Source organism: Bufo bufo, chromosome 2, assembly GCF_905171765.1.
Source record: "Bufo bufo chromosome 2, aBufBuf1.1, whole genome shotgun sequence".
Taxonomy (NCBI): domain Eukaryota; kingdom Metazoa; phylum Chordata; class Amphibia; order Anura; family Bufonidae; genus Bufo; species Bufo bufo.
This window is the reverse complement of record NC_053390.1, coordinates 253,309,237-253,597,594: the sequence shown is the minus strand read 5'-3', so window position 1 is coordinate 253,597,594 and position 288,358 is coordinate 253,309,237. Positions and strand designations below refer to the sequence as shown.

Genomic DNA, 288,358 nt, shown 5'->3' with positions numbered 1-288,358 from the left:
TATCAGCCACCACAGGAGAAGCCACCATTGAGTTACTTTGACCCCCGCACCCAGGAAGAGGAGAGAGGCACCACAGCACATATTCTGGCATCATATCAGCCACCACAGGAGAAGCCACCATTGAGTTACTTTGACCCCTGCACCCAGGAAGAGGAGAGAGGCCCCACAGCACATATTCTGGCATCATACTAACCACCACAGGAGAAGCCACCATTGAGTTACTTTGACCCCCGCACCCAGGAAGAGGAGAGAGGCACCACAGCACATATTCTGGCATCATATCAGCCACCACAGGAGAAGCCACCATTGAGTTACTTTGACCCCCGCACCCAGGAAGAGGAGAGAGGCACCACAGCACATATTCAGGCATCATATCACACACCACAGGAGAAGGCCTCTTTCAGTGATTTAGGCCTTTGGACCCAGACAGAGGAGAGAGGCACCACAGCACATATTCTGGCATCATATCAGCCACCACAGGAGAAGCCACCATTGAGTTACTTTGACCCCTGCACCCAGGAAGAGGAGAGAGGCCCCACAGCACATATTCTGGCATCATATCAGCCACCACAGGAGAAGCCACCATTGAGTTACTTTGACCCCCGCACCCAGGAAGAGGAGAGAGGCACCACAGCACATATTCTGGCATCATATCAGCCACCACAGGAGAAGCCACCATTGAGTTACTTTGACCCCTGCACCCAGGAAGAGGAGAGAGGCCCCACAGCACATATTCTGGCATCATACTAACCACCACAGGAGAAGCCACCATTGAGTTACTTTGACCCCTGCACCCAGGAAGAGGAGAGAGGCCCCACAGCACATATTCTGGCATCATATCAGCCACCACAGGAGAAGCCACCATTGAGTTACTTTGACCCCCGCACCCAGGAAGAGGAGAGAGGCACCACAGCACATATTCTGGCATCATATCAGCCACCACAGGAGAAGCCACCATTGAGTTACTTTGACCCCCGCACCCAGGAAGAGGAGAGAGGCACCACAGCACATATTCAGGCATCATATCACACACCACAGGAGAAGGCCTCTTTCAGTGATTTAGGCCTTTGGACCCAGACAGAGGTGAGAGGCACCACAGCACATATTCTGGCATCATATCAGCCACCACAGGAGAAGCCACCATTGAGTTACTTTGACCCCCTGCACCCAGGAAGAGGAGAGAGGCCCCACAGCACATATTCTGGCATCATATCAGCCACCACAGGAGAAGCCACCATTTAGTTACTTTGACCCCTGCACCCAGGAAGAGGAGAGAGGCACCACAGCACATATTCTGGCATCATATCAGCCACCACAGGAGAAGCCACCATTTAGTTACTTTGACCCCTTCACCCAAACAGAGGAGAGAGGTTCCACATCAGAGAATCAGGCATCATATCAACCACCACAGGAGTAGGCCACAATTTAGTTTATTTGACCCCTGCACCCAGGAAGAGGAGAGAGGCCCCACAGCACATATTCTGGCATCATATCACACACCACAGGAGAAGGCCTCTTTCAGTGATTTAGGCCTTTGGACCCAGACAGAGGAGAGAGGTCAGAGATTAGCTTCATATCCCCCAGCACAGCAGAAGACCGCTTTATTTGACTTAGGCCTCAGCACCCAGACAGAAGACAGAGGTAGCATGGCAGAGGTTATGGCTTCATGTCACCCGTTAGTTTAACCGGCCACTTTCATCTGGTTAGGCCCCGGCGCCCAGACAGAGAAGAGTTTCATTCAACTGTGGGTTTCATAAAATTTGTATCAAATAAAGAAGTGGCCCGTAGCACAACAAGACATGTTTTAGGCAGTTAATAAGGACTACTCTGCACAAGGGAGGGACAGGTCCTGTGGGATCCATGCCTGGTTCATCTTTATGAAGGTCAGCTTGTCCACGTTGGCTTTGGACAGGCGGCTGCGCTTGTCAGTAATGACGCCCCCTGCCGTGCTGAATACGCGTTCAGATAAAACGCTGGCCGCCGGGCAGGAAAGCACCTCCAAGGCATAACATGCTAACTCTGGCCACGTGGACAATTTCGAAACCCAGTAGTTGAATGGGGCCGAACCATCCGTCAGGATGTGGAGGGGTGTGCAGACATACTGTTCAACCATGTTAGTGAAATGCTGCCTCCTGCTAACACGTTCCGTATCAGGTGTCGGTGCAGATAGCTGTGGCGTGGAGACAAAACTTTTCCACATTTCTGCCATGCTAACCCTGCCCTCAGATGAGCTGGCCGTGACACAGCTGAGTTGGCGACCTCTTGCCACTCCTCTGCCTTCACCTTCCACCTGTTCCCCTGTGACATGTGGGAATGCTCTCAAGAGCGCCTCTATCAGCGTGCGCTTGTACTCGCGCATCTTACGGTCGCGCTCCAGTTCAGGAATTAAAGTGGGCACATTGTCTTTATACCGGGGATCCAGCAGGGTGGCCACCCAGTAGTCTGCACACGTTAAAACGTGGGCAACTCTGCTGTCGTTGCGCAGGCATTGGAGCATATATTCGCTCATGTGGGCCAGGCTACCCATGGGTAAGGACAAGCTGTCCTCTGTGGGAGGCGTATCGTCATCGTCCACCGTATCCCCCCAGCCACGCACCAGTGATGGGCCTGGGCTGCCACCCCGCTGTGAACTTGCGTCATCCTCGTCCCCCTCCACCTCCTCCTCCTCATCCTCCTCGTCCTCCAGTACAGTGCCTTGGCTGGCGACTTGTGAACCTGTCCTCTGCTGCTTAAACAAACCTCCCTCTGAGCCACTTCGAACAGACTGGCCCGAAAGTGTTAGAAACGAGCCCTCATCCTCCTCCTCCTCCTCCACCTGGGCCACCTCCTCTAACATCATTGCCCTAAGTGTTTTCTCAAGGAGACATAGAAGTGGTATTGTAACGCTGATAACAGTGTCATCGCCACTGGCCATGTTGGTGGAGTACTCGAAACAGCGCAGCAGGGCACACAGGTCTCGCATGGAGGCCCAATCATTGGTGGTGAAGTGGTGCTGTTCGGCAGTACGACTGACGCGAGCGTGCTGCAGCTGAAACTCCACTATGGCCTGCTGCTTCTCGCACAGTCTCTCCAGCATGTGCAAGGTGGAGTTCCACCGGGTGGGCACGTCGCATATGAGGCGGTGAGCGGGAAGGCCGAAGTTCCGCTGTAGCGCAGACAGGCGAGCAGCGGCAGGATGTGAACGGCGGAAGCGCGCACAGACGGCCCGCACTTTATGCAGCAGCTCTGACATGTTGGGGTAGTGGTGAATGAACCTCTGCACCACCAAGTTCAGCACATGCACCAGGCAAGGGATGTGCGTCAAACCGGCTAGTCCCAGAGCTGCCACGAGATTTCGCCCATTATCGCATACCACCAGGCCTGGCTTGAGGCCCACCGGCAGAAACCACTCGTCGGTCTGTTGTTCAATACCCCGCCACAACTCCTTTGCGCTGTGGGGCCTGTCCCCCAAACATATGAGTTTCAGAATGGCCTGCTGACGTTTACCCCGGGCTGTGCTGAAGTTGGTGGTGAAGGTGTGTGGCTGACCGGATGAGCTGGTGGAAGCAGTGGAGGAGGAAGCCGAGTAGGAGGAGGAGGCTACAGGAGGCAGAGAATGATGCCCTGCGATCCTAGGGGGCGGAAGGACGTGCGCCAAGGAACTGTCAGCCGGGGGCCCAGCCGCCACTACATTCATCCAGTGTGCAGTTAGTGAGATATAGCGTCCCTGGCCGTGCTTACTGGTCCACGTATCTGTGGTTAGGTGGACCTTGCCACAAATGGCGTTGCGCAGTGCACACTTGATTTTATCGGACACTTGCATGTGCAGGGAAGGCACGGCTGTCTTGGAGAAGTAGTGGCGGCTGGGAACCACATACTGCGGGACAGCCATGGCCATCAGCTGTTTGAAGCTGTCTGTGTCCACCAGCCGGAATGACAGCATTTCAAAGGCCAGCAGTTTAGAAATGCTGGCGTTCAGGCCAAGGGCTCGAGGGTGACTCGGGGGGAATTTGCGCTTCCTCTCTAAGGTTTGAGATATTGAGAGCTGAACGCTGCTGTGTGATATAGTGGAGACGCTAGTTGACGGTGGCGGTGGTGGTGGTGTCGGTGGCACATCCTCTGTTTGCTGCTCGGCAGGTGGCAACATTCCTCTCGAGGCGGAAGCCGAGGCAGCAGCGGTAGAGGGAGCAGGGGGAGCCTCAGCGAGTGCCTGGTTTTTAAGGTGTGTACCCCACTGCAGTTCATGCTTTGCATGTAGATGCCTGGTCATGCAGGTTGTGCTGAGGTTCAGAACGTTAATGCCTCGCCTCAGGCTCTGATGGCAGAGCGTGCAAGTCACTCGGGTCTTGTCGGTAGGACATTGTTTAAAGAAGTGCCATGCCAGGGAACTCTTTGAAGCTGCCTTTGTGGGGCTGGGTCCCTGTTGGCGATGTCCAGTAGCAGGCGAACTCTGGGGGCGGCGGCTCGTCTGCTTTGGCCCCCTGCTCCCTCTTTGGCTTCGCTGTTGTCTCGGTCTCACCACTACCTCTTCCTCTGAACTGTGAAAGTCATCGCCACGACCTTCAGTCCATGTGGGGTCTAAGACCTCATCGTCCTCTGCATCGTCTTCCACCCAGTCTCCCTCCCTGACCTCCTCCTGTTCAGTCTGCACACTGCAAAAAGACGCGGCAGTGGGCACCTGTGTTTCGTCATCATCAGAGAGTCGGTGACTCTGCTGTGGTGGTATTCCCATGTCCTCTTCATCTGGAGACATAAGTGGTTGTGCGTCAGTGCATGGTATGTCTTCCTCCACTGGGGAAGGGCTAGGTGGACGCCCCTGGGAAACCCTGGAAGCAGAGTCTTCAAACAGAAGAAGAGACTGCTGCATAACTTGTGGCTCAGACCGTTTCCCTGATATGCTTGGGGGTGATGTGACAGACTGATGGGCTTGGTTTTCAGGTGCCACCTGTGCGCTTTCCGCAGAAGACTGGGTGGAAGACCATGTGGTGAACGTGCTGGAAGCACTGTCGGCCACCCAATCGATTAATGCCTGTACCTGCTCAGGCCTTACCATCCTAAGAGCGGCATTGGGCCCCACGAGATATTGCGGTACATTCTGCCGGCTAGTTGAGGGAGTTCGTTCCCTACTGTGTGCGCCTGGGGCCGAACGGCCACGTCCTCTACCAGCAACAGAGGCTCCACGGACACCACCACGACCGCGTCCTCGTCCCTTAATAGTATTTTTCTTCATTGTTGCGATTCAACTCGCACCACAATGAAATATATTATTTTTTATAAGCAAAATCCCCTCACTGGAATACTTTCAGTCTTTTGACTGTATGGATTACAGATGGAATGACTGTTATATGTGAGTACCGCTTTCTTTGACAGATTCTAGTATGGGTACATATATGTTTTCCCAACCCCAGCACATTAGTTTGCTAATTCCAGATGTATGAAACGCAGGCCTAACTGTATCTAGTATATTGAACGCCAGATAAACTAACTTGGCCTTTTTTAAATAAAAAAAAAATTCCCTCACTGGAATACTTTCAGTCTTTTGACTGTATGGATTACAGATGGAATGACTGTTATATGTGAGTACCGCTTTCTTTGACAGATTCTAGTATGGGTACATATATGTTTTCCCAACCCCAGCACATTAGTTTGCTAATTCCAGATGTATGAAACGCAGGCCTAACTGTATCTAGTATATTGAACGCCAGATAAACTAACTTGGCCTTTTTTAAATAAAAAAAAAATTCCCTCACTGGAATACTTTCAGTCTTTTGACTGTATGGATTACAGATGGAATGACTGTTATATGTGAGTACCGCTTTCTTTGACAGATTCTAGTATGGGTACATATATGTTTTCCCAACCCCAGCACATTAGTTTGCTAATTCCAGATGTATGAAACGCAGGCCTAACTGTATCTAGTATATTGAACGCCAGATAAACTAACTTGGCCTTTTTTAAATAAAAAAAATTCCCTCACTGGAATACTTTCAGTCTTTTGACTGTATGGATTACAGATGGAATGACTGTTATATGTGAGTACCGCTTTCTTTGACAGATTCTAGTATGGGTACATATATGTTTTCCCAACCCCAGCACATTAGTTTGCTAATTCCAGATGTATGAAACGCAGGCCTAACTGTATCTAGTATATTGAACGCCAGATAAACTAACTTGGCCTTTTTTAAATAAAAAAAATTCCCTCACTGGAATACTTTCAGTCTTTTGACTGTATGGATTACAGATGGAATGACTGTTATATGTGGGTACCGCTTTCTTTGACAGATTCTAGTATGGGTACATATATGTTTTCCCAACCCCAGCACATTAGTTTGCTAATTCCAGATGTATGAAACGCAGGCCTAACTGTATCTAGTATATTGAACGCCAGATAAACTAACTTGGCCTTTTTTAAATAAAAAAAATTCCCTCACTGGAATACTTTCAGTCTTTTGACTGTATGGATTACAGATGGAATGACTGTTATATGTGAGTACCGCTTTCTTTGACAGATTCTAGTATGGGTACATATATGTTTTCCCAACCCCAGCACATTAGTTTGCTAATTCCAGATGTATGAAACGCAGGCCTAACTGTATCTAGTATATTGAACGCCAGATAAACTAACTTGGCCTTTTTTAAATAAAAAAAATTCCCTCACTGGAATACTTTCAGTCTTTTGACTGTATGGATTACAGATGGAATGACTGTTATATGTGAGTACCGCTTTCTTTGACAGATTCTAGTATGGGTACATATATGTTTTCCCAACCCCAGCACATTAGTTTGCTAATTCCAGATGTATGAAACGCAGGCCTAACTGTATCTAGTATATTGAACGCCAGATAAACTAACTTGGCCTTTTTTAAATAAATAAAAAATTCCCTCACTGGAATACTTTCAGTCTTTTGACTGTATGGATTACAGATGGAATGACTGTTATATGTGAGTACCGCTTTCTTTGACAGATTCTAGTATGGGTACATATATGCTTTCCCAACCCCAGCACATTAGTTTGCTAATTCCAGATGTATGAAACGCAGGCCTAACTGTATCTAGTATATTGAACGCCAGATAAACTAACTTGGCCTTTTTTAAATAAAAAAAATTCCCTCACTGGAATACTTTCAGTCTTTTGACTGTATGGATTACAGATGGAATGACTGTTATATGTGAGTACCGCTTTCTTTGACAGATTCTAGTATGGGTACATATATGTTTTCCCAACCCCAGCACATTAGTTTGCTAATTCCAGATGTATGAAACGCAGGCCTAACTGTATCTAGTATATTGAACGCCAGATAAACTAACTTGGCCTTTTTTAAATAAAAAAAAAATTCCCTCACTGGAATACTTTCAGTCTTTTGACTGTATGGATTACAGATGGAATGACTGTTATATGTGAGTACCGCTTTCTTTGACAGATTCTAGTATGGGTACATATATGTTTTCCCAACCCCAGCACATTAGTTTGCTAATTCCAGATGTATGAAACGCAGGCCTAACTGTATCTAGTATATTGAACGCCAGATAAACTAACTTGGCCTTTTTTAAATAAATAAAAAATTCCCTCACTGGAATACTTTCAGTCTTTTGACTGTATGGATTACAGATGGAATGACTGTTATATGTGAGTACCGCTTTCTTTGACAGATTCTAGTATGGGTACATATATGTTTTCCCAACCCCAGCACATTAGTTTGCTAATTCCAGATGTATGAAACGCAGGCCTAACTGTATCTAGTATATTGAACGCCAGATAAACTAACTTGGCCTTTTTTAAATAAAAAAAATTCCCTCACTGGAATACTTTCAGTCTTTTGACTGTATGGATTACAGATGGAATGACTGTTATATGTGAGTACCGCTTTCTTTGACAGATTCTAGTATGGGTACATATATGTTTTCCCAACCCCAGCACATTAGTTTGCTAATTCCAGATGTATGAAACGCAGGCCTAACTGTATCTAGTATATTGAACGCCAGGTAAACTAACTTGGCCTTTTTTAAATAAAAAAAAAATTCCCTCACTGGAATACTTTCAGTCTTTTGACTGTATGGATTACAGATGGAATGACTGTTATATGTGAGTACCGCTTTCTTTGACAGATTCTAGTATGGGTACATATATGTTTTCCCAACCCCAGCACATTAGTTTGCTAATTCCAGATGTATGAAACGCAGGCCTAACTGTATCTAGTATATTGAACGCCAGATAAACTAACTTGGCCTTTTTTAAATAAAAAAAATTCCCTCACTGGAATACTTTCAGTCTTTTGACTGTATGGATTACAGATGGAATGACTGTTATATGTGAGTACCGCTTTCTTTGACAGATTCTAGTATGGGTACATATATGTTTTCCCAACCCCAGCACATTAGTTTGCTAATTCCAGATGTATGAAACGCAGGCCTAACTGTATCTAGTATATTGAACGCCAGATAAACTAACTTGGCCTTTTTTAAATAAAAAAAATTCCCTCACTGGAATACTTTCAGTCTTTTGACTGTATGGATTACAGATGGAATGACTGTTATATGTGAGTACCGCTTTCTTTGACAGATTCTAGTATGGGTACATATATGTTTTCCCAACCCCAGCACATTAGTTTGCTAATTCCAGATGTATGAAACGCAGGCCTAACTGTATCTAGTATATTGAACGCCAGATAAACTAACTTGGCCTTTTTTAAATAAAAAAAAAATTCCCTCACTGGAATACTTTATGGCTTTTCACTGTATGGATTACAGGTGGACTGGTATTAGTAGGGGTGACACAAGCACACCCAAGTCCCTGATGTAGGATTTCTATGGCACAGACCACTATTACAAGTGATTAATGGACGTTGGGAGAGATTGTGCTGCAGCACTAGTCCCAAGATGGCCGCCGCCTATCAGCCCAGTAACATGTGCCACAAAATGGTCTGCACAACCTTTAAAAAAAATAGCCTTGGACTGTACTGCTAAATCGCTGTTGGTCTGAATCCCAGGTGTAGATGTCTGACTTGTTTGGAGCTTTGGAATGCACACTGTGGCAGCTTCTGCTGCAGCACTACAAGTCGCAAAATGGCGGCCGGCGGTCAGCCCAGGTACATGTGGATGGAAAAATCACTCTGGCCACTCTAAAAATAGCCAATCCCTATCAAAAAAGCAGCTCAGCTGCAGTTGTTCAGATGAATCACAGGTGGAGGAGAGAAATTTGCTTCCAGTTATTCAATTATCCCTGCCTATTCTCGCCCTAGCATCAGCTGCGTCTATCCCTGTTCTATTCACATCGGGAGTGAGCACGTCCCGACGTGCGCACAAGCTTATAAAGAGGCTGAGTCACATGCTGCACTTGGCCAATCACAGCCTTGCCAATAGTAGGCATGGCTGCGATGGCATCTTAGGGCAAGTAGTATGATGCATGTTGATTGGCTGCTTTGCAGCCTTTCAAAATGCGCCAAAATACATGCCGAACGACGAACCCGAACCCGAACTTTTACGAAAAAGTTCGGGTTCGGGTCCGTGTCACGAACACCCCAAAATTCGGTACGGACCCGAACTATGCTCGAACTGTTCGCTCAACACTAATCTTAATACAAGCTGCAACATTCCAGCAGAATTCAATAAATGTCAGTTGTCTTTTCTATATCGCAAAAGCTGCTGAGCTGCTGACCTCTACCACATGGTGCAGCCCCAGTCCTTCTTCCTGTTGTCCATGTGTCTAGACTTAATTCATTGAAATCGTCAGGTGAGATAATGCAATATGATATAGGTCAATATGCCAAGCAGAAAAACATTCCATATGCATTTCTAGGCACAGATGCAGAAAAGGCATTTTTATAGGGTAGATTAGATGTATATATGCTATAATGAAAATGTATTTGTAGCCCATGGTTAGGATACAGATAAATGGCACACACTCTCCAAATTTTCTAACCACGCAAGATGTCCTCTATCCCTATAACTCTTTGTCCTAGTAATAGAGAAATTAATACAACCGTCAGACAACACCCATGGAAAAACAAAATACACATAACTAATAATAATAGTGTCTGACCCAGCAGTGGAAATATCAGCGATCGTCAATACTTTTGAACAATTTGGCAAACTGTTTAATTTCAAGATTAACCTAGGGTTCCAGACTAATCTAGGTATTAACACAAACCAGCAAATAGTTGAGCACTTACAGCAGAGATTTCCATTTAAATGTCCACCAAAGTACGGTACTTCACATATTTAATCATAAAATGATGCTGTTATTGGACTGAATTGTTCATACTGAATGACTTACTACTAGAGTTGAGCGAACACCTGGATGTTCGGGTTCGGCAGGTTTTAATCACCCCTATTAAAACTGTGCTTACCGTTAGTTCCTTGCTAGCATGGTTGTGCAGAAAAACACTTTTAATCCGTATGCAAATGAGGCTGTGAAGGTGCCCAGGGGCAGAGTTACAACGGCCGGTGCCCAGGCCCCTGGGTCATTTTCATACAAAGAAACTCCGCCGCGTCTGCCCGCCCTTAGTCTCTGCTCTAACCTCCCTCCAACCGTCCGTAATCACGCGCATGCGCCGATGAACGAGCACTGTCGGGCCGGGGCATCGCAGTTTACCGTGCGTTATCGCGTTCATCGGCGCATGCGCAGGATTACACAACGATGCTAGCAAGGAACTAACGGTAAGCACAGTTTTAATAGGGGGGATGCCGTGGACATAACACTGTTATTAGGTTAATAGGGTGAATCTGCGTGAAAGACTCCCTTTAAAATAACATAAAATACTGAAAAATTAAAAATAACAATCTGGATCTAGGAGCAGGAGGTTGAGGAGTCGGTGGATGTGGCGGTGTAGGTTGACGTGGCGGTGTATGTGGTAGCGGCGGTGAAGGAGGAATAGGTAGCCAACACTGATTTGTGTTATTTTTTATATTTTAATTGGGGTATCCCCCAAAATATTGGGACATGTAACAAAATAAAACTAAGAATAAGTGCACTTGAGTACAATAATGGATGGTTGAGGCTGGTATAAATGTCTATTCTGCACAAGGTACGGACAAGTCCTGTGGGATCCATGCCTGGTTCATTTTAATAAACGTAAGCTTGTCCACATTGGCTGCGGCCTGTGATAATGCTCTCTGCCGTGCTAAACACACGTTCACACTATACAATGGCTGCAGGTCAGGTCAGCACCTCCAACGCTGACAAAGCTTTTCCACATTTTGGCCATGCTAACCCTGCCTTCTCAGGTGCTGGTGGTGCCCAGCTGCGTTGGCGACCTCTTCCTCCTCTTCCTTGTAGTCGCGCATCTTCCGATCAGTAACAGATGTTTTCACTAAATTTAGTTCCCTGTCAGCAATGCAGAGCAGGGGTTCATTCACGGCAAAAGGGGGTTCATGTCACCCAGCAATAGAACAGAGGATTTTGAGAGATTTAGGCCCCTGTCAGCAATGCAAAGCAGGGGTTCATTCACGGCAAATGGGGGATCATGTCACCCATCAATACAACAGAGGATTTTGAGAGATTTAGGCCCTTGTCAGCAATGCAGAGCAGGGGTTCATTCACGGCAAAAGGGGGATCATGTCACCCAGCAATACAACAGAGGATTTTGAGAGATTTAGGCCCCAGTCAGCAATGCAGAGCAGGGGTTCATTCACGGCAAAAGGGGGTTCATGTCACCCAGCAATACAACAGAGGATTTTGAGAGATTTAGGCCCCAGTCACCCAGGCACAGCAGAGGTTCATTCACGGCAAAAGGGGGTTCATGTCACCCAGCAAAAGAACAAAGGATTTTGAGAGATTTAGGCCCCTGTCAGCAATGCACAGCAGGGGTTCATTCACGGCAAAAGGGGGTTCATGTCACCCAGCAATATAACTGAGGATTTTGAGAGATTTAGGCCCCTGTCAGCAATGCAGAGCAGGGGTTCATTCGCGGCAAAAGGGGGTTCATGTCACCCAGCAATACAACAGAGGATTTTGAGAGATTTAGGCCCCTGTCAGCAATGCAGAGCAGGGGTTCATTCACGGCAAAAGGGGGTTCATGTCACCCAGCAATACAACAGAGGATTTTGAGAGATTTAGGCCCCAGTCACCCAGGCACAGATGGGGTTCATTTGCGGCAAAAGGGGGTTCTTGTCACCCAGTAATACAACAGAGGATTTTGAGAGATTTAGGCCCCAGTCAACCAGGCACAGCAGGGGTTCATTCACGACAAAAGGGGGTTCATGTCACCCAGCAATAGAACAGAGGATTTTGAGAGATTTAGGCCCCTGTCAGCAATGCAGAGCATGGGTTCATTCACGGCAAAAGGGGGTTCATGTCACCCAGCAATAGACCAGGGGGTTTTGAGAGATTTAGGCCCCTGTCAGCAATGCAGAGCAGGGGTTCATTCACGGCAAAAGGGGGTTCATGTCACCCAGCAATAGAACAGAGGATTTTGAGAGATTTAGGCCTCTGTCAGCAATGCAGAGCAGGGGTTCATTCGCGGCAAAAGGGGAATCATGTCACCCAGCAATACAACAGAGGATTTTGAGAGATTTAGGCCCCTGTCAGCAATGCAGAGCAGGGGTTTATATACGCCAAAAATGGTAAAATGTCACCCGAAAATTGAAAATAAGAATTTTTTCAGTTTAGGGCACTGAAATTGGCTTTTTTTTTTTACAATAAAATGGCTCTAAAATAGTCCTTGAAAAGGCTAGAGGGAGGTAAAAGGCAGTAAAATGTGCTTAAGAGCATGGCAACTGCTCTGCAAACAAATGTGGATAGGGAAATACTGCTTTTGGTGTGTTCGATCCCTGTTGACGGTGGCCAGTAGCAGGCGAACTGTTTTAGCGACAGCTGCTCTGCTTTTGCACCCTGCTTCCGCTTTTGCTACGCTGTTGGCTCAGTCTCACCACTGCCTCTTCCTCCGAACTCTGAAAGTCAGTGGCACGACCTTCATTTCATGTGGGGTCTAGGACCTCATCGTCCCCTGCATCGTCTTCCACCCAGTCTTCCTCCCAGACCTCCTTTCCGGTCTGCACACTGCAGAAAGACGCAGCAGTTGGCACCTGTGTTTCGTCATCATCAGAGACGTGCTGAGGTGGTATTCCCATGTCCTCATCAGGAAACATAAGTGGTTGTGCATCAGTGCATTCTATATCTTCCTCCCTTGGGGAAGGGCTAGGTGGATGCCCTTTAGAAACCCTGCCAGCAGAGTCTTCAAACAGCATAAGAGACTGCTGCATGACTTGAGGCTCAGACAGGTTCCCCGATATGCACGAGGGTGATGTGACAGACTGATGGGCATGGGTTTCAGGCGCTACCTGTCAAGACCCTTGGTCATGGTCGTGACTCCTTGGGAGCCGCATGCAGTTACCCGCGGTTTTGGTGTTGTGTCAACCGCAGCTGGGGGCACTTGGTGGTTTGCCTCAGGTGCGGTTGCCGCGGATAACAAGCATGCGTGTGGTTGCCCTTGGCAACGTGTTTTATGTGCACTCCCTTTGTCTGTTTGTGGTGCACTAGGTCATGTGTTGTATGCACGGAGACACCTTCCTTTACCTGCGGTTGTCCGCGGCAACGTTGTTGTTGTGTGCATGTCGTGGCAGGGTCTCGGCCTGCTGGCTGTTCCCCAGAACATTTTTGCCACGCATGCCGTTGCTGGCGGTAACAGGTGAGTGTGTTTGTGTGTTTCTTAGTTTGTGTGCACTTCCCCTTATATGTGAGTTTTCCCTTCTGTGTGCTGGAAGGGTTAACTTCCTTCCCAGTGTGTGTGATGTCACTGGGTGTGGTTGACCGGTGGGTGTGGCCTTTTGGCCTATATAGCCTGAGTCTCTTGCAGGCTTCAGTAGGTTGCTTCAGCCCTGCTAGCTGGAGCAGCCTCCTGTGTATTTTACCATCTACCAGTGGGAGCCTCCCTTCTGGTCATAAAACCTTTGTTACACGGTGTTATCTAGGTGTGTGTGGGGTTTCTGTATCATTGCAGCTTATGGTCCGGGTCCCTGTGTGATGTCTGTGTGTGCTGTCATTGTTGGTGTCCTGAACTAACAGCACCTGCACATGGGTTCCTGGTTGTGTTGCTCTGTGACAGGTGAGTGTTGTGTTGATTGCGTTTGCCTGTCACTGCCATAAGGTGTTTACTGTTTCCCCTTGTTGCTTGGCCATTGAGACTCCTGCTCCTCCGTGCCAAGGAGGAGTAGGTCGTCTCACCCAGCTCCTAGGTCAGGGATCTGCGGAGGGTCAGCAGGGATCTGAGGTTCCTGAGTATGGGCCCTCCTACCATCAAGGTCGGCCCATGCAGGTAGGAGACAGGGTCAGAGTTAGGGACGTAACAGGAGGTGACCTGCTCCCTAATTCTGTGTTGTTTGGCCAAGTGGTAACCCTACCATCTCCTGGCACCGCACGGCTGGGGGTTTCCCCCACCACCAGCCGTGACACTACCTGTGCGCTTTCTGCAGAAGACTGGGTGGGAGATAATGTGAACGCGCTGGATCCACTGTCGGCCACCCAATTGACTAGCGCCTGTACTTGCTCAGGCCTTACCATCCTTAGAACGGCATTAGGCCTGACAAAATATCGATTTAGATTCTGGCGGCTACTGGGACCTGAGGTAGTAGGTTCAGTAGGACGTGTAGCTGTGGCAGAACGGCCACGTCCTCTCCCTGCACCAGAGACTTCACCAACACCACCACCACGACCATGACCTCGTCCCTTATTAGATGTTTGTCTGTAGTTAGCGTTCACAAAGCAAAGTAAAATGTGGTTAAGTATGTTAAAAATAATTAACCGCCAATATAAACCCTGATGTAGGGAATTACACTCAATTTTTTTTTTAACTCTATATGACAGCGGTATTTGTGGCCTAAATGTGACAGTGACTTATGCACGTCTTATCCCAGATGTGCAGTATATTAGAGGATTTTTTCACCCTAACCAAAAAGCTGTATTTCCGTCCTAAATGTGACAGTGACTTATGCACGTGTAATCCCAGATGTGCAGTATATTAGAGGGTTTTTTCACCCCAGTAACCAAAAAGCTGTATTTCTGTCCTAAATGTGACAGTGACTTATGCACATGTAATCACAGATGTGCAGTATATTAGAGGGTTTTTTCACCCCAGTAACCAAAAAGCTGTATTTCTGTCCTGAATGTGACAGTGATTTATGCATGTGTAATCCCAGATGTGCAGTATATTAGAGGGTTTTTTCACCCCAGTAACCAAAAAACTGTATTTCTGTCCTAAATGTGACAGTGACTTATGCACGTGTAATCACAGATGTGCAGTATATTAGAGGCTTTTTTCACCCCAGTATGCTAAAGCCGTATTTATGGCCTAAATGTGACAGTGACTTATGCACGTGTAATCACAGAAGTGCAGTATATTAGAGGGTTTTTTCACCCCATTATGCCAAAGCCATATTTATGGCCTAAATGTGACAGTGACTTATGCACATGTAATCCCAGATTTGCAGTATATTAGAGGGTTTTTTCACCCCAGTATCCAAAAATCTGTATTTCTGTCCTAAATGTGACAGTGACTTATGCATGTGTAATCACAGATGTGCAGTATATTAGAGGGTTTTATCACCCCAGTAACCAAAAAGCTGTATTTCTGTCCTAAATGTGACAGTGACTTATGCACGTGTAATCACAGATGTGCAGTATATTAGAGGGTTTTTTCACCCCAGTAACCAAAAAGCTGTATTTCTGTCCAAAATGTGACAGTGACTTATGCACGTGTAATCACAGATGTGCAGTATATTAGAGGCTTATTTCACCCCAGTAACCAAAAAGCTGTATTTCTGTCCTAAATGTGACAGTGAATTATGCACGTGTAATCCCAGATTTGCAGTATATTAGAGGCTTATTTCACCCCAGTAACCAAAAAGCTGTATTTCTGTCCTAAATGTGACAGTGACTTATGCACGTGTAATCACAGATGTGCAGTATATTAGAGGGTTTTTTCACCCTAACCAAAAAGCTGTATTTCTGTCCTAAATGTGACAGTGATTTATGCACGTGTAATCCCAGATGTGCAGTATATTAGAAGTATTTTTCACCCCAGTAACCAAAAAACTGTATTTCTGTCCTAAATGTGACAGTGACTTATGCACGTGTTATCACAGATGTGCAGTATATTAGAGGCTTTTTCACCCAGTATGTCAAAGCCGTATTTATGGCCTAAATGTGACAGTGACTTATGCACATGTAATCACAGATGTGCAGTATATTAGAGGCTTTTTTCCCCCTAGTAACCAAAAAGCTGTATTTCTGTCCGAAATGTGACAGTGACTTATGCATGTGTAATCACAGATGTGCAGTATATTAGAGGGTTTTTTCACCCCAGTAACCAAAAAGCTATATTTCTGTCCTAAATGTGACAGTGACTTATGCACGTGTAATCACAGATGTGCAGTATATTAGAGGCTTTTTTCACCCTAACCAAAAAGCTGTATTTCTGTCCTAAATGTGACAGTGACTTATGCACGTGTAATCACAGATATGCAGTATATTAGAGGGTTTTTACACCCCAGTAACCAAAAAACTGTATTTCTGTCCTAAATGTGACAGTGACTTATGCACATGTAATCACAGATGTGCAGTATATTAGAGGCTTTTTTCACCCCATTATGCCAAAGCCGTATTTCTGTCCTAAATGTGACAGTGACTTATGCATGTGTAATCACAGATGTGCAGTATATTAGAGGCTTTTTTCACCCCCGTATGCCAAAGCCGTATTTATGGCCTAAATGTTACAGTGACTTATGCACGTGTAATCACAGATGTGCAGTATATTAGAGGCTTTTTTCACCCTAACCAAAAAGCTGTATTTCTGCCCTAAATGTGACAGTGACTTATGCACGTGTAATCAGAAATGTGCAGTATATTAGAGTGTTTTTTACCCCAGTAACCAAAAAGCTGTATTTCTGTACTAAATGTGACAGTGACTTATGCACGTGTAATCCCAAATGTGCAGTATATTAGAGGTTTTTTTTCACCCCAGTAACCAAAAAGCTGTATTTCTGTCCTAAATGTGACAGTGACTTATGCACGTGTAATCCCAGATGTCCAGTATATTAGAGGGTTTTTTCACCCCAGTAACCAAAAAACTATATTTCTGTCCTAAATGTGACAGTGACTTATGCACGTGTAATCACAGATGTGCAGTATATCAGAGGCTTTTTTCACCCCAGTATGCCAAAGCCGTATTTATGGCCTAAATGTGACAGTGACTTATGCATGTGTAATCACAGATGTGCATTATATTAAAGGGTTTTTTCACCCCGGTAAAAAAATGCTGTATTTCGGTCCTAAATGTGACAGTGACTTATGCACGTGTAATCACAGATGAGCAGTATATTAGAGGCTTTTTTCACCCCAGTAACCAAAAAGCTGTATTTCTGTCCTAAATGTGACAGTGACCTATGCATGTGTAATACCAGATGTGCAGTATATTAGAGTTTTTTTTTACCCTAACCAAAAAGCTGTATTTCTGTCCTAAATGTGACAGTGACTTATGCACGTGTAATCCCAGATGTGCAGTATATTTGAGGGTTTTTTCACCCCAGTAACAAAAAAACTGTATTTCTGTCCTAAATGTGACAGTGACTTATGCACGTGTAATTACAGATGTGCAGTATATTAGAGGCTTTTTTCACCCCAGTATGCTAAAGCCGTATTTATGGCCTAAATGTGACAGTGACTTATGCACGTGTAATCACAGATGTGCAGTATATTAGAGGGGTTTTTCACCCCAGTAACCAAAAAGCTGTATTTCTGTCCTAAATGTGACAGTGACTTATGCACGTGTAATCACAGATGTGCATTATATTAGAGGGTTTTTTCACCCCAGTAACCAAAAAACTATATTTCTGTCCTAAATGTGACAGTGACTTATGCTGACAGTGACTTATGCACGTGTAATCACAGATTTGCAGTATATTAGAGGCTTTTTCACCCCAGTATGCCAAAGCTGTATTTATGGCCTAAATGTGACAGTGACTTATGCACGTGTAATCCCAGATGTCCAGTATATTAGAGGGTTTTTTCACCCCAGTAACAAAAAAGCTGTATTTCTGTCCTAAATGTGACAGTGACTTATGCACGTGTAATCACAGATGTGCAGTATATTAGATGGTTTTTTCACCCTAACCAAAAAGCTATATTTCTGTCCTAAATGTGACAGTCACTTATGCAAGTGTAATCCCAGATGTGCAGTATATTAGAGGGTTTTTTCACCCTAACTAAAAAGCTGTATTTCTGTCCTAAATGTGACAGTCACTTATGCTTGTCTAATCCCAGATGTGCAGTATATTAGAGGGTTTTTTCACCCCAGTATGCCAAAGTTGTTTTTCTGGACTTGCAGATAGCCTATGCTGGTGCACTATCGTTGCATAAAATGGCTGCCGATCATGTATTGATATTGACTAACTGAAGAAAAAAAAGTTTGTTTTCAGCAGTAGTTGGCTCACGGCAGGCTTAAAAAAATTGTGCACTGCACCCACAAAACACTTTTTCTGTAGATCTCTGAGTACATAAACCAGTTCTAGATGAGATTTCTCCCTGATCTCTCCCTCACAGCAGCTGCAGCCTCTCCCTACACTAATCTGAGCAGAGTGACGGGCGCCGCTACGTGACTCGAGCTTAAATAGAGGCTGGGTCACATGCTGCAGTTGGCCAATCACCTCCATGCCAATAGTAGGCATGACTGTGATGGCCTTTTGGGGCAAGTAGTATGACACTTGACGATTGCCTGCTTTGCAGCCTTTCAAAAAGTGCCATAAATATATCGCCGAACACCGAACCCGAACTTTTACGTAAATGTTCGGGTTCGGGTCCGGGTGCCGAAAACCCTAAAGTTCGGTACGAACCCGAACTTTACAGTTTGGGTTCGTTCAACTCTACTTACCATTAATGGAGGAACAATTTGCTCCTCAAAATACATTTATTTCAATAGTCACTACTAGTGTTGAGCGAATCGAAGCATCTAAAGTGGAATTTGATCCGAAGTTTAGGAAAAAATTGTTTTGCAACAAATCTGAATTTGCTCGTGCTTGTGGTAACGAATCATTTTTCCCCAAAATTGCCTGTGATGTCAAAGCCCTTTAAAAACCTCATCTCACACATTCTTCACCATTTTACTGTGAGCTGAGCATAGGAAGAGAGTGATAAGCGCTAGGGACAGTGTTGCTAAAAGCTTTTAATTGTGGAATATTGGATAGGGAGGGACAGTATAGGGAGACTGTAGAGATAGTGTAGGGACTATAATCTTAGCTGGAGGGATCCATAGGAGACAGGGCAGTTTGCATCAATCCTTGTGTAGGGCACAGAGCTATCTAACTGAAGTGTCCTCCCTGTTTAATAGATAAGCAATTCTATTAGGCCTTGATTCCCAAATTGAGGTGAATAAGCTGTCTAATTTTACTGTTATTGGGGTGCCCACCTTGTTTATTACATAAGCAATTCTATTAGGCCTTGATTCTCAAATTGGAATGACAAATCTGTCTACTTCTACTCTTATTGGGGTGTCCACCTTGTTTAATAAATAAACAATGCTATGACGCCTTGATTCTCAAATTGGGGTGAATAACCTGTCTTGTTCTACTGGTAGTGGGATGTCCACATTGACATTGAATAACTTATTTTACATATAGAGTTACTGTTACAGTACAGTATGTCCAACAGACAGTTGCCAGGGCCCTCCAAAGGAACAGGCAGTGGCAAAAATATTGATGGAGCCGGCAGAAGTAGAAGAAGCAGAAGAAGAAGGGGCGATAGCAGAAGCCTCAACAACAGGCAACAGCTGCCACCGTCATCCAGCAGTCGTGTTTTGATGACCAATCCCCTGGAATGGTTGACTTCAACATCATCTGAACTGACATCAGAAACTTACAGCCAGGAGTCGGTGGTTTCCTCTGACACCACACTTAGTTAGCATGGCCCAGGAACAAGCTCTGTGCCCTCACCTTTTCTGAACCTGCCTCTTTCCTTTGCTGCTCCTTTTGCCAGGCAAATAATGTATGCCGCCTGGTCTGCTCCGCTTTTCAGAGAGTAAGATATTTTTGAGGACAGTTAGTAGCTTCTGGCCAGCTCAGATTTGAAGGAGAGGTCTGCTGATTCCTCCTGTAGGTGTGCAAGTAGAGACAATGACATTCGGTGGGAGCATGTGTCGCAGCCATGAGACTGGTGAGCAGACAGTAGTGGATGATGATGTAGCCGATCTCACGTGGAAGCCAGGTGAAAAGGGGGCTTCATCATCATCATCAGGAGGTGAGGGTGGCAGCTTGCCCGTGAGCCAGGGGCAGGGAGGCAGTGTGTGCCTGAGCCAGCAGTGTGCAAGCATGGCCATGAGACAGCAGAGTGGCAGCAGTGCGAGATCTAGAGCCATACATGCCTGGGATAGACCGTCTGCTAATCAGGCGCCTTAGTGTACCAACAACTAGTGAAACAACTAGAGGTGCAGGGCTCCATGGAGGCACCAGCAGGCAGTCAGCAAGGAGTGGTGGCCATAATCACATGTGTGTGAATTTATCATCTAGTTACTTGAGGAAGTCGGCATGGCTGTATGTAGGATCTGTGGGCAGTAGGTGAAGTGCGGTCAGGGTGCCAATGTTGGCACCACCACCCTGCATTAACATATGGAATGTCTTACTCCTCATCATGCATTTTGCCAGCAATCGATCACTGAGGAGATTGCAAAGAAATAGTATCTTTCCAAGTCATGCACCAGCGCAGAAGCTGAATGTGCTCCTGGAAAAGTTTCTGGTACTACAGGCCTTCACATTCCATGTGGTTGACTCTGCACATTTCAGAGAACTGAAGGCTTATGACTAACCAGCCCTGCATACGTACCTACAGCAGAAGCAGGGCCAGTCCTTGAGCCTGTTGGTGTCTGGTACAGTTCATGGCAGTTCAGACTTGTGGAGCTGTAACTATGGTCAAGAATAATACATGTCCTTCACGGCCCACTGGGTAAATGTGGTTCCTGCCCAGGCATACCTTCCACCTTCTGAGAGGGATGATAAAATCAACTACTATTGAGACATCCTATGTAGTTGGTTGGTCGCTGCCTAGGTGCACCATCGCGAATCCCCATAAAGGTCTGACCAGGGGGACCCTCTGCACTCACGCTCCACTGCCATGACTGCTGGAGGAGGGGAGGGGGTGGCTTAAAAGAATCTTTTCTTCTTCTCCACTACTTTATTGGCACTGAATCCATGTCCTTCTTTTGTTCCATTAAAGAGTTATTGGGACACAGGTCTTGCAGGAGCACATCAGCAACTTGGCCAGGTGATGGCAATGCTGCCTCCGTGTTCTCATGCTATGATTCTGGTGCCAATGTCCTCCTCTGTCTCCTCATCCTCCAGCCTCCACTGTAGGCACAGTTATGAATGGTCCTCCAGCATACCAGCTACGCAGTGCACAGCAGTGTCACGCTGTTCTGCAACCGGCCAGGAAAATGGAATCACACTGGGAAGGAACTGCTCCGCGTCCTTCATCAAGAAATCGAATCCTGGCTGTCTCCTCACCAACTCAAGATCGGAACCATGGTCAACAATAACAGGAAGAATAATATGTAGGCGCTGCGTCAAGGAGGACTGACCCATGATCCTTCCATGGAGCACATCTTTAATCTGGTTGTAAACCAGTTCCTGATGTCTTCTTCCCAACTGCAAGATGTCTTGAAAATGGCCAGGAAACTGTGCATGCACTTCAGCCTCTCTTACCATGCAAAACACACCCTCCATGAGCTGCAAAGGCAGAATGGTGTTTCCCAACATTGCCTCATACAGTTGTGTTCAAAATTATTCAACCCCCACTGAAATTGAGTGTTTTGGCCAGTTTGACATTGATTTTGATCATTTCAGTCATCTTGTTTACAATTAAATCAAAGAGGCACTTGTAAATAAGTCAGACAAATATAACATAACATTTATAATGAAATAACCACAAATGTCTTTTCTGTGCTCACATCATTATCAGTTTTATTCAACCCCCAAGTGACATTTAATCTTAGTACTTAGTACAACATCCTTTTCCAGTTATAACAGCTTTTAAACGTGAAGCATAGCTTGACACAAGTGTCTTGCAGCGATCTATGGGTATCTTCGCCCATTCTTCATGGGCAAAAGCCTCCAGTTCAGTCACATTCTTAGGCTTGCGCGCTGCAACTGCTTTCTTTAAGTCCCACCAGAGGTTCTCAATCGGATTTAAGTCTGGTGTCTGGCGATGGCCACTTCAAAATGTTCCAGCCTTTAATCTGCAACCATGCTCTAGTGGACTTGGAGGTATGCTTGGGATCATTGTCCTGTTAAAAGGTCCAACGTCTCCCAAGCCTCAGGTTTGTGACGGACTGCATCACATTTTCATCCAATATCTCCTGGTACTGAAGAGAATTCATGGTACCTTGCACACGCTGAAGCTTCCCTGTACCTGTAGAAGCAAAACAGCCCCAAAGCATGATTGACCCCCCGCCATGCTTCACAGTAGGCAAGGTGTTCTTTTCTTCATAGGCCTTGTTCTTCCTCCTCCATACATAGCGTTGATCCATGGGCCCAAACAGTTCTAATTTTGTTTCATCAGTCCACAGAACACTATCCCAAAACTTTTGTGGTTTGTCCACATGACTTTTGGCATACTGCAGTCAACTCTTCTTATTCTTTGGAGACAGCAAGGGGGTGCGCCTGGGAGTTCTGGCATGGAGGCCTTCATTACGCATTGTGCGCCTTATTGTCTGAGGTGAAACTTCAGTACCCACATCTGACAAATCTTTTTTCAGTTCCTCAGCAGTCACACGGGGACTTTTCTCCACTTTGCGCTTCAGGTAGCGCACAGCAGTCGAAGTCAGCATCTTCTTTCTGCCACGACCAGGTAGCATTTCAACAGTGCCCTTTGCCTTGAATTTGCGAATGATGCTTCCTATGGTGTCTCTTGGTATGTTTAACATCTTTGCAATCTTCTTATAGCCATTGCCCTTCCTGTGAAGAGAAATCACCTCTTCTCTTGTCTTCCTGGGCCATTCTCTTGATTTCACCATGTTTGTAAACACACCAGTAAATGTCTAGAAGGAGCTAAGTATCACAGTACTTTTAAATCTGCCTAATTGGTGCTTATTATGCTTGATTGCTGCTCCTTGACATCCACAGGTGTTTTCAATACCTGATCGAAAACACTTGAATAAACCTCTGTTCTTAAGAGTGGTAGTATTTAAGGGGTTGAATAATTGTGTCAATGAAGAAATCACAAAAAAAAACATTTAATACTGTATTACAAAAACAATTGATGTCATTTTAGTTGCATTTGGTTCTTTAAAAAGTCCTTGTAAGATTTCATTCTGAACACAATTACAAATGTACACTAAATTCCCAAAAACCCTTTACAGCATTGGGGGTTGAATAATTTTGAACACAACTGTATGTGACATTTACACACGTTGGAACTCCACCCTCTACATGTTGGACCCACTATATGAGCACGGAAAGGCAGTGAATGATTTCTTGATGATGCAGGTGGACAGGAGTACTCCCCTGTGTAACTTAAACATTTGCCAGTGGTAGCTCATGCATGACACTTTCATGTTTGCTCAGGCCACTTTATTTGTCAGTCGCCAGGGCTACAAGATGAATGATGTTATTCCACTCCTTCATGTCCTGGAGGAGATGCTGATAGATCTGGCTGGACAAGGGACGTGGCACCTACATATCACGGCCACCTGAGCCCTGTGGGGGCTGAACTGGCAGAGGAGGAGGATGAGGGTGAGGATATTAACGCAGAGGAGTTCTATACAAAAATAAGTGGTTTATCTGCCCAAGCAACAGGAGAGGATTAGATGGAGCATGAGGAGCTGTATGCAGTGGAGATGGAGGCAGGGAGTCCCTTGTGCAAACGGCCAGAAGCATGCTGAGTTGCTTGTGTAGTGACAGACACATTATCACCATTTTGCAGAGGGATGACGACTGGCTTTCCAAGAAGTTAGACCCTCGCTACCAGACCAAAATGGGGGCCTTTTTTCCACCTTCTGAGAGGGATGATAAACTCAACTACTATTGAGACATCCTATGTAGTTGGTTAGTCCCTGCCTAGGTGCACCATCGCCCATCCTCACAAAGGTCTGACCAGGGGGACCCTCTGCGCTCACGCTCCAATGCCATGACTGCTGGAGGAGGGGCGGGGTGGCTTAAAAGATCCTTCACCCATAAGGTTGTGGTAAACTTGTGCACTCAGTCATCCTCTATGGAATTTCAGAATAAATCAATAGATATCCAATTATTTCAGTAAGTCATTGAATAGATGAAGAGTACCATCTGGGGCATCTGTGGTATAATAAATTACACACATAGATATGTATATATATATATATATTTATTTATTTTTACTTTTACTTTTCTTAATACATTTACAGTAAACATTATATCTCCAATTACCTGGTACATTTTTCTGCAGTCTTATAAGTACAGGAAACATTGTTCTGGAATCCAGTCCAGCACTTTGAGTAGTCCATCATTTGCTAAAAGTGCTAGCGTTTTTAAACATACTAACCCTTGTAGTAAATGATGTGTACCCCAAGATTAGAGTACAATCACTTATACTGTACCTGTAGTAGAACATAAAAAAGCTACACTATGACTACAGTGAAAAAAACTACTGCAGGATTACAAAAAAAACTTGGCTACTAACAGTTCCACACCAGGCCACTGGTTGTGGAATTGGATAAAAACTTGTTCCTGATAATCTGACAAGGTAAAAAAAGGTTTGGAAATTTTGTGCCTCTTCATAAATTTGGTACGTCATATGGTAGCACAGAGGATATACAAACATAGAACACTGGCCTATGATAAATTCCCCCTTATATTTCTGTGTGATTCTTCAACTGCCAAATTTAGGCTTATAGCAACTAAATGTATTGATGAGGAGAGTTAAAATCTTTGCACATACCCAATTTGTAACAGGGTTTATCACTAACCATGGGCCATTTGTAATACAAATTTTCTTACATGTAGAGGGACCTTTCTCCCCGTCAAGCATTAGGACCTGAGTGCAACTGCTACATCTGCATTCCCTATATCTATGCTCCTGCTGAGAAGTAGCGTTCTACTACATGCTACTTTGAATTATTACATTCAGTAATAAATGATATATACTTTACCACATAATACTGTACATTAATTATCTGCTTGAAAATTATGACGTGGTGTAGTTCATTTACTGTAGCCTTCATCTGACAACAACAACAACGTATATAGTGCTATTAGATATGTTGCTGTACAATATAGTATGTAGATATATTACCACCTTATAAATCTTTCTAAACTTGAACTTACAAGATGAATTGGATCACCATCGATGCTGTTCACCTGAGGTCATCCCTTACTCTCTAAAGTCTGTCCTCAGTTTTCACCTTCCTTCACTTGTATCCTCGATCCCTGCTTCATATTCTATCTAGTCACTCTCGTATCCCTGTATTGGCATTTTGTATGATACCTAGGACATGTTTTTCCTAGTGTCTCGGTGCCTATAGTCTGCTGCACAGTACACCATCAGAGGCTGAAGTTTTTGCTTCCATGTGTTTCTTCCGAAAGTTCAGCTTATTGAATTCCTGAGAGATTTCTGCTATGCTTTTCCCCTTAGTCTCAGGGACAAAAAAGTATATAACGGTTCCGGAGACAATGATAACTAGTAGGAAGAGAAGGAAGCAGAAATGTTGTAATGTCTCCTGGAAGATATCAATAAAAAATAATAATATGGAGAACGTTAGATAAATGTTTAATAATCAGTAGAAGACAATGATCAGAGAGATGAGTTGTCCGTTAAAGGATTTGTGGCACTAATAACACTTATTCCCTATTCTACTGAGAGTCAGAAAGCTGGACCCCCAGCAGTCACAAGAACAAGGATCCACAAGTGTCGCCAAAATGCCCCATGAGAATGGATCGGTGGTGCTCATTCATGTACGCCACTCCATTCACTTATGTCAGACTGTCGAGTACAGTGCTCACAGCTGTCCCATAGAAGTTAACAGAGTGGTGGACACGTATGTGCACCACCGCTCCATTATCATGGGGAAGTTCACCAGCACTTGCAGACCACTGATCTTGTGATTGCTGGGGGTCTCACATACACTTATCCCCTATCCTGTGGGTAAGGGATAAGCATTAGTAGAACCCCTTTAAGGCCCATTTACACAAACAGATAATGTTTATAGTGATTGCCAATACGATAATTTCAAATGACTGAACGACTGATGCCTGACATTCATTCATACATAACGTTATCTTCTAGAAATAATTGTAAAAATTCATTGTTAGGTCTAAAGACCATTTACACAGACAGATAATTGCACAGATTTGAACACAAATAACACACATGCCACACAATTATCCTCCCCAAGTATATGCTGTGAGTGATTGACCAGCCAAGAAAATATTCAAAAACGCTTGTCGGTCGTGTAGGAAATCATTGATGTGAGTGCTTGACTGGGAGTTCCATAGAATGCAGTGCTCTCATTGTATTCTATGAACTGTTTAATCTGTAAGTAGGCATATCTGTAATAATAATAATAACTGTGAAATCTGAAGAATCCCACTTTTAGGAATATGTACAGATTTAGTAGAGTTACCACACGTGTTTTATGAGATGTGTTATCTAAATTAAATGCATTAAGCAAACACCTTCAATTGCTTTTCAATGGCTTTTGTTTCAAGGCGATGAGTTAAGAAATTTGAGTTAAGAGTTTGTGTGTTAACCCTGCTACATCTGTAGTTACTGTACAAGCACGTTTACTTTCTACATCAGGGGTTCGCAAACTTTTTTGCACGGTGTGCCGTGGCATACAAAGTCATATAATACAAACATGTGACTTAAAGAGGACCTGTCACCAAAAAATGCAAGGCAATTTGAAATAACTATGTTATACCTGTAGAGCAAGAGAAGCTGAGAGGATTGATATATATTTTTGTGGGAAAAGATTCAGTAAAACTTATAAATTTTACATTTATATCTGCAGCCCTGTGAACAGCCCCACTGCGATAACTGGTCATCATGGCCAGTGTCATCCTCATTATCTTATTTATTTTACTCATTTATACAGCGCTAACATATTCTACAACGTTTTATAGATATTAAGATTGCTTGCTGTCTCCAATGGAGCTCAAAATCTAAATTCCCTATCAGTATGTCTTTAGAGTGTGACAGGAAACCAGAGTACCAGAGGAAAACAAGCAAACTCAGCGAGAACACACAAACTCCATGCAGATGTTATCCTTGTTCAGATTTGACCCTAGCATTAGGAAGGCACACACGCTAACCACTGAGGTACGGTGATGCCCATCTTCAGCAGCCTCGTCCTCCTGCACAACTGCACTCCTCCTTCTGCTCTTCCTCCAGTAGTAGCTCCTCATTCTCATCCTCCTCCACTTCCTCCTCTATGGCACTTTGTCTGGACAGCAAAATCTGTTAACTGTTCTTCTTTCTACATACCTTGTTTCATTAACATGAACGTTTGCTCTGACATAATTAATGCTGTAGTTGTCCCTACTGACAAATCCGGTGGACTCTTCAAGGCGCTGTAAGGGATCGCTCTCTCACAGGGAAGTCGGTAATGACAAACTTCTCAACAAACAGGGGGTTCCAAAGTCCAAATGGTGCTTTATTGTGTCACTTCAGCAGTAGAGATGATCTTTCCAGTTATACAGTCATGGCCGTAAATGTTGGTACCCCTGAAGAAAATGAAGTATTTCTCACAGAAAAGTATTGCAGTAACACATGTTTTGCTATACACATGTTTATTCCCTTTGTGTGCATTGAAACAAAACCAAAAAAGGGAGGAAAAAAAGCAAATTGATGTTTCAAGCATGTGATGCTCCTTTAAACTCACCTGGGGCAAGTAACAGGTGTGGGCAATATAAAAATCACACATGAAAGCAGATAAAAAGGAGAGAAGTTCACTTAGTTTTTGCATTGTGTGTCTGTGTGCGACACACTAATCATGGACAACAGAAAGAGGAGAAGAGAATTGTCTGAGGACTCGAGAACCAAAATTGTGGAAAAATATCAGCAATCTCAAGGTTACAAGTCCATCTCCAGAGATCTAGATTTGCCTTTGTCCACAGTGCGCAACATTATCAAGAAGTTTGCAACCCATGGCACTGTAGCTAATCTCCCTGGGCGTGGACGGAAGAGAAAAATTGATGAAAGGTGTCAACGCAGGATAGTCCGGATGGTGGATAAGCAGCCCCAAACAAGTTCCAAAGATATTCAAGTTGCCCTGCAGGCTCAGGGAGCATCAGTGTCAGCGCGAACTATCCGTCGACATTTAAATTAAATGAAACTCTATGGCAGGAGACCCAGGAGGACCCCACTGCTGACACAGAGACATAAAAAAGCAAGACTACATTGTGCAAAAATGAACTTGAGTAAGCCAATATCCTTCTGGGAAAACGTCTTGTGGACAGATGAGACCAAGATAGAGTTTTTTGATAAAGCACATCATTCTACTGTTTACCGAAAACAGAATGAGGCCTACAAAGAAAAGAACACAGTACCTACAGTGAAATATGCTGCAGGTTCATTGATGTTTAGGGGTTGTTTTGCTGCCTCTGGCATCATGAAATCTGAGGATTATGAATGGATTTTGGGTCGCACTGTAGAGCCCAGTGTCAGAAAGCTTGGTTTGCATCTGAGATCTTGGGTCTTCCAGCAGGACAATGACCCCAAACATATGTCAAAAAGCACCCAGAAATGGATGTCAACAAAGCGCAGGAGAATTCTGAAGTGGCCAGATCTAAATCCAATTGAACACCTGTGGAGAGATCTTAAAATTGCTGTTTGAAAATAAGAGAGACCTGGAGCAGTTTGCTAAGGAAGAGTGGTCCAAAATCCTGGTTGAGAGGTGTCAGAAGCTTATTGATGGTTATAGGAAGCGACTGATTTCAGTTATTTTTTACAAAGGGTGTGCAACCAAATATTAAGTTAAGGGTGCCAATAATTTTGTCCAGTCCATTTTTGGAGTTTGGTGTGACATTATGTCCAATTTGCTTTTTTTCCTCCCTTTTTTGATTTTGTTTTAATACACACAAAGGGAATAAACATGTGTATAGCAAAACATGTGTTACTGCAATACTTTTCTGTGACAAATACTTCATTTTCTTGAAAAATTTCAGGGGTGCCAACATTTACGGCCATGACTGTAACATCACTGGGTGAGGTTTCAACACCAGAACCACAAAGCATAATTACAAAATAAACACCTGCCCGTCTGGGCTCTAACTAACACATAGGTCGCTATCTCACCTCTAAGTCACTGTTCACACCAAAGGATAGATCCGGCTTCACTCAGCTTCAAGCTTTTAATCACACAGGTCTGCTCTCTAGGCATATCTGCTTTATCCCTCAGTGATTAACCACAGCTGGCCTCACCTGGGGCCACGGAACCTGTAGTGGACGAGGGGTCTGGACTGAGAGACTCCCACTACACACCTGTCTCTCAGTCCAAAGAAATCCTGCCCACATAACTTAAACAATCCACCTCCAGCAAGCTATGCCTTATACTGAAGTAAAACATTGTTTTCTCACCCAACTGGAAAACTGGGTGAGATACACACCCCCTCCACACCTCTACCATGCACTTCGCCACAGGGCCTAAGTAGGCGATATGTGCCTCTGATGAGCTGTCACTGCCTGTCCTCAAAAAAACACATGCTCATTTCTGTAGCTGTCTGGTGCATAAAGAAATCATTCACCACTTTACACTGCTCATACAGATGCTCCAGCATAGGAAATATGGAATTCCAGTGAGTTGGAATGTTGTGGATCAGTTGGTTCAGAGGAAGATTGTTCTGTTGCTGCAAGTCCAGGAGGGAGTTCCTAGCCACATAAGTTGCTGAAATCTGAGGCTAGTCTCTTGGACATGGGCAGGACCTTCTGCAAGTCACGTGACAGTACATGGCAGGGATGGCTTTTTTTGAGAAATAATGGCTGCTAGGTATTTTCGAGAGAGAGGCTGCATGCATACCATCAGATCTTTAAAGGCAGTGGAATCCACCAAGTGATATGGCAGCGAACAGAGTTAAGCTTGCACACAACCTAACTGCTGGTCGCGAATAGTTTTCTCAGGGTCACACATTCCATTATGGATGCCTCACTATGGAGCAGAGGACAAGGAGGAGGAGGAGTCTAAGCAGGAGAAGAAACAGCTGATGATGATGACACGGACACTGTACTGCTTGGGGATGCGACCTGGCTGCCACAAAGAAGACTGGTGAAAGAGAACCGACTTGTTCTGATTCTGATTGCTGGTCAGTTCCATTTTTCAAGACTACCGATAATACCTCAAAATATTATTATATACACTGAACAAAAATATAAACGCAACACTTTCGGTTTTGCTCCCATTTTGCATGAGCCTAACTCAAAGATCTGAAACATTTTCTACATACACAAAAGACCCATTACTCTCAAATATTGTTCACAAATTTGTCTAAACCTGTGTTAGTGAGCACTTCTCCTTTGCTGGGATAATCCATCCCACCTCACAGGTGTAGCATATCAAGGTGCTGATTCTACAGTATGAATATTTCACAGGTGTGCCTTAGACTGCCCACAATAAAAGACCACTCTGAAATGTGCAGTTTGATTACACAGCACAATGCCAAGGATGTCGCAACGTTTGAGGGAGCATGCAATTGACATGCTGACTGCAGAAATGTCTATCAGAGCTGTTGCCCATGCAATGAATGTTTATTTCTCTACCATAAGCCGTCTCCAAAGGCGTTTCAGAGAATTTAGAAATGTATCAAGTGGTAGGGGGCACTCAACTACCTGGTACCAGATGGACAAGAGTCGTATGAACAGTGTTATATCAGATATTTATTGAGGATATGTCACGAGGGTATCAAGAGCCACGTCTGACTCCGTTATACCCGGGGTCAGGAAGTCGCAGCGGGTGGCTGCGCGCTCTATATCTAAAGATCACGTTGTTTCTTAGTGATTGTTTTCTGTGTTTGCCTTTCTATCCTTTTTGTCTCTCTCAGGGATCCGTAGCTTCTCCTCCTCAGCTGTTTCTTGTCTGCCACTCCCTACCTCCTTATATTCTCCCCTCACACTTCTCTAGTTGCCAGTTATAGAGCTTCCTGCCTGGACATCTATACTGACCCACTGGAGTGGTTAATCCTGGTTGTCGTTCCTGAGTGCTACCCTCCGGATCCCTGTTGGGCTTATTGTTGTCTCCTGTTGTCGCCCACCTGGGAATATATGTTGAGTCTGTGTTGTCTGTCCTCCCCTTGGTGTTTTCCCTTAGAGTTAGTGGTGCGGACTAGTGTTCCCATCGCCCTGTTCACTACCTAGGGCTCAGCTCAGGGAAAGCCAGGGCTTTAGGCACGTGATCGGCGTACGGGTGAGGAACCCGTCTAGGGATGTCAGGGCAGCCAGGTGCCAGCCGCCAGGTGAGTCAGGGGTCACCATCTTCCCTCTCACTTGGGCAGGGCCTTCCTTGTTCCCTCCCTCTGTGTCACGTATGTGATAGCCACGCCGACCATGATATAATAACTGGCCCTTACTTTTTGAGAAAAAAAAAAAAAAAAAAAAAAAAAAATTTTATATAATTTTTTGTTTGTTGTTTTTTTTTTTCTCTCTCTACTTAGAATCCAATATGGATCCTATTGATGCCTTGGCAGAACAGCTTCAAAGCCTGTCTTTGGAGGTGGCAGGATTGAAGGCGTCTGTTCTCCAACAACAGCAGCAAATGCAGCAGACCGCACCCCCAGCGGTTGCTATGGGTAACCAGGTTGTCACTGAACCCAAGGTTGCTCTTCCCGACAGATTTTCTGGGGGAAGGGACAAATTTGCGACGTTCCGTGAGGCCTGCAAATTATATTTTAAGTTGCGCCCTTACTCCTCAGGTCATGAAGAACAGCGGGTAGGGATTGTCATTTCCCTGCTTCAGGGGGATCCGCAATCCTGGGCGTTCTCGTTACCCCCTGGTTCTCAGGCTCTTCGGTCAGTGGAGGGATTTTTTGGGGCTTTGGGTCTCATATATGATGACCCTGACCGAGTCGCCCTGGCTGAGTCGAAGTTACGGAGACTCCTACAGGGAGATCGGTCAGCAGAGGAATATTGCTCAGAGTTCCGTAGGTGGGCTACGGATACTCAGTGGAACGACCCGGCTCTCAGGAGTCAGTTCTGCTCTGGGTTATCTGAAAGGGTTAAGGATGCACTGGCGCTGTATGAGACCCGCCTTTCCCTTGATGCTGTTATGTCCCTCTCTATCTGAATAGATAGACGTCTTAGGGAGAGATCGAAAATTCCGGAGCAATTGGTTACCTCTCCCAAGCAACAGTCAGCCTGTACTGACTTAGATGAGCCTATGCAGCTAGGCGGAACTTCTCGTCAGGTCCGTCCTCCCGAGGTTCGCCGTAGGGGAAGGGCTTGTTTTTTCTGTGGGGGGAGGGGTCATTTCATTAATGTCTGTCCCTCCTTTCTCAAAAACAAAAGACCGTCGGAAAACTACTAACCCCGGGCTGTGCGGAGGATGTCAGCCGGGGGGTATACGTTTCCTCCATACGAACATCTCAATTTGTGTTACCAGCGGTCATTGTTTTTGGTGTTAAGACGGAGTCTATTTCTGTTTTTCTAGACAGTGGAGCAGGGGTAAACTTGATTGATGCCCATTTTGCCCGCACTATGGGTTTGTCTCTCTGTACGCTGCAGAGACCTATTCCCGTATTCGCTATAGATTCCGCTCCTCTGTCTCAGAGAAACCTCACCCACATTGTTCGTAATTTACACCTTCGGGTAGGGGACCACCATAATGAGTGTCTTTCATGTTACGTTCTGGAGGGCCTTCCCTCTCCGGTGGTATTGGGTCTTCCCTGGTTGGTAGCGCACAATCCAGTGGTGGATTGGCAGGCCAGGGAGATATTGGAGTGGAGTGAGCATTGCAGAGAGAATTGCTTAAATAACAATTGCTTAATCGCCTCCATAGCTTCCCTACCTACATTTATTTCGGACTTTGAGGACGTTTTTTCTGAAAAGGGTTGTCAGAAACTACCACCTCATCGTCCTTATGATTGCCCGGTTAACCTTATTCCCGGGGCAAAATTACCCAAGTCCAGGTTGTATAATCTTTCGGGTCCCGAGAGACAAGCCATGAAAGATTATATCTCCGAGAGTCTGGCTAAGGGACACATCAGACCCTCTTCTTCACCCGTGGCTGCAGGGTTTTTCTTTGTTAAAAAGAAAGATGGGGGCCTGCGTCCGTGCTTAGATTTCTGTGAGTTAAACCAGATAACCATCCGTGACCCATACCCTCTTCCTCTCATTCCTGACCTTTTTAATCAGATCGCGGGTGCTAAGTGGTTCTCCAAACTTGATCTTAGGGGGGCCTACAATCTGATTCGTATCAGGGATGGGGATGAGTGGAAGACAGCTTTTAACACCCCTGAGGGGCATTATGAAAATCTAGTTATGCCTTTCGGTCTGACCAATGCCCCTGCTGTCTTCCAACATTTCGTTAATGATATTTTTAGTCATCTCATCGGCAGGTTTGTAGTCATATACCTAGATGATATCTTAATTTATTCGGCTGATCTGAAAACACATGAGGTGCATGTCAGGCAAGTACTGCAGGTCCTACGGACGAATAAATTATATGCGAAAATTGAAAAATGTGTCTTCGCTGTTCAGGAATTACAGTTCCTGGGATATCTATTATCTGCTTCAGGTTTCCGCATGGATCCTGGGAAAGTCCAGGCAATTTTAGATTGGGATCTTCCTGAGAACCTTAAAGCCCTACAACGGTTTTTGGGTTTCGCTAATTTCTATAGAAAGTTCATTAAAAATTATTTAGTGATCGTTAAACCCCTTACCGACATGACTAGGAAGGGGACGGATTTTTCCAAATGGTCTGACGCCGCTAAAGATGCATTTTCCTCTCTAAAGGAGAGGTTTACCTCGGCACCTGTTCTAATTCAACCTGATGTCTCCCAGCCTTTTATTGTCGAGGTAGATGCGTCAGAGGTGGGAGTGGGAGCTGTATTGTCTCAGGGTCCGTCTCCTGGCAAATGGCGTCCTTGCGCTTTCTTTTCCAAAAAATTATCTTCTGCGGAGAAGAATTATGATATTGGAAATAGGGAACTGTTGGCGATTAAACTGGCGCTTGAAGAGTGGCGTCACTTCTTAGAGGGAGCAATCCACCCCGTCACGGTGATTACGGATCACAAGAACCTTCTGTACCTAGAATCGGCTAAGCGTCTCACCCCTAGACAAGCTAGGTGGTCGCTATTCTTTACCAGATTTAACTTTGTAATCACCTATCGTCCTGGGGAAAAAAATACCAAGGCAGACGCATTATCTCGTAGTTTCCCTGGAGGGGGTAATGTTTGTGATCCGGTACCTATTTTACAAAGAGGAGTGGTTGTCTCTGCTGTACACTCTGTTCTAGAGGGAAAGGTGTTAGAGGCTCAGGGGGACGCCCCGGCCTCTTGCCCCTCAGAGAAATTGTTTGTACCGTTAAACCTGCGTCTTGAATTATTAAAAGAACATCATAATTCGGCACTTGCTGGACACCCGGGTAGTAAAGCAACCTTGGAGCTTTTATCTCGTCGTTTTTGGTGGCCAAGGTTGCGTCAGGATGTAAGGGATTTCGTGTCTACTTGTTCTACTTGTGCACGCGCGAAAGTCTCTCATACACGTCCAGCAGGGTCTTTATTGCCACTTTTCATCCCCAATAGGCCATGGACACATCTGTCAATGGATTTCATCACTGACTTACCGTTGTCGGCGGGTAAAACAGTTATCTTGGTAGTAGTAGACAGGTTTAGCAAAATGGTACACTTTATTGCGCTACCCGCACTTCCTAATGCTAAAACTCTCGCTCAGGTGTTTATCAGTGAAATCGTGAAGCTTCACGGGGTCCCTTCCGATGTGGTTTCGGATCGGGGAACCCAGTTTATTTCTAAGTTTTGGAAAGCTTTTTGTTCCCGTTTGGGGGTTCACTTGTCCTTTTCCTCAGCTTTCCATCCTCAGTCGAATGGACAGACTGAGCGTACCAACCAAAACCTAGAAACATATTTAAGGTGTTTTGTGTCTGAAAACCAAGAGTTGTGGTCATCATATTTACCGTTAGCTGAGTTTGCCATAAATAATCATTATCAGGAGTCCACTGGCAAGTCACCATTCCTTGGTGCATACGGTTTTCATCCCCAATTTTGTACTTTCAAAGAGGGGGGGTCTTCTGGGGTTCCCGAAGAGGAAAGGTTTTCCTTCATCTCTTTCATCGGTATGGCAGAATGTGCAAGTTAACTTGAAAAAGATGAGTGGTAAATATAAATGCATGGCCGATAAGAAACGGTCGCCAGGTCCGGACCTAGGAGTGAATGACTATGTGTGGTTGTCTACTAGGAATATTAAGTTGAAGGTTCCTTCTTGGAAACTGGGTCCTAGGTTCATTGGTCCCTATAAAATAGTAGCCGTCATTAACCCTGTGGCTTTTCGCCTGGAGCTACCTCAGACTTTTAAGATCCATAACGTCTTCCATAAATCGTTACTCAAGAAGTATGTTCCACCTCTAGAACCATCGCCGCTGCCACCTCCTCCTGTCATTGTGGCTGGTAATCTGGAGTTTCAAATTGCCAGAATTGTTGATTCTCGTCGGGTCCGCCGCTCTCTTCAGTATCTGGTGCATTGGAGGGGTTACGGTCCCGAGTAAAGAATGTGGGTTCCAGCGTCAGAGGTAAACGCCAACAGGTTAATTCAGACTTTCCATGCCTCTCATCCGGAGAGACCTGGTCCTGAGTGTCCGGAGGCCCCTCGTGAAAGGGGGGGTACTGTCACGAGGGTATCAAGAGCCACGTCTGACTCCGTTATACCCGGGGTCAGGAAGTCGCAGCGGGTGGCTGCGCGCTCTATATCTAAAGATCACGTTGTTTCTTAGTGATTGTTTTCTGTGTTTGCCTTTCTATCCTTTTTGTCTCTCTCAGGGATCCGTAGCTTCTCCTCCTCAGCTGTTTCTTGTCTGCCCCTCCCTACCTCCTTATATTCTCCCCTCACACTTCTCTAGTTGCCAGTTATAGAGCTTCCTGCCTGGACATCTATACTGACCCACTGGAGTGGTTAATCCTGGTTGTCGTTCCTGAGTGCTACCCTCCGGATCCCTGTTGGGCTTATTGTTGTCTCCTGTTGTCGCCCACCTGGGAATATATGTTGAGTCTGTGTTGTCTGTCCTCCCCTTGGTGTTTTCCCTTAGAGTTAGTGGTGCGGACTAGTGTTCCCATCGCCCTGTTCACTACCTAGGGCTCAGCTCAGGGAAAGCCAGGGCTTTAGGCACGTGATCGGCGTACGGGTGAGGAACCCGTCTAGGGACGTCAGGGCAGCCAGGTGCCAGCCGCCAGGTGAGTCAGGGGTCACCATCTTCCCTCTCACTTGGGCAGGGCCTTCCTCGTTCCCTCCCTCTGTGTCACGTATGTGATAGCCACGCCGACCATGATAGGATAATAGTGGAGGGATCCACTTCAATGGATGGCTAAAAACAACATATATACACTGCTCAAAAAAATAAAGGGAACACTTAAACAACACAATGTAACTCCAAGTCAATCACACTTCTGTGAAATCAAACTGTCCACTTAGGAAGCAACACTGAGTGACAATCAATTTCACATGCTGTTGTGCAAATGGGATAGACAACAGGGGGAAATTGTAGGCAATTAGCAAGACACCCCCAATTAAGGAGTGGTTCTACAGGAGGTGACCACAGATCACTTCTCAGTTCCTATGCTTCCTGGCTGATGTTTTGGTCACTTTTGAATGCTGGCGGTGCTTTCACTCTAGTGGTAGCATGAGACGGAGTCTACAACCCACACAAGTGGCTCAGGTAGTGCAGCTTATCCAGGATGGCACATCAATGCGAGCTGTGGCAAGAAGGTTTGCTGTGTCTGTCAGCGTAGTGTCCAGAGCATGGAGACGCTACCAGGAGACAGGCCAGTACATCAGGAGACGTGGAGGAGGCCGTAGGAGGGCAACAACCCAGCAGCAGGACCGCTACCTCCACCTTTGTGCAAGGAGGAACAGGAGGAGCACTGCCAGAGCCCTGCAAAATGACCTCCAGCAGGCCACAAATGTTCATGTGTCTGCTCAAACGGTCAGAAACAGACTCCATGAGGGTGATATGAGGGCCCAACGTCCACAGGTGGGGGTTGTGCTTACAGCCCAACACCGTGCAGGACGTTTGGCATTTGCCAGAGAACACCAAGATTGGCAAATTCGCCACTGGCGCCCTGTGCTCTTCACAGATGAAAGCAGGTTCACACTGAGCACATGTGACAGACGTGACAGAGTCTGGAGACGCTGCGGAGAACGTTCTGCTGCCTGCAACATCCGCCAGCATGACCGGTTTGGCATTGGGTCAGTAATGGTGTGGGGTGGCATTTCTTTGGAGGGCCGCACAGCCCTCCATGTGCTCGCCAGAGGTAGCCTGACTGCCATTAGGTACTGAGATGAGATCCTCAGACCCCTTGTGAGACCATATGCTGGTGCGGTTGGCCCTGGGTTCCTCCTAATGCAAGACAATGCTAGACCTCATGTGGCTGGAGTGTGTCAGCAGTTCCTGCAAGACGAAGGCATTGATGCTATGGACTGGCCCGCCCGTTCCCCAGACCTGAATCCAATTGAGCACATCTGGGACATCATGTCTCGCTCTATCCACCAACGTCACGTTGCACCACAGACTGTCCAGGAGTTGGCAGATGCTTTAGTCCAGGTCTGGGAGGACATCCCTCAGGAGACCTTCCGCCACCTCATCAGGAGCATTCACAGGCATTGTAGGGAGGTCATACAGGCACGTGGAGGCCACACACACTACTGAGCCTCATTTTGACTTGTTTTAAGGACATTACATCAAAGTTGGATCAGCTTGTAGTGTGTTTTTCCACTTTCATTTTGAGTGTGACTCCAAATCCAGACCTCCATGGGTTGAAAAATTTGATTTCCATTTTTAATTTTTGTGTGATTTTGTTGTCAGCACATTCAACTATGTAAAGAACTAAGTATTTCAGAAGAATATTTAATTAATTCAGATCTAGGATGTGTTATTTTTGTGTTCCCTTTATTTTTTTGAGCAGTGTACAATGTAGTATTGAAAAACATTAAAGGGGCAAGTTCAGACAGCGAAACGCGATTGGTTTTAAGCAGCATCCAAAGGATCCCACATGATACATTTGTGGCTACAAGTACTATAATTACCAGCTCTACTTTAGGTCTAGTTCAACGTGCGCGCGCCCAACTAGCGAAACCATCTCAGCTAATCCAGCCTCCTAAACTCTCCCCTCCGATCACATGGACATCCTCCGATCACATGACCAGGGATCACGTGGAACAAAACAGAAGGTCCTTGATACACTTGGCATCCGACCGCATGCAGAACGGATCATCCAAGTTAACTACAATTGGATTAAACGCCTTCTGGAGGGGTAAAGTACTCATGGCACAAAGCATCTAATATGTATGTACTTATGCTCATGTCCTCTTTCAGTACTGTATACCTACCATAGCATATGCCCCTCAAGCGGAGCAACGGTAGTTAGGAAGCAGGCTGCATAAACCCTTTCCGCCATCAGTATCTCACACAAGAGATTGTTTTACTTGGACACCCAAACCATCTGGAGTTCTTATTGTTCACAGCATTGTGGACCCATATGGACTTATCTGTTCCATACAAGAGCCCTTGAGCTCCAACGATTGGGCTCCTATACACACATCTCAATATCAGGAGCATCCAATGATATTTTTATGCTTTTATTTTTGTTTTTTTGGCGCCATTCAGTGTGATGTAATGTTTTAATGTTTTTCAATACTACATTGTCTATATGTTGTTTTTAGCCATCCATTGAAGTGGATCCCTCCACTATTATCCTCAATAAATACCTGATATAACACTGTTCATACAACTCTTGTCCATCTGGTACCAGGTAGTTGAGTGCCCCCTACCACTTGATACATTTCCATTTTGTTCTTTCTGTGACCAGGGGTAGGTCGCAAGGGTTGTGCACCAAATCCAGCTGGTATGAGAGGTGGAGCCACTGCACCCTATTTTTCAGTTTCAGAGAATTTGGCAGTACATCCAACCGGCCTCACAACCGCAGACCATGTGTAACCACACCAGCCCAAGACCTCCACATCCAGCATGTTCACCTCCATGATCGTCTGAGACCAGCCACCCGGACAGCTGCAGCAACAATCGGTTTACATAACTAAAGAATTTCTGCACAAACTGTCAGAAACCGTCCCAGGGAAGCTCATCTGCATGCTCGTCGTCCTCATCGGATCTGGACCTGACTGCAGTTCGGCGTCGTAACCAACTTGAGTGGGCAAATGCTCACATTCAATGGCGTCTGGCACGTTGGAGAGGCGTTCTGTTCACGGATGAGTCCCGGTTTTCACTGTTCAGGGCAGATGGCAGACAGCGTGTGTGGCGTTGTGTGTGTGAGCGGTTTGCTGACATCAACGTTGTGGATCGAGTAGCCCATGGTGGCGGTGGGGTTATGGTATGGGCAGGCGTATGTTATGGACAACGAACACAGGTGCATTTTATTGATGGCATGTTGAATGCACAGAGATACCGTAACGAGATCCTGAGGCCCATTGTTGTGCCATTCATCCACGACCATCACCTCATGTTGCAGCATGATAATGCACAGCCCCATATTGCAAGGATCTGTACACAATTCCTGGAAGCTGAAAATATCCCAGTTCACACCTGTGAAATATTCATGCTGTCTAATCAGCACCTTGATATGCCACACCTGTGAGGTGGGATGGATTATCTCGGCAAAGGAGAAGTGCTCACTAAAACTGATTTAGACAAATTTGTGAGCAATATTTGAGATAATGGGTCTTGTTTCAGATCTTTGAGTTCAGCTCATCGTCACCGCCAGTTCTGTGAGAAGGTCTGACAGACGTTCTTCTCTACCTCTTATTTGACGTTCTTTGTTTTGGTTTCACTTTGCCATCTCCTTTCCTTCTGCCAGGTGTCACTTATTTAGACTAATTGTCTTCCTTTATATTCCCTCCCATACTGCCTCACTTTGCGGTTTATACTACTTCCTGGATGAAGTATTCACTGCTGGAGGCTGCTGCTGCTGTTTGCTCAGATAAGTCTTTTCATGTATTGTGTTTGCTTGCTGGCTTGATTCTAGGTGACCCTGACTCCGTCCGTATTAAGTGCAGGGAGCCGGTGGTCGTGTCCCCTCACTATTATAGGGTTTTCAGGTGTCACACAGTCTTAGGTACGTGGGCATGCAATCGTCTACCACTGAGACCCTTACTTGTGCTTAGTAGTCAGGGAGAGCTCTTAGTGTTTTAAATGGCTCACCTATATGCTCCTTAGTTTGGGATAAAGCCAGTCGTTTATTTATAAGTTCCAGCTATCTGCAACTTCACCCGTGACATTATAAACCGTCAAAACCGTCTTAAGCATGGATCCGGTTTCAGCCTTGATTGACCGCATGCAAGGTCTTTCGCTGGAGGTAGCAGATCTCCGTAAAACTGTGTCTCAGTTTCAGGTGACCAGTTCTGCTGGCGTTCATGGAGTTTGTTCCGAGCCTAAGATCTTGCTTCCGAATATGTTCTCCGGGGGTAGTGAGAATTTTGTTCGCTTTAGAGAGGCTTGCAAACTCCATTTTCGCCTACTTCCCCATTCCTCTGGTGATGAGGAGCAGAGGGTGGGGATCATCATCTCGCTGCTCAGGGATAACGCTCAGTTTTGGGCCTTTTCGCTGCCGGTGGGGGCACGGCCCCTCCGATTGGTGGATTAATTTTTTGTAGCCCTGGGGCAGATATATGATGACCCAGTATTGCTCTGGCTGAATCTAAACTGCATCTTTTATGCCAGGGTAAACAGTCCGCAGAGATATATTGTTCTGAATTTCGGAGATGGGCAGCTGATACTGGTTGGAATGATGCTGCACTCCGAAGTCAATTTTGCCATGGTCTTTTGGAAAGATTGAAAGATGCATTCTCTTTTCATGAGAGACCAGCGTCGTTAGAGTCTGCCATGTCTCTAGCTGTTCGTATTGACAGGCATCTTAGAGAGAGAGAGAGGAGACTACTCTTTCCTGTCATATTCAGCCCAAGGACAGTGGGGCTGTCTCATTCAGTGCACAGGGGTCTCAGTCTGTCTCAATCCCTTTTGAGGAGGAGGTCATGCAGCTGGGTTTGCTTGCCTCTGATAGTAGAGGATTCAGCTCTCAGAGGAGGGTTTGTTTCTGTTGTGGGGGTATAAATCATTTGGCTAATGTTTGCCCCTCTAGGAGATTCATGGAGTTTTCTGAGGGTAATAAAAAAAATGAAAATAAACCCTCTAAAAACTTTACAGTTGCTACTATTTGCTAGGTTGATGCGGAAATTGAAGGTTTGCCGTTTGCTTGTAGTTCCCGTTTTCTGCTACCTGCCAGGGTGGCGCTAGACAGCAAGAACATTGTTTGTGAGATTTTTGTAGATAGTGGAGCAGCTGTCAATCTCATTGATAATCAATTTGCAACAACGCATGGTTTCCAGGTGTGCACTTTGGAAAAGGATATACCTGTTTTTGCTATCGATTCCGCTCCACTTTCTCAAAGATCGTTAAAGGGCATAGTTCACAATATCCGTTTGACTGTGGGTGACGCTCATGTTGAGGATATGTCATGTTTCGTCTTTAGCAGAATACCTACTCCTCTAGTGTTGGGGCTACCCTGGCTCACTAAACATAACCCCACCATTGATTGGCAAGCAAGGCAAATAAATAGTTGGAGTGAGTTTTGCAGAGAGAATTGCCTCACGGCGTCTCTTTCAGAGGTTTCTACCAAGACTGTGCCATCTTTTCTCTCTGAATTTTCTGATGTGTTTTCCGAGAGTGGTGTCCAGGAGTTGCCCCCTCACCGGGAGTACGACTGCCCTATTAATCTCATCCCAGGCGCCAAGCTGCCAAAATCACGATTATACAATCTCTCCCAACCTGAAAGAGTCGATATGCGTACTTATATCTCTGAGAGCCTGAGAAAGGGACACATCCAACCCTCAAAGTCACCTGTTGCCACTGGGTTTTTTTTTGTTAAGAAAAAAGATGCTTCTTTAAGACCTTGTCTGGATTTCAGGGAGCTTAACCGTATCACGATTCGTGACCCATATCCGCTTCCTCTGATCCCGGACCTGTTTAACCAGATTGTTGGGGCTAAAGTTAAAGTTGGATTTAAGAGGGGCATACAACCTAGTCAGGGTCAGGTGAGGGGACGAATGGAAGATGGCCTTCAATACCCCTGAGGGTCATTTCGAGAATTTAGTTATGCCCTTTGGTTTGATGAATGCTCCGGCCGTCTTCCAACATTTTGTGAACAGCATTTTTTATCATTTAATGGGGAAATTTGTACTGGTGTATCTAGATGACATTTTGATTTTTTTCTCCTGATTTCAAGACTCATCGGGACCACCCATGTCAGGTCTTGCTGATTCTGCGGGAGAATAAATTGTACGCTAAACTGGAAAAATGTGTGTTTGCGGTTCCGGATATTCAATTTCTTGGTTTTCTTTTCTCCGCTTCTGGTTTTCAGATGGACCCTGAGAAGGTCCGCGCTGTGCTTGATTGGGAGCTTCCTGAGAATCAGAAGGTGCTGATGCGGTTTTTGGGTTTTGCCAATTATTACAGAAAGTTCATTTTGAATTATTCCTTTGTTGTTAAGCCACTCACTGATATGACTAAAAAGGGGGTGGATTTTTCCTCGTGGTCGGTAGATGCGCTTAAAGCCTTTTCTAGTATTAAAGAGTGTTTTGCTTCCGCTCCCATTTTGGTACAACCTGATGTCTCTCTACCTTTTATTGTTGAGGTGGATGCTTCTGAGGTGGTTGTGGGTGCGATCTTATCTCAGGGTCCCTCTCCTGCCAAATGGCGACCGTGTGCCTTTTTCTCAAGGAAACTCTCCTCTGCAGAGAGAAATTACGATGTGGGAGATAGGGAGTTGTTGGCCATCAAATTAGCTTTTGAGGAATGGCGTCATTGGTTAGAGGGAGCCAGACACCCTATTACCGTGTTTACCGACCATAAGAATCTGGCCTACTTGGAATCGGCCAAGCGTCTGAACCTGAGACAGGCCAGATAGTCTTTGTTTTTTTCTAGGTTTAATTTTGTTGTCACTGTTCCGCCCTGGGGTTAAAAATGTGAAGGCGGATGCCCTGTCACGTTGTTTTCCGGGAGGGGGGAACTTAGAAGACCCGGGTCCCATTTTGGCTGATGGGGTGGTCGTCTCTGCTCTTTATCCTGATTTGGAGGCAGAGGTTCAGGCAGCCCAGGCAGAGGCTCCTGATCTTTGTCCTCCTGGGAGGTTGTTTGTGCCGCTCGCTTTACGACACAAGGTTTTTAAGGAGCACCACGATACTGTCCTTGCTGGGCACCCGGGGAGTAGAGCCACAGTGGATCTCATTGCTCGGAGATTGAGGTTGAGGGTTGAGGGTTTTGTGGCAGCCTGCGAGACCTGCGCTCGTGCCAAGGTCCCTCATTCACGGCCATCGGGTTCTCTCCTCCCGTTACCCATTCCTTCCTGTCCTTGGACGCATCTGTCCATGGACTTCATTACGGACCTGCCTCGTTCCTCGGGGAAGACTGTGATTCTGGTGGTAGTGGACGGTTTTAGCAAAATGATGCATTTCATTCCCTTTCCTGGGTTACCCAATGCTAAGACGCTGGCGCAAGCCTTTGTTTATCACATTGTTAAATTGCATGGCATTCCTTCAGACATCGTTTCTGATAGGGGCACGCAATTTGTTTCCAGATTCTGGATGGCCTTCTGTTCTCGCTTTGGGGTTCGGTTGTCGTTCTCTTCTGCTTTTCACCCGCAGTCGAATGGTCAGACAGAACGCGTCAATCAGAATCTGGAGACATATCTGCGCTGTTTTGTGGCGGAGAATCAGGAGGATTGGTATTCTTTTTTGTCCCTTGCTGAGTTTGCTTTAAATAACTGTCGCCAGGAGTCCTCTGATAAGTCACCATTTTTTGGTGCATATGGGTTTCATCTGCAGTTTGGCACATTCTCTGGAGAGGGGTCTTCTGGTTTACCTAATGAGGAGAGATTTTCCTCGTCTTTGTCATTTTTTTGGTAAAAGATTCAGGGTAATCTGAAGAGGATGAGTGAGAGATATAAGCGTGTGGCGGATAAGAGACGTGTGCCTGGTCCGGACCTGAATGTGGGTGATCTGGTGTGCTTGTCTACAAAGAATATCAAACTGAAGGTTCCCTCCTGGAAGTTGGGTCCTAAGCTTATTGGGCCTTACAAGATCTTGTCCGTCATCAATTCCGTTGCCTTCCGTCTTGATCTTCCTCAGACTTGGAAGATCCATAATGTTTATCACAGGTCCCTATTAAAACCTTATGTCCAACCCACTGTACCCTCTTCTTTGCCTCCTCCTCCGATTTTTGTTGATGGTAATCTTGAATTTCAGGTTTCTTGGATTGTGGATTCTCGCATTATCCGTGGTTCTCTTCAGTACCTCGTTCATTGGGAGGGTTATGGTCCTGAGGAGAGGATGTGGGTCCCAGTGGCGGACATTAAGGCCACTCGTCTCATCAGGGCTTTCCATAGGTCTCATCCTGAGAAGGTGGGCTCTGAGTGTCCGGAGTCCACCCGTAGAGCGAGGGGTACTGTCACCGCCAGTTCTGTGAGAAGGTCTGACAGACGTTCTTCTCTACCTCTTGTATGACGTTCTTTGTTTTGGTTTCACTTTGCCATCTCCTTTCCTTCTGCCAGGTGTCACTTATTTAGACTAATTGTCTTCCTTTATATTCCCTCCCACACTGCCTCACTTTGCGGTTTATACTACTTCCTGGATGAAGTATTCACTGCTGGAGGCTGCTGCTACTGTTTGCTCAGATAAGTCTTTTCCTTTATTGTGTTTCCTTGCTGGCTTGATTCTAGGCGACCCTGACTCCGTCCGTATTAAGTGCAGGGAGCCGGTGGTCGTGTCCCCTCACTATTATAGGGTTTTCAGGTGTCACACAGTCTTAGGTACGTGGGCATGCAATCGTCTACCATTGAGACCCTTGCATGTGATTAGCAGTCAGGGAGAGCTCTTAGGGTTTTAAAGGGCTCACCTATATGCTCCTTAGTTTGGGATCAAGCCAGTCGTCGTTTATTTATAAGTTCCAGCTATCTGCAACTTCACCCGTGACACTCATGCAAAATGGGAGCAAAAGCGAAAGTGTTGCGTTTATATTTTTGTTTATTGTATATAAAGGGTCTAGCGTTAAAGGGATTTTACCACTTCAGCAAAAAGCATTTATTATGCAGAGAAAGTTTCCATGGTTACAGCCACCCTGCAGTCCAGCAGCATGGCGGTGCTTGTACACTATAAAGTACCAGCTTACGTGAGCTCCCATGGTCCTGGCCACCAAACAGGTTCGCATAACCACCACTGATGGATTGCAGGGAAAACGAGCAGTGATGTTTAAAATGAACCAAGCCAGCAAAGGAGGCAATATGGACAAGCACAATACATTAGTAAGTGCCTTGTAGTAACTTTCTCTACATGATAAATGTATGCTATCCACATTTTTTGGCGGCCCCATAGAAATGAATCGGTCCGCATTTGATCCGTAAAAAATGCAAACTGAAAAATACATTAGTGTGCATGACGCCTAAGTGTGTACAAAGCTCTCAGTCACTGAGAGTTGACCGGGGGTGGTCTTAAAGGGCTGTCTCACTTCAGCAAATGGCATTTATCATGTAGAGAAAGTTAATACAAGCCACTTATAATGTATTGTTATTATCCATATTGCTTCCATTGCTGGCTGGATTCATTTTTCTATCACATTATACACGGCTCGTTTCCATGGTTACAGACCAGCCTGCAATCCAGCAGTGGTGCTCGTGCTTGCACACTATAAGAAAAAAATGCCAGCCTGTTTGGTGGCAGGGACCGTGGTAGCTCATGTAGGCTGGTACTATTTTCTATAGTGTACAAGCGCAGCCATGCTGCTGGACTGCAGGGTGGTCGTAACCATGGAAACTTTCTCAGCACAGTAAATGCTATTTGCTGAAGTGGCAAAACCCCTTTAACTAGACTTCAACTTATAACAGAATGCCGATAACTCCATAAAGTAGGAAATACTCAATAATTAAAAAATATATCATTTATTGAATAATATGTACAGGGTAAATGAACTAGGCCAGTATATTTGTACAAGCATATCTTATCAAATATGTCAATGAATATCCCAACTAATAAAAGTTGATTGTTACTCAAGCAGTTACCAATTATGTATAATAGACAAATAACTCCAAGAAATCCATCTGTATAAGTGTAATAAATATGGAGCAAAGTGTCATTGATAAAAGACAATAGTCTATTCTGTTATATAACCATATATATACACAGTCCGGATAGGTTGGGAGTCAATAGCCAACATACATATAATAATGCAATATAAAACTACTATTACTAGAACATAAAGTAAACAACTAGGCCAAAAAACACATAAAGAATCATAAATATGTTTGTATACCCATAATGGCGATGGTCCAATCTACCCTGTATAGCAAAACCCTCAACATAAAAAGGGCATCGCACAGAAAAAGGGGCCATGGCTTAAAATGCACCAAATTCTGTTAAAATATTGGTCTAATGTAAGCCAACCAAGAGGCGATGGTGGTGTGAGAAAAAAATTTATGAATCAAAAAATAACTCATTAGTACAACTTACTATAGTTTTTACTTACCACAATATATGGGAAAATCATACCCAGGATGTAGAGTCCTACCCAGCTGAAAACTCCTGAGATGACAAAGGCAGGAACACGAGGGGCCTGTGCAAAGATTTCAACACACGTAGATATAGCAGCACCAGCTGTAGGTGATAGGAGTTATTGTTACAAACCATAACAGAGCTCAAAGGAAATGTAAAAATGAAATCAAGTAGGCTAAATTAGAAACAAAATATATTGCAAATTACATTTAAATAAAACCCAAACATTATTATAAATATATAAATAGCAAACAGAAAATAAATGTAATAATACTGGCTGATCACAGGAATATAACTGTAGAGGACAAAGGAAAGTCTAAGATGTTCTGGAACATCTATTCTTATAGCTCTATGTTGTGCCGTTACTTTATTGTTTCAACTAGAAGTTATGAATTAATTACTAGCAGTCTGCAGTAAGGGTACAGAGGGGTGGTAACCAATTGGGGGGGGGGTGTAACTGCACAATCTGATAATAGCAGCACTGACTAAATAGAGTGAGACTGTGCAGAGACACAACCCCAACTGGTTAACGCCCCTCTGTACCCTTACTGCAGACTGCTAGAAATTAATTCATAACTTCTAGAAGAAATAATAAAGAAATGGCACAATATAGAGCCATAAGAATAGATGTTCCAGAATTGTTATTACATGGGGAATGCGTGTGTTACACCCCAGAGTGGTGTTACCACTAGTGCACCCTGCTACTATCTCTAATGGGCTAATATAATGTCATCTTATGTATGTCTTTCCAGGTCCTACACAATGTGCATTCCTAATAATGTTGTGTAACTGTTCATGTAATTTGCCTGGCTCACCAGCAGGTGTCAGAAAACACGGCAGAGCTATAGTTAGATAGAATGGAACTTACCATTCCATTCTCCGCCCCTTTGGGCAGAAGTGGGCCAGTCCTGCTTGCTAGCAGAAGGAGGTGGGGCAGTTCTGGTTTGTGTTGGTTGAGACTCCATGTTGGAGCTGCTAGGATTCTAACCTACTTTTTGGCTGAACATAAGTCTGACTACAAGAGTGAAGTGCAGCATAAAGAAGAAACAAAGACACTAAGTTAGCTTGTCAGTACAGCAGAGTGAGAGAAAGATATAGCAGAGTTGAGTTTACCTGGCAATTTAATGCTAAAGCCTGATGGAACCAAGACAAAGCCTGAAACTGTTTGGAGAAACGTTTATTCAAGTAATGCCGCTATTAACCACCTCCGGACCGCCTAACGCAGGATCGCGTTCCGGAGGTGGCAGCCCTGCGCAGAGTCACGCATATATGCGTCATCTCGCGATGGCCGAGATTTCCTGTGAACGCGCGCACACAGGGGCGCGCGCTCACAGGAACGGAAGGTAAGAGAGTTGATCTCCAGCCTGCCAGCGGCGATCGTTCGCTGGCAGGCTGGAGATGTGTTTTTTTTAACCCCTAACAGGTATATTAGACGCTGTTTTGATAACAGCGTCTAATATACCTGCTACCTGGTCCTCTGGTGGTCCCCTTTGTTTGGATCGACCACCAGAGGACACAGGTAGCTCAGTAAAGTAGCACCAAGCACCACTACACTACACTACACCCCCCCTGTCACTTATTAACCCCTTATTAGCCCCTGATCACCCCTGATCACCCCATATAGACTCCCTGATCACCCCCTGTCACTGATTACCCCCCTGTCATTGATTACCCCCCTGTCATTGATCAACCCCCTGTAAAGCTCCATTCAGACGTCCGCATGATTTTTACGGATCCACTGATAGATGGATCGGATCCGCAAAACGCATCCGGACGTCTGAATGAAGCCTTACACGGGCGTGATCAATGACTGTGGTGATCACCCCATATAGACTCCCTGATCACCCCCCTGTCATTGATTACCCCCCTGTAAAGCTCCATTCAGATGTCCGCATGATTTTTACGGATGCACTGATAGATGGATCGGATCCGCAAAACGCATCCGGACGTCTGAATGAAGCCTTACAGGGGCGTGATCAATGACTGTGGTTATCACCCCATATAGACTCCCTGATCACCCCCCTGTCATTGATTACCCCCCTGTCATTGATTACCCCCCTGTAAAGCTCCATTCAGACGTCCGCATGATTTTTACGGATCCACTGATAGATGGATCGGATCCGCAAAACGCATCCGGACGTCTGAATGAAGCCTTACAGGGGCATGATCAATGACTGTGGTGATCACCCCATATAGACTCCCTGATCACCCCCCTGTCATTGATTACCCCCCTGTAAAGCTCCATTCAGATGTCCGCATGATTTTTACGGATGCACTGATAGATGGATCGGATCCGCAAAACGCATCCGGACGTCAGAATGAAGCCTTACAGGGGCATGATCAATGACTGTGGTGATCACCCCATATAGACTCCCTGATCACCCCCCTGTCATTGATTACCCCCCTGTAAAGCTCCATTCAGATGTCCGCATGATTTTTACGGATGCACTGATAGATGGATCGGATCCGCAAAACACATCCGGACGTCTGAATGAAGCCTTACAGGGGCATGATCAATGACTGTGGTTATCACCCCATATAGACTCCCTGATCACCCCCCTGTCATTGATCACCCCCCCTGTCATTGATTACCCCCCTGTAAAGCTCCATTCAGATGTCCGCATGATTTTTACGGATGCACTGATAGATGGATCGGATCCGCAAAACGCATCCGGACGTCTGAATGAAGCCTTACAGGGGCATGATCAATGACTGTGGTTATCACTCCATATAGACTCCCTGATCACCCCCCTGTCATTGATTACCCCCCTGTAAAGCTCCATTCAGATGTCCGCATGATTTTTACGGATGCACTGATAGATGGATCAGATCCGCAAAACGCATCCGGACGTCTGAATGAAGCCTTACAGGGGCATGATCAATGACTGTGGTTATCACCCCATATAGACTCCCTGATCACCCCCCTGTCATTGATCACCCCCCCTGTCATTGATTACCCCCCTGTAAAGCTCCATTCAGATGTCCGCATGATTTTTACGGATGCACTGATAGATGGATCGGATCCGCAAAACGCATACGGACGTCTGAATGAAGCCTTACACGGGCGTGATCAATGACTGTGGTTATCACCCCATATAGACTCCCTGATCACCCCCCTGTCATTGATCACCCCCCTGTCATTGATCACCCCCCTGTCATTGATCACCCCCCCTGTCATTGATCACCCTCTGTAAGGCTCCATTCAGACATTTTTTTGGCCCAAGTTAGCGGAATTATTTTATTTTTTTCTTACAAAGTCTCATATTCCACTAACTTGTGTCAAAAAATAAAATCTCACATGAACTCACCATACCCCTCACGGAATCCAAATGCGTAAAATTTTTTAGACATTTATATTCCAGACTTCTTCTCACGCTTTAGGGCCCCTAGAATGCCAGGGCAGTATAAATACCCCACATGTGACCCCATTTCGGAAAGAAGACACCCCCAGGTATTCCGTGAGGGGCATATTGAGTCCATGAAAGATTGAAATTTTTGTCCCAAGTTAGCGGAACGGGAGACTTTGTGAGAAAAAAATCAAAAATATCAATTTCCGCTAACATAAAATTTCTATGAACTCGCCATGCCCCTCATTGAATACCTTGGGGTGTCTTCTTTCCAAAATGGGGTCACATGTGGGGTATTTATACTGCCCTGGCATTCTAGGGGCCCCAAAGCGTGAGAAGAAGTCTGGTATCCAAATGTCTAAAAATGCCCTCCTAAAAGGAATTTGGGCACCTTTGCGCATCTAGGCTGCAAAAAAGTGTCACACATCTGGTATCGCCGTACTCAGGAGAAGTTGGGGAATGTGTTTTGGGGTGTCATTTTACATATACCCATGCTGGGTGAGAGAAATATCTTGGCAAAAGACAACTTTTCCCATTTTTTTATACAAAGTTGGCATTTGACCAAGATATTTATCTCACCCAGCATGGGTATATGTAAAAAGACACCCCAAAACACATTCCTCAACTTCTCCTGAATACAGAGATACCAGATGTGTGACACTTTTTTGCAGCCTAGGTGGGCAAAGGGGCCCATATTCCAAAGAGCACCTTTCGGATTTCACAGGTCATTTTTTACAGAATTTGATTTCAAACTCCTTACCACACATTTGGGCCCCTAGAATGCCAGGGCAGTATAACTACCCCACAAGTGACCCCATTTTGGAAAGAAGAGACCCCAAGGTATTCGCTGATGGGCATAGTGAGTTCATGGAAGCTTTTATTTTTTGTCACAAGTTAGTGGAATATGAGACTTTGTATGAAAAAAAAAAATAATCATCATTTTCCACTAACTTGTGACAAAAAATAAAAAATTCTAGGAACTTGCCATGCCCCTCACGGAATACCTTGGGGTCTCTTCTTTCCAAAATGGGGTCACTTGTGGGGTAGTTATACTGCCCTGGCATTCTAGGGGCCCAAATGTGTGGTAAGGAGTTTGAAATCAAATTCTGTAAAAAATGACCTGTGAAATCCGAAAGGTGCTCTTTGGAATATGGGCCCCTTTGCCCACCTAGGCTGCAAAAAAGTGTCACACATCTGGTATCTCCGTACTCAGGAGAAGTTGGGGAATGTGTTTTGGGGTGTCATTTTACATATACCCATGCTGGGTGAGAGAAATATCTTGGCAAAAGACAACTTTTCCCATTTTTTTATACAAAGTTGGCATTTGACCAAGATATTTATCTCACCCAACATCAGCGAATACCTTAGGGTGTGTACTTTCCTAAATGGGGTCATTTGTGGGGTGTTTTTTTTGCAGCCTAGGTGGGCAAAGGGGCCCATATTCCAAAGAGCACCTTTCGGATTTCACTCGTCATTTTTTACAGAATTTGATTTCAAACTCCTTACCACACATTTGGGCCCCTAGAATGCCAGGGCAGTATAACTACCCCACAAGTGACCCCATTTTGGAAAGAAGAGACCCCAAGGTTTTCGCTGATGGGCATAGTGAGTTCATAGAACTTTTTATTTTTTGTCACAAGTTAGTGGAATATGAGACTTTGTAAGAAAAAATAAAAAAATAAAAAATCATCATTTTCCGCTAACTTGTGACAAAAAATAAAAAGTTCTATGAACTCACTATGCCCATCAGCGAATACCTTAGGGTGTGTACTTTCCTAAATGGGGTCATTTGTGGGGTGTTTTTTTTGCAGCCTAGGTGGGCAAAGGGGCCCATATTCCAAAGAGCACCTTTCGGATTTCACTCGTCATTTTTTACAGAATTTGATTTCAAACTCCTTACCACACATTTGGGCCCCTAGAATGCCAGGGCAGTATAACTACCCCACAAGTGACCCCATTTTGGAAAGAAGAGACCCCAAGGTTTTCGCTGATGGGCATAGTGAGTTCATAGAACTTTTTATTTTTTGTCACAAGTTAGTGGAATATGAGACTTTGTAATAAAAAATAAAAAATAAAAAAATCATCATTTTCCGCTAACTTGTGACAAAAAATAAAAAGTTCTATGAACTCACTATGCCCATCAGCGAATACCTTAGGGTGTGTACTTTCCTAAATGGGGTCATTTGTGGGGTGTTTTTTTTGCAGCCTAGGTGGGCAAAGGGGCCCATATTCCAAAGAGCACCTTTCGGATTTCACTCGTCATTTTTTACAGAATTTGATTTCAAACTCCTTACCACACATTTGGGCCCCTAGAATGCCAGGGCAGTATAACTACGCCATAAGTGACCCCATTTTGGAAAGAAGAGACCCCAAGGTTTTCGCTGATGGGCATAGTGAGTTCATAGAACTTTTTATTTTTTGTCCCAAGTTAGTGGAATATGAGACTTTGTAAGAAAAAAAAAAAAAAATCATCATTTTCCGCTAACTTGTGACAAAAAATAAAAAGTTCTATGAACTCACTATGCCCATCAGCGAATACCTTAGGGTGTGTACTTTCCTAAATGGGGTCATTTGTGGGGTGTTTGTACTGTCTGGCCATTGTAGAACCTCAGGAAACATGACAGGTGCTCAGAAAGTCAGAGCTGCTTCAAAAAGCAGAAATTCACATTTTTGTACCATAGTTTGTAAACGCTATAACTTTTACCCAAACCATTTTTTTTTTACCCAAACATTTTTTTTTTATCAAAGACATGTAGAACAGTAAATTTAGAGCAAAATTTATATATGGATGTAGTTTTTTTTGCAAAATTTTACAACTGAAAGTGAAAAATGTCATTTTTTTGCAAAAAAATCGTTAAATTTCGATTAATAACAAAAAAAGTAAAAATGTCAGCAGCAATGAAATACCACCAAATGAAAGCTCTATTAGTGAGAAGAAAAGGAGGTAAAATTCATTTGGGTGGTAAGTTGCATGACCGAGCAATAAACGGTGAAAGTAGTGTAGGTCAGAAGTGTAAAAAGTGGCTTGGTCTTTCAGGGTGTTTAAGCACTGGGGGCTGAAGTGGTTAAACTTCATATCAAGGTCTGGACTCAAGTTGTTTCTTCAAATCCCTAAATTATTCCCCCTATTTATTGCTTCGTAGCCAAAGCCTGGGGTCCAACCGTATCCAGGTAGGAGCACCGTAACACATAGAGAGACATTTTAGGCCGCACTATACCACTCAGCATTCCCACACCTGGGCCCATGAAGCTATTAAATCAGGCAAGTCAGGAGTGGTGAGAGGTCTTCTTAAAATAAATTCTTTTTCTCTGTGTTCACCAGTAAGCAGTCACTGCCAAATATCATTAGGGGGAACGTAATCAAGATTCTCCAGAACAGTCTCCACCAAATATCACTATCTTTACACAAGAAGTATAGCACATTAAATACTGATATAGTCCCCAGTAGTGGCATTCATCCATGGGTATTCAGGGAATTAAGGTCAGTAATTGATAGATCACTGTATCTCATATTCTTAAAAGGCCTCTGTTAGCAGAACTGTAGCTATGAAACTGGCTGACCTGTTGCATGTCTGCATGGCAGCTAAAGGCATCTATGTTGGTCCCATGTTCATACTGTATGTCTCTGCATTGCTAAGAAAAATTATGTTTTAACATATGCAAATGAGCCTCTAGGAGCAACGGGGGCGTTCTCATTACATATAGAGACCATGCTCTCTCTGCAACTGTTGCACCTTCTGTACTTGTAAGGGGAACACCCCTGTTGCTCCTAGAGGTTCGTTTGCATTTATAAAAAAAAAAAATCTGCAAAGTACAAGTGTGCTAGTTATGTGGCTGATGTAATATGTCTTGATTTTTGCAAATGCATTGTCAAATTTCATTAATTGGTTGAGGAACGTTGAACTTGATGGACCTGTGTCATTTTCAATCTACATAACTATAGGTATTTAAATTAGTCCAATATATAATGTACAGGTAAACCACTCACCTGGCCCTGCTCCATACAGAAAAACAAAGGTAAATGTGAGGCCAACACTGCAATATGGCATCCAGTAGTATGAATTCTATGAGATACAAGAATAAAGAGAAGTCTACTCCAACACTACTGTATTCTGTATGTTTAAAGGGCTTCTGTCAGCCCACTAAACCGTTTTTTTTTTGTTTACTAATAATCCCTACACTGCGATTTATGCATACATAAGTTAAATAATCATTTCTGTTCAGTAGAATTTGCTAAAAAGCGATTTTTAAAATATGCAAATTACCTTGCTACCAGCAAGTAGGGCGGCTACTTGCTGGTAGCAGCCGCATCCTCCGACCCTAATGACGCCCCCTCCGCATTGTGATTGACAGGGCCAGGGAACGGAATCGTTCTCTGTTGGCCCTGCCTGTTAGCATTCAAAATCTGGCGCCTGCGCCGCGGCCGTACCTATCTTCAATCTGCGCAGGCGCACTGAGAGACGGCCACTCGCTCGGCCGCTCCATCCTCAATGCGCCTGCGCCGATGATGTCACATCTACACCCGGCGCAGGCGCATTGAGGAGAGAGCGGCCGTCTCTCAGTGCGCCTGCGCAGATTGAAGATACGTACGGCCGCAGCGCAGGAGCCAGATTTTGAATGCTAACAGGCAGGGCCAGCAGAGAACGATTCCGTTCCCTGGCCCTGTCAATCACAATGCGGAGGGGGCGTCATTAGGGTCGGAGGATGCAGCTTCTACCAGCAAGTAGCCGCCCTACTTGCTGGTAGCAAGGTAATTTGCATATTTGAAAAATCGCTTTTTAGCAAATTCTACTGAACAGAAATGATTATTTAACTTATGTATGCAGAGCTCGCAGTGTAGGGATTATTAGTAACCAAAAATAAAAACGGTTTAGTGGGCTGACAGAAGACCTTTAAACTTGGAAAGGTTCAATTATACGGAAAGTGAAAAACATTTTTAAGAGATGAATTTCCCAGGGAAAGGTGGGAATGTAGCATTTCTGTATACCAGTTTTCTTACATAGAAAAGCTGCAAATTTTTTACATAAATGTACTTTTTTACCATAAAATGTGGCTTTTTACCCTTTTACACCACCCTCACCCCAAAAGTAGATGGTTGTGGGTGGGATCCCCACAGCCCAACTCATTTAACAACACATGCACTCGAAAACCAGTGCACATTACACCATACATATGTCTATGCCCTTGGTGTAGATTTATTTTTCTAGAGCATGGAACTCCTGTTGATGTGTCACATTTATTACCTCTTAATAATTTTGGAGCATTGTTACACCAGCAGGGTTTGCTACTAAAGGGGTTTTCCCATCTAAGACAATGGGGACATATCACTAGGATAGGCCCTGAGTGATATGCCCCCATTGTCTGAGATGGGAAAACCCCTTTAAGATTGGTGTAAGTAACTCCAGTCTTAATATATTCTCCCCATAGTATCGATATTACAGCTGAAACTCCGACCTCAACAAACTATATATCAACATATATAGATCAACATAAACCCCCAACATATACCCAATATGTAAGTAACATTGCAACTTCTGCACACAGCAGAGCCTTGTACAGCAGTCCTTACTTTGCAGCAGCCTCCAAATGCTGCTGTACAGGATTTGTTGGGTGCTTTTGTCCAGTTAGCTCAAAATCTAACAGACAAATCTAATAGAAAAAAACTCTGTATGCATCTATATAAAATCAGAGGTATAGGGATGTACATATGAGGTACCCTATGTACCCTTGTCCCTATTGTGACTGTACAAAACAGAGCCATACTATGACCATGTACAAAAGCGCTAATATCCTTAATATTTGCAAACTGCACTTAAAGAGCATCTGTCAGGATGATCAATCCTATTAAACCAGGCATATTAAAACAATACCTTTGTTAAGTCTGTAGGTAGAACTGTTGCTGAGATATCTGTCTTTTTAGTAATATGCAACTGAGCTGGTTCGAGCACTAGGGAGCTGGCTAAAGGCCCTTGGAGCACTGCTTTTGTGACACCCCTCTGATCTGGGGAAATCAAGCAAGGGGAGGAGCAATGCCCATATCAGATGGATGTTATAAAAGCAGTGCTCCAAGTCCTCCAACCAGCCCCTTGGTGTTTGAACCAGCTCATTTGCATATTACTAAAACAGCAGCTTTCTCAGCAACAGTTCTACCCACAGATATAACAAAGGTATAATTTCAATCAGCATGAACATCTCTACCAGGCAGTGGTAGCTGCCTGATTAACCCTACCAGGCATGCATGGTTTAATAGGGTTGACCATGCTGACAGATGCTTTTTACATAACTCAATGTAAGCAGATCCCGATAGACAACTTATCAGTGTTCCGTTTAGTAGTGGTTACTAGTGATGAGTGGCATAGGCAATATTCTAATTCGCGATATTTTGCGAATTTTTGGCAGAATATTCACCATAAATTCGCAAATTCGAGAATTCGTGATCCCCAGTCAGGATTTATTTGATTGCGAAAATCGGCAATGTAATATATTCACGATAAAATTTTGCGATTAGAATATTCGCCATCAACACTAAGGGGTAGGCAACTTTCCTATTGGTTGCTACGGATGTTGCTTAGTGCCGATATTCACGATAAATTTGCGATAAATTCACGATTATAATGTTCGCAATCAAAGCTTTTCGCGAATACGAATATATAGCACTATATTCTAAATATTTGCGAATTCTCAGAGTGGGGATATTCGCGATTCGAATATTCGCGCTCAACACTAGTGGTTACCTGCATTGCCAGTGTCACAGTTAGAAGTCCTAGGGTCAAAGCCATAAGGCTGTAGCCTCCTAACAGTAGAATTCTTCTTCCAAAGCGGTCAATCAGGAGACTCTAATAGAAAAACATAAAATCAGGATGAAAAAAAGGAGTATTGTTCAGTTTTAACTATTAGTTCTATACCAGCATGCATCCACTTTTTATTTACTTGTAAGCATGATTAAAATTCCTGGCCATGGCTATTATTAAGTATTCTCTGAATTGTAAATTTGTATTCATTGTTACAGTATGGTTTCTATATTGTAGCAATTTTTGTATATTAAATGCGCTTAATTACTGATACAGGTGTCAGTTGTCAGATGCAAATAGTCATGTAACAGCTTAGGGTGGGTTCACATCACCGTTATCAATTATATTATTGCTTTCCTTTATAACATGGTTATAACGGAAAACAAAGGTATTCGTAAGACTGAATTCAAAACGGAAACCTTTAGACTCTAAAGGTTTCCGTTTAGAGGCATTCCGTCTTGATCCGTCATAATAGATGTCTATGGGCAAGCATAAAGGATCCGTCTGGTTTCCGTTATGCAGGACAGAATGGCTGTCAGAATGGCTGGCAGAATCACTGGTACTCAGCTACCATCACTGGAGGACATCTTCACTGCTCGCTGCAGCAACAGGGCAAAAATTATCTGCGGGGATCCAACTCACCCCGCCACAGCCTTTTCATTCCCCTACCCTCTGGTAGGCGTCTTAGAGCCCTACACGCCCGCACCACTAGGCTGAAGAACACCTTTACCCCAAAGCAATCAGTCTCTTAAATGCTCAGAGACTATTGCCCCTTCCAAGGATATAAACTACCACAGACTGAAAGTGACTGTGCATTCATGATGATCTCTTGTCTGCAGTGGTGTCTGATCAGTGTGTATATATACTCATAAGCACTTACTACTTTGCTCTTGCTATATATATGCTGTGAACTGTGAATAGTAATGCTTTCTAGTGCAATGTTTAGTTTTTTTTCTAGTGTAATGCTTTAGTTTAAATGTCAGTTCTTGTTCCTCTGTCCATGGCATCTAGGATTGCTCCAAACAACATTTCATTGTATTGTACATTGTATTACATTGTATTGTACAGTGACAATAAAGGCATCTTATCTTATCTTATCTGAAAAGAAAGTCCTGTCGACAGGGCCACATTTCAAAACAGTTTCTAAAAATATGAGCTAGTTGTGGAATATGCTACTAAACCAGCATGTATAAATTAACTTTTTTCATTAAATAATATAAAACCAAGGAGGTTATAACTTTCGGCAGGAATAAAACTTACACAGATCATAGCAGAAACAAATTCAAAAGTCCCAACTCCCAGTGAAACATAGGCTATCTGATCTTCAGGGAAACCAGCCTCATGAAACACATCATATGCGTAGAAGTAAATCTGTTGAGTCATGGAAAGAAATATAATAATGTTTGCGGAGGAAAACACAATTCAGTCCTATGTAGAAATGAATATGACAGAAAATTATCTGAGCTGCTTATTTTTTTAGAATACAATCAAAATGTTAATTTATTTTAATAATTCAATTTATAAAGTGAAGCTCATATATTCTATAGATTCATTACACACAGGGTTTGATCTATTTCAAGCATTGATTTCTTTTAATGTTGATGATTATGGCTGACAGCTAATGAAACCCCAAAAGTCAGTGTGACGAGACCAATCTCGCCACATTGCATTGGAGAAGCCTGGTTGCCCGCCTGCTTCCTTTAGACTATGGCCCCATGTTGAAACGCTTGATTTTCCCGTGCAAAGACTATGTGAAAGAATTTGGCTCCATGGCAATTGAACTGTATTCGTGTAGTCTAAGTGCCATTCCCCTAATAATTGAATGCACTCAGACCGGAGCTATCTGGGGATATGTTAAATGTCTATGTTTTATGCAATAGCTGCACAGTTAAATATTCTTATGTCTTTTATTGTCTTTTGCTACCATGTGGCTAATGAAGTTTTGCCTCTGCCCTTGGAGATAAATTGGATTACTTCCCAATTGTCTCCAGGACAGAAGACATTGTGTAAAACGGTGTATTCTCCTGCCTGTGATAATTACATTAACCCATTGTGTAAGGTAATTGTATCACAGGCAGAGGGAAGGATTTTGTGTGGGAGTGTCTGATTGATCTCGTTCTTGGGGGGGATTTATTGTATGCTGCCAGTTCGACTGCTAAGAGTGTAAACCTTTCATATGGTTTATCCTATTTGGCTGTATGCAGCATTCATATGGTTTCCAGTTGGGGAGATTGGTGTCTTGAGTAGCTGCCTTTGCATCTGGAAAGGGAATATATCATAAACGGCATTTTCACCCCCTTTTATGTCCGGGGTGCCGTTACAATTGGTGGCAGCAGTGAGAAGGACAGCTACAAAGTAACATCATTCCCTGGAATTACAATTTGAGGGCAACGCATGTCCCAGTACAGCGACCCTGACAGCAGCAGGATGGAACCAGCAGTGGCATACGATGAGGAAGACCTGGATGGCCGGGATGCATTAAGGAAAGGCATCTGGTACCAGGCCCTGGATAATGTACAATACCAGCGAGGCGAGAGTCTCCCCAGTAAAGAGCAGCGATTGCAGAAGCAAGTGGCCCTGCGGATGCCCTTCCTGGGAGAGCAGCCCCTGGAGGAATGGGTGAAGGAACTAGAGCACTGGGTATGGCAGGAGCTATGGCTGGAGGATGCCTACCAGGCGCTCTGGTGGTATATGGCACAGTATATACCCTGGACAGCTGAGCATGACAAGCCAGAGGGAGAGGAGTTTGATGGTCCTGGCTTGTTATAGGAGTCCTTTGCAGAGCCTGACTTCGGGAGCCCTGCACAGAACAGACTTCAGGACATTTTCTATGAGAGGGAGGCTAGGCAGGATTGGGATGACCCCCATGAGGTAGAGAAAGACCTGGCTCACCTAGCAACCCTGGAGTGGGAACTGGAGCAGGACTACCGAGATCTCTTCCACTCCATTGGGAAGGCTCAGCAGGACAGAAAGATGACAGACCCGGATCCAGACCCATTCAGCTGGGCAGATATTGTGGAGTGTTACTGGGAAGAACCCCAGGTGGCCGGTGGAGATGGGACCGAGGTCTCTCCACCAGTCCTGCAGGGAATTGGGAGCCCAGTCTCCATTCCCCAGCGACCGTGTGATTTACAGGGAATAGAGAGCCCAGTCTCCTTTTTCCAGCAACAGGACACTGTATTGGGAGCGGACAGTTGGTCTCCCTCCCCAGAGGCTGGGAGTATGTATGGGAGAGGAGCTTGTTACCCCCTCTCCCTATTGGCAGTGTGAATTGCAGGGAATTGGGAGCCCAGTCTCCATTCCCCAGCGGCCGTGTGATTTACAGGAAATTGGGAGCCCAGTCTCCATCCCCCAGCGGCAGTTTAACACACAAGGGGGAGACAGTAAGCCCAATAACAGTGCAGATGGGACCGTGGTCTCTGCACTCACAGCACAGGGGGTAGGGACAGTTGGTCCTGTCCCCCAGCAACAGGGCTGTTTAGCCAAAGGGGAGACAGTCGGTCTCCCCCCACAGCAGCATGGTGGTTTATCTAAAGGGGAGACAGTCGGCCTCTCCCTACAACAGCAGAGCTGTGTATCTAAAGGGGAGACAGTCGGTCTCCCCCTCCAACAACCAGGCTCCAACCAGGCTACTTCCGTGGTAGCGCTGGCACCAGGGCAGAGTACAGCTGGTCTCTGCCCACTCAGCAACCCACCAAGGCAGTCTACCATTCCCCCACACAGCCGTGGTGAGGCACCTGGACATGGACAAGTTTATCCCTCGCTCAGGTGTAGTAACCATTTATTATGGGTGGGCTGTACTGCTGTTTCTATTTTGTGGGTGGGCTGCTGGACTAACAAGGGCACTGACTGGCAGGAAGTCCGATACACTGTTAGTCTGTTTGGAAAAGGGGAGAGATGAGACGAGACCAATTTCGCCACATTGCATTGGAGAAGCCTGGTTGCCCGCCTGCTTCCTTTATACTATGGCCCCATGTTGAAACGCTTGATTTTACCCTGCAAAGACTATGTGAAAGAATTTGGCTCCATGGCAATTGAACTGTATTCGTGTAGTCTGAGTGCCATTCACCTAATAATTGAATGCACTCAGACCGGAGCTATCTGGGGATATGTTAAATGTCAATGTTTTATGCAATAGCTGCACAGTTAAATATTCTTATGTCTTTTATTGTCTTTTGCTACCATGTGGCTAATGAAGTTTTGCCTCTGCCCTTGGAGATAAATTGGATTACTTCCCAATTGTCTCCAGGACAGAAGACATTGTGTAAAACTGTGTATTCTCCTGCCTGTGATAATTACATTAACCCATTGTGTAAGGTAATTGTATCACAGGCAGAGGGGAGGATTTTGTGTGGGAGTGTCTGAGTGTATTGTACGTGGTTATTGGTTGTTTTACAAAACCCTGTGGGTGGTACTAATGTGTAAGAATGTGTATATAAGAACAATAAACACACAGCTCTGGCTGTCCACTGCTTTACCCTCAACACAGAGCCTGGTCTCGTTCTTGGGGGGGATTTATTGTATGCTGCCAGTTCGACTGCTAGGAGTGTAAACCTTTCATATGGTTTTTCCTATTCGGCTGTATGCAGCATTCATATGGTTTCCAGTTCGGGAGATTGGTGTCTTGAGTAGCTGCCTTTGCATCTGGAAAGGGAATATCTCATAAACTGCATTTTCACCCCCTTTTATGTCCGGGGTGCCGTTACAGTCAGTATGTCAGAAAATTAGACTATTATATAAGACAAATTAAAAACATCTTTTACTGAAAAGTATGTACATTATATGACTCAATACTTGGTCAGGGCTCCTATTATATGAATTACTGTATCAATGCGTCGTGGCATGGTGGCAGCCTGTGGCAATGCTGAGGTGTTATAGAAGCCAAGGTTGCTTTGATAGCAGCCTTCAGCTCATCTGCATTGTTGGGCCTGGTGTCTCTTATCTTCCACTTGACAATACCCCATAGATTCCGTATAGGGTTTAGTTTAGGCAAAAAATGCACAGTGATACTGTGGTTATTAAACCAGGTATTGGTACTTTCGGTAGTGTGGGCATGTGCCAAGTCCTGCTATAAAGCTTGTCAGCAGAAGGTAGTATAAAGTTCTCTAAAATATCCTGGTTAGACGGCTGTGCTGACTGCACTGCCTACTTGACTTGATATAACACAGTGGACTAACATCAGCATATGGACATGGCTCCCCAAACCACACTGACTGTAGATGCTTCTGTATATTAATATTAATGAAAAGTGTAGTGGAAAAAAAAGTGTAGTAGAAAAACGTGCAGAAGTATAACAGGGATAATTGCAGCCTTGAAAGGATCATGAAGAAAATGTCATTCAGGAATTTGGGGGAGATTCACAAGGAGTGGACAGCAGCTGGAGTCAGTGCTTCAAGAGCCACCACACACAGACGTATCCAGGACATGGGCTACAACTGTTGCATTCCTTGTGTCAAGCCACTCATGACCCAGAAGACAGACTACACAGTGCAGTCTTCATTAATTAAATGAAATGAAGCTGCAGGCTAATTGGCTGTGCGGTTCTTATCAGTGGCATGGCCGCAACCCGACCAGATCATGGACGATCATTGTGGCTGTACCATTATAGTCCATTTACTTCAGTGGGGAATGCAGTTAACCTCTACTTTAAATAAGTCATATGCAACTTCTCACATCTATTTAAAAACAGCTGTGTAAAAAAAAGCTTCACCATGTGCACATTGATGCTTTGTTCCCATTAAAGCCGTTAGGAAGCTGTTCAGGCGATGAACTCCATTGCGGATGTAATCCATGTGAACATAGTCTAAAACTGTGCTAGATGGATTACAGTGGAGGATGCTGGAAATTTTGTCCATCTTTAGACGGTCTAGTCTAACATCACCTATACAGATGTAGCAGGGTTAGCACTCAAGCTCTAAACTCAAATTTCTTAACTCGTGTTATCTTGAGACAAAAGCCATTGAAAAGTAATTGAAAGTGTTTGCTTAACGCATTTAGTTTAGATAACACGTCTCATAAAGCATGAATGTTAACTCTACTACATCCGTATGTTGGCTTAGTTTACGCTAAGCCATGCCCTGTTCCACTAAGTCACATCTCCATGTCGGGATGAGACATAGAAAGTGTCTAAAATGATCATTGTGGTACAAGGCATGCATGGCAGTTTTTGAAGGGGCAAATTGCACCAAAATTTAGTATTTTCAATAGTAAATCTGCCCCGAATGTTATGCCTGATAGGTCAGTGCATGAAGCAGGGGCTCTCTCTTTGCTGTTCTTGGAATCACTGTGTCATACACCACCCCCTCAGGTCCTGTACAAGGCATAAAACAGTGTCTACCAAAATATATTTTGTTGAAGATTCAATATAATACTCAACTGCATTAGCACCACTAAGTTGAAGGCTGAAGATCAATCCAATCATAGTAAGAAGCTGATAGCGATGAGAGTGATCCCTTAATAGTTCCAAGACACCCATGCGTTTTCCTTTGCTTTGGCTATTTTGCTCTTTCAACATTTCATCGATAACTTGCTGGTGATCTCTATCTCCCCACAACTGTTTCAGTGCTTGAGAAAAAAAAAAAGGGTTGAATAGGAATTTTTTATATAAGTGCTTTTACCACCTACAGGTACCTTGCATGGTTTTTACCCAGGATTTATCAACACTAAAGTAATTGTTCTTGTTCAGTTGCCTAGTAAATAACTAAATGACTCTTCACCTCAATTATATAGTCAGTAAATGTAAAAATGTATGCAGGGGCATTAAGGTGTAAGACTACACCAAACTCCAGCACTCCAGCTGTTGTGCTACTGCAATAACATTAACTTCTATGGGAATTCCAAAAACAGCAGAGCAAGTGTACATTTGGAAGTGGGGGGTCTAATGTTTTCACAATAGCTGGAATGCCAGAATTGCTTATCCTTGGACTAGACGGTCTACAAGTACACCAAATTTATCACAGTGGATGCTAACTTTAGTGTAACCTAACTGGTTCTCCTATATTGCCCCACTATTTTGTGGCAAACTTTTGATGCACATGTTGCCCCAGAGGTGACATCCCTTCCCACTACGTCATGGCCTCTTGTTGTGAAAAATTTCTAAAACAATTAGTAAATGTTGGACACATGATGTGTGCCAGAATTCTGTCCTAATTTGATTAGTAAATCTGTCCCGGTGTCTTTACCCTATTTCTGCAATATTTAGACCACAATATTACAGGAGTTGTAATCTAACTGCTGGAAATGTTCTTGAAAGCCACAACAGATGATCATCATCAGTATAATTATGTTGCCAACATCTAAGGGCTCCTTGACACAAACGTGTTACTTGTGGGAATCACGCTACGTGTGAGAGAGGGATCCTGCGTTCCGGACTTATAGAAGCACAGAGCATTATCGTATTTAGGATTGAGTGGATACAGCAATCCAAACCCGATTGATTCTTTTAAAAACTATGTGAAGAATATCAGCTCCATCTTACTGTAAAATGTATTTCCTCCGCGGAGGTGTTTCTGCAGTTTTGGCAAATATTGAAAAACTTACTTCATCTCACCTCTATCATGTGTCACTTTGTTTATTCGCATTACTTTGATACATTACTGTATCAAAATACAAAGCTGAACTCAGCTTTGTTAATGAGGCACAAAGCCGGGTTCGGCTTCGTATTTTCATACAATAATTTATGCGAAATAAAGTGACACGTGATAGAGGCGAGACAAAGTAAGTCTTGCAATATTTGCTGAAACTATGGAAAGACCTCTGCGGAGGCAATACATTTTAAAGCAGGATGGAGATGATATTCTTAATTACGTTTTTAAAAGAATCGGGTTCAAATACAGCAATCCGAACCCGATTCGCTCAAACCTAATCATGATTGATAATGCTATGTGCCTCTGCGTGACCTTTCTGCTACAGAATCATACTGACAGCTTTATGTCAGCATGATTCCATTACAGAAAGGAAGCTTTTGGAGTGCCGTGACCATCTTCATTTCTACTGGTAACTTTGGGGGTCTCTGAGGCCGAGACCTGACGCCACGAGCACCGCCGCTAAGTATTTTTGAGCTTATTCAAGTTAGTGGTGCTGTCCTACCACCTATTTTTTCTGTTCCATTACAGAAAGGTCACGCAGATGCACACAACATTACGAATCATGATAATGCCCTGCGCTTCTGTAAGTCCTCTCTAACACGGAGCGTGATTCCCACAAGGAATATGCTTGTGTGAAAGACCCCTAACAATAACCTTCCCCTTCTGCTTGCCAAAGCTTAGTTCTAATTTTTCATTTCAAGTCTTCTGTGATTAAAGGCTATCTTTGAATACCCTTGAACTGTTTTTTTTATTGTTCAGTGGGTCCCTAAATGCATAATTAACTTCCTAATTAGGCTACATTAAATATTCCCTATCACTTTGCTGTTGTAGAATCTGGGCAACTCCTTCACACAAATGGTTATCCTAGATAGGGAAGCACTGCTTCTCCTGGTTGTGTCAACTGTCTCAGCTTTCTTCCTTCGTTCTCTCAGAGAAGAGGAAGAGGTTGTATACAGCAGATTAGAGTGTAAAGAAAAAGGAAAGCAACCAAGCTTTTAGGAAGGGTAGATCCATCACACTACAGTGTGCAAGAAGAAAGAAGGAGGAATCTTACAGGCTATGTATATAGTAAGTGCACAGAGAGAGCACTAAGGAAGGAGGCCATCACATACTTATCACCATCAATGGCTGACAGCACAGGGTAAACAAAATGCCTCATGAGGTATAGAAGGGGAAATCAGTCCATGAATTAAGCTGTACTCATACAGGAGAGCTAATGAATGCAGCAGCATCCTGGATACACAGATCTTACAACGAGAATCTATTATTGGAAAGGACATCAGAAAAGTCTGGAACTAAGAACTGGTTGAAAACTACATATCAGAGGGTCTGAAAATAAATTTAGGAATGCAGACTATAGCAACGATTTTAGCATGTGAAAAAGATTTTTTTTTTCGATGTCAAAGGTCTTCATATCCTTTAACTTACCTTGCTTGCAACCTTCCCTGTCACCTTTTACTAATAGTAAATAAGTTGGGGATTCTGGAAAGAAGGGCAGAGTAACCAGCTGAACAAGGGATATAATGCCACTGCAGAGCAGAACATAAGACCACAAGACTTCTGTCCCAAATAACTCTCTGTGTAAAGATCAAAACACAATAGATGAAGCTCAGACCACAAGCCGTTCACACCTAGATATTGGTTGTAATAATGTGTATATATTCTATCCAGTTACAATCATCATCATATAGTTAACACAGGATAATATTATTTATATATACAGTACAGACCAAAAGTTTGAACACACCTTCTCATTCAAAGAGTTTTCTTTATTTTCATGACTATGAAAATTGTAGATTCACACTGAAGGCATCAAAACTATGAATTAACACATGTGGAATTATATACATAACAAACAAGTGTGAAACAACTGAAAATATGTCATATTCTAGGTTCTTCAAAGTAGCCACCTTTTGTTTTGATTACTGCTTTGCACACTCTTGGCATTCTCTTGATGAGCTTCAAGAGGTAGTCCCCTGAAATGGTTTTCACTTCACAGGTGTGCCCTGTCAGGTTTAATAAGTGGGATTTCTTGCCTTATAAATGGGGTTGGGACCATCAGTTGCGTTGAGGAGAAGTCAGATGGATACACAGCTGATAGTCCTACTGAATAGACTGTTAGAATTGGTATTATGGCAAGAAAAAAGCAGCTAAGTAAAGCAAAACGAGTGGCCATCATTACTTTAAGAAATGAAGGTCAGTGAGTCAGCCGAAAAATTGGGAAAACTTTGAAAGTAAGGGCTATTTGACCATGAAGGAGAGTGATGGGGTGCTGCGCCAGATGACCTGGCCTCCACAGTCACCGGACCTGAACCCAATCGAGATGTTTTGGGGTGAGCTTGATCGCAGAGTGAAGGCAAAAGGGCCAACAAGTGCTAAGCATCTCTGGGAACTCCTTCAAGACTGTTGGAAGACCATTTCAGGGGACGACCTCTTGAAGCTCATCAAGAGAATGCCAAGAGTGTGCAAAGCAGTAATCAAAGCAAAAGGTGGCTACTTTGAAGAACCTAGAATATGACATATTTTCAGTTGTTTCATACTTGTTTGTTATATATATAATTCCAAAACATGTGTTAATTCATAGTTTTGATGCCTTCATAGTCATGAAAATAAAGAAAACTCTTTGAATAAGAAGGTGTGTCCAAACTTTTGGTCTGTACTATATATATATATATATATATATATATACAGTGAGGAACAGAAGTATTTGAACACCCTGCAATTTTGCAAGTTCTCCCACTTAGAAATCATAGAGGGGTCTGAAATTCACATTGTAGGTGCATTCCCACTCTGAGAGACAGAATAAAAATATAAAAAAAAACAGGAAATCACATTGTATGATTTTTAAAGAATTTATTTGTCTTGCACTGCTGAACATAAGTATTTGAACACTTGAGAAAATCAGTGTTAATATTTGGTACAGAAGCCTTTGTTTGCTATTACAGAGGTCAAATGTTTCCTGTAGTTCTTGACCAGGTTTGCACACACTGCAACAGGGATTTTGGCCCACTCCTCCACAAAGATCTGCTCTAGATCTGTCAGGTTTCAGGGCTGTCGCTGAGCAACACAGAGTTTCAGCTCCCTCCAAAGATGTTCTATTGGATTTAGGTCTGGAGACTGGCTAGACGACTGCAGAACCTTGATATGCTTCTTACGGAGCCACTCCTTGGTTATCCTGGCTGTGTGCTTCGGGTCGTTGTCATGTTGGAAGACCTAGCCACAACCCATCTTCAATGCTCTGACTGAGGGAAGTAGATTGTTGCTCAAAATCTCACAATAAATGGCCCCATTCATCCTCTCCTTAATACAGTGCACTTGTCCTGTCCCCTTCGCAGAAAAGCACCCCCAAAGCATGATGTTACTACCCCCATGCTTCACAGTAGGGATGGTGTTCTTGGGATGCAACTAATCCTTCTTTTTCCAAACACGACGAGTGAAGTTTAGACCAAAAAGTTCTACTTTGGTCTCATCTGACCACATGACTTTCTCCCATGCCTCCTCTGGATCATCCACGTGGTCTATCATGTTACACATGCATGGATTGCCTTTTCATTATGTGTGTCCCTTCTCTCTTCCCCTAGCTTCTGCTCTCTCTCTTGTCTCCTCCCCTCTTTTTCATTCTGGCTTCACCCCTCATCTCAGCTACTTACTCCTGTTAGCTGCTCACAGCATGATCTTTTGACCTATCCATTTGTTCATCTGTGTATGATCTGCACAGTTTGGAATAAACTTCTTCACGATCTACAAGGTGTCGTTTGGATCGAGTCACTGTCAGCCAATTCACCTAAGATTATGGTTATCGCCATCTCAGTAGAACTGTAAGTTCAGAGATCACATTGTAATGCTTAGACTGGCGAGGCAGAACAGTCAAAAAAATCAGTGAAGGGATCTTACAAGATCTTTAAAATATCTTTCAAAGGATCCTTGCTTGCTATGCATGTATAGTGAGATGTATATGGACACTGGAATATAGCAGAATATATGAACAAGCCTGTATACTCCAGCCAGCAAGTAAATCTCAGCATAAGATTCATCAGTTTTCTGCACAGATTATTGAAGAAACTGTTCATGCAACTGTTATTTAATCAGCTCCTAGACTGTCTGTATTGTCACATGCATTCTGCCTGCAAGTCAATCTAAGCTCTGTATGCAATCAAAACTAAATTTGCAGCAGCCATTGCTAAACTTCTCTCTGACTCCCCCTCCCACTGGTTGCCTAGGAAACCCTCTCCCAGAGCCAGAAGATTGATACATTTCTATGCAAACATATACCTTGTGATTTAACCCTCTGCTTGTTATCACAATGCACCAGCAAGGCAATGTACAATCTGAGGAACCTAATACACAGAAAGAACCTGAACTTCCAACAGATCAGGAGTCAGATCCTCAAGGCCACATAAAACAAAAACAAAACGTTTAGTGAAGCCGACCTGGAAAGTCCAAGAGAACTATGAGGCTGACAAAGAAGAACTGCTGCAGAACATCAGCCACTCATGGTCTAAAACTATTGAATGCATGTCAGCTCTGTCTCAACCAACTCATAAGGTATTGCACCTAGAGGGCGCTGTTAAGCAGTTGAATGCTACCTATGAGAACTACTAAATATGCCGATCTCTTAAAGTGGTACAACACAGAAAATTCCTTAAAAGAATTACAGGAATTGAATGAGCTCAATCTTGAAAGAGACGATCTAGTAATACAAACAAGGACAAAAACAGATGTAAAAATCGCACATCTCCATGAATCTAGATCCCATCTCTCCACAACTTCTAAGCACTCCAAACGATCTTCCAAATCCTTAAGATCAACATCTTCTACTCTCAGCCAACGACTCATCAAAGCCCGCGCTGATGCAGAAGCTTCTAAAATCCAGGCAGTTTTCGCCCAGAAGAAAGCGGAAATGGAAGCTGAGGCTGCACAGAAGAAAGTGGAAATGGAAGCTGAGGCTGCACAGAAGAAAGCAGAAATGGAAGCTGAGGCTGCACAGAAGAAAACGGAAATGGAAGCTGAGGCTGCACAGAAGAAAGCGGAAATGGAAGCTGAGGCTGCACAGAAGGAAGCTGAGGCTGCAAAGAAGAGAGCAGAAAGAGAAGTCTTAGAAAAACAATGTGAGCACGCCAAAGACATGGCAAGACTAAGAGTCTTAGAGCAGGCTGTAAGTGACAATGAAAGAAGTGTCAGTAGTCATCACTCTGTTATATCTTATGCATCAGTGGTGTTGTCACAGACCTCATCAAAACTCCATCACTCTGTCATAGCAGCCAAAGAACTCAACCAAGGTGTTGTCTCTACATCTATTACACCTTCTCAAGTGGCAGAAACGGGTACAAATAGAAATGACCTACCACACTATCGCACTAACCTGCCACCCTCTAACTAATCCACTATTATGTGGCTACAAACCAACACACCTTTGGACCGTACACCAGCTCCAGTGTTAAACGCCTCAGCACCATCTTATGTTCCCAAGTCACTTAACGTTGTGTATCAGCTACTGCAACTAACGTTGTTCCGCCTGCAATTGTATACCCAAAGTCTGACAACATAGACATGTCGCAGTTTGCCAAGTACATCCTTCTCAGAGAACTCACTAGGACGGGCCTCACCATGTTTGATGACAAACCTGAAAATTACAGAGGCTGGAAAATCACCTTTAAAGCAACAATCAGCGAATTAGATATCACTGTTGCAGAAGAATTGGATCTACTCATCAGGTGGCTAGGTCCTCAGTCAGCTGAACGTATCAAGAGACTTAAATCCGTTTACATTTCCAATCCTGCTGCAGGTCTCGACGCAGCTTGGGACAGCCTTGAACGTAGCTTTGGCAGCTCTGAGGCCATCGAAGATGCCTTACTCAAAAGGTTGCAAGGCTTCCCAAGGATTACAGCTAAAGACAATCTAAAGCTTCAAGAACTTTAGTGATCTTCTACTAGAGCTTCAACTAGCTAAGGCTGACACCCACCTACCCGGTCTTAGTTACCTTGACACCCCTCGTGGCATCAACCCTATTGTCCTTAAGCTACCATATGGCACCCAAGAAAAATGGGTTAGTCAAGGATCTACTTACAAGAAAAGGTATGGAGTAGCCTTTCCTCCCTTTTCCTACTTCTGTACCTTCATAAAAGAAATTGCCGACTCTAAGAATGATCCAAGTTTCTTCTACGGTGACTGTAACCCTCTTAGTCCACCTTCTCCAGGACTTGCAAACACACGCATAACGCACAGAGACCGCAGGGGTCCAGTGTCAGTGAAAAGGACTGATGTTCAACCTGCACCTGCTATGGTTCTTCCGAAGACTGGACAAAACAAGAAACTTGAGGATCCGAATAGACAATGTCCCATACATAACAAGCCACACCCACTTAAGAAGTCCATCGGTTTCAGGAAGAAACCTCTACAGGAACGCAAGGAACTTTTAAAGGAATTTGGAGTTTTTTTCAGATGCTGTGCTTCCACAGAACACCTGGCAAAAGACTGTAAGGCCATCATTAAGTGCATAGAATGCAGTAGTGACAACTACGTTCAAGCCCTTCATCTGTACCAACACAGCTCTACTCCATCCACAGACATCCCCCCCAGGGCAAAGCTTGGCGGGGAGCACGCTGAACAAACAGCAACCTCCACCCCAGTGTTGTCAACATGCACTGAAGTCTGTGGGGAAGGACTTTGTGGGAAATCCTGCGCTAAGATATGCTTGGTTCGCGTATACGCAAAGGGCAAACCTGAACGGGCCGTAAGACTGTATACCATTCTCGACGACCAGAGTAACCGATCTCTCGCAAGTACAAGGTTCTTTGATCTCTTAGGCATAGCAGGGAGTGCTCTACCTTATACCCTAGGTACTTGTGCAGGGATTACAGAAGTCTGGGGTAGAAGAGCCAGTGACCTTGTAGTTACTCCTCTCAACGGTAAATTGGAAATACCCTTGCCTACTATCATTGAGTGTGATCAGATCCCAACTAACAAGGATGAGATCCCCACTCCTGAAGCTGCCAAGCACCATACTCACTTAAAAGACATAGCTGATCAAATACCAGCCTTTGATGAGAATGCTGATATCCTGTTGCTACTCGGGAGAGACATCCTAAGGGTGCACAAGGTGCGCCATCAAATCAATAGCCCACATGATGCACCTTACGCCCAGGATCTGGATCTAGGCAAGGTTATTATTGGCAACGTCTGTCGTAGCAACGCCAGGAAACCACTCTCGGTTTCTTCCTTTAAAACTCATGTCCTGCCCAATGGACGCACTACTTGCTTTCCAAGACAACAACATCACTATAGTGTGAAAGAAAGATTGTGTGTCAAAGGTACGCCAAAGCGCATCATACTCGATGATAGGAAAGCATTTATCTTTCGGGATGACAACATTGGTAACACAGTGTTTGAAGTAACCACAAAAGACAATGAGTTAGCAGCCACAATGGAAGACAAGGAATTCTTGAGAACCATGAGTAAAGAGTTCTATCAAGATGATTCTAACAGCTGGGTGGCGCCGCTACCATTTCGCACTCCAAGGAAGAGAATTCCAAATAATAGACAACACGCAGAGTCACGGTTCATCTCTTTAGAGAGCAACCTGAATCGGAAACCGGAGATGAAGAAACATTTTGTTGACTTTATGCAGAAGGTGTTTGAGAGAGATCATGCTGAACCTGCACCCCCTCTTATACAAGGAGAAGAATGCTGGTACCTACCGTGTTTTGGTGTCTATCATCCTCGTAAGCCTGACCAGATTAGAGTGGTCTTTGACTCAAGCGCTCGCCATGAAGGCGTTTCTCTCAATGACAATCTTCTCTCTGGACCCAATCTGAACAACAACCTCTTGGGAGTCCTACTCCGCTTTAGACAAGAGCCAATTGCCATTATGGCCGACATTCAGCAAATGGTTCATTGTTTCATCGTCCATGAAGATAACTGAAACTTCCTCAGGTTCCGATGGTATCGCAATAATGATGTCAACAACGAGGTCATAGACTATCAGATGAAAGTTCACGTGTTCGGCAATAGCCCTTCCCCAGCAGTTGCCATTTATGAACTGAGAAAAACTGCCCAAGAAGGCGAACAGGAGTTTGGGACGGATGCACGTCAGTTTGTGGAAAAGAACTTCTATGTGGATGGCGCTCTTAAGTCCCTACCTACGGAAGAAGAGGCCATTAACCTTCTCACCAGAACATGCTCGCCACTGCCAACCTCAGACTACACAAAATCATCTCCAACAGCAATAAGGTAATGGGAGCATTTCCTTCCGATGATCATGCAGTCAGTGCCAAGGAATTCCAACCAGAGTCTAACCTTTCCCTCACACAACGCAACCTTGGATTGCTGTGGGATGTTAAGCAAGACACGTTCACATTTCAAACATCAACTTGTGACAAGCCCTTCACAAAAAGAGGAGTACTGTCTGTAGTGAGCAGTATCTACGACCCTTTGGGATTCATAGCACCCTTTACTATTCAGGGTAAGATATTACTCAGACAACTCACTACAGAGAACACTGACTGGGATACCCCTTTAACCAAGGAGAAACAACAATGGTGGGAATCCTGGAAGCAGTCCCTCCAGGCATTGGAACAGTTCAAGATACCACGCTCTTACACTCCTGCGTCCTTGAAGAATGCCACCAGACTAGAGATGGGTAAAAAATCCTGCTTTAGATATTAGCTAAAGGTCAATAAGGAAATATGAAAAGTAAGACACAAAAGTGTTTTATTCCACTGGCATTTTTGTTAAAGTGGTGTTTTTGCGTCCCTGACATTTTCTTTTTTAATAAAATGCATCTTAAAGATGCATGTTGAAGTTTTTGCAATTTTATCTGTCATTTGACATATCTTTCTCTATTAAGGAAAATAGCACTAGAAAAAAAATTATGGTTTAAATTATTATAAAGAACACTTCTAAAAAAGGTACCTTACATCTGCATGTGAGCATGAGCAATTTCTAAGCCTTTTTTAGTGATGTAAATATGCCAGACAAAATCGATGTATGTAGGGACCCCGGTACTTACCTGAGTCCTACAATTTGTCCACAAAGTTTGCCCAGAGTTACAAACAAGGGTCCAGTTGCATTGATGAAACCACGAAATTTTCGAGGCGCAGTTTCTCCAGCATATTGTGCATGAATATTAATCCCCAAACCTGAAAGGAAAAAAGACAATAGATTGTACATGATACTACAGGCAATGTAGACTTTTTAATATGCATGATTACCAAAAATATTGTAATGTTTACTCCAGAGATCCCTGACCAGAACCACAGCCAACAAACACATCATACACTGCTCCGGGTACCAGACCACAGCTACCCCTAGATATTTACCAGAGCCCACTGCAAGAATAGACTTGGGTGCTAGGGACCCAGGTAGTGTCTGTGGATTAAAGTGAAAGAAAACAGGTGCAAGTTTGTACGTCACAGACCTAACCAGATAATCAATGGAAATCAGAAAAGAAAAGAAAACAAGCTAGAGCCAGTTGACAGATATAGCTATATCAGTAGACAAGAGGTTAATTAGTAGAATAAGCCAAAGCCAAAGCCAAAGCTGTAGAGTACAGATTTAGCCACAACAGTAGAAAGTAGCCCTCAGTATCTAATCTGGGGGTGGGGGGGTATAACAACTGGACCCCTACCAATCAGCTTTTCGAAAAGGCACCAGCACTACAGTAGCACCATGGCCTTCTCGCAGTTTACCAAGCACAGTGGCCCTTTCACTTCAATGGGGATGAGCTGCGCCTAGGCCATGTGACCGATAAACGTGACATCACATGGCCTAGGAAAACTGGAGAAGGCCACAGCACTACTGTCAACGCTGTTGCCTTTTCAAACAGCTGATCGTCAGAGAGCCCTGGTGTCGGACCCCCACCAATCAGATACGGATGACCTATCCAGAGGATAGAAACTCCCGGAAAACATCTTTAATCGGTGGAAGTAGCCAAAGTCAGCACAGAGGGTATACGAGCAGGTATAGCATACAGAAACAAAGCACAGAAACACAACCTAAGGCCAGGACATGATACACAATTATGGGCATTGACCTAGTGTCAGTGACTGGTTTATATCCCCTCCCTACACCTCTGATAGGACACCAAGCCAGAGCCCTGAATGGCTCGATGTCCCAAGTCTCTCACTGGCCAACCAGCTAGAGTTGGACTGGTCAGCAGAGCAACCTTAAAGGAACAGCCATGCAACATGGGCCATCCCTGTCTCTCCCTGAACAGCGGGGAGAACTGTAGCATGGACCAGAGCAGCAGCTGTTGAGCGGATAGAAATACCCCAATGGATTGTATATAATAAATATGCCCAATATGCCACAAATACAAAATTACAGATTTGTAATGAGAACAGGGAAATAATGGTACAGCACATGGATGCCACTATTGTGAAAATAATAGTTATGGCAGCATGGGGACAACCATTATGATTATGAATGCTTAAAATACTTGTGCCTATGATCTGTGCATTGCAGATTTCTTATATTCTCATTGTTGCTTTTTCATACTTTTTACAGAAATCATGAAATAGCTTGATTTAGCACAAACCTGCGTAAAATCCAGCAAGGAAACGCGCAGCGACAACCATTTCAAAATAACCAGCAGTGTGGCTGAGAGCCATGATCACAGTACTGATCACAGGTAGCACCGCGTTGCATAGCTGGCACTTCTTCCTGTAATGGAAACATGGACATTACTATGCGGTCACTCCACCCTTCAGATTAGGGTACTTTCACACTAGCGTTTTTCTTTTCAGGCGCTGAGTTCAGTCCTAGGGGCTCAAATCCGGAAAAGAACTGATCAGTTTTATCCCCATGCATTCTGAATGGAGAGCAATCCGTTCAGGAGGCATCAGGATGCATCCAGTTCAGTCTTTTTTACTAATCAGGCTTTTCAGAAAACCGTAGCATGTTGTATTTTTACCTCCGGCCAAAAATCCGGAACACTTTGACTAAACGCTGTTTTTCCCATTGACTTGAAATAATGCCGGATCCGGCGCCGTGTGTTCCGTCAAACCGGATCCGGCTTTTGCATGTTAAACCCAAAAAATTTTCAAAAAAGGTTAAAGTCCATAAATGGCGGATCCGTTTTTTCCATTGCATTTTTTCATTGTGATCAGAATCTAATCCGTTTTCACAAGTTTTTCCGGATCCGGTGGGCGATTCAAACAACGCTAGTGTGAAAGTACCCTTAGTCATATGTCACTATTAGGTAAGGATCAGCAAATGATTGTACAGCAGAGAGATAGAATTTCTATAAACAGAATATAGTATTTACTGGGTATAGACGCTTACTAATTATATAATTTATTTTGTGTTTGAATTGCTTTGCTTGCTGCCAGTAATTGATACATTTATTACTGACTTCCAGTTATCCGCATAAAGCATTGGTCCAAGCTGAGAAACATGCATCTTCGAGATCCAATTATCCTACAAGACTCACAGGAATGGGTCTGTGAGAAAAACAGATAGCAAACGTTCACCATCAGTGAGTGATCTGTTTAAATACCCGTCCGTGTTTACCGTCTGAAACATGGATGAGTTTCCTGATGTTCATCTGAATAAGCCCTAACCCTAACTGAATATATTAGATTCACCGAATTTTCCTTCTTTTTACAATCTGTCCTCCCAAGTTTGAAATCCCCAGCATCTACAGCCTACTGTAGGTAGGCTATCTACACCTCCAATAAGACTTCTTTCCTCCCTATATGAACATCCCCTGGGCAGACTCCAAGCTTCCATATGTACAGAAGTGAGAAGAGGAGATGGATTGCCATACTGGAAAATGACAAGATTGGAGCAAAATTGTTAGTTGGGGAGGGGGCAAGTAATATAACAGTATAGTTCTCAGCATCCGGATATAAAAAAAATGTGGTGACAGCAAGTGTAGTGTCCCACTAGGTAGGGGTGGGCACTACACAAGGGTCAATTGGGTCACGTGTTACTCTTACTCCTAAGGGACAGTGATATTATATTTAACCATGTACTTTAATGTATTTTCTATGTGCTTTTGTGTAAATTGTTCCCCTGTGACATGCATAGCAGGCCTATGAGGGTGTAGTGTAGCATCCTAGACACTAGAGGGAGATAGGGAGCCCCTAGTATAAATGTTCAGGCCCAGACAGGGAGGAGTCATCTTTACCATCCTTCCATCCATTCTGCCCGAAACATTTTAGGGGATGAGCCCCACTGGCTTCAGAATGCCGCCTATTAAGTGAATCAGGTCAGCTGGTCTCCTGATTAGAACTATCTCTGTGCCACTCTCAAACTATAATATGTATATTTATATATGGGTATATACCCAACAGTTGATATAATACCTCAAAATATTTTATATTTTATTCTACATATTTTATGAATTTTTAAACCTAATACAGATGTCCCCTACTATTTAATATATTTATAATATATTTTTAATCTATCATTAAATAAAGGAAGCCTAAAGTTAATATAATATCACCATATATACTAGTTAATATAAAAAACAAACAAGGAATAATATGTCTAGGGACCCTATAATATGATACAACATTTTTATAGATTGTGGTAGATTTTATATTATATGCAGAAATGTGCTCTTGAGAATGTGTAATATTAAGTAAGTGATTATGATATCTGATCTAATTATTTATATAAGATCAAAATGCAACCAGCTACAACAAAAACTAGATATGAGTAATGTTTCCGGTGGACCCAAGATCACATTACACAAAAAAACGCATGAATGTTTTTAAAAAACCCGCAGATGTATCGCAGGGATACCGCAATATATGAAAGCTGTATCTGTGAAATCCAGATCTTTCACATCCATCTCGGGTTTAACATAGAGCCTCCTGGATGTAAAAATGAATAAATAGCCGGCAAGTTAGTCAGATCCAACAGAGCCACTGAGGAAGAAGGAGGATAACCTTCGAAACGCGTCTGGCGTGGAGGAATTGGACCTAACAAAATACCGGCTAACTTTCAACTATAATAACTTGTTTTTATCTGCTGGACTGAGAAAGCGCTTTCCAAGGACACAGTGCAGCAATTGACGGGTGAGATCCAACCACCTGTGCTGATCCAGACAGGTGGAACACCTACTCTAATCAAGGAAACCTAATGTGGATTTGCAGCGTGACACAGCAAGCGCTCCCATTTACAGCCGGACTTACTAAATTATAATACTAGTCTGCATAACACGTTTATTCAGCAGTAAGGCAGCTTTTGATTGCGCTGCCCAAAGACAAGTCCATCCTGAATCTACACCACGTGGGACGCCACGGTGGTAATAGCAGGACTGTACGCGAGTAACAAATTTAACACTGCTGCATCTATATGTACCGCTGCATAATTACCTTACCGTATCTACTGCACTGGTGCTGTTGAATCCAAAGCTTGCTTAAGTAGATATCTGCAGGACTGCAACTGTGTGAAACTTAGTGTAGGAACTGTGAAGATTTACCACTGAAATATAAAGTCGGTTCCCAGGAGACCTGCTTTAACACCACAGAAAGACTGAGCTTTAGGAATAGAACTACTAGTCGGACGAAGTGTCCATCAAATATTGTCGACTCTCCAGAGACACTTTATATTTAATTCTACTTTATTTCATTCAACACTTTATCACCAAATGATTTGAGCACTGTTATATATATTATATATATATCTCGTTATATTTATTTCACATATTATCACTCATTGCACCTCCATGTTATTGGTTATATCATATTACCACTTTTTAATTTAATGTTTTGCTATCACTTGATATCTATATTCACTTGCTGGTTTAATATCACTTTGAATTGCATTTTATTTGTGGAGATCTATTCGGTATTAGCCACTGTCTTAACTAACAGAGGACAACTAGCCCGCTAGTTCATACACTGTCTGGACAGACCCTGTTCCATTCAAGTTTGCTGGACCGTATTCCCGGTTTTCCACTCACTAGTTATATCAGTGAACTGATATTTGACATTTTATTTTATATTTATATTTTAATACCTATTTTGGGGTTACAGCTCTGTTTGGGTTATATATCATTATTTGTGCATGGTGACAATTGTATATATCTGTATACTGTCATCTTTTATACATATATATATATATATATATATATATACTGTTATCAATAAATTCCTGTCGCTTTGCTAACTCTGTGGATCAGGTATATGAGTGCCCATCCGTTCTATTTTACAATTGTTCTTTGGTGATCAGGGTACGACATCTGGTTGGTGCACCTTGCCATCTAGAGCCAGAGGTGAGCCGTCCTTTACCTTTTTTCTACTTATCAAATAACGTACCTATTTAGGACAGAGCTCCCTCTGATTCAATGATCGATATCTGGAACCACATAGAAAGCAAGCGACTTAAAGTTGAAACCTATAGGTTTGATGATCTAACTACATACGATCTAAATGCTACTGGAGGTGAGAAATCGATAGAAGAGATTTTCAGGGAACTTGAACCACTGCTGCTAAAACAACTTAGACAGCAGTGGGAAATCAAGTCGCTGAAATTATGCATTGAAGATAAGAAAATCCCTAAGGGACTAATGATATCTAAGATACCTGCACAGGACCTTTGCAATGAAGAATTTAATAAGGAGTGGGAAGCATTGCTTTTCTCCCAATCAATAATGTTGACACAACTTATTATAAAAAGGAGATGTAAAATATTGGAAGAGTTAACTGAGAGAATAAACCAAATCAAAACTATGGTTGAAAAATTACCAGCCAATGAGGAATTGGCTATGTGGCAGACACGTCTATGTAGGAGTTTGGATAAAATGGAGTCAGAAATAATATATAAAAAAACAAAAAAACATAGATTTAATGCCAAACCAATGGAGGTACATAAATATAGAAATAACTCGCAAGAGGGAGATCTAAATATTAGACCTTTGGGCCATTTAAATAGTGATACCCATCCCCCCAGATACAATATACCAGTGAACAATAGATTTGAGGCATTAAATGATAACCATTTTTTAGACAGAACTCCACCCCACCACAAGACAAGGAACAGACAGAGATCACAGACACCAATCGACACATATGTCCAACATCAACAGACAGTAGCATGTCACAATACGAGAATCAGACACAGATCACGATCACCAATAAGAGACCAACCACACACGTACAATCTGAGGAACAGGCCCAATCATTAATTAGACGATTACGAGCCACAACAGAGGACCCGCCCTCCACAGAATCACAGGCAGCAATATACACCCAGACATCTGAGAGACGGAACCCACAGACATCAACACAATTCAGACCCAAAAGAAAGATACGAAGATCCCAAAGAAAAAAGAGGGACTTACAACAGACACAGACAATAAATTCAGAAGCTATAGTGAACCTCAGTTCGGTCGTCTTGACCGATTCTCAGACAAGACTACTGAACAGGGGTCTTAAATTTGCACCTACAGCGAAACTGAATAAATTTGATACGTATGTGGGTATAGAAAAATTTGTGAGGAAACTCTCTTTGAAAAAATATTTTTTGAAAAATCCGATACTAACAAATACAGATGAGTATGTGGATGGAGAGGTCCAACATACTGTCTTGAAACCAAAATCAAAAAAATTTCCAAGACAGGAGATTGGCGCAGAGATAGCCACTTTTAGAAGAAATATAGAGACAGATCTGAGGAAGGTATCTGACAAACAGTTGAGGAGAAACAATTTGACCATACAGGAGATTAAAGCAATTAAGGAACTACAAAAATTAAATAATCTTACTATTTGCCCCGCCGACAAAGGCGGAGCTATTGTTCTCCTAGAAACCACTAAATATAATGCAGAGTGTCTGAGACAACTTGCAGATATAACAACATATAGGAGACTGAGGAAGGATCCAACAGAGGAATTCTCAGAAATACTGAATCAATACTGTAATAAAGGACTGGAGGAAGGACTACTTTCTAAACAGGAATCTGATTTTATCTTAGGGACACAGCAAAAGCTACCCGTGTTCTACTGCCTGCCTAAGATACATAAAAGTATGCTAGATCCACCAGGTCGCCCTATAATCTCGGGTATAGAGTCTTTGTCATCCAATTTGTCCCAATACATAGACCAACTAATTCAGCCAACGGTGAAGAATACTCCATCTTATCTTAAAGACACTACACAGATTGTCCAGATTTTGGAAAATCTGAGGGTGGAGCCACATTGGCTTATAGGGACTTTGGATGTTCAATCCCTCTATACCGTGATTGACCACGAACAGGGCACAAACAGTATCAAACTACAGTTGAGGAACTATGGAAACCTTAAAGAGAGACAAATTGATTTCTTGGCAGAGGGTGTGAAATATATATTAACGCATAATTATTTCTTTTTTGAGGGGGCTTATTACCTCCAGACTAAGGGTACTGCCATGGGCACCAGATTCGCCCCCAGCTATGCCAATTTATTCATGGCACAATGGGAACAGGAGACCATCTTACCCTGGCTGGGGTCGGATCTGGTGCTCTGGCAGCGCTATATTGATGATATTATTTTTGTCTGGCAGGGGGATATATTTAGCCTCCACACCTTCTTAGAAGAAATCAATAAGAATAAATACAATGTCAATTTTTCCTCTAACATAAATCAGGAATATACAGAATTTCTCGATATACGGATCACTACCCAGATGGACCACTATATATGTACCACTTTCCAGAAAAAGGTAGCGAAGAACAGCTTCATCCTCTTTTCTAGTTGCCATTTGCCTTCCTGGCTATTGAATATACCCACTGGTCAGTTCCGTAGAATAAAAAGGAACTGTACAAGCCAGGCAGAATTTGAGGAGGAAGCTGTTACTATGAAAGAAAAATTTCTGGCAAAGGACTATCCAGAGACAGTTGTCGAAAATGCCCTGTGTAAGGTTAGGAAAATGGATAGAAAAATGTTTTTTGAAGCCAACCAAAAGAAGGTTGACAAACCCATTGACGATAATAAATTCCGCATAATACTGCCCTATAATGCACAACACAAGAAAATTGAGCAAAGTATTAAAAACAATTGGCACCTTATCCAGAAGGATAAAATCATAGGTCCTTTGATCCCACCAATACCGGAGATAGTGTATACAAAGGCCCCCAATTTGGGTCTGAAGATAGCACCATCTATTAAAAGTCAGATAAGAGAAACCGGATCCATAAATAAATGGTTAAAAAGGAGTGGGTTCCACAGATGTGGATGCTGCATTAATTGTAGAAATACGTCTTTTGCAAAAAAGACTTTACGAGTGATCTCAACACAAAATAATTTTTCAATTGAGATAAAGAATCTTCTCACATGTAACAGCTCAAACGTAATTTATGTTATTGAATGCCCATGTGCTAAACAATATATTGGCAGGACCAAAAGACCTTTAAAAATTAGGATAGCGGAACATATAAATAATATTAAGAAGGGATATGAAAAACATGTGCTATCCAAACATTTTAAATTGATACACAACCAAGATCCTAAAACTCTAACATTTGCGGCATTCGAACAGATAGAGCGCCATTGGAGGGGAGGCAACCACATTGCCCGAATGTCTAGGGCCGAATCTAGGAGGATTTTCGAATTCGGCAGTTTGGCTCCAGCAAGGCTAAATGCCGAGTTGGAAATTTTTGGGTTTTTGTGATGGGTTGGATGCCTTTGGCCCATGGGGGGTACTAGTCGGGCTGTTTAGCAGCACTATGACCCCCCCTGGACTGGAGGTCTCCACCCCTAATTCATCTTTACCATCCTTCCATCCATTCTGCCCGAAACATTTTAGGGGATGAGCCCCACTGGCTTCAGAATGTCGCCTATTAAGTGAATCAGGTCAGCTGGTCTCCTGATTAGAACTATCTCTGTGCCACTCTCAAACTATAATATGTATATTTATATATGGGTATATACCCAACAGTTGATATAATACCTCAAAATATTTTATATTTTATTCTACATATTTTATGGATTTTTAAACCTAATACAGATGTCCCCTACTATTTAATATATTTATAATATATTTTTAATCTATCATTAAATAAAGGAAGCCTAAAGTTAATATAATATCACCATATATACTAGTTAATATAAAAAACAAACAAGGAATAATATGTCTAGGGACCCTATAATATGATACAACATTTTTATAGATTGTGGTAGATTTTATATTATATGCAGAAATGTGCTCTTGAGAATGTGTAATATTAAGTAAGTGATTATGATATCTGATCTAATTATTTATATAAGATCAAAATGCAACCAGCTACAACAAAAACTAGATATGAGTAATGTTTCCGGTGGACCCAAGATCACATTACACAAAAAAACGCATGAATGTTTTTAAAAAACCCGCAGATGTATCGCAGGGATACCGCAATATATGAAAGCTGTATCTGTGAAATCCAGATCTTTCACATCCATCTCGGGTTTAACATAGAGCCTCCTGGATGTAAAAATGAATAAATAGCCGGCAAGTTAGTCAGATCCAACAGAGCCACTGAGGAAGAAGGAGGATAACCTTCGAAACGCGTCTGGCGTGGAGGAATTGGACCTAACAAAATACCGGCTAACTTTCAACTATAATAACTTGTTTTTATCTGCTGGACTGAGAAAGCGCTTTCCAAGGACACAGTGCAGCAATTGACGGGTGAGATCCAACCACCTGTGCTGATCCAGACAGGTGGAACACCTACTCTAATCAAGGAAACCTAATGTGGATTTGCAGCGTGACACAGCAAGCGCTCCCATTTACAGCCGGACTTACTAAATTATAATACTAGTCTGCATAACACGTTTATTCAGCAGTAAGGCAGCTTTTGATTGCGCTGCCCAAAGACAAGTCCATCCTGAATCTACACCACGTGGGACGCCACGGTGGTAATAGCAGGACTGTACGTGAGTAACAAATTTAACACTGCTGCATCTATATGTACCGCTGCATAATTACCTTACCGTATCTACTGCACTGGTGCTGTTGAATCCAAAGCTCGCTTAAGTAGATATCTGCAGGACTGCAACTGTGTGAAACTTAGTGTATCCCTAGGAACTGTGAAGATTTACCACTGAAATATAAAGTCGGTTCCCAGGAGCTTTAGGAATAGAACTACTAGTGGGACGAAGTGTCCATCAAATATTGCTGACTCTCCAGAGACACTTTATATTTAATTCTACTTTATTTCATTCAACACTTTATCACCAAATGATTTGAGCACTGTTATATATATTATATACAGTACAGACCAAAAGTTTGGACACACCTTCTCATTCAAAGAGTTTTCTTTATTTTCATGACTATGAAAATTGTAGATTCACACTGAAGGCATCAAAACTATGAATTAACACATGTGGAATTATAGACATAACAAACAAGTGTGAAACAACTGAAAATATGTCATATTCTAGGTTCTTCAAAGTAGCCACCTTTTGCTTTGATTACTGCTTTGCACACTCTTGGCATTCTCTTGATGAGCTTCAAGAGGTAGTCCCCTGAAATGGTTTTCACTTCACAGGTGTGCCCTGTCAGGTTTAATAGGTGGGATTTCTTGCCTTATAAATGGGGTTGGGACCATCAGTTGCATTGAGGAGAAGTCAGGTAGATACACAGCTGATAGTCCTACTGAATAGACTGTTAGAATTTGTATTATGGCAAGAAAAAAGCAGCTAAGTAAAGAAAAACGAGTGGCCATCATTACTTTAAGAAATGAAGGTCAGTCAGTCAGCCAAAAAATTTGGAAAACTTTGAAAGTAAGGGCTATTTGACCATGAAGGAGAGTGGTGGGGTTCTGCGCCAGATGACCTGGCCTCCACAGTCACCGGACCTGAACCCAATCGAGATGTTTTGGGGTGAGCTGGACCGCAGAGTGAAGGCAAAAGGGCCAACAAGTGCTAAGCATCTCTGGGAACTCCTTCAAGACTGTTGGAAGACCATTTCAGGGGACTACCTCTTGAAGCTCATCAAGAGAATGCCAAGAGTGTGCAAAGCAGTAATCAAAGCAAAAGGTGGCTACTTTGAAGAACCTAGAATATGACATATTTTCAGTTGTTTCACACTAGTTTGTTATGTATATAATTCCACATGTGTTAATTCATAGTTTTGATGCCTTCATAGTCATGAAAATAAAGAAAACTCTTTGAATGAGAAGGTGTGTCCAAACTTTTGGTCTGTACTGTATATATATCGTTATATTTATTTCACATATTATCACTCATTGCACCTCCATGTTATTGGTTATATCATATTACCACTTTTTGATTTAATGTTTTGCTATCACTTGATATCTATATTCACTTGCTGGTTTAATACCACTTTGAATTGCATTTTATTTGTGGAGATCTATTCGGTATTAGCCACTGTCTTAACTAACAGAGAACAACTAGCCCGCTAGTTCATAAACTGTCTGGACAGACCCTGTTCCATTCAAGTTTGCTGGACCGTATTCCCGGTTTTCCACTTACTAGTTATATCAGTGGACTGATATTTGACATTTTATTTCATATTTATATTTTAATACCTATTTTGGGGTTACAGCTCTGTTTGGGTTATATATCATTATTTGTGCATGGTGACAATTGTATATATCTGTATACTGTCATCTTTTATATATATATATATATATATACTGTTATCAATAAATTACTGCCGCTTTGCTAACTCTGTGGATCAGGTATATGAGTGCCCATCCTTTCTATTTTACAATTTTAAGAATGATAGCCTGCCTGTTGATAAAGTGAGCCTTAGTTAGCTCAGAAGATTACCCCAAGAGAAGAGATGTGCCTCCTGGGAGAAACCTGCAGACACCCTCAAGCCAAGCATTGCCAGTACAACCAGCTCAGATAAGTAAGCTGAGAGGCAGAGGTACTATAAAGTGAGAGCAAGGGTCAATACGGAAGGAAGATTAACTACCAAGGATTAAAGCCAGCATTTAGGCATCCGGGCCTTGGGATACAGCCAGCCAGAATATCTGTGGAGATAGTGCAGCCTGGTCTGTGAAGCATTAATTGTTTACCCTCCAAGTATCTTGCAAGATTATTACCTGCCATTATTGAATGTAAGCCTGCTTGTGGAACATATGCTAAAAGGGACTGCATCATTATCAACTGTATGTACAAAGTTGGACTGTTTAAAGTAAAGCAATGTTTGGTTCACTATACCACCTGTGTACCTCACTTATTGCTACTGGAAACCGGTGTGCCACCGTTACAGGCACTGGCATCACGATCCTTAAAGGGGCCTTGCCCCAGGCACTCAAAACACCTGCAACATCCAGGGCACCTCATCCACCATCAGGCCTGGTCCCTACATACAGAGTGTGCCCCAGAGGACTCCTGTGCCAGCCTCTCCTTCACTGCCGCATGCCTGCCCAGGGTTCTCCTCCAAACAGTGAGTAACCCTCGATTGCCCATAACCGCGACCTCACTTCGCAATACCCTGCAGGTCTGGCGTGCTGCACAAGCAGAGAAGTTGAAGACGAGAATAATTGAGACACAATGCATATTAGAACGTTGCATAAAAGATTACAATGGGAAAGCAAGAGACCCACTTAATATGCATTTTTGCTCCAGGTTCCAATGGGTAGCATTGCTAGGTAATAGCAATATTCCTGCATGTACTGGCCCTTAAGGCTCCGAGGTCCTGGGCCCTAAGGCAAAATCTGAACTGGGTTCTTCCAACTATCACAGGTAAGTACTACTTCCTTTTTAGATACTCTCTGTTTCCTCATCAGCCTGGGTGCAGCTCCAGACTGTATAAGCATAGCTGTGTTAGTAGAGTAGCCTTAGGCCACTTTCACATGGTAAAGCTCGTTTACATTTCCGTATTTCACAGACGTGTCCTATCCGCATGCGGAGAGAACACGTACCTATTGATTTCATATTTGTTCACACATCAGCAGTAGCATGATGATGTCACTGACCATGGGTCAGTGGGTCAGTGGTGGTCGTGCTTGCACAATATAGGAATATATGTGCGCTCCCATGGTCCCTGCTTTTGGCTATCGTGTGTAAGCACCACCACCAATGATGGATTCCAGGGTGGTCTGTAACCATGGAAATGATCAGTGTATAATGTGATGAAAAATGAATCCAGCCGGCAAAGGAAGGAATATGGATAATAACAGTACATTAGTAAATACCTTATATTAACTTCTCTACATGAAAAATCCCATTTACTGAAGTGAGACAACCCCTTTAAGTTTTTTTTTTTTTAGGTTAACAAATTACTCCTATTTAGTTCAAGAGCAGGTAATTGTGAAATCAGGCCATTTCGTTGAAATCAAAAATTAATTTTGGGTCTAGAATTATAGTATGCTTCATGAAAGAAAAGTTGCTGCCATTTCTACAATTCAACAGAGCAATCAGGGTAGCAAAAAAATTATTTTCTAAACTCAATAAAAACAATACATAAATGCTTTCAAACCTCTATTATTGAAAACTGATAGGTGCCAAGTTACACATTTTAGATTATTGGATGGTCATAAAACAATATATAAAATACACTTGTAAACTGAGAGAATCCCAAGGAAGACAGCTCAAAATAAAATACATTATACACATCCACTTACTTCCCAAACCTTCCAGTGAGGTAGCCGGATGCAGTGGATCCTATTAGCCCTCCGATGCTGAAGGAAGAAATCACCAAAGACCAGATCAGAGTAAGCGATCCATCACTGATGCTGGTCCCGTGTCTTCTTATCCATGTGTCATTGATGAACTGTTTGATAAACTAACATAAAAGTAACAATATATGAGGTCCATATAGACTGAAGTAGAAGGCTGAATCAATAGAAATTTGTAGTTGGCTGGTAAAGTAGGGGCTTCAAACCTCAAGATGATACATATAGACTTTAAAAACAAGTTTTCACCATATAAAATCCTTTTTTTATATTTAACATACAGTACATAAAAGGTTAAAGCGAACCTTTCACCTCATTTTCACTTTATAAACTAGCAACAGTACCTTATAGATTATCTTGAGTGTGTTGTTATCCATGTTAGTGCCGCTTTCCTGGGCTCTTTATACTTCAAAAAATCATCTTATAAACTTTACATTCGGTGCTCCAACAGTCATGCAACCAGTCAAGGGGGTAGCCCTTCAATCTCCTCTGGCCGTACCGCCCCTGCCCTAACCTCCTCTATGCTCCTTAACTGACAGCCGGCTCAGTCGCCGGGACGGCGCTTCTGAAACCTGCGCATGCGCCGTCCTCCTGATTTGCCGCGCGATCCCGTCTTTCTTGCTGACAAAAGCGCGATCATGTAAGAGAATCGCGCATGCGCCTTACGCGATGCCGGCCTGTCTGCTCTCCTGTCTGCTCTCCCTCCCGTGCGCGCGCTCCACTATTGTCAGCAAGAAAGACGGGATCGCGCGGCGAATCAGGAGGACGGCGCATGCGCAGGTTTCAGAAGCGCCGTCCCGGCGACTGAGCCGGCTGTCAGTTAAGGAGCATAGAGGAGGGGTTAGGGCAGGGGCGGTACGGCCAGAGGAGATGGAAGGGCTACCCCCTTGACTGGTTGCATGACTGTTGGAGCACCGAATGTGAAGTTTATAAGACGATTTTTTGAAGTATAAAGAGCCCAGGAAAGCGGCACTAACATGAATAACAACACACTCAAGATAATCTATAAGGTACTGTTGCTAGTTTATAAAGTGAAAATGAGGTGAAAGGTTCGCTTTAAAGGAGGTTACTCCAGACTGTAATATTGATGACTTGTCCTTAGGATAAGTCACTAATATTAAATCAGTGGGGGTCCTTGGGGAACAAGCTCTGTAACAGCACAGCTCTGTACACTGGGCAGTGGCCATGAATGGTGCTGTAGCACTGCTCCTGTTCACTTAAATGGTTGGTGGTGGTTCCAGGAGTCAGACCTGTTAGCTGTAGCATTTCCCAGCAGCAGTATTAAGCCACAGTTAAATATTTCACTCTGTTCAACTGTGCAGTGGAGCAAAATTTATCATAGCAAATGCATTCTGTTAGCTGTTGCATTACATAGCGGCAGTATTAGACAACGGTTAAATATTTTGACCTGTTCAACTGTGGAGTGGAGTGAAATTTATCATAGCGAATGGCTTCTGTTAGCTGTTGCATTACATAGCGTCAGTATTAGGCCACGGTTGAAGATTCAGCTATGAGCTTCTTAAAGTGTTTCTACCACCAGAAATACTGTTATGTAGCTGACTGATATAGCGATGCGCTAATGTCAGCACTACATAACAGTATGTTTCTAACGTTAGTCCCTGCAGCCGTTTTTTTTGTTAAAAAAGCACTTTTATTATATGCTAATCAGCCTCTAGGTGCTATGTGGGCATAAAATCAGCACCTAGAGGCTCCGTGGACTCACCCATTATGCCGCCCAGGTCCAGTGTTGTGCCCGCCCAGCTCCTCTTAATTGATGGCACGGTCCGCCGCATCGCTGCCGAAATCCCGCGCCTGCGCCGTTCATTTCTGTCTTCGGCGCAGGCACAGTGAGTGAATGCAGTGAGTGCGCCGACTACGTCACAGTGAGAAAGCCGGCATCAGGAGAGCGGCCTTCATTCACTGCGCCTGCGCCAAAGACAGAAGTGAACGGCGCAGGCGCGGGATTTCGGCAGCGATGTGGCGGACCGTGACATCAATCAAAAGGAGCTGGGCGGGCACAACACTGGACCTGGGCGGGATAATGGGTGAGTGGACGGAGCCTCTAGGTGCTGATTTTACACCCACATAGCACCTAGAGGCTCATTAGCATATAATAAAAGTGCTTTTTTAACAAAAACGGCTGCAGGGACTAACGTTAGAAACATACTGTTATGTAGTGCTGACATTAGCGCATCGCTATATCAGTCAGCTACATAACAGTATTTCTGGTGGTAGAAACCCTTTCATTTCATGAATCTTTAATTCAAGCTGGATCTTTAATAATTGCAGGCTGCAGGTGTAATATATTGAGGTGTGCATCACATTCTACTGCACCAATATTCCGAATTAGTTCATTATTTTAATTCGACAGTTAGTTAGTGTGCAGTGGACCCAAATTCATCTTCGCTAATATGTTCTGTTAGTGAAAAATTATTCTGCGTCCGTATTGCAATACCTGATCCCTTTGACGAACAGCTTTGATGTGGGTTACCCGCATCTGTAGGTGAAGGGTATACACATGGTGATCCCTTCAGTGTAGAACCCGTGCAGCCCTGGACATCTAACGTCACTTGTCCTTCAAAGATGTTGAATCCGGATTGCCTGGGGTCTAATAACTACTTAGCACAGAGGAGTCTCGTTGGTTATCATAACAAACCAAAAAATCGCTCTACCATTTCGACCCAAATTCATCGTACCTAATACGTTCTTTTAGCAAAAAAAATTGTATGCCTTGTTATTGCAATCGTTTATGGTAATAACTACGACAGTATTACCAGACAAATTGCTCCACCATATGGATCAAAATTCATCATTCCTAGATATCACGTTCTGTTAACGAAAATATTATTCTGCGAACTTCTGACTTTGCTTCTTGATTAATGAAAACATTTTTGGCAAATGCTTTCACTTTGGTTTGTCTTGGGCCGGTCCAAGAATTTCACCTCTGGCGGCGCAATACGGATGCCCCCGGCCATCCCTCTTAATCATGGCTCCAGTTCCGAAAACCAACAAAATAGAACCAGAGTACTATTCCATTATTCCTAGCTGAAGTATTCAGGCGACCCGGCCTGTGTTGAACACTCTAATTTTTCATAGTAAAAGCTTTTGGCCCCTGGGACACTCAGTCAAGAGCATCAGAGGTACCGAGAGGCAGGAGCTGTGAATCTATAGCTAACAGAAGGTATTAGCTACGAATCTTGGTGCACTGCAGTTATGTACACGGCAGGGTTGCCAACTGTCCAGAAATTTCTGGACAGTTCATAAAAATAAATTACTTTTTACCTGTGTTCGTGAAAACAAAATAGATGTGTCCGTTCTTTTGTTTTAGAGGATTGGGGTACCTGACTAGATTATTTTGGAGGTAATTATCATTTTATAGCTCACAGTAAATGAGGATAATGAGGTTTTATCAGTATATTGAGCTATAGACATGTTTTACGTATAAATAATCTTTATAACTCATTATGGTTTTCAAATTTGTCCGTAAAAAAATTTGTCTGTCCATGATTTTGCGATAAATTGTCCAGAAAAAAATAAATATTTTGGTTGACAACCCTTGTACACGGTGATAAACTAGACCTGCCCGGTTCACACCAACCCTTCAGTTTCCGTTCTCTTCTTCTAGAAGCAGAAGAAAGAAAATAACGGAACCGCTGGAGCCGTCAAATTGTGGTAAAAGACGGCGACTGATGGATCCCATTCATTAATATTATTACTGGACAGAAGAATGTCACTATGACAGCCACGACTAATTTTATCAAATTCTACATCACTTTACAGTACTGCATCATTCATAGCTTATACATTCTGTTAACGAAAATTTTATTCTGCGTCACTATGACATCCCCAACAAATTTTATCAAATTCTACGTCACTTTGCAGTGCAACAAAATTTTAACCCATGTGGATCTCTCCATAATGTCCTGGATCCCTCCATACAATGAACCAACTAGTATTTTGCTAAAGAAATGTATTATGCCTCATGCACATGTCCGTAAAACACGGACCGTGTGATACCGGCCTGGATTTCTTCTATGATCTATGCCAGTGTATTAATCTACTGCGGCGGCAGCAGGAAGCGCACGGTGTCATAGCAACCAATGACGCAGTGCGTTCCTGCACTCAGAAGAAATCCAGCCCGGTATCACACGGTCCGTGTTTCACGGACATGTGCATGAGGCTTTAGAGTGAAAACCAGATGACTGAGCATAGTGGATAGATCAAACATGGCCATTGGATTGTTGCCATAAGGGACAGGAGCCTGAAAACTAGCTGCCATATAATATGGTGACCAAACAGGGGCTGTTGCTGGTATGGGGTAACGGCATCTGAAGGGTTAAAAGTCAGCGGCCGTCATTACCGCTGGTCGCATACATTAGTGGCTGCTCTTCGCTGAATCGGCCAAATCAAATTTTTCAAAACTTTGCTAGAATTGCAGCCCAAATCTTCTAAGATTCCTTGCTAGCTTGCTGCTGCTTTGCATTCTGCATTTTTATGCTTTAACATGTTGTTTTTGTGTCTACAGGTCCAAGGCAGATATGTGCATCTAACAGGCTACAAACAAGACTTATCCTACAGCCACACTTCCTTCTATCTGTCCTCTAGCTTGGCAATATGTAGGATAGAAATACAAGGGAGCATGACTGCAGGATCAGACTGCACAGGGTTTGTTTGTCGTCTGTTACCATAGAAACAAATAAGTCTCCATTGGTACTGCAGAAACAAAAAAATAAAAACAGAAAAAAAGTTAAAACTATTTACAATAATAACAGATGGTTGGAAACGTGTAACTACTGTAGGCTATAAAGGACATCAAATAAGCTAACAAACAGCAAACTTGATGACTGTTTCCAGTAGCAACTAGCAGAATTGTAAATGAAATTCTTGGCTATGAGAGGCTGTGACTCGGTTCAGTATAAAAAAGGTAATGTAACATATAAATTTTACTTCACAACATTTTATAAGGATTATATTACAATATAAAAAGGCTTTGGCGTCACACCCACCGGAGAAGGAGAATTCATCACTGACATGTGGTAGCCGTACTGAAATGTACCTCCAATGCCCAACACAAAGATCATCAGGAATAGGTTCCGGTAGTGCACCTAAAACAATTGTATAGAAGAGAAGGATTGTATGTAATAATACATGTGTGATACTCTGCCAATACAGTCATAGGCTACTTTTACATGGTCACATACTGGCCAGCATTTTGCATTTATATTTGTAAGCCAAAACCAAGAGTGGAACCTACAGAGAGAAGATACGGTGGAAATCATTGCACCTCTTCCAGGTTTTGGACCCTGATTTTGGATCATAAATACTGAAGCAAAATACTGCTGGGTGAAAGTGTTCATAAGCTGCTTTCACATAAGCGTATTTTCATCAGTATGCCATTCATTACTGCACGGAGCTTATAAATAAAGGGTGTATTTTTGGAGTGCACTAGTTATATCTGTTTTGCAGATGGAAAAATGCCCAATGAAGTTTGTGGAGAAAATTAAAAATGCAGACGCATCAGTGTTTCATCTGTATTCAGACCTCATTCACATTTGGCTAGTATTTGGCACTCAATCAGGAGTGAGATGGGGCCGTGGTCAGCAGCCGGCATGTAAGCACGCTTTTGTGAGTAGCTCCGCTTACCCTCGTTAATCCTTCGCCATCCTGACAAACTGCCGACTCCTGGCACAGAGTGGACGGTGTGTAGGAGACAGAGGAGACCCCGCACACCGACTATGGGGCCCAGCAAAGCGCAAACGGCTGCGGAAAAGCTCAAAGAGTTCGCCAGGTCAGAGGCCCAAAGTGAGCCCGCGACCGCAACTCCTACACGTGCGGCTGTCACCCGTGGGCAGGCTGCCCAGCAGGCGGATGCAGAGGAAGGCGCTGAGCAGGAGTTTACCCTCAAGGCAGCGTATGAGCAGCTACTAGTGGCAATATCATCATGCCAAACCTCACTCACCGGGAAGCTGGAGGAGGTGAGAGTGGATGTGGGCCTGCTCCGTCATGACATGCAGCAACTCAGAGACCGGGTCAAAAACACAGAAGACCGCGTGTCTGCGATGGAGGATCTGACCAGACCCATGGCAGGGAAGATGCAAGACCTGGAGCGATCCGTAGGTCAGTGGCAGCAGAAATGCGACGATCTGGAAAATAGATCGCGTCGCAAGAACGTGAGGATCTTGGGCCTACCAGAGAAAGCTGAAGGCAGAGATCCTGCGGCCTTCCTAGAGGCCTGGTTTAAAGAGCAGTTCTCTGAGGCACCCTTCTCTCCTGCATATACCGTAGAGAGGGCACATCGCGTCCCAGCCAGTTACCCTCCACCAGGGGCTCCTCCTAGACCCCTTTTGACGCGTCTGCTGAACTGGAGAGACCGGGATCTTATCCTCAGCCAGGCCAGAAGCAAGCAAGACATCAGGCATGAAAATGCAAAGATCTCCCTTTTTCCGGATTTCTCTGCAGATCTCCAGAAGAGGAGAGCCACATTTGTTGCAGTTAAACGTCGCCTTCGGGGTCTAAATCTTCAATACTTGATGGCTTATCCGGCCCGCCTTAGAGTCATAGACGGCGATAAAACCGTGTTTTTCAGTGATCCTCGTGAAGCTGAGGACTGGGCCTCAAGAAAATCTGCGCGTCCCGGACCACGCTGAACTTTTCGCTGTCTGTTCACAGCAAGTATTAAAACATCCCCATATGTCTGGTTCTAAGGAGACTTGATCTTGTTTCCCCTGAGCATGATATTATTTAATGCGCAACACAGCTGCTTTTGGTCACGTTTTCATGTTCTGGACTGCATTTGATAGTCTTATGTGAGATCTCACTTAAGTATAGGGCGTCTCCCTGTACACAGCACCGGACACTTTGTCAACATGTCCCATTGTCATGTATTAATGCTAGCAGTTTTGCATATATTTGCTGAATGGGGGGTAGGAGCAATACCTGTATGGTTATAACACCTATTTGCACTATACAGGTCCCCGAGTTAAGGGCCACCAAGTTAGTCGGATCGGGATCCGACACCTTCATGTTTATAATGTTATTGTTCTGTATTACGTTTTTGTATGCTCAAGCTTATATGTCTCAAGTATGGCCATCCCTTTTCATGATAGCAACAGGGGAGCTTATGCTTCACATTGACCAAGTGCCTGAACTGTCAGTGTATACAATATGGATGTGGGTATTTGTCCTTGATTTAAATCTAGTGATGCCATGGCCTCCATAAGAGTAATGTCCTGGAATGTGAGGGGACTGGGAGACCCTAATAAGAGGATTGCGTTTTTTTTATCAAATACGCTCCTTCAATCCACATATTCTGGGCCTTCAAGAAACCCATCTCACACCGGAAACAGGGAATAGGTTGAAAAAGCCCTGGGCGCAACACTTATTCAATTCATATGGGAGCTCTCACTCCAGAGGGGTGGCTCTACTGTTCCATAGAAATCTCAGGTGCGAGATTCACTACTCAGCTGTGGATCAGGGAGGGCAGTACATTTTCATACATGCTCACATTAACTGTGTCCCCTATGTGATTGTTAATTTGTATAACTCCCCTCCTGCATCTCTATCCCTACTACAAGCAGTCACGGGTTTTGTGGCTAATTACCCTAATGCCCGTTTCCTTTGCATGGGAGACTTCAATCAAGTTGTTAGTGAGGATTTAGACAGATTTAGCTGTAGAGCAGATAGAGCAGGGACGGGAGGGAACAGCACGGTTCTGGCCAGAATATCGCAGGAAATGGGATGGGTAGACATGTGGAGAGCCAAGAATCCACTAACAAGGGAATACTCTTGCTTTACCCCTGCCAGGGGAGCCCTGTCCAGAATTGACTACTTGTTCGGTAATGCCATGGTATATACTGATCTGGTGAATATCAGACACGGACCACAGGGTCCTTCCGATCATGCCCCATTGCTTGCGGAGTTGGCCCTGACTGACCATGCCGACGTCGGCAGTAAGATGCGTATATACCCTTTCTGGCTGTCCTTGTTTGGTTTAAATGACAGAATCCCTGATCAATTGAGGATGTTTTTTGAGGTGCAGGGCGAGTCCACAGACGCTCTGTTGCTTTGGGAAACAATGAAAGCTTCCCCTAAAGGATGCATCAAATCCTCCATTTCATACATTAAGAGAGATTCGCAACGTAAGGAAAATTATTTACATGCCAGCTGTAAGGAGGCCGAGAGGGCGTTCACTGAGTCCCCCTCTGAAGAGCGCAGAGTAGAGTGGTTATTTAGAGTGAGAATGTATATGCTGCATCTGGAGGAAAAGAACAAAAGGAAGCTCTTCTTCCTTAAGCAACAGGCGTTTGAAACAGGCAATCAGACAGGGAAGTTACTTGCACATATAGCACGCACTAATAATATGTCTCTCCGGTACTCAGGATACAGGAGGCTGATGGTCGCATAATGGAATCGGTGCAAGACATATTGAAATGCTTTCATAATTTTTACAGAGACCTATACAAATCAGCAGCTACCTATCCAGGGCAAGATTTAGAGTCCTACCTCACTGAAGTGTCTCATCCTCGGCTAGCGGACCTAGATAAGGGTCTTATGGAGGAGGATATTACATTAGAGGAAGTGGAGAGAGCCATTAAGGATCTACCGACAGGGAAAGCCCCAGGCCCAGATGGCATCCCGGTAGAGGTATATTCTAGGTATGGAGAAAATCTAAACCCTCAGTTGTTGAACCTGTATAGAGAGGCGCACTCCCATGGCTCCTTGTCAGATTCCATGTTTGATGCCTCCATTGTTGTGATCTTGAAGCCTGGCAAAAACCCATTGGAATGTGGATCTTATCGTCCAATTTCACTCTTAAACTTGGATTATAAAATCCTGACCAGAATTATAGCCAACAGATTGCCCTTACTCAGAGGCACGAGGCAGGGATGCCCGCTCTCGCCTTTGCTGTTTGCAATAGCTATAGAGCATCTGGCCATTAGGTTCAGACAAGATCAGGTTTATGCAGGTGTTTGTGAGGGAGACAGGGAAGGCAGGATTGGACTGTATGCAGACGACTTGATCCTCTTTATGTCGGACCTGGAAGTGTCTCTACTAAGAGCTATTGAAATCATTGAGCGCTTTGGGCAATACTCCGGGCTGCACATAAACTGGGGCAAGTCTGCCATCATGCCACTCTGGATGCACAACTGGCCTAGTTATCGAAACAACCTGCCTGTAGTTGATAGGTTTAAATACTTAGTGGTGATAATCACTAAAGAGCCTCAACTCTCCTATGTCTTGAATATTGAACCCTTAGAGACCATATTCCAAGATAAGGTCAAAACTTGGGAGACCCTCCCATTGTCAGTTATGGGTAGATTGAATCTGGTAAAGATGGAACTATTGCCCAAAGGTCTATACACTCCTGTACGCCAGTTCCCAGGGGATTTTTTAAACGTATCCATGCCATAATAGCCTCCTTTGCATGGGGTAAATCTAGGAGGAAACTCTCACTATCAGTTTTACAGAGACCGAGGCTACAGGGAGGAGCTTCTCTTCCAGATTTCTTTCTATATTATATAGCAAGCCAATTTAGATTTCTGAGATATTGGGTCACTGATGCCTCAAAGCCAAACGCAGAATACTACCTGCAGGCCCAATTCAGGGATGATAACAGGAGTATTTCTAAATATCCTATTATAGGGGTTTTGAAATCGCAAGGCCCGAGAGGCATAGTCTCAGCGCTATATACACATTTGTTGGACTGCCGCCTGCTGGTGACCCCATTGGCTGTTGAGGACAGATGGAAGTTGCTAATACCTTCTTTGACTTCTGAGGATTGGGAGGAGGCATTGATGGCATAGCGGTATCACCCTCTATAAATAATAGGATGATCCAGCTTTTTATCCTTCATTGCAGCTACCTCACACCCACCAGACTTCAAAAGATGGGTAGGATTAGTCACTCCGGGTGCCATAGATGCGATGCCGAGGGAGCCAATTTTTGGCATATGATGGGGGATTGTGAGTTCATACGTCAGTTCTGGAATTCAGTTCTGGAGGTCCTCGCAACTATGGTTCCTGTGGCACTGCCGTTGTGTCCCAAGATATGCATTCTGGGAGTCATTGATGAAGAATCGTGGTCACACTACCACAGAATCTTCTTAGCGGAAACACTATTTCTAGCTAGAAAGGCAATTGCCATAAGATGGATGGGAGATTCCCCCCCCTCGAAGGGACAATGGCTCACTCTTGTGAATCACGCAGTCTCCATGGAGAATATTGTGTATAAGCATAGGGGGTGTCCACAAAAATTTGAAAAGGTCTGGGGTGACTGGTGTGCCTCTCCTCTCACCTTACATACATCGCGTCTGCACTCGACAGCTGACGGGCCTCATTGATCTTCGTGCCAATATGTGGGTATCTTGCAGTGCTGTTGTCACTGATGTTAATGTTGGAGCATTTATGTGTGCGATATGCCTGTCCTGTGAATAATATATGCTATCAGAGTAAGAATCATGTCTTCTTACATGCAAGAATCCTGATAAATACCAATGTCCTTATGTATCACTGTTTTCTTGGTATTTCTGAAGTGCCTCTGCGTGGGCCATCACATTGCTACATGTATGCCATACTTGTGTCATTCTCTTTTAATAAAACGAGTTAAAAAAAATAATCAGGAGTGGGATAAAAAAAAAAAAAAAAAAAAAGTGAAAATGACTATTCATGTTTCTGTGTACCACTCTTGGCTTTGGCTTTAAAACATGGAATGCATGGTGTTAACTGGTAACAGTGGAAAAGAAAAAGACCTCTCCAAAAGGCATTGTACTATTGGTGTAATTCTTCTTTCATGAAATGCGGCTTCAGACCTGCTAACAGTGCAAGAACCCATACACAAGGCTTCACGGAAGACTTGAGAAGGGAAGGTCATGCATCATTCCAGATAAAACTATATGACGTGTAAGGATGCACAAGGAACCAATGTGAATGGGATGTCAGATTTTACCTAAGAAAATCTTTGTCAGTATTATACTGTGTACTCACCAGTTCTGAAGAACCATTCATAGTCATTGCTGCTGCTGAAACTCTTCTCTCCCCTGGTGGTCAGCTGCTTGTCCTTAAAATGGTAACTAATTTTTTGCTCTTTTAAATCCGTGATACAAGGTCTAGGTGACAGGTGGAAGAAGCGCACACTATCACAATGACAGGAAGTACAGTAGGTTTTAAGCCGGCAACTGAGCACATGTCAAGGAGAGAGAGAGAGGTTTAGAGTATGACAAAACATTAACGGCTATTACACAGAAAACGTCAGGTGGTCAGTGAACCCAAAACTCTGCTAAGCAAGTATAGTGATGAGGCCAAGATTAAACAGAGGATGACAGCGATTACTGTGCAGATTTCTATACCCCATACTCACTACGGCCATTCCTGCTTCATGTTTCTTATAATAATGATGATGATAATATCTATATAATGGCAAATATACTAGTTAACTAGTTAATAGTGAAAGGTTCATTCTTACTGAGGATCACCCATGATATTTAAATCTTCCAGTTGCTCCTTAGTTCCTCCTTAGCAGCACACTACAGACTGCCCCTTTTTTTTAAGCGCATCTTTCCTGTCTCCATTGCTCAGACACAAGCTGAAGCAAGGAATGCTAGCATACAGGCAGTTGTGGAAGCTAGAACCAGATGTGAATTAAACCCTTCAGAACTGCGCTATTTTTCACCTTCGTGACCGAGCCTAATTTTACAAATCTGATATGTCTCATTTTATGTGTTTATAATTTTGGAATGCTTTAATTTACCCATGCCATTCTGAGACTGCTTTTTTAGGACACATTGTATGTTAAAGGTCAATTTGAGTTGATATGTTTTAACTTTATATATACAGTACAGACCAAAAGTTTGGACACACCTTCAAATTCAAAGAGTTTTCTTTATTTTCATGACTATGCAGGCATCAAAATTATGAATTAACACATGTGGAATTATATACATAACAAACAAGTGTGAAACAACTGAAAATATGTCATATTCTAGGTTCTTCAAAGTAGCCACCTTTTGCTTTGATTACTGCTTTGCACGCTCTTGGCATTCTCTTGATGAGTTTCAAGAGGTAGTCCCCTGAAATGGTCTTCCAACAGTCTTGAAGGAGTTCCCAGAGATGCTTAGCACTTGTTGGCCCTTTTGCCTTCACTCTGCGGTCCAGCTCACCCCAAACCATCTCGATTGGGTTCAGGTCCGGTGACTGTGGAGGCCAGGTCATCTGGCGCAGCACCCCATCACTCTCCTTCATGGTCAAATAGCCCTTACTTTCAAAGTTTTCCCAATTTTTCGGCTGACTGACTGACCTTCATTTCTTAAAGTAATGATGGCCACTCGTTTTTCTTTACTTAGCTGCTTTTTTCTTGCCATAATACAAATTCTAACAGTCTATTCAGTAGGACTATCAGCTGTGTATCCACCTGACTTTTCCTCAACGCAACTGATGGTCCCAACCCCATTTATAAGGCAAGAAATCCCACTTATTAAACCTGACAGGGCACACCTGTGAAGTGAAAACCATTTCAGGGGACTACCTCTTGAAGCTCATCAAGAGAATGCCAATAGTGTGCAAAGCAGTAATCAAAGCAAAAGGTGGCTACTTTGAAGAACCTAGAATATGACATATTTTCAGTTGTTTCACACTTGTTTGTTATGTATATAATTCCACATGTGTTAATTCATAGTTTTGATGCCTTCAGTGTGAATCTACAATTTTCATAGTCATGAAAATAAAGAAAACTCTTTGAATAAGAAGGTGTGTCCAAACTTTTGGTCTGTACTGTATACACTGCTCAAAAAAATAAAGGGAACACAAAAATAACACATCCTAGATCTGAGTTAATTAAATATTCTTCTGAAATACTTTGTTCTTTACATAGTTGAATGTGCTGACAACAAAATCACACAAAAATAAAAAATGGAAATCAAAATTTTCAACCCATGGAGGTCTGGATTTGGAGTCACACTCAAAATTAAAGTGGAAAAACACACTTCAGGCTGTTCCAACTTTGATGTAATGTCCTTAAAGGGCTTCTGTCAGCCCACTAAACCTTTTTTTTTGTTTGTTTAATAATAATCCCTACACTGCGATCTCTGCATACATAAGTCAAATAATAATTTTCGTTCAGTAGAATTTGATAAAACGCTATTTTTATAATATGTAAATTACCTTGCTACCAGCAAGTAGGGCGGCTACTTGCTGGTAGCAGCCGCATCCTCCGATCCTAATGACGCCCCCTCCGCATTGTGATTGACAGGGCCAGGGAACGGAATCGTTCTTGCTGGCCCTGCCTGTTTTCATTCAATATCTGGCGCCTGCGCCGCAGCCGTACCTATCTTCAATCTGCGCAGGCGCACTGAGAGGCGGCCACTCACTCGGCCTCTCCATCCTCAATGCGCCTGCGCCGATGACGTCACATCTACACTCGGCGCAGGCTCATTGAGGAGCGAGCGGCCGAGTGAGTGGACGCCTCTCAGTGCGCCTGCGCAGATTCCGTTCCCTGGCCCTGTCAATCACAATGCGGAGGGGGCGTCATTAGGATCGGAGGATGCGGCTGCTACCAGCAAGTAGCCGCCCTACTTGCTGGTAGCAAGGTAATTTACATATTATAAAAATAGCGTTTTATCAAATTCTACTGAACGAAAATTATTATTTTACTTATGTATGCAGAGATCGCAGTGTAGGGATTATTATTAAACAAAAAAACAAAAAAACGGTTTAGTGGGCTGACAGAAGCCCTTTAAAACAAGTCAAAATGAGGCTCAGTAGTGTGTGTGGCCTCCACGTGCCTGTATGACCTCCCTACAACTCCTGTGCATGCTCCTGATGAGGTGGCGGACAGTCTCCTGAGGGATCTCCTCCGAGACCAGGACTAAAGCATCTGCCAACTCCTGGACAGTCTGTGGTGCAACGTGACGTTGGTGGATAGAGCGAGACATGATGTCCCAGATGTGCTCAATTGGATTCCGTCTGGGGAACGGGCGGGCCAATCCATAGCATCAATGCCTTCGTCTTGCAGGAACTGCTGACACACTCCAGCCACATGAGGTCTAGCATTGTCTTGCATTAGGAGAAACCCAGGGCTAACCGCACCAGCATATGGTCTCACAATGGGTCTGAGGATCTCATCTCGGTACCTAATGGCAGTCAGGCTACCTCTGGCGAGCACATGGAGGGCTGTGCGGCCCTCCAAAGAAATGCCACCCCACACCATTACTGACCCAATGCCAAATCGGTCATGCTGGAGGATGTTGCAGGCAGCAGAACGTTCTCCATGGCGTCTCCAGACTCTGTCACGTCTGCTCAGTGTGGACCTGCTTTCATCTGTGAAGAGCACAGGGTGCCAGTGGCAAATTTGCGAATCTTGGTGTTCTCTGGCAAATGCCAAACGTCCTGCACGGTTTTGGGCTATAAGCACAACCCCCACCTGTGGACGTCGGGCCCTCATATCACCCTCATGGAGTCTGTTTCTGACCGTTTGAGCAGCCACATGCACATTTGTGGCCTGCTGGAGGTCATTTTGCAGGGCTCTGGCAGTGCTCCTCCTGTTCCTCCTTGCACAAAGGCGGAGGTAACGGTCCTGCTGCTGGGTTGTTGCCCTCCTACGGCCTCCTCCACGTCTCCTGATGTACTGGCCTGTCTCCTGGTAGCGCCTCCATGCTCTGGACACTACGCTGACAGACACAGCAAACCTTCTTGCCACAGCTCGCATTGATGTGCCATCCTGGATAAGCTGCACTACCTGAGCCACTTGTGTGGGTTGTAGACTCCGTCTCATGCTACCACTAGAGTGAAAGCACTGCCAGCATTCAAAAGTGACCAAAACATCAGCCAGGAAGCATAAGAACTGAGAAGTGGTCTGTGGTCATCACCTGTAGAACCACTCCTTTATTGGGGGTGTCTTGCTAATTGCCTATAATTTCCACCTGTTGTCTATCCCATTTGCACAACAGCATGTGAAATTGATTGTCACTCAGTGTTGCTTCCTAAGTGGACAGTTTGATTTCACAGAAGTGTGATTGACTTGGAGTTACATTGTGTTGTTTAAGTGTTCCCTTTATTTTTTTGAGCAGTGTATATATATGAAATACTACATTTACCAAAAATTTTGTAAAAATTGCAATTTTCTAAATTTTAATTTCTATGCAATAGTGATAACTCATAAAATAGTTATTGTTTAACTTTGCCCATATGTTTACTTTATGTTGGCATCATTTTATGTATTTAGCCTTTACAAAGCTTAGAATTTTAGAAGCAATTTTTCACATTTTCAAGAAAATTTGTAGATTGTAGATTTTCAATTTTATCCATTTATTTCTGTAAAATAGGAAGAGTTAACAGCAAAACAAACCTAAATATTGATTACCATAATTCTGTAGTTTACAGAAACACCCCATTTGATGTTATAAACTTCTGTATGATCACACCACATGGCTTAGAAAGGCAGGAGTACCATATCGATATGTCAAATTTAAAGAGATGTACCCCTACAATGAAAATCCCCAAATGTGACACCATTTTGGAAACTACACTCCCCAAGGAATTTTTCAAGGTGTGTAGTGAGCACTTTAGCCCAACAGGCGTTTCATGTAATTTAAAAATACTTAGCCGTGAAAATAAAATATTACAAAAAAACTTTAGATCCACTTTAATAGGAGAAAAGACACCCCACAATGTTTTAACCATGTCCTCAATACAGAAAGACCCCATATGTGGTTGTAAACTACTGTATGAGAACACAGCAAAGCTCCAAAGCGAAGGCACCATGTCACATTACACAAGAATAATTTTCAGACGCCATGTCACATTTGAAGAGACCCTGAGGCACCCCTTTAGTGGAATGCCCCCCCACCCCCACCCCTTCAAGTGTCCCCAAAGAAATTTTTCAAGGAGTGTAGTGAGCACTTTGGCCCAACAGGTGTTTGATAAAATTTAAAAACAGCTGTGAAAATGAAAAATGTTGTCCTAAATACAGCAACACCCCATGTGTCAGTGATGGCCAACCTGCGGCTCTCCAGCTGTTGTAAAACTACAACTCCCACCATGCCCTGCTGTAGGCTGATAGCTGTAGGCAGACTGGGCATACTGGGAGTTGTAATTTTTCAACAGCTGGAGAGCTGCAGGTTGGCCATCCCTGCCATATGTGGTTGTAAACTACTGTATGAGAACACAGCAAAGCTCCAAAGCGAAGGTGCGCCATATGGCTTTTGTAGGACAGATTTCACAAGAATAATTTTCAGGCACCATGTCGCATTTGATTTTGTTATTTTCTCCAGGTATTCCAAGTATGTCCCCTCATGACCAGTGGTCCTGTAGATGACAAAGGAGTTCTACAATGCCATTTGGATGAAGTACACAGCCAGTGTTTTGTATCAGATTTTAGACTTTCGCATGGCATTGAGAAAAGTGATCCTCCTACCAAGGTACTGGCGCATGGACTGATGTAGCCTACATCAGTCCATGCGCCAGTACTTTGGTAGGAGGAGAGGGGTCCAATATCAGGGGTCCTCTTCCTTTTCTACTACTAGTCTGTCCACTTGAATCCATATCAGGATCGTGGACATACTACTTTGCTGTTTAGGGGACACGGCTGATACCGTTGCCAGTGTACCCGGCTCAGCTAAATAGCCCAGGCTCCCTTGTTTCCCCTGGTGAGCTTTACACTCATCTTTGTAGCGAAACATCCGTGTAGGGACTAGGCAGGAGAGGGCTTTATAGGGCGTAATAATTCCAGGGTTAGGTTCCTGATTGTGCCTGGTCACGGGGATTCGTGATCAGGACACCTAGGCCAGTGTAGGTCCCCTAGGGCATCACTAGGGCTAGTTAGATGATGAACATACACCGTTGCTAGAGGCAGTTGCCAAAATGCAGGGTTAGGGATGCCTAACCCTGCGTTTTGGCAACTGCCTCTAGCAACAGTGTATGTTCATCATCTAACACCGGTGAGGCATTCGCTGTACCAAGGAGCATCTCATCAGAGCAGTAGGACCACCTGGTTACCTTTTTTGGTGCCTCCGAGCACCTCTTGTTATCTAAGTGTGTTCTGGTCACCGAGTGCCACAACTATTTGTGGAGTGACCTTCCGTATTGCTTCTCTCTTTTTTTTTTTGTATCTTCTATGTTGTTATCTAATTATCTTGGGGCCAATTTTCTATGAATAGAATATTAAAAGTTAAGTTTTAAATTGATAACTTATCTTAATTTTCTGTATGACTCAGGTGGTCTAGATTTGTCATCTATATTGTTATATACATTTCGCATGGCATTGTACGGCTTAAGCATCTGGTCCGATAGGTCTATTCCCCTCATGAACTTATATACCTGGATGCATTTTGGCTTTTGCACAGTGGATGTTGAGCCACGCATTGAAACAGGGGAGCAGCTGGCCATCATGCATTGATTTCAGCATTAGGACTTTCTTTTTGTCCCTGAATTTTAAAAAGGACCCCTTCACTAGGTAGTGCCCTGCTCTCACCAATCTGCAGGGTTTGGCTCACAAGGGACTTTGGGAGGTGTTTTGGTGTTTTCAAACTATTCCGCATCCCAATGTTTTTCTCTGTGCCAGGCATTTGAACAGGGGTACACTAGTGTACCAATTATCAAGGTACACTTGGTACCCCTGAGCAAACAATGGGTGCAGGAGGTCCTACACAATCTTCTCACTTTTGGTTAGGAAGGGTAGACAGTCTGGGGGTTCAATGTGACTGTCTCTCTCCTCATAAATCCGAAATGTGTGTAGCCTGATTGCGGCTTTTGCTCAGCAAATACTGTCTAAATTTCGCCCTCCCCTTGAAATGCACCAGGGACTCATTAATTGAAATGTGTTGGCGAGGAATATACATTTCCAAAAAAATAAAAAATTATGAGTCTGATTTTTAAAAAGTGGTCAAAATTGGGGTCATTCTGGAGAGGGGGCATAGGGAATTATCATTGCAATGAATACATTTTTGGATGGCCTCAAGGAGAGCCCTGGGCATTGTTCTGCAGTACAAGAGCCAGTGGTGCAGGACGTCAGTGGACCAATAGGCGCTTACTGAAGTTTTTTTTGTAAGTGCCATATTTAGAACCAGTCCCCAACACTGCAGGATTTCGCCACTATTTGTAGGATGCCACCTGTATGGCCTGGCAAAATACAAATTTGGAGCAGATCATCAGAAAAAAATTATTATAAAAATTATATTTCTGAGAACTCTGCCATCTCTATGCGGACCCCTGCAGCAGCAGTAAAATCAGGTACAGGCACCACCAGAGCACTAAGCCTCCTGCGACTGCAAGGAGGTTCCTCAATACCACTTGAGAAGGAGGATGACAAATTCTGATCCTCCCTCACTCGTAGTATCAGTATCTGATCATCGCATATGCCTCTTCGGCAGTGTATATTCTGCATGCCATCTTAAGTTTATAATATAGAACTTTTTATTATTTTTTACATAAAACACTAAAGCCTACTAACACCACTAAATAACTCTAACGTGCAAGAAATGTTATATTTTTTTTTACAAAGGGGTTATCCAATAGTACAAATATCCCCCACAATGTCCGGGCCCCTCCTAAAGACTATACTTACCCAGTCCCCAACGCCCTCGTCCCTCCGGGTCCCTGCATGACCACCACTGCATCTTCCGTTCACATGGATCAAAACATCCAGAAATGGAGGGAACAGCAGATAGCAGGCCGCAGCAGTGGCCAGCCTTCGAAGCATCGCGGGTGATGCTAGGGAGACTGGTCACCATTGTGGCCTACTATTGGCTGCTCCCCCTGTTGCTGGATGGTACAGGGATCTGGAGGAACGGGGTTGTCTGGGACCGGGTAAGTATAGTCTATAGAAGGGGCCCTAGCATTGTGGGGGGTATTTGTACTATTGGATAACCCCTTTAACACTTACTAACTAACTGACTAGCTTACTAACTAGTACACTGACAATCAGACACTAACAATGTAATGGACCAATGCTGACTTTCACTGACGCTGGACAGATTAAGCTGACTGGCAATGATGGACTCACTCGACTGACAATGATGCCCTGACGGAATAACTCTGACGGACAATGACACTGACAGTTTAACGCTTACTGATAATGATGTTCTGATGCTAACAGATTAATGCTGATTGACATTAACGCTCTGATGCTGACCGATTTGCGTTGGCTGACAATGATGCTCCGACGCTGATGGATTAATGCTGACAGACAATGACGCTCTGACGCTGACAATTTAACGCTTACTGACAATGACACTCTGACACTGACAATTTAACGCTTACTGACAATGACACTCTGACGCTGATGGATTAACTCTGACTGACAATGATGATCTGACAATGACAAATTAACTCTTACTGACAATGGCGCTTATACAGTGGGAGTGATGGGGGATATCACAGGAAGATCAAGGGGTTAATAAGGGGTTAATTTATTTATTTATTTTTTTAATTGAGGAGCAGCACTGCTATATAGGCTATAACCTGTGAGGAGATCTTTTCTTTTATGATCCACTCTTGATTTTGGCTTCCAAAACTGCATCAGGAAACCTGCCCGTGTGGCTGTACATCACATAGAGACATATCTTACTGTTCTCTTCAGTCTGTAGGTTGAAGGGGTGCAGGTCTGGCTGTTGTACTGTGCTTCTTAATCTTCTTGTTCAAAGCCTTATGAACACAAACGTATTTTCGGTCTGCATAAATAAATGCAGATCAGATGCGGACCCATGCGCTTCATGATGTTCCAGAGTTCTTGTTTTATGATTTTTATTTTTTTTTCACGCCACTGTGTGCCTTAAAAAAAGATCTAATCCTTTCAATGTACATCAAAAGGCTCCATCAGATGCTGGCATGTGGGAGGACTAGTGCAGCATGTGTCAAAATGATGGTCACCTGGCAGGCCCATATTGGTGTCGGCCATGAGATGGACTCAGCACTGGGTCACTGCGGTTTTTTTTTAAACAAAAACCACGATCCAGAAGTAAACATGGAGCCTAAACCAGACATGTCAGGAGAGCTGGCAGTTTCACTTTAGAGGGGTTGTCCAACCTTTACTAAATGATGGATAGTTAATTACTAGCTGATCGGTAGGGGTCCTCCGATCAGCTATTCTGGTGTAGCTCCATCACTGGAAGTCAGTCCTAGAATTACACAGCATCCTCAACCTTACAGTGGTGTAAGCGCATTACTACATTGCTGCTGCCATTGGCTTGTTCCCTACAAGGTTGACTGAGTTGTTTAGTATAAGTGCTGTAGTAACTAAGTTCCTCCACAACAAGGTTGACAATGATGTGTAGTTCTGGCACTGACGTCCAGTGATGGAGTTACGCTCAACAGCTGATCGGCAGGGGTACTTGGTGTAGCACCACTGGTAATCAGCTAGTGATGGCCTATGTCTATGCCACTTAATAAAGGCTGTACAACCCCTTTAAGGATGTGTCTGATGGTAAGAAAACAGCAGAAGTGTGAGTAATAGCAGAACACAGGCTGTTTGTTACTCCATTTATATACAGTCAGGTCCATAAATATTGGGACATCGACACAATTCTAACATTTTTGGCTCTATACACCACCACAATGGATTTGAAATGAAACAAACAAGATGTGCTTTAACTGCAGACTGTCAGCTTTAATTTGAGGGTATTTACATCCAAATCAGGTGAACCGTGTAGGAATTACAACAGTTTGCATATGTGCCTCCCACTTGTTAAGGGACCAGAAGTAATGGGACAATTGGCTTCTCAGCTGTTCCATGGCCAGGTGTGCGTTATTCCCTCATTATCCCAATAACAATGAGCAGATAAAAGGTCCAGAGTTCATTTCAAGTGTGCTATTTGCATTTGGAATATGTTGCTGTCAACTCTCAAGATGAGATCCAAAGAGCTGTCACTATCAGTGAAGCAAGCCATCATTGGGCTGAAAAAAAACAAAACAAACCTATCAGAGAGATAGCAAAAACATTAGGCGTGGCCAAAACAACTGTTTGGAACATTCTTAAAAAGAAGGAACGCACCGGTGAGCTCATCAACACCAAAAGACCCGGAAGACCACAGAAAACAGCTGTGGTGGATGACCGAAGAATTCTTTCCTTGGTGAAAAAAACACCCTTCACAACAGTTGGCCAGATCAAGAACACTCTCCAGGAGGTAGGTATAACATAGTAACATAGTAGTAACATAGTACATAAGTCAAATATGTGTGTGTCAAAGTAAAAGTCAAAGTCAACAATCAAGAGAAGACTTCACCAGAGTGAATACAGAGGGTTCACCACAAGCTGTAAACCATTGGTGAGCCTCAAAAACAGGAAGGCCAGATTAGAGTTTGCCAAACGACATCTAAAAAAGCCTTCACAGTTCTGGAACAACATCCTATGGACAGATGAGACCAATATCAACTTGTACAAGAGTGATGGGAAGAGAAGAGTATGGAGAAGGAAAGGAACTGCTCATGATCCTAAGAATACCAGCATCAGTGAAGCATGGTAGTGGTAGTGTTATGGCGTGGGCATGTATGGCTGCCAATGGAACTGGTTCTCTTGTATTTATTGATGATGTGACTGCTGACAAAATCAGCAGAATGAATTCTGAAGTGTTTCGGGCAATATTATCTGCTCATATTCAGCCAAATGCTTCAGAACCCATTGGACGGCACTTCACAGTGCAGATGGACAATGACCCAAAGCATACTGCAAAAACAACCAAAGAGTTTTTTAAGGGAAAGAAGTGGAATGTTATGCAATGGCCAAGTCAATCATCTGACCTGAATCCGATTGAGCATGCATTTCACTTGCTGAAGACAAAACTGAAGGGAAAATGCCCCAAGAACAAGCAGGAACTGAAGACAGTTGCAGTAGAGGCCTGGCAGAGCATCACCAGGGATGAAAACCAGCATCTGGTGATGTCTATGTATTCCAGACTTCAGGCTGTAATTGACTGCAAAGAATTTGCAACCAAGTATTAAAAAGTGAAAGTTTGATTTATGGTTATTATTCTGTCCCATTACTTTTGGTCCCTTAGCAAGTGGGTGGCACATATGCAAATTGTTGTAATTCCTACACCGCTCACCTGATTTGGATGTAAATACCCTCAAATTAAAGATGACAGTCTGCAGTTAAAGCACATCTTGTTCATTTCATTTCAAATCCATTGTGGTGGTGTATAGAATGTGTATATCGATGTCCCAATATTTATGGATCTGACTGTATGTATCCAGAAATATATATATATATATATATATATATATATATACCTACTATGTATGGTAACAGTATGACATGAATGTGCAGTTTTTTGATGACAGAATTATTTCATTTTTTACATCATGTAGGCATGTTTCTCTTGTTAATATTTTGACAGATCACTCATTACATGTGTAGTAACTGGAGGAAAGGTGTGAGAAGTGACCTTAAAGTCTAATCAGTAACTTGTCCAAATCTACCAAATCAACGTGACTCAGCAAGCCTCAAATTACTAGAATAACTGAAAAATATGCCCGTGTGTGTGTGTGGGGGGGGGGGGGGGGGGGGGGGGGGGGGGGGGGGGGGGGGGGGGGGGGGTTAAGGCACCTCCCACACTCTACCGCAGTAGTCAAGACTAATATATTAAAGGGAGCAGTAGCAAAATATAAAACCTAACTTTTAATATTATTCTAGGTAAAACTTGGATAATACAGAAATAGATCCCCTAGAGCAGTGATGCCCAACCTACGGCCCGCGGGCCAAATGCGGCCCGCGAAGCCGTTTCATGCGGCCCGCGCAGTTACCGGACTTTATCAGCGCAGGGCGCGCTGCGAACGGCACAGGCAGCAAAGCGATGCTGCCTGTGCCTGCAATCTCCCCGCCCAGCCCCGTTTCCTAGCTAATTTATTCACTGCACTTGCCTCTGTGAAATTGAAGAGAAGCGCCGTAATCTCGCACAGGTGCACTGGCAGAGGCATCGAAGTGCGCATGCACCGTCTTCCTGGCCTCTGCCAGTGCGCCTGTGCGAGATTACGGCTTGTCTCTTCAATTTCACAGAGGCAAGTGCAGTGAATAAATTATCTAGGAAGTGGCTCTGGGTGGGGGGTATATCTGTGGAGGACACTGAAGGGGGGGATCTGTGGAGGACACTGAAGGGGGGATCTGTGGAGGACACTGAAGGGGGGATCTGTGGAGGACACTGAAGGGGGGATCTGTGGAGGACACTGAAGGGGGGGATCTGCGGAGGACACTGAAGGGGGGGTCTGTGGAGGACGCTGAAGGGGGGGATCTGTGGAGGACACTGACGGGGGGATCTGTGGAGGACACTGAAGGGGGGATCTGTGGAGGACCCTGAAGGGGGAGATCTGTGGAGGACACTGAAGGGGGGGGGATCTGTGGAGGATACTGAAGGGGGGATCTGTGGAGGACACTGAAGGGGGGATCTGTGGAGGACACTGAAGGGGGGATCTGTGGAGGACACTGAAGGGGGGATCTGTGGAGGACACTAAAGGGGGGGATCTGTGGAGGACACTAAAGGGGGGGATCTGTGGAGGACACTGAAGCGGGGCATCTGTGGAGGACACTGAAAGGGGGATCTGTGGAGGACACTGAAAGGGGGGATTTGTGGAGGACACTGAAAGGGGGGATCTGTGGAGGACACTGAAGGGGGGATCTGTGGACGACACTTAGGGGGATGTTGGGGTGGTAGGTCCTGGAGGGGTGTTTGGGTGAAAGCTCTGTAAGGGGTGGGAGGTCCGATAGGTATGTGGGGGTGGGAGATCCGGGAGGGGGGGCCCATAATTTTTTTTGCTATGGGGCCCAGTCATTTCTAGCTACGCCCCTGATTGTTAAGATTGGGCGGGCACTGGAGCGATAGAGCGCCCTGCTGTAGGAGAAGCCGGCGGGAGATGAAAGGAGGAGGGGCCAGCTCCTGGTGGTGTCGCGCACACGGCGCAAGCATGGCGGTGGAGGATCTGACTGAAGCCTAAAGACCAGACATCAAGGTAGACCTGCAGAAGAAGGTGACAGCGCAGTATGTAATGTATACATGTGTGTAATGTATGTAGTGCAGTGTGTGATCATCACATACTGCACTACATACATTACACACATGTATACATCACATGCCCCCTCACAGTAATAATGCCAAGATATGTGCCCTCTTCACAGACTTAATGCTCACACATGCCCCCTCACAGTAGTTATGCCCAGATATGTGCCCCCTCACAGTAATAATGCCAAGATATGTGCCCTCTTCACAGATGTAATGCTCACACATGACCCCTCACAGTAGTTATGCCCAGATATGTGCCCCCTCACAGTAGTTATGCCCAGATATGTGCCCTCTTCACAGTAGTTATGCCCTGATATGTGCCCTCCTCACAGTAGTTATGCCCTGATATGTGCCTTCCTCACAGTAGTTATGCCCAGATATGTGCCCCCTCACAGTAGTTATGCCAGATATGTGCCCTCTTCACAGTAGTAATGCTCACTCGTGCCCCCTCACAGTAGTTATGTCCTCATATGTACCTTCCTCACAGCTCATAGTAGTTATACCCTGATATGTGCCCTCCTCACAGTAGATATACCCAGATATGTGCCCCTTCACATTAGGTATGCCAGATATGTGCCCTCTTCACAGTAGTAATGCTCACACGTGCCCCCTCACAGCGTTTGCATTTCTTTCTGGCAAAGCTACCTGGTTCCGGCCCGCAAAATCTATACCAAGTCTAGTGCGGCCCTCAGATGAAAAATGGTTGGGCACCACTGCCCTAGAGGACGACCCCCAATTCCAAGCAAGTCGAGCCATGTGCATGGCTTCTCAGGTGGAGTGGAGTGACTATGTATGAGGGGTGTGGCAGGCGCAGCACTATGAAGTGCCTTTTGCGCTGTGGCATTAGAAGAATTTTGATATCTCTGTAATTCCTCTAGCGCCGTTCTATGGAAACAGGAGGTTTAAAGAGCACACCAAATGCTTAAAATAACTTCTTTATTAACTTCAACTTTTCTTTATATAACACTGCCGCCTCCGCAGCAGATAGTCCATGTACAAACACATGTTGAAAGGATATCACAAAATGGCGGTATGCATAAGATGGTGGTTCAACTGTTCAATCTTGTCATTCAACATAAAATGGTGGATATATTTCTCTCTTGAGTATCTTTGCTCTCACTTTAAGTTATTTAACCACTTCACATCCGGGCCATTTGCCCCCTTCCTGACCAGGCCTAATTTTGCAAATCTGACATATGTCACTTTATCAAACACCACAAAAAATAGAGTGTGAAAACACCTTGACGATTAAAAATGTATTTTATTAAATCCAACATTAAAAAGTAATAATCATGACATTACATACCGTAATATAATATACTAGTAGAGAACAACAGCCGCACACCACCACTATGACTCCCTCAAACTATCAATAAAAGAAGGAGAAATGAATAGGCAGTGCCGAATACTATTCATAGAAAGAGCATGTCAAAGCATGTCCGCAGCTACAAAAATAGGGTAAAACCAGCACTCACTAATGAGCTCTACGCTCACCTAGTATCGCTCTGATGGGTGACAAGACACATGCCTCATTTCATATACGAATGAACAAACTCTGATGTATGATAAACAATTGCTCAATCTTAAATAAAGTGCAAGGTGCTATTCCTAATCTACAATACTGACAAGTGATTAAAGGGCTTCTGTCACCCCAAAACACATTTTTCATTTTTGGGCTTGTTAACCCCTTAAGGACACAGCCCTATTTCACCTTAAGGACCAGGCAATGTTTTGCAAATCTGACCAGTGTCACTTTAAGTGCTGATAACTTTAAAACGCTTTGACTTAGCCAGGCCGTTCTGAGATTGTTTTTTCGTCACATACTTCATGACACTGCTAAAATTGGGTCCAAAAAGTTAATTTTTTTGCATAAAAAATTCCATATTTACCAAAAATTTTGAAAAATTTGCAAATTTCAAAGTTTCAGTTTCTCTTATTCTGTAATACATAGTAATACCCCCAAAAATTGTGATGACTTTACATTCCCCATATGTCTACTTTATGTTTGTAGCATTTTGGGAATGATATTTTATTTTTTGGGGATGTTACATAGCTTAGAAGTTTAGAAGCAAATTTAGAAATTTTTCAGAACTCTTCAAAATCCCACTTTTTATGGACCAGTTCAGGTTTGAAGTCACTTTGTGAGGCTTACATAATAGAAACCACCCAAAAAGACCCCATTCTAGAAACTACACCCCTCAAGGTATTCAAAACTGTTTTTACAAACGTTGTTAACCCTTTAGGTCTTCCACAAGACTTCATAGCAAATGGACATAAAATTTAAGAATTTTGATTTTTTTGAAAATTTTCCAATATAATAGATTTTTTCCAGGAAAAAAACAAGGGTTAACTGCCAAACAAAACTCAAAATGGGTTGCCCTGATTCTGTAGTTTGCAGAAACACCCCATATGTGGTTGTAAACTACTATTTGGCCAAACGGGAGGAGATAGAAGGAGGGGAACACCATATGGTGCAAGGCAGATTTTGCAGGACTGGTTTTGTTTATACCATGTCCCATTTTCAAGCCCCCCCCCTTGCACCCCTAGAATAGAAATTTCAAAAAAGTGACTCCATCTAAGAAAGTACACCCCTCAAGGTATTCAAAACTGGGTTTACAAACTTTGTTAACCCTTTAGGTGTTCCACAAGAGTTAATGGCAGATGGAGAACCAATTTAGAAATTTCAATTTTTAATTTTTTTTCCATTTTAACCCATTTTTTACAACAATAAAGTAAGGGTTAACAGCCAAACAAAACTCAATATGGGTTGCCCTGATTCTGTAGTTTGCAAAAACACCCCATATGTAGTCGTAAACTACAGTTTGGCCAAACGGGAGGACATAGAAAGAGGCGAACGCCATATGAGTTTTGGAAGGCAGATTTTGCAGGACTGGTTTTGTTTATACCATGTCCCATTTCAAGCCCCCCCCCCCTTGCACCCCTAGAATAGAAATTCCAAAAAAGTGACTCCATCTAAGAAAGTATACCCCTCAAAGTATTCAAAACTGGGTTTACAAACTTTGTTAACCCTTTAGCTGTTCCACAAGAGTTAATGGCAGATGGAGAACCAATTTCGAAATTTCTATTTTTTGGAAAATTTTCCATTTTAACCCATTTTTTCCAGCAATAAAGTAAGGGTTAACAGCCAAACAAAACTCAATATGGTTTGCCCTGATTCTGTAGTTTGCAGAAACACCCCATATGTGGTCGTAAGCTACTGTTCGGCCAAACGGGAGGACATAGAAGGAGGGGAACACCATATGGGTTTTGCAAGGCAGATTTTGCAGGACTGGTTTTGTTTATACCATGTCCCATTTCAAGACCCCCCTTGCACCCTTAGAATAGAAATTCCAAAAAAGTGACTCCATCTAAGAAAGTACACCCCTCAAGGTATTCAAAACTGGGTTTACAAACTTTGTTAACCCTTTAGGTGTTCCACAAGAGTTAATGGCAGATGGAGAAACAATTTTGGAATTTCTATTTTTGGGAAAATTTTCCATTTTAACCCTTACTTTATTACTGTAAAAAATGGGTTAACAGCCAAACAAAACTCAATATGGGTTGCCCTGATTCTGTAGTTTGCTGAAACACCCCATGTGGTTGTAAACTACTATTTGGCTAAACGGCAGGACATAGAAGAAGGGGAACGCCATATGGTTTTTGGAAGGCAGATTTTGCTAGACTGGTTTATTTACACCATGTACCCTTTCAAGCCCCCTGATGCACCCCTAGAGTAGAAACTCCATAAAAGTGACCCCATCTAGGAAACTACGGGATAAGGTGGTTGTTGTTTTGGGACTATTTTAGGGGTAAATATGATTTTTGGTTGCTCTATATTACACTTTTTTGAGGCAAGGTAACAAAAAATTTAAATTCTAAAATTGTTTCTACATTCGCTATTTAGTTTTGTGGAACACCTAAAGGGTTAACAAAGTTTGTAAATTAACTTTTGAATACCTTGAGGGGTGTAGTTTCTTAGATGGGGTCACATTTTTGGAGTTTCTAGTTTAGGCTACATCAGGGGGGCTTCTAATGGGACATGGTGTAAAAAAAACAGTCCATGAAAATCTGCCTTCCAGAAACCATATGGAGTTCCCTTCGTTCTATGCCCTGCCGTGTGGCTATATAGCCATTTACGACCACATATGGGGTGTTTCTGCAAACTACAGAATCAGGGCCATAAATATTGAGTTTTGTTTGGCTGTTAACCCTTACTTTATTACCGGAAAAAAAGGATTCAAATGGAAATTTTGCCCAAAAATGGGTGTTTTGGCACAGTTTTTTTTTTTTTACTTAACGCTGTTCATCCGAGGGGTTTGGTCAAATGTTAATTTATAGGGCAGATTCTTACGAATGCGGCGATACCTAATATGTCTAAATTTTAGAATTTATTTAGATTTTACACTATATTATCATTTTAGGAACCAAAAAAAATTATTTTAGTATCTCCATAGCCTGGGAGCTAAATTTTTTATTTTTTTTGTTGGGCGACTATCTAATGTAGGGGCTAATTTTTTGTGGGATCAGATGGCGGTTTTATTGGCACTAATTGGGGGTGCATATGACATTTTGATCGCTCGCTATTGCACTTTTTGTGATGTTAGGTGTCCAAAAATGGCATTTTTTACACTTTTTTTTTTTTAACGCTGTTCATCCGGGGGGATTGGGTTACATGTTACTTTTATAGAGAAGATTTTTACGGATGCGGCGATGCTCAATATGTATGGCTCTCAGACTTTGGAAACAATAAGCAGGCATCCTAAAACTGCGGCCCTCCAGATGTTGTAAAAATACAATTCCCACCATGCCCTGCTGATGGCTGTAGGTTGTCTGGGCAAGCTGGGAGTTATAGTTTTACAACATCTGGAGGGCTGCAGTTTGAGGATGCCTGCACTAAAACTAATATTTTTTGAAAAAAAAAAATTGTTTCCGTGTCTCCAAAGTCTGAGAGCCATAGTTTTTTATGTTCTCTAGGGGACTGTTGGGGATTATAAAAATTTTGTACTCCATGGAAGTGTGATACTTCCTGAAGCAATTGATAACGCAGAGGCCCGGATGATCGGGGCAAGTGTCACATTGAGTGGTGGTGTCCTTCCGTATCTCCCTCTTGTGACACACTCTGCATCTTTTTTGGGTTTGTCCCTTCTTTCCAGTATGGGGGTCTAGGGGGGTCTAGGGTCTGAAAGCTGAAACAAAAAAGTTTAAAATAAAAGTGCTTTTTTTTCCCCCTAACTATCTTTTCCCTTCTATCTCTGCCTAACGGTGCCTCTCCCTCACTGACCCTAACCTACCTGGAGGGCGATGGGTGCAGGAGAGTGATGGATTACGATTAGGGGGGACTCAGGAGCTGGTGCTGGACAGTGCTGCAGGGTGCTCGTGCAGAACAGGAAGAGGAGGGGAGAGAGGAGCGCAGGAAGTTTGAATCTCGCGCCTCTCTCCCCTGCACCAATCAGCACCCTGGACAGCAGCATTCAGCACCAGGGCCAGCACCGCCTCTTCAAATCTTCGGACTGTGATTGGTGGTGTATAATCACGCCACCGATCGCAGTCTTTTTCCGGTTCATCGGGTCACCGGGGACCCGAATGGACCGGAAACGCAGCAAACCGCAGGTCTGAATTGACCTGCGGTTTTCTGCAATCGCCGATACGGGGGGTAGCCGCCGCATCCTCCTGTTGATTGACAGGGCCAGCGAGCGCTCTCCTCCTCCGGCTGGCCCTGTCAGCATTTCAAATCCCGTGCCTGTCTTCATTCGGCACAGGCGCTCTGAGAGAAGGACGCTCGCCTCCTCAGCACTCCCTCAGTGCGCCTGCGCCGATGACATCACCGAAAGAGAAGACGTCATCGGTGCAGGCGCACTGAGCGAGTGCTGAGTGCTAATGCTTCCCAAACTAGCGGTGAAACCAACATATGATGATATACATTACATAATTAAGATGCAGAAGCACTTCACAAATACACTGCGTGCAGAATTATTAGGCAAATGAGTATTTTGACCACATCATCCTCTTTATGCATGTTGTCTTAATCCAAGCTGTATGGGCTCGAAAGCCTACTACCAATTAAGCATATTAGGTGATGTGCATCTCTGTAATGAGAAGGGGTGTGGTCTAATGACATCAACACCCTATATCAGGTGTGCATAATTATTAGGCAACTTCCTTTCCTTTGGCAAAATGGGTCAAAAGAAGGACTTGACAGGCTCAGAAAAGTCAAAAATAGTGAGATATCTTGCAGAGGGATGCAGCACTCTTAAAATTGCAAAGCTTCTGAAGCGTGATCATCGAACAATCAAGCGTTTCATTCATAATAGTCAACAGGGTCGCAAGAAGCGTGTGGAAAAACCAAGGCGCAAAATAACTGCCCATGAACTGAGAAAAGTCAAGCGTGCAGCTGCCAAGATGCCACTTGCCACCAGTTTGGCCATATTTCAGAGCTGCAACATCACTGGAGTGCCCAAAAGCACAAGGTGTGCAATACTCAGAGACATGGCCAAGGTAAGAAAGGCTGAAAGACGACCACCACTGAACAAGACACACAAGACTGGGCCAAGAAATATCTCAAGACTGATTTTTCTAAGGTTTTATGGACTGATGAAATGAGAGTGAGTCTTGATGGGCCAGATGGATGGGCCCGTGGCTGGATTGGTAAAGGGCAGAGAGCTCCAGTCCGACTCAGACGCCAGCAAGGTGGAGGTGGAGTACTGGTTTGGGCTGGTATTATCAAAGATGAGCTTGTGGGGCCTTTTCGGGTTGAGGATGGAGTCAAGCTCAACTCCCAGTCCTACTGCCAGTTTCTGGAAGACACCTTCTTCAAGCAGTGGTACAGGAAGAAGTCTGCATCCTTCAAGAAAAACATGATTTTCATGCAGGACAATGCTCCATCACACGCGTCCAAGTACTCCACAGCGTGGCTGGCAAGAAAGGGTATAAAAGAAGAAAATCTAATGACATGGCCTCCTTGTTCACCTGATCTGAACCCCATTGAGAACCTGTGGTCCATCATCAAATGTGAGATTTACAAGGAGGGAAAACAGTACACCTCTCTGAACAGTGTCTGGGAGGCTGTGGTTGCTGCTGCACGCAATGTTGATGGTGAACAGATCAAAACACTGACAGAATCCATGGATGGCAGGCTTTTGAGTGTCCTTGCAAAGAAAGGTGGCTATATTGGTCACTGATTTGTTTTTGTTTTGTTTTTGAATGTCAGAAATGTATATTTGTGAATGTTGAGATGTTATATTGGTTTCACTGGTAAAAATAAATAATTGAAATGGGTATATATTTGTTTTTTGTTAAGTTGCCTAATAATTATGCACAGTCATAGTCACCTGCACACACAGATATTCCCCTAAAATAGCTAAAACTAAAAACAAACTAAAAACTACTTCCAAAAATATTCAGCTTTGATATTAATGAGTTTTTTGGGTTCATTGAGAACATGGTTGTTGTTCAATAATAAAATTAATCCTCAAAAATACAACTTGCCTAATAATTCTGCACTCCCTGTAAAGTGCACTCTGCAGCAGCAATACTCAATAAAGTGCATATGTGAAAAAAAAGTGTATATGTGCGAAAATTCATGAAAATAATAAAGTGCAAAGAAAACAGAAAATGTGCACAGATACATGACCAATGTAGAGGATAAGTCCCCTTATTTTGCTTCCTTGAATGTACAATTTGTCCATTCGTGAGTACTCTGGATGAAAATGAATTCTTGACATCACATGCTTCTACTGGTGGCATATTACAAACTCTACAGGGAAAGAAAAGAAGAATTAAAAAATGACCATGATAATTACACCTCGAAGGCCCTAAGGCTCAATTCACACCTGAGCGTTCTGAAAGGAGCGCTCTGTATGCGCGATTGTACGGACGTTTACAAGCGCGCATACAGAGACAAGTGTGCACACAGTGTCGCTAAGGCTGGGTTCACACTTGAGCGTTTTACAGCGCGTTCAAACGCGCTGTAAAACGCTCAACACATGAAAACCAATGCTTCCCTATGGCCCTGGTTCTCACTTGAGCGTTTTACAGCGCGTTTGAACGCGCTGAAAAACGCCCTACGCTCAAACAAGTTCTTGAGCTTCTTTGGGGCGTTTTGACGCGCGTTTGAGGCCATAGGACACTGCAGTCAATCACACAAACGCGCGTCAAACGCGCGTTTACTATTGCAAAAAACACGCATAAAAACGCACGACAAAAACGCGCGTTAAACGCGCATATCAAGTACGCTCAGGTCTGAACCCAGCCTAAGGCCCCTTTCACACGGGCGAGTATTCCGCGCGAATGCGATGCGAGAGTTGAACGCATTGCACCCGTACGGAATACCGACCCATTCATTTCTATGGGGCTGTTCACATGAGCGGTGTTTTTCACGCAACGCAGGCCCCATAGAAGTGAATGGGGTTACGTGAAAATCGCAAGCATCCGCAAGCAAGTGCGGATGCGGTGCGATTTTCACGCACGGTTGCTAGGAGACCATCGGGATGGAGACCCGATCATTATTATTTTCCCTTATAACATGGTTATAAGGGAAAATAATAGCATTCTGAATACAGAATGCATAGTAAAATAGCGCTGGAGGGGTTAAAAAAAATAAATAACAATTTATCTCACCTTAGTCCACTTGATCGCGCAGCCCGGCATCTCCTTCTGTCTCCTTTGCTGAACAGGACCTGTGGTGACGTCACTCCTGTCATCACATGATCCATCACATGATCTTTTACCATGGTGATGGATCATGTGATGACCGGAGTGACGTCACCACAGGTCCTGTTCCTGTAATGAATGCTCACCACAGGTCCTGTTCAGCAAAGGAGACAGAAGGAGATGCCGGGCTGCACGAACAAGTGGACTAAGATGAGTTAAATTATTTATTTATTTATTTTAACCCCTCCAGCGCTGTTTTACTATGCATTCTGTATTCAGAATGCTATTATTGTCCCTTATAACCATGTTATAAAAGAGGCCTAAGTGTACAAGTTAAAATAGAACCTATCCCATTCCCCTAAAAAGATACTACTATTCAAAGAAAGGGAGCAAAACTCAGATTTTCATTAAGCACCTTTGGCATCAAAGTCTTCAGCCTAAAGATCCACTTGCTCTCTATTTGAGGTAGTTTTTTTCCAAATTACCTCCTCTTATTCCCAGATGAACACAATCAATACCCCTAAATCTCAACAGATTGGGGTTGCTCTAATGGTAGAGTTTAAAATGTTTAGGGATAGTTTTCAGGTGAATCAACTCTTCTTCATCTTTTGCCTTCTCAATGTCCCTGACATGCTCACAAATTCTTTTCCGAAATTCTCTTGTGGTGAGACCTATATAGATTTTATCACAGGGACAGAGCGCATAATAAATAATTCCCGTCGATGTACATGAAATGTAATCCCTTATTTCAAAGGTCCGTATTTTGTCAGAATCTGTAAAATTTATGGATTTATCCATATTTGAACATGCTTTGATAGATTAAAGGACTGTATCCCGAAGAGACCATTAATGACTGCAAGACGGTCAAAAATCTTAAAGATCTGTTGGTTCATAGCCATTATACGCCTATAGTAGAGACTGAACGTAAGAGGTCCATCAAAGGGTCTTTTCCATGCGGATCCTGCAAAGCATGTTCAAATATGGATAAATCCATAAATTTTACAGATTTTGACAAAATAAGGACCTTTGAAATAAGGGATTACATTTCATGTACATCGACGGGAATTATTTATTAGTATTGTAGATTAGGAATAGCACCTTGCACTTTATTTAAGATTGAGCAATTGTTTATGATGTATTCTGTAATAAAATCTATATATTTTTATATTATCACCATTTTTAGCTGTAGGTTAATATCTATTCTTTCATGTATTGCTGGTATTATGCGAGTTTAACAGCGATAATGTGGCCTTTGTATAGATATGAAATTGATCTGGATGGTTTTTTTGCCCTTGCTGCACAGTCGTCTGTGTGCATGACAGCTCTGCCCGCCCGCTTGATTCTGCCTTCTCCTATTTGGTTTGGATGTGAGCGACGGCAATCTGCGTTACCACGCATTGATTGCCCTCTCTTGCGTCTGCCTCAGGGTGAGGGCGGAAGACATGTGACGTGGCGGTCCAGGATTGGTCATGCGCCGCTTGCTTGATGACTCAGTGTAATGAATATCACATGATTTCAGCTTGCACTAGCTATTGGTATGGCTGTAGTTTTTAAGTGATTATGTTCCCGCTGTTAGGGTCCATTCACACGTCCGTGTGTGTTTTGCGGATCCGCGGATCCGCAAAATTCGGACATCGGCGATGTGCGTTCCGCATTTTGCAGACCGCACAACGCCGGCACTTAATAGAAAATGCCTAATCTTGTCCGCAATTGCGGACAAGAATAGGACATGTTCTATTTTTTTCGGGAACGGAAGTGTCCGCACTTCCGGATCCGGGCAGCAGCCCCATAGAAATGAATGGGTCCATAATTCCTTTCCGAAAATGCGGAACGAAATTGCGGACGTGTGAATGGACCCTTAACCACTCCTCCTGAGTCAGCAAGGAGCGTCACTACCTTCGTACCCTACATCCTGTATTAGGTATGTTTATCATACATCAGAGTTTGTTCATTGGTATATGAAATGAGGCATGTGTCTTGTCACCCATCAGAGCGATACTAGGTGAGTGTAGAGCTTTTTAGTAAGTGCTGGTTGTACCCTATTTTTGTAGCTGCGGACATTCTTTGACATGCTCTGTCTATGATTAGTATTCGGCACTGCCTATTCATTTCTCCTTCTTTTATTGATAGTTTGAGGGAGTTATAGTGGTGGTGTGCGGCTGTTGTTCCCTACTAGTATATTATATTATGTAATGTCATGATTATTACTTTTTAATATTGGATTTAATTAAATAAATTTTTAATCGTCAAGGTGTTTTCGCATTTTTTGTGGTGTTTGGTAGTATGCTGAGGAGTGTACCACTATACTTCTTATGGTGAAGTGTTTTGGACCATTTAGTGATTAATATGTAACTTTATGTGGTAATAGCTTTGGAACGCCTTTACTTATCCAAAGCATTCAGAGATTGTTTTCTTGTGACACATTGTACTTCATGATAGTCATAAATTTGAGTCAATATATTTCATCTTTATTCGTGAAAAAATCCAAAATTTACACCAAAGTTTCAATTTCTCTGCTTTTAAAACAGAAAGTGATACCTCATAAAATATTTATTACTTAACATTCCCCAAATGTCTACTTTATTTTGGCATCATTTTGTAAATGTTATTTTACTTTTTTAGGACGTTAGAATTTTAGAAGCAATTCTTAAATTTTTAAAGAAAATTCCCAAAACCAACTTTTTAAGGACCAGTTCAGGTCGGAAGTCACTTTGTGTGGCTTACATAGTGGATACCGCCATAGATGACCCCATTGTAGAAACTACACCCCTCAAGTTACTTAAAACAGATTTTACAAACTTTGTTAACCCTTTAGGTGTTTTTAAATTTCACTTTTTTGGCAGATTTTCTATTTTAATCCATTTTCTTTCTTTAACACATAGAGGGTTAACAGCCAAACAAAACTCAATATTTATTATCCTGATTCTGCAGTTTACAGAAACACACCACATGTGGTCGTAAACTGATGTAAGGGCACATGGCAGGGCGCAGAAGAAAAGGAGCGCCATATGGTTTTTGGAAGGCAGATTTTGCAGAACTGGTTTTTAGATGCCATGACCCATTTGAAGCCCCCCTGATGCACCCTTACAGTAGAAACTCCCAAAAGTGACCCCATTTTGGAAACTAGGGAATAAGCTGCCAGTTTTATTGGTACTATTTTGGGGTACATATGATTTTTAATTGTTTGAAATCTCTTTTTATTAGACAAACAAAGATCATCGATTAGCATATAATACAATATAGTGTGTGTCACATCACAATCATATCCAGGTATAAATCATCGAAGGCATTGCCTAACAATACAGGCTAGGATGGGACAACCACTCCTCTAGGGCTAAGCGGCCCTTCAGGTGAATGATCTTACAACACAAATGCAAATAACATTAGTTACATACCAATAAGTGGGTAACAGCCCCAACAGTGTGTCAACCCAGGGTACTATCTGCATTCCGCTCAGGAACAGCAATGAAGTTAAGACTGTTCATATTATCTAAGACATGGTACGAGCAGACTTTGAGGAGGCTTGCTCTATAATTTTGCCAGGGTTGCCAGAGCTGCAAAAATCTGTCTCTGCTGTGATACGTCCACCCTATCAATTCCTCCATTTGGCACATCTGGTGGACCCTGTCCCGCCACATATCTAATGTTGGTGGATCAACTGATCTCCATTTTACTGGGATCAAGAGTTTTGCGGCCATATGCAGGTGCGTGGCCAGATTATTTTTCCCTGGGCAAAAATCTGGGGTGGGCAACCAGAGTAGTACCAGCTGAGCTGACAGCCTCAGGTTCATTGCGCAAATCTTATTCATAGCGCATTCAACATCTGCGCAGAAAGATCGGATGGCCGGACAGAACCACCAGATGTGAGACAGGGAACCAGTGGCGGCAGTACACCTCCAGCAAAGATCAGTGGGGAGCAACTTGATTTTAAAAAGGTACTCAGGGGTTCTGTACCATCGTAATGCTATTTTAACAGAGTTTTCTTGAATTTTTATGCATTTAGAAAAACCGTGCGAAGATTTTTGGATCAACTTTCTGTCATTGTCATTAAACTTAAGGTGGAGTTTTCTTTCCCACTCAGCAACCCATCGCGGCAAGTTAGAGTCTCTCGCACTGAGGATCTGTCTATATATGAGGGTGGTGCACTTATGGGGTAGGCTTGGCAATAAAACGTAATTCTCTAACCACGTCGGGTCAGGTAGTGGGATGTACTTAGAGGTCATAAACTGTCTACAGATATTTTCAAAGTCATTCCTTTGGATGAAGTCCTTCCCAGGAGCTGGATCACCTGAGAGGGCAGTATAAAAGCCGGTAGAGGCCTGGATCCCTTTCATATCTACTAATTTGTGGCGTGACAATGAGAGCCAAATGCCCGATGGAGATTTAATTTGTGGGAACATTAGTGTGGGGATAACTGAAATAGGAGCCAAGGGAGAAATCTTGGCCTGAGTAGAGGTTAATACCATTGACTTGTGGCAGACATGGAGCATCCCTCTGGTAAGTTCGCTTTCTATTTTAGTCCCTTCTCCTGCCCTCTCAGGTGCCCAAAGCCTGTGAAACGATTCCCTGCCTAACAGGGCCAATTCTAAGTCTACATGCATACAGTGAGTTTCTTGTCTGGTGAGTCTAAGCCACCTTTCTAAACTAATGGCCTGTATGTAGGTCGATAAATCCGGGAGGGAAATACCCCCATGTTTCTTCCTTCGGGAAAGAAGACGAAAGGACATTCTAGGGCGACCCTTATCCCATAGATATCTGCTCATGATGGATTGCAGTTTATTAATGAAACTTCCTGGGATTAAAATGGGAAGGGCTCTTAAGGTGTACATTACCAGCGGCAGAATGTAGGTGGTGAGGACATAATTTCTACCTAGCCAGGTAAGAAAAGGAGAGCCGCTCTTTGAGAGAATGGAAGTAACTTTGGAGAGTAGCGGGGGGAAATTAAGACTAAACAGTAATTTGGGGTCCATCGGGATCAAAACCCCCAGATATTTTATTGTTTGTGTAGGCCATTTAAATGGCGTGAGGGCCTTAACTTTAGTACGTAAGGCAGCCGAAAGGGAGATGCCCAAGGCCTCCGACTTATCAAAATTTATCTTGAAATTTGAGATGGTCCCAAAAGATTTGAATACCTGCATAACCTCCGGTAGAGCCTCTTCAGGGTTTGTCATCAAGAGCAGCAAATCGTCCGCGAAGGCGGACATCTTGTGGGTGTAGCTACCTAATTTCACCCCTTTGATTATGGGGGATTGGCGAAACTTAAGTAGAAGCGTCTCTAGGGTGAGTACAAATAAGGTGGGGGATAATGGACATCCCTGACGGGTACCATTATTAAATTGGAAGGCGCTCGATAGGGTGCCGTTAACCAGTACTCTCGCAGATGGTGCAGAGTACAAAGTGTAACTAGCTCTAATGAAGTCCTCGGGGAAGCCAAAGGCATTTAGTACTTTACTCATATAGGCCCAGCTGACCCTATCGAATGCCTTCTCCGCGTCTGTGCCTAAGAGCACAAGGGGGGACTTAGATTTGATGTCGTGGGTGATCGCATGTATCACTCTACTGTTATTATGCCTGCCCTCTCTGCCTGCAACAAAACCTACTTGTTCTTCACCCACCAGCCCAGGAAGCAATCTCGATATTCTACTATTAAGCAATTTAGCCCACCATTTCAGGTCAGTATTCAGCAGCGAAATCGGCCTGTAACTTCCGCAGGCCTCCTTATCCTTCCCTTCTTTATGGATAATCGTTATGTGTGCCTCCTGGGCTTGAGGGGTCAAAGAACCACCTAAGAGGAGGAGGTTACATACTTCAACAAAATGGGGGATTAGAATGTCCTTGAACTTTGTATAATAGGAGATTGGGAACCCATCAGGCCCGGGACTCTTACCAGAAGGAATAGATACTAAGACCTTATGTCACGAGGGTGTCAAGAGCCACGCCTGACTCCGTTATACCCGGGGTCAGGAAGTCGCAGCGGGTGGCTGAGCGCTCTATGTAGAAAGATTGTGCTGTTTCTTTATGGTAGCTTTCTGGGTTTGCCTTGCAACCCTTTTTGGCTCACTCAGGGATCCGTAGCTCCTTCTCCTCAGCTGTTTCTTGTCCAGCACTCCCAACCCCCTCTCCCACCTTCTCTGGTTGCCAGATATAGAGCTTCCTGCCTGGACTTCTATACTGACCCACTGGAGCTGTGTAACTGTGTTCCCTGGTTGTTGTTCCAGTACGTTACCCCCCGGATCCCTGTTGGGCCTTCGTGGTCTGCTGTTGTCGCCCACCTGGGATTATATGTTTGTCTGTATTGTCTGTCCTCTCCTTGGTGTTTTCCTCTTAGTGTCAGTGGTGCGGACTAGTGATCCCACCGCCCCGTTCACTACATAGGGCTCATCTTAGGGAAAGCCAGGGTTTAGGCACGTGATCGGCGTACGGGTGAGGAACCCATCTAGGGACGTCAGGGCAGTCAGGTGCCAGCCGCAAGGTGAGTCAGGGGTCACCACCTTTCCCTCTCCCTTGGACAGGGCCTTCACATTTCCCTCCCTTTGCGTGACGCCGGTCATTACATTATATCTGGCCCTTATTTTGTGTAGGTAAAAAAAAAAAAACTTTTTCTTTCTACCTACTTAGAATCCAGTATGGATCCAATTGCTGCTTTGTCAAAGCAACTTCAAGGCCTGTCTTTGGAGGTGGCAGGATTGAAGGCGTCGGTCCTCCAGCAACAGCAGCAATTGCAACAGACCGCAAGCCCAGCGGTTGCTACAGGTAACCAGGTTGTTGCGGAACCCAAGGTTGCTCTTCCTGACAGATTTTCTGGGGGAAGGGACAAATTTGTGACGTTCCGTGAGGCCTGTAAATTATATTTTAAGTTGCGCCCTTACTCCTCTGGTAATGAAGAACAGCGGGTGGGGGTTGTTATTTCCCTGCTGCAGGGGGACCAGCAATCCTGGGTGTTCTCTTTACCTGCTGATTCCCAGGCTCTCCGGTCAGTGGATGAATTTTTTGGGGCCTTGGGTCTCATATATGACGACCCTGACCGAGTCGCACTGGCTGAATCAAAATTACGGAGACTCCTACAGGGAGAGGGGCCAGTAGAGGAGTATTGCTCAGAGTTCTGTAGGTGGGCTACGGATACCCAGTGGAACGACCCGGCTCTCAGGAGTCAGTTCTGCTCTGGGTTATCCGAAAGGATTAATGATGCGCTTGCGCTGTATGAGACTCCCTTTTCCCTTGATGCGGTTATGTCCCTTGCTATCAGAATAGATAGACGTCTTAGGGACAGATTGAAAAAACGGAGCAATTGGTAACCCCTCCCAAGCAGCGGTTAGTCTGTACGGACTTAGACAAGCCTATGCAGCTAGGAGGGACTACTCGTCAGGTCCATCCTCCTGAGGCTCGCCGTAGGCGTGGGGTTTGCTTTTTCTGTGGGGAGAGGGTCATTTTATTAATGTCTGTCCTTCCTTCCTCAAAAACAAAAGACCGTCAGAAAAATACTAACCCCAGGCTGTGTGAAGGATGTCAGCCGGGGGGTATACGTTTCCTCCATACGAACATCGCAATTTGTGTTGCCCGCGGTTGTTGTTTTTGGCGTTAAGATGGAGACTATTTCTTTTTTTCTAGACAGTGGAGCAGGAGTAAATTTGATAGATGCCCATTTTGCCCACACTATGGGTTTGTCTCTCTGTACGCTACAGAGACCTATTCCCATATTCGCTATTGATTCTGCTCCTCTGTCTCAGAGAAACCTCACTCACATTGTCCATAACTTACACCTTTGGGTAGGGGACAACCATAACGAGTTGCTTTCATGTTATGTTCTGGAGGGGCTTCCCACTCCGGTGGTGTTGGGTCTTCCCTGGTTGGTAGCACACAATCCAGTGGTGGATTGGCAGGCCAGGGAGATATTGGAGTGGAGTGAGCATTGCAGAGAAAATTGCTTAAATAGCAATTGCTTAGTCGCCTCCATAGCTACCCTACCTACATTTGTTTCGGACTTTGAGGACGTTTTTTCTGAAAAGGGTTGTCAGAAGTTACCACCTCACCATCCTTATGATTGCCCGGTTAACCTTATTCCCGGTGCAAAATTACCCAAGACCAAGTTATATAATCTTTCGGGTCCGGAGAGACAAGCCATGAAAGATTATATCTCCGAGAGCTTGGCTAAGGGACACATCAGACCCTCTTATTCACCCGTGGCTGCAGGGTTTTTCTTCGTTAAAAAGAAAGATGGGGGCCTGCGTCCTTGCCTAGATTTTCGCGAATTAAACCGGATAACCATCCGAGACCCATACCCTCTTCCTCTCATTCCTGACCTGTTTAATCAGATTGCGGGTGCTAGGTGGTTCTCCAAACTTGATCTTAGGGGGGCCTACAATCTGATTCGTATTAAGGAAGGGGATGAGTGGAAGACAGATTTTAACACCCCTGAGGGGCATTATGAAAATCTAGTCATGCCTTTCGGTCTGACCAATGCTCCTGCTGTCTTCCAACATTTCGGTAATTACATTTTTAGTCATCTTATCGGCAGGTTTGTGGTGATATACCTAGATGATATTTTAATTTATTCGTCTGATCTGAAAACACATGAGGTGCATGTCAGACAGGTACTGCAGGTCCTACGGACGAATAAATTATATGCTAAAATTGAAAAGTGTGTCTTCGCCGTTCAGGAAATACAGTTCCTAGGTTATTTATTATCTGCTTCAGGTTTCCGTATGGATCCTAGGAAGGTCCAGGCAATTTTAGATTGGGATCTTCCTGAGAACCTCAAAGCACTGCAACGGTTCTTGGGCTTCGCAAATTTCTATAGAAAATTCATTAAAAATTATTCGGTGATTGTAAAACCCCTTACTGACATGACTAGGAAGGGGACTGATTTTTCTAAATGGTCTGACGCCGCAAAAAATAGCTTTTTCCTCTCTAAAAGAGAGGTTTACCTCGGCACCTGTACTAATCCAACCTGATGTCTCCCAGCCTTTTATTGTTGAAGTCGATGCATCAGAGGTGGGCTGTGCTGTCTCAGGGTCCGTCTCCTGGCAAATGGCGTCCTTGTGCTTTCTTTTCTAAAAAACTATCTGCAGCAGAAAAGAACTATGATATTGGCAATAGGGAACTATTAGCTATTAAACTAGCGTTTGAAGAATGGCGTCACTTTTTAGAGGGGGCAATCCACCCCATCACTGTGATTACGGACCACAAAAACCTTCTGTACCTTGAATTATCTACCTAGGGGGTCACAGACCCCGACAGGGGGGAAATTAGTGTGAAAACACCCAAGAACCAGGTCCCACACACTAAGCCCAACACAGGGAGAAACAGACAGTAGACATACTTATAAGAAGCTATGTAGAACAGGAGCGTGGTATATGAAACAAGCTCTCTGAAATATTGCATAGTGCCACCGCCACAAACGCAAATAAGACCAGGGTGACTGGACCCCATATGCTATCAACTAAAAGCGGTCGGTCGGCGCACACTATACTAAAGATGGCGGTTTGGCAACAGAACATAAAGTAGAGCAAGGGGAAAGGAAAGAAGCGAAAAAGGGAGAGGAATGGAGAGGTGAGGGAAAAGCAAGTGGGGATAAAATCAACAGCATGGAGATCAAGGAAATTAAACTAATACAACATACAAAGGGGGCAATAAAGGGGGGTAGTTAGGCAGGATACATAGAACCTGAATCCTGTAAGGCTGAGACACAGCAGCCGCCGCAATCTCAATGGAGGTGGGCCCCGGAGTCCCGAATCAAATAAATCTTAGAAATCTCCTGTGAGAGGCAAGTTAGGGCATCTTCTTCTTTGGGGATCTCTTCTTTTGCGCTAAACGCCACCCCTCCGTCTGCGGCAAACTTGGAAGGTCCATTATTGGGTTGCATGGAAGCCATGATTGAATGTCCAAGGCTTCTGACCCCAAGGCCTCCCATATAGGCGGCAAGTCCTCCGGGAGTCTCACCGTGAACTGTTTTCCTCCAATGGTGGTGCTAAGGCCGAAAGGAAAGAGCCATCTAACCGGTAATTTCTTATCTCTTAGCAGCGTGGTTAATGGGCGCATGTTCCTGCGTTTGGCTAGCATGCTCGCCGCCAGGTCTTGAAACAAGAGCACCTTATGGCCATCCAGGGAGACATCGCCCTTCTCTCTAGCCGCTCTCAGGATGGCTGCGGTGTCTAGAAAGTTCATGAGGGCACAGACAACGTTTCTGGGCGGTTCACCCGCAGCCGGTTTGGGCCTAAGAGCTCTATGAGCTCTCTCAATGACAATGGCGGCGGCCTGCTCTTCACCTATTAGGGAGGCAAACAGACAGTGTACAGTACCGGTCAGGTCCTCCGCTTGTACCGTCTCAGGTATTCCCCTCAGGCGGACATTTTTTCTCCGTCCCCTGTTTTCCTGGTCCTCCAGGTTGAGGAAAGCTGTGTTAATCATCTTGGACATAGCCGTCAGGTGATTGTGAACTCCAACTTCATGCTGGACTAATAAATCATGGCTATCTTCCAGGTTTTCCACCCGGTGGCCAAGCTGCTGAAACTCGGCCTTGATATCCGACAGCTCTTTCATGACCGGAGTAGGGGCCTGGGCCAGCGATTGCTGTAGAAAGCTTCTGGTGAGAGGTAGGGAGTCCGACTCACCTCTATTGTATGTTTTAGCGTCGGAGCTATCGGCTTCCGAATCGGCTCCTTCCCGCTCAGAGAGGTTACGCGCCTCCCGCGCCATCTTGCCGCTATCAGGGTGCGATGTAGATCGCCTATTAAGGAATTTGTTCAGGTCCCCCTGAGTCTTCAAAGTGGTCCCCGAAGCTCTGTCTCTGTCTCTGAGCGTTTTCCCCATCTTGAGATCTGCGTCTACTGATTAAACCTGATAAAGCTGGGCTAGCGGTGTGGAGCTCTGGTGAAGACGACCTACACCATGGCTTGCTGGCTCCACCCCCCTATGATTTTTATTTGCTCTATATTATGTTTTTTTGTGAGGCAAGGTAAACAAAAAATGGCTTTTTTGGCACTGTTTTTATTTTTTACAACATTCTTCTGACAGGGTAGATCATGCGCTATTTTTTTTAGAGCAGGTTGTTACGGATGCAATGATATCAAATAGGTCTACTTTCTTTGTGTGTTTGCTTCAGTTTTACATAATAAAGCATTTTTGAAAAAAAATTATGTTTTTGTGTCTCCATTTTTTGAATGACATTTTTTTTCCTGCCGATCGTCTTGTGCAGGGGCTCATTTTTTGCAGGAAGAGTTGATGTTTTTATTGGTACCATTTTTGGGTACATATGATTTTTTGATCATTCATTATAACACTTTATGGTGCAAGGTGACCAAAAAATTGGTTGTTTTAGCACAGTTTTTATTTATTTATTTTTACAGCGTTCACCTGAGGGGTTACCTAATATGTATACTAATATGTATACTTTTTCTTATTTATTTAAGTTTTACACAATAATAGCATTTTTGAAACCCCAAAAATTATGTTTTAGTGTCTCCATAGTCTGAGAGCCATAGCTTTTTTATTTTTTGACCGATTGTCTTAGTTAGCGACTCATTTTTTGCGGGATGAGGTGACAGTTTGATTGGTACTAATTTAGGGGGCATACACCTTTTTGATCACTTGGTGTTGCACTTTATGTGATGTTAGGTGACAGAAAATGTTTTTTTTTTTGCACAGTTTTTATTAACAAAATTTGATGGTGTTCACCCGAGTGGTTAGGTCATGTGATATTTTTATACAGCTAGTTGTTGGTTTGGACACGGCGATACCTAATATGTGTACTTTTTTCTAAATATTTAACTTTAACACAATAATAGCATTTTTGAAACAACAAAATGATGTTTTAATGTGTCCATGTACTGAGAGCTATATTGATTTATTTTTTTATGCAATTTTCTTAGGTAGGGGCTCATTTTTTGCGGGATGAGGTAACGGTTTTATTGGTACCATTTTGTGGGACATAGGCCTTTTTGATCACTTGGTGTTGCACTTTTTGTGATGTAAGATGACAAAAATGACTTTTTTTTACACATATTTTTTTTTTTTTTTTTACGGTGTTCACCCGAGGGGTTAGGTCATGGGATATTTTTATAGATATAGTTTTTATGGACTCAGCGATACTTAATATGTATACTTTTTTTTATTTATTTCACTTCAACACAATAATAGCATTTTTGAAACAAAAAAAAGATGCTTTAATTTGTCCATGTTCTGAGAGCTATATTTTTTTTTATTTTTTGAGCGATTTTCTTATGTAGGGGCTAATTTTTTGCGGGATGAGGTGACGGTTTTATTGGTACCATTTTGTGGGATATATGCTTTTTTGATCACTTGGTGTTGCACTTTTTGTGATGTAAGGTGACAAAAATGGCTTTTTTTGACACAGTTTTTATTTTTATTTTTTATGGTGTTTGTCAGACTGGGTAGACCATGTGAAATATTTATAGAGCCAACCGTCACAGACGCGGGAATACCACATATTTCAATTTTATTTTATTTTTTCTATTTTTAACCTTTTTTTTAATTCTTTACTTGGGGATTTTTTTTTGTTACATGTGAAACTTTTTTTTATTTTTTATTTTAACACTTTATTTTTTTATTTTTTATTTTACACTTTGTGCCTCCCATAAGGTCATACAAGACCTCTGGGGGACATTTACCTTAACTTTTTTTCCACTATTGATTTCTCCTGTAACTGGGGCTGACATAGATAGAGATCCACCTCCCGGACTTTTATAGTCAACGGGTGGACGGGAGGTGGTTAAGCACTTTATGATCTCTCGGAGAGGTACAAACCGGATTCCAAAAAAGTTGGGACACTAAACAAATTGTGAATAAAAACTGAATGCAATGATGTGGAGATGGCAAATGTCAATATTTTATTTGTAATAGAACGTAGATGACAGATCAAATGTTTAATCCGAGTAAATATATCATTTTAAAGGAAAAATACGTTGATTCCTGTAAAGGGGGAATATTAATCACCAATATTTATGCAAATATCGGTAATTAATATTCATAAATAGGAGGAGCCAACTATTGATAACTCCGCCCATTTATGCCTTTATATAATAATAACACAATACTTTCGCTATGCTTTACACTAGTCACTTATGCTAACTGCATGCGCCTTACTAACTAACTATTGCCAATAACTACACGTTACACAGATAGTTACAAGTAACAGTATTTATTACTAACAATACACTACGCACGCAATACTAACAATACAGCACTACAAATACAATCCTAAACTACACTACACATTCCCAATTCCACCCATAAACTAACTACACAGTTCACACATACAAGTAATAACAGCCCACCCCACCTGACTATTCACTGTCCCTACGGGATACGACGAGGGTTAATGGTGGCCTCACAGGGGTGTAAACCGACCACAAACACAAAGGGTTAACAATGGGGATAATATCAGAACTGTACAGCAATGCAAGGGTGAATACTCTGCAAGTGTACAGTGAGGGGGGGGGTGTGTGTGGCAGGGTTAGAGCAGGGGTTACCACCAGGGGTTAATCAGGGTAGGGAAAGGGTTACACGGTGGAGATACAGTGAGGCAAGGGTAAGGGGTTACAGGACGAGGGGTGATATGTGAGGGGTAGGTAGGGGCTACACAGGTATACTTAGGCCTTATCCAGGTGGTCATCATGAAGCTGCTCTCTCCCCTGCGTCTCTGAATCTAGTCTGGTTGCAAGAGAAGGCACCTCTGTCCGGTTTGGGGTTTTATAGCCCAAAAGCAACCCCTTCCTCCTTCCTCAGGCATGTGACATCATAGTGTGCCTTAGTCCCCCCTCCTAGTCCCAAAAATGCTGGGAGTAATGGGCATGGCCATGGGGCAGAGGTGTGGAAAACAGGTTATGATGTCTCTGGTTAGAAGGCCCTCTCACGAACGGTGCCAGAGAGTCTGATTGTAAGGGGCCTGAACAAAAGGGGACTAGATGCTAATCAGCTGTTATCCTACAGGCTATCAGCACAAGTTTTTCTCTAAACAACTCTGTTGATAACAGTTGGAATTGCATATATGCATATATATATCCACAGATGCTTGGGGCACATCTATAAACACATACAAAACCGGGGGTATGAATGGGCAGCAATAAGCCCACATACATACTGTCATGCTGACATAAGTGTCTATACATAGACACTTGTGCAAATACATACACACATATCTATATATACACACACCCTCGCATATATCTGGGGCATCACATACAGGGGACATGCATATGTCCCCACTTGCCATACAGGGTCAATATATACACGGTCATACAGGAAATATATACTAACTATAAGGGGACACATATAAGGGGGCACATATATATACTAATATAAGGGGGATTATAAGGGGGCACAGCTTCCAGGGACCACATATTTCCCACAAGGGCCACCATGAGCCCCTGGGGATCACCATGGGCAGACGTGCGCAGATGCTGGGCACATCTGCGCACATCGTCCCATGATGCTGTGGTTAATGTATGCAGATATATACCATACATGACCGCACGTGTTTGCAGGCATGCATGGATATATGCATACGTCTCAACCGTTCCTCAACAATCCCCATGTTGTCGGTCTATAATACGACAATATCTTGGGGGAACGGGTTGAGATATATTTGCCCCCCTTCAACCCCATCTTTGGTGGAAGTTCAGGAAGAACTGTAGTGCACACTGATCTTTAGGTACTTAGACATCCCTCATCCAGCTTCCTCCGACCTGCCCTTCACTGTAACCTCCTCCTCCGTCCACAGGATACACCGTCTACTTCTTGACATCTTTAGGATACCACACACCCACAGTCTCTCGGTTATTCTGCCGATCTTCAGGTATCTTCGCCCCCCCCAATTCTGGAGTGGGTTCACCCTTACAGTCTTTAACTGGCCTTTCTATAACAGTCTCTTGGTGTCGGCCACCCCTCAATTTTGGAGTGACCACACCCCCACAGTCTCTCGGTAATTCTGCCGATCTTCAGGTATCTTCGCCCCCCCCCCAATTCTGGAGCGGGTTCACCCTTACAGTCTTTGTCCCAACTTTCTTCTATCCAATGTCTGTTTCCATCTTGATGGGTGCGGTTCTCCCGTGGACAGATTAATAGGTCTTTACAAGGCAGGTCAGACTCTTAAGCGGTGATGTCATAGTACCTAAATTCTACTGCGGAGAACACCTCCGCCACACTACACCTCCAGCCCTTCCCTTAAGAACCTCACCGTTCCAGGGTTCAAGGTGGCAAATGAATGATGCCTGTCCCTATCGTGACCTAACCTTATCCCCATTCACACAAAACACATGTCACATCCCTCCCAACACCACCAAAATCATTATATGTATGTGTACCCATAGAGACTCATGCAACCTGGCATATCTCTACACCTCCAAAGACACAGGTAGGTCGCAGACCCCTGTGTCAATGGGAAACGACTATAGGATGCAAATGTGTACAGCCGAATATAGGCTGTCACACATTTGTACCTAGAGTGTCTATGGGTACACCATTGAGCAACAAACACAATCAATCAATAAATACAATGTGCTATGGGGTTTCGGGGTAGTACAAGTTATACGTCCCGAACCCTCATAGGAAACAAAGTGTGTCCATACAATATTTGGCTACAGGAACCATGTTTGAGTTATGTGTTGAGCCTCCTCCTCCGGATAGTTCTGTAAAGTTCTGTCTGGTTCTGGTGTATTTGGTCGGTAAGTCCCTTGACCCTCCGATAACGATGACCAGAACCAGAAGAAGTTTCACTGGGTGAAACAATTGAATAAGTTCTTCCACCCGAACGTCTCCCAAGTCTTCCTCCAGAGCCTTAAATAATGCTCCCGCTGGATTGTGGCACAGTCTTCATTGCTATAACACCTCTAGGTAGAGGTCGCTTCATTGCCAAAATCCAGTGGGATCCTCTGGAGCTTCACAACAGTGTCAGGGGGAATAGCTGGCCTCTTCTGTGGCATCTCCTAGGTTTTTCTTCCGCTCCATATAAAATCTCACCTATGGCAGAAAAAAACACCAGGCGCTCCCAGGGGAATTTCTCCCCTAACAGTGCACTTAAATGTGAAAATTCCCAGCCCCAATACCTTTGACCCATGGGTAGAGAAAGGTATTGGGCTGCCCTTTATCTCACAGGACCCCTCGTTATCCCAACACTGGTGTCTGAACACCCTATCTTCAGAGGATTGAGTCCTCTGCTGCACATCCCTCTGCACCAAAAGATAAGGATGGCCACCCTACTAGGTTAGGATAACTGGAGTTCTGTGGACAAAGCACCATCTTGTTATTGATGGCACCGCATCCCTGTCCACTCGTGTGCACCCAGGCTGATTTCCCCCTGTGATCCCGTCCTGTGGAGGACTGCAGAACCAATGGCATAGTCATGCCCCGGCTCCCCAGGACCCCACAACACAAGAACACAGTCCACACTCTGCTGCCAAACATTCTGCGTCCAATCCCTATCAGAGCTGTGCTGCCTGCTCGGACTAGAATTAAGTGCGCAGCACAACATTACACCAATGTTGTCTGTCCGCCCCAGTCCCCAGCGCAACACAGCCCTACCGAAAACCTTGAGCAAAACAGCGTTACCCGTATCGATCTGAGACCCTGGTTGCCCAGAATAATATCACATCATCCTTTGTGTGCTGCATGGAGAAGGTCCTTATGCCTTCTCCCGACCAGCAGGATTTCCCGTGTGACATTATCTGCGAACCTATACGTTCTCGATCCACAGTATAACACTGTTCCACTCCAAGGGGACACAGAATGAACAAAGACAGCAGACGGGACTTACAACACTACATAAATCAGCATGGTAGAACACATCCGTAGACAAGGACTACCACCATCAACATCAAGAAAAACTTACAAACAGATAACAAAAACACACAACATGGACATACACAGGGAACAAACGGTGTAACAAATAGTACAGGGGTGTCAAATGTTGCCTAGCTTAGCTTGGCCACTCTGACCCCTCAGCAGCCGGTGATGCTGCCGAGAGGTAACCCCTTATGGCCAGGCTGACTAGACCCCACTGCACAATTTGTTACCTGGCTGATACTGTTGGACACATTGCAATTACTTGCACAAGGGCAATTCCTTGCAATGTGTTCTTTGTTCCCACACCTGAAACACGTGACTTGGTTTCCTGTCCTGTGTGTTTTGCAGTGTCTCGCTATGTGACCTAGGCCACCACATGCAAAACATCTGATGTTTGCTCTGCATGACCCAGGTCCATCTACACTGCAGCTGTGCTCCCTTCTCCTGAATTGTACCATCCTCAGGGACGCACTCTTCACAGTTCTTTTTCCCAAAGTCAGGGAAAAATCTCTGTTAGTCTGGACCGGCTTGACCTGATGATCAGACCGGTCACAGACTACTCTCCCCCCTTGTGGCCCTGCACAGGGCAACATTTTGGGAGATTCCGACCCTGGCTTTACGGAAAAAGAAAGGGCCGGCACCAACTTGGTGATAACCTGTTGCATGCCAGACATTAGCTGGGACCTTACAGCAACCTGAGCCTTCAATTTGGCTACCGTCACATCAGTAGAGGCAGTCCGCTCCTTGAAGGCCTTGACCTCAGTATAAGACTGAGTCAACTTAGCCTCAATTTCCTCCTTCTGCCTCTGCAGCTCTACTAACTGTGACTCTATATTAGCCACCTGCGCATCTCGGTCAACAGTAGACTGCACATTCTCTGCCAGCCGTGCCTGCAATGCCGAAACCTGGTCCGAATTACTGGTACAGCACTGGCAGTGAACTGCCGGAGGAATTGTCTCCGTTGACTGAGACACCAGCGCCACTTCCTTTGGCTTACAGATGATAGCCTTAAACGTATGAACGAGTTTGGCTAGCATCTGAAGCCGTTTGGTGGCCTTGTTCAACACCGTCCGTTTGTTCACACAAAGCTTGTCATAACTACAAGCCTGTGCCAACAAATCAGACCACAGCATTTCTGCTGACTTGTATGTAGTGGGGAGGATGGGGTTAAATGTGCTGTGTCTGCTCAAGTGTTGCAGTGTGGGGAAGTCCATACTCACCGTTTGATGATCGTCCATTTTCTCCTTGGGGCCGTACCACTTTGTCCTCGCAGCTGCTTGGAAGAAGTCCATTTTCCCGGATCGCCTCTTCCCGACCAGCCTGACTTGTATGCCGCTCCCACGAAGATGGATCTCCTTCAGTGACGTGTCTTCTCCCTTGCAATCACTTGAGCGATGCAGTGACCGTGCAAAGCAAATAGCAAAATATTAATTCACAGAACAGATTATAGATTGTCTGCTAAAGATTTTGATCTGCGCTTGGTGCCGTAAGGAAGAGTCGCGTTACCTGTCCGAATTATCAGGTCCTAGACGCTCAGACCGCTGACCACGTCTCTCTTGCCTGACAATTCACAGGATGATCAACCTCTAACCTCAAAACCAAACGCAGATTTCAAAATCTAAGCAGTGGGCCTGACTCGCCAATGTAAAGGGGGAATATTAATCACCAATATTTATGCAAATATCGGTAATTAATATTCATAAATAGGAGGAGCCAACTATTGATAACTCCGCCCATTTATGCCTTTATATAATAATAACACAATACTTTCGCTATGCTTTACACTAGTCACTTATGCTAACTGCATGCGCCTTACTAACTAACTATTGCCAATAACTACACGTTACACAGATAGTTACAAGTAACAGTATTTATTACTAACAATACACTACGCACGCAATACTAACAATACAGCACTACAAATACAATCCTAAACTACACTACACATTCCCAATTCCACCCATAAACTAACTACACAGTTCACACATACAAGTAATAACAGCCCACCCCACCTGACTATTCACTGTCCCTACGGGGTACGACGAGGGTTAATGGTGGCCTCACAGGGGTGTAAACCGACCACAAACACAAAGGGTAAACAATGGGGATAATATCAGAACTGTACAGCAATGCAAGGGTGAATACCCTGAAAGTGTACAGTGAGGGGGGGGGGTGTGTGGCAGGGTTAGAGCAGGGGTTACCACCAGGGGTTAATCAGGGTAGGGAAAGGGTTACACGGTGGAGATACAGTGAGGCAAGGGTTTGGGGGATCAGGGTGTCCAGTAACATGGCAAGGGTAAGGGGTTACAGGACCAGGGGTGATATGTGAGGGGTAGGTAGGGGCTACACAGGTATACTTAGGCCTTATCCAGGTGGTCATCATGAAGCTGCTCTCTCCCCTGCGTCTCTGAATCTAGTCTGGTTGCAAGAGAAGGAACCTCTGTCCGGTTTGGGGTTTTATAGCCCAAAAGCAACCCCCTCCTCCTTCCTCAGGCATGTGACATCATAGTGTGCCTCAGTCCCCCCTCCTAGTCCCAAAAATGCTGGGAGTAATGGGCATGGCCATGGGGCAGAGGTGTGGAAAACAGGTTATGATGTCTCTGGTTAGAAGGCCCTCTCACGAACGGTGCCAGTGAGTCTGATTGTAAGGGGCCTGAACAAAAGGGGACTAGATGCTAATCAGCTGTTATCCTACAGGCTATCAGCACAAGTTTTTCTCTAAACAACTCTGTTGATAACAGTTGGAATTGCATATATGCATATATATATCCACAGATGCTTGGGGCACATCTATAAACACATACAAAACCGGGGGTATGAATGGGCAGCAATAAGCCCACATACATACTGTCATGCTGACATAAGTGTATATACATAGACACGTGTGCAAATACATACACACATATCTATATATACACACACCCTCGCATATATCTGGGGCATCACATACAGGGGACATGCATATGTCCCCACTTGCCATACAGGGTCAATATATACACGGTCATACAGGAAATATATACTAACTATAAGGGGACACATATAAGGGGGCACATATATATACTAATATAAGGGGGATTATAAGGGGGCACAGCTTCCAGGGACCACATATTTCCCACAAGGGCCACCATGAGCCCCTGGGGATCACCATGGGCAGACGTGCGCAGATGCTGGGCACATCTGCGCACATCGTCCCATGATGCTGTGGTTAATGTATGCAGATATATACCATACATGACCGCACGTGTTTGCAGGCATGCATGGATATATGCATACGTCTTAACCGTTCCTCAACAATTCCAATTTTCACGGTGTCAACAAATCCCCAAAAAGTTGGGACAAGTAGCAATAAGAGGCTGGAAAAAGTAAATTTGAGCATAACGAAGAGCTGGAAGACCAATTAACACTAATTAGGTCAATTGGCAACATGATTGGGTATAAAAAGAGCTTCTCAGAGTGGCAGTGTCTCTCAGAAGCCAAGATGGGTAGAGGATCACCAATTCCCACAATGTTGCGCAGAAAGATAGTGGAGCAATATCAGAAAGGTGTTACCCAGCGAAAAATTGCAAAGACTTTGCATCTATCATCATCAACTGTGCATAACATCATCCAAAGATTCAGAGAATCTGGAACAATCTCTGTGCGTAAGGGTCAAGGCCATAAAACCATACTGGATGCCCGTGATCTCCGGGCCCTTAAACGACACTGCACCACAAACAGGAATGCAACTGTAAAGGAAATCACAGAATGGGCTCAGGAATACTTCCAGAAACCATTGTCAGTGAACACAATCCACCGTGCCATCCGCCGTTGCCAGCTGAAACTCTACAGTGCAAAGAAGAAGCCATTTCTAAGCAAGATCCACAAGCTCAGGCGTTTTCACTGGGCCAGGGATCATTTAAAATGGAGTGTGGCAAAATGGAAGACTGTTCTGTGGTCAGACGAGTAACGATTCAAAGTTCTTTTTGGAAATCTGGGACGCCATGTCATCCGGACCAAAGAGGACAAGGACAACCTAAGTTGTTATCAACGCTCAGTTCAGAAGCCTGCATCTCTGATGGTATGGGGTTGCATGAGTGCGTGTGGCATGGGCAGCTTGCATGTCTGGAAAGGCACCATTAATGCAGAAAAATATATTCAGGTTCTAGACCAACATATGCTCCCATCCAGACGTCATGTCTTTCAGGGAAGACCCTGCATTTTTCAACAAGATAATGCCAGACCACATTCTGCATCAATCACAACATCATAACTGCGTAGGAGAAGGATCCGGGTACTGAAATGGCCAGTCTGCAGTCCAGATCTTTCACCTATAGAGAACATTTGGCGCATCATAAAGAGGAAGGTGCAGCAAAGAAGGCCCAAGACGATTGAACAGTTAGAGGCCTGTATTAGACAAGAATGGGAGAGCATTCCTATTTCTAAACTTGAGAAACTGGTCTCCTCGGTCCCCAGACGTCTGTTGAGTGTTGTAAGAAGAAGGGGAGATGCCACACAGTGGTGAAAATGGCCTTGTCCCAACTTTTTTGGGATTTGTTGACACCATGAAATTCTGATTCAACATATTTTTTCCTTAAAATGGTACATTTTCTCAGTTTAAACTTTTGTTCCGTGATTTATGTTCTATTCTGAATAAAATATTAGAAGTTGGCACCTCCACATCATTGCATTCAGTTTTTATTCATGATTTGCATAGTGTCCCAACTTTTTTGGAATCCGGTTTGTATATCTGAGGTCTAACTAATAGTTCTACTTGCTGAATTTGGTTGCAATTTGCAGTATGCAGTTAGCAGTAACTATTTGCAGATTGGTTGAGTATGATCTGGTATGGTTGTATGCAATTTGGATTGCAATATGGAATTTGAATTTGGATTATGAACTTTGTAGTTTGCAATTGGTGGAACTGTAAGTAAACACACATATAACTGGTTCAGTATACAGTTCTAATAACTATATTAACAGTAGGAACATTATATAACTGCTTTAAATACCTATTTTGGCCTCTCTGACCCCCTTTTTATTGACTTGAATGGGTCCGCGAACCGTTGTCCGTGAAAAAAAGGTAATATTTTTTGGACGGACTGGAAACATGGATCACGGACGCGGATGACAAACAGTGCATTTTCCGAGTTTTCAACGTATCAATTAAAAGTCAATGGGTCCGCAGAAAATCACGGAAAACGGAACCCAATAACAGTCGTGTGCATGAGGCCAAAGTGTAATATAGAGCAACCAAAAATCATATGTACCCTAAACTAGTACAAACAAAACTTCCACCGTATCCTGTAGTTTCTAAAATGGGGTCACTTTTTTGGAGTTTCAACTCTAGGGGTGCATCAGGGGGCCTTCAAATGGGACATGGTGTCAAAAAAACCAGTCCAGCAAAATCTGCCTTCCAAAAACCGTATGGCATTCCTTTCCTTCTGCACCCTACGCCCGTACAGCAGTTTACGACCACATATGGGGTGTTTCTGTAAACTACAGAATCAGGGCCATAAATATTGAGTTTTGTTTGGCTGTTAACCCTTGCTTTGTTACAGGAAAAAATGGATTACAATGGAAAATCTGTCCAAAAATTTAAATTCTGAAATTTCATCTCCATTTGCCAATAACTCTTGTGGAACACCTAAAGGGTTAAAGACGTTTGTAAAATCAGTTTTGAATACCTTGAGGGGTGTAGTTTCTTAGATGGGGTCACTTTTATGGAGTTTCTACTCTAGGGATGCATCAGGGGGGGGCTTTAAATGGTACATGGTGTAAAAAAAAACAGTCCAGCAAAATCTGCCTTCCAAAAACCGTATGGCATTCCTTTCCTTCTGCGCCCTACCGTGTGCCCGTACAGCAGTTTACAACCACATATGAGGTGTTTCTGTAAACTACAGAATCCGGGCTATAAATATTGAGTTTTGTTTGGCTGTTAACCCTTGCTTTGTTACTGGAAAAAATTTATTAAAATGGAAAATTTCCCCAAAAATTTAAATTCTGAAATTTCATCTCAATTTGCCAATAACTCTTGTGGAACACCTAAAGGGTTAACGACATTTGTAAAATCAGTTTTGAATACCTTGAGGGGTGTAGTTTCTTAGATGGGGTCACTTTTATGGAGTTTCTACTCTAGGGGTGCATCAGGGGGGCTTCAAATGGGACATGGTGTCAAAAAAACCAGTCCAGCAAAATCTGCCTTCCAAAAACCGTATGGCATTCCTTTCCTTCTGCGCCCTGCCGTGTGCCCGTACAGCGGTTTACAACGACATATGGGGTGTTTATGTAAACTACAGAATCAGAGCCATAAATATTGAGTTTGGTTTGGCTGTTAACCCTTGCTTTGTAACTGGAAAAAAAATATTAAGATGGAAAATCTGCCAAAAAAGTGACATTTTGAAATTGTATCTCTATTTTCCATTAATTCTTGTGGAACACCTAAAGGGTTAACGACGTTTTTAAAATCAGTTTTGAATACCTTGAGGGGTGTAGTTTCTAGAATGGGTGGTTTCTATCATGTAAGCCTTGCAAAGTGACTTCAGACCTGAACTGGTCCCTACAAATTGTGTTTTTGAAAATGTCTGAAAAATTTCAAGATTTGCTTCTAAACTTCTAAGCCTTGTAACATCCCCAAAAAATTAAATATCATTCCCAAAATGATCCAAACATGAAGTAGACATATGGGGAATGTAAAGTAATAACTATTTTTGGAGGTATTACTGTGTATTATAGAAGTAGAGAAATTGAAATTGGAAATTAGCAATTTTTTAATTTTTTGGGGTAAATTTGGTATTTTTTTATAAATAATTTTTTTTTTCTCAGAATGGCCTGGATAAGTCAAAGCGTTTTAAAGTTATCACCACTTAAAGTGACACTGGTTAGATTTGCAAAAAATGGCCTGGTCCTTAAGGTGAAAAAAGGCTGTGTCCTAAAGGGGTTAAGAGGGTATTTTTGTACTTCCACACCTTATAAGGGAGAATTCTTGTACTGGCACACATTGCAAGGGGGAATTATTTTACTGGCAAACATTATAAGGGGTAATTTTTTTGTACTGCCACACATTATTGGGGGAATTATTACTATTGGGGGCACTATGGAGGCATTATTCCTTTTGGGGGCAAAATGAGGGGCATTATTACTATAGGGTGCACTGTTACCACATAGTGCACTCTGGCAAAGAATTATTACTATTTGTGGGACTTTTGGGAGGACTGTTACATTGGGAGGCACCCTGGCATAGTATCAGCTTAGCACAATTATTTTTGGAGTACACTATGTTTACTGCACTATAAGGGTCCATTCACACGTCCGTGTATGTTTTGCGGACCGCACATCGCCGACACTTAATAGAAAATGCCTATTCTTGTCCGCAATTGCGGACAAGAATAGGGCATGTTCTATTTTTTTTCGGGAATGGAATTGCGGACCCGGAAGTGCGGATCCGCAATTAATGGGTCCGCAATTCTGTTCTGCAAAATGCGGAATGAAATTGCGGACGTGTGAACGGACCCTTAGTGTCATGAACAATATTTTCTGGGCACAGTTATTTTTTAGGGCACTGTGTGCAGGGAGCACTATCTGTGTGGCAATAGTTTTTTCAGGTGGATTATCTGTTTCTGCAGTATAGTATTGGAAAGCACAGCTGGTACAATATTAGTGGTGGCAGGATGGGGTGTTCCAAAAGTGGGGAGGAGGATGAAAAGTAGTCGTAAAACTCTGCAGAGAGAAGAGATGGCTGAAAGAAATTATCATGGTCGTCTGATCTGACCGGAGAAGATAGAGAAACACCTGCCTCAGAGGACACATCACTGGATTATAAGAGGTATGTGGCGCTGTATTACCCTGTATGTTTTGCAGCTCTGTATGTAATGTTTTCCAAGTATGCCTTTAATAGTAGGGCTGAAGGGAAGGGGTTAGGTTAAGAAATTGGCATGAGGGGTTGTTTTTGCCTCAGGCAGCAGAAAGGCTAGGTGCACTTTGATGGGTTGTTTGAGGAGCTTACCAAACACAGCACTGTCCATTGAATAGCAGCTGTGCTTGGTATTGCAGTTTAGTCCTATACACTTGAATGGGGCTGAGCTGCGCCTAGGCCACATGACTGATGAGCGTGACGTCAATGGCCTAGACGAAACTACAGCACTCACCGGAGCACAGCAGTCTCTTCAAATAGTTGATCCGCAGGGGTTCTGGGAGTCGGATCTCCGCTGATCTAATATTGATTACGTATCCTAAAGATCAGCCATAAATATCAAAATCACGAACTCCTTTACCATTCTGTTGACAAAAGATAATTTTTGGGTCTGCTGCGCTGGCTGTACTTGTCTTCCTGGTCTTCTTCTGGGTCCTGCTCTGTGTCCTGACACTTGCAGTACATGTAGGCGTGCCCTATGACCTGACGCTGTGCACTGTCAGATCACAGTACAGCGTGGTGGGAAGAAGACCAAGGAGGGTAAGTAAATCTGCCAAGTGGCAGTACCGTCCAGATCTGGAGAGATACGTTTATTTATCTATTTTTAAAAAAAATGTCTGATCTGAGGTCTGATTGGATGCTGGGGGCTGATCTGAGGCTGGGGGTCTGATCTGAGGCTAATGGAGGGTGGGGAGAGTCTGATGGGGGTCTGAGCTGAGGCTGGGGGGTCTGTTCTGCTGGGGGGTCTGATGGGGGCTGATCTGAGGCTAATTAAGGGTGGGGAGGCTCTGAAGGGGGTCTGAGCTTAGGCTAATGGAGGCTGGAGATAGTCTGATGCAGGTCTGATCTGAGGCGTGGGGGGGTGATCTGAGGCTGATGGAGGTTGGGGAGAGTCTGATGAGAGTCGAGATCTGAGGCTTCTAGACTCTTTGGGAGTCTGATGGGGGATAATCTGAGGCTAATGGAGGCTAGGGAGGGTCTGATGGGGGTGTGATTTAAGGCTGGGTGGTCTGATGGGGGTGTGATCTGAGGCTGATGTAGGCTGGGGTCTGATGGGAGGCTGATTTGAGGCTGATGGAAGTGGGGGCAGATCTGAGGCTGAGAAAGGAACAAAGGCAGAGACAGTGCCAGGCAGGGGAGGACATATCGCCTGTGCAGCCGGTTCAGCTGCACAAGGGGCCCAGTGTGTGAGGGGGCCCATTCATACTAGTGAGGGCTTCTGGTATGCAAGAGAGAGGCAGAGGCGGTGGCGGTAAGCGCTTACTTACCCGTCCGGCTCCGCTTCCTCCCTGGTCTCCTCTAGCCTGACTGCGTACAGTGCGCACTATGACCTGACACTGTACGCAGTCAGGTCACGTGCAGGGCCGTCTTTACCAAGGGGAAAAAGGGGCAGCTGCCCCGGGCCCAGTTGCTCCTGGGGGGCCCAAGGCAGCTGCCTCTTGAGCCCTGCTAGCCACTGCCCCGGGTGTCAGGCTGTCAGCTACACAGGAGGTGCTGCCATGCCATGCCTGCCGGCACTGAGTCCAGCCAGCGTACTGTGAAAGCTGTGATCTAGTCTAGGACCTTAGATGACATCATCACCATGTGACCAGTAACCTAGCAATATTACTGGTCACATGGCTATGAGGTCATCACAGGTCCTAAAAGGAGTGTTGCAGGAGAAGTTTGGAGCTTTTTTGTGTGAAGATTACATCAGAAAAAGGTGACAGGGGCTGTTATGCTAATATACTGTAAACTTCAGTATAGTGGGGTGCTGTATACTGTGTGGGGGCCTGTATACTGTGTGGGGGCCTGTATACTGTGGGGGGCCTGTATACTGTGGGGGGCTGTATACTGTGGGGGGCCTGTGTACTGTGTAGGGCTGTATACTGTGAGGGGCTTGTATACTGTGGGGGCCAGTATACTGTGGGGGGCCTGTATACTGTGGGGGGCCTGTATAGTGTGTGGGGCTGTATACTGTGGGGGGCTGTATACTGTGGGGGGCTGTATACTGTGTGGGGGGCTGTATCCTGTGTGGGGGCCTGTATACTGTGGGGGGCCTGTATAGTGTGTGGGGCTGTATACTGTGTGGGGGGCTGTATACTGTGGGGGGGCCTGTATACTGTGGGGGGGGGTCTGTATAGTGTGGGGGTCCTGTATAGTGTAGGGGGCCTGTATAGTGTGAGGGGCCTGTATAGTGTGGGGGGCTGTATACTGTGTGGGGGGCTGTATACTGTGGGGGGGCCTGTATACTGTGGAGGGGGGCTGTATAGTGTGGGGGCCTGTATAGTGTGGGGGGGCTGTATAGTGTGGGGGGGGCTGTATAGTGTGGGGGGCTGTATACTATGTGGGGGGCTGTATACTGTGTGGGGGCCTGTATAGTGTGGGGGACCTGTATAGTGTGGGGGGCTATACTGCTCTACTATATACTGTGGGGTACTGTATAGTGTGGGGTGCTATACTGCATACAGTGTGGTGCTGTATACTATAGGGTGCTATACTGCATACTGTGGGGTGCTGTATACTATAGGGTGCTATACTGCATACTGTGGGGTGCTGTATACTATAGGGTGCTATACTGCATACTGTGGGGTGCTGGGGTGCACTGTAACGCTAGGGTGAGCCGAGCCCTGGTCTCCTTCCTGCAGAGCGGTGCCCACTTCCAGCCTGAGCCCAGCTGCCCAGAGCACTGATCCTGAGCCGCTGGAGTCTTCAGAACTTGAAGTATTTACAGTCATTCACTGTACTCTACCAGATGTGTGGATTTTTTGTGTGTGTGTTGTGGTGGAGGGAGTGATTGCCTGCTAAGGTGTGGGAAGGCGGGATCCAAGGGACCCAAGTAAATTTTTGCCCAGGGTCCAATCAATATTAAAGACGGCCCTGGTCACGTGACTGTGCCGCGCGGGCTGTTGGAGACCAGCAGGCTAGGCACTCACATCAGGACACCCCGGCAGACATGGAGAGCAGCGGAGCAGGAGAGGTAAGTTTTAATTATTTATTTTTAGTCTGATCTGAGGTCTGATGGGGGTCTGTCACATCGATATGGGGGGCCTGAATGAGCAATGGGGGTGCCTGAATAAATAATTAACAACTGATATTAGGGGGGGTTCTGAGCAAGTGACATATGGGGTGGGCCTGAGCGATTGACATATGGGGGGCCTGCCTATTTTATATACCGGCAGACATGGGGGGCACTATGGAGGGGGAGGAGCACTATGGGGGCATCTACTAGGGACCCTATCTTATATACTGGCACACATGGGGGGCACTATGGAGAAGGGGGGAGAGGAGCACTATTGGGGTTATTATATAGGGAAATTATACTGGCACACATTATGGGGGCATTTTATTCTGGCACATTGTCAGGCACCATGGGGATAAGGGGAGGCCCACTATTGGGGCATAATATAGGAGTATTTTATACTGGTGCAAATTATAGGGCACTATGGGGACCTTGTCTCAACTGGGGGCACTAAGAGGGTTTTCTGGGCACACAGTAGGGGGCATTGGCACACATTATGAGGGCACTATGGGGACATTGGCTCTACAGGGGGCACTAAGAGGAGGTATTTTTTATACTGCCACACAACAGGGCATTTTTATTTTTACTGTAACACATTAAAAAGAGAATTATTACTACCGTGGGCATTATGGTGGGCTTTATTACAGTTGAATATATATATTTCTGAAAAACTTGGCTAGGAAGTTTACGTTTCACAATCATTAAAGGAGTCACAGCTGGAAGAAACTTTGTGATTAAGCTAAAACTTACGATTTATTAGATATACACTAAAACTAGGGAGAAGTGTGAAGATCCCTAAATCTACAAACAAACAAAAAATATATTGTTATATACTATATGTTGATGCTAGACGTATACGAGATGCGTAATGATCCCACCAGTATGAAACTGAGTCATCATTCTCTATTTCCCATATATGAGCTCATGTGTATGTGTGTCTATGACCTCACCACACATGGGGTTAATGTATGACTGATCGCCGATATGACATACTGCTGCTTCCTTCAGCACTATTTCTATTCTGTCCCAATCTGTGTTCTTTCATGGGCATCATACTGAAATGAATCGCCGATTGTTCCCTGTTAAATATATTTTTTTTTAGTGTGTTGACACTCAGTGCAGGATCGCGGCATGAAGAGAGGCGGGTCTCTCACACACCTACCTCATGTGACTCGCCAGGTGCCGCTGGATCCGCCCAGCCGTGGGAGGGGTTTGTCTCCCTATTTAAACTGCAGAGAGCGGTGGCCATATTATGGCCATCATAGCGCCGGAGCTGTCGCCTCACCATCAGAGGCTGACGGCACCTACATGTTTGTTTGTCCTACAGTTAACCTAGCTCCTGATGAGCCTCTACAAGGCGAAACGTTGAGCTTGAACATAGGTTTAGGGCATGGACAGAGTGCATCCACATGCTAATCAAGGCAGATAGCCGTCAGCTGGATTAGTTAGGACTTTGAGTTTTTGCTGAATGGAGGGGTTTGCAGGGAGGATTTTCTTACCTGGTGTTCATTTTTGAGGGTCACCTATACAAAGGTGGTTACTCCCCTACCCCCTGGCAACTTTTTTAGTCCTAAACTGGGTAACCCTGTGTCATAGCATATGACTACCTGTGATCTCAGCACGCCACAGTGGTTCTTACACAGGTGTTGTCAGTGCATGAGGTTACAATCTTATATCCAGCAACTATACATATGTTGTATGACTAGCTGATGCTGTAGTTGCTCCGCACCTCCTAGTGCAGCCACATGTACTGGTGGGATCATTACGCATCTCGTATACGTCTAGCATCAACATATAGTATATAACAATATATTTTTTGTTTGTTTGTAGATTTAGGGATCTTCACACTTCTCCCTAGTTTTAGTGTATATCTAATAAATCGTAAGTTTTAGCTTAATCACAACGTTTCTTCCAGCTGTGACTCCTTTATTACAGTTGAAGGACTATGAGGAACATGAATACTAGTATGAGCACTATGGGAGCATTATCACTTCTGGGACACAATGGGGACATTATTACTGTAGGGGCACTATTACTACTACGTGTTGTCTGGTAGATAATTATTTCTATTGGTGGGACTTTGGGGAGCAGTATTACTGTGGGGGGCACCCTGGCACGGTATCAGCTTAGCACAATTATTTTTGGGGAACATTATGCTTAAACTATTAGTGTCAGGGACACTGTTTCCTGGGCACAGTTTTTTTTTAGGACACTGTGTGCCAATAATTATTGAAGGGGAACTATCTGTGTGTAACTTGTATAGGGAGCACAGCAGGCACAGTATTGGGGGTGGCAGGATGGGGTGTTCAGAAGGTGGGAGGATGATGGAAAAGTAGGAAACTAAGATGTCTTTCAAACTCTGCAGATAGAAGAGATGGCTGAAAGAAATCATCATGGCGTTATGGTCTGAAAGGAGAAGATGAGGACGGAGAACATCTACATCAAAGGAGACGTCACTGGATGGAAGAGATATGTGGACCTGTATTAGGCTACTTTCACATCTACATTAGTTATTCTGGCAGGCTGTTCCAGCAGAGAACAGCCTGTTGGAATTCACTGGATCCAGCACTGCTGGATGCATACAGAATGTGTCACTACCAGAGCTTTGGGACGTTCTCACAGCTCTGTTTCTCCACCCCTGTGATGATGTCACTACTAGAGCTGGGAGGAGTTCTCACTGCTCTGTTTACTTTTGGTTTCCTTCCTCCCAGCTGTTCCTCATGCGTTTGATTTCCCTCTCTTTATATCACCCCTCCTCCTATTGTAGGGCGTGGATTATAGTTCTCATTTCAGTTGTAGCTCTTGCTTTAGTATCTTCACTTGTAGCTATCAGTTCACTGGACCTGTGTTCTGCTGCAGCAAGCACTCCGGATATTGCCAGCTGTCCTTGGATCCGTCTTCTCTGCGGCTGCAACACCTTCAGCTAAGTGTACAGACATTGTTGTGTACCTGATTATTTTCTGACTGGATCTGAGGTGGCCACGGTTCCCTCCATATACTGAGTAGGGCACCGGTGGCCGTGCCCCTTCCACTATTGTAGGGGTTACAGTGGTCATCAGTCTTAGGCACGTGGGCATGCCTCGTTCCGCCATTTGGATCCGGGCATGTGCTTTAGCAGAATAGGGAGAGCTTTGAGGGTCTGACAGGGGTCACCCTTTATCCTCCCTAGTTTGGGTCCGGTCAGTAGCTCTTTTAACTGTGTATACTATTGTTGCTCACATACAGCCATGACAGAATGTCCGTCAGCCCCATTGACTATAATGGGGTATGGCAGAGATCCGGCCACAATCTGGCAAAAATGCAGAGAATCAGAGGGACACGGCTGGCTGATTCCTTGCATTTTCTGCTGGATCAGGTGGCCGGAGCGTAGTGCCTTTCATTAAAGTGAATGGGTCCGCGATCCGATGCAGCTGACCTACGGCCGGCGATCGTGCATTGCGGGCCGCTATTTGCGGGCCGCAGCACAGGCACGGGTCACACACGTGTTAACTCGGCCTTACCCTGTATGTTTTGTATTGCTATAAGTAATGCTAGGATGGATTAGGTTAGGTTAGGTTGCGAATTTGGCTTGGGGTGGGAGGGAGCCCAGGCACATTCTTTGCACAGGGGCCCTCTGCTGTCTGTGTCCGCCCCTGGTGCTAGGGATAGTGAAAGCTGGGTGAACCCCTCTGGGATGAGTTTGGCTGCCATTAATACCAAATAAAGAAATAAAGAACTGAATATATAACATTCTCAACTTAAAAATTAGATTGCTATAGTTGGTCAAAATGGTGCCTCTACTATATATAATATATACAGCACATGCACCATTTTGTGCTGCAAAAATACAGCGCTCTGGAATTTTTTTCATTGAAGCACAATTTCTGTAACTTACCCTTAAGTCAATTATATGTTTGACTAAATATAGCAGTCACATTTTTAAGTTGAGAATTTTGTATGGCCCGCAAATGATGTAGCAAAAAGGTTCCCCACCCCCGGCTTAAAATATCCAAAAGTTTGTCGGTTAATTGCTACCCTGTTTACATGGGGAAAACTTAAGTGAAGATGCTGAACATGATATAATAAGAGCTATACTTTAATATAGAATAAGAGAATCTGCCTTAAATGTTCCTAGAGGAGGGAAAATGTCAATGCTATATCCAGAAAGCGTTCTCTGCAAAGCTCATATTACAATCACTCTGTTATACTCTGGGAACATTACATAAACGATAACCTAGGAGTATGATATAACAGGGGTGAGATAATTACATGCTGAATATGTCTACACAATGCAATTAGTGTATAGGCTGGGGCCATGTCACTTTATAATAGAAATGCTTTATAGTGTATATTGTGTTCTTTAAGCATGTGTACTGTAGGGTAACATTTACATTGCCGCTGTCCACAATACAGTGCATTTGGGAAGTCTACAGACACACTTTTTTCACATTTTATGTTGCAGTCTTGCGCTAAAATAAAATAAAAGTTCAAGTATTTCCCCATCATTCTGCACTCAATACTCAAAAAATGCCAATTTCAAAACAGAATGTTCAAAATCTTTATTAATTTATTGAAAAGAAACAACTAAAATCTTGCATTGACATAAGTATTCAGGCCCTTTACTCAGTACTTAGTTGAAACACCTTTAGCAGTGATTACAGCCTCCAGTCTTTTTGGGTATGATGCCACAAGGATTGCATATCTGAATTTGGGGATTTTCTACCATTCTTATCTGCAGATCCTCTCTGTCAGCTTGGATGGGGCCCATCGGTAGACAGCCATTTTCAGCTTAGGCTACTTTCACACTTGCGTTATTGTTTTCCGGTATTGAGATCCGGCAGAGGATCTCAATACTGGAAAAAAACGTTTCCGTTTAGTCCTCATGCATTCTGAATGGAAAGAGATTAGTTCAGGATGCATCAGGGTGTCTTCTGTTCCATCAGCATTCTGTTTTGTGACCGGACACAAAACCACTGCAAGTTGCGTTTTTTTGTCCAGTCATAATAACAGAAAAAAATGGATGTCAATGTAGACAGAGCCAAAAAAAAACAGATCCGTCACCCATTGACTTTCAATGTATTTAGTAATGGATCAATTTTTTTCCCGTTTTGATTTCACACAACCACATCCTAACGGAACGGATGCACCCTTATCTGCAAAATCAAAACAAATCAGTTTAATTCCAGAATTGAGATCCTCTGCTGGATCTCAATACTAGAATTAATAAAGCAAGTGTGAAAGTAGCCTTAGAATTGAGGTCAAAAAGTTAAATCTTTGTTTCGTCAGACCAGAGAACCTTTAAGTGTTTTTTTTTTTTGCAAACTTGTGTCATTTACTGAGGAAAGTCTTCTCCTTAGGCCACTCTGCCATAAAGCCCAGATTGGTGGAATGCAGTGATGGTTGACCTTCTGGAAGATTCTACCATCTGTTCATAGGATCTTTGGAGCTCAGCCAGAATGACCATTTGGTTAGCCACCCTTCTTTCCCTCATCTGTCTTGCCTGATTACTGAGTTTGGACTGGCAGCCAGCTCTAGTTTTGCTTTTTCCAACTGTCTTCTATTTAATAATTATGGAGGCCACTGTGCTCTTGTGGAGCATACATTTTTAGTACCATTCTCCAATATCTGTGCCTCCACACAACCATATATCTGATCTTTACAGGAAGTTCTTCACTCCTCATGGCTTGGTTGTTTGCTCTGATGAGCATTGTTAGCTGTAAGACCTTAAATAGACAGGGGTATGTCTTTCCAAATCATGTCCAATCAACTGAATTTACCACAGGTGGACTCCAATCAAAATGTAGAACCATCTAAAAGATGAGCAAGAGTCATAATAAAGTGTGTGAATACTTATTTCCAGGTGAAATTTTAGTCTTTTCTTTTTAAAAGATTGGCAAACATTTTTAAATGTATTTTTAGCTCAAGGACGTAATATAATAAAATGTAAAAAAAGTGAAAGGGTCTGAAGACATCCCCAATACCCTTTATACAGGGCAGGAATATCCAATACAGTGACATAGTCGTTAATAGTTTACTACAGGCTGGTGGAAAATTCTATAGGTTGCTGCCATTTTTTATTTTTAAAATTCCATCTGTTGAAGTCTGTTGTAATTTGCTGTATTGTCTTCCCCTTTGTCTCCGGAAGGAAGAAAAACAGGAATATTCCTGAGGCCACAAGATTGGCAAAAAAGATGAGGAAACAGTAATGGCCCAGGACAGCCTGAAAATAAGAAAAATAAAGTGAGATCAATGAACTCGCAACTTGGATTGTGGTATATGATGCCCAGTTAGGTGCAACTAGCGTGCAAAAATCCAACAGTGTTGTCTTTTTCTTTCTTTTTTTTGCGACTGTTATGTCACATCACAACTCCAACTACAATCATTAGATGCAATGTTGCAGTGCCACATCACAATGTTCATGTCTGCTTCCCAGACCCTGATGCTGATGTGGAGTTGAGTGTTTTGGCGCTCAGTGTCATGGTAGAAAACTTTTAGGGAGGGGGTCAAGAGAACTAAACCAAAGAGTTTCAAGATAGTAGCAGAGGTGCATACTCTGTGTGTGTGAGCACAGCCACCATGGTCTAGGCACGGTCACCATGGAGGGACCAGTGGGGTGTGTGCAGAGGCAGGAGGGAGCCTGAGAGGACTGGTTTTGGTCCATAATAATCGGTGAGAGATCAAGAGATCCAGAGTGTCTAAAGGAGTCACAAAAGTAGGCCTGGGTGTTGTCATTCAAAAAGAAGCTGTGTCACTGTGGAAGCACCAATCCAAAGTTAAAGTTGACCAGTGTGAAATTACAGTTGTATTGCTGTTATTGCTGGTTTCTGAAATAGTCCGTACCCCTTATTTATCACAGACTTGGACTAGAACTGTGATGGCAATATGCACGACACAGGTTTGCAGCCAAGAGTAATGGGGCAGTCCATAAAAGGTAGTGGTGTAGTGAGGTCCATGAGGACCCATAGATGCACAGAGCAGCATACTTACTTAGTGGCTGTTGCAACATTACATAAACATACTTAAAGGAGTACTGTGGGAACTGGCCGATAGCAAACCACCCCTTATTGTGCTTAAAACAGGTTGCATCTAGCTGCTGAGCTGTGTGGGGTGAGGGGATCTCACATCATTACACTTCGCTTTGGTTGCTGCAAAAAGTAGCGAGTGTTTCTGGCTGGCTGCTCAGCCTGACAGCATATCACACACAGGATTTGCAATGCTAATCCTGCAATCCTACCTACAATATGCCATCATAGCTGATGAGCCTGACTTGAACAGGGGAAGGATCCCCATTTTTGTCAGGCTCCTCAGCCATAACAACATATCACACACAGGGTCAGATCATTACTAGGACAGGTTGCTTAGTGATCATTTTAAACAATTCCACAGCGAGACAGGCAGAAGCCAACATTCACATTGGTGCAACCCAAATTTGCTGTAATATCAGTAGTAACTGTGGGGGTCTGGTCTCAGTCAAGGACCACTCAGAATTTTATTGTGTCATTGTTAAGCAAATGAACAACAATTTATTGTTCAACTGCAAAAGTTCTGTGGCTGTACCATTTCAGAGGAGAGCCCCCTTAAAAGTCTAGATAGGTTTATCTGAAACTGCAGTGGTTTCTGCAGTCTATTCTCTGCACTAATTATGTGCACAATTATATTGTAAAATTTCATATCACATGATAAGGATGAATCATTTGTACAGTATAATAAGTACATACTCACCTCTACATATGGAAATACCATCCCTATCACATAGAGTCCGATCCAGTTGAGGCCACCAATGATCACAAACACTGCAGCTCGGGAAGTGTGATTGGATATCTCTATAATTATTGCAACCGTTAATGTCCCTGTGGAGTAAAGACAATTCACCATATCACCAGACCTGAACACATGCCTGATCAGCATGGAATAAAGAAACACTTCCATGAATTTTTTTCATCATATACTGTATTAACAACATGAGAATGTTCTATGTCATTTTTATATACAGTACAAAGTACAAGACCTGACAACATTAACAGCCCTAATACATACGGTCGTGTGCATGAGCCCTAACTCTCAGACGCATAAAGTCAGTAACACACTTGATCTGTTTTTTTTCCATCTTTGCTCCGTTTCCAACTGACCACAACTTTCCCCCCTTCACTGTCACAAGTCTTTATCCATCTCAGCACACTATGTTACTTATCACACATTCAGAAATCTACAAGCCACAAGACAGGAGGCCGAAGCGGCATGATGTGAGGACGTAGGCGTGCCGCGATCCCTCCTGCCCTCCCCCCTCCTACCTGGCTCCATGTGTTGCTCTGTGTGTGCCTGTTATGTGTTGGCGTCTCCCCTGTTCTGCCCTCGACTTGCTGCTTGACGTGGGGAGCCTAGGCTGATGATGGGCCGGCCGGATGTCTATGTCTGTGGCACTGGGAGCCTGAGCGGAGGTGTCGACGCCGAGTAGAGCTGGCGGTGGTGTCCCGTTCGGTGGCCGTAGGTCTTTCCTGGATCCGCTGGTTCTGTTTTTTCCTGTGTCTGCTCGACCCGGATGGACGGTAGAGTCGCTGCGGAGAGCGCATGTTCTTATGTGCTGGTAGCGGCGCCCAGCAGCTCGACTGTTACCCACTCCGTGGATACAGATGTCCTGTGCCTAACACCTTGCTTGGCTTGGAGTACGTGAGTGAGTAGCCAGACGGGGTGACTGCTGTGAATTAGCTCTTCATAAAAAGCAAAAACTAACACTTGCTAATATGTTCTAACACCTGTTGGCTTGCTGATATATATCTGTCTCTGTTACTGCTAGTGAATCCGGGCCGTCCGGCACCTATGTCATAGACTTTGGCTGGTATATCCCGTCATACCTGGGGACATAATATATGGGATGGATGATTCCCATGGAACGGTGTCCTGGAAGTGTTGGTAGAGAAAACATCACTGGCATCTAGGGCAATTGGGGTCAGGATTAATTGATGTCCGCTGCTTTGACCCTTTTCTTTTCGGTGAACTTCGGATCTACTACGTATAACAGCAGGAATCCAATGTAACCTAACTAATATTACCTAACATCTGCTTGGTTACCCCTTTTATTGTTTGGAGTATATTTACAATTGTTGTTAGAGTCCTCATTTGCAGGGGGGAAAGAGACATAGGAGGACAGAGTCAAGACTACTACTAGCTGATATTGCTGCTGCACCCCACCCTGACTCCCCCTGACTGAGGAACCCTCTGTGCCTAACTATCTACGGTATATTCTGGACTGCTATGTAATGGTATATAACCTGCCGCCACTCCGTATGGTCCCTCCTGCTTTGGTTTGGATAAAGAGGTCTCTGTCCTATGAGGATTCTGTATTGCTCTCTCTGTGGCATTAGGGGTGCGGACGAAAATTGTGGACTTGTATATTGTCTTTGATATATTGTCTTTGCCATATGACTGCAGTCAGAGTACGCCATAGGATGTACCCTGGGCCTTAACATTAAATACTATGTAACTCAATTGTAGGCTTGAAGATTGTTGCTTGTTCATTTTCTCTTTTCCGCTTTTTTTTTGTTTGTAGATGTGGTACGTTTCATAAGAGAATGCCAACAAAGGTCCCAGGGAGAAAGTCCTTGGGTGTAAGTGGAAGTAGCCCAGTCGCAAAAATGGATAAGTTCCTAAAGTCGCCGCAATATAAAACTAGGACAAATCAGAAGGCTAACAGAGAGAATAAAGTTGACTTAGCAGATCCATTAAATATAGAGGAGATCGGCGACGGAGAAGTGGGAGGGAGGGATAAGCATGGAGAAACAGAAGATAGGATAGACATAATGGATAGGAAGCTAACAGATATCCTGAACGCAGTTCAAATATCGAAACAAGCTGGGTGTTGGTTGGGTGGGCAGATGGGGTCCCGGCGGTTACTACGGCGTGCTCTCTCTCTTTTCCCCTTCCTCTACCCGCCTCCGTGGTGGGTCCTGAAGGCGACATCATTGTATAAAAAAGATCATAAATAGAATATTGACATGGAACATGTATGGATTATATTCCAATCGCCCATGGAATTGATAGAGAGGGTAGATTTGTTTTCCTTCATTGTTATTTAAACGGCACCCCCTGTATATTGGCATTTGTTTATGTCCCCCCTCCCTTTTCTATGTGTGTTATGTCATACCTTGCGGACTTTATTGGCTCCATAGCACGATGTCTGGTTTTGGTAAGTGGAGACTTTAATGATGTTATGGATTTGAGGAAAGACAGATACTCTAAGGATCCCTATAAATTAGATAGGGATAAATCAACATCATTAAGAAGGGTCTCCCGGGAAATGGCATTGACAGACATCTGGCGATACCTATATGGGGGAAAAAAAAGTATTCTCTTGCTTTAGCCCGGCGAACACCGTTATGTCCAGAATAGATTTAGCTTTGGCTCACCCCAACCTCTTAGACTGTGTAACTAAAATGAAGTATGAAATCCATACGATATCTGACCACTCCCAAATGGTAGTCACGATAAAAATGGGGAATGTCAAAAAGAAAATAAGGAGCTTCAGACTAAATCCCCACTGGATTAAGCTGATTAATGATCAGGAAAATATAACAAGGGAGATCCAGGAATTCTGGCTACTGAACATTCCTTCTGCCCCCATGCACATAACATGGGATTCCTTTAAAGCGTTCTTACGCGGAGTGTACATAGCCAAAATAAACTGGAAAAAGAAAGAATATGCAGCAAAAGAACTAGCTCTTAAAAAAAGGGTGCAAGATTTACAAGGACAGTTAGTTAATAATAATACTACTGTACAGTCGTGGCCAAAAGTTTTGAAAAATACATAAATATTGGAAATTGGAAAAGTTGCGGCTTAAGTTTTTATAATAGCAATTTGCATATACTCCAGAATGTTATGAAGAGTGATCAGATGAATTGCATAGTCCTTCTTTGCCATGAAAATTAACTTAATCCCAAAAAAACCTTTCTATTGCATTTCATTGCTGTCATTAAAGGACCTGCTGAGATCATTTCAGTAATCGTCTTGTTAACTCTGGTGAGAATGTTTATGAGCACAAGGCTGGAGATCATTATGTCAGGCTGATTGGGTTAAAATGGCAGACTTGACATGTTAAAAGGAAGGTTATGCTTGAAATCATTGTTCTTCCATTGTTAACCATGGTGACCTGCAAAGAAATGCGTGCAGCCATCATTGCGTTGCATAAAAATGGCTTCACAGGCAAGGATATTGTGGCTACTAAGATTGCACCTCAATCAACAATTTATAGGATCATCAAGAACTTCAAGGAAAGAGGTTCAATTCTTGTTAAGAAGGCTTCAGGGCATCCAAGAAAGTCCAGCAAGCGCCAGGATCGTCTCCTAAAGAGGATTCAGCTGCGGAATCGGAGTGCCACCAGTGCAGAGCTTGCTCAAGAATGTGTGAGCGCATCTGCACGCACAGTGAGGCGAAGACTTTTGGAAGATGGCCTGGTGTCAAGAAGGGCAGCAAAGAAGCCACTTCTCTCCAAAAAAAACATCAGGGACAGATTGATCTTCTGCAGAAAGTATGGTGAATGGACTGCTGAGGACTGGGGCAAAGTCATATTCTCCGATGAAGCCTCTTTCCGATTGTTTGGGGCATCTGGAAAAAGGCTTGTCCGGAGAAGAAAAGGTGTGCGCTACCATCAGTCCTGTGTCATGCCAACAGTAAAGCATCCTGAGACCATTCATGTGTGGGGTTGCTTCTCATCCAAGGGAGTGGGCTCACTCAAAATTTTGCCCAAAAACACAGCCATGAATAAAGAATGGTACCAAAACACCCTCCAACAGCAACTTCTTCCAACAATCCAACAACAGTTTGGTGAAGAACAATGCATTTTCCAGCACGATGGAGCACCGTGCCATAAGGCAAAAGTGATAACTAAGTGGCTCGGGGACCAAAACGTTGACATTTTGGGTCCATGGCCTGGAAACTCCCCAGATCTTAATCACATTGAGAACTTGTGGTCAATCCTCAAGAGGCGGGTGGACAAACAAAAACCCACTAATTCTGACAAACTCCAAGAAGTGATTATAAAAGAATGGGTTGCTATCAGTCAGGAATTGGCCCAGAAGTTTATTGAGAGCATGCCAAGTCGAATTGCAGAGGTCCTGAAAAAGAAGGGCCAACACTGCAAATACTGACTCTTTGCATAAATGTCATGTAATTGTCGATAAAAGCCTTTGATACGTATGAAGTGCGTGTAATTATATTTCACTACATCACAGAAACAACTGAAACCAAGATCTAAAAGCAGTTTAGCAGAAAACTTTGTGAAAACTAATATTTGTGTCATTCTCAAAACTTTTGGCCACGACTGTACAATCACAGTTTGAGGAAGATAGACTGGAGTATAACAATTATTTATTTGAAAAGGCTCAACATAGGGTCTTTTTTACAGGAGCTAAATACTTCTCTCAAGCAGGGAAACCAGGAAACCTCTTGTCACTTTTGATCCAAAACCCCAAAAATATTAACAGAATAAAAAATATTAGATTGGGAAATGGAGAGATAACCACGCGCCTGGAGGAGATTGAGCGAGAATTTGTTAAGTACTATAACACCTTATATACAAGCAATAAAAACCAGCAGGACGGAGACATCGAAAAGTTTCTGGAGAACATTAATCTCCCTAAATTAACAGAGCAGGAGTGTAAAATATTAAATCGACCTATAGAACTAAAGGAATTATCTGAGGCTGTTAGGACCATTCAGGGAAACTCCTCCCCGGGGACTGACGGGCTCCCGTTTGAAATCTATCGCCAACATGGGGACATAATCCTGCCAATGCTATTACAGGTTCTAAATAACACTTATCAGACAGGTCAGCTACCTGTATCTCTATCTGAAGCAGTGATCACACTTATTCTTAAAAAGGGTAGGGATGAGAGAGAGATCGGTGCATATCGCCTGATTTCTCTCCTAAATAAGGACTATAAAATCTGTGCAAAAATATTCGCTAACAGACTAAAGGGAGTTATCGATAGGTTAATCCACCCTGACCAGACTGGATTTATGCCCAAGAGATTGGTACAAACTAGTATACGAAGAGCTTTTCTAAATATGCAGGTTGAGCATCCTCCATCCTGTCATTAGACGCCGAGAAGACGTTCGACAGGGTGGAGTAGGAATATCTCTGGAAAGTAATGTATAGGATGAATATGGGCAAATATTTTATTAAATGGGTTCAGATCCTATACAATCATCCTAAGGCCAAAATTTACATCAACGAAGTATGGTCGGAGAAAATGGAGCTGCATAGAGGAACTAGACAGGGATGTCCCCTCTCTCCCTTATTGTTTGCTTTATTTATAGAACCACTGGCAGCTAAAATAAGAGCGGACGAGGGGATTTCCGGTTTTGGCATGAAGGGGACCTCTGATAATATAAGTATGTATGCAGACGACATTCTTATCTTCCTGGAGAACCCAATACTGCAGCTGCCATATCTCATGGAACTAATAAATAAATTTAGCGATATTTCGGGATATAAAGTCAACTGGGCAAAATCAGTATGACTACCACTCGATCAGGAAAACCCACCGGATTCTCTAGGAATTAGGGTATTAAAAACTACGGAATCTATGGAATATCTGGGTATAAAGTTAAGTGCAAGCATACTAGATTTCGTGAGATTGAATGTAACCCTCCTGTTGACTAGATGTAAAAGCAAAATTGGGGTTTGGCAGAAGTTACCTTTTGGACAGGCAAACAGAATCGCATTAATAAAAATGATTTTGCTTCCGCAGATTCTGTATATATTGGCGGCCTGTCTAGTTTGGATAGAGTATCGTTTCTTCAACCACTTGGAACGACTGCTGAATGACTTAATCTGGGGGAGAAAAAGGGTAAAACTTAAGCAAAAATATCGATGGTTAGCGGAGAAAGACGGAGGACTATCGGTCCCTTTTTTTCAGGAATATTATCTGGCCTCTCAAGTCCAGTGGATAAAGTCAGGGGGAAATAATATAAAATCATTTTTGGAACAGGGTTTTAACGGCCCAAAATACGATATATTTAGCATACTGGAGACGGGATTTATTAAAAACAATGGGAAAAAATGCCCAATATGTCAAATGGAGGACTTGTCTTGGGGAAAGATAAAAAAAATTGGGGGAATTTTGAACACTTCAAATTTCTAACCTTTGTGGTGTGATAGTAATATTGCAGAATTTCAGTTAATCATTGATTATAAATACTGGGTAATTTATGGTATTATTTATCTATCACAGTTAGTAAAGAATGGGAGAATAAGAGCACTAAAACAATTACCGTATGTCCTGGAATAAATATAGACTTAATGAGCCACTAGCGGTATCACCAATTGAAACACGCATTTGAAGCCACACAAAATAGGGAATATCTTATTACAACAAAACATGAATTTATAGATTTTTGTCACAATCATATGACATCAAGGGTGACCATCTCTCAGGTGTATAGGATAATAAGGAAGTGAATGGGGAAAATACTAAAGTTCAACAACGAGGATAAATGGGCAAGGGATATAGGATCAAACACAATTGAATGGGGTAATATACATAAAAATATAAAAAAGACAACGATATCTAGCAATTTTAGGATCATCTACTTTAATATTATCCATAGAATATATCTGACTCCAATGTTGCTTAGTAAGATCTATAAAGAACGAGAATCAAAATGTTGGAAATGTAGAGAAGAGTCCGCTGACTATATCCATATGATATGGACCTGTTCAAGTATGGAATCTTATTGGCGCGAGGTCTTTGATTTCTTAAGTGTAGAGTCCCTAATATCCCTTCCATATAAACTGGAAGTGGCCATGTTAGGCTGTTTTCCATCACTAATTAGGGAAAATTAGAAGAAAAGGGTCTGGACAAGAGGCCTTATGGCGGCAAAAGTTATCATCGCAAGAGAGTGGGGAGCAAAAAGAGCACCTAGCATTAGGGAATGGAAAAACCTTTTGGCAAGGATTGAGCGATATGAAGCATTTGCGGCGGGCGCTAAATGAGTGCCGTAGCCGCCTGGAGCGGGGGCGGAGCGAGGGGGGGGGAGAGATTGGAGCGACCATTGGTGACGTCCACCGGGTTGACCATCAAGGGGGGGGATACGGGGGATAAGTTTGGACAGACAGTGGGAGATCTGAGTCTAATGTAATATGGAATTGAACAGGGAATGTATGAATTTTCCAAAACAGCTTATGATTATGTATTAGATCTACATTTTACCTTCTGCTCAATATGATACATAATTTATTACATCTGCTATGTCGGCAGAATTTGTATTGATGCACTCAGATTTGGTACTGACAAATTGTTTTTTTTATTCTGTGTTATAAAGGAAAAAACTGAATAAATAAACTTAAAAAAACCTAATAAATAAAAAGAAAAAAGAAATCTACAAGCCATTGACACTATTAAACTTACAGACTCTCTGCACTCATGACTGTCCCCAACCTCCTCCCTCTGCTATCCAGAACTGGCTGCTAAACATTATAATGACACTCTCAGAAGAAGACTGGATGAAGTTGCCCCTCCTACACTCAGAAACTCCAAACAGAGACAAACGCAACCCTGGCTTAGGCTACTTTCACACTAGCATTTTTGCTGGATCCGGCAGGGTTCAGCAAAAACGCTTCCGTTACTGATAATACAACCATCTGCATCCATTATGAAAGGATCCAGTTGTATTATCTTTAACATAGCAATGACGGATCCGTCATGAACTCCATTGAAAGTCAACGGGGGACGGATCTGTTTTCGATTGTGTCAGAGAAAACGGATCCATCCCCATTGACTTGCATTATGGGTCATGACGGATCTGTCTTGCTCCGCATCCCAGGACGGAAAGCAAACCGCTGCATGTTGCGGTTTGCTCTCCGGTATGAGAACGGAACGGAATGCATTTTGGAGCATTCCATTCTGTTCAGTTACGTTTTGTCCCCGTTGACAATGAATGGGGACAAAATGGAAGCGTTTTTTTCCGGTATTGAGACCCTATTTCAGATCTCAATACCGGAAAATATTAACGCTAGTGTGAAAGTAGCCTTACACCTCAAAGTCGCTTCCTCCAGTGATGCTCCAGAAGCGCTGAACCCCTTTGGAGAAAAACTAGCACACCACAAGACCTACTTTACCACCCTGATCTATATACTATATAATAATCTGAAAAAACTATTGAGCAATTTTCACTCCCTCCTTAGTCCAAAAGTACAGGAGCTTAGTACAGACCTCAGTGCTGGAATTCTGGCCACCTACTTCAAAGAGAAAATTGAAATGATCTGGCAAGAAATCGATTCCCAGCCTCTAAGTGTCATTGATTCCTTTCCCACCCACATCTCTTCTGGCTCACTCTCCACATTCGACCCAGTCACAGAAGAAGTCAACAGGCTCCTCTTTTCTTCTTGTCCTACCATATACACTTGCAGCGTACTCAAGTTGTGTGTAAAGGTGTTCCTGGGTGTAGTAGTGCAATAGACACTAACCTGAGACGGCTGACTCTCTGCATAGGCAGGTGATGGTAGAAATTGTTCGTGACGCCAGTGCCAATTAAACGGTGGCACGCCGTTTGCGGATAGCAGGAATAAATGAGGAACCACGTGAGGTTAAAGCAGAACTCCAACTTTAGTAGGTTTCATAGAGACAATAATGGAATCGCAGTTCCTTGGCATACAGTCGATTTTGCAATACGGTTGATGCAGGCAATACAGATGGAGCAAGGTGATTACAGAGTGTTAAACACAGGACTTGCAGTACAGGAGCTTGCACTCTATCTCTGACTGATCCTGGAATATAGCAAATCTTCTCCAAGGCCCAATAACCTAGCTCTGGCTTTATATCCTTGGTTTTAGCTTTCTAGAGTACCTCCTCTGTTCTCTTGAGTACCTCTTGCTTCCTTTGATCTTTGCCTCTGTCTCTCTCTTTGCTTCCTCAGGCTCTTTAACTTAAGTATTCCTGTTTCTGCATAAGGGAATTCAGGAGGGGAACCTTCTCCTGATGGCAGGCTTCAGGCCTGGACTGGTTTCTGACATTGTCTAGTGTCCAACTGTAGACTACAGACACTAGACTCCGTCTCCCCTTCACTTCCCTGACTGGGCCTTATATAAACTAGGGCTCCCTAGCTCCCTCTAGTGACTAGAAGCTGGAATGACACCCCTAGCAGGCCTGTACATGCAAGTTTCACAGTAATAGGGAAACACATAGCATTGCATTACATGACATTTTATAAAACTGACATATCCCAACTTCCCATGATTAAGGAGGGACGACAGCACACCAAGTGACACTTTTGTAGTGACGGGTATTACAGTCCCCGTACACTACATACCCCACTGCTTTAAGCTGAGTACGACCTCGTACTCCATCAGGGCTGGCCCAACTGGAATCTCTACCTGAAATAGAAAAAGAGACATGCAGGCATACATACATGTAATTCATCTGCATTTACATCCACATCAGGTCCAATTGGCAAAGGTGAAGTGTGGTGACAAGGGGCGTCGTTCTCCTCTCTCAGGATAGTGAATGGAACTGGGGGCGCTGACCTGGCACAGCGTAACATTATAACCAGGATAGTCCATGACAATGAATAAGTCCATAATAGAACAGCAAAATAGATAAAACAGTATAAAAGTTCTTGGAGGCTCAAAGAACAAACATGAGTCCGTACCCAGGTTATTTTCCTATTAAATCACAGAGGCTCTCATGCGGTGGAGTCCATCTCTGGGCACATTTCCTTTAAAAGAGCAAAAATCTCAGAGGCTCAGGTTCTTTTGAGTCTGTCTCCGGGCACAGTTCCTTAGTATCAAGTTGCACAATAAAAGGACAGCAAAGACAAGTGCTGTAATACCCCTGATCAACCTGAAAAGGGGGTGAAGGGTAAAAGGTGCAACTAAGGAACAGGCACAACTTGGCGTGGGGTAGCAAAAGCAGGCAGGAGGTCCTGGAAACAAACTTGGCTTTGTTGGATTTATTACTTCAGTGGTCAACACCTACCACTGAGCCGTGGATGAACTGGCAGCCGCAACAAAGGACCAGGAAACGTAGGACCCCTGTCCTGGAAGGGTTAACACCATATTTCTGCGGTGAAATAAATCAAAGGCCTAGCAGGCTGATTCACAGTGGCATATCGTAACCACTTGGCTCTGCTGGCAAGTACGGCCTGTAGTAGTCCTCTACAGGAGGATGGGCCCACATAACTGTATTGGGGGGCAGCTGCAAGGTGAAGGGGCCCCTAATAGGTATTGGCCCCATGGGCCTAGGGGTAAACCCTTGGGTGGACCGTACCGATCCCGGCATAATGATTGTGGGGTGGAATGGTGTGGTTACCGCCGCCTCAAGCGGTCCGGTGGGCTCTGCGCAGCTATTCATAGCAACAGGAGGCCTTCTTTGGGACACTGGCGGAGCGGTGGCAGCAGAAGGTGGTCTACGGGTGGTGACAGGCACCCTTACCTCGTCCTTCTTTGGCGGCGTCTGGATCCTGGCGGTCGCGATCTTGCGCAGCTCCCGCAACTTCTCCTCCAGCCGGACAATCTGCTCACCGATGCTCTCTGTGTCGGAGTCGCTGTCATCTGCTGGCGCCGCCGGCGCAGGTACAGTCACCGATGGTGCGGACTCGGCCTCTGCAGGTTCTGGTGATGCATCGGGTCTCCGACCCTTCCGGATGTTCTCCAAGGTAGCATGAAGTCCTTTCAAGTTTTCCATATCTTGTATGGTCTTCTCCCGACGAGGCAGCTCGGGGGACGGATAGGGGCTCACCCATTTCTCCAACACGGTTGGCTGCCAGAAGACGTTAGGCCCAATGAAGGAGCTCCGCTCCTGAAAGGCGTGATGGGCCGGCTCTGGAGAGCGTTCAGGTTCCCGCTCGCAGCCAGAGTAGTCTTCTCCTTCTTCTGCCTCCCAGTCCTCAGGTTCTCGCTTGGGACGGGTCACAGCAGTCGCATAAGGGCCTCGCAGGCTCTCGGCAGGGGTGTACTCCACTTCCTCTCCCTCACGGAGGCTGTGCTGATAAGAAGGGAGGTAGTCTCTTTTGACAGACCTTCTATTCACATATAGGTCTCTGCCAGTCAGATAGTCTTGTATGAACCCGTAGCCACGGGTTTTGTCAAAGGACACCACCACTCCCTTTTTCCTTTCCAGGCGGGGTTGGGTGTTGGTGTGTCGTTCATGGATAGTCTTAGTCAACTCTTCATAGTAGATCTTGGTCTTGGTATTCCGCTTTATAGCGGCCTCCCGGATCTCCGCCATTAGTGAGGACCATTTGAAAGAGGGCTGAAAAAAGTCTCTCCACGAGCCATAGCAGGGCTCTGGTTCTTTCTCCCTTGGGCGGCAGGCGGGTTGCTCCGGTCCCGGAGAGTAGGCCGGTGGAGCCTCCTCTGGCTTTACACCAATATCAGACATCTTTGTAATCTCAGGTGCGGACGTTGCAGCAACGCTCTGTTCACTTTCCAACATGCTCGATCCTTCTGAGGAGAGCGATAGGGTCGCGTCAATTAAATCAGCCAGCTCCTCCCACTGCACTGGGAGGCCGCCCCCCAGGTATTCCAGTATATGGAAGGCAGTGTCCATGCTGGCAGACATGCAAATGTCCAGATAAGCAGTGGCGCCTGACCTTGAACTCTTTCCCGCTTTTTCCTCCGAAAGGCGCCAATTTTTCCCGCCTTTTCGGGATGAAGATGACGCAGCAGTAAATTCAGCAAGCTCAGCGGCCATCTTTAGCAAAACGCTGTCCATTCACTGACAGCAAGCAGGATTGTAAAAAGTCCACAAAACCACACTCCAATGTGGCGATTTCCTTCCTCTTGATAGCGCAACACTGCACAGTGCTTTTTGAAGGTTTTTGGTACACTTTGGGTAGGATTTTCAGTCCACAAAGTCCACTTGAATAAAACGGGCAAATTGTCACTTTGGTCACAGGGCAACTGTATAAGGCACAAAGTTCACGCTTCTTGCACTGTAAAGCGTGCGTATCCTGTTCGTGACGCCAAAAGAGAGGGGCAGCGTACTCAAGTTGTGTGTAAAGGTGTTCCTGGGTGTAGTAGTGCAATAGACACTAACCTGAGACGGCTGACTCTCTGCATAGGCAGGTGATGGTAGAAATTGTTCGTGACGCCAGTGCCAATTAAACGGTGGCACGCCGTTTGCGGATAGCAGGAATAAATGAGGAACCACGTGAGGTTAAAGCAGAACTCCAACTTTAGTAGGTTTCATAGAGACAATAATGGAATCGCAGTTCCTTGGCATACAGTCGATTTTGCAATACGGTTGATGCAGGCAATACAGATGGAGCAAGGTGATTACAGAGTGTTAAACACAGGACTTGCAGTACAGGAGCTTGCACTCTATCTCTGACTGATCCTGGAATATAGCAAATCTTCTCCAAGGCCCAATAACCTAGCTCTGGCTTTATATCCTTGGTTTTAGCTTTCTAGAGTACCTCCTCTGTTCTCTTGAGTACCTCTTGCTTCCTTTGATCTTTGCCTCTGTCTCTCTCTTTGCTTCCTCAGGCTCTTTAACTTAAGTATTCCTGTTTCTGCATAAGGGAATTCAGGAGGGGAACCTTCTCCTGATGGCAGGCTTCAGGCCTGGACTGGTTTCTGACATTGTCTAGTCTCCAACTGTAGACTACAGACACTAGACTCCGTCTCCCTTTCACTTCCCTGACTGGGCCTTATATAAACTAGGGCTCCCTAGCTCCCTCTAGTGACTAGAAGCTGGAATGACACCCCTAGCAGGCCTGTACATGCAAGTTTCACAGTAATAGGGAAACACATAGCATTGCATTACATGACATTTTATAAAACTGACATATCCCAACTTCCCATGATTAAGGAGGGACGACAGCACACCAAGTGACACTTTTGTAGTGACGGGTATTACAGTCCCCGTACACTACACACTACTGACCCTATTCCCTCACACCTCCTCCAGTCTCTCTCCCCAGCTGTCACCACTCACCTAACCAAAATCTTCAATCTTTTCTCCTCTGGTATCTTCCCCTCTTCTTTGCTGTCTCTAACATCATGTCCTCTCTCTATCTGCAACTGAATCTTTCAAAAACTGAACTTCTGGTGTTTTCTCCTTCCACTAACCTACCTAAATCTGATATCTCCCTCTTAGTGTGTGGCACTATGATAACTCTTGGGCAGCATGCCCGCTGTCTCAGTGTTATGTTTCACACTTATCTTTCCTTTATCCTCTATATTCAATCTCTTGGCTTCTCATGCCGCCTGCACCTAAAAAACATCTCTAGAATCTGCCCCTTCTTACTGTGGAAAAAACAAAAACTCATTGTTGCCCTGATCCATTCCCGCCTTGAATATTTAGGAAAGCAATACTGCAAGCAATTAGGTTAATCCCTAACATCCACAGTTTTAGACGCTCCCTAAAAACACATCTTTTAGGTTATCCTAATGCATCATCTGATGTAACCCTGTAAATGAGGTACTGGGTACTATTAGGCAATATTTTTACATGAATAGCGATAATCCAGGTGACAGATTTTCTTTAATAAAGTATATAGAAAGATTTAGGCTAGTTTCACACTAGCGGCACGGAGCTCCAGCAGGCTGTTCCGGTGGGTGAACAGCCTGTCAGACCTGTGGTGCTGCTAGTGCACGCGTGCCCCCTGACTACTGCCCCGGCTCCATTGACTATAATGGGGGCGGGGCGGAGTTCTGGCGGCAGTACGGCAGCTCATGCCGAGAGGCGACCATGATAAAAGTACGACATGTCGTACTTTTATTCCGGCCGCCTCTCGGCATGTGCTGCCGCCAGGACTCAGCCCCGCCCCCATTATAGTCAATGGGGCCGGAGCGGTAGTCCGTGGGCACGCGTGCACTAGCGGCATCATAGATCCGACAGGCTGTTCACTCGCTGGAACAGCCTGCTGGAGCTCCGTGCCACTAATGTGAAACTAGCCTAAATCTTTCTATATACTTAATGTTGTGGGGTGTGGAGGTGCAAGCAGAGCTCCCCTGTGGTATAGACGGTGCAATGATGAAGCCAAGATGGGGGTAACAAATCCAGTGTTCTTTACTGAGGTAGTTTAGGCAGTTCACAAACATAGACACAGGAAGCATTCAGTTCAGTCTCTCCAGAGTACATACACAATCTTTCCAAGGCTAGGCTGTGTATGGAATAGCAAGCTAGCTGCAAGATGACTGACAAGGCCTGTTGCCATAAATTAGTGATTGCATTGTCTGTCCTTTGCACCACTCCTTTAAATTGGCCCTCAACAGTCTGTATAATGCTGTACTTCTTTCTCTCTTAGAGGATGGTAAGTTGTCATCAGCATGCAAAGATGGAGGCTCTTCTGAGTAAGCCTTACACTGCACAGGCAACTTGCAGCTCCTCATTCACTGTCTGCTTTAGCTACACTCCTCAGCTCCTCCCTCAGAGGGGGGCGCTGGTCCAGCCTTCCTCCTTCTGAGTATGGCACATTAAACTAAATAGTGCTACCATTTTCAGCTCTTGGAATAACATTAGAGCAAAGAAAATGCATTAACCCTAATGGCAAATGTTAGCCCTTAAAGTGGTCCTCTGGGGCACTGCACAGAGATAGAAAAATCTATTTCCATTATACAAACAAGTTTTCATGATTATCAGGGAGAAGTTCTCCCATAGGCCTCTTGGACAGTTGAGTACATGTCTGTAGAGGAATTTAAATTTTTGTATAAGCAGTGCCCCAGACCTGGGAGTATCTGCAATTCTTATTTTACTGTAAATAGTTACGGTATGTATTGTTTTATTGCATGTTGTGGTTGTATGTTCCAGTAAGGAATGGTTGGCAAGAGTTGGCAAAGAACAGGGCTAGCCACCCTGTTCCTTCCCTTTTGGTAGGAGTGGAGTGGTCCTGCTTCCTGCCAGGGAAGGGAGTTCCTGTTTAGACATGGAAAGGAGATGAAGCACACTGCAGAGCTCCTGCTCCTGCCAAGGATTCTCCAGAGAGATCAACTAACCTTGAGAAGTGAGACAACAGAGTGGATAGCTGAACACCTGCATCAAAGACACTGCTGTGAGGTGAAGGATTACAGCCAAGACACTCCACAAGACCAGCCAAACTTCCACTAGACCAGTTGCAGCAAACGTCTGCGCCTGATAGTAGACACATCTACACTTACAAGTGCTAAATTGCAGCCACCTAGCTTGCCTTCATATTCCTTACTGGTGCCAGAAATTGCACTTGGAATCCGTTGCTATTGAATGTACCTGAAGTTATATTTTGCAAAAAAGACTGTCATACGTTTACTCATGGCTTAATTTTTCAAAATTAACTTTCCACTGCACCGATCCCCAGGGAGCAACAGCCTGAGGCAGTACACTGCATCGGCTCCTCAGGGGCTTGCTGCATATGAACTTACTGGACATAAATTAGGGGCATATATAGTCCCATTTTTAAGGGCAAGCAATACATACCTGGACCCAAGCCATAGAAAAAGATGAAAAAGAAAATGAGCACAGCACTGAGATATGGCATCCAAGAAGCCCAGCCCTAAGGTAAAGAGATAATATATATTATTTAATTGTATTATTTCATTTATTTTATTCACCGCTCCCCCTAAAATCATTAGGGGAGCAGTTTAATTCAGAAATTATTTTTATTACCGAAAAAATGAGAGTGACTGTTAGACCAGCAAGCATCATAGCCATGCAGCCGTAACACCCAAGCAGGAGGACTTTTCTTCTGCAGTGTCCTGCTATCACACTCTGCAATTAAAATAATCAAGTGTCATTCAGGCATACTGTAGTTCACTATGTCATTGTTCGGGCAGAGACCATGAGCCAAAACCAGAAGTGGAGCCTACACAGAGATAAGGTATGATGAAAAGATTTGTACCTGTTCTGTGTAGGCTCCACTCATGGGTCTGGCTCACAATCAATGCTGGAAATCACTGAACAAACACTGACCAAAACAGTGATCTGTGAACTAGGGTTTACTAAACAGGAGGGGGATAATTATGAACAGAAAATTTACTTTTGCCGTAAACCCAGGAGAAGCAGAGCATAGGATGGGAGTGGTAGTGGCTCCGGCTGCAATAATTATTCACCGTGGCAATCCTCACATTGATGCTCTGTTGGGCCAGGGAGTGATAAGAGGGTGCACCCTGTCTTCCCTCGTGGCACACTCTGGTGTTGGGGCTCCTGCCTGATGATAGTTGGGATGCCCTTGGTGTTGTGGGTTTGATGCAAGTCAGGAGATGTAGGTGCAGTGTCTGGTGTATGATGCTGGAGTTAGTAACCAGGCCAGTTGTAGAAGATTAATTTATCTCTTCACTAAAGTGCAGAACGGGAGTTGTAGTACATCCAATGATATCAAGCTTTGTAACCTGAGGAAGGGGACCTGAGTATCCCTGAAACGAGTAGTTTTATCCTTGATGAATCTTATTTAATAAAAAGAAGAATTGATCTATTCCTCATTTGTTCTCGCCGGAGGTCTTTGCGCCTAGCAGGGTTCCATTTGCACATCCAATGATATTAAGGCACAGTTCCAAGGCAAGTCACAGTGCCTTCTCTTACCAATAGCTGTATATAGGCAAATTGCAACAATGATGATAATAGGAGTAGTAGTCCCTGAGCGCCTTCTAAACACTTTGCAACCTTTCCGAGATGATCATAGGCATGTGAAACTCTCAAAAATGTGGTAGCTATCCCAGACTACAAACTATCCACATGCAAACAGTCTAACAATCAGCTCTGCAATCCCCAGACTGGGGGATGCATATAGTCAAACGGTCTGCCAAACTGTTTTATAAGTGTGAAAGGTGCCGTTAACTGATAATCCTTCCACAAGCAGCAAAGTCTATAGCCATAAACAGCGAATACCTTGCTAGCATGCATGGCCTTGTGTTCCTAGACAGTCTATGGATATCTGTTTCTCCTTCCCTCAGGGATTCTCTCCTTCACAGGAATGATGGCATAGGCGTCTCTCACAAGTAAAGCCCAAAAACAAATTGGTATCTGACCTGAATGCAGGGGCAGACTGGGAACGTAGTGGTCCTGGAAAAAATCTAAAAGTGGACCTACATATATTGTAGGCTGGTCCAAATTGACAGAAGGCAGGACAACAGAATTAGGCAGGGCTAGCAATACTGTAGTGCAGAACAAATTATTGCCTCAGCAGAACCAGATACCACAGTGCAGCACAAAAGTAATGCCCCAGAAGAACCAGATACCACAGTGCAGCAAGAAATACTGCCTCCAGCCAAACCATATACCACAATGCAACACAATATACTGTCGCCCGTGCCACATTATGAAACTGTATCATCATCCTGACGATGACAATACAGTTGAATTCAGGAGGGCACCTGCAGCCGCTGGCAGGTGCATAAGTGCCTGATGCTCTTAGCATTAATTAATGCTGAGAGCATCAGATCTTTATGTACCTGGCTGGTGGCCAAAAGGAGGGCTTGGGGGGCTCTCTTGGCATTGGCCCACTGGGAAATTTCCCTGTAGGGTCTATTGTCAGTCTGCCCATGACTGAACAGTAGGCAGAGCTAAACTGAGCCTTGGATAATGTGATACTGTCTAGAATCCCTCAAAGGGGAAAGGTAGTTTCCTCTGCTGAGTCAGGGCATAATTAACTAAACACCTATATACAGCTTTTTGGAATACATACAAATCATAATACAAAACATTAATTATTTTGGTAATGTACCACATTAACACTTTGCAAGGCCCCAAAAAACATGGCTTTCCAGTCCAAAACTAAAGAACAGCATCCATTGCTGCCAAAATACCAGCTTACTGCAGGTTGCTCACCCATTAATCTTCCATAACCTCTGAATGACTTTATTAAAGTGTATTTAAAAAAAAGTTTAATAAAGTGTATTAAAACCTATTGTAAATGCCATAACAAAAACAAAGACAGGTGCATTCTGCGGTCTTACTAAGCCCTCAAACTGGTGTTAAAATTGAGAGATTAGCCAACATGTCCTACATGAGGACATGTCTGAGCCAGAGCACTGCGCCAAGGTTTCTCAAGTAGCTCAGGACCTAACGCTAAACCTACCTGGGCTGTATGGGCAGGTAGGTTTAGAGTTAGGTCCCGAGCTACTTGTGAAACCTTGGCGCGGTGCTCGGGCTCAGACATGTCCTCACGTAGGACATGTTGGCTAATCTCTCAATTTTAACACCAGTTTGAGGGCTTAGTAAGACCGCAGAGTGCACCTGTCTTTGTTTTTGTTATATTATATATACTGTTTATCACATCCACACATTTGCTATCCTGTGTAGGATGTCCATTGTGATACTTGTGGTTCGCTGCATGCATCCTCCATTGTATGCATTTTTGCTGGGGATTGCCATTAGCAGCGGACCACAAGTGCAGGATCTGCCCCACCCAGTATAGATGCACCACTGCATATGGGGTTGAGCACTTCCTGCTTTTTAATACCACGCCAATTTGTAGTTTGGCTATTGTAAATGCCCTAAAATGTTTTTTTTTTTCTAATAAAATGTTTTTTTTTTCTAATATACTTTTTTTTTTTTCTAATATACTTTTTTTTTTTTCATGCAAAAAGTTCAGGGGCCTATGGCGCCTTGCAATCAATACTGTGTGTGTGGGAGTACAGATTACCCCATGGCTGCAGTGAGTGCTGTAAGCGCTCCATAGCACATCTCTGCTCCTATCTGTACCAGCGCTGCTCTCCAAAAGCATGGCATAGATATACTATGCCATGCTTTAGCAGAGCGGGCACAGGCAGAGCAACAATGTGCAATGCTGAGCTCCTGTGCCCACTTGTTCCGCTCTGCTAGAACCTACACCATGCAGACCGGAACAGGCAGCATTGTACACTGGTGTGTATGGGAGTATGGATTGCAAAGCACTATAGACACCTGAACTTCAGTAAGGTATAAGGAATAATAAAGTATATTATAAAAATAATTTTAGAGCATTAATAGTAGATTTTAATTATTTTTTTAATAATTTTAGGCATACTTTAAAAAGAATCTCTCACAATGGGGTCAAAAAATGAACTACTGTAATTGCTGGATAGTTCAAACGACACAAATGCAGAATATTTTGTTAGCCTACTGTAGGTTCCCATCTCCGGCATCGTAGATTCGGCAGGCTGTTCCGGCAGAGAACAGCCTGCTGGAGTTCTCTGGATCCGGCGCTGCCAGATAGTACTGCGCACCCCCAAACCCCATAGACTACAATGGTATCTGGTAAGCAACAGCCTGCCGGATCCAGGATGCCGCAGATGTGAACGTACCCTAATGTCTACTATTTGGCATTCCTCTGCAGTCTGCCCACAAAGTGTATGTGTTCTGAAGCACTTTGGACTAGAGTCCTGTTCATTATATCCCAGAGCTTAGGGGTCCTTGCTATGCACATAGAGAATGGACACTTTGTGCGCTTACTGTGGGAAAATACAAGTGAGTTGAAAGATACAAATTACATATTCTAAAGCTTTGTCTTTACCTCAATCCAGTAGTTCGGGATGGGGAAGAAGGGGTTCATTGCGCGTAATATTGCATGACTGACAGCTCAGGACATGGATGCGATAGTGTGGGGACCCAATCTTTCCCAGAATGTTTTCCTAAGGCCTCTTTCACACTACCGTTTTTTTTTTTCCGTTTTGCGGTCCGTTTTTTGCGGTCCGTATACGGTCCGTATACGGAACCATTCATTTCAATGGGTCCGCAAAAAAACGGAATGTGTTCCGTATGCATTCCGTTTCCGTATTTCCGTTTTTCCGTGCCGTGAAAAGATAGAACATGTCCTATGTTTGTCCGCAAATCACGGTCCGTGGCTCAATGCAAGTCAATGGGTCCGCAAAAAAAACTGAACACATACAGAAATGCATCCGTATGTCTTCCGTTTCCGTTCCGTTTTTTGCTGAACCATCTATTGAAAATGCTATGCCCCGCCCAATTTTCTCTATGTAATTACTGTATACTGTATATGGCATACGGAAAAACAGAACGGAAAAACGGAACAGAAACGGAGACACAACGGAACCCAAAAACGGGACAACGGATCCGTGAAAAACGGAACGCAAAACACTGAAATGGACATACTGTAGTGTGAAAGAGGCCTAATAGGCAGATTTGAAATCTGAAGCATGTCAGTTTATGTTGTAGATTTCCACTGCAGATATCAGTCTTTGCAATGGAGAGGGTAAAATCCACCATTTTCACATCAAAAAGCGAATGTTATACATGTGGAGTTTTGGTCACATGTGAAAGTAGCCTTATGGTGGGTGGTCAAGCAGTGTTTCTGAAATATTGTCAGATGTAACCAATCTAAATACTCACACATAGAATGACAGCCATAAGCTCAAAACTTCCCATTCCAATAGTCATATAGGGGATTTTCTCCGGAGGCAAACCAGCAGTGAGAAAAATACTTCTTGCATAATACAAAATCTGAAACAGTTTAAGGAGAAAAAAATAAATTTGTACAGTGGTCCATCAAGTGACAGTAGCCTCAAGCTACCATATTTTCAACATACAATTGTTTTTCCTGGGTCACTGTTAGGCCAGGGTCACATTGCTGCTAGTTGTTCTGCTCTGTTACAGGAGGAGAACAACGGAAGTGGAGAATTGGGCACATAACTGACTTGAATGGAGCTGAACAGACTACAATGGAGTTCAGTTTCCGTTCGTAATCCTGTTTTTCTTAGTGCACGAAAAAGTCCTGCATGCAGGACTTTCTCATCTGGTAAAATAAAACTGATTCTGAACAGTAACTGAATGGACTCCATTGTAGTGCATGCAGGACTTTATCATCTGGTCTTATTAATTGAATCTGCAATGGAGGCACCGAATGGTGCTTCAAACGCAGATTTGAACTTGAAGCTGGAAGATCCAACATCAGCATCTAGCTAGTATTAGTGCAATTTTATACAATTGAGTGCTTTGAAAAGGAAAAACAACATTAAAACAACATTTTAATTAAGCTAACGGGCCAAATAACAGCTCTATATGTCTGCGGGTATGGATTTTTCTAAGGCCCCTTGCAGACGAGCGTGTCCGGATTAGGTCCGGATGCGTCCCGGTGCATTGCGGCAAACCCGCGCGAGTAGGTACGCAATTGCAGTCAGTTTTGACTGCGATTGCGTTCCGTTGTTCAGTTTTTATCGCGCGGATGCAATGCGTTTTGCGCGCGCGTGATAAAAAACTGAATGTGGTACCCAGACCCGAACTTCTTCACAGAAGTTCAGGTTTGGATTCAAGGTTGTGTAGATTGTATTATTTTCCCTTATAACATGGTTATAAGGGAAAATAATAGCATTCTGAATACAGAATGCATAGTACAATAGGGCTGGAGGGGTTAAAAAAAATATATATATAATTTAACTCACCTTAATCCACTTGTTCGCACAGCCGGCATATCTTCTGACTTCTTTTGTGAGGAATAGGACCTTTGATGACGTCACTACGCTCATCACATGGTCCATCACATGATCTTTTACCATGGTGATGGATCATGTGACGGACCATGTGATGAACGTAGTGACGTCATCAAAGGTCCTATTCCTCACAAAAGAAGACAAAAGAGATGCCGGCTGCGCGAACAAGTGGATTAAGGTGAGTTAATTTATTTTTTTAACCCCTCCAGCCCTATTGTACTATGCATTCTGTATTCAGAATGCTATTATTTTCCCTTATTACCATGTTATAAGGGAAAATAATAATGATCGGGTCCCCATCCCGATTGTCACCTAGCAACCGTGCGTGAAAATCGCACCGCATCCGCACTTGCTTGCGGATGCTTGCGATTTTCACAAAACCCCATTCATTTCTATGGGGCCTGCTTTGCGCGAAAAACGCACAAAGAGGAGCATGCTGTGATTTTCACGCAATGCACAAGTGATGCGTAAAAATCACCGCTCATGTGCACAGCCCCATAGAAATGAATGGGTCCGGATTCAGTGCGGGTGCAATGCGTTCACCTCACGCATTGCACCCGCGCAGAAATCTCGCCCGTGTAAAAGGGGCCTAACTCTTAACATTTCCAAAGAGCAGAATTTAGAACAGCAGGGCAGATTTACTAAGGTTTTGCACCAAATGGAGGGCCCAGACCCTCCTCATGGACGCTGACCAGGTACATAATGGTATGATGCTCTCAGCATTAATTAATGCTAGGAGCATTAGGTACTTATGCCCCTGGCCAGCAGTCGCAGCTTCCTCCTGAATTCAACTGTATCACCATCCTCCAGTATGGTGATAGGATGGTATTTTGTGTTGCACTGTGGTATTGCTTGCCCCATACCTTCTGTCACCTTTGGATCTGCTTACGACATAGCAGGGATGAGGGACAATATTCGAATTCGTGATATTTGGTGAATATTTGGGCAAATATTCTTCATATATTCGAGAATTCGTGATCTCCAGTCATTATTTTCTTGATTGCAAAAATCGCCAGTCGGAAAATTCACAATAAAAAGTTACGATACAAAAATTTGCGATCAACACTGCTCCTAAAGTCAAAGATATTGCAGCCTTCTCATTGGCCCACAAGCAAGAAACAGTGAGGGATCATGGGTACTGATGAAAAAAATCTCGAAGATTCGCGATTACGAAGATATAGCACTATATTCTAGATATTCGCGAATTCTCGAAGTTCTAATATTCGTGATAAAAATTTGCGATTAGAATATTTGCAATCAACACTACAACATAGGTGCCACTTTTATTTATTTTTTCCAGGGCCACTTAAGTTCCCAGTCCGCCCCTCAGGGTTTTGGGTAGGTTCTTTATGGCCTGACTCATTTACCAATATGTACACCAGAAAACTTGTGTACATTTCATCTGAAATCTACGTCAGTTCCGTGCTGGCACCAGATTTATCATAGTGGCTGACCCTGGATGATAAACCTGGCACATCTTTAGAAGTTTAGTTTTTGAAGGCCTTTTTTCTGCACTCTTGCATTTTAATGGAATTTTTTACACCTGCTTTTTTGTTACATTTTTTTCAGTAAAGCCACCAGCTTACTGGCTTCTTTTTAAAAAAAAATACAACATGCTGTAACCAATGCTAGTGAGTAGAGTTGAGCGGACACCTGGATGTTCGGGTTCAACGAGTTCGGCCGAACTTGAAAAAAAAGTTCGGATTCGGTACCCGAACTTGACCCAGAACTAGAACCCCATTGAAGTCAATGGGGACCCGAACTTTTGGGCACTAAAATGGCTCTAAAATAGTCCTGGAAAGGGCTAGAGGGCTGCAAAAGGCATCAAAATGTGCTTAAGAGCATGGCAACTGTTCTGCAAACAAATGTGGATAGGGAAATGACTTAAAATAACATAAAATACAGAAAAATTTATAACGATCTGGATCTAGGAGTAGGAGGTGGTGGATGTGGTGGTGTAGGTTGACGTGGCGGTGTAGGTGGAAGCGGCGGTGAAAGAGGAATAGGTAGCCAACACTGATTGGTGTTATTTTTTATTTTTAAATTGGGGTATCCCCCAAAAATATTGGGACATATAACAAAATAAAACAAAGAATAAGTGCACTTGAGTACAAGAATGGATGGTTGAGGCTGGTATAAATGTCTATTCTGCACAAGGTACGGACAAGTCCTGTGGGATCCATGCCTGGTTCATTTTAATATACGTAAGCTTGTCCACATTGGCTGCGGCCTGTGATAATGCTCTCTGCCGTGCTAAACACACCTTCACACTATACACTGGCTGCAGAGCAGGTCAGCACCTCCAAGGCTGACAAAGCTTTTCCACATTTTGGCCATGCTAACACTGCCTTCTCAGGTGCTGGCAGTGGCCCAGCTGCATTGGCGACCTCTTCCTCCTCCTCTGCCTTCGCCTTGTGCTCCCACTGTGCCCCCGCTGTCAGGTGGGAATGCCATCATCAGCGTGCGCTTGTAGTCGCGCATCTTCTGATCAGTAACAGATGTTTTCACTAAATTTAGTTCCCTGTCAGCAATGCAGAGCAGGGGTTCATTCAAGGCAAAGGGGGGTTCATGTCACCCAGCAATAAAACAGAGGATTTTGAGAGAACGAGGCCCCTGTCACCCAGGCACAGCAGGGGTTCATTCACGGCAAAAGTGGGTTCTTGTCACCCAGCAATAGAACAGAGGATTTTGAGAGATTTAGGCCCCTGTCACCCAGGCACAGTAGGGGTTCATTCACGGCAAAAGGGGGTTCATGTCACCCAGCAATAGAACAGAGGATTTTGAGAGATTTAGGCCCCTGTCACCCAGGCACAGCAGGGGTTCATTCACGGCAAAAGTGGGTTATTGTCACCCAGCAATAGAACAGAGGATTTTGAGAGATTTAGGCCCCTGTCACCCAGGCAGAGCAGGGGTTCATTCACGGCAAAAGGGGGTTCATGTCACCCAGCAATAGAACAGAGGATTTTTAGAGATTTAGGCTCATGTCACCCAGGCACAGCAGGGGTTCATTCACGGCAAAAGGGGGTTCATGTCACCCAGCAATAGAACAGAGGATTTTGAGAGATTTAGGCCCCTGTCACCCAGGCACAGCAGGGGTTCATTCATGGCAAAAGTGCATTCTTGTCACCCAGCAATAGAACAGAGGATTTTGAGAGATTTAGGCCCCTGTCACCCAGGCACAGCAGGAGTTCATTCACGGCAAAAGGGGGTTCTTGTCACCCAGCAATAGAACAGAGGATTTTGAGAGATTTAGGCCCCTGTCACCCAGGCACAGCAGGGGTTTGTATACGCCAAAAATGGTAAAATGTCACCCGACAATTGAAAATAAGAATTTTTTCAATTTAGGGCACTAAAATTGGCACTTTTTTTGCATTAAAATGGCTCTAAAATAGTGCTTGAAAAGGCTAGAGGGATGTAAAAGGCAGTAAAATGTGCTTAAGAGCATGGCAACTGCTCTGCAAACAAATGTGGATAGGGAAATAACTTAAAATAAAATAACTAAAAATTACAAATTATTAACCTGCAACTCAGAGAAGGAGGTGGATATGGAGTCGGAGGTTGAGGAGGTGGTGGATGTGGTGTTGTAGGTGGAGGCAGCAATGGAGGAGGAGGAGGTAGCCAACAATGTTTGTTTTTTTTTTTTTTTATTGGGGTAGGAAGCCCCCAAAATATTGGGACAAATAAAATAAAAATAAAAAAAAAGAATCAATGCACTTGACTTAAGTACAAGAATGTATGTTTGATGGTGGTATAAAAGTCTATTCTGCACAAGGTACAGACAAGTCTTGTGGAATCCAAGCCTTGTTAAATTTAATGAACGTGAGCTTGTCCACGTTGGCTGTGGACAGGTGGCTGCGCTTGTCTGTGATGAGGCCCCCTGCCGTGCTAAACACACGTTCAGATAATACACTGGCTGCAGGGCAGGCCAGCACCTCCAAGGCGTAAAGGGCAAGCTCAGGCCATGTGCCCAATTTGGAGACCCAGAAGTTGAAGGGGCAGACCCGTCATTCAGTACATGTAGGCGTGTGCACACATACTGCTCCATCATGTTGGTAAAATGCTGTCTCCTCTAACGTTTCATATCAGCTGGTGGTGCTAGTTGTTGTGGCGTGCTGACAAAGCTTTTCCGCATTTCGGCCATGCTAACCCTGCCTTCTGAGGTGCTGGTGGTGCCCCAGCTCCGTTGGCGACCTCTTCCTCGTCCTCTGCCTTGTGCTTCCACTGTACACCCCCCCTGTCAGGTGGGAATGCCACCAGCAGCGCGTCTACCAGCGTGCGCTTGTACTCGCGCATCTTACGATCATGCTCCAGTGATGGAATTAAGGACGGTACGTTGTCCCTGTAACGGGGATCCAGCAGCGTGGCCACCACACACAAGTTAGAATGTGGGCAACTCAGCGGTCGTTGCGGAGACACTGCAGCATGTAATCGCTCATGTGTGCCAGGCTGCCTAGAGGCAATGAAAAGCTTTTCTTCTGTGGGAGGTGTATCTTCTGTGTCCTCTGTATCCCCCCATCCACGCACCAGTGATGGCCATGAGCTGGTCTGGGTGCCACCCTGCTGTGAACATGGTTCCTCCTCCTGCATTTCCTCCTCCTCATCTTCCAGAACTGTGCCCTGGATGGACAATTGTGTACCTTAGGTTTGTGGGTGCAGGAACCCACCCTCGGAGCCCACTGGCTGGAAACCCTACGAAATGATCCCTCTTCCTCCTCCTCCTCCTGTGCCACATCCTCTTCCATCATCGCCAGGAGCGTTTTTTCAAGGAGGCATAGAAGTGGGATAGTAACGCTGAGAACGGCGTTATCGGCACTGGCCATGTTGGTGGAGTACTCGAAACAGCACAACAACGAACACAGGTCTTGCATGGAGGCCCAGTCATTGGTGGTGAAGTGGTGCTGTTCCGCCGAGCGACTCACCCGTGCGTGCTGCAGCTGAAACTCCACTATAGCCTGCTGCTGCTCTCACAGTCTGGCTAGCATGTGCAAGGTGGAGTTCCACCTTGTGGGCACGTCACATATGAGGCGGTGAGCGGGAAGGCCGAAGTTACGCTGCAGCGCTGACAGGCGAGCAGCAGCAGGGTGAGAACGCCGGAAGCGCGCACAGATGGCCCGCACTTTATGCAGCAGCTCTGACATATCGGGGTAATTTTTAAGGAATCTCTGCACCACCAAATTCAGCACATGCGCCAGGCAAGGGATGTGCGTCAAACCGGCTAGTCCCAGAGCTGCTACGAGATTTCACCCATTATTGCACACCACCAGGCCGGGCTTGAGGCTGACTGGCACAAACCACTCATCGGTCTGTTGTTCAAGGCCCGTCCACAGCTCCTGCGCGTTGTGGGGTTTGTACCCCAAACAGATACGTTTTAAAACTGCCTGCTGTCGTTTACCCCTGGCTGTGCTGAAGTTGGTGGTGAAGGTGTTACGCTGACCGGATGAGGAGCTGGTAGAGGATGAGGAAGCGGAGTAGGAGGAGGAAGCAACAGAAGGCAAACTGAAGCGCCCTGCAATCCTCAGTGGTGGAACGACATGCGCCAAACTGCTATCCGCCTCAGGCCCAGCCGCCACTGCATTTACCCAGTGTGCTGTTATGGAGATACAACGGCCCTGACAGTGCTTACTGGTCCACGTATCCGTAGTCAGGTACACCTTGCCACAGATGGCGTTGCGCAGTGCACACCTGATTTTGTCCCTGATGGGATATATGTGACTCCATTTTGTCTCATTTAGCCACGTGTATTACATTTGGTTAGTGCACTACAAAACCTCCCTCCCCCCTATGGAATGTGAGACACTTCCTTAAACTGTTTCATGAAATCCATACATGTTGAAAGTATGAACAGCCTTCTAGCCATAAAAGGACATCTGACTCAAGTGTCTGCTAGCCTATGTGTATATACCTGATTGGTCAAATGCTGTTACTAGGAGTCAGCTATGATGTTAATGCAGAGCTTATGTGTGACCATACTATTGGTCAAATACTAATGCTAACATATGATTGGATGTAAAGGAAGCTCAACCCCCTCTATTAAAACTGTTTGCCAGCTGTGAATAAACCAGAATGGATTGGAAATAGACATGTGTTCATATGGTCTATCTTCTTCATTCTCCCGGTACCGGTAAGGCTTAATTCAAGCTGGCCACTGAAATCATGTGTTAGGGACACACCGTTAGGGAAGAGAGTAAAATTTTCCTTACAGATTTGGGGGCTCAGTTTTCGGGATTGGGAGGGTCAACTCTTCAGGTCTACCGTGAAAGACATCAATTTTTGTCCGCCTTGGACCTGGGAGCAATGACCAAAAATCCCATTCAAGTAAGTCGAACCATCTATTTATGATTTCAGTGGATTGCGATGTCTGGGACACGCGCAAAAGCTCAGGGAGCTTGTTGATTTTAAGCGGCTCATATCATAGGGTCCATATCGTTAGGTAAAAATGTTGATTGTAAGCGGCTCATTTGAGTCCGTATCGTTAAGAGATAGTGCACTATATAAGGATATCTGTTCCGGGAACAGAAGGATACAAGCTTGAATTAACTCTTATGTATATATAGTATAAGTATTTTAGAAGTATTAAGATTATCTGTCTGTGTGAGATGTTGGCCGGGTGGTAAGTTTACGGTCGCATCCCGCTTTGAAATCATTCTGTTTCCATCACTGCCAACATGTAAACTTTGTTGCACGGTCTAGTCCCACAAATTATTTCCTAGTTAACACATGAGTAGACAATTGGGCAAGATTTGAGAATTGACAGTTAAAATGTGAAACAGAATGTTATGCAAGGCTGGCAGGATTGAAAAGCTGCAAAAAATCTGTTAGAAGCTTACAGACAGTGTACATCAGAGCTCCTGTGATTGTGAAGGGGGGCTATAGTGAGTGACAAGACACAGCAGAGTCAGGAAGTTAATTCATGGCAAGGGAAAAAGTGTCTCAGTGTTTGCAATTAGAAAGGGCTTGTGTTAAACGTTCAGAAATGAACTGGTTAAGTTTTGTTGCCCTAATGATCTGTGTGTGTTTAAATAGTGACGATTTATAGTCCCTGGAATTAGAGATTACAGCACTAAAAGATGGACAGTTAATGCATAAGTGTATTGATAGTTGAAGAGAGAAGTTGTTAAAGGATAATAATAGCCTGGTGCAAGCTGAGTTAAGGTGGAAAAGTGTATATGGAAGTGACTGAGAGAACTTGAAGTTAGAGAAATGAAATGAGCAGCATTTCTTATTTCAAGATGGAGGATTTTGAATCCTATAGAGAACAAAGGTTGCCATGAGGCATCCCTCCCCCCCACCACATTCCAAAATGTCACTTGTAGTACTACAAAAAAACTTCTTCCTGTCCTGTTTGAGATGTGTTTTCAGAGAGAGCCCCCTCCCATCTCACCCCCCTCCTCTGCTCAGGAATTTCATATGGGGGTTGAGGGGGGAGGGGGGCTGCTAATTGGTAATGCATAAGCAGCAATGTGAAGATACTAACCTGTGTTATCTATAAGATATTCCAGACAGGGCTCCAGTATTGATTGTATCTTTCCAAATTGTATGTTCCGATGGTTTAAAATGTGCCTGCAGTGATGATGCTAATTGGAAGTGTCCACTCGTATCAATCTAAGGTTGCACCCAATAAGTTCTTATTCAGATGTGAGTAAAAGTTTGAGGAACATGTGGTACAGCTGAATGTCCTTGATGTATTGCTTTACTTCCCCTGTTTCAACACTCCTGAAATAGGAGACGCAAGGCAGAGGAAATGGGGGAAGTGTTAGTTATATACAATAAGTGGCGATGTGTGTAACACTAAAAAAGAAAAAAAAAAAAAAAACCACATGGCATATAAGATGATTTGTTAATTTTAACAAAATGACTGTATGATTAACATGTATATTGTTTTACAGCGACAGACCATCAGCAATTGCTGTGTTTGTCTGTGCTGCAAGTTTTGGGATGTAACAAAGAGATTGTGTGATTGGGTGAAAGATACATGATTCAGTGGAATGTGAATGGGTGTGGCTCTGAGTTATATGTACGTAGCAGAGCTGTGTGTGTAATTCATATTTTATGTATAAGGGCGTGGTATGAGCTGGTTTGTGAAGATGAGTACATGAAAATGTATATGAATGCGTATGGAATACGGTATTTGTTTTTAAATATGCGCATTAAGAATTTTATTTTATTGGAAGTTTTTTGGGTTTTTTATTGGTACCAACAGCATTGATCAAGCTGTACATTTTTATTTCAATGAAAAGTTTTTATGGGCCCTTTGTGTGTTCATGTCTGTATTGTCAGATCTGTTTGTTTCAATGTTTGCAGTTACATGTTACATGTTCAGTGTTGTGCTTAACATCAGAGCTCTGCTCGTATGGACAGCTAAGATACTAATGGCAGAACAGAGGACGGACCAAAGCGTCCACCAAAAGGGGCGGACTTAGGTGACTCAGAGTGTCAGGAAGGAAATGTGAGCCCTCTATGGGAATAAATGGGGTACTGACAAGGACATACAGAACAGATTCCTTACCAGTAGAAACCATGGACAGGGAATACATCATGTCATGTATTTAGCATTATACTAGATTACCCAGTCAGCCTGTTAGGGAGAGATTTGTTCATTAGGCTTAACTTGCAGGTATCAGCAAAGAATCAGGACATAAGAGTACACTCAGGTCTCATTCCAGTCTCTACACCAGTGCCACTGATTCTTGCAAACATACAGGACCACCCAGAATAACATTAACCCTGCATTATGGTCCTCAAATGAATATGACACAGGATTCATAGATTGCACACATTACACAGCTACTGTGAAACCAGGTGTCATCTCAGTGTTCCAGAAACAATACCTGCTGTTAAAGAGAAACTTGATGGGCTTAGGCCAATGATAGAAGAATTCCTACAAAAGGGAATCCTGGAAGAGGTGATTTCACCCTACAGCACGCCCGTGAATCCAGTGACAAAGGCAGATGGTGCTGCCCGCTTTGTACAGGATTTAAGGGCCATCAACAACATCATTGTGCCTATAGCCCCTGTTGTACCTGATGTCACTTAATTATTATCTGCCATTCCAGCAGACGCTGTTTGGTTCAGTGTGATAGATCTGAAAAATGCTTTCTTTTCTATCCCAGTTGATAAGATAACCAGACTACTTTTTGCTTTTTCCTTTGATGGACGCCTACTGACCTGGTGCAGACCCCAGGGATATGCTGATTCACCTGTAGTGTACAGCATAGTCCTCCGAGTGATGTTAGAGTCATGGTACATCCCCCCAAGGTTCTGTGCTGCTGCAATATGTCGATGATTTATTACTGTGTAGCATGTCAGCGGAGGCCAGCATTCAGGATGGTTTATCACTGTTATAATGGTTGTCAGGATGTGGTCACAAAGTGACACTTAAGCAAATGCAATGGTGTAAAATGCAGGTTGAATACTTGGGCTTTGTCCTCACAAAAGGTGAACGGAGAATCAGCGCAGAAAGAGTCCAGTCTATTGCGGGTTTGGTCGCCCCGCACACCAAGAAAGAAATGTTATCTTTCCTTGGTATGATAAACGGTAGACAATGGATTACTGGTTGCTCCCACTATTGACAATGTTTTGAGGCAAGCCACTCTGGATGGAAATCCAGATTTGATTAAATGGTCTTCTGAAATGTACAATGCATTTGATTATCTGAAATGTTCGCTCATGTCGAGTCCAGGGCTGGGCCTCCCTGACTATAATATGCCCTTCCACATGTTTGCACGCCAAAATTGTAAAACCATGGCGGGTGTACTGACACAAGAAAACGGAGGCAAGTTGCGTCCTTGTGTGTTTTTCTCAAAGGTAATGCCCACCTCTGTCCAGGGGATGCCGGCATGTCTGCGTTCTCTTGCAGCCTGTGCTATGATGGTAGAGTCGGCAAATTCTTTCACAATGTGATATTACACCATTTTGCACACCACTCATGATGTTGTAGGCCTACTCAAGGACATCCGCACTCAACACAGCAGGCAGCTGAGCTTATTGCACTCACTAGGACATGTATTCTACATGCTGATAGACCTGTCACCATTCATACTGAGAGTAGGTACACACATGGGGTAGTGTGGGACCATGGTATGATCTGGCAGAGGAGAGGATTTACGGCAGCAGATGGTAAGGATCATGTCTCACAGGGCAATGCGCTGGCAGTTAAGATGGCGAAATGAGTTGCCAAAAGCAACCTCACAGGTTTGTATAACCATTGGGAGATGCCATGTTTGGCATCTCCAACCCCTGAGATGCTGCAAATACTTACTGATCTTCAGTGGTATGTCACTGAACAGGAACAGCAGGACTGGTGTTATCCAGTATTGCAGAAAAATCCTGAGATAGGATTAGTCTGCGAAGAGGGGAAGTTATGCATTCCCCAACACAGTGCTTCCATCTTAAGTAGCACATTTCCACAGAGTAGGACATAAACAGCATTGAGATACTCATGGGTAGGCCTTTCCCCACACCATGGGCAAGACGCCCCCTGGTGGTGCAGGAAGGGGACTTGGACCTGATCAGAGAGAAGTACTAATCTGATCAAAGTCCTCAGTAAAACTGAAGAAAAAGTTGTTTGTAAGTCTCCTTCTCTTTCACAGGAATCAACCCGTCCATTCCGGATAGGCAACCAGGTGATGATCAAGATCTTAAAGAAGGGAAAGGAACCAGGAAGTTTCACCTACGGACAACCCACCGAGGTAGTCGCGATCACCAGAACAGCGGTCCTCACTGAACAATCGCCCACGTGGATCCACGCCACAAGGATTAAGTTGGTGAAGAAAAGAGAGGTACTAACGGGGGCAGACAGCCCTGACCTCCAACGAGGCCCAGAGGTACTAACGGAGGCAGACAGCCTTGACCTCGAAGAAGATACAGAAGGGGTACTAACGGAGGCAGACAGCCTTGACCCCCAACGAGATGACGCAGTCGGGAAATTCCTTGAGATGGCTGAGATGTAGTGCCTTAATAATTGTAATTTTGTGTCTCCTACTTACTGTCCCATGGCTGTGGAACAGACAGATATACCTGGAAACAGAATGCAGAGGGGAAGACAGTCTATGCAAGACAAAGGAGAACTTATGGCTGTACCTGGCCAAAACTCTGAACTTAACTGACTTTTGTCTCCAAACCACTTTATCGGCATCTAACATTTTGGAGACATGTCTGGTAGCAGTCCCCACCCCACTAGACGTATGGACGGAGCTCCTACGTTCCCAATGGAACGACACAGACTTGGAGGATCATGATGTTAAATATGGATATGTAAATCCTTATCATGCATGTTATGACTGTCCTACATATGAGAATCTGCAGAGTAATATGATAGAAGTAATTACAGGTCTTGTCACAGCAGCAGAAATATGTTATAACTTCACCTGTGATGAGACACTATTGCCTCCCTGCATACAAGCAAAAATGCAGAATAAGATTAAGCCAAATATTTGTGATAGAGATTTAGGTAGTTGTAAAAAGATAATATCAGGAAAGAATATGCAATGTAATATTACAAAAACAGTACCATCCCTAGACAAACATGTACCTCTACCAACAGGATGGGTATTGGCCTGTGGGAATACTAGTTACACATACATACCGGCCAATATTACAGAGGGACCCTGTACAATAGCCAGGCTGACATTAACAATGTTACCACTATTTCCAGCAATGCAGACACGACACACGAGAGACACTTCCCTACAGTTACCAGAAAATTGTGATTATAATGTGAATCTCCTCTCTAGATCAGAATATATGAGTTTAGGGGTATCTTTGATAGGAGTACCAGGGTTGGCCATATATAACCACATGACAATATCAAAACTTGCCTGTTTTATGGTAAAACAGATAAATGTCACTAGTGCAGTTCTGCAAGATATGCTGCTGGATATACAATCGTATGAAAAGGCTATCTTGCAGAATAGGGCAACTATTGACTATTTATTGCTCCAGCATGGTGTAGGATGCTCAGCGTTCGCAGGGATGTGTTGTTTCAATTTATTAGATCACTCCCGTGGAATAAAAGATAAAATAGGCCAATTAGAGGAGATGAGGAAACATATAAAACAGGATGTTGACCAAGGTTGGTGGGACTGGCTTTTTGGCTGAATACCTGACTTTGGTCAAATAAGATATGTTTTAGGAGTGGTACTCGCCGTGGTCGCTGCAATAGTGTGTCTCTGCTGTTGTCTGTAGTGTGCGCCCTCCCTTCTAGCCATATGTCAAAAGGTGGCCGAAAGAGGGGTACACTCAACATTCCTCTATACTCCGGTAGAGGTAGAAGAGGCAAACCCAACCTCAACAAAGCCTGAGGATTATACTGCTGAAGGGTATATGGAATACCTAAAGGCTTATAAGCAAACCAAGGAAGAGCAGAGAAAGAACCATATAGTATAAGGTATATATATAAGGTTCTAAGAGGGGATTTGATGGGATATATGTGACTCCATTTTGTCTCATTTAGCCACGTGTATTACATTTGGTTAGTGCACTACAAAACCTCCCTCCCCCCTATGGAATGTGAGACACTTCCTTAAACTGTTTCATGAAATCCATACATGTTGAAAGTATGAACAGCCTTCTAGCCATAAAAGGACATCTGACTCAAGTGTCTGCTAGCCTATGTGTATATACCTGATTGGTCAAATGCTGTTACTAGGAGTCAGCTATGATGTTAATGCAGAGCTTATGTGTGACCATACTATTGGTCAAATACTAATGCTAACATATGATTGGATGTAAAGGAAGCTCAACCCCCTCTATTAAAACTGTTTGCCAGCTGTGAATAAACCAGAATGGATTGGAAATAGACATGTGTTCATATGGTCTATCTTCTTCATTCTCCCGGTACCGGTAAGGCTTAATTCAAGCTGGCCACTGAAATCATGTGTTAGGGACACACCGTTAGGGAAGAGAGTAAAATTTTCCTTACAGTCCCCTACTTGGTTGTGAAGGGAAGGGATGGCTCGCCTTGAAAAGTAGTGGCGGCTGGGCACGACGTACTGTGGGACAGCCACCGCCATAAGGCCTTTAAAACTATCCGTCTCCACCAGACGGAATGACAGCATTTCAAAGGCAAGTAATTTAGAAATGCTGGCATTCAGGGCTAGGGATCGCGGGTGGGTAGGGGGTACTTCCTCTTCCTCTCCAGCGTTTGGGATATGGAGAGCTGAACGCTTCCGTGTGACATTGTGGAGATGCTTGGTGACCCAGGTGTTGGTGTTGCTGGCAGATCCTCTGTTTGTGGGGTGCCAGGTGGCACTGTCACTCATGAGGTGGATAAAGAGGCCGCGACTGCAGCAGAAGAGGAAGCAGGAGGAGCCAGAGACCTTTCTTGGTTTTTGAGGTGTCTACTTCACTGCAGCTCATGCTTTGCACTTAAATGCCTGGTCATGCAGGTTGTGCTCAGGTTGAGAACGTTTATGCCTCTCTTTAGGCTCTGATTGCACAGCGTGCAAACCACTCGTGTCTTGTCGTCAGCACATTGTCTGAAGAACTGCCACGCCAGGGAACTCCTTGGAGCTGGCTTTGGTGTGCTCGGTCCCTTGCTGCAGTGGGCAGTAGGAGGCGTACTGTCTAGAAGATGGCCGCTCCGCTTTTGCACCCTGCTCCCTCTTCTGCTGCGCTGGTGGCTCTGTGCGACCACCGCCTCTTCCTCCGAACTACATCGGTCACTCGCATGACCTTGATTCCATGTGGGGTCGAGGACCTCATCGTCCTCCACATCATCTTCCACCAAGTCTTCAGGGGACTTCCTTGTCGGTCTGCATACTTTCGAAAGCCCCAGCAGTTGGCACCTTTGTTTCGTCATCATCCGAGACGTGCTGCGATGGTCCTCCCATGTACTCATGTTGAATAATAAGTGGTTGGGCATCGGTGCACTCAATCTCTTCCACTTCTGGGGCAGGGCTAGGTGGATGGCCCTGAGAAACCCTGCTAACAGAGTCGTCAAAAAGCAGAAGAGACTGCTGCATGACTTGGGGCTCAGACTGCTTGGCTGATTTGCAAGGGGGTGAGGTGAATGACTGATGGACATGGGCTGCAGGTGCCAACTGTGGTCTTTCAGCAGGAGACTGGGTGGGAGACAATGTGAAGGAACTGGATCCACTTTCAGCAACCCAATCTACTATCACCTCTACTTGTTCAGGCCTCACCATTCGTAGAGCAGCATTAGGCCTGACCAAATACCGCTGCAGGTTTTGTCGCCTACTCGTACCTGAGGAGGGGGTTTCACTTGTGCGTGTAGTTAGCACAGATCGACCACGTCCTCTCCCTGCAACAGGAGCTCCACCAGCAGCACCACGACCTGGGCCACGTCCCTTATTTGACACTCTCCTCATATTTTTTAAATTTAGGATCTTGCCCTAAATGGGTGTTTAATTAATAGTAGAATAGAACGACAGTATGTAAAGGGTGTATCTCACACGGCCTGAACCAGACTAGGCCTCAATAAAAGATTTTTTTGCCCAAAATGGCTGTATTTCAAATGCCAAATTCAAAGCCCTGTATGTAGAGGTAGTATCTCAGAGGGCCTGAACCTCTGTAGGCCTGCAGTAAATATGTCTTTGCACAAAATGGCTGTATTTCAAATGGCTGAATCAAACACCTGTATGTATAGGGGGGATCACACACGGTCTGAACCAGTGTAGGCCTGAAGTAAATATATCTTTGCACAAAATGGCTGTATTTCAAATGGCTGAATCAAACCCCTGTATGTATAGGCGGGATCACACACGGTCTGAACCAGTGTAGGCCTGAAGTAAATATATCTTTGCACAAAAAGGCTGTATTTCAAATGGCTGTATTTAAAATACCTAATTCAAACCCCTGTATGTATAGGGGGGATAACACACGCTAAATCAGTGTAGGCCTGAAGTAAATATTTCTTTGCACAAAATGGCTGTGTTTCAAATGGCTGAATCAAACCCCTGTATGTATAGGCGGGATCACACACGGTCTGAACCAGTGTAGGCCTGAAGTAAATATATCTTTGCACAAAAAGGCTGTATTTCAAATGGCTGTATTTAAAATGCCTAATTCAAACCCCTGTATGTATAGGGGGATCACACGCCCTAAATCAGTGTAGGCCTGAAGTAAATATTTCTTTGCACAAAATGGCTGTATTTCAAATGGCTGAATCAAACCCCTGTATGTATAGGGGGATCTCACACGCCCTGAATCAGTGTAGGCCTGAAGTAAATATATCTTTGCACAAAAAGGCTGTATTTCAAATGGCTGTATTTCAAATGCCTAATTCAAACCCCTGTATGTATAGGGGGGATCTCACACGCCCTGAATCAGTGTAGGCCTGAAGTAAAGATTTCTTTGCACAAAATGGCTGTATTTCAAATGGCTGTATTTCAAATGGCTGAATCAAACCCCTGTATGTATGGGGGGATCTCACACGCCCTGAATCAGTGTAGGCCTGAAGTAAATATATCTTTGCACAAAAAGGCTGTATTTCAAATGGCTGTATTTCAAATGCCTAATTCAAACCCCTGTATGTATAGGGGGGATCTCACACGCCCTGAATCAGTGTAGGCCTAAAGTAAAGATTTCTTTGCACAAAATGGCTGTATTTCAAATGGCTGAATCAAACCCCTGTATGTATAGGGGGGATCTCACACGCCCTGAATCAGTGTAGGCCTGAAGTAAATATATCTTTGCACAAAAAGGCTGTATTTCAAATGGTTGTATTTAAAATGCCTAATACAAACCCCTGTATGTATAGGGGATCACACACGCCCTAAATCAGTGTAGGCCTGAAGTAAATATTTCTTTACACAAAATGGCTGTATTTTAAATGGCTGTATTTCAAATGGCTGAATCAAACCCTTGTATGTATAGGGGGGATCTCACACATCCTCAATCAATGTAGGCCTGAAGTAAATATATCTTTGCACAAAAAGGCTGTATTTCAAATGCCTAATTCAAACCCCTGTATGTATAGGGGGGGATCTCACACGCCCTGAATCAGTGTAGGCCTGAAGTAAATATATCTTTGCACAAAAAGGCTGTATTTCAAATGGCTGTATTTCAAATGCCTAATTCAAACCCCTGTATGTAGAGGTGGTATCTCACAGGGCCTGAACCTCTGTAGGCCTGAATTCAATATTGGTGCACCAAATGGCGGTATTTAAAATCTCTGAATGTAACCCAAATGTATTAAGGGTGTATCTCACAATTGCATCTACATCAAAGGCTGCCAACTAAATTTTTTGTGCCATAACTGTTTGTTTAACAACTGAATTTGACAGCAGTATATAAGCCTGTAATTTCACATGTGCTCATGCTGCAAGGCCTGAAAATAGTGTTTTTTGTCAAAAAAGTGTTTTTTTCAAACCTAAGAAAATGATGGGTGTATTTCTAGCTTAAATTGGACACTGACTAATACAGATGTTGTAGATTGCCCAAAAAGTCTTTTTTTGCTAACAGAATATGAATGCTGTATATATTAAACTTGAATTTAACACTTGCAGATCTGGAAAATATTGTTTTTTGAAAGAAAAAAAAGTGTGTTTTTCAAACCTCAGAAAATGATGGATGTATTTCTAGCTTAAATTGCACACTGACTAAGGCCTCTTTCACACGGCCGTTTTTTTTTCCCGTTTACTGGCCGTTTTTTGCGGTCCGTATACGGTCCGTATACGGAACCATTGATTTCAATGGGTCCGCAAAAAAAACGGAATGTGTTCCGTATGCATTCCGTTTCCGTTTTTCCGTTCCGTTTTAACATAGAACATGTCCTATATTTGGCCGCAAATCACGTTCCGTGGCTCCATTAAAGTCTATGGGTCCGCAAAAAAACGGAATGCATACGGAAGTGCATCCGTATGTCTTCCGTATCCGTTCCGTTTTTTGCGGATCCATCTATTGAAAATGTTATGCCCAGCCCAATTTTTGCTATGAAATTACTGTATACTGTATTTGCCATACGGAAAAACGGAACGGAAAAACGGAACGGAAACGGAAACACAACGGAAACAAAAAACGGAACAACGGATCCGTTTAAAACGGACCGCAAAACACTGAAAAAGCCATACGGTCGTGTGCAATAGGCCTAATACAGATGTTGTAGATTGCCCAAAAAGTCTTTTTTTGCTAACAGAATATGAATGCTGTATATATTAAACTTGAATTTAACACTTGCAGATCTGGAAAATACTGTTTTTTGAAGAAAAAAAAAGGTGTGTTTTTCAAACCCCAGAAAATGATGGGTGTATTTCTACCTTAAATTGCACACTGACTAATCCAGATGTTGTAGTTTGCCCCCCAAAAATGGTGATTTGCAATGTCCCAAAAGCTCAGATGCAGTGCTGGTGCACTGAGCATGTATAAAATGGCCACCGCTGCCACTCACCTAACTAACAGAATTATAAATGTTTTTTTTTTTTTTTGGTCAATGGCCTCAGGGCAGGGTAAAACGATTGTGTCCTGCACCCACACATCTATTTCTAGGTAGATCGCTGAGTTAGATTCTCTCCTATTCTCTCCCTGAAATCACAAGTCCAGCAGCATCCTCTCCCTACACTTGTAACAGCAGAGTGATATACAGCGCTACGTGACTCAAGCTTATATAGAGCCTGGGTCACATGCTGCCCTGGCCAATCACAGCCATGCCATTAGTAGGCATGGCTGTGATGGCCTCTTGGAGCAAGTAGTATGACGCTTGTTGATTGGCTGCTATGCAGCCTTTCAAAAAGCGCCAAGAAAGCGGCGAACACCGAACCCGAACTTTTACGGAAATGTCCGGGGTCCAAAAATCCTAAAGTTCGGTACGAACCCGAACTTTACAGTTCGGGTTCGCTCAACCCTACTAGTGAGCAAACACACTGCAACAAAACGGCAAAAAAAGTGCAAAAAACACAGGGAAGAAAAAAGTGATATCATTATTCTGGCAGTTATTAGCGTGGTAAAAAAACACCAGACAAAATGCATTTGTGTAGGGACACTTAAAGGCTACTTACACCTTTGAGGAATATTTTTTTATGATTGCATTTCACCAATTTGGAGCTTAAAATCTTTTTTTCAATTGGTCTTTATTAAAAAATATTTAGCCGTTTTGTCACAAAGGGTTAACTGTTTTTCTAACATCTAATAACCTTTTACACTAGCGTTAGAGGAATCAGGCAGGCAGTTCCTTTCCATTCAGAATGCATTAGGACACAACTGAAGCGTTTTTTTTTCAGTATTGAGCCCCTAGGACGGAACTCAATACCGGAAAACTTTAACGCCAGTGTGAAAGTACCCTTAGGCTAGGTTCAAACCTGAGCGTTTTACAGCGCGTTCCTACGCGCTGTAAAACGCTCAACAGGCAAAAACCAATGTTTCCCTATGGGCATGGTTCTCACCTGAGCGTTTTACAGCGTGTAAGAAAGCACTGTAAAACGCCCTACGCCCCAAGAAGTACAGGAGCTTCTTTGGGGCGTATTGTTGCGCGTAACACCTCTGTTTTTCATTGTACGCCTCTGTGGTCAATAGCAAGAACGCGTGTACGAGGCACGTTTCCAAAATACAAAAACGCCCCAAAATACGCCTCAAAAACGCCCGATAAAAACGCCTGTAAACAGTGCTTATCGAATACGCTCAGGTGTGAACCCAGCCTAAGAGGTCATAAACACTTATTTAAGTCACATTCTTATCAGTAAGATAAGGATTGAGCTTTTAATGAGTGTTTAGAAGATCAGAGAGCAGAGATAAGGAGTCCGTCTGCTCGATGACGGAAAAGAGAGAAAATCCACAGGCTGCTGCTACTAGAGCATCTCAGCTATGTACAGAAAAAGGCCTCCATATTTAAGACCAATTGAAAAAAATGATTTTTAGATAATAATGAGTACAATGCACTAATATAAATTGGCCCCAAAGGTGTACATAGCCTTTAACCACCTCCCGATCGCCTAACGCAGGGATGCGTCCTGCGCGTGGCCGGGTTATTCCTCCTGGACGCATATACGCGTCATCTCGCGAGGCGCGACATGACGCGCATATGCGGCCCGCACATGCGTAGTGCGGGTCGGCAAAAGGCACACAAGGAGTTGGTCACCAGCCTGCCAGCCAATGATCAGCGCTGGCAGGTTGGTGACTTTTAAAATAACGAATCACCAGCCATATAACACATATTTATAAATAAAATCACATTTGGTATATGATATTACTGTAGGGGAAAGCTTGAGATCTAGTGATCACCAGTCAGTGTGGTTTACTATAAGTACAGTGACTGAGTCACACCACACAAAAACAAAAGTTTTAGATTTTAGAAAAACTGACTTTTCTAAAATTAGATTAGTGGTATACGAGTCCCTATCAGATTGGAACAGTTTTATTGGAGTCCAGGAGAAATGGGACTACTTAAAAGAGGCACTATTGAAGGCAACAGAAAATTGCATTAGGCTTGTCAGTAAAAGCAAAAAAGGAAAAGACCACTGTGGTACTCAGCAGAAGTGGCCAAAATCATTAAAAACAAAAAGATAGCATTTAGGAATTATAAAAAAAAACAAAAAACGAGGATGACAGGCTAATTTACAAGATTAGGCAGAGAGAGGCCAAACAAGTTATAAGAGCTTCTAAAGCACAGGCAGAAGAGAAATTAGCTCAGTCAGGGAAAAAAGGCGATAAGGCATTCTTCAGATACATAAATGAAAAAAGGAAACTAAAACAAGGAATTACAAAATTAAAAACAAAAGAAGGTAGGTATATGGAAGAAGATAAAGAACTAGCTGACTGCCTCAATGAATACTTCTGTTCAGTCTTTACGAAGGAAAATGAAGGAAAAGGACCTCAGTTAGGAAAGAAGACTAATGAATCTTTTGATGCATGTGTCTTTACAGAGGAAGAGGTTCTAAGTCAGCTGTCTAAAATCAATACAAATAAGTCACAGGGGCCTGATGGGATACACCCAAAGCTATTAAAAGAGCTCAGCGGTGAACTAGCAAAACCATTAACAGATTTATTTAACCAATCACTGGCAACAGGAGTCGTCCCAGAAGATTGGAAATTAGCAAATGTTGTGCCGATTCACAAGAAAGGTAGTAGGGAGGAATCGGGCAACTATAGGCCAGTAAGCCTGACATCAATAGTGGGGAAATTAATGGAAACCATACTTAAGGAGAGGATTGTGGAACTTCTAAAATCCCATGGATTGAAAGATGAAAAACAGCATGGGTTTACTTCCTGGAGATCATAGTTTGTGGACGCTCACTGCAGTCCTTGGTAGCCATTTGGCGCCGGTGATGTCGTGGAGTGGGCCTGCTGTGTAACCTAAGTATCTCGCACTTATAGTGTAGCACTTGTTATTATTATGCAATTCTGTACTCTATATTGCAGTTAATTGTCGCATTGCATGTTTCTGTCTTTCAATGTTGTTCCCTGCCTTAGCAATGTGCTTCTGCAGTTTGGTATGTGCTGACTGACCCCCTTTTTTGGTTTTTCTTTGCAGTTTGTACTGGAGGTGTGGCTGCCTCCTCAGTCATGCACTCCTAACCACCCTGTCTGCCCTATAGGCTGATTTTAATTAGTGTTAGTACATAGTCAGGCCTGCTCCCCTTCACTCACTGAAGCCATGGCACCGGGAGTGGGATAGTTTGTGGACTCTCACTGCAGTCCTTGGTAGCCATTTGGCGCCGGTGATGTCGTGGAGTGGGCCTGCTGTGTAACCTCACTCCCTGAAGTGTATGGTAGCCGTCATGGCACCTAACAGGTAGAATTTAGCGTAGGAACCTGTCTAACAGAGATCGCCTTGACGCTCGGCAGGCGGGCTCAAATAATTTTGTACAAAACGATTTGCCAAGTATCTCGCACTTATAGGGTAGCACTTGTTATTATTATGCAATTCTGTACTCTATATTGCAGTTAATTGTCGCATTGAATGTTTCTGTCTTTCAGGGAGATCATGTCAAACTAATCTTATTGATTTTTTTGATTGGGTGACTAAAACAATAGATGGCGGAGGTGCAGTAGACATCGCTTATCTAGACTTCAGTAAGGCTTTCGATACTGTCCCACACAGAAGGCTTATCAATAAATTGCAGTCTTTGGGCTTGGACTCCCATATTGTTGAATGGATTAGGCAGTGGCTGAGGGACAGGCAACAGAGGGTTGTAGTCAATGGAGTATATTCAGACCAAGGTCTTGTTACCAGTGGGGTACCTCAGGGATCTGTTCTGGGACCCATATTGTTTAAAATCTTTATCAGCGAAATTGCAGAAGGCCTCGATGGTAAGGTGTGTCTTTTTGCTGATGACACAAAGATTTGTAACAGGGTTGATGTTCCTGGAGGGATACACCAAATGGAAAAGGATTTAGGAAAACTAGAGGAATGGTCAAAAATCTGGCAACTAAAATTTAATGTGGATAAGTGCAAAATAATGCACCTGGGGAGTAAAAACCCAAGAGCAGAATATAGAATCAGTGATACAGTCCTAACCTTAGTATCTGAGGAAAGGGATTTAGGGGTCATTATTTCAGAAGACTTAAAGGTAGGCAGACAATGTCATAGAACAGCAGGAAATGCTAGCAGAATGCTTGGGTGTATAGGGAGAGGCATTACTAGTAGAAAGAGGGAGGTGCTCATGCCGCTCTACAGAGCACTAGTGAGACCTCATTTGGAGTATTGTGCTCAGTACTGGAGACCATATCTCCAGAAGGATATTGATACTTTGGAGAGAGTTCAGAGAAGAGCTACTAAACTGGTACATGGATTGCAGGATAAAAGTTACCAGGAAAGATTAAAGGACCTTAACATGTATAGCTTGGAAGAAAGACGAGACAGAGGGGATATGATAGAAACTTTTAAATACATAAAGGGAATCAACAAGGTAAAAGAGGAGAGAATATTTAAAAGAAGAAAAACTGCTACAAGAGGACATAGTTTTAAATTAGAGGGGCAAAGGTTTAAAAGTAATATCAGGAAGTATTACTTTACTGAGAGAGTAGTGGATGCATGGAATAGCCTTCCTGCAGAAGTGGTAGCGCATATTAATACAGTGAAGGAGTTTAAGCATGCATGGGATAGGCATAAGGCCATCCTTCATATAAGATAGGGCCAGGGGCTATCCATAGTACTCAGTATATTGGGCAGACTAGATGGGCCAAATGGTTCTTATCTGCCGACACATTCTATGTTTCTATGTTTCTAAATGGCTTCTGTGCTCTCTGCTGGGTCCTTTTCGTCGGTTGGTCCCAGCAGAGAGCACAGATCACAGTGAGTACACCAAGCACTAAATATTTAGCCCCAGATCACCCCCCCATCACCCCAATTAACCCCTTGATCACCCCTGTCAATCACTAGTAAAAGGGAAAAAAGTGATCAGTGTAAACTGTCACTTTTTTTTTTTTTTCACCAGTATTGACTGTTAGGTTTAGGTTAGTTTAGGCCCCTTTGGTAGGTAGTTAGCTTCAGTTAGCGCCCAGCCCACCGCACCGCAGTCACTTATTCGCTAATCAGCATTGGTACTTTATAGTATCTGTAAGTGATCAGAACTGATCACAGTCAGATCTATAATAGTATTAGTGTCACCTTAGCTCGCCCTCCACCCAAAACGCAGTGTTTGTCCAATCAGGCCTGATCGGTCGCCCACACGTGCGTTCACCCACGCCCGCCCCGCCGCAGTGACAAAAAATTATTATTTTTTTTATCACTGCACAATCACTACACAAAGGCTGCGGCGATAAAAAAAAATTAGTTTTGATATTTTTTATCAATCGCAGCGGCTTCCTGTATTTCGCTGGCCTCCCATTTGTAAGACAGGCTTGATTTTTTTCTTGGGTAGTCTCAGGGAATACCCCCTAAATTTAGTTGACCAAATGGCAAGGAAGGGGTATTCTTCTGAAGAGGCCTACAGGCTTTTGACACAGTCGGATGAGGAATGGGAACCCTCATCTGACGAATCCAGCAGGTCAGAATACGAACCTGTAGAAAGCAGTGGCAGTCTGACCCAAAGTTCGGACGATGAGGTTGAGGTCCCTGATACCACCAGGCATAGTGGGGCTGGCGCTGTCGGATTAAGTGGTGAGGCATACACCAGCAGCGCAGCCCATCCTGGACCTAGTACCAGCACTGCCGTAGAACATGGGGAAGTGGCGAGCACCAGAAGGGCAGTTGAAGCTGGTACGGTGGCACGTGCAGTAGTATTTGAATTTTTTATTTTTTACCTTCTAGGTGGACCAAGCGATCAACCAGCTGCAGCACTGATGTGCATTCTGACAGAAGCATTGCGCTGCTGTCAGATTACAAAAAAGTCGGTGTATACGGCGCTGCAAGACGAGATTTCTCCTCTGCAGTAAAAAAGATACGTTTGCCGAGGCTTATGAGCTGAGGGGCGGTGTTCATATGCTTTGGCAAACACTTTGTATATAAAAAAATAAAATAAAAAACTCCGGCAATGATTTATTCATCCACATCGATTGATGTGAATGGAGAAATCGGGTTTGCCAGGGCATACGGGCTGAGTGGGTTTGGATGTTGGGCGGAGCTCCTATGTCCTGGCAGACGCCTTTCCCCTCTTTTTTTTTTTGCACATTTTTTGGCAGAGATTTTTTCATCCACATTGATCGATGCGAATGAAGAAATCTGTGCCGTTTATTTTTTCTTTCAGCCCAGAGGCTGAACGGGAAAAAAAAATCTCATTACCCGTATGCTCAATATAAGGAGAATAGCAGAAACTCCTAATGCTGGCCATACATGTAATGATTGCAGAGAACCTCAAATGCCAGGGCAGTACAAACACCCCACAAATGACCCCATTTTGGAAAGAAGACACCCCAAGGTATTCGCTGAGGGGCAAATTGAGTCCATGAAAGATTGAACTTTTTGTCACAAGTTAGCAGAAAGGGAGACTTTGTGAGAGAAAACCCAAAAAAATCAATTTCCGCTAACTTGTGCCAAAAATATATAAACTTCTATGAACTCGCCATGCCCCTCACGGAATACCTTGGGGTGTCTTCTTTCACATGTGGGGTATTTATACTGCCCTGGCATTTTAGGGGCCCTAAAGCGTGAGAAGAAGTCTGGAATCCAAATGCCTAAAAATGCCCTCCTAAAAGGTACTCATTGGAATTTGGGCCCATTTGCGCATCTTGGCTGCAAAAAAGTGTCACTCATGTGGTATCGCTGTACTCAGGAGAAGTAGGGCAATGTGTTTTGGGGTGTATTTTTACATATACCCATACTGTGTGTGAGAAATATCTCTGTAAATTGACAACTTTTTATACAGGATTTCACAGGGCATTTTACAGGGCATTTTAACGCATTTGGATTCCAAACTACTTCTCACGCTTTAGGGCCCCTAAAATGCCAGGGCAGTATAAATACCCCACAAGTGACCCCATTTTGGAAAGAAGACACCCCAAGGTATTCCACTAACTTGTGACAAAAAATAAAATTTTACATGAACTCACCATACCCCTCACGGAATACCTTGGGGCGTCTTCTTTCTAAAATGGGGTCACTTATATAAAAAAATGTAAAAAGTTGTCATTTACAGAGATATTTTTCACACACAGTATGGATGTATGCAAAAATACACCCCAAAACACATTGCCCTACTTCTTCTGAGTATGGCAATACCACATGTGTGACATTTTTTTGCAGCTTAGGTGCGCAAAGGGGCCCAAATTCCAATGAGTACTTTTACGATTTCACAGGGCATTTTTACGCATTTGGATTCCAAACTACTTCTCACGCTTTAGGGCCCCTAAAATGCAAGGGCAGTATAAATACCCCACAAGTGACCCAATTTTAGAAAGAAGACACCCCAAGGTATTCCGTGAGGGTTATGGTGAGCTCATGTAAAATTTTATTTTTTGTCACAAGTTAGTGGAATATGAGACTTTGTAAGAAAAAAATAAAAATTCCATTTCCGATAACTTGTGACAAAAAATAAAAACTTCCATTAACTCACTATGCCCATCAGCGAATACCTTAGGGTGTCTACTTTCCGAAATGGGGTCATTTGTGGGGTGTTTCTACTGTCTGGGCATTGTAGTACCTCAGGAAACATGGCAGGTGCTTAGAAAGTCAAAGTGCGTAAATTAATTTTTTTGCACCATAGTTTGTAAACTCTCATTTTTTTTTTATCAAAGACATGTAGAACAATAAATTTAGAGAAAAAATTATATAGAAATGTAGTTTTATTTGAAAACAGAAAGTGAAAAATGTCATTTTTTTGCAAAAATTTGGGTCATTTTTAATTAATATAAAAAAAAAGTAAAAATGTCAGCTGCAATGAAATACCACCAAATGAAAGCTCTATTAGTGAGAAGAAAAGGAGGTAAAATTCATTTGGGTGGTAAGTTGTATGACCGAGCAATAAACCGTGAAATTAGTGTAGTGCAGAATTGTAAAAAGTGGTCTGGTCATTAAGGGGGTTTAAGCTAGGGGGGCTGAGGTGGTTAAAGGGAACCTGGCATGTGGATATTTGATTATAATCTAACTAATTATATACAATCATTAACTACTAAAAAGTACCTTAGATGTATTCACTTACTGGTGTGACAGATGGTTACCTCATAATATACACACAAAGATGCCGCATGCCGCATGCTAATGAGCTGATTGGAGTGTGGCGTGATGTCATTGAGTCCAGTGTATATTTAATTCAGAGCTATAGCCACTCCCCTGCCCACCTGCTGCTGATTCATATGGAAACAAACTGTCATTCAGCAGCAGGTGGGCGGGGAGAGTCAGGAGCTCATGAATATTCATGACTCATCATTATCAGCTGGAGCTTTTCAATACAAGATGTTGGCAGATTGACTGGGTCAATTAAAGAAAGTGACCCAGAATCAATCACTTATTTATGTTGCCCTTAGTTAGGACACCATAAAACTGGTGACAGGTTCCCTATGATCAACCCATTTAAAACAGTCCTATTGCCTGGTAGGGTGATTGCATTTCATCAATTTGGAGCTAAAAATCATTTTTTCAATTGGTCTTTATTAAAAATATTGAGCCGTTTTGTCACAAAGGGTTAACTGTTTTTCTAACATCTAGTAACCTTTCACACTAGCGTTAGAGAAATCCGACAGGCAGTTCCGTTGCCAGAACTGCCTGCCGGATCCGGAAATCTGCGTGCAAACAGAAACCATTTGTTTCCAAATCCGGATGCGGATGTCACGGCTGTGTCATGGTCTGGTGTAGTGGACCATTACACTTTTGCCGTGCATGCTTGTTGCTGGTGGCAACATGTGATTGTTTTGCATGTTTTAACACTTCCCCTTTAAGTTGTGTGTCCCTTCCCATCCTGGTGTGTTTGGGGTTAAGATGTGTGCTTGGTGGAGCTGCGTGTGGCCTCTGGCTCTTTTATACTGTGTTGTGAGCCTAAAGGTCAGTTGGTTGTTTGCTTGCATATGTGTAAGAGCTCTGCTCCTTTATGGATTTCTATCTTACCTGTGTGAGGGCATCCTAGTTGGACATCGTTTGTCTCCCTTTGTATCCTTTCCCTTCCTCACCTGTTATGTTGTTTGGCGTGGTTCATGTTGGGGTTTAGTTGTTTATGTCATGTCTGGTGTTCCATGTCAGGTCGGTTTGGTGTTGTAATCTGCATGGATGTTTTATATTTTCCCCTGTCTGTTGTTGAACCATAAGCCTGTATGCAGCGCTGCCTGGAGCTTCCATGCATCTGGTGTTCGCACGGAGGTCCGGGTAGATGTTTGGCTCCGTCCTTCCATCTCTGCTGCGGCAGGTAAGTGTTGGTTGTTGCTAGTGTTCTGTTATTGCACTGTGTACTTACCTGCCGTCCAGTTGCTGCATATGGTCTTTTCCCTTCTGTTACTAGGCCTGTGGGAGACTACAATTTATCTGTGTCGTGGATGAATTGGCCGACTCTTATTCCTGACTTCCATATTGCAGGGACCGATAGGGTCAGTAGGGCCCAGGTTCGAGAGTATGAGCCCCCCTACCATCGAGGGCGGCTCATACAGTCAGGAGGTCAGGGATAGGATTAGGGCGGCTGTAGGATGTGACCTGCTCCCTATCCCTGTTTTCGGGCTTAGTAACAGTTCCCATTATACGGTGGGGGGTTTCCCTCACTCCCCACCGTGACAGCGGATACATTTGACAAATGCATTGAAATACCGGATCCGTCTCTCTGGTGTCATCCAGAAAACGGATCCGGTATTTTAATTTTTTTAATTTTTAAGGGTCTATGCATGCGCTGGATCCGTTTTTCCGGAACACTTGGTACCAGATCTGGCATTAATACATTTCAATGGAAAATAATGCCAGATCCGGCATTCTGGCAAGTGTTCCAGAAATTTTGGCTGGAGAAAATACTGCAGCATGCTGCAGTATTTTCTCCGGCCAAATACTGTACAGTGACTGAACTGAAGACATCCTGATGCATACTGAAAGGAATGCTTTCCATTTAGAATGCATTAGGACAAAACTGAAGCGTTTTTTTCCCGGTATTGAGCCCCTAGGACGGAACTCAATACCGGAAAACTTTAACGCTAGTGTGAAAGTACCCTAAGAGGTCATAAACACTAATTTAAGTCACATTCTTATCAGTAAGATAAAGATTGAGCTTTAATGAGTGTTTAGAATATCAGAGAGCAGAGATAAGGAGTCTGTCTGCTCGATGACGGAAAAGAGAGAAAATCCACAGGCTGCTACTAGAGCATCTCAGCTATGTACAGAAAAAGGCCTCCATATTTAAGACCAATTGAAAAAACTGATTTTTTTGTTCATAATGAGTACAATGCACTAATATAAATTGGCCCAAAGATGTACATAACCTTTAAAGAATATCAGTCAGTATGATCAACCCATTTAAAACAGTCCTATTGCCTGGTAGGGTTGATGTTGAGTAAAATGATAGCTTTCTTTTGTTGGGTGAACTAAATCAGAGACGTCTTACTTTTATGCTTATGCAAATTAGCAATTTTGGGCACCAAAGGGCTAGCCAGAGCCCTTGGAGCAATGTTAACACAATGGCCATGTTCTCTATACACTCCCCCTTCCCTGTGACTGACAGGGCTAGACATCTTATCCAGCCCAGTGTTCTAGCACTTGCGCAGTGCCTCAGTAAGTTGACCCTTGCAAACTAGACTAGATGTCTAGCCCTGTCAATCAAAGTCGAGAGAGGAGTGCATAGAGCACAAGGGTGCTCCAAGGGCTCCAGCCACACCCTTGACACTCAAATTTGCTAATTTACATAAATATAAATAGGTAGCTATTGCTGCAGCAGTCCACCCTACAGACAAAAGAAAGGTATCATTTAGCACGGCATAATGAACCGTATCAGGCAATATGCCTGACTTAATAGGGTTGATTATGCTAACAAATGCTTCTTAAATAATTAATAAATGTATTGAAAGGTATATATGTCAGTTTTAGGCACAAATTGCACCAAAATTCTAGTGCATTTTCAATAGTTAATCTGCCCACAATAGATCACAGCTTGACCAATGTGGTCTTCGCACTTGAATTTAGCCATATCAGAAGACCAATTTGAATAGATATCCAGCCAAAATTTGATCAATATAACACCAATTTTTTATTACTTTTGGAGGGCTTTTTTCTTATAATGTTTATTTGTATGTTTACACTGAATATGTAAAGAAATGACTTAACTGCATTGATGCCAGACATCTGAACAGTAACTGTAACGACAATCAGGACGTACAGCTGCCAACGTTGGGATGGATCTCTCACCAGCTCCATTACAGTCATGCTTTTAGATTTCTTGTGCATCTCCTGCACTGTCAAAATTTCATTCATCTCTGATTGATAGTCTCCAGGCCCCCAAATTCTGTGCATAGCTAGAATACCAGGAAAATTGCTTTGAATTAACTTTTTGAGATCATCAAATGAATCAAATATGGGGGGTCTTTCCTGGGCCATCGGAACTTGAAACCAGACTTAACATACAATGCCTCCGACACTGCTGATCTCCTGTCCATGTGATTGACTGGAAGATCCAACCAATCATCATGGCCATTTCACAGGTAAAACACCTGTATTGGCTGTCTACTAGTGCCTCTCTTCAATACACTGGTGCTACTACATGTGCCAAGATGAGCTGCTCTTTTGGACACCAGATGAGGGCAGCTCCATTGTATTTTTCTGTTGCACTGTTGGACTGTACAGAACCCTGAAAAAGCTCCTCTCCTCTAAACAGAAAGGGGTTTACAGCTTTCAGCAGCTCTTTCTGGCTGTTATGTGTAGTAGTTAGTTGCTTAATTTCCTTTAATTTTATGTTATTTTAGGATGATATGTTCCAATGGTTTTAGATTACAATTAGGATAGATGTGGCACTCGTGTCCTATTTAAACTTGACTCTTGATGTTACACACCAGCTAACCTATGGTGTGAACACACCTTTCCACAATTCCTACTAAGCAAAATCTTCTACTCTATGGCAACTAGGCGAGTCTTGTCCTCTGCTATTCCAGGGGACCCGGTACTAGAGAATAGTCTTTATATTATTTGCCAACATATTATACACTATATCTACTTTTTTCCTTATCCTCAGTTTACTAGCATGTCTAAAGTGTTCAATTTAATAGATTTTTTTTTGTTTATTCTTTTTGTTTAATTTTCAATATCATGTTCATTTTATTCCTACGTATAATCATGCCCCTCAAACATTATATAGGAATTACTTACTATGCGTACTCTACCTAATCATGCTCTTACTACATTAGACAGCCTTCTTGATTGTTGACATAATTTCGTGATCACATCATGTTATCCTGCTCCAATGTTACTCACTTGACTGTAAGAGTATATATAGATATTTATATATTTTATTTAATTATTTTCCAATATTTATGTATGTTACTTTCTGTACTCTTGTCATCTAGTGTTTGATAAAGGTCCCAGAGGGACCGAAACATCACATGTACACACTTGAAGTAGGCTTGCATATGAAAACCCAATAAAAATAAGCACAGTATTTTAAACACATCTTAAGGAGTGCCTAAGTATTTTGAATTGTTTAGCTTGCAATGGTTGTTCCAGAACCAATTAATATTGTAACTTGAAGGACCACTGTTACAATGGTGACCACCACTATCCTGTGGGCACAGGTGCTGGCCTTCTCTGTATTCATAGTACCTTTGTCTTCAACACCGCAAGGGTTAACCTTCTCTTGCTGTGTGTTTTAGCTGCTGCCAAGGCTGTTCCCAATTGCTAATCAGCACTCCTATATATATACCTGGCTGTTTCCTTCAGTCCTTGCCTGTGCAATAGGTCTCAACAGATCTTCCTGATCTCTCTAGAACCTGTAAATGAACTTTTTTTTCTATTTGCCTTCCTGAGTACCTGACCTATGCCTGTTTGAATAGGTAGTGACCTGGTGGCTCCCCTGCAGCAAAGGCCAGATCCTGTAATAGGTGCTAATGAGTGAAAAGCAGGGGACCACCAGGATAATGCCTTCAGGACTAGCCCAAAGTCAAACCAGTTGGTTGGCACAGTGGATCCACATCCACTGCCCATAACGCTATTATAAAATTTGCTACATAGAAACCAGATGCTAAAAAAGTACAAACTTCGTAGAAACGCATAATAAAATTTCACACTATTTTATTGAGAATTGCCACAGTTTTGCAATGTGATTTTCAACAAAATGAATTTTAATTAGAGATGAGCGAATTTTGAAAAAAAATTCGATACGCCGGTTCGACTAATTTTTAGGAAAAAATTTGGTTAGATCTGAATATATTCGCGGTGAATCGCGTTAAAAAAGGGCTATTTCCTGGCTGCAGAGAGCTTTGGTAGTGAAATAATACTGTGAGTCCGTATAACATGCAGATGACAGGCGTCGGTCTTAGAATGACTGCACACTTCTCTTATTTGGGCAGTCACAGGGCCAAAACTGACCAAATAACTCAAGTATGAACTTGAAGAAGCGCACTCCTTTTACACCGTCGGCAGCTGATTCCACATAGATCTCTACAGAACCTGTTCTATTAAACGCTTATACAAGTAGAGCCCCACCAGAGTGGAGAGGGTGTCAGTAAGTTTGTGTTGATGTCACTGATTATTTTGCCCATTCTCTTATCGTTAGAACAATAACCCCCAAAAAACGGATCCTGTCTGTGGAAGATCCAAAACAGAGATGACACATGAATGGAATATTTGCATGTCTTCTGTGTTTTGTACCCACTCCTGCTTTTGGCTACCAAATCACAAGCCAATTCTGATGCAAAATAGGGATCATGTCATACAGGTCTTACAGCTGCTACATAGACAGGATCCGTTGTGCTTCTCATTTTTCCTTCCTTCTGACAGATCAGAAGAAGGGTCAAATAAATGATGTCTGCCAGGTAGAGATGTCGCAAACAGAAAATCTTCAGTTCGCGAACGGCGAACGCGAATTTTCGCAAATGTTCGCGAACGGGCGAACCGCCATAGACTTCAATAGGCAGGCGAATTTTAAAACCCACAGGAACTCTTTCTGGCCACAATAGTGATGGAAAAGTTGTTTCAAGGGGACTAACACCTGGACTGTGGCATGCCGGAGGGGGATCCATGCCAAAACTCCCATGGAAAATTACATAGTTGACGCAGAGTCGGGTTTTAATCCATAAAGGGCATAAATCACCTAACATTCCTAAATTGTTTGGAATAACGTGCTTTAAAACATCCAGTGGGTGTATACGATCAGGTATGATGTTGTATCGATCAGGTAGTGTAAGGGTTACGCCCGCTTCATAGTGACAGACCAAACTCCCCGTTTAACGCACCGCAAACAGTCCATTTGCACAACCGCAAACTCCCCATTTGCACAAGGTTGGATACCAAGCTAGCCATGTCCCGTTCCTTGTCCTCACTGATGTCATTGAAGGTCTCTTCCTCCACCCAGCCACGTACAACACCAAGGGTCCCTGAAAGGTGACAACAAGCCCTCTGGGACGCCTGCTGTGGTTGGTCTTCCAACTCCTCAAAGCCACCTTCCTCCTCTGACTCCTCTTCTTCAGACTCCTCTCTCTGCATTGCCGCAGGTCCAGCAATCGACGACGACAAGGCTGCTTCTGGTGGTGATGGTGACCACAACTCTTCCTCTTCATGCTCATCTACGGCCTTATCCAGCACTCTTCGCAGGGCACGCTCCAGAAAAAACACATATGGGATGAGGTCGATGATGTTGCCTTGGGTTTGACTGACCAGGTTTGTCACCTCCGCAAAAGGACGCATGAGCCTACAGCCATTGTGCATGAGCGTTCAGTAACGCGGCCAAAAAATACCCAGCTCCGCAGAGGCTGTCCTCTTTTTTTTTATTAAAAAAAAATCTGTTCTTAACAGTTTAACCGCCTCCGGACCGCTGTACGCACAGACGCGTCCTGGAGGTGGTTGATTCATTCCTCCTGAAAGCGCCGGCGCGTCCTCTCGCGAGACGCGAGATTTCCTGTGAACGCGCGCACACAGGCGCGCGCGCTCACAGGAACGGAAGGTAAGAGAGTTGATCTCCAGCCTGCCAGCGGCGATCGTTCGCTGGCAGGCTGGAGATGTGTTTTTTTTAACCCCTAACAGGTATATTAGACGATGTTTTGATAACAGCGTCTAATATACCTGCTACCTGGTCCTCTGGTGGTCCCCTTTGTTTGGATCGACCACCAGAGGACACAGGTAGCTCAGTAAAGTAGCACCAAGCACCACTACACTACACTACACCCCCCCCCCGTCACTTATTAACCCCTTATTAGCCCCTGATCACCCCATATAGACTCCCTGATCACCCCCCTGTCATTGATTACCCCCCTGTCATTGATCAACCCCCTGTAAAGCTCCATTCAGACGTCCGCATGATTTTTACGGATCCACTGATAGATGGATCGGATCCGCAAAACGCATCCGGACGTCTGAATGAAGCCTTACAGGGGCGTGATCAATGACTGTGGTGATCACCCTATATAGACTCCCTGATCACCCCCCTGTCATTGATCACCCCCCTGTAAAGCTCCATTCAGATGTCCGCATGATTTTTACGGATCCACTGATAGATGGATCGGATCCGCAAAACGCATACGGACGTCTGAATGAAGCCTTACAGGGGCATGATCAATAACTGTGGTGATCACCCCATATAGACTCCCTGATCACCCCCTGTAAAGCTCCATTCAGATGTCCGCATGATTTTTACGGATGCACTGATAGATGGATCGGATCCGCAAAACGCATCCGGACGTCTGAATGAAGCCTTACAGGGGCGTGATCAATGACTGTGGTGATCACCCCATATAGACTCCCTGATCACCCCCCTGTCATTGATTACCCCCCTGTAAAGCTCCATTCAGACGTCCGCATGATTTTTACGGATCCACTGATAGATGGATCGGATCCGCAAAACGCATCCGGACGTCTGAATGAGCCTTACAGGGGCGTGATCAATGACTGTGGTGATCACCCCATATAGACTCCCTGATCACCCCCCTGTCATTGATTACACCCCTGTCATTGATCACCCCCCTGTAAAGCTCCATTCAGATGTCCGCATGATTTTTACGGATGCACTGATAGATGGATCGGATCCGCAAAACGCATACGGACGTCTGAATGAAGCCTTACAGGGGCGTGATTAATGACTGTGGTTATCACCCCATATAGACTCCCTGATCACCCCCTGTCATTGATTACACCCCTGTCATTGATCAACCCCCTGTAAAGCTCCATTCAGATGTCCGCATGATTTTTACGGATGCACTGATAGATGGATCGGATCCGCAAAACGCATCCGGACGTCTGAATGAAGCCTTACAGGGGCGTGATCAATGACTGTGTTGATCACCCCATATAGACTCCCTGATCACCCCCCTGTCATTGATTACCCCCCTGTCATTGATTACCCCCTGTAAAGCTCCATTCAGACGTCCGCATGATTTTTACGGATCCACTGATAGATGGATCGGATCCGCAAAACGCATCCGGACGTCTGAATGAAGCCTTACAGGGGCGTGATCAATGACTGTGGTGATCACCCCATATAGACTCCCTGATCACCCCCCTGTCATTGATTACCCCCCTGTAAAGCTCCATTCAGATGTCCGCATGATTTTTACGGATGCACTGATAGATGGATCGGATCCGCAAAACGCATACGGACGTCTGAATGAAGCCTTACACGGGCGTGATCAATGACTGTGGTTATCACCCCATATAGACTCCCTGATCACCCCCCTGTCATTGATCACCCCCCTGTCATTGATCACCCCCCTGTCATTGATCACCCCCCTGTCATTGATCACCCCTCTGTAAGGCTCCATTCAGACATTTTTTTGGCCCAAGTTAGCGGAATAATTTTTTTTTTTTCTTACAAAGTCTCATATTCCACTAACTTGTGTCAAAAAATAAAATCTCACATGAACTCACCATACCCCTCACGGAATCCAAATGCGTAAAATTTTTTAGACATTTATATTCCAGACTTCTTCTCACGCTTTAGGGCCCCTAGAATGCCAGGGCAGTATAAATACCCCACATGTGACCCCATTTCGGAAAGAAGACACCCCCAGGTATTCCGTGAGGGGCATATTGAGTCCATGAAAGATTGAAATTTTTGTCCCAAGTTAGCGGAACGGGAGACTTTGTGAGAAAAAAATTAAAAATATCAATTTCCGCTAACTTGTGCCAAAAAAAAAAAATTTCTATGAACTCGCCATGCCCCTCATTGAATACCTTGGGGTGTCTTCTTTCCAAAATGGGGTCACATGTGGGGTATTTATACTGCCCTGGCATTCTAGGGGCCCCAAAGTGTGAGAAGAAGTCTGATATCCAAATGTCTAAAAATGCCCTCCTAAAAGGAATTTGGGCACTTTTGCGCATCTAGGCTGCAAAAAAGTGTCACACATCTGGTATCGCCGTACTCAGGAGAAGTTGGGGAATGTGTTTTGGGGTGTCATTTTACATATACCCATGCTGGGTGAGAGAAATATCTTGGTCAAATGCCAACTTTGTATAAAAAAATGGGAAAAGTTGTCTTTTGCCAAGATATTTCTCTCACCCAGCAAGGGTATATGTAAAATGACACTCCAAAACACATTCCCTAACTTCTCCTGAATACGGCGATACCACATGTGTGACACTTTTTTGCAGCCTAGGTGGACAAAGGGGCCCATATTCCAAAGAGCACCTTTAGGATTTCACAGGTCATTTACCTACTTACCACACATTAGGGCCCCTGGAAAATGCCAGGGCAGTATAACTACCCCACAAGTGACCCCATTTTGGAAAGAAGACACCCCAAGGTATTCCGTGAGGGGCATGGCGAGTTCCTAGAATTTTTTATTTTTTGTCACAAGTTAGTGGAAAATGCTGATTTTTTTTTTTCATACAAAGTCTCATATTCCACTAACTTGTGACAAAAAATAAAAACTTCCATGAACTCACTATGCCCATCAGCGAATACCTTGGGGTCTCTTCTTTCCAAAATGGGGTCACTTGTGGGGTAGTTATACTGCCCTGGCATTCTAGGGGCCCAAATGTGTGGTAAGGAGTTTGAAATCAAATTCTGTAAAAAATGACCTGTGAAATCCGAAAGGTGCTCTTTGGAATATGGGCCCCTTTGCCCACCTAGGCTGCAAAAAAGTGTCACACATCTGGTATCTCCGTACTCAGGAGAAGTTGGGGAATGTGTTTTGGGGTGTCATTTTACATATACCCATGCTGGGTGAGAGAAATATCTTGGCAAAAGACAAAGTTGGCATTTGACCAAGATATTTATCTCACCCAGCATGGGTATATGTAAAAAGACACCCCAAAACACATTCCTCAACTTCTCCTGAATACAGAGATACCAGATGTGTGACACTTTTTTGCAGCCTAGGTGGGCAAAGGGGCCCATATTCCAAAGAGCACCTTTCGGATTTCACTGGTCATTTTTTACAGAATTTGATTTCAAACTCCTTACCACACATTTGGGCCCCTAGAATGCCAGGGCAGTATAACTACCCCACAAGTGACCCCATTTTGGAAAGAAGAGACCCCAAGGTATTCGCTGATGGGCATAGTGAGTTCATGGAAGTTTTTATTTTTTGTCACAAGTTAGTGGAATATGAGACTTTGTTTGAAAAAATAATAAAAAAATAAAATCATCATTTTCCACTAACTTGTGACAAAAAATAAAAAATTCTAGAAACTTGCCATGCCCCTCACGGAATACCTTGGAGTGTCTTCTTTCCAAAATGGGGTCACTTGTGGGGTAGTTATACTGCCCTGGCATTCTAGGGGCCCAAATGTGTGGTAAGGAGTTTGAAATCAAATTCTGTAAAAAATGACCTGTGAAATCCGAAAGGTGCTCTTTGGAATATGGGCCCCTTTGCCCACCTAGGCTGCAAAAAAGTGTCACACATCTGGTATCTCCGTACTCAGGAGAAGTTGGGGAATGTGTTTTGGGGTGTCATTTTACATATACCCATGCTGGGTGAGAGAAATATTTTGGCAAAAGACAACTTTTCCCATTTTTTTATACAAAGTTGGCATTTGACCAAGATATTTATCTCACCCAGCATGGGTATATGTAAAAAGACACCCCAAAACACATTCCTCAACTTCTCCTGAATACAGAGATACCAGATGTGTGACACTTTTTTGCAGCCTAGGTGGGCAAAGGGGCCCATATTCCAAAGAGCACCTTTCGGATTTCACTGGTCATTTTTTACAGAATTTGATTTCAAACTCCTTACCACACATTTGGGCCCCTAGAATGCCAGGGCAGTATAACCACCCCACAAGTGACCCCATTTTGGAAAGAAGAGACCCCAAGGTATTTCGTGATGGGCATAGTGAGTTCATAGAAGTTTTTATTTTTTGTCACAAGTTAGTGGAATATGAGACTTTGTAAGAAAAAAAAAAAAAAAAATCATCATTTTCCGCTAACTTGTGACAAAAAATAAAAAGTTCTATGAACTCACTATGCCCATCAGCGAATACCTTAGGGTGTGTACTTTCCGAAATGGGGTCATTTGTGGGGTGTTTGTACTGTCTGGGCATTGTAGAACCTCAGGAAACATGACAGGTGCTCAGAAAGTCAGAGCTGCTTCAAAAAGCGGAAATTCACATTTTTGTACCATAGTTTGTAAATGCTATAACTTTTACCCAAACATTTTTTTTTTATCAAAGACATGTAGAACAATAAATTTAGAGCAAAATTTATATATGGATGTCGTCTTTTTTGCAAAATTTTACAACTGAAAGTGAAAAATGTCATTTTTTTGCAAAAAAATCGTTAAATTTCGATTAATAACAAAAAAAGTAAAAATGTCAGCAGCAATGAAATACCACCAAATGAAAGCTCTATTAGTGAGAAGAAAAGGAGGTAAAATTCATTTGGGTGGTAAGTTGCATGACCGAGCAATAAACGGTGAAAGTAGTGTAGGTCAGAAGTGTAAAAAGTGGCCTGGTCTTTCAGGGTGTTTAAGCACTGGGGGCTGAGGTGGTTAATCTCTGTTTTGTCCCCTATCAGGGGCCGGTGTATGGAATAGATTTTAGGAACCGGGAGATGGAAAAAGATGCTTGGTCGGTCCTCTTACTTCCAATTTGGGGCACTGCGCGTACGCCTTGCAATGTACTGTGCCACCAGATATGAGTGGTGTGTTTAAGTAGTACTATTCCTATCAGTTTAATCCCTGTTACGTCCCCTATCAGGGGCCGGTGTATGTAATAGATTTTAGGAACCGGGAGATGGAAAAAGATGCTTGGTTGGTCCTCCTACTTCCAATTTGGGGCACTGCGCGTGCGCCGTGCAATGTACTGTGCCACCAGATATGAGTGGTGTGTTAAGTAGTACTATTCCTATCAGTTTAATCCCTGTTATGTCCCCTATCAGGGGACGTGTATGGAATAAATTTTAGACAACCGCAAAGAGTTGTCAATAGTTGATACACTCATGACATAAATTTTTATTCCTCTATCAATCTTGGTGTAGTGATGACTCTGCTCGTGCGCACGTTTGGGAGATTGCAGGCGATGGGGGTTTTTCAAAGTCTATGGTCGTGCTGAGGTAGTTCAGTGACAGTTAAGTGACCCAGAAAACAATGATTCTGCAGTGTGGGCCCATTGTTGGCCTAGTAGGCTTTAATGATCACCTTAGATGATCACAAAGAAAAGTTTTTTCTATGCAAAATTATCCAGCCGATCGCTTTTGGTCTGTTCACAATGAAGCAACGACCTTATCATCTGGGGTCTGCCAACATTGCCATTGCCAACACACTCATAGAGGTGGTCGCTTCATTGTGATATGCAAGCCCCTTCACCACAACAAGGTAACGATCACGAAGGGGAATTGACACATGTATGTGCCTTTTTTTTTTTTTGCAGCCACAGTGCAGCACCAGAGGCCAGAAAAATTAGGCATGTACACATGCCTGAAAAACTTGGTATTGTTGCAGCCGCTGCTGCAGCAGCGGCCAGAAAACTTTATGTTTTCCAGGCAGAAAGTGCACTAAAACATTGCGGCTTGAACCCTAGTTAGTGGCAGATAAGTCACGCAAGTCATCCGGCAAGCCTGCACACCCAGTAGTCAAGGGGTTCATCGCTCCTCAGAGTGTCGATATCTGCAGTTAAGGCGAGGTAGTCTGCTACCTGTCGGTCGAGTCGTTCTCTGAGGGTGGACCCCGAAGGGCTGTGACGATGCGTAGGTCTTAAAAAGCTCTGCATGTCCTCCATCAACAACACGTCTGTAAAGCGTCCTGTCCTTGCCGGCGTGGTCGTGGTAGGAGGAGGATTAGTTTCACCTCTTTCCCTGTTAGATTCCCGTTGTGCTGTGACATCACCCTTATACGCTGTGTAAAAATTTATTTTGGAACTGCTGCATCCTTTCCGACTTGCGGTAATTCGGTAACATTTCAGGCACTTTCTGCTTATACCGGGGGTCTAGTAGCATGGCCACCCAATACAGGTCGTTCTCCTTCAGCCTTGAAGACCCCATTTGCACAAGGTTGGATGCCGAGCTACTCATGTCCCGTTCCTCGTCCTCACTGATCTCACTGAAAGTCTGTTCTTCCCCCCAGCCACGTACAACACCACGGGTACCAGATAGGTGACAACGAGCACCCTGGGATGCCTGCTGTGGTTGGTCTTCCTCCTCCTCCTTAAAGCCACTTTCCTCCTCTGACTCCTCTTCCTCACATTTCTCTTCCAGCGTTGCCGCAGGTCCAGCAAGCGATGCTGATAAGGCCGTTTATGGTGGTGATGGTGACCACAACTCTTCCTCTTCCTCTTCACGCTCATCTACGGCCTGATCCAGCACTCTTCGCAGGGCACGTTCCAGGAAGAAAACAAATGGGATGATGTCGCTGATGGTGCCTTCGGTGCGACTGACTAGGTTTGTCACCTCCTCAAAAGGACGCATGAGCCTACAGGCATTGCGCATGAGCGTCCAGTAACGTGGCAAAAAAATTCCCAGCTCCGCAGAGGCTGTCCTAGCACCCCGGTCATACAAATACTCGTTGACGGCTTTTTCTTGTTGGAGCAGGCGGTCGAACATTAGGAGTGTTGAATTCAAACGTGTCGGGCTGTCGCAAATCAAGCGCCTCACTGGCATTTTGTTTCGCCGCTGGATATCTGAAAAGTGCGCCATGGCCGTGTAGGAACGCCTGAAATGGCCACACACCTTCCTGGCCTGCTTGAGGACGTCCTGTAAGCCTGGGTACTTATGCACAAAGCGTTGTACAGTCAAATTCAACACATGTGCCATGCACGGCACATGTGTCAACTTGCCCAAATTTAATGCCGCCAACAAATTGCTTCCGTTGTCACACACCACTTTGCCGATCTCCAGTTGGTGCGGAGTCAGCCACTGATCCACCTGTGCGTTCAGAGCGGACAGGAGTGCTGGTCCGGTGTGACTCTCTGCTTTCAGGCAAGTCAACCCCAAGACGGTGTGACACTGTCGTATCCGGGATGTGGAATAGCCCCTGGGGAGCTGGGGGGGTGCAGTTGATGTGGAGCAAGACGCAGCAGCAGAAGAGGACTCAGCCGAGGAGGTTAGCGAAGAGGATGAAGTAGGAGGAGTAGAGGAGGTGGCAGCAGGCCTGCCTGAAAGTCGTGGCGGTGTCACCAACTGCTGCAACACTGTGCTGCAGAGCCACGCACTACATGCTTGGCAGCCGTCAGCAGGTTTACCCAATGCGCAGTGTAGGTGATATACCTGCCCTGACAGTGCTTTGCAGACTAGGTATCAGTGGTCAGATGGACCCTTGCCCCAACACTGTGTGCCAGACATGCCATGACTTCCTTTTGCACAATCGAGTACAGGTTGGGGATTGCCTTTTGTGCAAATAAATTTTGGCCGGGTACCTTCCACTGCGGTGTCCCAATAGCTACAAATTTTTTAAAGGCCTCCGACTCCACCAGCTTGTATGGTAAAAGCTGGCGGGCTAAGAGTTCAGACAAGCCAGCTGTCAGACGCCGGGCAAGGGGGTCACTTTGTGACATTGGCTTCTTACGCTCAAACATGTCCTTGACAGACACCTGACTGTGGGCAGATGAGCAGGAACTGCTCAAGGCGAGAGACGGAGTGGCGGATGGTTGAGAGGGGGCAAGGAGGACAGCAGTGGTTGACGTGGCTGAAGATGCTGGACCAGGAGGAGGATGGCGGCTTTGAGTTTGTGCGCTGCTTGTACTCATGTGTTGATCCCATAGGCGTTTGTGTTTTGAGATCATATACCTTCGCAAAGCAGTTGTACCTAGGTGGGTGTTGGACTTCCCACGACTCAGTTTCTTTTGGCACAGGTTGCAAATGGCATCGCTGGTGTCAGAGGCAGACACACAAAAAAAATGCCACACTGCTGATCTCTGCAATGATGTCATTCTGGTGGTGGCAACAGCATCCGTTGATTGGCGTGCTGTCTGGCTGACCCCGGGTGCCGATGCATGCTGTCTGACTGTGCCACTAGCTCCTTGCGACGACCTCCCCCTGCTTTCAACTCGTCTCCTCCTTCTCTCTGTCTCCCCATCTGAACTTTCCCCCTGTTCTTCTTCTCTTCGAGCGGGCACCCACGTGACATCCACAAACACATCGTCATCATCAACCGCTTCACTTGTATCTGACAACTCAGCAAAGGAAGCAGCAGCGGGTACAACATCATCATCATCACACCGTACGTCCATGTGTGTAATGCTGCCTGACTGAGACATATGCCTGTTATCTACATCCTCTGGCAATAATGGTTGCGCATCACTCATTTCTTCTAACTGATGTGTAAATAACTCCTCTGACAGATTCCAGAGTCTGGAGGTGGTGGTAGCATGTGGAGACCACAGAGTGGCAAGGTGATGGTTGATTGTAGACCTCCTTTTGCTGTATGGACCGAATTATGTCGTCGTGGGTCCTGCAGTAAACATAATGAAGACGCTGATGACAACACACCAGCAGACTTTGCCTTTACCATCTATTCACAATTAAATCAAACAGCTTCAGTAAGTTGAAAATATTCAGTTGTTTTTATCTGCTCTGTCTGCATTCGATCTCCACAGCACACAAGACATGACAGGAGAGTCTCTGCTTTGGAGTCCAAGTCAAGTTTCTTAAGATCAGGAGTTCCATTAGAATTGTGCATAACATTCTTGCTCCCTGTGCATAGCCATAACAAAAGGACTCCATAGGCATACACATCAGAGTAAGCTGAAGCTGGTTGCCCCAATTTTTATTCAGGAGCAGTAAACAGCGGGAAGCAAGTAGAGGTGGTTGAACTCCACTGCTCTGTATCTCTTGTGAAGTCAATGTCTCCAACTATGCCCCTCTCACGACTTACAGCAAACATTATTTTTATGTAGAGATCCAAGAATTATGTTGGAGGCATGTAGTGTATGCAAGCCATGTGCGACCCCTCTCATCACTCTCATGTTCTTCTGCACCTGGTTTGCCTGGGCGAACAGAGTCACACAGGGGAGGAACTGCTCCGTGTGCTTCAGCAAGAAATCGAATCCTGGCTTTCTCCATTACAACTCAAAATCGGAACCATGGTGACCGACAACGGGAAGAACATGGTGTCGGTGCTGCGTCAAGGAGGGCTGAGCCATGCGCCCTGCATAACACACGTGTTCAATCTGGTTGTCAAGCGGTTCCTGAGGTCTTCCACGCATCTGCAAGACATCCTAAAAATGGCCAGGAAACTTTGCATGCACTTCAGCCACTCGTACACCGCAAAGCACACCTTCCTTGAGCTGCAGCAGAAGAATGGCATCCCCCAACATAGGCTGATATGCAACGTTTCCACCCGTTGGAATTCCACCCTCCATATGTTGGACCGACTATACGAACAGAGAAAGGCCATCAACGATTTCTAGATGATCCAAGTGGACAGGAGTACTCCCCTGTGTAACTTCGATGTCAGCCAGAGGCAGCTCATGCCTGACACCTGCCGTTTGTTCAGGCCCTTAGAGGAGGCCAGAACTACGGGATGAACAATGTAATTCCACTGCTTTATCTCCTAGAACAGATGCTGGTAAATCTAGCTGGTCAGGGGACTGGAGACGTGGCGCCTAGATCTCATGGCCACATGAGCCCTGTGGGGGCTGAACTGGAGGAGGAGGAGGAAGACATTGGAGCACAAGCAATGTGTAGCGAAATAGGTGGTATTTCTAAACAGGTGACAGGAGAGGAGAAGTAGGATCAGCCAAAGGAGCTACAGGGCGATGAGGAAGATGAGGCAGGGGACCCAGACACATTGTGGCAGTATGCAGTGGAGATGGAGGCAGGGAGTCCCTCCAAGTCATTTGCACAAATGGCCCGCTGCATGCTCACTTGCTTGCATAGTGACAGCCGAATTGTCACCATTTGGCAGAGGGATGACTTCTGGCTCTCCACCTTGTTGGACCCTCGCTACCGTTCCAAAATGGGGTCCTATTTTACACCAGCTTAGAGGGAGGAGAAACTTAACTACTATAGAGAGATCCTATGTAGTCAGTTGGCCGCTACCTAAGTGCGCCATCGTCCATCCTCTTGCAGGTCTGACCGGGGGGGCCCTCTGTGCTCACGTTCCTCTGCCATGGCTGCTGTGGCCGGGTGGGGGGGTAGGAGCAGTTCCAGCTCTATCAGCAGCAACTTGTCTAAAGTCGCTGATGAGCAGCTTTCTTCACCCGCCTAGTGAAGAAACTACTCACCAGCAGCAGCTAGACCTGGAGCAGGACCTGAACCAGCAGGTGGTGGCATACTTGGACAGCGCCCTGCCACCCCACATTGAAAATCCACTGGGCACCCAAACTGGATTTGTGGCTGCAAGTGGCAGTGTTCGCCCTGGAAAAGCTGTCCTGTCCGTCCAGTAGTGTAAATAATGGCCATAGGGTAGAGAGAGGCGCTCAAAGGGTGAGTATGTTCGATAAGTGGATGATCCACAATAAAAATTAGTTTGCTCACCAATTTGGGTTGCACCTATTTGGGTGCAACCACAATGGAGGTTAAAAGTAGATGGTTTACAGTTGGTGCAGCCCGGGGTTGTCCAAACACCTTGGGCGAGAGCCACCCCACCACTCAGGTGAGACAGTAGGGATAAAACGGACGCACTTTCACAACTGGGCATTTAGCAATTTTCAGGTTTATTGGTAGACAACGCGTTTCGGGGTACTCCTGACCCCTTTATCAAGTCTAAAAAATACCAGAGATACATGTACAAAATATACGACAATATACATGTGAAGGTCTAAGAGAAGAATAAAAATCATAATGATGATAAAAGAGAAAATATTGTCCATACTAATAAATACACATACGTGAATATATGGGTATATAGGTCGATAAAAATAGATACAAACAGATACAAATGAATTCATAAATATATACAGTACAGACCAAAAGTTTGTACACACCTTCTCATTCAAAGAGTTTTCTTTATTTTCATGACTATGAAAATTGTAGATGCACACTGAAGGCATCAAAACTATGAATTAACACATGTGGAATTATATACATAACAAACAAGTGTGAAACAACTGAAAATATGTCATATTCTAGGTTCTTCAAAGTAGCTACCTTTTGCTTTGATTACTGCTTTTCACACTCTTGGCATTCTCTTGATAAACTTCAAGAGATAGTCCCCTGAAATGGTTTTCACTTTACAGGTGTGCCCTGTCAGGTTTAATAAGTGGGATTTCTCGCCTTATAAATGGGGTTGGGACCATCAGCTGCGTTGAGGAGAAGTCAGGTGGATACACAGCTGATAGTCCTACTGAATAGACTGTTAGAATTTGTATTATGGCAAGAAAAAAGCAGCTAAGTAAAGAAAAACGAGTGGCCATCATTACTTTAAGAAATGAAGGTCAATCAGTCAGCCGAAAAATTGGGAAAACTTTGAAAGTAAGGGCTATTTGACCATGAAGGAGAGTGATGGGGTGCTGCGCCAGATGACCTGGCCTCCACAGTCACCGGACCTGAACCCAATCGAGATGGTTTGGGGTGAGCTGGACCGCAGAGTGAAGGCAAAAGGGCCAACAAGTGCTAAGCATCTCTGGGAACTCCTTCAAGACTGTTGGAAGACCATTTCAGGGGACTACCTCTTGAAGCTCATCAAGAGAATGCCAAGAGTGTGCAAAGCAGTAATCAAAGCAAAAGGTGGCTACTTTGAAGAACCTAGAATATGACATATTTTCAGTTGTTTCACACTTGTTTGTTATGTATATAATTCCACATGTGTTAATTCATAGTTTTGATGCCTTCATAGTCATGAAAATAAAGAAAACTCTTTGAATGAGAAGGTGTGTCCAAACTTTTGGTCTGTACTGTATATATAAATATATAAAAATGCGCATAAATACATCAAAGTAAAAAATAGATAAAAACAGGGGAAAACCATTTATCTAGAGTGGTCAAAATAAATCTTATTTTATGTAAAATGTAAACGCTGACCCCAATTTTTTTATTTATTATATATATATATATATATATATATATATATATAATTAGAATATCTGTGATACATAATATAAGTTATAGAAGAAAATTTATTAATTAATACCAGATGCTGTGTGGTTTAAAAATCAATATTATGTGGTAATAAAATGTAATATATAGAGTGTGGGGATATACATATACATATAACCATATATAACAAAACTACATATAGAGTATGGAAACGTGCATATACATATATGTGTCTATATATAAGCATGGAATAAGCTAAAAGGGACATGATATGTATATATATGTGTGTATACACAGAACTCTGGAGCAGCCACATTTACAGAGGGAATTGCACTTATAGTGATTTGTCAAAACTCACATGAGAACATTAGATGGGTTCTATAACTAATGCTGATGATAAAGTAATGATGGATAGAAGGTTGTATACCATGGCCAGTATTAGGGATAGAGAGGGGAAGGCTTGAATTACCTTGTATGGGTCAGCGGTGCGGGCGGCACGGCCGGTGTTTCAGCAGCACATGGAGAACGCCCCGCCCCCTTTAGTTACTGGGCCCAGCCGGCCCGCTGCTAGTGGCGTTGCTAAAGGGGGGCGAGGGGGGGCAATCGCCCCCCCCCCCCCCCGGGTGCCCCCCCGCTGATTCTCCCAGGTGAATACTAATGAGCGCTTCCATTATGGAAGCGCTCATTAGTGTACCGAAGGACCAGGAAGTGGTGAACGCTCTGTACTTACCACTTCCTGGTCCTCGGCTGTCGGCTGTGCAGGGCTGCGCACAGCGTGAGGGCGCTCTGTGACCTAACGCTGTGTGCGCCAGTTCAGAGCACAGTCGACTGAGGAGAAAGAAAATTGCAGGCGGCGTCCGTCCAGGAGCAGGAGAGGTAAGTTTTTTTTTTTTTATAAAAAATGTGGCTGCTGGGGGCATAATGGGGGCTAATTGGAGGCATATGGGGGCTAATTGGAGGCATATGGGGGCTATGGGGCTAATTGGAGGCATATGGGGGCTAATTGGAGGCATATGATGGCTAATTGGAGGCATATGGGGGCTAATTGGAGGCATATGGGGCTATGGGGGCTAATTGGAGGCATATGGGGGCTAATTGGAGGCATATGGGGGCTATGGGGGCTAATTGGAAGCATATGGGGGCTAATTGGAGGCATATGGGGGCTAATTGGAGGCATATGGGGGCTAATTGGAGGCATATGGGGCTATGGGGGCTAATTGGAGGCATATGGGGGCTAATTGGAGGCATATGGGGGCTATGGGGGCTAATTGGAAGCATATGGGGGCTAATTGGAGGCATATGGGGGCTAATTGGAGGCATATGGGGGCTATGGGGCTAATTGGAGGCATATGGGGGCTATGGGGGCTAATTGGAGGCATATGGGGCTAATGAGGCATATGGGGGCTAATGATGCATAATGGGGGCTAATGAGAGGCATCATGGGGGCTAAATAGAGACACAATGGGGGCTAATTAGACTATTAGAGGCATATGGGGGCTAATGAGGCATATGGGAGCTAATGAGGCATAATGGGGGCTAATTAGAGACATAATGGGGGCTAATTAGGCATATGGGGGCTAATAAGAGGCATAATGTGGGCTAATGAGGCATAATGGCTTATAATGGGGGCTAATAAGAGGCATAATGTGGGCTAATGAGGCATAATTGCTTATAATGGGGGCTAATGAGGCATAAGGGCTGATATGGGGGCTAAGGAGAGGCATGGGGGCTGATATGGGAGTGATGAGAGGCATAATGAGGGCTAATGAGAGGCATAATAACAGTGTCATCCACAGATGCCCCCATAACAGTGTGTCTTCCACAGATCCACCATAACAGTGCGCCTGCGCACTGACTAGAGACAGAAAGAAGGGGAAAGAATCCGCGGAAGCAAGCAGAGGACGGCACAGCAGACGACTGAATAGCTTCTTTTGTAAGTAAATTGTTTTATTATAAATGTATCCCTGCATACCGCAATTCTCTCGTATTTTGTCATCTTATTTATATATACTTATTTTGTTTTTGCCACCCCATTTTTGACTGTGGTATCTTTGTGCCCCCCCTATATATTGTTCCTAGAGTCGCCACTGCCTCGGGCACTGGCAGCCTGGCTGTCACGACCGTCACTGGCAATTTTTCTTGCATCCCTGTTTTCTAAAGGGGCGGTTTTAGGGGGGTCCTAGGGGTGGGTAGGGGCATGGCCAGGGGAGGGGGGGTGAGTTCCACCACCTTTTCTCTGAGAATAAAAGCCCTGGTGAAGAGGAACGGCGGCGCTCCATTGGAGAAGAATCTGTGGAGGGGCGGGGCTAGGGCGGCAGTTCGTGCGGCAGCGGAGAATAGGCAGGGGATTGTGTACCGCTGGATATTGCTGTTTTGAGCATTGGAACTACTTTTGTGTATTAAAGGATGAGGAGAGGATCAGGTAGATAATGATGGCAATATCAGAATGAATGATGCCACATATCTTATGGTGAGATAATGGGGAGAAAAACTTTATGATTGTATGAAGGGAAAAAATTTAACAGATGGTACCAGGGCGGATGAGGGGGATTGAAGGAAGATTGGGGGGGGGGGTAAATTGAGGGAATAAATGGGATTGGGACCATTAATAGGGGTGGTGGGAACAAGGTGTAAAGTTAGCTGTGACTGAGGGGGGAAGATAAAGAGGGAGAACCTTTGGAGGGGATCAGAAGCACTTGCTTTCTAGACTTTTGTTTAGTCCGTATGGTTCCAGGGTTTGTAATTTGAAGATCCAGAACATTTCCCTCTTCTGTAATGTTCTGAATCTATCCGAAGCGGTTTCAGTGATACATTAAAATTGGTAAAATTGGCAATTTAGATTGGTCGGGAGACGTTTTGCTTGAGATTCCCCCACAAAATGTTCCAACAGTGCTTATTCAATCTCTCCCTCAAAGACTGTATCGTACGGCCCACATATTGCAATCTACATTCACATTCCATTAGGTACACTATATAGGAGGATGAACAGTTCAAAAAACGTTTTATGGTGAATTCTTCTCCTGTCACATTGCTCCTGAACTTTTGCACGCGGTTTGTAATACTGATGCAGCATTTGCATAGCTTGTGGTTGCATTTATAGCTGCCACCGTGTTTGGGAAGACCCATCATATTATTTAGGGCTATAGTGTATTCTTCCTTTTTAGCTTACTTGGTGCAAGTATGTTTTTTAACATTTTTGCTCTCCTAAAGGTGATCTGTGGTTTAGGTGGTATGATGTATTTGAGGTGTGGATCGTTTTTGAGTATATGCCAGTGTTTTATTAGAATGGTTCTTAGAGCCTCGTGGTTGGAATTATAAGTGGTGATAAATGAAGTTTTGTATTTCTTGGTACTTGTTATTTCAGCAGGTTTGTTCTTCCCTTTGACATTCAAACATTCCTCCTGGCTCTGACTGTTTGCTCATAGAAATGCGTTTTCTATGATCCCCTTGGGATATTTCTTGTTTGTAAATCAGGACCGTAATAGCTCGCTCTGCGAGAGAAAGTCGCTGGTGTGCGTACAATTTCTTCTGATCCGTTTAAACTGACTGTATGGGATGTTGTCTTTCCATTTTTTATAGTGGGCACTCCTATAATCGAGATAACTATTACCATCCACTTTCTTAAAATATGTCTTAGACTTAATGTTGTTATCTGAATATAGTATCAAATATAAATATTCAGTATACAGAGCTGTCAGATTGGAAGTGAAAGAGAAATTCCATGAGTTCTTATTGATATAGGATACGAATGCTTGGGCTTCTTCATTAGAGCCATTCCAGATCAAGATCAGATCATCTATATATCGTTTATAGAAAACGATATTGCCTTTCCAGCAGTGACCATCATAGATAAATTCGTCCTCAAAACGGCCCATATAAAGGTTCGTGAAACTTGGCGCGAAAAGCGTCCCCATCGCGGTCTCATTTTGTTGTCTATAGATCCTCCCCTCGAATGAGAACACATAGTGTGTCAGGATAAAATGAATAGCGTCCAAAATAAACTTTCTGTGGTCGAAAGAAAGGCGGCTATCGGTTTCCAGATAGTGGCTTGTAGTTTTGATTCCTGCTATATGTGGGATGTTTGAATAGAGGGCTGCTACGTCAAGCATAAGCCAGCTGTAATGCGGTTCCCAGTTAATATCTTTCAATAAGGTGATCAATTAAGTTGAGTCCCTCAAATAGGATGGAAGGTTCATAACATGTTTTTGTAGGAATATATCCACATAATGAGAAAGACTGCTGGTGAGAGCATTAATCCCAGAGATGATCGGTCTTCCGGGAGGGTTCCTAGTGTCCTTGTGGATTTTTTGTAAGTGGTAGAACAGTGCGGTATTCGGGTGGTGAATCGTTATATACTCCCTTTCTTTTTTGGTTAGAATTTGGTTCTCCTCGGCCTGTTTCAAAAGGATGCTCAGATTCTTCTTATCCTCTATAAGTGAATTGGCCTGGAGCGGTTCTTAGTAGAACGGGTCATCTAGTATCCTGTTGGCCTTAGTTATATAGTCTTTTCTATCTTGTAAGACAATTCCACCTCCCTTGTCTGCGCTCCTAATAACCAGCAAATCGTTGTTATTGAGTTTGGACAATGCTTCCTTTTCCTCTTTAGTCAGGTTGTTTTTGACCTTAATGCTTTTATTAATACTTCTCGTCTCTCTGGCGACCAGAGAAAAAAAGGTATTGATGTGATTACCCCTGTGGTGTGTGGGATTAAAGGTAGGTTTGGGCTTCAGACTAGTGAGAGGGGTAGATATTTCGGCAGTGCTCCCAGGAGCCTCCTCTTTGCCATCAGCCATAGTTTGTCTGGACTCGATGGCGAAGTGTCTTTGGAGTATAATATTCCTTATAAATGAATTTAAATCAATGAAAAGTTCAAACTCGTTGAATTTCTCAGCCGGATAGAAGGACAAGTCTCTCTGGAGAACTGATCTTTGTACACGAGAGAGAGTGAATCCAGATAGGTTGAATATTTTTACTGTGGCATGATTTTGTTCCTCTTTGGGCTGTGTGGGTTCTGTCTGTTTCCTTCCATGTTCAACGTTCCTTCCTTTCTCTCGGATTCGTATTCCCTCTTTTCGTCCCCTATGGCATTTCTTCTCTTTTGTCCTTTTTTTTTTGGGTGGGGGGGGGTCCTGTTCTTGTTCTGAAAAAATCTGATATGATCGTTGTTCGGCCTGACGGTTGTTTTAAAGCATACGTTGCTTGCAGGGTAAGTGCCCTGGGTAGCAATAAAAAAAGACTCTGATTGGTTGTTGGTATGATTCAGAAAAGTCTGAGCATCTTCTGATGTACTTGTATTATGGACAGTGATCAAAGAGTCTTCCAACATGGATGGATTGGTCTCCGTTGGATATAATGATGTGGATAACGAAGGAAAGGACATTGGAGGCCAGGTTGAGAGGGCAACCTTGAGATAGTTCAAGAGGGGGACTAGAGGAGGGGTGACGCAGGCGGAATGAGCCCTAGGGGGTGAGTGTGGAGCACGTTTGTGATTGGAGTGATCATTGTGAGATCTGGTGTAAGTCTGAGGCCTGTAGATAGATGGTTTGGCATGATGCTTAGGGATGTTGGAACCCGCAGGCTCACTAGTTCTCTGGGGCTGTGTCCTATTGTTAGTTCTTGTCTTATCTTTTAACCAAAACTTGATTATTGTTTTGGAAATCGGATATATCCCTGGACAGCTTTATGGTCTTTTAGTTGATGACTTCCCACTCAAGTTGGAGCTGTCGGCCTGTGATGAGTTTATCATACTTGGTGTATTCTGTGTGTGTATAAAAATTGGTCAATTGACATGTTTGTTTGTGAATCTGTTCCTTTAAGTCAAATTAAATTTTTGTTTAAGAGGCTCACCCGCTAGCAAGGGTAGGGTGGGTGCCTTTTGACTGACTCACCCAGTCAGAGGATAAAGAAATAAATTTGTACATATAGTGTTTGTCGGGCACTCGCAACAATGGTTCACTCAGAAAGCAGGAGATTTAAATAATTAAAATCCCATCTTATTGTTCTATAAGCATATATATTAATTTTGACGATTACAAAAAGTATACATAAAAACACTCAATAAAAGATAATAAGTAATATATAATACTTTAAAACCTCTATGACACACTGTTGGTATACTCCTATAACATACTATTAATAAAGCTCCTATGGTACACTGTTAGTGAGAGTTGGTGGTATATTTTTCTTATGACCAACTGTTAATAAAAGTTGCTAGTGTATTTAGTTTTTTGGACACTAGATGGCAGGTCGACCTGTCATAGAAGTTTTAAAGTATTATATATTACTTATCTTTTATTGAGTGTTTTTATGTATATTTTTTTTGTAATCGTCAAACCTAACATATATGCTTATAGAACAATAAAATAGGATTTTAATTATTTAAATCTCCTGCTCTCTGAGTGAACCATTGTTGCGAGTGCCCGACAAACACTATATATATAACTTTATTTCTGTTCCTTTAAGTGGTGACATAGTGTTTCTCGTTTATAACTTTACACCTTGTTCCCACCACCCCTATCAATGGTCCCAATCCCATTTATTCCCTCAATTTACCCTCCCCATCTTCCTTCAATCCCCCTCATCCGCCCTGGTACCATCTGTTCAATTTTTTCCCTTCATACAATCATAAAGTTTCTCTCCCCTTTATCCCACCAGAAGATATGTGGCATCAATCATTCTGATGTTGCCATCATTATCTACCTGATCCTCTCATCATCCTATAATACACACTAGTGGTTCCAATCAGGGCCGGTGCAACCATATAGGCGAACTAGGCGTTTGCCTAGGGCGCCGGCCTGCTGAGGGCGCCCTGGTGGGCTCCCCCTGACTGGGGCTGCAGCCCTGGGCAAGCGGCTCTTGAGCCGCCCCCAGCGCCGTTACAGGGGGGCCAGGAGGTGGAGGTCCTTCTTAAATATGGCAGAGCAGGCATCTGCTTACCCTGATGGCAGGTGCCTGCTCTGCCAGTAAATTACCGGAGGAGAGGAGGCGGGCGGCAAAGGAGTCTGTTCTAGCAGCTCCCCACTCCTCCCTCATGCGCCCTCTGTGATGTCGGAGTATGACGTCAAATGGCGCGCTGGAGGACTGAGAGACTGCACCACACTGGACCCCAGGGAGGTGAGGGGTTGGCCACCCTAAGTATCAAAAATCCAAAGTGCTTCAGACAATAGCCAAAACCATGAAGTATTTCTATCCTGTGACATGTACCGGCTCTATATCATGTCTCTAACCTGTTCGCCTCCCTCGAGGAGCTCCCTCAGACTGGCTGTGTGGGAGGAGCAGCTGTAAAGTGAAAGTAAAAGTCCCATCATGCACTGCAGCAAGCATGTTCAGAAGAGCAGTCACATGACATCCCCGCCCACCTGTGTTTCCATAGAGACAAGAGCCCCTCAGATAATATCAGTAACTCAGTCATCAGTGAATAGCTGAATAGTGACATAGCAATAGGAAGTACGCCCCAGTCCCAGCAGCAAACAGGAATATGATGCTAATGTATCATACATATGTTACTGGGGGAGGGAGGGTGCCCTGTAGGGCCTAGTCATTTCTAGTTGCACCATTGGATTTAAGCCATGAACAGAATGAATAGAGGGGGAGATTTATAATTTCCCTTGTTTCTGAAAAATGGCGTTAAAAAGTTGCAAACTATGTGTTTGTGACTTTTTAACTGTGCCTTTAAAAAAAAGGGGGGGGCGTGACATCGGTCGGGAGGGGGCGTGGCAAGTCGCTCCAACAAATTTATATTAATTTTCGCCAGTTTTCTGGCTCAAATGAAGCCAGAATTTCCCGGCAGCTCTGAGCTGTCATAGATTTCTGTTTAGGTGCATAGACTGCCGGAGGAGGGGGCTGTTGAGCGGGGGGACAGATCTTTGTTGCACAAGAGCTCTGATGAATAAATTTGTACAAATCGATCTGCTCACATAGAGAGGAGCATCCTGTCTATCATCACACGACTAAGGCTACTTTCACTCTAGCATTAGCAGGGTCTGGCAGGCTGTTCCCCTGCTGGATCCGTGCTAACACTAGCCCGCGAATACCGCCGGAAGTCGGCTCCGGCCCCATTAACATTCACTGATGCCCAGCACGCTGCGTTTTTTGTCCGGCCGTCTTATGGCATGTTTGCCGCGCTGCGGCCGCATCTCCGACCTGTCCCCATTAAAGTGAATGGGGCCGGAGCGGACTTCCGGCGGCAATCGTGGGCTACTGTTAGCACGGAACACTGTATACAGTGTACAGCGGGTCACAGATCTCTATATGCAGTAGTGGGGGTAACATATCACCATATACAGAGTGCAGGAAGGAGAGGGCACACAATTATAGATAGTGAGACCAGTGACTGCTGCTGATATCACTGACCTCAGCCATACTGACAGCTCACAAGGGGTTAAAGCTCCTGAACTGTTGGTCTGGCTGTAATATCATGTTTGTGATAAGAACACAGTGCAAAGGGGCCATAAACGGGACAGACACCGGGAATGCTCACAGTTTGTGGTCCACAGAGCTTCCCTGGCTATGCTACATCCTCACATGTTGGCAGGATCCTCTCAGTACAGGGGAAACAGAGGGGGCAGAGCCTGCAGTCAGATCAGCCATCACAGCTTTCCCTCAGTCTCCCTTCCTCCTGCAAAAGTTTCTTTATTTTAGCTTTTAACAAGTGTCCCTGCTAAGTCCCTGTCAGCCCTGCACAGCCAGGAGTGCCAGTCACAGAAGGAAAGCACCTCTGATACAAGCAGGGTGCTTTAGGACCCAGACAGCAGCACAGGCTTCAGGCATGGACGAGGTAGCTCCTCCACGGCAGGTGCACAGATGGACAGACATGCAGCTGCGAGAGCAAGACAGGAGGGAGCGTGGCTGCCAATAGCAGGAAAACCAGGCAGATCTACTTAAAAAGGTAAATTAGTAAGTGTAATATCTCCCTACTTTCTTTATAGTTTTAATAAGTGCTAACAGAGTGGCCAACCACTTTAAGTGTTTGACTGAGTGAGTGTCTGCCTGTATATTTATGTCAGTGAGTGAGTGTATGTATGTCTGTCTTTCTGTCAGTAACTGTATGTGTGTCTGTCATTGAGTGTCTGTGTGTGTATGTCAGTGAGTGAGTGTTTGTACATAATTATTAGGCAACTTCCTTTCCTTTGGCAAAATGGGTCAAAAGAAGGACTTGACAGGCTCAGAAAAGTCAAAAATACACTGCGTGCAGAATTATTAGGCAAATGAGTATTTTGACCACATCATCCTCTTTATGCATGTTGACTTACTCCAAGCTGTATAGGCTCGAAAGCCTACTACCAATTAAGCATATTAGGTGATGTGCATCTCTGTAATGAGAAGGGGTGTGGTCTAATGACATCAACACCCTATATTAGGTGTGCATAATTATTAGGCAACTTCCTTTCCTTTGGCAAAATGGGTCAAAAGAAGGACTTGACAGGCTCAGAAAAGTCAAAAATAGTGAGATATCTTGCAGAGGGATGCAGCACTCTTAAAATTACAAAGCTTCTGAAGCGTGATCATCGAACAATCAAGCGTTTCATTCAAAATAGTCAACAGGGTCGCAAGAAGCGTGTGGAAAAACCAAGGCGCAAAATAACTGCCCATGAACTGTGAAAAAACAAGCGTGCAGCTGCCAAGATGCCACTTGCCACCAGTTTGGCCATATTTCAGAGCTGCAACATCACTGGAGTGCCCAAAAGCACAAGGTGTGCAATACTCAGAGACATGGCCAAGGTAAGAAAGGCTGAAAGACGACCACCACTGAACAAGACACACAAGCTGAAACGTCAAGACTGGGCCAAGAAATATCTCAAGACTGATTTTTCTAAGGTTTTATGGACTGATGAAATGAGAGTGAGTCTTGATGGGCCAGATGGATGGGCCCGTGGCTGGATTGGTAAAGGGCAGAGAGCTCCAGTCCGACTCAGACGCCAGCAAGGTGGAGGTGGAGTACTGGTTTGGGCTAATATCATCAAAGATGAGCTTGTGGGGCCTTTTCGGGTTGAGGATGGAGTCAAGCTCAACTCCCAGTCCTACTGCCAGTTTCTGGAAGACACCTTCTTCAAGCAGTGGTACAGGAAGAAGTCTGCATCCTTCAAGAAAAACATGATTTTCATGCAGGACAATGCTCCATCACACGCGTCCAAGTACTCCACAGCGTGGCTGGCAAGAAAGGGTATAAAAGAAGAAAATCTAATGACATGGCCTCCTTGTTCACCTGATCTGAACCCCATTGAGAACCTGTGGTCCATCATCAAATGTGAGATTTACAAGGAGGGAAAACAGTACACCTCTCTGAACAGTGTCTGGGAGGCTGTGGTTGCTGCTGCACGCAATGTTGATGGTGAACAGATCAAAACACTGACAGAATCCATGGATGGCAGGCTTTTGAGTGTCCTTGCAAAGAAAGGTGGCTATATTGGTCACTGATTTGTTTTTGTTTTGTTTTTGAATGTCAGAAATGTATATTTGTGAATGTTGAGATGTTATATTGGTTTCACTGGTAAAAATAAATAATTGAAATGGGTATATATTTGTTTTTTGTTAAGTTGCCTAATAATTATGCACAGTAATAGTCACCTGCACACACAGATATCCCCCTAAAATAGCTAAAACTAAAAACAAACTAAAAACTACTTCCAAAAATATTCAGCTTTGATATTAATGAGTTTTTTGGGTTCATTGAGAACATGGTTGTTGTTCAATAATAAAATTAATCCTCAAAAATACAACTTGCCTAATAATTCTGCACTCCCTGTATGTGTGTGTTTGTCTGCCAGTGAGTGAGTGTCTGTCAGTGAGTTTCTGTGTGTGTGTGTGCGTTTCAGTGGGTAGGTGTATGTCTGTCAGTGAGTGTCTGTCAGTCTGTCAGTGAGTATACAGTTGCAAGAAAAAGTATGTGAACCCTTTGGAATGATATGGATTTCTGCACAAATTGGTCATAAAATGTGATCTGATCTTCATCTAAGTCACAACAATAGAAAATCACAGTCTGCTTAAACTAATAACACACAAAGAATTAAATGTTACCATGTTTTTATTAAACACACCATGTAAACATTCATAGTGCAGGTGGAAAAAGTATGAGAACACTTGGATTTAATAACTGGTTGAACCTCCTTTGGCAGCAATAACTTCAACCAAACGTTTCCTGTAGTTGCAGATCAGACGTGCACATCGGTCAGGAGTAATTCTTCACCATTCCTCTTTACAGAACTGTTTCAGTTCAGCAATATTCTTGGGATGTCTGGTTTTAATCACTTTCTTGAGGTCATGCCACAGCATCTCAATCGGGTTAAGGTCAGGACTCTGACTGGGCCAATCCAGAAGGCGTATTTTCTTCTGTTTAAGCCATTCTGTTGTTGATTTACTTCTATGCTTTGGGTCGTTGTCCTGTTGCAACACCCATCTTCTGTTGAGCTTCAGCTGGTGGACAGATGGCCTTAAGTTCTCCTTCAAAATGTCTTGATAAACTTGGGAATTTATTTTTCCTTTGATTATAGCAATCCGTCCAGGTCCTGATGCAGCAAAGCAGCCCCAAACCATGATGCCCCCACCACCATACTTTACAGTTGGGATGAGGTTTTGATGTTGGTGTGTTGTGCCTCTTTTTCTCCACACATAGTGTTGTGTGTTTCTTCCAAACAACTCAACTTTGGTTTCATCTGTCCACAGAATATTTTGCCAGTACTGCTGTGGAACATCCAGGTGCTCTTGTGCAAACTGTAAACATGCAGCAATGTTTTTTTGGACAGCAGTGGCATACTCTGTGGTATCCTCACATGAAATCCATTCTTGTTTAGTGTTTCACGTATCGTAGATTCGCTAACAGGGATGTTAGTATATGCCAGAGACTTTTGTAAGTCTTTAGCTGACACTCTAGGATTCTTCTTCACCTCATTGAGCAGTCTGCGCTGTGCTCTTGCAGTCATCTTTACAGGACGGCCACTCCTAGGGAGAGTAGCAGCAGTGCTGAACTTTCTTCATTTATAGACAATTTGTCTTACCGTGGACTGATGAACAGCAAGGCTTTTGGAAATACTTTTGTAACCCTTTCCAGCTTTATGCAAGTCAACAATTCTTAATCGTAGGTCTTCTGAGAGCTCTTTTGTGCGAGGCATCAGTCACATCAGGCAATGCTTCTTGTGAAAAGCAAACCCAAAACTGGTGTGTGTTTTTTATAGGGCAGGGCAGCTGTAACCAACACCTCCAATCTCATCTCATTGATTGGACTCCAGTTGGCTGACACCTCACTCCAATTAGCTCTTGGAGATGTCATCAGTCTAGGGGTTCACATTCTTTTTCCACCTGCACTGTGAATGTTTACATGGTGTGTTCAATAAAAACATAGTAACATTTCATTCTTTGTGTGTTATTAGTTTAAGCAGACTGTGATTGTCTATTGTTGTGACTTAGATGAAGATCAGCTCACATTTTATAACCAATTTGTGCAGAAATCCATATCATTCCAAAAGGTTCACATACTTTTTCTTGCAACTGTATGTGTGTCTATCAGTGAGTTTCTGTGTACGTCATTCAGTGAGTGTCTGAGTGCGTGTCTGTCAGTGAGTGAGTGACATGAGGGGGCGGCAAAATGGATCTTTGCCTAGGGCGGCAAAAATCCTTTCACCGGCCCTGGTTCCAATGCTCGAAACAGCAATATCCAGCGGTACACAATCCCCTGCCTATTCTCCACTACCGCACGAACTGCCGCCCTAGCCCCGCCCCCATGGATTCTCCTCCAATGGAGCGCGCCGTTCCTCCTCACTCCCCCTTATCTTATGCAGCAGAGAGAGCACGCTGCGATTGTCAGAGTTCTCCATGTGCTGCCGAAACACCAGCCCTGCCGCCCGCACCGCTGACCCATACAAGGTAATTCAAGCCTTCCCCTCTCTATCCCTAATACTGGCCATGGTATACAACCTTGTATCCATCATTCCTTTATCCCCAGCATTAGTTATAGAGCCGATCTAATGTTCTCATGTGAGTCTTGGCAAATCACTATAAGCGCAATTCCCTCTGTAAATGTGGCTGCTCCAGAGTTCTGTGTATACACACATATATATATATACATATCATGTCCCTTTTAGCTTATTCCATGCTTATATATAGACACATATATGTATATGCACGTTTCCATACTCTATATGTAGTTTTGTTATGTATGGTTATATGTATATGTACAGGGAGTGCAGAATTATTAGGCAAGTTGTATTTTTGATGATTAATTTTATTATTGAACAACAACCATGTTCTCAATGAACCCAAAAAACTCATTAATATCAAAGCTGAATATTTTTGGAAGTAGTTTTTAGTTTGTTTTTAGTTTTAGCTATTTTAGGGGGATATCTGTGTGTGCAGGTGACTATTACTGTGCATAATTATTAGGCAACTTAACAAAAAACAAATATATACCCATTTCAATTATTTATTTGTACCAGTGAAACCAATATAACATCTCAACATTCACAAATATACATTTCTGACATTCAAAAACAAAACAAAAACAAATCAGTGACCAATATAGCCACCTTTCTTTGCAAGGACACTCAAAAGCCTGCCATCCATGGATTCTGTCAGTGTTTTGATCTGTTCACCATCAACATTGCGTGCAGCAGCAACCACAGCCTCCCAGACACTGTTCAGAGAGGTGTACTGTTTTCCCTCCTTGTAAATCTCACATTTGATGATGGACCACAGGTTCTCAATGGGGTTCAGATCAGGTGAACAAGGAGGCCATGTCATTAGATTTTCTTCTTTTATACCCTTTCTTGCCAGCCACGCTGTGGAGTACTTGGACGCGTGTGATGGGGCATTGTCTTGCATGAAAATCATGTTTTTCTTGAAGGATGCAGACTTCTTCCTGTACCACTGTTTGAAGAAGGTGTCTTCCAGAAACTGGCAGTAGGACTGGGAGTTGAGCTTGACTCCATCCTCAACCCGAAAAGGCCCCACAAGATCATCTTTGATGATACCAGCCCAAACCAGTACTCCACCTCCACCTTGCTGGCGTCTGAGTCGGACTGGAGCTCTCTGCCCTTTACCAATCCAGCCACGGGCCCATCCATCTGGCCCATCAAGACTCACTCTCATTTCATCAGTCCATAAAACCATAGAAAAATCAGTCTTGAGATATTTCTTGGCCCAGTCTTGACGTTTCAGCTTGTGTGTCTTGTTCAGTGGTGGTCGTCTTTCAGCCTTTCTTACCTTGGCCATGTCTCTGAGTATTGCACACCTTGTGCTTTTGGGCACTCCAGTGATGTTGCAGCTCTGAAATATGGCCAAACTGGTGGCAAGTGGCATCTTGGCAGCTGCACGCTTGACTTTTCTCAGTTCATGGGCAGTTATTTTGCGCCTTGGTTTTTCCACACGCTTCTTGCGACCCTATTGACTATTTTGAATGAAACGCTTGATTGTTCGATGATCACGCTTCAGAAGCTTTGCAATTTTAAGAGTGCTGCATCCCTCTGCAAGATATCTCACTATTTTTGACTTTTCTGAGCCTGTCAAGTCCTTCTTTTGACCCATTTTGCCAAAGGAAAGGAAGTTGCCTAATAATTATGCACACCTAATATAGGGTGTTGATGTCATTAGACCACACCCCTTCTCATTACAGAGATGCACATCACCTAATATGCTTAATTGGTAGTAGGCTTTCGAGCCTATACAGCTTGGAGTAAGACAACATGCATAAAGAGGATGATGTGGTCAAAATACTCATTTGCCTAATAATTCTGCACGCAGTGTATATCCCCACACTCTATATGTTACATTTTATTACCACATAACATTGATTTTTAAACCATACAGCATCTGGTATTAATTAATAAATTTTCTTATCAAATAGGTATTAACGTCCCCCAAACCCCCCCCCCCCGTTATGTACTAGCCATCTTTTATACCTTATATTATGTATCACATATATTATAATTATTTTAAAAAAAAAATCTTTTAGGTCAGCATTTACATTTTACATAAAATAAGATTAATTTTGAGCACTCTAGATATGTGTTTATGCGCATTTTTATATATTTATATATTTTTATATATATTTATGCATTCATTTGTATCTGTTTGTATCTATTTTTATCGACCTATATACCCATATATTCACGTATGTCTATTTATTAGAATGGGCGATATTTTCTTTTTTATCATCATTATGATTTTTATTCTTCTCTTAGACCTTCACACGTATATTGTCGTATATTTTGTACATGTATTTCTGGTATTTTTAGACTTGATAAAGGGGTTAGGAGTACCCCAAAACGCGTTGTCTACCAATAAACCTGAAAACTGCAAAATACCCAGTTCTACTGTCCATACGTTCGACTGAAAAAGTCAAGTGTCCTTTCATCCCGGCCACTAGTGTGGCATCAGAGCAGGTGTTTAGTGCGGCGGGGGGCCATAGTTACCCCAAGAAGAACTCGCCTGTAGTGATTATAGAGCACCAAAGTATTCGGGTGTTCGGGCCGAACACATTGCTATATACGTGTGCTCGGCCGAGCACCCGAGTATAATGGAAGTCAATGGGAGACAACCAGGCACCCCCTGCTCTGAAGAGGGGAGGGTGCCTGGTCCATTGGAAAAGGTCAGAAAGCGACATAAACACCACCGAAATGGATCGGGAACACCATGGGGACGATGTCTGGATGCATCTTGGACTCCCAGGTCGCTGCTGGGAACCATGTTGTCCGAGTCGTACGCCACTTTTACAGACTGAAAAAAATATGCACAAAACCCCCCAAAAAAATCTATTTTACAGGAAAAATTGTTAGGAAACATTCTTTCCTGTATATTCAATTGTATATAAAGTGCAAGTGCTGCAATATAATTACAAGCAAGCGGCACTCCGAAACAATTGTGGTACAATTGTTCAGGTAGTGGGACTCCTTCACTCATAAAGCCTATGCACTAAGAGAAAGGGCTGCCAAAAATTACAAGGAACCGACACTCCAAAACACCCTTAGTTACTCATAAAGGAGGGCATCATACACACCCTTGAAAAATTATGATTGATGGCCTGCTGGTGACGCTCAAAAACATTTGGAGCAAGGACCTGCTGATCTGACCTGATCTAAAACCTTAGAGGCGAGGGCCTGCTGCCGCATTGGTGACTCTAGATAACCTCTGGGCGATTGCACGTCCCCGTGACGGCGACGATCCATTCGGATGTCTGCACTATCAACTTTCGATGTTCTTTTCTGCGCCTACCATGGTGATCATCTAAAATGCATATAACACGAGGGTCACTGGAAAGGCAGCCTAACATGAAGTCAGCCATGTGTGCCAGAGTACCAACAGGCAAGACGTTGATGTCGACATCAGGATGACTCACCATCTCCTCATCCTCCTCCTCCTCCTTTTCTGCCCATCCATGCTGAACAGATGGAATTAAAGTTCCATGGGTACTACCCTCTGTAGCAGAGTCAACTGTCTCCAGCTCCTCCTCCTCTTCATGGTCCAATTCGTGCTGAGAAGACGAACTGAGGGTGGGCTGGCTATCAGCCTGTGTATAATGTCCTCCCCCATTTCCTCATCTGCCTCATTCAGAGCATCATCCTTAAATGTGAGCAGCGATAGTTTGAGTAGACACAGCAGTGGGATGGTTACGCTGATAATAGCGTTATCGCCACTAACCATCTGTGTGGCTTCATCAAAGTTTTTTAAAACCTCACAGAGGTCTGACAGGTCTGTGGTATTCCACAATTGTCCTCAGCTGCTCACAAAGCCTGGCCAACATGTGGAACGTAGAGTTCCGGCGCGTGCTCACGTCGCACAAAAGTCGGTGAGCTGGAAGCCACAAGCGCTGCTGCAGCGTTGACAGACCGGCTGAAGCTGTGGACGACTTGCAGAAATGGGCACACAAGCGGCGCGCCTTCAATAGTAGCTCTGGCAAATTGGGGTAGGTTTTGATAAAACGTGGACTAGGCATAGGATGTGTGTCAGGTTGGCAAACTCCAAAGCCACCACCAAGTTACGGCCATTGTCAGACACAACCATGCCTGGTTGTAGGTTGAGTGGCGAGAGCCACAGCTCAGTTTGGTCCCTTATACCCTGCCACAGCAGTTTGGTCCCTTATACCCTATAAACTTCAGCACGGCCTGTTGACGCTTAACCAGAATAGTGCTACACTGCTTCCAGCTAGCGACTGATGGCTGACTGCTCCTGGAGATGGAAGTGAAGGAGGAGGCGGTGGAGGAGGAGAAGTGGGAGTTGGAGCCAGTAATATAGCTGCTTGCGGAGACCCTGATGGACGCAGTGCCTGCAATCCTGGGAGTGGGTAGCACCTGTGCCATCCCAGGGTACAACTAACTCCCGGCCTCCACAACATTCACCCAGTGTGCAGTCAGGGAAATGTAGCGTCCCTGACCACCAGCACTTGTCCATGTGTCCGTGGTTAAGTGGACCTTCCCAGTAACTGCGTTGGTCAGGGCACGGGTGATGTTCTGGGACACATGCTGGTGTAAGGCGGGCATGGCACACCGTAAAAAATAGTGGCGGCTGGGAACTGCGTACAGAGGGACGGCCGCCGCCATCAGGCGGCGGAAGGCCTCAGTGTCCACAAGCCTAAATGGCAACAGTTCAATGGCCAGTAATTTCTAAAGTTGCGCATTTAGTGCTATGGCCTGTGGGTGGGTGGGTATTTGCGCTTGTGTTCAAATGACTGTGTTATGGACATTTGGATGCTGCGCTAGAACAGGGAAGTGGATGTTGTTGCTGATGGTTCATGCGAAGATCCAGATGCAGGCAAGGGGCATCCGGGCCTGCGCTTTCGACACAGGATTGGCCAGCAGTGCGTAACACAGGGGAAGAGGAGGCAGTGGTGTGACCCGCAGACCCAGATTGTGGACCAAGGCGTTCGGCCTTGTTAGGGTGCTTGGATGCAATGTGACGGATCATGCTGGTGGTGGTGAGGATGCTAGTGTTCACGCCCCGGCTCATTTTGGTACGGCACAGGTTGCAAACTACCACTCTTTTGTCGTCTGTACTTTCCTCAAAAAAGCGCCATACTGTGGAACACCTACCCATTGGCAAGGTAGATTTACACATGGGGGTGTTCGGTGTAACAGTTGGGGGCCTGTTTGGTGTGGGCCGACTTCTCCCTTTTGCAACCCCACTGACTCTTCCAGCCTGTTGCGGTGCTGCGGATACCTCCCCCTCTGTACTGCTGTCCTCGCTCGGCTTTTCACTTTCCCATGTTGGGTCAGTGACCTCATCGTCAACCACCTCCTCTTCCACTTCCTCACTCTGCTCATCCTCCTGACTTGACCTAACCACAACCTCAGTGATTGGTAACTGTCTCATCATCATCCAACTCGTGAACGAATGATTGCCGTTCACCATCGTCATCTTCTTGAGACTGTGAAGGCTCAAGAGGTTGGGAATCAGGGAACAATATCTCAGGTCCCTCTTCAAGCGTGCTGGGTGTGAGGGCCAAATGTAATAGTGGCGCTGGATAGAGCTCATCGGAATATCCGAGTGTGGGGTCACTCGTTTGGCAAGCCTCTCCATGGTGGGAGGAAGGATGATAAGAAAGTAATCGGTTGACCAGACTCTTGGCTACAGAGAGGGTGGTGCTTAACTGACTGGAGGCATTATCTTCATGTCACCGTCAGTTCTGTGAGAAGGTCTGATAGACGTTCTTCTCTATCTCTTGTATGACGGTCTTTGTTTTGGTTTCACTTTGTCATCTCCTTTCCTTCTGCCAGGTGTCACTTATTTAGACTAATTGTCTTCCTTTATATTCCCTCCCATACTGCCTCACTTTGCGGTTTATACTACTTCCTGAATGAAGTGCTCACTGCTGGAGGCTGCTGCTGCTGTTTGCTCAGATAAGTCTTTTACTTTATTGTGTTTCCTTGCTGGCTTGATTCTAGGTGACCCTGAATCCGTCCGTATTCAGTGCAGGGAGCCGGTGGTCGTGTCCCCTCACTATTATAGGGTTTTCAGGTGTCACACAGTCTTAGGTACGTGGGCATGCAATCGTCTACCATTGAGATCCTTGCATGTGCTTAGCAGTCAGGGAGAGCTCTTAGGGTTTTAAAGGGCTCACCTATATGCTCCTTAGTTTGGGATCAAGCCAGTCGGTCGTTTATTTATAAGCCCCAGCTATCTGCAACTTCACCCGTGACACTTCAGCAATCCAACCAACCAACTGTTCGCACTGGTCCAACTTGGACAGTGTTGTCCTGTGCCGCCCAGCTAAGTTGGACATGAAGCTGGGTACAGTGGATGTTTATTTTTTCTGGTGCACTGGCAGAAGGCACAGTTTCATTGCGCCTAGGGCCACGGCCTCTGCGTGCACCATTAGCATCCAGCCCACTTCCCCGTCCCTTAGTGCTCGCCTTCTTCATTTGAATTGTTTTTTTCACTAGATGTGGCGCAGAATGTTTTACAGTCCGCTAGAGACACTGTTTTCTGATGCAGGACAGTATATGTCACAGAAATACACAGAATATGGACACTAGATTAGGTCCAGATTTTTGGATTTTGCCCTAAAGACACTGTTTTCTGATGCAGGACTGTATGTGTCACAGAAACTCACAGAATATGGACACTAGATTAGGCCCAGATATTTGGATTTTGCTCTAAAGAAACAGTTTTCTGATGCAGGACAGTATATGTCACAGAAACACACAGAATATGGACACTAGATTAGGCCCAGATATTTGGAATTTGCCCTAAAGAAATAGTTTTCTGATGCAGGAAGTATATGTCACAGAAATACACAGAATATGGACACTAGATTAGGCCCAGATTTTTGGAATTTGCCCTAACGATACAGTTTTCTGATGCAGGACAGTATATGTCACAGAAACGCACAGAATATGGACACTAGATTAGGCCTAGATTTTTGGAATTTGCCCTAAAGATACAGTTTTCTGATGCAGGACAGTATATGTCACAGAAACACACAGAATATGGACACTATTTTAGGCCCAGAATTTTGGAATCTGCAATACAGACACTGTTTTCTGATGTAGTTTAGATTGATATTTATATTTTTCCCTATATCTGGCCCTGACAACCACACAATGTATTGAAGCGCAGATCACACAATTCACGTATTGCACCGTTGACAGCAAAAATGTGTATAGATTATGGGGAAAAAATTGTGTTTTCTGTATTCTAATTTTTCCCCTATATCTGGCTCTGACAACCACACAATGTATTGAAGCGCAGATTACACAATTCACGTATTGCACCGTTGACAGCAAAAATGTGGATAGATTATGGGAAAAAAATTGTGTTTTCTGTATTGTAATTTTTTCCCTGTTTCTGGCCCTGACAACCACTCAAGGTATTGCAGCGCAAATCTGACAACTCACGGGTGACACATGGCAAAAATGTGGATAGATTATGGGAAAAAAAATTATTGTTTTCACTAATATTCTTCCTATCTCTGCCCCTGACACACGGTTCGAATAACAGTCCGGGTTGGTAACAGGTAAACACAGCAGTTAGGATAAGGCAGAAGCGTGGTCAGGTAACAATCCAAATTCGGTACACGAGTAAACATAGCAGATTAGGATAAGGCACAGGAGCATGGTCAGGTAACAATCCAAATTCGGTACACGAGTAAACACAGCAGATTAGTATAAGGCACAGGAGCTAGGTAGAGGCAGGAAGCACAATTATATGGCAAGGAGGAAGTGACAAGGTCTGGTTTATATAGGAATTTCCAAGGTGTGACTGATTAGACTAAACGAGCAGAGATTGTCCAAGACTAGGAAACTATTCACTAGGTTCAGGAGCGGAGCTGTCCTGAGTAGCCGGTGGTTGCTCAGTGAGAAAGACTACCGCCTGCGATACAGGAGTTTCCTGGTTCGATTCCTGACACTATGTCACCTTGCCACTCTGTGGTTTTCTGATGCTGCTGCCACCTCCACACTGTCATTGTGCCACTCTGTGGCCTCCACATGCTGCTGCCACCTCCACACTATGTCACCCTGCCACTCTGTGGTTTCCTCATGTTGCCGCTAACTCCACACTATGTCACCTTGACTCCGTTCGCCCAGGCAAACGAGGTGCAGAACAGCGTGACACCACCGTGCCCTGCACATGTGGTATGCTGGAAGGGCACTGTGAATTGTCCCTGCAGTGGAGGCTGAGGAGACGGTGGAGGACGAGGAGGCAGAGGCAGGCATTGTCGCAGGACCAACAGTGTGACAACGTGGTGGACGAAAGCGGCATCACCTGGCCAAGTTGCTGGTGTGGCTGTGCATGAACCACATTCACCCAGTGGGCTGTGAAGGACATGTATTGTCCCTGACCATAGTTACAGCTCCACATGTCGGCGCTGCCGTACACTTTGCCAGACACCGACAGGTTCAAGGACTGGCCCACCTTCTGTTCTACAGGTGTGTGCAGGGCTGGTACTGCCTTTTTGGCAAAGAAATTATGGCTTGGGACTCTCTACCTCGACTCGGCAGAAGCCATCAGTTCTCTGAAAGGTGCAGAGTCCACCACTTGAAAAGGGAGGAGCACCAGCAACTTGGAACAGAAAAGGACAGAGGACAGGTGAGGGCACAGGGCCTGCTCCCGGGCCATAACAACTAAGGGTTGTGTCTGACAAACCCACTGACTCTTGGCTGGGGGTGTCTGATGTCACTTGTTAGGAAGTGGATGACCGAGTCAACCATTCAAGAACCGCTGGATTGCTAGTCAAGACACAACCGCTAGATGACACCGGGAGTTCAGGCCTCTCGCTGCGACTCCTGTTGCAACGCCCCCTTACTCTGCTGCGACCTGTGCCTGTGCCAGAAACATTTAGGCCTCTGCCACTCCCCTGTGCAGGGCCTGGCACTTCTCTGTCTGACATACAGCACAGACCAAAAGTTTGGACACACCTCATTCAAAGAGTTTTCTTTATTTTCATGACTATGAAGGCATCAAAACTATGAATTAACACATGTGGGATTATATACATAACAAACAAGTGTGAAACAACTGAAAATATGTCATATTCTAGGTTCTTCAAAGTAGCCACCTTTTGCTTTGATTGCTGCTTTGCACACTCTTGGCATTCTCTTGATGAGCTTCAAGAGGCAGTCCCCTGAAATGGTTTTCACTTCACAGGTGTGCCCTGTCAGGTTTAATAAGTGGGATTTCTTGCCTTATAAATGGGGTTGGGACCATCAGCTGCGTTGAGGAGAAGTCAGGTGGATACACAGCTGATAGTCCTACTGAATAGACTGTTAGCTGCTTTTTTCTTGCCATAATACAAATTCTAAGTAAAGAAAAACGAGTGGCCATCATTACTTTAAGAAATGAAGGTCAGTCAGTCAGCCGAAAAATTGGGAAAACTTTGAAAGTAAGGGCTATTTGACCATGAAGGAGAGTGATGGGGTGCTGCGCCAGATGACCTGGCCTCCACAGTCACCGGACCTTAACCCAATTGAGATGGTTTGGGGTGAGCTGGACCGCAGAGTGAAGGCAAAAGGGCCAACAAGTGCTAAGCATCTCTGGGAACTCCTTCAAGACTGTTGGAAGACCATTTCAGGGGACTACCTCTTGAAGCTTATCAAGAGAATGCCAAGAGTGTGCAAAGCAGTAATCAAAGCAAAAGGTGGCTACTTTGAAGAACCTAGAATATGACATATTTTCAGTTGTTTCACACTTGTTTGTTATGTATATAATTCCACATGTGTTAATTCATAGTTTTGATGCCTTCATAGTCATGAAAATAAAGAAAACTCTTTGAATGAGAAGGTGTGTCCAAACTTTTGGTCTGTACTGTACTGTTAGATTAAAAAAATAAAAAGGAAATTAAAATACCCCCAAAAAGTCAGTAATTTTCTGACTTCACCACACAACAGCTACTAAGCCCTTTTTTTTTCCACTGATACACACCAAAAAGGGCTGTAATTTTCTCACTTTACCACACAACGGCAAATACTTTTTTTGAGCCACCAATACACGCAAAGAAGGGCTTTAGAACATATAACTACACCGCTGAACGACAAATACAGTGGTCCCTCAAGTTACAATATTAATTGGTTTCAGCAAGGGCCTGCTGGTGAGCTGACCCTCTAAAAAATTATATGCGAGGGCCTTCAGGTGAGCTGACCCTGTAAAAGATTGTAGGTGAAGGCCTGCTGGTGAACTGACCCTGTAAAAAATTATATGCGAGGGCCTGCTGGTGAGCTGACCCTGTAAAACATTATATGCGAGGGCCTGCTGGTGAGCTGACCCTCTAAAAAATTATATGCGAGGGCCTACTGGTGAGCTGACCCTGTAAAACATTGTAGTTGAGGGTCTGCTGGTGAGCTGACCTTCTAAAATATTATATACAAGGGCCTCCAGCTGAGCTGACCCTGTAAAACATTATATGCGAAGGGCATATATGCGAGGGCATTATATGCGACGAATAAGCATGTTGATGTGATGGAAGAGGAGAAGGAGGATGAGAAAAGGAAAATTCGACCATATACCCTGTTTGTGGTGGAAGGGGTGCATGGGAATACAGTGTATTCAGTACATTATAAACAACACATTTAAAGGGCTTCTGTCACCCCACTAAAGTGAATTTTTTTTTTTGGGCTAGTTAAATTAATTATATTGCGATATATGACAATATAATTGTGTTACTTACTTTGATCCAGCAGTTTCTGCAAAAAACGAAGTTTTATAATATGTAAATTCGGTCTCTACCAGCAAGTAGGGCGGCTAATTGCTGGTAGCTGCTGCAGAAATCCGCCCCCTCGTCCTGTTGATTGACAGGGCCAGCCGGGATCTCCTCCTCCGGCCAGCCCTGTCGGCATTTCAAAAATCGCGCGCCTGTGTTCATTCGGCGCAGGCGCTCTGAGATGAGGAGGCTCGTCTCCTCAGCACTCACTCAGTGCGCCTGCGCCGATGACGTCTTCTATTTCGGTGACGTCATCGGCGCAGGCGCACTGAGGGAGTTCTGAGGAGACGAGCCTCCTCATCTCAGAGCGCCTGCGCTGAATGAACACAGGCGCGCGATTTTTGAAATGCCGACAGGGCTGGCCGGAGGAGGAGATCCCGGCTGGCCCTGTCAATCAACAAGACGAGGGGGCGGATTTCTGCAGCAGCTACCAGCAAGTAGCCGCCCTACTTGCTGGTAGAGACCGAATTTACATATTATAAAACTTCGTTTTTTGCAGAAACTGCTGGATCAAAGTAAGTAACACAATTATATTGTCTTATATCGCAGTATAAGTAATTTAACTAGCCCAAAAAAAAAAAAAATCACTTTAGTGGGGTGACAGAAGCCCTTTAAAGTGCCTTCATGTTCATCAGCTTTCCTCTGAAGGAGTCGAGAAGTCATGGTCAATCTAGACCTTGTTCATTTTTATAAGAGTCAACCTGTCAGCATTTTCAGTTGACAGGCGGATACGCGAATCTGTTATAATGCCACCAGCAGCACTAAATACCCACTCAGACAAAATTCTGGCGGCAGGGCAGGCAAGCACCTCCAAGGCGTAGAGCGCCAGTTCGTGCCACGTGTCCAGCTTGGACACCCAGTAGTTGTAAGGCACTGAGGGATCATTGAGAACGCTGACACGGTCTGCTATGTACTCCTTCACCATCTTCCAAAATGTTCCCCTCCTTGTGACACTAGGCCGCGCATCAGGGTGAGGGTGCTGGCAGGGTGTCATGAAACTGTCCCAGGCTTTGGAGAGTGTTGCCCTGCCTCTGTTGGAACTGCTGTGTGTTTTGCTTGTCTCCCCTTGTTGGTTGGCCAAGGAACTACGGACTATGCTGCCAGCAAGGATCTTCTGATATTGCATCGTTTTGCCCGTTCTCTCCACCAGAGGAATGAGAGATGAGAAGTTCTCTTTGTAGCGGGGGTCGAGAAGGGAGAACAACCAGTAATCCGTGTTGTCTAAAATGCATATAACGTGCGGGTCGCGGGAAAGCCAGCCTAACATGAAGTCAGCCATGTGTGCCAGAGTACCAACAGACAAGACTTTGCTGTCGTCATCATGAGGATCACTCTCAATCTCCTCATCCTCTTCCTCCTCTTCTGCCACCCACGCTGACCAGATGGAATTAAACTTCCATGGGTAATACCCTCTATAGCAGAGGCAACCGTCTCCTGCTCCTCCTCCTCTTCATCGTCCAATTCGCGCTGAGAAGACGAATTGAGGGTGGTCTAGCTATCACCCTGTGTAATGTCTTCCCCCATTTCCACCTCTTCCACATGCAATGTGTCATCCCTAATTGTGAGCAGCGAGCGTTTGAGTAGACACAGAAGTGGGATGATAATAGCGTTATCGCCGCTCACCATCTGTGTTGATTCCTCAAAATTTCTTAAAACCTCACAGAGGTCAGACATCCATGCTCACTCCTCGCTTGTGAATGGCGGAAGCTGAATGGAAAGGCGACGCCCATGTTGCAGCTGGTATTCCACAACTGCCCTCTGCTGCTCACAAAGCCTGGCCAACATGTGGAACGTCGATTTCCAGCACGTGCTCACGTTGTACAACAATTTCAAGCGCTGCTGCAGCGTTGGCAGACCGGCTCTGGCAAATTGGGGTAGGTTTTGAAAAACCGCTGAACCACTAAGTTTAGGACGTGGGCTAGGCATGGCATGTGTCTGAGCTTGCCGAGCTCCAAAGCCGCCACCAAGTTACAGCCATTATCAGACACTATGCCTGGTTCTAGGTTGAGTAGCGAGAACCACAGCTCAGTCTGGTCTCTTATCCCGTGCCACAGGTCTGAGGTGGTGTGCTAAGCATGTCAGCTTCAGCAGCACGGCCTGTTGCCGCTTCCCCACTGCAGTGCTACACTGCTTCCAGCTACCGACTGATGACTGACTGGTGCTGCACGCGGATAATTCGGAGATGGAAGTGGAGGAGGAGAAGTGGGGGTTGGAGCCACTAACGTAGGTGCTGGCGGAAACCCTTATCGACGTAGGGCCCGCAATCCTTGGCGTTGGTAGCACCTGTGCAATCCCAAGGTACGACTCGCTCCCAGCCTCCAACATTCACTCAGTGTGCCGTCAGGAAAATGTAGCGTCCCTGGCCGAATGCACTTGTCCATGTGTCCGTGGTTAAGTGGACCTTCCCAGTAACTGCGTTGGTCAGGGCACGTGTGATGTTACGGGACACATGTTGGTTTAAGGCGGGCATGGCACACCTTGAAAAATAGTGGCGGCTGGTGCCGCGTAACGCGGGACAGCCGCCAACATCAGGCTGAAGAAGGCCTTAGTGTCCACAAGCCTCAGATAACAATCATGCTCCTGAGGAAAGGGGCACCTATACTAGAACCCCGAAAAGCGTTGAGCCTGTATCACCAATAAAGAGATTGAACTGAAGCTCTGATTTATCTGCTGACTGCAACCTCATACATCTATTAAGCGATCCTGGCCGGGGGGGGGGGGGGGATTGTCACAGGCCTCTTGAGTGGAACATTCATTTTGTTGTTACGGACTGTAACACTATACTATTCTTATCTATTTCATTTCAGCCATATTCTATCATAATATAACATTATTTTCCTTCCAGGATGTGTCTTATATAGCTGATGCGATCAACCTCTACTCTCTGGCTAAAATAGCCATTTAAATGGACAAATGAGCATTTTTATACACTCATACACTTACTATTCAATTTGGGGTGTGGCGCTATTTACTGTTAGAGGAATTCTGGAATCCAGCAGTGACATTGGTCCCCATTTTTGTATGGCACAGGTTGCAAATTACAATTCTTTTGTCGTCCGCACTCTCCCCTGGCAAGGGAGATTTGGGGTGCTCCGGGGAACAGTTGCGGGCATGTTTGGTGTGGCACGCGTTCTCCCTTTTGCCACCCCACTGCCTCTTCCAGCCTGTTGCGGTGCTGCGGATACCTCCCCCTCTGTACTGCTGTCCTCGCACGGCTTTCCACCTTCCCAGGTTGGGTCACTGATTTCATCGTCCACTACCTCCTCTTCCACTTCCTCACTCTGCTCATCCTCCTGACTTGTTGACCTAACCACTACCTCAGTGATTGACAACTGTGTCTCATCCTCTTCATCAACCTCTTGAGACAGTAATTGCCGTTGAGTTATTGGCAACTGTGTCTCATCATCATCCACCTCATTAAACAATAATTGCCTTTCCCCACCATCATCTCCTTGTGATTGTGGATGCTCAAGAGTTTGGGAATCAGGGCACAAGATCTGTCCAGTTTAAAGCGTGCTTGGCGAGAGGGCCAAATCAAGGAATGGCGCTGAAGAGAGCTCCTCTGAATATCCGAGTGTGGGATCACTTGTTTGCCCAGACTCTCCATGGTGGGAGGAAGGAGGAGCAGGGTAAGGATTGGGTTGAGCAGACTCCTGGCTACTCAGACTGAACTTTGTGGAAGACAGGGTGGTGCTTAAGCGACTGGACGCATTATCTGCTGCAATCCAACCGACCTCCTGGTCTCACTGGACTGACTTTAAGAGTGGTGTCCTGCGCAGCCCTGCAAACTGGGACATGAAGCTAGGTATCGTGGATGATTGTTTTTCTTGTGCTCTGGCAGCAGGCACAGTTTCACCGCGCCCAGGGCCACGGCCTCTGCGTGCACCATCAGCATCACGGCCACTGCCCCGTCCCTTACTGCTCCCCTTCTTCATATTAAATGTTATATATGATTGAAAGTCTGTCACACGTACAGTAGCGTAGGATTTGGAAGTGTATGCGCAAACAAATTTAAAAAGGTATTTGGGATGTGAAAACGTCACACAGGAGATATCCTGCAGATAATGTCAATGCTGTCACCAGCGGGTAATGAAAAATTACAGGGAATGTCACAGGTATTTGGGATGAGGAAACGTTATACAGTAGAGGTACCACCGGTAATATCACTGTACGCAGTGTCTACGCAAAAAAGTACACTGTATGTCAGATAAATCTTTGAAGCGCATACGTTACACTGCAGATGTGGCCCTGGTAATGTCACTGTCAGAAGCGAACACTGTCTATTGACAAAGTACACTGTATGTCACAGATAAATTTTAGAAGCGCAAACGTTACACTGCAGATGTGGCGCTGGTAATGTCACTGTCCGCAGCAGACACCGTCTACGGAAAAAGTACCCTGTATGTCACAGATAAATTTTAGAAGCGCACACGTTACACTGCAGATGTGACACTGGTAATGTCATTGTCCGCAGCAGACACAGTCTACGGAAAAAGTACCCTGTATGTCAAGGATAAATTTTAGAAGCGCACACGTTACACTGCAGATGTGGCGCTGGTAATGTCACTGTCTGCAGCAGACACCGTCTACGGAAAAAGTACCCTGTATGTCAGAGATAAATTTTAGAAGCGCACACGTTACACTGCAGCTGTGGTGCTGGTAATGTCACTGTCTGCAGAAGACACCGTCTATTAAAAAAGTACACTGTATGTCACAGATACATTTTAGAATCGCACACGTTACACTGCAGATGTGGCGCTGGTAATGTCACTGTCCGCAGCAGGCACCGTCTACGGAAAAGTACACTGTATGTCACAGATACATTTTTTTAAGCGCACACGTTACACTGCAGTTGTGGCACAGCTAATGTCACTGTCCACAGCGGACACCATCTATTGAAAAAGTACTGTATGTCACAGATATTTTTGGGATGCGCACACTTTACACTGGAGATGTGGTGCAGCAAATGTCACTGTCTGCAGCGGACACTGTCTACCGGAAAAGGACACTGGATATCACAGATATTTTTGGGATGCGCACACTTTACACAGGAGATGTGGCACAGCTAATGTCACTGTCCGCAGCGGACACCGTCTACGGAAAAAATACACGGGATGTCAGATATTTTTTGGATGCGCACACTTTACACTGGAGATGTGCCACAGCTAATGTCACTGTCTGCAGTGGACACCGTCTATGGAAAAAGTACACTGTATGTCACAGATATTTTTTGGATGCGTACACTTTACACTGGAGATGTGGCACAGCTAATGTCACTGTCGGCAGCAGACACCGTCTATTGAAAAAGTACACTGTATGTCACAGATATTTTTTGGATGCGCACACTTTACACAGGAGGTGTGGCACTGGTAATATCACTGTCCGCAGCAGACACTGTCTACAGAAAAAGTACACTATATGTCAGAGATACATTTTAGAAGCGCACACGTTACACTGCAGATGTGGCGCTGGTAATGTCCCTGTCCGCAGCAGACACCATCTACGGAAAAGTACACTGTATGTCACAGATAAAAAAATTTAAGCGCACACGTTACACTGCAGATGTGGCACAGCTAATGTCACTGTCCACAGCGGACTCCTTCTATTGAAAAAGTGCACTGTATGTCACAGATATTTTTTGGATGTGCACACTTTACACAGGAGATGTGGTGCAGCTAATGTCACTGTCCGCAGCGGACACCGTCTACGGAAAAAGGACACTGTATGTCACAGATATTTTTGGGATGCGCACACTTTACACTGGAGATGTGGCGCAGCTAATGTCACTTGTCTGCAGCGGCCTAACTATTGTACGCTACTTAGCGCAGGATGCGCTAAAAATAGATATTGCTCCCACACACAATAGTCCTTAGGCCTCATGCACATGACCGTTGTTCTGGTCCACATCCGAGCCGGGTGCGGACCCATTCACTTCAATGGGGCTGCAAAAGATGCGGACAGCACTCTGTGTGGTGTCCGCATCCGTTGCTCCGTTCCTTAGCCCCGCAAAAAAAATATAACATGTCTAGGGATGAGCGAACCCGAACTGTATAGTTCGGGTTCGTACCGAATTTTGGGGTGTCCGTGACACGGACCCGAACCCGAACATTTTCGTAAAAGTCCGGGTTCGGGTTCGGTGTTCGGCACTTTCTTGGCGCTTTTTGAAAGGCTGCAAAGCAGCCAATCAACAAGCGTCATACTACTTGCCCCAAGAGGCCATCACAGCCTTGCCTACTATTGGCATGGCTGTGATTGGCCAGTGCAGCATGTGACCCAGCCTCTATATAAGCTTGGGTCACGTAGCGCTGCACGTCACTCTGCTGATACAAGCGTAGGGAGAGGTTGCTGCTGCGACGTTAGGGCAAGATTAGGCAGATTAACTCCTCCAAAAGACTTCATTCAGTGATCGATCTCCAGCTGTGGATCATTGAAGTGCTGATATTGAATTGCTCACTTTTTTTAGGCTGCCCAGAGCGTTTTTATATCACTTTTTTCTGGGGTGATCGGCGGCTATTTTGTGGCTTGTGGTGCGCCAGCACAAGCTACCACCAAGTGCATTTAAACATCAATAGTGTGGTTATTTTCTGTTATATCCTACATCATGTGCAGGCTGAGCCTGTGTCACCCAAGTGCATTTAACCATCAATAGTGTGGTTATTTTTTGGCCATATACTACATCAGGTGCAGGCTGAGCCTGTGTCACCCAAGTGCATTTAACCATCAATAGTGTGGTTATTTTTTGCTATATCCTACATCAGGGTCAAGCTTTCATCAAGTGCATTTAACCATCAATAGTGTGGTTATTTTTTGGCCATATACTACATCAGGTGCAGGCTGAGCCTGTGTCACCCAAGTGCATTTAACCATCAATAGTGTGGTTATTTTTTGGCCATATACTACATCAGGGGCAAGTTGAGCCTGTCACCCAGCGCCTAAAAAATAGGCCTGACATTTCTATTCCTCCAAATCAATACTGTTTTAGCTGGTCAAGTTATTTTTAGTGACCGTAAAAGCACAGTTTTTGTTCTGGGTTGAAAAACAATTCCCTAATTTGCCATTCTCAAAATTTGTAGTTTCTGCTATATCAGGCCTACTTTAAATCTATCCCAAAAAGGGTATATTAGATTCAAGGTGCTGATAGTGTCATTCTGAAAAACTTAACACACACGCTACAGTGCAAATACAAGTCTAATTCTGTGATTAAACGTATACCTGTCACACAGCGCCTAAAAAATAGGCCTGACATTTCTATTCCTCCAAATCAGTACTGTTTTAGCTGGTCAAGTTATTTTTAGTGACCGTAAAAGCACAGTTTTTGTTCTGGGTTGAAAAACAATTCCCTAATTTGCCATTCTCAAAATTAGTAGTTTCTGCTATATCAGGCCTACTTTAAATCTATCCCAAAAAGGGTATATTAGATTCAAGGTGCTGATAGTGTCATTCTGAAAAACTTAACACACACGCTACAGTGCAGATACAAGTCTAATTCTGTGATTAAACGTATACCTGTCACACAGCGCCTAAAAAATAGGCCTGACATTTATATTCCTCCAAATCAGTACTGTTTTAGCTGGTCAAATTATTTGTAGTGACCGTAAAAGCACAGTTTTTGTTCTGGGTTGAAAAACTATTCCCAAATTTGCCATTCTCAAAATTAGTAGTTTCTGCTATATCAGGCCTACTTTAAATCTATCCCAAAAAGGGTATATTAGATTCAAGGTGCTGATAGTGTCATTCTGAAAACTTAACACACACGCTACAGTGCAGATACAAGTCTAATTCTGTGATTAAACGTATACCTGTCACACAGCGCCTAAAAAATAGGCCTGACATTTATATTCCTCCAAATCAGTACTGTTTTAGCTGGTCAAATTATTTGTAGTGACCGTAAAAGCACAGTTTTTGTTCTGGGTTGAAAAACAATTCCCAAATTTGCCATTCTCAAAATTAGTAGTTTCTGCTATATCAGGCCTACTTTAAATCTATCCCAAAAAGGGTATATTAGATTCAAGGTGCTGATAATGTCATTCTGAAAAACTTAACACACACGCTACAGTGCAGATACAAGTCTAATTCTGTGATTAAACGTATACCTGTCACACAGCGCCTAAAAAATAGGCCTGACATTTATATTCCTCCAAATCAGTACTGTTTTAGCTGGTCAAATTATTTGTAGTGACCGTAAAAGCACAGTTTTTGTTCTGGGTTGAAAAACTATTCCCAAATTTGCCATTCTCAAAATTAGTAGTTTCTGCTATATCAGGCCTACTTTAAATCTATCCCAAAAAGGGTATATTAGATTCAAGGTGCTGATAGTGTCATTCTGAAAAACTTAACACAAACGCTACAGTGCAGATACAAGTCTAATTCTGTGATTAAACGTATACCTGTCACACAGCGCCTAAAAAATAGGCCTCACATTTATATTCAGCTAAATCTGTCATTACTGGTGTGCCTGTATTAGTGTAATACGGTACCTAAATAGATAGCCAGACAGTGTTAGGTGTCTGTAAAAAAAGGCCTGAATTTTAATTCAATACATTGGCCCGAATAATATTTTTCTTATTGTGGTGAACGGGAACAATGAGGAAAACATCTAGTAAGGGACGCCGACGTGGACATGGTCGTGGTGGTGTTAGTGGACCCTCTGGTGCTGGGAGAGGACGTGGCCATTCTGCCACAGCCACACGTCCTAGTGTACCAACTACCTCAGGTCCCAGTAGCCGCCAGAATTTACAGGGATATTTGGTGGGGCCCAATGCCGTTCTAAGGATGGTAAGGCCTGAGCAGGTACAGGCATTAGTCAATTGGGTGGCCGACAGTGCATCCAGCACGTTCACATTATCTCCCACCCAGTCTTCTGCAGAAAGCGCACAGATGGCGCATGAAAACCAAGCCCATCAGTCTGTCACATCACCCCCATGCATATCAGGGAAGCTGTCTGAGCCTCAAGTTATGCAGCAGTCTCTTATGCTGTTTGAAGACTCTGCTGCCAGGGTTTCCCAAGGGCATCCACCTAGCCCTTCCCCAAGGGTGGAAGAGATAGAATGCACTAACGCACAACCACTTATGTTTCCTGATGATGAGGACATGGGAATACCACCTCAGCACGTCTCTGATGATGACGAAACACAGGTGCCAACTGCTGCGTCTTTCTGCAGTGTGCAGACTGAACAGGAGGTCAGGGATCAAGACTGGGTGGAAGACGATGCAGGGGACGAATGAAGGTCGTGCCACTGACTTTCACAGTTCGGAGGAAGAGGCAGTGGTGAGACCGAGCCAACAGCGTAGCAAAAGAGGGAGCAGTGGGCAAAATCAGAACATCCGCCGCTAAGAGACTCCGCCTGCTACTGACCGCCGCCATCTGGGACCGAGCACCCCAAAGGCAGCTTCAAGGAGTTCCCTGGCATGGGACTTCTTCAAACAATGTGCTGACGACAAGACCCGAGTGGTTTGCATGCTGTGCCATCAGAGCCTGAAGCGAGGCATTAACGTTCTGAACCTTAGCACAACCTGCATGACCAGGCACCTGCATGCAAAGCATGAACTGCAGTGGAGTAAACACCTTAAAAACAAGGAAGTCACTCAGGCTCCCCCTGCTACCTCTTCTGCTGCTGCCGCCTCGGCCTCTTCTGCTGCTGCCGCCTCGGCCTCTTCCTCCGCCTCTGGAGGAACGTTGGCACCTGCCGCCCAGCAAACATGGGATGTACCACCAACACCACCACCTGCGTCACCAAGCATCTCAACCATGTCACACGGCAGCGTTCAGCTCTCCATCTCACAAACATTTGAGAGAAAGCGTAAATTCCCACCTAGCCACCCTCGATCCCTGGCCCTGAATGCCAGCATTTCTAAACTACTGGCCTATGAAATGCTGTCATTTAGGCTGGTGGACACAGACAGCTTCAAACAGCTCATGTCGCTTGCTGTCCCACAGTATGTTGTTCCCAGCCGCCACTACTTCTCCAAGAGAGCCGTGCCTTCCCTGCACAACCAAGTGTCCGATAAAATCAAGTGTGCACTGCGCAACGCCATCTGTGGCAAGGTCCACCTAACCACATATACGTGGACCAGTAAGCACGGCCAGGGACGCTATATCTCCCTAACTGCACTCTGGGTAAATGTAGTGGTGGCTGGGCCCCAGGCGGAGAGCTGTTTGGCGCACGTCCTTCCGCCGCCAAGGATCGCAGGGCAACATTCTTTGCCTCCTGTCTCCTCCTCCTCCTACTCAGCTTCCTCCTCCTCTTCTTCCACCTGCTCATCCAGTCAGCCACACACCTTCACCACCAACTTCAGCACAGCCCGGGGTAAACGTCAGCAGGCCGTTCTGAAACTCATATGTTTGGGGGACAGGCCCCACACCGCACAGGAGTTGTGGCGGGGTATAGAACAACAGACCGACGAGTGGTTGCTGCCGGTGAGCCTCAAGCCCGGCCTGGTGGTGTGCGATAATGGGCGAAATCTCGTTGCAGCTCTGGGACTAGCCGGTTTGACGCACATCCCTTGCCTGGCGCATGTGCTGAATTTGGTGGTGCAGAAGTTCATTCGCAACTACCCCGACATGTCAGAGCTGTTGCATAAAGTGCGGGCCGTCTGTTCGCGCTTCCGGCGTTCACACCCTGCCACTGCTCGCCTGTCTGTGCTACAGCGTAACTTCGGCCTTCCCGGTCACCGCCTCATATGCGACGTGCCCACCAGGTGGAACTCCACCTTGCACATGCTGGACAGACTGTGCGAGCAGCAGCAGGCCATAGTGGAGTTTCAGCTGCAGCACGCACGGGTCAGTCGCACTGCGGAACAGCACCACTTCACCACCAATGACTGGGTCTCCATGCGAGACCTGTGTGCCCTGTTGCGCTGTTTCGAGTACTCCACCAACATGGCCAGTGGCGATGACGCCGTTATCAGCGTTACAATACCACTTCTATGTCTCCTTGAGAAAACACTTAGGGCGATGATGGAAGAGGAGGTGGCCCAGGAGGAAGAGGGGTCATTTTTAGCACTTTCAGGCCAGTCTCTTCGAAGTGACTCAGAGGGAGGTTTTTTGCAACAGCAGAGGCCAGGTACAAATGTGGCCAGACAGGGCCCACTACTGGAGGACGAGGAGGACGAGGATGAGGAGGAGGTGGAGGAGGATGAGGATGAAGCATGTTCACAGCGGGGTGGCACCTAAAGCAGCTCGGGCCCATCACTGGTGCGTGGCTGGGGGGAAACACAGGACGATGACGATACGCCTCCCACAGAGGACAGCTTGTCCTTACCTCTGGGCAGCCTGGCACACATGAGCGACTACATGCTGCAGTGCCTGCGCAACGACAGCAGAGTTGCCCACATTTTAACGTGTGCGGACTACTGGGTTGCCACCCTGCTGGATCCCCGGTACAAAGACAATGTGCCCACTTTACTTCCTACACTGGAGCGTGATAGGAAGATGCGCGAGTACAAGCGCACGTTGGTAGACGCGTTACTGAGAGCATTCCAAAATGTCACAGGGGAACCAGTGGAAGCCCAAGGCGAAGGCAGAGGAGGAGCAAGAGGTCGCCAACGCAGCTGTGTCACGGCCAGCTCCTCTGAGGGCAGGGTTAGTATGGCAGAGATGTGAAAAAGTTTTGTCACCACGCCACAGCTAACAGCACCACCACCTGATACGGAACGTGTTAGCAGGAGGCAACATTTCACTAACATGGTGGAACAGTACCTGTGCACACCCCTCCACGTACTGACTGATGGTTCGGCCCCATTCAACTTCTGGGTCTCCAAATTGTCCACGTGGCCAGAGCTAGCCTTTTATGCCTTGGAGGTTCTGGCCTGCCCGGTGGCCAGCGTTTTGTCTGAACGTGTATTCAGCACGGCAGGGGGCGTCATTACAGACAAACGCAGCCGCCTGTCTACAGCCAATGTGGACAAGCTGACGTTCATAAAAATGAACCAGGCATGGATCCCACAGGACCTCTCCATCCCTTGTGCAGATTAGACATTAACTACCTCCCCTTAACCATATATTATTGTACTCCAGGGCACTTCCTCATTCAATCCTATTTTTATTTTCATTTTACCATTATATTGCGGGGCAACCCAAAGTTGAATAAACCTCTCCTCTGTCTGGGTGCCGGGGCCTAAATATGTGACAGTGGCCTGTTCCAGTGGTGGGTGACGTGAAGCCTGATTCTCTGCTATAACATGAAGACTGATTCTGTGCTGACATGAAGTCAGATTCTCTGTTACGGGACCTCTCTCCTCTGCCTGGCTGCCTGGGCCTAAATATGTGACAGTGGCCTGTTCCAGTGGTGGGTGACGTGAAGCCTGATTCTCTGCTATGACATGAAGACTGATTCTGTGCTGACATGAAGCCAGATTCTCTGTTACGGGACCTCTCTCCTCTGTCTGGGTGCCGGGGCCTAAATATGTGACAGTGGCCTGTTCCAGTGGTGGGTGACGTGAAGCCTGATTCTCTGCTATGACATGAAGACTGATTCTGTGCTGACATGAAGCCAGATTCTCTGTTACGGGACCTCTCTCCTCTGTCTGGGTGCCAGGGCCTAAATGTGTGACAGTGGCCTGTTCCAGTGGTGGGTGACGTAAAGCCTGATTCTCTGCTATGACATGATGATTGATTCTATGCTGATATGAAGCCAGATTCTCTGTTACGGGACCTCTCTCCTCTGTCTGGGTGCCAGGGCCTAAATGTGTGACAGTGGCCTCTTCCAGTGGTGAGTGACGTGAAGCCTGATTCTCTGCTATGACATGAAGACGGATTCTGTGCTGACATGAAGCCAGATTCTCTGTTACGGGACCTCTCTCCTCTGTCTGGGTGCCGGGGCCTAAATATGTGACAGTGGCCTGTTCCAGTGGTGGGTGACGTGAAGCCTGATTCTCTGCTATGACATGAAGACTGATTCTCTGCTGACATGAAGCCAGATTCTCTGTTACGGGACCTCTCTCCTCTGTCTGGGTGCCGGGGCCTAAATATGTGACAGTGGCCTGTTCCAGTGGTGGGTGACGTGAAGCCTGATTCTCTGCTATGACATGAAGACTGATTCTCTGCTGACATGAAGCCAGATTCTCTGCTATGGCATGAAGAGACTGATTCTCTGCTGACATGAAGCCAGATTCTCTGCTATGGCATGAAGAGACTGATTCTCTGCTGACGTGAAGCCAGATTCTCTGCTATGGGACCTCTGTCCAATTGATATTGGTTAATTTTTATTTTTTTTATTTTTATTCTAATTCATTTCCCTATCCACATTTGTTTGCAGGGGATTTACCTACATGTTGCTGCCTTTTGCAGCCCTCTAGCTCTTTCCTGGGCGGTTTTACAGCCTTTTTAGTGCCGAAAAGTTCGGGTCCCCATTGACTTCAATGGGGTTCGGGTTCGGGACGAAGTTCGGGTCGGGTTCGGATCCCGAACCCGAACATTTCCGGGAAGTTCGGCCGAACTTCTCGAACCCGAACATCCAGGTGTTCGCTCAACTCTAAACATGTCCTATTCTTGTCCATTTTGCGGGTTGCGCTAAAAATATAGATTGCTGCTGCCACACAAAATAGTCCTTAAAAGGACTTTTGGGTCTCTGAAAAGTTTTGGTGGTAATATTCTTAAATCACTCCCTACACTGTCTGTCCCTTCCTCAGCACAGCTCTCCCTGACTAAGAATGAGCCGAACATGCATTCCGGCCAGCCAATCACTATAATGCCATCAGCCAACATGGCTACGGCATTACAGTGAGGTCAGTACTTACCTGCACGTTTATTGGCTGCGTAGCAGGCAAAAAATGTGCGGCACGGAGACTCGAAAATTGCGCTCGAGCACATGCGGTATTCGGCCGAATACCGCCATGTGCCGAGCATCGAGATGCTTGAGCCGAACAGGTGTTCGGCCGAACATGCTCGATCAACACTACTCCCTATCCTTTCCCTGCACTTGTAAATCGCTTTATCAGCACAATGAAATTGTTTTTTCGAACACTTTCCCTAGCACTTGCTGACGTCTCTCTCTGCCTTAAGTGCACTGGAAAATGGCAGAATCCAAGATGGCTGAGGCTAGGCTGCTGACTGGCTGCATGCATGCATGGCATTATGGATGATCCCACCTTACCAGAGTCCCTTTCTCCATGTCCTCACACGTGCAGAAGCCATTTTAGGAAAAAATGTGATTCGTTACCACGAAGCGCGAGGCAATTCTGCTTCAGTGCGAATTGAATTTTTCCTGAAATTCAAATTAAATTCTATTTCATCAGCTTCTTATTTTTGTAGAATTTATTAAGTGTATTTTTTACTTTGGGCTCCCCGTTGCTCTGATCCTGTGTGTTGACTCCCACATGTCCATATTCCAGTTTGCAGCTTGTTTACTGTGAGCTGAGCACAGGCATGGTAACCTGCTCTGCCGTACCCAACCACTGGATTTAGCTGTGACTTGTCCACAAGCAACACATCACCACTGAAGTTAGTGGTTGGCCGTAGTGGAGCAGGTGACCATCACCATACAAAGCTGGAAGTAAACAAGACTATTATAGAAGATCGAAACGCCATACTGAATCGGTGGGGAGCAGGTAAATATGAATCTTTCGATAGCAGAGGCAGGCTGAAGGCATCACAGAAAAGTTAGGTATTCCCAGACAACCCCTATAAGTAAACTAGTCAATTCTGTAAATTCTATTTTAAAGAAATGTGACTAATTATAATAGTAATTTACCTTTTATACAGCGATCCTGGTCTTTCTTCACTAATATCAGATATGGAGGAGTCTCTGGGTAAAAGTGCATTACTATTAATTGCAGCAGTTGTGCAAAACCACAAAGTGAGAGCATCCAGGGCCACAATGTCGCTGTGCCAAGAACCTCCCTGGAAAGGATATGGGGAATTTTTTTTTAAAAAAAAGCATAAATGTGAATCTGCCAAATAAATCTACTGATAGAAGCAAAACTGGGCAGAGTTTGTATGAGCAATGCTTTGGCATTAAACTCTAAATGATAGGGGTGTTCCAGGTGACAACCCTGCTTTACATTGTTAAGAAATTAGTCAATTTTAATATCAGATATTAGGTATATTACATTTTTCCTTTATATGATATTTGTTCCTGGCTCTTACCTGAGTCCAACAAGTTGACCAAAGAGTTTCCCTGATGTTACAAAGATTGGAGCCGAAGTGTTGATGAATCCTCGAAGGTTACGGGGAGAGATTTCTCCAAGATACTGAATATAAATGTTAAGTGCCAAACCTGCCAGAAATAAAAAGCTGATGTATCTGCAAAGTAACAGTTCTGTTATCAGCTATGGTAAGACATAACTATGCCTAGAGGACCATCCACTTTTAGTAGCAAAAAAGTTTGTACACTAACATAAAAGGGGTCCTGTCCTGTAAGAGCAGAGAGACTGTAGCACTCTATGCCCTCTAAGGTTGTCATGGTTAATTTATTGAAAGAGTTTGAAAGGGGCCTGGATGTCTTTTTTAGTAGTAATAATAATACAAGATATGGTTATCAGATTACTAGGAATGGACTGTTGATCCAATGATTCACTTTGAAGATAGGAAAGCCTTTTTCCCCTAAGTTAAGAAAATGAGGGTTCTGCTCCATTGGGGATTTTTCCTTCCTCTTGATTAATATTGCAGGAGACTACATTGAACTGGGTGGGCATTACTACGTAATATTTGATTAGGTCTTGTACAAGGTATGTACAACTATTCAAATGTAAATAACTTTCTTAGAAAACTGGCTAACTATATGGTGAAATATAATAACTGTCACTGTGACCCATGTTTTTGAAGACAATTTACAGAAAAAGAACTCTTGTTCCTAACATGTACCTGCTGTGAATCCATAGAGAAACCGTCCCACAAAAATAATTTCATATAATCCTACAATCTCGCTAATACCAAGGCACAGAGAGCCAGTTATACCCAAAAGGTCACTGAAGATGTGAGACCTTCTCCTAAAGAGAAGAAAAGGGAAGAAGTAAGTATCACACATGGTTTTGACTGGCATGGACAAGTTGGAAATGCATCAGCAGTATAAAGTTAGAAATACATGCACTACATACTTATAAATGTAGTCTACTGAATCATAAAAAAGCTCCAACCATTATTACGATATAGCAGGAGACCAAACATCCAGGACCTCAAAGGTTAAGGTAGTAAAACCTAAACATTTGCTTGGATGATATAATTAAACGTACTGAGAATAAAAAAAAATTAAAACTTGAAATAATTTTAGACAGGAAGTAGAAGAACTATTATAAACATTCAGAGTGCTGTAATGAAGAAAATTTGAGGGGTACATCAGGAGCCTTGCATCTTTCTACATACATTTGGCTACATTGCACATAACCCAAGCAATGCAAATCCAGTAATACAAATGACAAACTATGTATTCTTCTGTCTTCTCCATATTCTTGCAAACAATTTTGTTAAGCTTTGTGGATATAGCAGATATAATTATTCTGATGAGGTGTAGGAAAATCCACTGGTCAATTTTTGAAGATGACATAAATTGTGGAATAAAAGTACTCACTTTCCAAACCTTCTGCTCAGGTACGCGGATACCAGTGATCCCATCAGTCCACCAAGACTGTAGAGAGAAATAGCCGTGGACCACAGCAGAGTGATTGTTTCTTGGGGCACAGCTGATCCATACCTTTTTATCCAGGTCTGGTTGATAAAGCCTTTGACAAACTGAAAAGGACATGAGAGGTGTTGGGGCAATGCTGGCCAGAGAAAAGAGAAGATTACCCCAAGGGGGTCAGAGACACGATGCAGATCAGCGAAGGGTTGGGAAATATATGCAGTCACATAGTCAGGCTAAGGTCAGGACAGGCAAAGTATGTGCGGAAACGAGAGATTAGTCCGAGTTCAGGGTAGGCAGCAAAGGGGTTAATAAGAGAAACATGCTAAGATCAAGAAAGGTAGCAGAGAATCAGAGTCAGTAACAAAGGAAGAGGTATGATTCACAGGAAGTTGGTCAGAATAGCATACCTTCACTGGTAACTAGAGAACTAGGCAATCTAAAGCTCAGGCATTCTCTCCTAGGAGAAGATAGTCATAACTACGGGAAAATATGCAGATTCAAACATAAGACCAAGGGCAGACAAACTGTCCGTGCAGCGACCCAGGTCACAGGAGCATGTGTGTGAGTGGCCAGAAGGTGGTAGTATAAGTTGCAATACTCAAGGATCTGACACTCCCTGGGCTGGTGTGCAGTGATGGGAAGGGAACAACTTTTCTTCCCTTCAGGGCAAACTCCAGTTCTGTGGTTCTCTTAGTAGTTTTGAGGTGCAAGGCAGGCTCCCAGTTGTAGTGATGCCAACACTTTGCAGTGTGGTAGTGATGCAGGAATCAATTATGAGACCAGCAACAACTTCACTGTACTTTACTGCAGCAATCAATAGATAAGTTACACAAGCATGGTGTACATCAAATGCAGTTTCCACAGTTAGTCAATGCAATTTTCAAGTATGTGTATGAGAGATGGAGGGATGGGTCCCTTTCCTGCAATCTGTACCATCCTTACAAACCAACCAAGGGGTGCAACTGACCTTTTTCACTTGAGCTATGTATTAGCTCTAATGGAATACAATCTCTGAAGGGCGATTTCCTGTCCTTAGGCCTGAAGCTTGCTCTCACTGCATGCAGATGTCTGTAACCTTAATGTAGACAGTTACCTTTTTTGACTTTCGGTAAATTAGTTCCCTCAAGGGCTGGTAAGTTTGCTGCTTTGTGATGCATGGGGCAGGGAGATTCCCAGTGATACTGCTCTCTTAGGAGTTCAAGCTAATTCCGGAATGACTAGCAACTTCTGCAACGCATGTACATGCGACTGGGGTCCTTTTAAGATGTGATAAATGTAATGTAATGCCAGTTGCATTTCAGCAACGAGGGACTAGGCCCCCTATGTAGAAGGTGATGGTGGAACCCAGGTGAAGGAATGCCAGAGTGGTGTAAGGGTGGCCTATAATGTCCCTTTAGGTGTTGTAGCTGTACACTTGTCACGATGTTCCTACCTGGATATCCAGGAACCCCAGGCGTCACCGGACGAAGCAGAGCAAATAGGGTGAATAGGTGGTGGAGAGGATGATGAAAGAAATTGAGTCCAGACTTTGTACGAAGTTCAACTACAGCTTTACTTTGCATAAACGTTTCTTCAAACGGTTTACAGACTTGGTCTTGATATCCAGAAAGCTTTAGCATGAAAATGGTAGGCAAAGCCTCTTGGCTCTACTATGTTGACGGGATTAAATAAGAACTTTTCTTTTTGCTTTCTACTGCAACTTCTCTCTTTGTCTGACTCTATGGCAAGGCACAGTGCAACTTCTTCCTGGCTAATGAGACTTCTAGAAGTGGTCTCTCTTCTCTAGCAGAACTGGAGGTGTTCTGGCTGGTGTGGGCAACACACGTCCAGGAGGGACGCAGCACTGCACACCTGCTTCCTTAGCAGGGGGTCAGCTAGCACTAACTAACTGGAACTAACTGGTCCCCACCCTTCTTGCAGGACATGGGACTTGCCCACTCCTCCACAGAGGGGTTAGAATGGACTGGTCTTTGGGTACAAAAAATGCATAAAATACAATACATTAACATTTTGTGCAGTTGTTTCAGTTGCACCGGGGCCAAGAGGAAGGGGGTCAGCAGTAAGAAGACTCTAATAATTATGTCTCTTCTAGTTTAGAGGAGACATAATTTTGAGGTAGGAGGCAGCCTCACAGGGTTCAGCAATATGATTCATGGAGGCTGCTGGGGAATGAAAGAGGATGAAGAAGAGAACGAGCTGAAGTGTTTATTCTCCCTCCATCAGTCTCAACCAGAAGAGGATTTTGAAGGGAGTCCTTTGCAGTGCTGAGCAGACTACACGGGTCAGTTCAGCCTCAATAGTGCATGTTCAGAAGTAAGACAGCATGTAAAGAGCAAATAGGGGACATAGGATAGGTGTCCTATATGGGGGTACATAGTAAAGATAGGAAACATACAGTTATCACATAAAACACAGCTCCTATAAAAAAAGGTACTCTATGCCAATTAAATACAAATCATTAACCATTTTATTAAATTACACATTTAAAAACAAGCAAAAGATGATAGAGAAAACTACAATGCACCAAGGGGTGACCTATCACTAGAATGAATACACAATATTAAAGAGCAAATGCTAATACTGTATTTAAATAATGAATCCATAGTGGAGGAAAGAATAATAATAAATGGATTAAATACACAGTGTGAACAGAATACAGACTGCAGTGGCAGTCGCCAGCCCAAGGCAATAAAGTTGTTACTGATTTGTATTTAATTAGCTTGGAGTGCCTTTGTTTATCGTAGCTGTGTAAGGATAGGGTTGCAATACTGTGTATATAAGCTTGTATCAGGTACATTAGAGGATTAGAACCGTATTGGGCTCCATTCAGACGTCCGTAGTGCATTGCGGATCCGCAATACACCCGGCCAGCATCCTCAAAGAATAGGACATGTTCTATTTTTTTCTGGAGCCGCGGACCAGAAGATCGGGGGCACGCTCCGGAAATGCGGATGCGGAGAGCACATAGTGTGCTCTGCGCATCCATTCCGAACCCATAGAGAATGAATGGGTCCGCACCCGTTCCGCAATTTGCGGAACGGATGCGGACCCATTATATGGACGTGTCAATGGAGCCTTACACGGGCAGATAGAGCAGACGATTGTAGGGAGGGAAGCGTTCACTCCCGTCAATCGCATACTCGCTAGAGGAGGAGACTGCTGCAATAACATGCAGCGATTTCCTCCTCAGTATAGGGACGAGCAATCGCTAATGCATCGCTTGTTCCTATGCTGTCTCATTGTTTGCCGACAGCAGAGTGCCTATTACACGGCGTGATCTGCCGCCGGAAACCAGGATTTTATAACATGTTAAAAGATCCCGATTACCCAATAAATAAGTGTTTGCTCATTCATCGAGTAATCAGCGGCAGTATTACACTGCCAGATGATCGCTAAGGAGCGTTCATATGAAAGCTGGTTAGCGATCATCTTAACAATAATCTGCCCATGTAATAAGACCTTTAAAGGGATTGTCCAGCTGTAAAAAAAAAGATAAAATAATAAAAAAAACAATACTGTTAGTTACCCCACTACACCACTAATGATGGTCCTGTAGTTCTCACCAGTCGTTATTTACATGGTGGCAGCCATATTGGCATATGGCCACTGAGGCTAATTGCTCTAAAGAATGTGTCTGCTGCCATTAAGGATTGGCTGCAGTGGTCTGTGCCAGTATGGTTGCTGCCATGTAAACAAAGACCAACGGAGGACCAAAGAGGCATTGGCATTGGAGCAGTGGGGATTTAACATGTGAGTAATGGATGTTTTGGTATTTTTACATGTATTCTGTAATTCAGATTTTTTTACACCTGGAATATCCCTTCATTGATTGATGCTAGAGATATTGCATGCTGTACACTACTTTGGCAGACATGTCAGTGCTATTGTGTCTGCATTTATATGTGCGGCATGTGTCCTATGTATAAATGATGTGCCATGTATGGGAGGTGTATATGTATGTTATCAGTCCTATATGTGAGTGGAGCGTGTGTGACATTAGTGCTATATGTTAGCGGTGAATGTGCCTTGTATCCTATATGCAAATGCCATATGTATGCTATGTGTCCTGTGTGTTTTTTTTTTACAGGGGCACCTATCAAAAACATTTTAAGGGTAACCAAGCATGGGCTCAAAATAAAAATAAATACCACTCACCAGGTCGGAGCCTCCCGGTTCCTGCTCTTTGGCTCCTGGTTCCTAGGCTATCCATCCCCACCAAACTGGAAGTGTGATGTGCAGTCTACATGCAATGATTGGCCAGCAGTGGTGACATGCAGTTAGATGGTACATCACACTTCTGGTCTGGCAGGGGCAGAACTATTGGCAACAGGAGCCACAGTACAAGAACTAAGAAGCTCTGATAAGGTGAGTCGTGTTTTTATTTTATTTTTTAACCCATGCCCAACCACCTTTTAGGTGTCAGACAATCCCCTTAATATTTGTAATGCTTGCTATATGTATTATTATATTCAATAAATTAAGTTTGATTTGACTTGGTTGCATAAAAAAAGAAGGGAACTTTTGCTTACCCAAGATGATGAGCTGACCACTGATATATGGTAGCCATATGGTAAACCACTACCAAGACCTAGCACAATAATCAATGGAAGAATTCTCCAGTGTTGGACCTAATATAATGCAAAGTATTTGATTAGAAATGTGTATGTAAAGACTAAAGGGTAATATTGTTCCAATATCACAAGTAGTACAATAAACAGAAAACATGTGTATTACCCGATTGAGATGCATATTTTGCTTTGACTTTGCTGGTAAATGATCACAAAGTTGTGAAAAAAAGCCTTGATTAATCTGATAGGCAGATTTAGAGTTAAACATTAAACACTGTTAATGAGAATCTTACCTAAAAATGTTGTTGTATAACAATGAACTGTTTTCATTAAATGCAATAGGCATGGACTCCAGATTACTTGGAATAGCTCTGATACATTTTGAGAGTACACTTAAAGGGAACCCATCACCATGAAAATGCAATATAAGCTACAAGCACTATGTTAAAGAGCAGGAGGAGCAGAGCAGATTGATACATAGTTTTGCGGGAAAAGATTAATTATAACTTCAAATGTATTCATTTTAATTCCTGCTCAATCTGTGCTTTGAAGTCAGGGAGGTGGTCCTATCAGTGATTGACAGCCTGCCCTCTATGACTGTGTATACACAGATAGCTGTCAGTCACTGATAGGACCGCCTCCTTGACTTCAAAGCCCAGAATGAGCAGGAGTTTAAATGAATGAAATGCAACTTATAATTAATCTTTTCCCACAAAACTACCAGTAATTCTGGTATGACGTACTTCACCTTCATTGGAAACCTGTTATATTATGCAGATTCCTGGACGTGGCTCCACTGAGATCCTCTGAATAGGGAAAAGTGCAGCGATCCCAGGAAGGGGAGAGGTGGATGGGAGGAGTGGTAGTGACTATGATGGTGGTAGTGGTACTAACAGTTCACAGAGGCAATCCTCTCCTTGGTGCTCCCTGGGACCATGCAGTGACTGACGGGCGCAAGGCAAGAGGGCGGATGCAGAACTGGCAACAGGTGGAGACAATAGCCAAGCCCATTGGTTGCATTACATACATTACATTTTAGTGGATTGATAGTGGGAGCAGTAGTACATATAAAAGCAAAAGGCACAGTTCCAAAGTATAAAACAGTGCAGTCTTCTCCCAATTGCTATGTATAGGCAACATCGATGATGTTAGTTGTATTACTCCCTGAGTCTTCCTTTCTAGATACACTTTGCAGTCTCTCTGAATAACTACAGGCATGCAACTCAGTTTTTGTTAACTATTTCTGCAATTTCCATACTGAGGGATAGCAGATCTTTAGGTACGGATGGCTAGTCCATCTCAAAATGTGGTCGTTGCCAAAACAATATACCCTTTCCACAGCAAAGTCTCAATACCATAAACAAGCAAATGCTTATCTGAAGCGTGCATGATCTGGTTGGTTCTAGATCTTCTAACATGTCTGGTCTCTTTTTCTCAGGATTACTCTGATGGTAAAGAAACTTCTCTGGCAGCTGTAGTCTCAGAGACAAAGGTTTAATGTAGGTCTTCTTCCTTGCTCTGCTCTGACTAGACTCACTTAACCAGGGAGCAGGCTGAGTCCATCCCCCTGGTAACCTAACCAGTTTGCTAATTTATGAACTACATGTTACTCATACATGGCCATTAGTGCACATAGTGCATAAAGAAATACAATAAGTGCTTTAACAATAAAGCATTTCATTCAATAACAATAAGTTAAGTTATGGACAACTGAAGGCAATTATTTATGTTTGCATTTTACTTATTTGGGGTGTTTATGAGTACAAGGGTTAAATAAATCAGTCTGTTTGCAGACATCACTTCTCAGTCCCATAAGTTGATGGCTAGTGTGAAGCCTTATCTTTATTCTCCTGACCTTTTTGCAGCAATTAACTCTTTGCAGTCATCTTCTGGGGTACTGCACCAGATGCTGGAAAGAGAGGGGAAAGTTCCTGGAGCCACAGGTTCCAGCCAGTATTTCACATCAGTGCATACATGATCTGTGCTAGTTGAATTTACCTTAAGTAAAGATAAGTGACTTCTCAATAGTTGTTACATTTAACTGACTTTTTTTTTTTGTTGGACTGTTTCTTGTTTTTATTTGCACATTAGTATTGATCTGTCGTATTTAACTAAGAGAAGTAGCAAGGCATACCTTTCCCCGAGGCAGTTGTAGTTTGCTGCCTTAGTTAACAGTGATGGCCAGTTCGCCGTGTTCGCCCGCGAACACATGCGGGCTGCCATCTTAACTCACAAGTTCGGCGATGCACAGTTAAGTCCTTACCTGTGCCTGTGCGCGAGCTGGTCTGAAACAAATGCGGTCACCGGGAGCAGGCAGTTCTGAGAACAGCCGCCGGGGGCCTTCATCGGGCTGTTCTCGGAACTGCCTGCTCCCGGTGACCGCATTTGTATCAGACCGGCACAGGCACAGGTAAGGACTTACCTGTGCATCGCCGGACTTGTGAGTTAAGATGACAGCCCGCATGTGTTCGCGGGCGAACTGGCCATCAGTGTTAGTTAATACCCTGGCCAAGGCAGAGTGGTTTGTTGATGCTGCTCTTGAGACCCAGAACCTAGAGAATATGCTCTACCAGCCCCCTCTAGCTACACTTTTGCCTGTTGCACAAGTTATGCCACTGGTGCAGAAAAGGATGTGAGGACAAGCAAATGTGTCACTATTGACGAGTGTTCTGGTCATACAGTTGCAAGAAAAAGTATGTGAACCCTTTGGAATGATATGGATTTCTGCACAAATTGGTCATAAAATGTGATCTGATCTTCATCTAAGTCACAACAATAGACAATCACAATCTGCTTAAACTAATAACACACAAAGAATTAAATGTTACCATTAATTTTATTGAACACACCATGTAAACATTCACAGTGCAGGTGGAAAAAGTATGTGAACCCTTCGACTAATGACATCTCCAAGAGCTAATTGGAGTGAGGTGTCAGCCAACTGGAGTCCAATCAATGATATGAGATTGGAGGTGTTGGTTACAGCTGCCCTGCCCTATAAAAAACACACACCAGTTCTGGGTTTGCTTTTCACAAGAAGCATTGTCTGATGTGAATGATGCCTCGCACAAAAGAGCTCTCAGAAGATCTACAATTAAGAATTGTTGACTTGTATAAAGCTGGAAAGGGTTATAAAAGTATCTCCAAAAGCCTTGCTGTTCATCAGTCCACGGTAAGACAAATTGTCTATAAATGGAGAAAATTCAGCACTGCTGCTCCTCTCCCTAGGAGTGGCTGTCCTGTAAAGATGACTGCAAGAGAACAGCGCAGACTGCTCAATGAGGTGAAGAAGAATCCTAGAGTGTCAGCTAAAGACTTACAAAAGTCTCTGGCATATGCTAACATCCCTGTTAGCGAATCTACGATACGTAAAACACTAAACAAGAATGGATTTCATGGGAGGATACCACAGAGGAAGCCACTGCTGTCCAAAAAAACATTGCTGCACGTTTACAGTTTGCACAAGAGCACCTGGATGTTCCACAGCAGTACTGGCAAAATATTCTGTGGACAGATAAAACCAAAGTTGAGTTGTTTGGAAGAACTTAAGGCCATCTGTCCACCAGCTGAAGCTCAACAGAAGATGGGTGTTGCAACAGGACAACGACCCAAAGCATAGAAGTAAATCAACAACAGAATGGCTTAAACAGAAGAAAATGTGCCTTCTGGAGTGGCCCAGTCAGAGTCCTGACCTCAACCCGATTGAGATGCTGTAGCATGACCTCAAGAAAGCGATTCACACCAGACATCCCAAGAATATTGCTGAACTGAAACAGTTCTGTAAAGAGGAATGGTCAAGAATTACTCCTGACCGTTGTGCACGTCTGATCTGCAACTACAAGAAACGTTTGGTTGAAGTTATTGCTGCCAAAGGAGGTTCAACCAGTTATTAACCTCTTAAGGACATAGGGCGTACAGGTACGCCCTTGTGCCCTGGTACTTAAGGACACAGGGCGTACATGTACGCCCTGTGTATTTTCGATCACTGCCGTGCGGCTGGCAGTGATCGGAACCCGGTGCCTGCTCAAATCATTGAGCAGGCACCTAGGCTAAATGCGCGGGGGGGTCCCGTGACCCCCCCATGTCGGCGATCGCGGCAAACCGCAGGTCAATTCAGACCTGCGGTTTGCTGCGATTTCTGAAGTTTCTGGTCCCCGCAGTCCCTGACCGCGGGGATCAAAAACTTTATATGCCTAAAAAAAAAGTTTTATTCACCCCCCCCTGCACCCCCGAATGATTTTTATGGTGGCGGGAGGTGCAGGGGGAGGGTTGCGGGCGGTGTGGGCGGTGCGGGAGGCGGGCGGTGCGGCAGGCGGTGCGGCAGGCGGGATCGCGATCCCCCGCCCGCCTCCCCTTGTATAATCGTTGGTGTCTAGTGGGGATACCAGGGTGCCAGCACATTGCTGGCACCCTGGTATAAACGGCTGACATCTGCGATGCGATGTCAGCCGTTTAACCCTTTCCATACAGCGGTCCGTACGGACCGCTGTATGGAAAAGGTTAACAGCGCAGGGAGCTCCCTCCCTCTCCCATCGGGGGGCTGCTGTGCCTTTGCAGCCCCCCGATGGGGAGGGAGAGAGCCCCCAGAGAGCCCCCCGAGAGATCCCCTCCTTACCCTTCCCCGTCTGCGAAGTTCTGAGCAGACGGGGAAGGTTCCCATGGCAACAGGACGCCTCTCAGGCGTCCTGCTGTCCATGGTGCTGAACAGATCTGTGCTGAAAGGCATAGATCTGTTCAGTGTAAGTAAAATACAGTACAGAACAATATATATTGTACTGTACTGTATTATTCAGACATCAGACCCACTGGATCTTCAAGAACCAAGTGGGTCTGGGTCAAAAAAAAGTGAATAAAAGTGAAAAAAAAATCAAAAAACACATTTATCACTGATAAAAAATGAAAAAAATAAAATTCCCTACACATGTTTGGTATCGCCGCGTCCGTAACGACCTGATCTATAAAACGGTCATGTTACTTTACCCGAACGGTGAACACCATAAAAATAAAAAATAAAAAACTATGATGAAATTGAAATTTTGCCCACCTTACTTCCCAAAAAAGGTAATAAAAGTGATCAAAAAAGTCGCATGTACGCCAAAATTGTAACAATCAAACCGTCATCTCATCCCGCAAAAATCATACCCTACCCAAGATAATCGCCCAAAAACTGAAAAAACTATGGCTCTTAGACTATGGAAACACTAAAACATCATTTTTTTTGTTTCAAAAATGAAATCATTGTGTAAAACTTACATAAATAAAAAAAAAGTATACATATTAGGTATCGCCGCGTCCGTATCGCCCGGCTCTATAAAAATATCACATGATCTAACCCCTCAGATGACCACCGTAAAAAAATAAAAATAAAAACGGTGTAAATAAAAGCCATTTTTTGTCATCTTACGTCACAAAAAGTGTAATAGCAAGCAATCAAAAAGTCATATGCACCCCAAAATAGATGCCAATCAAACCGTCATCTCATCCCGCAAAAAATGAGACCCTACTTAAGATAATCGCCCAAAAACTGAAAAAACTATGGCTCTTAGACTATGGAGACACTAAAACATTTTTTTGGTTTTAAAAATGAAATCATTGTGTAAAACTTACATAAATAAAAAAAATTGTATACATATTAGGTATCTCCGCGTCCGTGACAACCTGCTCTATAAAATTACCACATGATCTAACCTGTCAGATGAATGTTGTAAATAACAAAAAAAAAAACTGTGCCAAAAAAGCTATTTCTTGTTACCTTGCCGCACAAAAAGTGTAATATAGAGCAACCAAAAATCATATGTACACTAAACTAGTACCAACAAAACTGCCACCCTATCCCGTAGTTTCTAAAATGGGGTCACTTTTTTGGAGTTTCTACTCTAGGGGTGCATCAGGGGGGCTTCAAATGGGACATGGTGTCAAAAAAACCAGTCCAGCAAAATATGCCTTCCAAAAACCATATGGTGTTCCTTTCCTTCTGCGCCCTGCCGTGTGCCCGTACAGCTGTTTACGACCACATATGGGGTGTTTCTGTAAACTACAGAATTAGGGCCATAAATAATGAGTTTTGTTTGGCTGTTAACCCTTGCTTTGTAACTGGAAAAAAAATATTAAAATGGAAAATCTGCCAAAAAAGGGAAATTTTGAAATTGTATCTCTATTTTCCATTAAATCTTGTGCAACACCTAAAGGGTTAACAAAGTTTGTAAAATCAGTTTTGAATACCTTGAGGGGTGTAGTTTCTTAGATGGGGTCACTTTTATGGAGTTTATAATCTAGGGGTGCATCAGGGGGGCTTCAAATGGGACATGGTGCCAAAAAAACAGTCCAGCAAAATCAGCCCTCCAAAAACCAAACGGCGCACCTTTCACTCTACGCCCCGCTGTGTGCCCGTACAGTAGTTTACGGCCACATATGCGGTGTTTCTGCAAACAGCAGAGTCAGGGCAATAAAGATACAGTCATGTTTGGCTGTTAACCCTTGCTTTGTTAGTTGAAAAAATGGGTTAAAATGGAAAATTAGGCAAAAAAATGAAATTCTCAAATTTCATCGCCATTTGCCAATAACTCTTGTGCAACACCTAAAGGGTTAACGACGTATGTAAAATCAGTTTTGAATACCTTGAGGGGTGTAGTTTCTTAGATGGGGTCACTTTTAGGGAGTTTCTCCTCTAGGGGTGCATCAGGGGGCTTCAAATGGGACATGGTGTAAATAAACCAGTCCATAAAAATCAGCCTTCCAAAAACCAAACGGCGCACCTTTCACTCTACGCCCCGCTGTGTGGCCGTACAGTAGTTTACGGCCACATATTGGGTGTTTCTGTAAATGGCAGAGTCAGAGCAATAAAGATACAGTCTTGTTTGGCTGTTAACCCTTGGTTTGTTAGTGGAAAAAATGGGTTAAAATGAAAAATTAGACAAAAAAATGAAATTCTCAAATTTCCTCCCTATTTGCCAATAACTCTTGTGCAACACCTAAAGGGTTAACAACGTATGCAAAATCAGTTTTGAATACCTTGAGGGGTGTAGTTTCTTAGATGGGGTCATTTTTGAGTGGTTTCTATAATGTAAGCCTCGCAAAGTGACTTGAGACCTGAACTGGTCCCTAGAAATTGAGTTTTTGTAAATTTCGGAAAAATTTCAAGATTTGCTTCTGAACTTCTAAGCCTTATAACATCCCCAAAAAATAAAATATCATTCCCAAAACAATTCAAACATGAAGTAGACATATGGGGAATGTAAAGTCATCACAATTTTTGGGGGTATTACTATGTATTACAGAAGTAGAGAAACTGAAACTTTGAAATTTGCAAATTTTTTTCAAATTTTTGTTAAATTAGGTATTTTTTGGTGCAAAAAAAATATTTTTTTTTGACTCCATTTTACCAGTGTCATGAAGTACAATATGTGACGAAAAAACAATCTCAGAACGGCCTGGATAAGTCAAACCGTTTTAAAGTTATCAGCACTTAAAGGGACTCTGGTCAGATTTTCAAAAAATGGCCTGGTCCTAAGGTGTAAAAAGGCTGTGTCCTTAAGGGGTTAAATCCAAGGGTTCACATACTTTTTCCACCTACACTGTGAATGTTTACATGGTGTGTTCAATAAAAACATGGTAACATTTAATTCTTTGTGTGTTATTAGTTTAAGCAGACTGTGATTGTCTATTGTTGCGACTTAGATGAAGATCAGATCACATTTTATGACCAATTTGTGCAGAAGTCCATATCATTCCAAAGGGTTCACATACTTTTTCTTGCAACTGTATATGGCCACATCAAACACAAAAATGCATACTTCATTCATCTAAGTACTAAAATAAAACTCCAAAAAAGGACCCAGAGAGGTGTGAGTATAACCTCTATGGTAGCAAAACAAATAACTGAAGGCAAGCATTTTTAGTTGATTCACTCTATCAACAATATCTACCTATATAAAATATAACTTTGAATGAAATAACCTAAAAAAACTCAAAGGGTTAGAAGCACAGACAGTCAGCAGTAGCAAGATAACAACCAGAAAGTGTATAGCTTAATAGACCAACTGAAAATACAGCAATGTGAAACAACTAACAACTATCTCTGTGTAGCCTTCACTCCTGGTTTTGGCTCACAATCACTGATGGAAATCACTGATCAAACACCAACCAAACACTAAGGCTAAGTTCACACGAACGTGCGTGACCCGTGGCCGTATTGCGGCCCGCAAATCACGGGCCGCAATACACGGCCACAGTTCCGTGTGAATTCCGCATCACGGATGCGGACCCATTCACTTCAATGGGTCCGCTAATCCGGAATCGCGGAACGGCCGCACGGGACGGGACCCCTCGGAAGCACTACGGAGTGCCTCCTGGGGTTACGTCCCGTTGTTCCGTTCCGCTAAAAGATAGAACAAGTCCTATCTTTTCGCGGAACGGCCGGATCGCGGACCCATTAAAGTGAATGGGTCCGCGATCCGATGCGGCTGACCTACGGCCGGCGAACAAGCATTGCGGCCCGCTATTTGCGTGTCGCTTTACAGGCACGGGTCACACACGTTCGTGTGAACCCGGCCTAACCATGTGAAAGCAGCCTTAGGCTGGGTTCACACGGGCATGACGGATTTGTTCAGGATGCGTCCCGGGTGCTTTGCGGCAAACCCGCGCGAGTAGGTACCCAATTGCAGTCAGTTTTGACTGCGATTGCGTTCCGTTGTTCAGTTTTCATCGCGCAAGTGCAATGCGTTTTGCACGCGCGTGATAAAAACCTGAATGTGGTACCCAGACCCGAACTTCTTCACTGACACTCTGCATGAAACGGCTGACATCTGTGCTCACAGATGTCAGCCGTTTAACCCCTTCCATGCCGCGGTCCATAGGGACCGCTGTATGGAAGGGGTTAACAGGAAGGGAGCTCCATCCCTCTTCCATCGGGGGCTGCTGTGCCGTTTCAGCTCCTGATTCTTGAAGGGATCTTCGAGGGAGGGGGCCTCCCTCCCTATCACCCGCTGCTCTGTTGTTGCAGTGGGTGATGGTTACCATGGCAACCGGATGCCTTCACAGGCTTGCCAAGGTAAGGCTAAGTCTGATCAGACTTCTGCTAAAGGCAGAAGTCTGCTCAGACTAAGTGTAAAGTGAAAATACAGTACAGTACACTGTATAGTGTACTGTATTGTATTATACAGACATCAGACCCACTGGATCTTCAAGAACCAAGTGGGTCTGGGTCAAACAAAAACACATTTATCACGGATTAAAAATGAAAAAAATAAAATGCACTACACATGTTTGATATCACCGCGTCCGTAATCACCTGATCTATAAAACGGTCATGTTACTTTCCCCGCACGGTGAACGCCATAAAAAAATAAAAACCATGATGAAATTGAAATTTTGCCCACCTTACTTCCCAAAAAGGTAATAAAAGTGATCAAAAAAGTCGTATGTACGCCACAATGGTACCAATCAAATCGGCACCTTATCCCACAAAAAATCTGCCCCTACATAAGACAATCGCCCAAAAATTTACAAAAATATGGCTCTCTATGTGACTATGGAGACACTGAAACATGATTTTTTTTTTCTAAAATGCTGTTATTGTGTTAAAGTAAAATAAATAAAGTATACATACAGTCAGGTCCATAAATATTGGGACATCAACACAATTCTAACATTTTTGGCTCTATACACCACCACAATGGATTTGAAATGAGACAAATAAGATGTACTTTAACTGCAGACTGTCAGCTTTAATATGAGGGTATTTACATCCAAATCAGGTGACCGGTATAGGAAATACAACAGTTTGCATATGTGCCTCCAACTTGTTAAGGGACCAAAAGTAATGGGACAATTGGCTTCTCAGCGGTTCCATGGCCAGGTGTGTGTTATTCCCTCATTATCCCAATTACAATGAGCAGATAAAAGGTCCAGAGTTCATTTGAAGTGTGCTATTTGCATTTGGAATCTGTTGCTGACAAATGTCAAGATGAGATCCAAAGAGCTGTCACTATCAGTGAAGCAAGCCATCATTAGGCTGAAAAAACAAAACAACCCCATCAGAGAGATAGCAAAAACATTAGGCATGCCCAAAACAACTGTTTGGAATATTCTTAAAAAGAAGGAACGCACCGGTGAGCTCAGCAACACCAAAAGACCCGGAAGACCACGGAAAACAACTGTGGTGGATGACCGAAGAATTCTTTCCCTGGTGAAGAAAACACCCTTCACAACAGTTGGCCAGATCAAGAACACTCTCCAGGAGGTAGGTGTATGTGTGTCAAAGTCAACAATCAAGAGAAGACTTCACCAGAGTGAATACAGAGGGTTCACCAAAAGATGTAAACCATTGGTGAGCCTCAAAGACAGGAAGGCCAGATTAGAGTTTGCCAAACGACATCTAAAAAAGCCTTCACAGTTCTGGAACAACATCCTATGGACAGATGAGACCAAGATGAACTTGTACCAGAGTGATGGGAAGAGAAGAGTATGGAGAAGGAAAGGAACTGCTCATGATGCTAAGCATACCACCTTATCAGTGAAGCATGGTGGTGGTAGTGTCATGGTGTGGGCATGTATGACTGCCAATGAAACTGGTTCTCTTGTATTTATTGATGATGTGACTGCTGACAAAAGCAGCAGGATGAATTCTGAAGTGTTTCGGGCAATATTTTCTGCTCATATTCAGCCAAATGCTTCAGAACTCATTGGACAGTGCTTCACAGTGCAGATGGACAATGACTCAAAGCATACTGCAAAAGCAACCAAAGAGTTTTTTAAGGGAAAGAAGTGGAATGTTATGCAATGGCCAAGTCAATCACCTGACCTGAATCCGATTGAGCATGCATTTCACTTGCTGAAGACAAAACTGAAGGGAAAATGCCCCAAGAACAAGCAGGAACTGAAGACAGTTGCAGTAGAGGCCTGGCAGAGCATCACCAGGGATGAAACCCAGCGTCTGGTGATGTCTATGCATTCCAGACTTCAGGCTGTAATTGACTGCAAAGGATTTGCAACCAAGTATTAAAAAGTGAAAGTTTGATTTATGATTATTATACTGTCCCATTACTTTTGGTTCCTTAACAAGTGGGAGGCACATATGCAAACTGTTGTAATTCCTACACCGTTCACCTGATTTGGATGTAAATACCCTCAAATTAAAGCTGACAGTCTGCAGTTCGTTCGTTTCATTTCAAATCCATTGTGGTGGTGTATAGAGACAAAAATGTTAGAATTGTGTCGATGTCCCAATATTTATGGACCTGACTGTATTAGGTATTGCCACGTCCATGATAACCTGCTCTATAAAAATATCACATGACCTAACCCCTCAGTTAATTACCGTAAAAAAATAAAAACAGTGTAAAAAAGCTATTTTTGTCACCTCACATCACAAAAAAGTGTAATAGTAAGCGATCAAAAAGTCATACGCACCCCAAAATAGTGCCAATCAAACCGTCATCTCATCCCGCAAAAATCATACCCCACCCAAGATAATTGCCAAAAAATGGCATTGTGTAAAACTTACATAAATAAAAAAAAAAGCAGACATATTAGGTATCGCTGTGTCCGTAATAACCTGCTCTATAAAAATATTACATGACCTAACCCCTCAGGTGAATAATGTAAAAAAATATATATAGAAACGGTGTAAAAAAAGGAATTTTTTGTCACCTTACATCACAAAAAGTGTAATAGCAAGCGATCAAAAAGTCATACGCACCCCAAAATAGTGCCAATCAAACCGTCATCTCATCTCGAAAAAAATGAGCCCCTACACAAGACAGTCACCCAAAAAATAAATAAAACTATGGTTTTCAGAATATGGAGACACTAAAGAATCTTTTTTTTTTTTTATGCTTTGTTATGTAAAACTGAAACAAACAACCAAAAAAAGTTGTCATATTTGGTATTGTCGTGTCCGTGGCAATCTGCTCTATAAAAATACCACATGATCTAACCTGTCAGATGAATGTTGTAAATAACAAAAAATAAAAACGGTGCCAAAACAGCTATTTCTTGTTACCTTGCCTCACAAAAAGTGTAATATAGAGCAACCAAAAATCATATGTACCCTAAAATAGTACCAACAAAGCTGCCACCCTATCCCATAGTTTCCAAAATGGGGTTACTTTTTTGGAGTTTCTACTCTAGGGGTGCATCAGGGCCCCAGGGGGCTTCAAATGGGGCATGGTGTCAAAAAACCAGTCCAGCAAAATTTGCCTTCCAAAAACCACATGGCATTCCTTTCCTTCTGCGCCCTGCCGTGTGCCCATACAGCAGTTTACGACCACATATGGGGTGTTTCTGTAAACTACAGAATCAGGGCCATAAATATTGAGTTTTGTTTGACTGTTAACCCTTGCTTTGTAACTGAAAAAATGTATTCAAATGGAAAATCTACCAAAAAAGTGAAATTTTGAAATGTTATCTTTATTTTCCATTAATTCTTGCGGAACACCTAAAGGATTAACAAAGTTTGTAAAAATCAGTTTTGAATACCTTGAGGGGGTGTAGTGTGTAAAATGGGGTCATTTTTGGGTGGTTTCTATTATGTAAGCCTCACAAAGTGACTTCAGACCTGAACTGGTCCTGAAAAAGTGGGTTTTAGAAATTTTCTGAAAAATTTCAAGATTTGCTTCTGAACTTCTAAGCCTTCTAACGTCCCCAGAAAATAAAATGAGATTCACAAAATGATCCAAACATGAAATAGACATATGAGGAATGTAACATAATAACTATTTTTGGAGGTATTACGATCTATTATAAAAGTAGAGAAATAGAAATTTGGAAATTAGCTAATTTTTCAAAATTTTTGGTAAATTTGGATTTTTTTTATAAATACCAATTTATTTTTTTTACTCCATTTTACCACTGTTATGAAGTACAATATGTGACGAAAAAACAATCTCAGAATGGCCTGGATAAGTAAAAGCGTTTTAAAGTTATTCACACAAAGTGACACTGGTCAGATTTGCAAAAAATGGCCTGGTCCTTAAAGGGAACCTGTCATGTGGATATTTGATTATAATCTAACTAATTATATACAACATTAACTACTAAAAAGTGCCTTAGATGTATTCACTTACAGGTGTGACAGATTTTTACCTCATAATATACACACAAAGATGCCACATGCCGCATGCTAATGAGCTGATTTGAGTCCAGCGTTTTTTTAAATTCAGAGCTATAGCCACTCCCCTGCCCACCTGCTGCTGATTCATATGGAAAATAACTGTCAATCAGCAGCAGGTAGGCGGGGAGATTCAGGAGCTCATGAATATTCAGGACTCATCATTATCAGCTGGAGCTTTTCAATACAAGATGTTGGCAGATTGACTGGGTCAATTAAAGAAAGTGACCCAGCATTTTGCTAAGAGAATCAGTCACTTATTTATGTTGCCCTTAGTTAGGACACCATAAAACTGGTGACAGGTTCCCTTTAAGGTGAAAATTAGCCCGGTCCATAAGGGGTTACATATTTTTTTCTGTGGGAACGTTGTACACATGCAGAGCAGTTCAGGGTCTGCCTGCAGCTTTACTAATCTAGAGACACATGATGATCACGTGATAGCCAGTTCAGAGGAAGCAGCACCACCAGATGAAGACCCAGAACTATTGAACAGCTCGAATTCTACATCAGACAAGACTGGGACAACATTCCACTCCCAAAACTCCAGCAATTCGTTTCCTCACTTCACAGACTTTTACAAGAAGAGGGGATGCTACACTATGGTAGACATGCCCTGTCCCAACTTTGAAGTGTGTTGCTGCCATCAAGTTCTAAATTAACTAATTTTATCATGAAATAGCTAAATGTCTCACTTTCAACATATCCAGCAGGCTGAGATTCTCAGCCTGAATTTGTGGGAGGGGCGTAGGGCTCCATAAATTCCCCAGTGTGCCTTCACTGCTCACGTGCGCATCCGTTGCTAACACAGTAGAGCAGCACGTTGCACTACTTGCTACCGATCCGTAGGTAAGTGGTCCCACTCAGCGCAGCGGTCCACACGCAGGACACACTCGCCGGCCTGATGGGTAAGTCACCCCCCCACCTTCTTTCCAGGTTTCCCCCTGCTGACTTCTGCCTTCCTCCAACCCCGCTCCCCACGTGGGACGCCATTTTTACTTCCTGACGGCCAGCGCTCGAGATCTCGCGAGACTGGCCGCCAGATCCGGTCGCTTCATGCACATTGCGCTGCCTCCACCTGGCGGTGGGATTGCATGGCGCCCCGCGTTCAGGTCAATTGCAGTCCGTCAGGAGGATGGGTCTTCACCACCACGTCATCCATAGAGAGGCTTACTATTGTATCAGGACGTGGCCAAGCTGTGCTGCTCCAAGGGGCCAGTACCTACAGTAAAGGATCCATTTCTTTTTCTCAGGGAGGCCGCAACCTAGATCCAAGGTAGGAGCTCTCAACTAGGCAGTATGCATGGTTCAGTGGGGTTGATCCTGCTGATAAACGTCAATTTACCGTCCGTAACCTTGCCACTGTGCCATTCTTCGTTGTCTGCTTGTTACCACATGTTTTATTCCACATGCGGCTTCGTTTCACCCACAGGCAAGACACTATGCTTGTCTTGCTGACCCGTCTCCTGCCGTAATTCTGCTGGAATATTGGTCAGTGTGCACGTGGTTTCTCCCATAGGGCTGTCCCCCCAGTAGCTCCAGATCCTTAGTAGCTCTTACTTGGTATACAAAAAAAAAAGGCAATTCAGGTCAGGATCTGCACTCCAGTCCATGGCATAGAGTCATTTAAACAGTGTTCCACTTTATACACTCACCTTTTGTTCCAATGTTTTTAGGTTTGCAAAATAGGTCTCCTTTCACCTATCATCCGTTGCGTCCAGGCTACGTCAGCCTCTCCGTGTCGATTCATCTTTCAGGTCTAAGGTATGGGTTGTCTAGCAATGTTTTCAGTCTGCACATGCTTCTTAGCTTGTTGTTCACGCACGTCGTGATTTCACTGTTTTGTTCTCATCTCGGTTCCGGCAGTGGGTCTGCCGGAAGCGGTCACATCAGGGCCTACCGCTTCTTAAGTCATTCTTCCCTATTTCTTTAAATGTCTTGCCTCGTCTTCAGGCCGCTCAGCTTCCCGTCAGGTCACGTAAATAAATAAAAATTATCTTTTATTTCTGGCCCTCTTTCGTTCAAGTCACTTCTATCCCATTTCACTCACAACCGTTCCTTCATTTCTTTCGACCACCCGCTCCGCGTCCTCGTTTCTTCATCGGGTCAACAGCTACTTACTTCTCATACATCCACGGGGGGAGGGAGCCCCACCCGGGTTCGTTAAGTTATTCTTGTTTTTCCTCGCAGCTGCAGACATGTCACAAGTGTCGGACCTAGAAGATGCGCGGTCGGTCCCAGAAACCCAGGTGTCTGAGCAAGCCAGCAATGTCTCGCTAAGAAATTGGACGATTCCCAAACTGATCGCGGAGTTGAATCATTGGGGGATTCGTCACCCGACCTCCGCCAGAAAGGCTGAATTATATAGACTGCTATTCACCAGGTCTGCAGCTCCAGCCGAGGAACAAGCTTCGATGTCCACCATCCAGCTCGCCCTGATGCAGTTGCATGCCGCGATAAACAACATCACCTCCACGGTGTCTGATATGCAGTCTAGGCTGCTTGCGGTGGAAGCTCACCTGTCCGCTACCAGCCAACCGGGCCCACAGGCGTCAGTCCCCTCCACTTCTCGTTGTCCTGCACCAGGTAGGGCTTAGAGTATACCCGACATTGAGCCTTCTCACTTTGTCCCTGAAAACATCAAGAAGGACATCTTGGCTGGGTGGGACGTCAACCTAGCCTCCATGCTCATTGCCACCCATGATTCTCTTGAAAATAAGACAATCGCCTGCGGTGATTTTGTCCATTGTCCTCAAATCTAAAGATGCCCGCCTCAATAAGAAATTATCCATAACAGAATTTGTCCTGGCTTTCAGCCTTTTCAGGGACATTATATGTTCTGCCCAACCAGGGAGACGTGAGGAGTTAGACACATATCTCTACAGGGTCACCGACCTGGGACATAAATACGGTGGTTTCGCTTTCTACGATTATCATCGTTCCTTTTTAGCGAAAGCAGCTGCAGCCCTGGCTCAGTTCCAGTACATGACCAACTGGGCTGTGCTGGACATGGAGCTTTTCTGCCGTCACTTTGCAGGGCTTAAGGCTCCAACCTGTGCTTCCTGCCAATCCATCCTCCACTCCTCTAAATGGTGCCCCATCCCAACTCCCACTCCCCATGACAGGTATCTTCCTGATCTATCTGGCATCTAAAAACAGTTTCCATCTGTAGACAAACTAGGTAGGCCATAGTTCTCTTGGGCAGGAGCCAGGTTTGTAATAACCACAACATCGCCGTTTGCAATTACAACAAGTGTAGAGCCCTTCACATCTGCTCGTTATGTTTCAGAGCTCACCCTCAGTCCACTTGCCCCCAAAGGTCAGCTAAACACTCCTGACTAGTCGGAGTCAACATTGATTTACTGGCCACCCTCCTCCAGGATCACCCCCAACCTCAGTTTGTCCAGTTTCTGGTCTCTGGGTTCCCAGAGGGTTTCCACACAGGTCTAGTTGCCCTGCCTCAATCCACCTGGGAGGGCGAAAATCTCCAGTCAGCCATCAGGGATGCTGTTTCGGTCGATTCTCTGATCTCGTCCGAGTGTCTCAAGGGTTTTTTAATTGGGCCTTTTTCCACAGTTCCCTTTGATTTCTGGTGTGTAAGCCCCATTGGAGTAGTGTCAAAAAAATTATCCAATAAAAAACGTCTAATCTTCGATCTTTCAGCTCCTCATGGTTCCTGCATTCCTAGCTTAAACTCTTTAATTCCCTCCGAAGAGTTTTCCAGGCACTACTCTTAAGTAGGTGAAGCTATTCAGCTCATCCTTCAGGCAGGCTCAGGGGCATGGTTGGCCAAAGCCGACATTGCAGATGCCTTCAAGCTCAAAATTTTATGTTGATAAGTGCAAGATAATGCACCTGGGACGTAAAAACCCAAGAGCAGAATATAAAATCAGTGATACAGTCCTAACCTCAGTATCCGAGGAAAGGGATTTAGGGGTCATTATTTCAGAAGACTTAAAGGTAGGCAGACAATGTCATAGAGCAGCAGGAAATGCTAGCAGAATGCTTGGGTGTATAGGGAGAGGAATTACCAGTAGAAAAAGGGAGGTGCTCATGGCGCTCTACAGAGCACTAGTGAGACCTCATTTGGAGTATTGTGCTCAGTACTGGAGACCATATCTCCAGAAGGATATTGATACTTTGGAGAGAGTTCAGAGAAGAGCTACTAAACTGGTACATGGATTGCAGGATAAAACTTACCAGGAAAGATTAAAGGACCTTAACATTAGCTTGGAAGAAAGACGAGACAGAGGGGATATGATAGAAACTTTTAAATCCATAAAGGGAATCAACAAGGTAAAAGAGGAGAGAATATTTAAAAGAAGATAAACTGCTACAAGAGGACATAGTTTTAAATTAGAGGGGCAAAGGTTTAAAAGTAAAATCAGGAAGTATTACTTTACTGAGAGAGTAGTGGATGCATGGAATAGCCTTCCTGCAGAAGTGGTAGCTGCAAATACAGTGGAGGAGTTTAAGCATGCATGGGATAGGCATAAGGCCATCCTTCATATAAGATAGGGCCAGGGGCTATCCATAGTATTTAGTATATTAGGCAGACTAGATGGGCCAAATGGTTCTTATCTGCCGACACATTCTATGTTTCTATGTTTCTAAGCTGTTGCCGGTCCAGGCACAGTTGTGGAAATTCTATGGGATCAAATGGAGGGACCTGTATTATTTCGCTAACAGACTAACCTTCGGCTCCAAAAGCAGTCCCTGGCTGTTCGATCAATTTGCCCAGACATTACATTGGATTTTGGTCAACCATTGTGGCTGTCAGATGGTTGTTCATTATCTGGATGACTTCCTTCTGGTAGAAGAACCAGGTTGTAAACCAGGAAACCTTGCAACTGTCCTGGCAACGTTTGCTGCGCTCAATGTCCCTGTCGCATTTGAAAAAACGGAAGGGCCTTTAACCACGGTCACTTTTTTTGGGCATAGTTCTGGATTCTGTCTGTATGGAAGCCAGACTTCAAAGAGAACATCTCCAAGGCAGTGTCCTCCAACACAATCACAAAGGTAGAGCTTCAGTCCCTACTAGGCATGCTAAATTTTGCTATGAGGGTCAAGCCTCATGGCCGGGCCTTAAATTTCTAGACTGCTCCAGCTACTTCCCGCGGCTCCCGAACAGGATTCTCCCATCCACTTGGATTCCCAGGCCATAGCCAACCTTGCAATGTAGAAGGTGTTCCTATCTGAATGGAGCGGCGTTTCCATGTTCGTTCCTCGTTGGAGCCCCGCATCACCCATGTTTTTTTCCGACGCAGCCGCCTCAGGAGGGTTCGCGGCGATTTTTGGCAAACAATGGTTTGCGAGTTCGTGGCCTCCAGAAATTTCTTTGTCCAGAGAAGCTCTGAAATCTTCTCCCCTGTTAGAGATTCTGCCAATAGTAGCAGGCGCCCAAGTCTGGGGCAGGCACTGCGCTAACTCCCCAGTGGCCTTCATCACCGACAACCAGTCAGTAGTCGAGATACTTGAGAAAGGCAGATCCAAATCCCCACAAATCATGTCTCTCCTTTACAAGTTGGTTTGGCTCTCCATGCAGTTTAATTTTCATTTTCAATACAATCACATTCAGGGCTCTAAGAACCTGATGCCCTGTCTGGTTTTAATTTCCCTGCTTTTTTTTCAGGTCATGCGAGACGCAGACCGCATAGGATTGACCCCGCCTGCCTTTCGCTCCCTGATCATGGATTAAACTCGCACATTGCCTCTGCCAAATCCCTCATTCGTAAGTCTTTATCCACAAACACTGCCAAAAACTACAAAACCGGCTGGAACGTTTTCAATAAATTCGCGCACTTGCATCCCAGAGATGACACCGACGAAACAACATACATGACTGCTTTCCTAGCTTACTGCCATACGAAGCTCAAACTGTCCTACAATACCATTAGGTTGTATTTACTGTAGCAGGGGTCCAGCATTTTTTCATGCTTGAAAGTTCCAATCGCAGATCTTTCTTCTCTTCCCAGGCGATCAAAGCAACAGTCAGGGGCATTCAAAAGAGTGGTAAAGAGTCTACCTCAACCAGACAGCCAGTTTCAGGAGACCTGTTTAGAAAGCTATCCAGCTCTTTAGACAGGAATCCTTTTGGGCCCTATATTAGCATCACCACCAAAGCTGCCATGTTCCTGAGCTTCTACGGTTTTCTCAGGCTCGGAGAATTCACCAGCTCCTCACGCAAGAATAAAGTCTTAACCAAAGGCCAGCTAAAGTGGCACGAGGGGAACTTTGCCCTATCACTGACATCAACCAAAACCTCCCAAACCGGTCCTCCGGTGGTGATCAGATACTACCGGACTTTCAACGACTGGTGCCCGATTCAGGTTTTTTAACAAACTTTTGTCAGTACTAGGTGATGCTCCATCGGATAGTCCTTTGCTCCCTTTCAACAATCATTATCTCACCTCGTCCCAATTTATCTCACATATCCGCACTTTAACTTCCGGCCTAGGTTTTGACCCGAGTCTTATTTCAGGACATTCTTTTCGCATTGGAGCAGCTTCCTCAGCTTCCTGTCACGGAGTATCCGGGCATATCATCAAGAAGATGGGTAGGTGGCGTTTCTCTTGCTTTGTGCGTTACATCCCCAATCCTCACGCAGAGATCTCCAATGCTTTCCGCAATCTAGCATTTTGAACCACACATGTCAGAAAACTAATATACATTAAAACCATCATTAACAAACGTTCTATGCTTGCTTTTTTGCCCCCTTATAGGCCTACCCACGCTCATAGCTATGGGCACACCGCTAGCCATCTTTAGTTAGTTTCTGGCCTTTCAGGTAAGCTGTTTCACTCTTCAGGTCAGGTCATTATCTCCGCAGCCATGACCACAAATCCAGCAGGCTGAGATTCTCAGCCTGCATTTGTGGGAGGGGCGTAGGGCTCCATAAATTCCCCAGTGGGCCTTCACTGCTCACGTGTGCTTCCGATGCCCCTCCCTCCCTCCCCTTTTTTCAGCATCTCACCTAGGGTATGCCCCCTTATAGGCCTACCCACACTCATGGCTATGGGCACAAGCTGTTTCACTCTTCAGGTCAGGTCATTATCTCCGCAGCCATGACCACAAATGATATTTTACTCACTTGTATATAGCGCTGACATAATCTGCAGTGCTTTACATACATTATCATTGTTTGCTGTCTCCAATGCAGCTCACATTCTAAGGTCCCTATCAGCAGGGATAGTTAGTTCGCAGTGTTCGCCAGCGAACACATGCGGGCTGCCATCTTTAGTAAGGTAGACTCACCCGTCCGGCGATGCACAGGTAAGCCCTTACCTGTGCCTGTGCCGGGAGCCGGTCTGAAATCAAATGTAGTCACCGGGAGCAGGCCGTTCCGAGAACAGCCGCCGGGGGCCTTTATCGGGATGTTCTCGGAACTACCTGCTCCCGGTGACTGTATTTGATTTCAGACCGGCTCCCGGCACAGGCACAGGTAAGGGCTCATCTGTGCATCGCCGGACGGGTGAGTCTACCTTACTAAAGATGGCAGCCCGCGAACACTGCGAACTGACCATCACTGCCTATCAGTATGTCTTTGGTGTGGGAGAAATCTGGAGTACCCAGAAGAAACCCACACAAACACAGGGAGAACATAAAAACTTCATGCAGATGTAGTCCTTGGTCGTATTCAAACCTTGGAACCCCGCACCGCAAGGCACTATTGCTAACCACTCACTGGTTCTATGAGATTTGCAAATCATTCTATTTTTATTTACATTTATTTATATTTTACCCAGTGTCCCAACTTTTTTGGAACTGGGGTTGTATAATTATTTCCTGAAAACTCTTTTAAAGTTATGGCTTATTGGTATTCCATTCATATCGATGAATAGCCTGATGTTTGTGATAAAAAGAATACTGTAGTCATGTATATCACAAAGTTTGTGTACATCTTATTTTTTATGGTTAATATTTTTTTATTAACAATATGATAAAAAAAATATACAAAATGTTCAAATGTCAAATTTAATTAACCCTTTTTTAACACTCCCACAAAACAGGAGAAAATGTACAAACATACACAGGCCCAGATTTGCTCATCCTATAGATGGCATTAAGGGTCGATTCAGACGTCCGTAGTGTTTTGCGGTCCGCATATTGTGGACGGCAAAACACTGACGCCGCACATCGCCGGCACTTAATAGAGGATTCCTATTCTTGTCCGCAGCTGCGGACAAGAATAGGACATGCTCTATTTTTTTGCAGAGCAGCGGACCGGAACTTTGTGCATAATTGCGGATCGGATCTGGACCTATTCTACGGACATCTGAATGGGTCCTAACTTAGACAGGCTGTCCAGACCTGCACCACATTTATCACAGGGGCTCAGGCTAGATGATACATGTGGTGCAGGGAGAGACACTTTTTTCTCACGCTATACCAACTATTGTTTGACTTACTTTGAGACAGAATTTTACACCAAATGTGTAGAGCAATTTTGGCACAAAGTGGCGCATCTTAGACCACACCCCTTCCCACAAAGCTCGTTGTTCTTTCCACTTAGTTGTAGAAAGTAATAATTATTTTAGATCAATTAAATTTAAGTTGAAGGGTTATTTATTGCATTGTAGAATTGTATTAATGATATGCGGGAAAAATACATTGCTTTTCACTAAAAGTATAAAATAAGCAATACAGAAATCTAGGCACCTAAGCAGATTTTAAGCTTCGTAAAACTTTTAAGTTTACCAACTTTTTATGACACATTTTAATAATATAAAAATCCATTTAGTATAGCTCTATGGTTAGTTACAGGTGTACTTACCAGGTGTGAAAGAAACCCAGCCATGCTTTAGATGATGAGATGACAAATGTTTGTCACATAAATAAAATTTTGTGCTGAGAACTTTACTCCTGGACTCAGAAAACAGTGCAAAGGGTTATCAATGTTTGATTTGGATTCATAAATGGTCATCTAAGCCAGATACGTGAATTACTGACAATATTGTACATATGAAGAAGAAAATGCATTTAAAGGTTACCACATACTGTAAGCCATGGTCAGTGCCAAATGGCAACATTGATTAGAGGACCACAAATTGATTTCTTTTGAAATGTTACCTAATATACATGTTATTTTCAGGTAGACTGCTAAAGCAGCTTTCAGCACCTCTCAGCTCATTTTCCAGGGACT

The 288,358-nt window shown here is 44.1% G+C and overlaps 2 protein-coding genes across 3 annotated transcripts; both read right to left on the bottom strand.

The window, feature by feature from the left end:
- Window positions 1-24,271: 24,271 nt before the first annotated feature.
- On the bottom strand, window positions 24,272-98,160 carry LOC120988736 (solute carrier family 2, facilitated glucose transporter member 9-like). The gene is made up of 12 exons (XM_040416384.1): window positions 97,946-98,160; window positions 91,970-92,068; window positions 86,913-87,073; window positions 74,943-75,067; window positions 73,416-73,545; window positions 65,837-65,985; window positions 63,199-63,386; window positions 58,083-58,193; window positions 56,766-56,867; window positions 54,020-54,095; window positions 46,659-46,786; window positions 24,272-25,643 (listed from the first exon to the last, which is right to left on the bottom strand). The coding sequence occupies exons 1-12, from the start codon at window positions 97,970-97,972 to the stop codon at window positions 25,443-25,445; spliced, it is 1,497 nt and encodes a 498-aa protein (XP_040272318.1). The 5' UTR covers window positions 97,973-98,160; the 3' UTR covers window positions 24,272-25,442.
- Window positions 98,161-152,354: 54,194 nt separating this feature from the next.
- LOC120988734 (solute carrier family 2, facilitated glucose transporter member 9-like) lies at window positions 152,355-288,078 on the bottom strand. Of its 2 annotated transcripts, XM_040416381.1 has the most exons (12): window positions 287,990-288,078; window positions 266,073-266,171; window positions 261,490-261,650; window positions 260,787-260,911; window positions 260,070-260,199; window positions 259,675-259,823; window positions 205,143-205,330; window positions 175,491-175,601; window positions 170,832-170,933; window positions 170,643-170,718; window positions 154,974-155,101; window positions 152,355-153,471 (listed from the first exon to the last, which is right to left on the bottom strand). In XM_040416381.1, exons 1-12 carry the CDS (start codon window positions 288,011-288,013, stop codon window positions 153,286-153,288), a joined length of 1,479 nt encoding a protein of 492 aa, XP_040272315.1. In that variant the 5' UTR covers window positions 288,014-288,078; the 3' UTR covers window positions 152,355-153,285. The 2 variants fall into 2 exon arrangements, with proteins under 2 accessions (XP_040272315.1, XP_040272316.1); XM_040416382.1 differs by lacking the exon at window positions 261,490-261,650.
- Window positions 288,079-288,358: the final 280 nt, after the last annotated feature.

Excerpts from the sequence above, each read along its gene's own strand:
- LOC120988736 (XM_040416384.1), bottom strand. The coding sequence starts at position 97,972 with ATGACTATGAATGGTTCTTCAGAACTG. Across the intron at positions 75,068-86,912 it reads CTCACTGGAAGGTTTGGGAA|GAAGAAGTGCCAGCTATGCA; the intron begins GTAAGTGGATGT and ends TTTCCATTACAG. Across the intron at positions 65,986-73,415 it reads GGACAAATTGTAGGACTCAG|AGAGTTATTTGGGACAGAAG; the intron begins GTAAGTACCGGG and ends ATCTTTACACAG.
- LOC120988734 (XM_040416381.1), bottom strand. The coding sequence starts at position 288,013 with ATGGCTGGGTTTCTTTCACACCTG. Across the intron at positions 175,602-205,142 it reads AGATGTCTGGCATCAATGCA|ATTTTGTATTATGCAAGAAG; the intron begins GTTAAGTCATTT and ends AAACTGTTTCAG. Across the intron at positions 155,102-170,642 it reads TTTCTATGGCTTGGGTCCAG|GGACATTAACGGTTGCAATA; the intron begins GTATGTATTGCT and ends TTTACTCCACAG.